The following is a 288,358-nucleotide window of genomic DNA, read 5'->3' as shown; positions in this document are numbered from 1 at the left end:
AAAGGAACAACTACAGGAGAGGATATCTATGAAAAGGTTTGCCAAACTATGAATGGTTTGGAGCTGGACTGGGCTAAACTAGCCAGCATGACAACTGATGGTGCTCCTAGCATGGTGGGGTCTAAGAAAGGAGTAATTGCTCACATTAACCAAAAGATGGACAAACATAACCATTCTCATCCAATAGTCATACACTGTCTCATCCACCAACAAGCACTGTGTAGTAAATCACTGAAGTGGGATTCTGTTATGAAAATTGTGGTATCTTGTGTTAACTTCATTAGAGCTAATGCACTAAATCACAGACAATTTCAGGAATTTCTGTCTGAGATAAATGTTGAATATGAAGATGTTCTATATCACACAGAAGTCCATTGGCTGAGTCGAGGAAGAGTTTTGAAACGTTTCTATGACTTACTTCCACAGATTACAACTTTTCTGCTTTCAAAAAACAAAGAAGTACCAGAGCTCAATGATGCAGAATGGAAATGGCATCTTGCCTTTCTGACAGATGTAACAAAGCTACTCAACAATTTCAATATGCAACTTCAAGGAAAGGGGAAGCTCATCTGTGATATGCAATCCCATATGCTTCAAAGCATTTGAAGTAAAATTAGGCCTCCTCATCAAACAAATGAAGGAGGAAAACTTCTGCCATCTCCCCATAACTCAAAATCTATTAGTAGAAAAACTGCTGATCGCATTCCCAAACAAAACATGTGTGGATTCACGGGAAAAATTGCAAAAGGAGTTCCAATTTAGATTTAAAGAGCTTCATCTCCATGAACAGGACATACAGATTTTCCGTAACCCATTTTCTATTGATATTGAAAATGTTTAATCAATTTACCAAATGTAACTGACTGAACTACAGAATTATGATACTCTGAAAGACACATTCAAGTCAAGCAGCCTTCAGAATTTCTATGCATCTCTCCTCTCTGAAACATATCCTCATCTCAGGAACCATGCACTCAAAATGGCAACCATCTTTGGCAGCACTTATGTCTTTGAACAGACTTTTTCTAGAATGAAACATTTGAAATCTCCAACCAGATCAAGACTAACAGATGCACACTTGCATCACTTGTTACAACTAGCAGGGACAAATATGGGATCAGACATTGACCATTTCATTAGCCAAAAGCAGGTCCATAGTTCCCATTGAAATATTGGTAAGTTTGTTGATTTAACTTTACTTCATTTTAAATATTGTATTTGTTCCTGTTTTGTTTCTTCACTTCAAAATAAGATATATGCAGCGTGCATAAAAATTTGTTCATAGTTTTTGTTTTTACTATAGTCCAGCCCTCCAACAGTCTGAGGGACAGTGAATTGGCCCCCTGTTTTAAAAGTTTGAAGACCCCTGGAATAGCAACTTAAAAAGAAGCATTATAAGCTCTTTCACTACTTCCAACAAGATTGCAGACTAGATATTTAAAATAACTGTCAAAATAAACTATACATCCTGTATAGATTAGCCCAGTGTGGAAGAATGATTGCTCACTGGCATTGTACATTAACTATTTGGTAAGTAACCATGTTTCTTTGTCATTCACAGGTCCTTACTTCAACATTTTAGTGAGGCCAACTATTTGGGAAACGAATGGTTAAGAATCCTTCTCCCACAAAAAAACAAAAAGAGTAAAAATGCCTACTTATAAATCCTTCCTATAGATAGCCCCCTAGACACCAAGCCCAAAGTAGGAAAAACTTAAGAGGATTGGACTGGGAGCCATCAAATAATCCCACTGCTCCCAGCCTTTACTCTTATATTCTTCTGACTATTTAATTGGGCTTAGTTAGGAGAAAAATCTTCAGCTGGCTGAGTGGCACAGATAGGAAAACAGGAATCCAGGATAGTCAACCTTTTCCCTCCCCTAGCTGTAGCAAAAAGACAATAATAATAGAGTAGAAAATGTATTCTTCCTCTATAGACTGGAGATTTAGTACAGAAATTCTTAATGTGGGGATGTGACAAACTTATAAAGGGAGTATAGGAATATTAGCTTAAAAGTTTACATTTTAAAAGGAGACCTACAATCACTAGTTCTTAAACTCCATAACCCTAGGTCTTTTTTTTCAAAGTGCAAAGCTGAGAAAACCAAGATCCAGTTGAAAAGATGTATTTTTGCCAAGATAAGTTTACAAAAGTTGCTATTAAAATAACAGTGTCTGTGAAAAATAGATTAGTTAAAGTAATAAGCATTTAATAACTATGATGTTGAACGTAACCCAAGCCTCAAAGGGCTAGTTGTGTATAACTCTTCCTTCATTGGCTAAGATCCCTATGCCTGTTTGCATGAGAAGTGAGATAGAATTGACAAAAGGAGAGAAAAGAGATCCACTCTGATCATTTCTTTGGGTCTCTTGGGTCTATTTGGGTCCTGTAGCCACTTGGGGCCTCTTGTGCTTTCCAGCATCAAGAAAGACAAGGAATGATGCCATTTCTATTTCAGGCTGTTGGATGGGAACCTTTGCTATTTGTTGTCTTGACCTATATCTTGACAATGGACTCCAGTGATTCTGAAGAAGAGAGATTGATTTCGTACAGCTCAGTCTCACGTAAATCCAACTTATTTCCAAGCCAAGACATCACCCTCCTGATATCATTGATCCTCTTCGAAAACAAAAGATGAACAACAAACAACCAGGTTGTTGAAGGGAGAATAAAACTGGGAAGATGCAGACAGGAAAAGAGCTGGCAGTCTCCATCACATCTCTATTCTCAGCTTTCACATTAGAGACTTCAAAGGACTTGAATGCGATTTGAGATTCTCTTTCCTGATTCATCTGAGTTACCTTATTTCCAATAGGAGAACTCCTTTACTCTGTTTTCAGATATATCTCCTATACATACTTTCTCTGATTTCTACTTTGCTATGAATTTGGGGAAATGAAGTCTTTTTGCTATCTACTATGTACATTAAGGTATTTAGTGGAAATGATATTAAGTTGTAGATATAAGGCTTGGATCCTCCTTTCTCCATCAATGAATATTAATGTTTGGCTTGAACTTCAAAATTATATCCCTAGACTACAATATTTAAGAGAACAGAGAGGTATATATTAGCCCAATTCCTTCTTCTTCTTGAGAAAACAGAGTGGCCAAGCTCCTGGCCCCAGTCTCCTGCTTCCTCTCCCTTGAAGAAAAGATACTAAAAAATAGAACCTGTTCTGGCCTTCCAATGAACCATACACAAACCTCCATGTTATGTGTGAGGGACAGCTTTCTCTATATAAAAATCTATATAAAAACTAATTTTCTTTATGAAAGGTTCTTATTAAAGGTTAATCTGTTTTGTTTTTGTCTCATCATGAATACATAATAAACTCTATAATTTATTTTCTTTTGTACTAAATGGAGATATGGGAAGGTTTTACTGAAAGCTAGAGGGTATTGGGAGCAAGTATATATAAATATATATGTAAGAAGCCTCTAATTTAGCACAAAGGAAAGAAATGAGTTTAGGATATGTTAAGAATTTTATTTTTACTTTTAAACAATCTCCCCTTCTATCTCTCAAAAAAAAAAAAAAACCCACCACCACCCTTAATTTCAAACTAGAATCATGTGATAGTAAAATATTAGAACTGAAATGAAAATATTAGATATCATTTTGCTCAAATCTCTCATTTTACAAGTCAGGGAATTAAGTTCAAAAGACTGGCCCAAAGTCAAATTAAATTAGAATTAGAATTATAAATCTTCTGATTGTCGAGCCAACATTCCTTCCATTACACTGCTTGATAGATCATCCATAAATGATGGGTTTATTACTATTTTCTTTTTTAAAAGGGCAAATTCATCAATATGTCCTTATTTTAAGGACCTGTGAATTTTGTCAGTGTGGGAATTCAACAATAGTATAAATTGTTGTCTTAAAGAGTTTCCTGGGTTTCAGAAGCATTGAATAACTTGTCCATGGTTATCCAAGTAGTAAATGACACTGGTAGATTTTGAAGTCAAATCTCTCTAACTACAGTGTCTAGCACTCTACCAACTATGTCCTAATTCTTCTCCACTAAAATCATCTTTTTTTTTAGTTCACAATCATTGAGGGATCTTTTTGAACAATTTATGGAACACATAATTGCCTCCTTATAAAGCTATCAGTGGCATTTAGAGTCTCACTCAACTGACACATTAGAAACTAATGAAAAACATATTCAGAATAATGCCTTTCTTTTTCTTCCTTCCTTTGCTTTTCTTTTTTTCTCTCCCTTCTTTTCTTAGTTCTTTTTGCATTCCTTTCTTCATTTCTCTTTCCCCTCTTCCTTTTTCCCTTTCTTCTTGCTTCCATTTTTTCTTCTTTCTCTGCTTTCTCTTTCTTCCTTTCTTCTTTCGCTCTCTTCTTTTCCTTCCTTCCTTTCTTTTTCTTTCTTCTTTTGAAGAAAAATGAAAAATTTTATGAAAATCTCCATATCCTGGCCAAATTATATATGGCAACAGTCACTTATGAACTTGATTCCCACTATTGATCAGCATAAAAGCTTTGACCTGTTCCTTTTCCAACATGGTCTGATTCTCCCTTCCTTAAGCAGACTGGTGGCCTAATACTTTTTGTATTTTGTATTTTGGCTTTTGTATTACTACATCTGAAAACTCAAAAGCTAAAGATATCCACACACTTTAGCCTCCCAATAGTAAAGTTTATAGATGTGTATCACCATGCCTGGTTCTAAAGAATTTCTCAACTATATTTTTATTTTGCTTGGACTATTTTGTATTTATTTGTTTTGGGGCAAAGTTGCCTTATAGCATTTTAAATTAGAAACCTAAAAAAGGAGGAAACATAGTTTCTAGGATAGAAGATTTAAGACAACTCTAAAAGGAAGATAGACTTCAGATGAATAAAAACTAATACACTTTCACAGAAACTATTTGTAGGTGTAAATTAAATTTCATATCAAAGTTTTCCTGATGCTTCATAAGTCACAGAAAGGCATCCCTATGGTTTGTATTATTACTCAGGTACTTCTTCTTTTACCTTATGTTAAGGGCCATATCAAAATTTCATATTTCATGCCATAGTAACAATTTCATAAAACTTGGGATAATGTATTGCGATTTGGATATAGAATAACAATATTATTCATTCAAGTTGCATATGAGAGTTTGCGTTTACAAATTAAAAAAAAGAAAACTTTCATGTTTGACTAGAATATTTCCAAGGTATTTGGATCAGTCAGTTTATGTCAGCAAGTAGGATCCAAAATAAAGGAAAATTCCTGTATTGACTGTAATGTTGTTTGTTACTTTATCAAATTTCTTGGAAATACTTTTCTACTATATTCAACTCTTCCTATAAGCCTAGGCTATGACCATCTGAGAGGTTACTATTCTTCACCATAGTTGAAAAGTAGTTTCCTGATATGTTGAGGAGAAGGGTGGTTCCTCACAATTCTCAGATGAGAGTGTATCCACTCACTTTTTGATCTGTCAAGGTAAATCTAACTTGACTGCATGTTGGCAAGTCTAGGTTCTCATATAGGTTCTCAGCATCTAAGGGATAACCTTAGCAAAGAAAATATTCTCTCTCTATTCACTACTCAAACTTGAGCCCCATCAATACATTGTTATTTATATAACTAATCACTCACAGTGACACTTCTAGACCTTAAACATAATCATTCACTTAATAAGGCAAAAGAAATATTTCAGATACTAATATATTAAATAAAATTCATTAATCTGTATACATATGTATATATATTTACATATTACATTTGTACATATATATATATATACATACACACATATGAGATAGATAGACAGATAAATATACCCCTAAATCACTCTCTCTCATCAATGCATTCAGTAACAATGATGAAGATTAGGTACGCCTTTACATAGTAAGGAAGTTTTTGAAAAAAGAAAACACATGTACTTAGGATAAATCAGAAATCTGGATGGTAAACTTTAAATTATTGGTCGTTTGAAAACATAAACACACATGACAAATTATCTCTCCAACATATTTAGTATCTGGGAAAGAGAATAGACATAAACTTACCTACCAAAAACATATCTGAGTGAGGAAAATGCATATGCTTATGGTAAGACAACTCTGAAACTGTAAATCTTGATGTTCTTTTTCAGTCTCAGAAACTGTTTATAAAAAGTTCCTCACTAAATATAGCTTCTCTGTTGAACAGATGCTAAATTGCTAAGCTGAATTGATCCATATCGTGCTTAACTAAAACCTACACTAGTCATGTTGCCTCAGGCAAACGAATTGATCTACTAAATTGCTTCTCTTATTCTGTGATTCCACTCTTTTCCTTTTAACAGTTATGTTCAATAGCAACTTTGTTTGTCCATCATTTTAAACATCAAATTTAGCTGATACATTTCTAAAATCTCTTCTCCTTTCTCTCCTCCTTGTACTTCTTCATCTTCTTCCTCTTTTTCTTTTCTCTCTTCCCCTCCCTTCCTTACTATCATTTGCTTTTCTGAGTTCAGATTCATATTTTCAAGAGGTCCCATCTTAACTTGTATTCATTTAGTCTAGAAGTCTAGGGGCCTATGATCTTTACATCATATAAAGATATATAGCATCATCCCCAGTCATCTCCCTAGCTCACTTCTCTGTGTCTGGTATCCTTTTATACAAATGAAAATAACTTAAAGGTGGGAACTATCTTAAATTTTGGTTTTCTTATCTCCAATATTTAATACATTATTTGTCACATAATAAGTACTTAATAATTTTTTTTCATTCATCTATTTGAAGTAATAGTAAGTCATTAAATTTGAATGAGAGAATATCTAAATAGCTTAAAATATATAAGCTTCTCAGGAGAATATAAAAATCTCCTCGAAGGTAGACAGTATTTTCATTTTTCTTTTTTGTACAGTGCCTGGTACACAGTGGGTCATAGTAAAGACTTAGATGATTGGTTGAGTGTATGGATAGATGAAACAATGACATAAAAATTAAGATTCATCTGAAACAATCTTCTGGGACAGAGGTGTCAAAACAGTGTGTGGGCTGTTTGAAGCCACAACACTATCAAGTGAGGCAGCGCCAAATTAAAGTAACAGTGAGAAATAGTTAACAAAATATGTAAAATTATAATGAAATATAGATAGCATTACATTTTTGAACTGTTGATATGCAGTTGGCAGAGATACACATATTAGAGGTCCTCAATTCTAATTGAGTTTGATCACCACTACTTTTTATGTCAAGTCTGAATTCCACAGAATTATAAGTGAAACCTCAAAATCCAAGCACATTTGACATTATGTTTCAAATAAATACATGAAGATATTGTAATAAGAAATAGATGTAGCAATAAATTGTTTATATATATAACATAATGCAGAAATGTTGAGCTCATTTGGTCAAGGAAAAAATGAAAAGGGGCAAAGTTGGTTTGTATGATTTATCCCAGGAGTAGTCAAAAAGCAGCAATGCAAATAGCAGACTCACAGGAGAGCATTTAAACTTGTTTACAAGTGCCTGATGAGAAACGCAAATTTGAAAGGCCCTTTGATGAAACTTGGCTTGGCATTCCATGAAGTCTAAGAAAGTGGCATCTGGGGCTTATTTAAGCAGATTGGGATAAGGAGCTGTTTAAATTGTAAACACATATTTCCTAGTGATGGGATCAACTTCAGATGATTTCTAAGTTTGCTTTGGAGAAACAACCAAAAATCTGGGGGCCCCTTTGAACCTCCTCTGTCACTAGCACTGCACACTTGGACTAGAGATGAAGTGACACTAAAGGCCACTGAAGAAGCCTTAATTACATAAGTTATAATTGGAATTATAGTTCATTATCACTCTAGGATCAACCTAAGCCAGAGTAGGGCCAGTATTGTGAAATGAATTGAGAGGCTTGATTCCGTTGGGACAAAAAGATTAGAGAGGACTTTGTTCTGTTCCATGTGTATGACCATCCTAAAACAATTTCTCTAAATAAAAATTATATATGAAGATTTCAGAGAGACTTGAGAAAACATGTGTGAACTGATTCCAAGAAAAGTAAAACTTATGCTAAATAAAGGGAAGGATATTATTTTTCAACTTTATATTCTCGGCCCTTATCCTGGGGCTTTTTATACAGTATTTAAGAAGTATTTTTTCAATGAATTGTGGTGAATAAAAACCCAGAGAGTTTCTGGATAATTAATAATCAATTTCTAAATTAGACACTTGGCAATCAATAAATTAATGGTCAGTGATTTCAATAACCAAAAACAAAAGATAAGAAAAGCCTAAAAACTAAATCATCCTTGAAAGGGAATTGTCTTGACAACTGAAAAATCAGCTTTGACTGATGGAAATTTAATGAGGGGATTCCATCTCCACCCAGACCACATTGGTTGTTTTTTTTTCCTTTATGAACGGGGTCACTCTAAACTCTAATGAAGAGAGTCCTTTCACCTAGATTGGTTTCTGTTTATCCTCTAAACAGAAGTTGGGTCTCTTAGTTGAGTAGAGTCCCACTGACGACTGAAGAGTATGTAATTCAAGAGCTATGACAATATTAACGATCATTCAGTGTCCTTCAAAAACTGACTTTTTTTTACAGGTGCTGGAACTTAAATGAGGAAATAAAGCAGAAAATCCTGGATCCCAAATTAATAATTTAGTATTAACATAATAACAAAATAATGATTTTTCTCAGAATGAACAAAGTAAACAGAGCCTCAGGGATAATCTAAATGATAATAACGATAACTAAAAAGAAACAGCATGGAAAGGCATCAGAATTTGTATTAGTTCATGAAGTTCAGGATATCTGAATTAAATCTACTATAAATACTTACTAGCTGAATGACTGAAGGCAAGTTATTTAACTTCTCTATGCCTCAGTTTCCTTATTGATTATTGTTGGTGGTGGTGGTGTTGTCACTTTTCCAGAGGCATCCAATTCTATATGACCCTATTTGGAGTTTTCTTGGTAATGATAAAGGAGTAATTTGCAATTTCCTTCTCTAGCTCATTTTATAGATGAAGAAACTGAAGCAAACAGATTTGTCCAGGGTCATACAGCTATTAAGTATCTGAAGCCCGATTTGAATTCAGTAGAATGAGGATATCCATTGTGCTACCTAAATGCCCATTTCATTATCTATAAAAAAAGAGAATTTTGCATCAGTCTGCCTTTATCTCTAAATATGATCAATCCAGTGACCAGTTTTAACTTTAAATTTACCTACATGTTTTATGGTTCTTGGTAGAGAGAGGCCACACCATAGTTACACATGACCAATGTAATCATTCATTTTGCCTAATTGTACGTTTTTTTTTAAATGTAACAATAAAATATCTATTTAAAATGAGAATAACATACTACCTCCACCTAAAAGTTAAGAGCATGTATTGACCTCAATTCACAAATATTCTAGTTATTATCTTCATGGCGTAATGCCTATCTATTACACAAAATACCTAATAGTGTTTGACATAAGTTTTATGACACTATGACTCTACCCTAACAGAAAAGGGGAGAGAGATATTTTGACATCAAATATTATATATGCCAGATTGTATTTTCATTGTAACTCCTGGAAACTTAGAAAGCATCATTACCATGGCCATTAGGAAGTAGCAGTATGATACATTGTTGGTGGAATTATGAACACATCCAGCCATTCTGGAGAGCAATTTGGAACTATGCTCAAAAAGTTATCAAAACTGTGCATACCCTTTGATCCAGCAGTGTTTCTACTGGGCTTATATCCCAAAGAGATACTAAAGAAGGGAAAGGGACTTGTATGTACCAAAATGTTTGTGGCAGCCCTGTTTGTAGTGGCTAGAAGCTGGAAAATGAATGGACGCCCATCAATTGGAGAATGGTTGAGTAAATTGTGGTATATGATCATTATGGAATATTATTGTTCTGTAAGAAATGACCAGCAGGATGAATACAGAAAGGACTGGTAAGACTTACATGAACTGATGTTAAGTGAAATGAGCAGAACCAGGAGATCATTATATACCTCAACAATGATACTGTTTGAGGATGTATTCTGATGGAAGTGGATCTCTTCGATAAAGAGAGCTAATTCAGTTTCAGTTGATCAAGGATGGACAGAAGCAGCTACACCCAAAGAAAGAACACTGGGAAATGAATATAAATTTCTTGCATTTTTGTTTTTCTTCCCAGGTTATTTATACCTTCTGAATCCAATTCTCCCTGTGCAACAAGAGAACTGTTTGGTTCTGCACACATATATTGTATCTAGGATATACTGTAACCTATTTAATATGTGAAGGACTGCTTGCCATCCGAGGGAGGGGGTAGAGGGAGGGAGGGGAAAAATCAGAACAGAAGCGAGTGCAAGGGATAATGCTGTAAAAAATTACCCTGCCATGGGTTCTGTCAATAAAAAGTTATTTAAAAAAAAATTAAAAATAAAGTGCATTCCAAAGCATACCCACTGTGTATAAATAAATGAAGGCAAGAGATGGGGGGGGGAGGAAATAACAGTATTTTTTAATAACATCAATAAAAAATTATTTGTATTAATATAAGTCAATGTGAATAACTTTTTTCAAATAAACAACTGAAGCTAGGCAAAAACTTAGCTTCCAAAAGAAGACAGCTTCCAAAACTAGAGATTCAATAGCTGCAAAAAGACATTAATGAAATGACATGGATCTTTATGACTTAAGGAATACATTATTCTTTCATGTGGTTACTAGCTATGTAGATGCTGTTGCTCCCCAGCCTTTCGTCTGTCATGGCCATCTGAGGTTTAGGAGTAATATGGAGGAAACCCAGACTTATCTCCATACTTCATTGAGCCATCAAAACCCCATTTTATTTTTTTTTATTTTAATAGCCTTTTATTTACAGATTATATGTATGGGTAACTTTACAGCATTGACAATTGCTGTAAACCTCTTGTTCCAATTTTTCTCTTCCTTCCCTCCATTGCCTCCCCCAGATGGCAGGATGACCAGTAGATGTTAAATATATTAAAGTATAAATTAGATACACAATAAGTATACATGATCAAACTGTAATTTTGCTGTACAAAAAGAATCAGACTCTGAAATATTGTACAATTAGCCTGTGAAGGAAATCCAAAGTGCAGGTGGGCAAAAATATAGGTGTTCCAGTTTTCCTACATCCCCTCCAACATTCAGCATTATTGAAAATTTGATTTTTAAATATAGGACTCAGGAGGAGCATAAAGAGATAATCAGAAAAGAGATATCATAAGGACTTAATGAGGTTTGTCTGTTTATATTCCTACATGAGAGAATCATACTTGTAACTCATTAGAACTCATTATTATAGCATTTAGAAGGAATATGTATATTTATGTATAGGTACAGATGTGAGATGAATATAAAGGGATAAAATATATAAAAGTAAAATTAAAGGGTGAGAAAGGAATGTACTAGAAGAATTGGAAAGAGAGTAATGGAATAACATAAATTATCTACCACAAAAAGATAAGAAAATCCTTTTACAGTGAAGGGAAAGAGGAGGAGAGGAGAGAAGTGAGAGAACCTTACTGTCAATAGCATTGACTCAAAGAGTTAAAGAGAAGGGAGAGAGGATAATAGAAAAGAGGGCATATTGGGAAAAAAGGTGTTAAGTGCAAAACTCTTTTAAAGAAAGTTAGGGTGAAAAGAGACAGAGAATAGAAGGGGGCAAATACAGTTAACAATAGTAATTGTGAAAAGAATTTTGAAGCAAGTTTCTCTGATGAGGGCCTCATTTCTCAAATGTATAAGGAGCTGAATCAAATTTATTAAAAAATATAAAAAAATTGCCCCTCCCCAAATGATTAATGATCAAAAGATGTGAACCATGACCTAAGGACTATAAAACCATGCACAGCCTTTGACCTAACAACAATCTTTTTTTAAAGGTAAAAGACATACTTGTACAAAATATTTTTAATAATTATCTTCTCAGAGTAAAGAGTTGGAAATTGAGGGGGATTCTGATCAATTGAGGAAAGACTGAATAAATTGTGGTATGTGATTATGATGGAATATTATTGTTCTATGGGAAATGATGAGCAGGATAGTTTCAGAAAAATCTGAAAAGTCCTCCATGAACTCAAGCAAAGTGAAATGTACTGTTTACAAACTAATAGCAATGTTGTGGCATGATCAGTTGTGAATGACTTTGCTATTCCCAGCAATACAATGATCCACAACTACTTTGAAGGACTTATGATAAAAAATGCTATCCATACCCAGAACAAGAATTGATTTTATCTGAATACAGATTGAAACATACTAATTTAAAAAAAAAAACTTTACTTTTCTTGAGTTTTTTTGGGGGAGGGGAATCTATGTTTTCTTTCCCAACATGATTTTTATGGAAATGTTTTGCATAACTTCACATGTGCCTTCTTAAAGGGGGCTGGGAGTGTAGATGAAGAGAGAGAGAATCTGGAGTTCAAAGTTTTAAAAACAAATCTGAAATTTGTTTTACGTGTAACTGGGGAAAATAAAAATATTAAATTAAAAAAAAGTTTCTCTGATGAAACCTTCATATTTCTAATGTTTAGGGAATTGAGTCAAATTTACACTAAAAATAGGAATATATGCCACAAAAAGAGAACATAGATGTGAGCATGGAAAAATATTTGATAATATTAAATACTATCTTTTTCTTGATCTCTTTTATTGTGTTTCTCTATGTGTCATTGTCTTTCTTGTTTTTTGTTTTTCTATCTCTCTTTATGCCTCTCCATCTCTCTGTTCCTCCACTATCTCTTTTGTTTCTATGTTTCTTTGCCTCTGGGTCCCTCTATCTTTTTTCTCTAAGTGTCTTTATCTCTGTCTCTGTGTCTCTTTCTTTGTTTTTGTGTTTCATATGGGCACAGTTGTAGGACAGATAGTAAGGTTCAGAATTCCTCCATTTTATTGGAAGGACTGAAGTTGGTGCCTATCACCAAGCCAGGTGGTAAGAAGAGTCTGATCTGGTTTGCCCTATGCACCATAGATTTTAGGCAGGATTAGACTGAAATAGGAGGAAGGATTTCCTGAAAGTTTGGGATACTTCAGTGGAATAAAAACAAGACAGCATGAAGCATTAAAATAGAACTGGGGACAGCAACAGTAGAGAGGACTATGGCATTGGCTAGAAGTAGTTAATCAGTCACTTAGGAATATTTTTAAAAATATGTTCTATATATCATGCCCTGTGCAGGGGCAACAATAGTGGCAAGATGAACAGATTGATGCCTGTTGTGCTCAATAGGGAGATTGGAACTGTCTCATTAAATGAAAGAAGGAATAACCCCCAACCAGATCCCCTATGAGAAGGATACTTTGAGTCAAAGGTACTGTAAAGGTCCCTGGATCAGGAGGATGGAATCACTTACTGTTTTCAAATTCCAATATATATTGATCTTTGGATTTCAGAAACAAGAAATAGGAATTTTTGAGTAACATGGATTACTCCACATTATATGGCTAATTTAAAAAATCATGTTCTGTATTTTTATAACATGTTTATAACTGTTTTAAAATAATACTGAGTGAGTAATAAATCTATAACTTTTTTTGATTCTCTATTTCAAGTTGGTTGTCTTTCTTTTCATAATTCTCTTGATTTGGGTTTTTTGCTCTTATTTTTTCTCCTATTTTTTCCTCATTCCTCTAATTTAAATTTTAAGGTCCTTTTTGAGTTCTTCCAAGAATTCTTTTTGTGCTGTGGACCATTTGATGATTCTCATTGAAACAAGAGTAGATTTTTTTTGTTCCTTTATCTTTCTCTGAATATGAACCCAAATCTTTATTCCCATAATTTTTATCTACATTTTTTCTTCTTTTCTTACTCATATTTATTTATTTTTGTATATTTTTTTTGTAGTGCTGAGATATGGGAAATGATGTCCCTACTCTCAGGTCCTTCTTTCCATAATTTTCTGATATCTCTCTTGGGGTCCCAAACTTGGGCTTTTCTCTTTACTCCTTAGCTCTGGATAGGGCCCCCACCCACACTGTCATGCAAATGATCTTGCTCCTTGTGGCCCTTTGAGTGCTGAACCCTGACATTGAAAAGCCTTCAGTTTTTTTTTCCAACTCAGCCATCAGACTTAAATACTGTCTTCAAAATGAAGGTTTCTAAAGCTGTCTAAAGCTTTTTTTTTTTTTTTTTTTTTTTTTTTTGGTTTCTTAGCCCATCTTACTCTAGGGTTTGTTAATTCTGCAGAGTTGCCATATGGGTTTTTGCAGTTCATTCAGGCTAAATCTCTGCTCCTGGAAGTTAGATCTTTTCTGGGGTCTTCTCAAATTGTTTTAGGAGAACAACTGCTTTGCCCTGTGTTTATTTTTTTTTTCTGCTCTGAGGTGATGTTCTATCTTATTTTTGTGAAGGAAATTTGGAGATCCTAATGTTTTTATACTCTGCTATTTTTCCAGAATCATCTCCCTTTATTTTTTAAAAATACTGTCAACATTCTTTATGTTCTTTACTCATTATTATAGATATTTAAAAATTTGTTCAACAAATAAGAAATATTAAATTTAGTATTATTTACAAAGAACTATAGCCTGTAATAAAAATTCAAATACTGGAAAATGTCAGCAAACATTATTGCATGTTTTTGAGTCATATAACATTCATATCTCCTTGCAAGATTAGCAACACTGTATGGAATCATGTATTGAAAGTATCAATTTAAGGACTTATTTTGCTTCCAAATCTTATTATGTCTTAGAGCACTATTCATGGGACTTGCATAAAGTAGACTATGCATATAAATTTTTAAATATTTATTTTGCTTATAAGAATTACTCACTGTTTGCAACAGACAGAATCATGAATATACACTTATATAACATGATAGCAGACCTGCTGATTAGATTGCAACGACATGTCTCCTTTTGTTCCTGTCCTGGTTTCTGGAAATGTCAATCTTAACCTCTGACTTTGCATTGAATTTCTTGATTTTGCTTTTGATTAAAAATTATTTAGTTAGTATTTCATACCCCCACACTTACATGTAAAATAATTTTAGCATTATTTAAAAAATTGAATTCCAAAGTCTCTTCTTTCTTTCTTACTCCATCATTGAAAAGGTAAGCAGTTTGTATATTACATATATGTAACCATTCTTGCTTTTGATTTAACCTTAGTGAATTCCTTTAAACCAGAACTGATGGTTAACCTTTAAGTTTCATAGGAGAATCCATCATACTCTTTCTCCATTTTCTGACGATTTTTTCCCATCAGGTCAAGAATTCTTGGATTCAGGATTCAGAAAAAAACAAACAAAAAAACCCAACATAAATTTCCTGAGAAATACCATAAAGGAATTCCCACACAGAAACACTAGGGGGCAGTCATTATTCTCTATGAACTTTGATGGAAGTCTCTCTCTCTCTCTCTCTCTCTCTCCTCTCTTTCTCTCTCTCTCTCTCTCTCTCTGCTCTCTCTCTCTCTCTCTCTCTCTCTTCTCTTCTCTTCTCTCTCTCTCCCTCTCTCCTCTCTCTCTCTCTCTTCTCTCTCTCTTCTATTCTCTCTCTCTCTCTCTCTCTCTCTCTTTCTCTTCTTTCTCTCTCTCTTTCTCTTCTTTCTCTCTCTCTCTTCTATTCTCTCTCTCTCTCTCTCTCTCTCTCTCTCTCTCTCTCTCTCTCCCCCCCCCTCTTCTTCCCTACCTTCCTTCCTCTTTTTTTCCTCCCTCCCTCCTTCCCCCTTCTCTTTTTCTGTATAAGTAGAACTTATTCTGTCTTTCATGTCTTATGAGTCTACTATTAATAAGAGTCTTTACAATCCCATATTTAACCTCAGTGAGAGACAAATAAAGCAGAGAAGGATAAAGATTCTTAAAGGATCATTAGGATCCTTGAGTCAGGGGAGAGGCTCTAACTCAAAAATTACATGCTGGCATTATTTTAGCACTATATCATTTTAGATAGCTCATGAAACAGTTAGTCTTAGAAACAGGAAGAATGTGCTAGAAGTCCTGCCTCTGACATCCTGGTTGTGTGTGTCACTGAACAAGTCACTTAATTGGTGTCTCAGGAAACTCTCTAATACTATAAGGTACAGGGAAGATTCTGAAGAAGGATTTCCTGCATTTATGCAATCCTAGGTTTAATTAAAAATGTAAAAAGTTATCTCAAATAAAGAAGACATACTTATACAATTTGAGGATGACGTGATGCTAGAGAAACTAAGGCAAGATAGAAGTTGGAGAGTTATAATAATTTAATTTATTGGAGAGCAAATCAATTGATTATATTGGACTCTCATCTCCAACTATCAAATGTGGGGTATAAAGATTCTTTATAGGGGGACAGAAACAATGACATGTTGGAGTGGATGGGGATGACATAATGGGGAGGCACTGGAGATGGGGAAATTATCTGATATTCTAATGGGGTAAAGTATCTGATATTCTAATAGATTGGGATGGGGAGTAGCATCTGATATTCTAAAATATAAGATCTTTTATCCTTATCAATTATTCTGATGATCAAGAGGGAAAGTGGTATGATAGCCTGAGGTTTGGGGCAGAATAACTGAGGTAGGGCAGTTCAAGGAGACTGTGACATTACAGCATAAAGTTGTGAGAAATAGTATAACAAGTGACAGAATCATGATTCTAAATAATATTGACAATATGGGCTGAAATCAACTTATTAAAATTGAAGAGGGATGAATATAAAGTTATGCATTTGGTTTCCCTTCCTCTTTTCTCCTCCCTTCCTCCTTTCCTTTCCTTCCTTGTTTTCTTCCTGTCTTCCTCTTCTTTCCCTCTTTTCCTCCCTTCTTTTGTTTCTCCCATCCTCTCCCTTTCAAAGTAATAGGACAGAAACTAAACAATAGGATTTACTAGATATCAACAGGCCTTGAGGAGAATGTGAAACAAGCCAAGAGAACCAAAAGATGAATTAAGTCTAATTTGCAACCTTAGTAAGACTATTACCTGGCAGCAAAGATTCTCCATTCCTGCTTTCCATTCCTATTGTCCACTTTCCTTTCTACTCCACACTGGAATTTGGACTAAGTATATTCAGGGCCATAATATATATATATATAGCTGCACTATACCAATCAGACTCCCAAAAAACTACTTTAATGACCTAGAAAAAATAACAACAAAATTCATATGGAAAAACAAAAGGTCAAGAATTTCAAGGGAATTAATGAAAAAAAAAAAATCAAATGAAGGTGGCTTAGCAAAACCATTTGGTATTGGCTAAGGAATAGATTAGTTGATCAGTGGAATAGGTTAGGTTCAAAGGACAAAACAGTCAATAACTATAGCAACCTAGTGTTTGACAAACCCAAAGACCCCAGCTTTTGGGATAAGAACTTACTGTTTGACAAAAATTGCTGGGAAAATTGGAAATTAGTATGGCAGAAACTAGGTATCGACCTGCACTTAATACCGTACACCAAGATAAGGTCAAAATGGATTCATGACCTAGGCATAAAGAATGAGATTATAAATAAATTAGAGGAACATAGGATAGTTTACCTCTCAGACCTGTGGAAGAGGAAGGAATTTATGACCAGAGAAGAACTAGAGATCATTACTGATCACAAAATAGAAAGTTTTGATTATACCAAACTGAAAAGTTTTTGTACAAACAAAACTAATGCAGACAAGATTAGAAGGGAAGCAATAAACTGGGAAAGTACTTTTACAGTCAAAGGTTCTGATATAGGACTCATTTACAAAATATATAGAGAACTGACTCTAATTTATAAGAAATCAAGCCAGTCTCCACTTGATAAATGGTCAAAGGATATGAACAGACAATGCTCAGACAAAGAAATTGAAACTACTTCTAGCCATATGAAAAGATGCTCCCAGTCATTATTAATCAGAGAAATGCAAATTAAGAGAACTCTGAGATACCTGTCAAACTGGCCAGAATGACGGGGAAAGATAATGTGGAATGTTGGAGGGAATGTGGGAAAACAGGGACACTAATACATTGTTGGTGGAATTGTGAATATATCCAACCATTCTGGAGGGCAATTTGGAACTATGCTCAAAAAGTTATCAAACTATACATACCCTTTTATCCAGCAGTGTTACTACTGGGCTTATATCCCAAAGAGATGCTAAAGAAGGGAAAGGGATCTATATGTGCCAAAATATTTGTGACAACCCTCTTTGTAGTGGCCAGAAACTGGAAACTGAGTGGATGCCCAACAACTGGAAAATGGCTGAATAAATTGTGGTGTATGAATGTTATGGAATATTATTGTTCTGTAAGAAATGACCACCAGGATGATTACAGAAAGGCCTGGAAAGACTTTACATGAACTGATGCTGAGTGAAATGAGCAGGATCAGGAGATCATTATATACTTCAACAACAATACTATATGATGATCAATTCTGATGGACGTGGCCCTCTTCAACAATGAGATGAACCAAATTAGTTCCATTTGTTCAATAATGAATAGAACCATCTACACCCAGAGAAAAAATTCTGAGAAGTAAGTGTGAACCACTACTTAGCATTTCCAATTCCTCTGTTTTTGTCCACTTGCATTTTTTATTTCCTTCACAGGCTAATTGTACATTATTTCAAAGTCATTCTTCTTGTGCAGCAAAATAATTGTTTGGATATGTATACATATATTGCATTTAACATATACTTTAATATATTTAACATGTATTGGTCTACCTGCCATCTGGGGGATGGGGTGGGGGGAAGGAGGGGAAAAATTGGAATAAAAGGTTTTGCAATTGTCAATGCTGAAAAATCACCCATGCATATATCTTGTAAATAAAAAGCTATAATAAAAAAAATCAAATTTTCTATTCAACTCTGGTCTTTTCATCATGAATGCTTGAAAGTCTTCTACTACACTGAATATTTACCATTTCCCCTGAAGGAATATACTCAGTTTTGCTAGGTAGGTGATTCTTGATTGTAATCCTAGTTCCATTATTCTCTGAAATTGCATATTCTAAGCCCTCCAATCCTTTAATGTAGAAGCTATTAAATCTTGTGTTATACTGACTGAGGCTTCATTATACTTGACTTGTTTCTTTCTGGATGTTTTATTTTCTCCTTGGCTTGAGAGTTCCAGAATTTGGCTGTAATATCTCTGTGAGTTTTCCTTTTTGGATCTCTTTCAGGAAGTTATCAATGAATTCTTTCCATTTCTATTTTACCTCTCTAGTTCTAGAATATCAAAACAGTTTTCCTTGATAGAAGATGATTCTGAGCTCTTTTATTGATCATACTTTTCAGGTAGACCAATAATTTTTAAATTATTTCCCCTAGATTTATTTTCCAGGTCAGTTGGGTTTCTTTTTCAATGAGATATTTCATTACTCTTTTCCATTTCTTTTCATTCTTTTTGTTTTGTTTTATTGTTTCTTGATTTCTCATAATCATCAGCTTCCATTTGCTCAATTCTAATTTTCAAGGAATTTTTTTCCTCAGTGAGCTTTTGTACCTCTTTTCCCATTTGGCCAATTTTGCTTTTTAAGGAAGTCTTCTCCTCATTAGCTTTCTGAATTTCCTTTTGACCACTCTCAATTCTCTTCCCAATTTTTCCTCTATTTCTATTATTTGATTTTCAAAGTGCCTTTTGAACTCTTCTATGGCCTAAGACCAATTTTTATTTTTCTTGGAATCTTTGGTTGTAGGAATTTTGACTGTTATCTTCTTCTGAGCATCTGTTTTGCTCTTTCTTGTCACCAGAGTAATTTTGTTTTTTAAAAAATTATTTTATTTGAAAAAACAGAGCAAGAAAAAAGAAAAACAGAAAAGGAATATAAAACAAAATAAAGCAAAACAAAAGAGAACATTGTGTCCAGCAGAACATCAGAAAGGATTCAAAATATGTAACAACAAATTACCACATCAAGAAAGTATATATTTTAGTAGAAGAAATTATATTCATGAATTTCCATTTTCTGTTTACTTCCTTGTAAATTGTTCTTTGGTTATCTGCTGTGCACCTTATTTACTTTGTTCTTTTTTCATCCTCACCACCCCCCCCAATCAGTTAAGAAAAAATATATTTATGTATACATATGCAGATATATACATACATATACCATTCACACCATCCACATACCCCATAAACATACACATCTTTTCTATCCATGCTGACTCTTTCATTAAATTCTGCTTCACAACTTGCCTTGTTATTATTTAACCTCTTCTCCACCCAAGGATTCCCTTGTCTTCTTCCCTCACCTTTTACTTCACTATCTGCCCATCCCTCCTTCCTAATTTTCTTATAGATTTTGGAGAATGCTATACTCTTTGTGGTGTACATGTAGTGTTGCCTATTAAACCTACTCCTGATGTGGGAAGGTTTTTCAGAATTAGGAGTCTCCTCCATTTACCAACCTATTCCACCATCTTCTCAGAATTCTCCCCAGCCCTCCACAATAACTTTCTTTGGTCAGAATCTTTTTCTGTTGTCTGCTCATTTTCCCAGCCTATTATTTGACTTTTTGTTAAAATAGGGTTCCTTTTCCAGGTGAAGGGTGCATTGTCTCAAGCTGTGTTCAGAGAGCCTTCTGGGTAATTAAACGCAAGTACTCTTTTCTGCACTGGAACTATGAGAAGTGTTTCCACTCCACTGTGACTGTAAGATCTAGTGTGTTAAAGCAATAGAGTCCTTCCTCAGTGCTAGTAAAGAGATTTCCTATGAGTTGAGGCCTCTAAAAGCTGTCGCTGTCCCTGATGCCCATACCTACTCCTGATTCATTGGTTTCGCAGTCTCTCTCATTCCACTGACAGACCTTTCCTACTGACCTTCCAAGTCAGTTTTGATGTCTCTGGATTGAGAGGTCTAGAAACCACCAGTATTGTTACTGATTCAGAAGCCCAAGACCTGTCCCTGCTTTCTTGGTGCTGGAGTTGGGGTTGGGATCAGGGCTGCCTTGGCACAGCCTATACTGCATTCCGGAATCCCACCCTGACTCCACAGACCTTACCTGCTGATCTTGTCTTGTCTTTGACTGGAAAATGTTCTGCTCTATCTTTTTTTGTGTCCTGACATAATAAAATTTGTTTAGAAACATTATTTAAAGGAATATGGAGTTATTTGGGGAAAGCACAGCAAGTTCCTGCCTTTATTGTGCCATCTTGACTCCACTTCCTACTGGAGGTATTTGGAGAAGTCTTGCACCCAGGGGAGTTTCTTAAAGTATTGAATACTAAAAGTATCAGAGGAGTTGACAATAAGGAATATGCTTCACAAAAATCAGAAACAACTATTTCTTTCTTCTGCTTTCTTCTGTTAGATCTGTTTTTCCAGGTTGCCTTTATTCTCATTTATGGCTGAGGAGGAAGAGAGTAGATGCATGTTATTATAACCATACACCCTCAAAATAGATCATTACTAGAGTGTGTATGCTATTAAAGTTAGACATATATATATTTTTTCTTTTTGAGCCATTCTTTTTTTTTAATGTAATAGCTTTTTATTTACAAATTATATGCATGGGTAATTTTACAGCATTGACAATTGCCAAGTCTTTTGTTCCAATTTTCCCCCTCCTTCCCTCTACCCCCTCCCCTAAATGGTAGGATGACCAATATATGTTAAATATATTAAAGTATAAATTAAATACAAAGTATATGTGACCAAACTGTTATTTTGCTGTACAAAAAGAATCGGACTCTGAAATATTGTACAATTAGCCTGTGAAGGAAATCAAAAATATACGGATTGGGAATTCTATGTAATGGTTCTTAGTCATCTCCCAGAGTTCTTTCGCTGAGTGTAGCTGGTTCAATTCATTACTGCTCCATTGGAACTGATTTGGTTTAACTCATTGCTGAAGATGGTCAGGTCCATCAGAATTGATCATCATATAGTATATTTTGTTGACATATATAGTGATCTCCTGGCCCTGCTCATTTCACTCAGCATCAGTTCATATAAGTCTCTCCAGGCCTTTCTGAAATCATCCTGGTGGTCATTTCTTATCGAACAATAATATTCCATAATATTACCACAGTTTATTCAGCCATTTTCCAACTGATGGGCATCTACTCAGTTTCCAGTTTCTGGCCACTACAAAGAGGGCTGCCACAAACATTCTTACACATACATGTCCCTTTCCCTTCTTTAAGATCTCTTTGGAATATAAGCCCAATAGTAACACTGCTGGATCAAAGGGTATGCACAATTTGATAACTTTTTGAGCATAGTTCCAAATTGCCCTCCAGAATGGTTGGATGTATTCACAATTCCACCAACAATGTATTAGTGTCCCTGTTTTCCCACATCCCCTCCAACATTCTGCATTATCTTTCCCTGTAGCCAGTCTGACAGGTGTGTAGTGGTATCTCAGAGTTGTCTTAATTTGCATTTCTCTGATTAATAATGACTTGGAGCATCTTTTCATATGGCTAGAAATAGTTTCAATTTCTTTGTCTGAGAATTGTCTGTTCATATCCTTTGACCATTTATCACTTGGAGAATGGCTTGATTTCTTATAAATTAAAGTCAAATTGTCTATATATTTTGGAAATGAGGCCTTTATCAGAACCTTTGACTGTAAAAATGTTTTCCCATTTTATTGCTTCTCTTCTAATCTTGTCTGCATTAGTTTTGTTTGTACAAAAACTTTTCAATTTAATATAAACAAAATTTTCTATTTTGTGATCAGTAATGATCTCTAGTTCTTCTTTGGTCATAAATTCCTTCCTCTTCCACAGGTCTGAGAGGTAAACTATCCTGTGTTCCTCTAATTTGTTTATAAGCTCATTCTTTATGCCTAGGTCATGAACGCATTTTGACATTATCTTGATGTACAGTGTTAAGTGTGGGTCAGTTAGGCATATATTTTTTTAATTTTTTTAAGAATATTTACTGATATGCTGTTTTTATAGCATCTTCATTTCCCAACACATTCCTTTTCTATCCTTCCTCCAAGATTTTTTTAAAGACAAGAAAGAAAAAAGTAATTTAGAAAAACTAACCAATACATCAATCAAATATGACAGTAAATGTTCCACATCCAAAATCTTCTCTATCTACAAACACAGAAAAGGTCACTTTCAAGACATGATATTTTTTTTTAATTAGCACTAAAGTTTTAACTGAAATCAACAGTGATTGTTCTTTGGTTATATAATCCACAACAATGCTTAGGATTTATATTTCAGGATCTCCCATGGCCAAAGAATTCATCACCTAGTGGCTAAATGTCTCCATATTTAGTCTGGTCCTTGGCAACAGACTTCAGCTGTAACTAGTACTACACTGGGAGACTTTCCAGAGTGATAGGAATTGTAAGAACTTTCCTTTCTCTATCATGACCTTCAAAAACCTGGTGTTATCTCAATATAATGGATCTGTTTCAGAGTAAAATTTTTGGAATTTATGTCATATTTTGAAATTACAAGTTAAATTCTGTGAGGAAAAATATTTGCCTCATTTTATACCTAAAAATAGTAAGATATTAAACATTCTAGGTCAATGGTTCTTGACAATTTTCATTTCATGGATGTCTTATGCAATCTGGCAAAGAGTATGAACCCCTTCTCAGAAAAATGTTTTTAAATGCATAAAATAATATGATGAAATTACAAAGGAAATCATAGGCTAATGAAAATAAAGGTGTGATTTTTTTTCTTATCCAAGTTCATGGACCTTCTCAAATCTATTCACAGACCTTGAGTCAACATCTCTATTTTAGAGGAAACTTGTGACCATTTCCAAATTTTCAACAAGGATGCCAGACCAGATCTCATCCAATTCACTAGGCTATACTGGTTTCAGAACTGAAGAACCACGTCCTATGTACATGAGTAACAAAAAAATAAAGCCAGGTCTTGGTGTCCTAAGATTTCATGTCTTTAAAATCAGTGTAACTAAAATTATAATAATTTAACCTAATATAAAAGTTGGTATTGTGAGATAGGACCAATAACAATCCTATAAACTAACTCTACCTATATACAACCCTATAAACTAACTATAACATTTGCTTTGTTCCAGAAATATCATCGTTCTGACCTCTGTTATAATAAACTATGGAACATTAAAAAAGGAGTTTTACAGTAATTGTTTCTCAAAGTTGACATCCATTCACACTGGAAATAAAAAGGCAGGAGAAAAATATTATTTTTGTTTGCTTGCTACATTCAAAGAAAAATATTTAAAAGATATCTTTTTATAATTTCATTGACATTCTAGTTCTCAAGGGACAATCTAGAATGGTTTGAGCCTTGGAGCCAAGAAGACCTGGATGTAAATTCCCCTTCTCATATGTATTGGCTATGTGATCCTGGGCATATGACTTTACCTTTAAGTAATTCTCTAAGACTATAAGTTGAAGAGAAGATTCTGACTAGCATTGTTGAAGGGAGTTTTCTCATCTAGAAACTTCCAGTACTAACATCAAAGATCTAGTCCCTAGTCCTATCCCTATTTCTATACACTCTTTGGTCCCCATTTGTAGTCAGTTAGAACAGTTCTATTTGTGGTATAATGGGGGGAGAAGCTAAATTAAATTAAACAAAACTTGGGACTTCAAATCAAAAGACCCAAACCCTAGTCCTCATCCTATTACTAACTGACTTTGAGCAAGAAATTGACTTCTCTATTTCTTAGTTTCCTTGTCTTCAATATGGGTGCCTTTCCTTCCTATCTAAGAATTTCTACAAAATTATTTTTATTCATGACTTACTATGTGTCCAGGTTTGTGCTAAGTACCAGAGAAGTATAGAGTATATAATATGATTCCTGTCTTAAAAGAGTGGACAATCCTTCTGAAGCCTTTTGGAATTAGCTCTAATGGCTATTTTCACACAACATCATCAAGCCAAGAAACCAGTGGATTACAAGTTGAATACACTTCGTGGATTCCCAATGTAGATATTTTGATTATTAACACTGAGAGTTTTTAGCTTTCTTACAAAAACTGAATTTCATGTTTTTCCCCAAACATCTAGCACTGTCTTTCTTATTCATAGATCCCTTTCCCATACATTCCATCCTATAAGGACCAATTTTTGTGCCACCTCAATGAGATTAGTGCCTAAGCACAGAAATTCTTCCTATAAACTAAAAGTAACTATTGTCTCTACTATTCCTTTGTGTTAAGAGTTCAAATGTTGGAGTTAGTTCTTCTCAAAGGCACAGCCGGTTTAGAGGCTTGGACCCCTTCGGATGTCTCCAAATCCAAAGGTTCTGTCCTTCAGCCTCTGCCTCTGCTTTCTTCTGCCTCCAACCAAGAAAGAGATGGAAGGTCTCTCTTATCTCCTTCTGGGGAGCCCAGCCACCAGCTTGCCGCGGAGAGAGGGCTTCTGGCATAGCTCCACTGAAATCCGTCAAAGTGTTTTCTGCAACAGAGTCGTTCCTTTCGAGTCCAGCGCGATCAGCCAGCCAAGAGGAAAAAATGTATTCTGGAATGGCTGTCTCGCCTTATATGTGAACCTTCTGAAAGAATGGGATTATGGGTTTTCTCCCATAGTGCTCTCTGGCCCAAAGAGCTTTAAGGTGTGGACTCTCTTGAAGTTAGAAAGTGTACTTTGTGAAGCTAGCATACTTGTGGACTCCAATGAGTAAAGGTGGGAACACAAGCCTTGTCTTGATTAGTTCTACTTAGTACCTTGTTTCAGGTTCTGGCCAAAACAACTTCTTGTAAGATTAGATCAACTCTAATTACTTAGCAGTTAGTAAGGATTCCAACATCTCCCCCTTTCTTTTGTTTTAAAACATAGGGGGTTTCTGAGGGGGTACACATAAATCCATCAATATGGGAGGCATTATACATAATTTACATGAGCACATAGCAATATAACACAGGCTAGTAGTAATGTAACAAATAACAAGAATCAATCTGAAAATTTACACATGTCCTTAAGTCCTAGAAACAGTCCAATAGGATTCCATTGTCCATTAGTTCATGTGCCAGGAATCTAATAATTCTTGTGAGCACAATCAGCAACAGAACCACCCGATATTTCTTGGGTCTTCTCCTTTGTTTTGTCCTTTGTTGGACAAGGTGAATGCGGCTCGTAGGCACCCATCTGATTCCTTCTCCACCTGTAGAGATGCAAGCAAATCCTCTCCCCCAAGCAGTTAGCCTATCTGGTCCCTTCCATTCACCACTTTCTGGGTCTCTCCACATCACCTGGCGATTATCTAAGGATAGTGGAGCTGCTCGCACTGGACACTGCTCTTCTGGTGGGTTATAAAACCTGTCTGGTGGAGCCAGTGCATCTTTATCAAAGATTAAAAAATTAATGGTATAGAGAACTAAATTTAGAAGTTCTCTAGGGTTACCCGTGGCTCCCCCTTTCTTTTGTTTTTGGAGGAGTGTCTTAATGTCTCTGTTTCTTCTTTCTACTATTGCTTGACCTTGAGGATTGAAGGGTATGCCAGTAATGTGTAAAATCTTATACTGTGCACAAAAGTGTTCAAAATGTTTGGAGGTATATGCCGGTCCATTATCTGTTTTTATTTCTTGTGGCACACCCATAATTGCGAATGCTTGAATGAGGAATTCAGTGACCACTCGGGCTGTCTCTTTTGCTGCTGGTATGGCAAAAGTGAATCCTGAAAAGGTGTCTACCACAACGTGGATAAAAGACAGATGACCAAAAGATTTATAATGAATCACATCCATTTGCCAGATTTCATTGGGTCTCAAACCACGAGGATTCTTCCCTGGAGGCAGTGTAGGAGCTTGGAAGGGCTGATCAAACAGAAAGTTAAAGATCAAAAGCAAATATATACAATATACATAATTATCACATTGTATTTTTCAAAACAAATGTCCAGCTTAAATTTAGTAGAAAATTCTTAAAACAACAGCTGATGCTAAAGCATCATATTATCATTTTAATAGCTAAAGTTTCCAGACCACTCATTTGACTATTTGAGAATTGATCTCTGCTTTAATTTTAATGTCCATTTTGCTTCCTGAGTATATTTCACAAAAAGTATAATTTCAAATAATCAAATAAGTAAGAACTAGAGTAAATTGGCAATATTAAGAAAATATTTTTTCTATTTAATGTTCTTTCTTATAATTTGTACCACCAGTTACAGGGGTTACAATTCAAAGAGCTAAGCAGAAATTGCTTATGTTACTGTCTCAAAACTTTTTTTAAAAAAGTAATAAAAATTAGTCTTATCTTTTAATCAAAATTAAATTTCCCTTGCAAGATGGATGTTATTTCAAAATAAGGTATTTTATGTAACAAATATTGTTAAGAGTTCAAATGTTGGAGTTAGTTCTTCTCAAAGGCACAGCTGGTTTAGAGGCTTGGACCCCTTCGGATGTCTCCAAATCCAAAGGTTCTGTCCTTCAGCCTCTGCCTCTGCTTTCTTCTGCCTCCAACCAAGACAGAGATGGAAGGTCTCTCTTATCTCCTTCTGGGGAGCCCAGCCACCAGCTTGCCGCGGAGAGAGGGCTTCTGGCATAGCTCCACTGAAATCCGTCAAAGTGTTCTCTGCAACAGTCGTTCCTTTCGAGTCCAGCGCGATCAGCCAGCCAAGAGGAAAAAATGTATTCTGGAATGGCTGTCTCGCCTTATATGTGAACCTTCTGAAAGAATGGGATTATGGGTTTTCTCCCATAGTGCTCTCTGGCCCAAAGAGCTTTAAGGTGTGGACTCTCTTGAAGTTAGAAAGTGTACTTTGTGAAGCTAGCATACTTGTGGACTCCAATAAGTAAAGGTGGGAACACAAGCCTTGTCTTGATTAGTTCTACTTAGTACCTTGTTTCAGGTTCTGGCCAAAACAACTTCTTGTAAGATTAGATCAACTCTAATTACTTAGCAGTTAGTAAGGATTCCAACACCTTTGGAAAGTTATCATGAACTGAGTATAGTATTATATTATATACTTAGCATTATCATTATAATAATATAATATAATTCATTGCCATATTAGTTAACTAGTTAATTATCTTGTGCATTATCTTTATATCACTTATTAATTTTCAAAGATTTTGACTTGCTTCCCTAGATTATAAAATCCTTAAGAAAAGCATTGATATTCCTTCTTCATATCCCCCATATGTTTTGCTATTTGTAGGTCCTTAAAAACTTCTAGCTGAACTGCAGTATCACTACAGCCACAAACTAATACTTCATCAAAGCCTAGTATGGTAGCAATCATCAAGTGAAATTTTCCTTTAAACAATAGAGTCCATTCATTCTTTCCCTCAGACATGCCTGACTTCTTGGGAGCTCAATAAACTATTTTATTGACTAAAACTCCTCTCTGATGTGCAAGGGACTTGTGGAAACATTCCTGAGACAAAAGCATCCGACCCTATTTTCTTCTGGGGTCAACTCAGAGGCCACAAATATGTTGCCAGGAGGCCTTATGTTACTGATGGGTAATGAAGCAACTAACTGTGTTTCATTAAAGAATCTTTGGGAATTAATGCCAATATGGGCTCTAGCTGAGTCTTAGAAGCCAAAATGCTAGTGGTGGGTGATAAATTTAATACCCAAAGTATTTAGATGTAAGAAAAACAGCTGTTTTTTAGACAGCAGGTGGGCATCATTAGCATCATGGTAAAACATTAGGCATGTAAAAACATCATGAGAGAAGTATCTCCCTGGGAGTCTCCCTAAATTAGTACTAGAGAGACTGGGGGAAATGAAAGATTTTCTTTCATGTCCATCTGCTCCCAAAACACTGACATTTTAAGAACAGTGACCTGCCCAGTGGTTTGGAGGCAATTTGCTCTTGAGAAATAAATCAAAACTCCCAATCAGCAAGCATTTATTAATTATCTATTATGTGCCAGACTAATAGTTGTGCATAAAAGACAAAAATGAAGCAGGTGCTGACCTCAAGAACCTTAAAGTTTTTAAACACATTTCTATTATGAGCCTTCCTCTATGTTTTGTTCTAGGATATGCAATGGGATGTTAGGGGAATCCTTGTGGTAAAATAAAAAGATTGCAGGATTTGAAGCCAGAAGTCCTGCATGTGAATCACAACTCTACTAATGTGACTTTGGGCAAGCCACTGAATGTCTTTTTTTTTATTGAAGCTTTTTATTTTCAAAACATATGCAAGAGTAATTTTTCACCATTGACCCTTGCAAAACCTTGTGTTCCAATCTCTTCCCACCACCCCCTTCCGAAATGGAAAGTAATGCAGTATATGTTAAACATGGTACATGTTAACCATTATATGTTAAACATGGTAAAAAAAAATATGTGTAAATCCAATATAGGCATACATGTTTATATAATTATCTTGCTGCACAAAAAAAATCAAATCAAAAAGGAAAAAATGAGAGAAAATAAAATTCAAGCAAAGAATAACAAAAGAAGAGAAAATGCTATGTTGTGATCCACACTCAGTTCCCATCAACCTTTCTCTGGTTGTAGATGGCTCTCATCATCATAATATTATTAGAACTGTCCTGAACCATCTCATTGTTGAAAGGAGCCATGTCCATCAGAATTGATCATCGTATAATCTTGCTGTTGCTGTGCACAATGATCTCCTGACTCTGCTCATTTCACTTAGTATCAGTTCATGTGAGTCTTTCTAGGCTTCTCTGAAATCATCCTGCGGATCATTTCTTATAGAATAATATTCCATAATATTTGTGTACCACAACTTATTCAACTATTCTTCAACTGATAGAGATCCACTCTGTTTCCAGTTTTTGCCACTACAAAAAGGGCTTCCACAATAATTTTTGCACATGTGGATCCCTTTCCCTCCTTTAAGATCTCTTTGGGATATAAGCTCAGTAGAAACACTGCTAGATCAAAGGGTATACACAATGTGATAACCTTTTGAACATAGCTCTCCAGAATGGCTGGATGTATTCACAATTCCACCAATAATATATTAGTGTCCCAGTTTTCCCACATCCTCTCCAACATTCATCATTATCTTTTCCTGTCATCTTAGCCAATCTGAGAGGAATGTAGTGGTACCCACTGAATGTCTTAAAATCTCAATTTCTTCTTTTGTAAAATTAATGTATTGTACTACATGGAATGTAAAAGCCCACCTTGCTCTGAATCTATGCAATCCTATAATCCAATGAATATATATTTTTCCTTCTTTAAAACCTCAGCCTTTGGTGAAGAGTACTACCCTAAGATCATCCTCCTTCATTCCCAATCAGGGTGTAAAGAGGATTGGATCCCATCTCAGGTTGGAGAGGAAGGCATCTTTGAATTTGTAGAAGAGATAAATAAGATTAAATGAAGAAATGATAATGAAGTATGCTGAAAATAAGCCCATGTTTAACATTAGGGAAAAATCAGCAATGCACAGAACTTTTGATAGCCAGTCATCAACAATCCATTGTCTCATAATGCGATGTTTACCTCATTGGATCCCTTCCTTAGGGTTACCCTCCCTCCGAACAACTTGGGAGCTACAGGGATGGAACAGGAAAATAGCAAAAAGTTTCTCTTACAGAAAGATCTTTCTAAAAATTAAAAGGTTGAGAAAGAAGGATGCATGAAAAGAAGGGGAAAGGAAAAAGTAGAATGGGAGGAATTTTCTCATACAAAACATAATCAATTCATACCTAAACCCTCTGTCTCTTTAAATGTCTTCTAATTGCCTACTAATGATAAAGATCTTAGGAGTTACATATATTATTATCCTATATAGCAACGTAAATAGTTTAACATTATTGATTTCTTTATAATTACTCTTTTAAGTTTACCTTTTTATGCTTCTCTTGAGTCTTGTGTTTGAATGACAAAATCTCTAATTAGCTCTGCACTTTTCATCAGAAATGCTTACGAGTTCTCTTAAGGAGAAATAACTGTTTTGTCTATCTAGAGGATCAAATGAGAAATATTTAAAAGCACTTTGTTACAGTGTACTATCATAAAGAAAAATTATAATTAATTTTAGATAAGTCCATTTTTAATGTATCATTACAATTAAAAACAACAACAAAACACTTCTGGGTGCATTTCCCTATATACTTTGATCAACTAACTCTGGTCATACTGCTAATAAGTAATTGAGACCAGATTTGAACTCAGCATATATATATATATATATATATATATATATATATATATATATATATATATATATATTTACAAATTATCATAGAACATCTTACATTTATCTCTTCTTTCATATGTCACCAAGCCAAAAGATCCACTTCCAGCAAAAAACAAAGCAAAACTTTTTTTTGTTTTGGACTTGCTTTGGACTCCTATGGACTGTATTCAGTTCTGGAAGAGTCTTATTCCAAGAAGAAGGAATTCAGGATTTTCTTCCACTCTCTGACTCATTACTTTCACCCCAAAGTTCTGGGGTAATTTTCTTTTTAAGATTTTTGTTTTTTTTAAATTGGCAAACATTTATTATTAATCTTCTTCCCATTCCTCATATCCCAATTGAAAACAAACCTTAAATCCTTGTAAAAATATGAATAGTCAAGCAAAGCAAATTCAGGCATTAACTATGTGTTTTATTCTGTATCTTGAGTTCATCATCAATTGATCAAAAAGTGGTTTATATGCTTCCTCATCAGTTCTTTGAAATATAGTAGTTGGTTATTGCATTGATACAAGTTTTTAAGTCTTTCAAACTTTGTAGATCTTTTCAATGATGCTATCATTGTATAATTTATACTTTTGGTTCTAGTTTTATTTCTCTCAGAGAGAGAGAGAAATATAGTCCTGAGGTAGAAGAAACTTTCTGCTTTTTTCCCTGAATATTTTTATTTTAAGAATGTTTTATCAATGATTATTTTAAGTAGATAATTCTTAAGAGAATAAAATACATCAGCCAGAATTCTATTTAATTTATTAAATAATATTTGGAATCAGATAATGACAGCTGTTTTAAAAAACTGGTGGCAGAAGGGAAGGAGAGGCGACTAAGGAAAAAAATTCATTCAAATAGCAAGATTAAAATGATTATACTGGTTGACATTGGTGTATTCCTATCTATCTTTGTGAATTACTCCTTAATCATGGCAATTTTTAGAAGAAAATTAGGAAGTAATAAAAATTTTGAAGAACAAATCAAAATTCTGAAATCTTTAGTTAAAAGAAAAAATCTGTCAAAAACACCTTTGACGTTCAAGTTTAATCTAATATCAACTAGTATTTTCAATCTAGCATAAAATGATTCATTCTGAATAATACCCTGTTTTTTAACTGAATAGAAAAAATGACTTTGACTCCATTTACTTTGTCATGTAAATATGTATATAACTGGAAAGCCATGGAAACAGTAGTGCCATGTGAATGTCAATTGGTGGAACTCCTATTTATTAAGCACATATTATGTACATGGAATCAAAAGTGCCTATGTACAAAGCACTTTTTGATTCCATGTCTTCCAAAACAATGATAGAAATACTATTTTCATTTTGCCTTTCCTCAGACCTCTAGGATATTATTTGTTAAGGCCAAAAATGTTAAAGAAAGGACGTTTGTTAAGACAACATTTTTGATATTCTGGCTTGGCAACACTTTAGTCACAGAAACACAAAGGCCATTTAGCCATACCCAAAGGAGTAAAAAGATCTAACAAGTAGTCATGCTGCCTTTCCTTAAAGAGTCATAGGAAGAGAAAGCCACTGCCTTCTAGAAGAGACCATTCTGTATTGGACAGTTCTAATTGTAAGATTTTGTTTTCTTTAAATCAAGTTTACTTCTGTCTTTTTGCAACTTCCCACCCATTTCTTCTAATTTCTATCCTCTGAAGCCAATTTCATCCTCTGACACAAGAATCATTTTTCTAACTCCCTTTACTAGTTTTCCTAATGAGAACACAACTTAATTGCCCCCAGCTTCCCTAAAACAACTTCCTAATCTAAGACACAAAAAATTCCAGCTACATTCTCAGCCTCTCACACCTGGTGGACTTCTGAGACTATAGAAGATATCATTCCTTGATGGCTTACTAACCTGATATGCAGCCAAGGGATCAAGGAATGGAGTGAAGAATGCATCTAGAGAGTTTAAGAGCCACTATATCCTTGTTATGTATTCTTGTGAGTTAAGGTAAAGTAAGCTATCTTTGTTAATGTTCAAAGATTTATAAGTGTCTCATTTCATTCCAACATCAAAGTTGAATCAAGTGTGCTGACATTGGAGCTATTCCTTCAACCTTGCAGGAAAGGGTATCAGTCATGCTAACATAATCCACATCTTCCCCATTGTGTTCATAAAGATAACATGAGACCCTGTCAAATGGTAAGACAAGAATAGTATAAGAGACATTATTGATCACATGGCAAGTAGAATTTGACCACAAAAAGGTATATATCTTCTAAGCCTGTAACTGAATTTTTTTTTAAGGATTAGTACATATATAATACTTATTATGTGCCAGGAGCTGTGTTGAGCACTTTTTTTAACAAATGGTATCTTATTTGCTCCTCACAGCAACACTATGAGTAGATGCTATTATTATTCCCAATTTACAGTTGAGAAAACTAAAGCAAATTTAAGTTAAGTGACTCGCTCAGTATCACATAGCTAGTAATATCTAAGTTCAGATTTGAACTTTATTCATTTATTTGTTTAGATTGATTCTATTTAAAGCATCTTTAAGTTAAGGAAGGTGAAACCAAGGATGTAAAAGAATATAGACCAATTAAAGCAGAAAGAAAAAGCAGGTCTCCCTGCTGAAAGGACATCCTCTCTCTGTGTGCGCTTTCATATACCAAATGACCAGAAAAGCAGTTTTTATCCTAAATGATCAGAAAAGCAGTTTTCATTTATTTTCAATAAAATTTACTCAATTTTATTGAAATTATGCAATTTCAATTCAATTCAATAAATATTTATTAAGCACCTCCTATGATCTACATACTGTGCTATGAGATGGAGATACAAAAAAAACAGTCTGTTCTCAAGGAATTTACAGTCTAATAAAGAAGACAGTTACTAGAGGAAGCTGAAAAAGTGGGGGATCATGGGATACTAGAGCCCCAGAATGATGCTTTTGAAATAGAAAACAAACAAAAACCATTTATGGAAAATGAAGAGTTACCTCGAATATTTTGAATCCTCTATAAAAGGAAAGTTTGGGGAAGAGTTTGTTATTCCATCTTTCAGTCCCTCAATTAGAGAGAAGAGTAACTGAGGGAGCTAAGATATTAAATATCAAAAGCTGAGTCAATGTACATCATGATCAAATTTCAGGTAATTAGCTTATTGTGAAGGGGAAGAGGTGATAAGGTCATGATGTTCTTGGAGTCAGAAGCTAAGCAAAACCACTAATTAAAAATGAAGAAAATGAAGCTATAATAATAATTTCTTCCATTTTGATACATGAAAGAAACTCAATGATTAAAAGAATGATACTGACCTTGACATCTTATTATGTAACCATTCATTGTTAATGTGGTATCTTTGATTGCTTTGATATCTTTCAAACATTCTTGGTTATTGGATCATAAGCACATTGATATATAGATATCTTAGAAACCCTTTAAGTCCAATCATTGGCTGTCACATAATAGCTTATTCATGAGTAAAAATTAAGGAGTTGGACCAAATGATTTTAACATGCTGTGATTCTTAGTTCAGCTGTTAAAATTACCATTCTTTGAATTCCATGCACATTGTCAAATGATAACAGAATCCAGTGATCAGGGAACTATAGAAAATTTCCCAGTTGGTATACTACCAAAAGCATTGTATTTGGAATCAGAGAACTGTTGCTTCAACCCAACTTCCACTACATCTTTAAACAAGTCACATTGTCAATCTATGCCTCAGATTCTGAAAAATGAGGACGTTGGGTTGATAACCTTTAAAATAGCAAGTGAAACAATCACCAATCAGTAAGACCAGAGTTCAAGTCCATCTTCAGAGATTAGTTATGTGACTTTGAACAAGTCATTTAAACACTGTTTACCTCAATTCCTTAGTGGTAAAATGGGTATTTAAAATAGCATCTAGATCCCAAAATTGTTGTTTAAATATCCCTGATTAAGGATCAAATGACATGTCATTTGTGAAGCATTAAGAACAGTGCCCGGCACATAGTAGGCATTGTAAAATGATATATATAGTTTCATCATTATTGTTGTTGTTAATCAAATGCTTATGAGTCTATGAGTCATCATAGCAGAAGATGTTTAGATACAATTACTAATGGACATTTTCATGATACTTTTAAGGTATTTAAAGCATTTCATATTCATTTTTTCACATAATGTTTACAACAGGTAACTGTTGCAGGTGCTTAACTCTAGCTCAAATCTCCTCCCTAAAAGAGGAGTTTTATATGTGTTGACTGACTATTGATATACTGAAAAACATTTGGCTTCTTTTCTCCTTTTTTATATACTTTCCTCTTCAGGTTGCACACTCTTCTCTATTAATGCCCAACTCCTCAAACTGAAGCTCACTCCAGCACTGAATTCAGACATTGGAAAGAAGTACTTTGTCTCTCCAGTCAATTGGATAGCTCTTCCAATAATGTCCTTTTAAGTAGGGCATCAGCCTACTCATATCTCATTTTTATTCAGGCTACAATCCAAACTTTCTCTAGCATGCCCCCACACACAGTACTTTTTTGCCTCTCTTCTCCCTTTTCAGCTTCTTTTTTGAGTTGTCTTCCAATATTTAAATGTAAGCTCCTAGAGAGCCAGAACAGTCTTTCTTTCTAATGGTATTTGTATTTTCAGTGCTTAACAGTGTCTAGTACTTAGAAAAAATGCTTTTTGCTAACTGAATGTCCTTGCATGCAGAAGATTTTTGAATTAAAAAACAAGATTTTAAATCCCTCAAAAGTTAGAGGTTTGGGAAAGGCTGAGAGTATACACTGTCAATGTAATGTATCTCATGAAATAAATTGAAATTATCTGATGTTTGAATTCAATGATACTAGATCATAAATAAACATTCATCTACTATATTTAAACAGCTGGAGATAGTACATAGAATGCTAAACTTAGAGTCACCAATCAATCATCAAGCTTTTATGTGTTAGTCTAGCAATTCTGAAACTTTTTGGTCTCAGTATCCCTTTAAAACCTTACAAATTATGAAGGCCCCCAAATGTTTTTTATGCTATATCTATCAATATTTATTGTATTTGACATTAAAATGGACACATCCTGAATGTTTATTCATTTAAAGAAACAATAATTTATTACATCTTAACAAAAAAAAACATGTTAACATAACATTAAATATTGAGAAAAATGCCATTGTTTTACATATTTTTGTAAATCTTTGGATTAATAAAAGATAGTTGGATTTTAATAGCTGCTTCAACTTCCAATCTCTTCAGATATATTGTTTTGGTTGAAGCATATGAAAAAAATGTAGTCTTACGCTAATATGAAATTGGAAACTGCTTGTGTATATAACTGCTTCTGGTTTATTGGAAAAGTTCGGAGGTGAATAATATAATAACATTTATATGTCTGTATTATTTAAATGTTATATAAAGGGGGAAGGAGGAGAATTTTAATAGGAAAACAACCTATAATGGGTCTTAGGAATCCCAGGGGGTCTGTGGACACATTTTGAGGATTGATATACTAGATAGTTATGAGCATGGGTAGGCCAGAACTCTTGAATTTGAACCTTATCTCTGACTATACTAACTATATGACCATGAACTAGACCCAGAACATGTCTAATCCTTATTTTCTTTATTTATAAAATGAAAATACCTCCAGTGTCTACCTCATAGAGTAGTTATAAAGATCAAATGAGAAAGTACATGTGAAATGTTAGTTAATATATCCAAACACATTTACATATAAAGCTATTTATTGATGGGTCTATCAGTAATGAAAATAATTGGGTCCAAACCTTAGAGCTATCTTTGGTTTTCCATCTCCCTTATGAATTAGATCTGATTAAGCATCAATCAAATATTACTTGACTTGAAGTATATAAAAATAGACTGCATTTATATAGCAGTTTAACTATCCTTCATGGTTAAGTGTTATTACTATCCTCATTTTACAAATGAGGAAATTGAAACAGATAGAAACTAAGTGACTTAGTCATGATCACAAAAAGAATAAGTGCCTGAGATAGGATTTGAACTCCAATCTATCCAATCTCTAAGTTTAGCACTCTAGTCAATGTGCCATCTCAATGTCTCTAGTCAATAACCTAGATCCAGATTCATGTTAAAAGGGGGCTGGATTATCTCAGGTTTGTATCTCAGGGAAATCATAAAGGAGGGAAAAGGGCCCACATGTACAAAATTATTTGTAGCAGCTTTTTTTGTGGTGCCAAAGAACTGGAAAATTAGTAGATGCCCATCAACTGGGGAATGGCTGAATAAGTAATGGTATATAAAAGTAATGGAATATTATTGTTCTATTAAAAATGATGACAAGCTGATTTTAGAAAGGCCTGGAGAGATTTATAAAAACTGATGCTGAGCAAAACAAGCAGAAGCAGGAATAAAACTCTGTATATAGTAACAGCAAGACTGTGCAATGATCAACTGACAGACTTGGTTCTCCTCAGTGGTTCAGTGATCCAAAGCAGTCCCAATAAACTGAATAGAAAATGGCATATGCATCCAGAGAGAGAACTATAGAAACTAAATATAAATCAATACATGCTATGTTTACTTTTTTCTTTTTCTTCTATTTTTTTCTTTCATGGTTTTCCCTTTTGTTTTGATTCTTCTCTCCTAATATGATTCATGAAGAAATGTGTATAAAAAATTGAAAGTATATGTATAACCAGAAAAAAAAAATAAAACAATAAAAAGAAAAGAAAAGAAAGGGCTGAGCTAAAAGGAACAATTGTACTGATTATATATCTACATGGCTCATACATGTCCCCTTTCTTTCCCTTCCTACTGCAAATACTAGAGCTCTGCTTAACATTAAGACTTTTAAAACTGAGTCCAATTGGGTGGCTAGATGGTTCAATGGATAGAGATCTGGGTGAGTTGAAATACATACTGAAACACTTAATAGTTATGTGACCCTAGACAAATAATTTAATCTTTGATTACATAGAAGGCAGCTAGGTGATTCAGCGAATAGAGGGATGGGCCTGGAGTCAGGAAGATTTGAGTTCAAATGCAGACTCTGAAACTTACTAGCTGTGTTACCCTGAGCAAGTCACTTAACCCTTAATTCACTTAACAAGAAAATGGCAAACCATTATAGTACCTTTACCAAGAAAACCCCAAAGATGGTATGCACCATAGGTCACAAAGATTTAGACACAGCTGAATGATTAAACAATATCTCTCCAATCTATTCTTAATCCTTCATAGTGCTGGTCAAGTAACCAGTCTAAGGTCACATCTCCCCTCAGAAACTTTCTGTGGTTTCCCACTGCCTGAAGAATAAATTATAAACTCCTTATCTGACATTGAAGGCCCTCTGAAATCTCAGTGACTTGTCCAGGTTTAACTGATACCATTCTCCTTCACATACAAACTGTTTCAGCCCAACTGGATTTGTATCTATGCTCTATTCTTGTCCCACTCACTTCTGTTTCCATTCTTTACCCACACTACTCACCAAGCATAAAATAGATTCTTCCACCCCATCACTGACCACTTGGGCAAAATTTCAATTCCTTCCTTTCTTAAAGGCCAGAATCAGGTGACGTTCCCTCTATAAGTTTTCTCTCACATGCCAGGTAAAGGAAATCTTTCCCTCCCCAAGTATCTTTTAATGATTTTCCTGAGCTTCTCCCTCAAATTTATTAAGCCATCTCCTGTATCGTGTTTTATGTATACATTTTTCACACCCCTACCTCAATAAAAGTGCCAGATCATTAAAAGCAGGGAGCAAAGATTTAGAGATGGAAAAGACTTTAGAAACCAATTAATCCAACTCTTTCATTTTACAAATGAGTAAACTGAAGTCCAGAGAGAACTTGTCCAAGATCACTCTGGTAGTAACAGATTTCAACTGTTTCTATTTCACTATTTCAACATAGCTAGTGTAGCTCCAAATCTATCTATCTTTCTTTTATTCCACTCATACTCCTCAGTACCTGGTACAGTGTCTGACACAATGCCTTGTACATAGTAATTTGTTGAATTGAAACAAATTACATGAAGAGCATTACAAATGCTTAATGACAAAACCAGCCTTTGAACTGGTCCTACATCTCATTAGTATAACCAAATAGTGAGTACCGTTTCATAATAATGGGAATAGCATCATAGTGGAAGACAGAGGCCTTGTACAAATCTGTTTGGCTAGGTTTATTACCCATTCAGAAGACTGTAGTTTGAATTTTGAAATGACTTTGATTCTTTAGTGTCAGCATTTGCATACCTTGGCAAAAATAGGACTTCCTGGTTTTAAAAACAAGCCAAATAAAGGTCCATTTAAAAGACTCTTCCGCTATTCTTGGACTTCAAATAGCTTGGAAGAGCAATATTTTAATGATTTAAGTGTAAATGACCTCTAAGATTCCTTCCAACTGTAGGATTTTATGATACCATAAATCAAAAACACCAGGATTCAATTTCCCCTTTGAGTGGGGGATGGAGGGTGGGGTAATAGGGAGAAGTACTTGGTTAAAGTCCTAAAGTAAGAGGATGTGCCCACTCCCTATACTATGTTTGTCCAGTACAAATGAGAGTGTGGTCTGCACTTTTTAGAGAGGCAAATCTAACTTTGGAAACAGAACAGTAAAAAGATTTGAGTCTGTGAAGCAGGCTTTGTCATTATTAAAGTTAAATTAGATTTGTTTAAAAACATAAACTATTTTTGTTGTGCTACTTCCTAGTTAAAACCAATGTTACCCCTCTATTCCTCACTTTTATCTAGAAAAGAGTTCTTTTCAAACTACCCAAGGGGGTAAAAAATTATGCTAGAATTCAGGTCTCCCAAACTCCTCCTCCTATGCCCTTGGAAACATTTAAAGTAGCTATTTCATTCTCCAAAGTTCAGACACTGTATCATTTCCAAATTCACAACCTTTCCCAGTCTTGATGCTATTCCCAAACTCTAAATGCTAAAAGAGCCAAGTACTTATTTCTTTGACAAAGGCCCTTTTCTGGAACTTCAGCTGAGTAATGTCAGTCAATTCAAAAAGAGACAGAAAGAAAGTAAGGTCAGTCCAGAAGATATAGCACACAGGAACTGATTTTTAAATAATATAACAACATATTATTTTCCTTAAGCAACTTTATATAATATCCATTCTAATTCTTTTGATTCTAACCAGTCTCTTCATTTGAAAAACACCCAATGGACACAACCTTAAGCTGAGAAGAAAGCAGACAACTAAGCCATTGAAGTACTTAATATTTAACTGAAATAAGGGAATGTTAAGTTTGAATTACATAAATTTAAGCCTGGTTGCTTTTTGCCTAATATATTGAATGAGAAAAACAGACAGATAGCCCTATATAGATTTATTTATGTATATAGAGTCCCAAAAGTCTTAATGCAGCTGATATGGGCGTACAAATTTGGCATATAAAATGTCAGTCAACCATTAAATATTTATTGAGTGCCTAAAAAATCTCAGGCACTGTGTCAAATACTGAAAATACTTTAAAAAGGCAAATAAAATGGTCCCTTCCTTCAAGCATCCAAAACTTGATGGAAGATACAACAAATATATTTAAATAAGCTATGTACTTGATAAATAGGAAATGATTTAGAGATGAATGATACTAAAATTAAAAGAGATTGGGGAAAACTTCTTGTATAGGGTTTTGATTGGTATTTAAAAGAAAACACAAGCCAGTAGATAGAGACAAGGAGAAAAAACAGTATGGGCTTAGGGGACAAGAGAAAATGCCCAGAGCCAGCGAGATGGAGTATTGTGTTCATGGATTAATTATTGATATTCCCCAATTAACAAATGGTCAAAAGATATGAACAAACAATTTTCAGATGACGAAATTAAAGTTATATATAGTTATGTGAAAAAATGCTCTTAATTACTATTGATTAGAGAAATGCAAATTAAAACAACTCTGAGGTATCACCTCATACTTCTCAGATTAGTTAAAATGATAGGAAAAGATAATGATAAATGTTGGAGGGGATATGGGAAAATGGGACACTAATGCTTTGTTGGTGAAGTTGTGAAATGATCCAACCATTCTGGAAAGTAATCTGGAACTATTCCCAAAGGGCTATCAAACTATGCATATCCTTTGACCCAGTAATGCCATTATTGGATCTGTAGCCCAAGGAAATCATAAAGGAGGAGAAAGAACCCACATGAGCAAAAATATTTGTGGCAACTTTTTTTGAAATAGCAATGAATTGGAAAATGAGTAGATGCCCATCAGTTGGAGAATGGTTGAATAAGTTGTAATATATGAAAGTAATGGAATATCATTATTCTATAAAAAATGATAAACAAGTTACTTCAAAAGTTCATGTGAACTATTTGTGTCCAGTCTGTGGCAGAGCATTCAGAGCTTATATTGGTTTGATCAGCCACAGTCAGACACACTGTAACTTAACTCTAACATAGTGATGTCATTTTAGTCCTCTTCAAGAACAAAAAATAACAACCAACTAAATGGAGGCACCTATTGTAGGCAGTCTTTTCAAGGAGTTCAACAACAAAGTTGTAATGGGCTGAGGCTTGAGTTGATGCACTGAGGTCCCAAACACGTGAGGCTAAATAGTAATTGGACCATACTCTATTAATATATAAGCTTGAAGAAAGAATGGCCCCTACCCATTCTTTGTGCAAGTCCTGATGTGTTGTATAGGAAATGACAATTTTGGTGGGTGGAGGCAGGGGAGTGGAAAAGGAAGGGGAAGGAGAGACTGCTGGCTGATGTCTTGACACAGCTGCTGGCATTGTTATCGCTGCTGCCCTTCATCTCCAATCCCCCTTTGCCAGCTGGCTTCCTGTCACAGCTGCCCATATTGCTATCGCAATCCTTCTTGCCCATATTGCTATCGCAATCCTTTTTTCACCTCTTTACTTCAATAAAGATTGAAGATTTTTCCCTTAACCTGAATTCCTGACTCCGGCTAATTTTAAATACGCAGTCATCACACAAAGTGACCCAATAGTAGAAATGGAAGGACAAGTAAGGATTTTTCAAGATGAGAAAGACAAAACATATTGCTAGATAGAAGGAACAGTTTGAAAATAAGTGATAGAGTGTAGATTTCAGAAAAGGAATTGTTGAAGTACACAAGATGGAATGAACTTGCTTGAGTAGGAAGAGAGTAGTCCTTGGGGAGGAGGAAGACAATTTCATCATATGAGACAGGGATGAAAAAAGAGATAGTGGAAGAACTGATGGTGTGAGTGATATAAGATGAGGAAATGGGGGAAAGAGTGAGTTCATGGTGAATACCCTCAATTTTTCTGTAAAATATGAGGCAAGGTTCTCAATTGTTTGTTGTTATTGTTGAATAAGTACAGGAAAATTAAAATGAATGCATAAAAATACACCTATCCTGGTATATTACTCATTGACTTCAACTCATAATTTACTTAGCACTGTTCAAATATATGGGGAATTAGTTAATTAATTAATGATTAAATGAATGAATGAATTGTTCAAAGTAAAGAATTCCCTCTCTCATTGAAGACCTGTACCTTGTCTGCAGCTTATATTCTTGAAAAATTGCAGTTTATTAAGTAAAATTTTAAAAATATGATTCACTCATTGTCACATATCCACAAGGTAATAGGAATAAGTTGCCTCTGTAACAAATGAATTTGACCAAATAGGAACCTAGAACTAAGGGAAAAGTATGTACCAATTTGTAAGAAAGATAATTGGAAAAAAAGAAAAGAAACAATTCCAACTTAGAAAAAGGAGGAAAACAACATCTGAGGAATAGAGTCAGCCTCATCTCCTGAGTGACTCAAGAGCATTCATGACAGCAACATCAGTTTCACATTCCCTTTTTGGTGATTCATTGTCATAAATTCTCACAATTATGCCAGTATCTTTACTTAACTAGAATTCATCATAAAGTAATTGGCTATTGTGTCCATTCTTCTCACATACCTTTCTCATTAATGATTTCCATTACTACAAAAGCTTGATTGCTTTCCAGAGTTGGTGGTTGGAAATTTTATCTGCATATTTGATGTTAATCATCATTCATAGAGGATTCGATTAAATTTCTTTTCTGATTCATTTAGTGAATACCATCAATTTCAAGTTTCCCTCTAAAATTAATACTGGTCTGCTTAATGATAACAACTGTCCACCATATAAGACATACATTTTAATTGGGGTTTTATTTTGTTTTGAGGTATTTTTTGTGGTAAATAGATGCACCCATAACTCTAAGCCTAGTAACTTTGCAACTAACATTTTCTCTCTTTGTTTACATTGTGAGTAGGAAACAATGCAACATGAAGAATAAATTACGAAGATTTACTTAGAATTACTATTGTAATTATTGTTCTGTAAGGAATGACCAGCGGGATGAATACAGAGAGGACTGGTGAGACTTACATGAACTGATGCTAACTGAAATGAGCAGAACCAGGAGATCATTATATACCTCAACAATGATACTGTTTGAGGATGTATTCTGATGGAAGTGGATCTCTTCGATAAAAAGAGCTAATTCAGTTTCAATTGATCAAAGATGGACAGAAGCAGCTACACCCAAGAAAAAACACTGGGAAATGAATATAAACTGCTTGCATTTTTGTTTTTCTTCCCAGGTTATTTATACCTTCTGAATTCAATTCTCCCTGTGCAACAAGAAAACTGTTCTATTCTGCACACATATATTGTATCTAGGATATACTGTAACCTATTCAACATGTAAAGGACTGCTTGCCATCTGGGAGAGGGGGTGGAGGGAGGGAGGAGAAAAATCAGAAAGAAGTGAATGCAAGGGATAATGCTGTAAAAAATTACCCTGGCATGGGTTCTATCAATAAAAAGTTATTTAAAAAAAAAAAAGAATTACTATTGTAACTAAGAAAAGGTTCCAAAAATTCAGTGACTTTTTAAAATATCTACAATTTCATCCTGTAGAGAGAGCCTGTGAGGAACTTTCTACCAATATAGATTTCCATCTGCTCTAAAAATAATTATTCCCTTATAGAGTTGTCTGAAGCACTAAGAGATTAAGTGATTTGTTCCCTTTTGAAGGGATCAGAGGAACAAATTGCCTATGGAGTCAAATATAAATTATACTGTTTTTTAAAGTAAATTGTATTTTTCCAGGGTTTGGTTTTGGGCTTTTTGGATTGTTTTTTTGGTTTTTTTGCTCTCTATCCCTCCATTCTCCCATGAAGGCAGGAAAAAAGATAGGAAGGCAGGAGGGAGGGAGGGATAAAATAAGGAAGGAAGGAAGGAAGGAAGGAAGGAAGGAAGGAAGGAAGGAAGGAAGGAAGGAAGGAAGGAAGGAAGGAAGGAAGGAAGGAAGGAAGGAAGGAAGGAAGGAAGGCTCCCTAAGATCAAAACCAGATCAAGCCTCTGAACTAGTTTTATTGTAACAGAACCCACAAATATTTGAAGTGTAAGTAATTTCCAGCAGAAGATATTTTGGAAGAATTTCAGAAAAGGCCTGTTTCAATCAGATAAGGGAATGGGGCGGGCAGCCAAATGCAGGCATAGCTCAGGGTCCCAGGGCAAAGAGGCCTCTGCTCACCGAGAAGGAATGTACCCTAAGGACACTAAAGGCAAAATATCTCCAGATGAAGCCCAAGATCTGTTAGATGGAGTGGTCTCCATCTCACAAGGCTCTCTTGGAAGAATTCAAAAAGTATCTTAAAAGAAAGTTAGAAGAAAAATGGGGAAAGGAAATAAGAACTTTTCAGGAGCGTTTGGAAAAGGAAACACTGAAATTATCTGAAAAAAATTCATTAAAATAGATTTAGCAAAACAATATAACTCCTTACAAAATCGATTTGAAAAAAAGGAAAAAGAAAACAACTCCTTGAAAAACAAAATTTGTGAAATGGAAAAAAAAAATCCAATGAACAAAACAACTCATTTAAAAGTTCAACTGGTCAAATGCAAAAGGAGATTTTTTTTAAAAAGCCTAGCTGAGGAAAATAATTCATTAAAAATTAATATTGAACAAATAAAATTGAATGACTAAATGAGATATCAAGGATCAACCAAAAAATTTAAAAAATGAAAAAATAGAAGAAAATGTAAAATACTTCATCAGAAAATCTAAAAATTATTGGACTGCCTGAAAACCATGATGAAACAAAAAAGCCTAGACAACATCTTTCAAGAAGCCTTAAAAGAAAACTTCTCAGATCTATTTGAGCTAGAGGGCGAAGAGGACATGGGAAGAATCAACAGTCACTTCCTGAAAAAAAAAATTCCAAAATGAAGACTCACAGGAACATATGAGCCAAAATTCAGAGTTTCCAATTCAAAGGAATAATCTATAAACTGCCAGAAAGATTTCAAGTACTATAGAGCCACAGTCAGGATTATTAAAAAAAAGAAAAAAGAAAAAGAAAAGAAAAGAAAGAAAGAAAGAAAAAGACAAGAACAACCCATTAGATCTGAGGTATGTCTCCTAACTTTCTGGACCTCAGTTTTCTCATCTGGCAAAGGGGGTTTGGAATCACCAAATAATCTCTAAGTAAGGTCTGTTCCGGCTCTTAATCAATGACCACACTGAGGAATATGAAGATAAGGAGAAGAGGGAAGAAAGAAAAAAGGGGAGGTGACTCTCAGAGGACATTAATAGTACTTTTAAGTAAAAATTTAAAATTCACATTTTTATAATACTTTAAGATTCCTAAAGCAAAATCACACTAAGAACCCTACTATAACTAATGCAGAATCAGCTTTAGGAATATTTCAAGGGTTAGCAAGACATCATTGTATACAGCAACAACAAGATTATGTGATGATATATTTAACATGTATAAGACTGCTTGCCATCTAGGGGAGGTGGTGGAGGGAGGGAAGGGAAAAGTTGGAACAGAAGTGAGTGCAAGGGATAATGTTATAAAAAATTATCCAGGCATATGTTCTGTCAATAAAAAGTTACAATTAAAATAAATTAAAATAAAAATTATATGATGATAAACTGTATGGATTTGGCTCTATTCAACAGTGCATTGATTCAAGGGAATTACAATAGATTTGTGATGGAAAGTGCCACATCCAGAAAGAGAACTATGTAGACTAAATATGTATCAAAGTATGTTATTTTCATCTTTTTGTTGTTGTTTGCTCATTTTTTCTTTCTCATGTTTTTCCCCTTTTAATCTAATTTTTCTTTAAAAGCATGACAAATATGGAAATATTTTTAGAAGAATTACATGCGTTTAACATCTATCAGATCGCTTCTTGTCTAGAGAAGGAGGAAGGGAGGAAGGGAGGGAGAAAAATTTGAAACATAAAATTTTGCAAAGGTGAATGTTGAAAACTATCTTTGTATATATTTGAAAAAATAAAAAGTTCATATATATATATATGTGTGTGTATATATATATATATATATATATATATATAGAGAGAGAGAGAGAGAGAGAGAGAGAGAGAGAGAGAGAGAGAGATGTATTTCAAGGGTTAGAAGGTAGACTCCAACTTCCCCCGAAAAAAAAAAATGTTTCTACACCTCATTATTTCCTGAAATTCCATTCAATCAATTAATAAAAATGATTAAGCACCTACTACATGCCCTCTATGCTTCTTTCAAGAAATTCAGTTCAATTTAACAGAAAATGCCTTCTTTGTGTAGGTATTTAGTGAATATTGATGCTTGTACATCGGAAGCCTTTCAGCACCTATCAAATCAAATGCCACTTGAGCACTTTATTGGAGACCCCACATTTTACAAGCATACATAAATTTAACTCTAACTCAAAGGAGTACTATTAGCAAATATTCTGAGGAGTTAAGGAGAGGCCAACCAGTTAATGCTTTTACAAAAATATTGACTAATAAAAATAATTTGCAATGTTAAGAGATAGAAAGTCAACAGAGAATTTTGAGATTTTGAGCTGAAAATGCTAATAATCACATTATAATAATTTTATTATTCTGAAGAAAAGTAGAAATAATTCCTCAAAGTGATAAAATATGAGATGAGAAAGAGAAAGAAAGAGAATGTTTTTTTAACAGTTGTTAACTTATGAATATAGAGACAAACAAAACAGTTCCTACCCCCAAGGAGCTTTTACAAATTATTAGAAGACAGCATAGAAAGATATGGTGAAAGGGAGGACAGGGAGAGCCCAATCTCATGTTGAGAGGAAGAGTCAGAGAATGACAAAGAAGCCCAGACCAAAAAGATTGAAAGCAAAAACTTAACCAATTAGAACCAGGAGACACAGTGGACAGAGTCCAGGAAGATGAGGACAATGACCAGAGGGGAAAAGGCATGGTGAAAATACAGAAAGGAAAAGATATAGACAGAAAGGGTGCAGATAATAGTTAATAATCCAAAAGAAAATCATTTTCATGGAAAATGAAACTAAAGCAGTACAAATTTCATAGGGGAAAGAGCTTAATCAAATCAATCCCAGATGATTAAAAAAAAGGATAACAAAGAGAAGGTAAGTGGTACACAGATGGCATCAGAGGAAAAATGAGAATAAGCAAGACAAGTTTAGGAACAACTGAGCTCTGTCTACACTGGACTTAATTTTCCCTAGGAGTTATTTATGTGAAACACTGATTCTCCAGCAGAAATGTAGCCAAAAATTAGTGAAATAATTATTCAGGGAACAGTTATAGGTATGTTGTCCAGGTTACACTCTTAGAGAATAAAGTTGAAAAGGACAGGCACCATATTGTACATCATAAGATCTTGGATTTAGAGCAGGTTATATAGACCAATGGTCTCATTTTACAGATGAGGAAAATAAGAGATTCAAATAAGTTAACTGATTTGTCCATAAAACTAATAAGAAACAGAGCCAGATTAGAATTCAGGTATTTGGACTCCCAATACTATGATTTTTCCTTATCCTACCTTCCTTATAAGTTACCTTATAGATAGATTGTATTTTCTCCATCACTTTGTTCTCTTTTCTGAATACAATAATAGATAATAAATGTTTTTCATATTAATAAGTATGAATTGAAATAATGTAAGAAAGATAGGACCTATATACAATTGCTATTTTAAAAAACACAGTCTTTACCCACATCATCATGAACCATGTCAGAATTTTCTTTTTGATTTAACAAATAGGTAAAGGTAGATAACATAATATTCTTAAAATACACACACACATATAATACAACATACAAGTATTTTTTTAAAAAAACAATATTTACAAAAAAACCTGAACATAATAGCTACTCACTTTTTAAAGGCCTTGCTAAAATAATGAGTAAACATTATTTACTTGTATTTGTTCTGTGCACTCTTATGTCAGTTCTGTGCTTAATGTGTGTGTGTGTGTGTGCGTGTGTGTGTGTGTATTCCACTTGACTTAATCCCCAAACATTAGTTTTCTTATGAGACTACATCTGGCCAGTTTTCATTTTTAATCAATATTAAGTCATTGGCCAGGTCCCAATCTCCCAGAGTCCCCATAATCACTATGTTGTTATGTACTCTAATTCTTCTTGGACCAGATGCTGGCATAATATTTGACATTTTGTAATTCTGACATCTGTTAATTTCAAAACCACTATCTGTTCTCAAAAAACATAGTAAAGTCAGTGATGGTATTAGTGAAGTTCTAATAACAATAACTTGTATTAAAATACTGTTTCAAGATTTGCAAAGTGCTTTACCAATATTATCTTCATTTTAAACTTCATAATAACTCTGGAAGGAAAATATTATTATTCCCATTTAAAAGATGAAGAAAATGAGGCAGATAGAGGGAGTCATACAGGATCTGGAATTGGATTTGAATTCAGGTTTTCCAGTGGTTCTTGAAATTCAGGGAGAGAAGTTACCTGAATGATCATGCTTTACAGTATCCTACTCTTCACGCATGTTAGGATGATGTCATTCAATAAATAGCCCTGCTCAAATGGTGATTGCACTGGCAGAAGACATAGCAGGACTTTTCATTCAGTGTTCTAGACCAATAGCTTTGCTGATCTTCAGAGCCAAATCTCCTGGTTCCATTCAAAAGAATACAGTCTAATCTTTCTTTTTAGATACAACAGCTAGTCTTCAAACCCTTATAAAAAAAAAAAAAAAAAGCTCAAGGCCAAGATTATAAAGAGAATGGAATATATCTTACCCTCATTCAATTTGTCAAATATTCATTGTTTATAAAATTGTCAAGCCTCTAGTTTAAAAAAAAAACCCTCTCAACTATCTCTATAGCCAAGGGGTTATCACGGCACTTTAAACATTTTATGTTCTCAAGTGCCTGCCCTCAACCAAATTTAAATCTTTATGGAAGTTCTATCAGCTACCCACAGTCAGAACCATATATTTGATGCTATTTTATTCTCTCTCTGTTCCAGCCCCAAATCTCAGAAGATCTTACATTTTGGAAGACACTAATCATCATAGGCATGCACAGAGAGAAAGAGAAAGACAGAGACAGAAAGAGAGAGAAAGACTGAGACAAAAAGTTCTATTACCCCGTATGGTCTAAACCATATCTGGTTTATCTGGTGTCTAATATCTGGTGACTGTTTTAAAGAGCAAAGGACAGATGGAGCAATTCACTCCTTAATAGTCAGTTCTTACACTTGCTACACAGAATTTTATCATTTATGATCAAGCAGGTAATTACTGTAACTCATGTATATTTGAGCACTTATCAGGAGTGTCTCTAGTATAGATTGATAAATGATTCAATGATTTTTGTTCAAAATAGATTTCCAGGAAAAGTACTATGCAGCTCTACAAATATTTATAATTAGAGCAATGGTATAAAGAAGTTTGGATTTTAGAGCTAATTGCCCCCACTGGTAAAAGGTTGACAGGTTTATGATATATTATGAAATCATCCCCTTTTTTAAGATTGTGCCCCATTGTGCTGAAAAAGTTTGTCTCAGGATATCCAATTGTTCTGTATGTTAAAGATGTGTGTGTTTAAGGCCCAAAAGAAAATAAAGATTTGTGCTCATATCAGAACAATGGGAAAAGAGACATGCTTTAAAAATGACCAAAAAGATTAGGATTATATTTATGTTCACTACTCTGTATAATATGACATTGGATCATTACTTAAAACATAGTTTTGTGTTTTGTGCCTCACTACCTCATGAAAGGATAGGTGGATGATACAGAGAATAGAGAAGAGGGTCTAGAATCAGAAAGACTCATCTTCATGATTTTAAATCTGGTCTTCAGATAATTACTAGCTATGTGACCCTGAACAAGTCACTCAACCCTATTTTCCTCAGTTCCTCACCCACAAAATGAACTCAAAAATGAAATGGCAAGCCAATTCAGGATATAGCCAAGAAAAACTCACATGGGGCTCATAGAGAGTTGGACATGACTGAAAAACGACTGAACACAACCATCTCAAGAGGAAGTCATATAAATATCATTGTTGACAAAACCTCAAACTCCAGAATTAAAAAAAAATTAAAAACAAAACACCACTTTGGATGATATCATTTTGTCAGAACTCCTATGGAAACTCTATCAAATATACTAGTCATCAGTTACAATGGAATGTAACCTAGATCTATAACTATTGAAGTGACATGAATTCTCTTGTTTGTACAATAGTAGACTATTCACTATTACACATTAATGAAGTGATAAAAGTATCAAATATTGATGCAAATACATATGAATATGCTTTATTCAGATGCAAGTTATGAAATAGAATGAATTTTCTTAATTCACTGTGATAATCAAAAGCATTGATATTAGCAAAACTTACATTTATACTCATCTTTAAAACTATCCTGTATCTCATTTAATGTCATTCAAAGATATAAAATTTTTTAAAATAAATTAAGATTTTATTTGTATTTCTTATATCTAATTCATATTACAGTGTAATGATAAAAATTAGTATATCTCACATAAGCTCATGAATTTTGTAACATATTTTAATCAAATTATTTATATGGTCAGTTCATATATTTTGGAATACCTAGTGACTAATGTTTTAAAGAGCCAAAAGGATAGATGGAGGAATTTACTCCTTAATAGTCAGGTCTTACACATGCTACACAAAATTCTATCATTTATGATCAAGCAGGCAATTACTGTAATCCATGTATATTTGAGCACTTTTCAGTACATTTTGTATAGACTGATAAATTGAATGCTGCTTTTTTGAGAGAGGTACAGCCATCTCTTGACATTAGTTTTCATTGTTCTAATCAAGAGGTGGAGGATTCTCTTGGAACATCTGAGATGCAAAATGAAGAGTGATATAGAATAAGATAAGAGTATTTGCTGCATCAATTTTTGCTAAGAAGCTAGACTGAATCTATCAGGTCCAAATCAGACAACATCTACTATAGTGCCCCAGATGAATTTGCAGTTTGAAATTCAATTAGGATACTAAAAGAGATCTATGTGTTCTCCCTGGAAAATATGGAAATCTCTTGTATATATTTTGGCACTATCCTGTTTCCCTTATGAATTGTCTTAATTGAACTTTGTATTTCCTCCTTTACCTAGTACTCTGCTCTCTAATAAACACATAATAAGTATTTGTTGTTCCTTTATTATAGCAACTATAAAGTGAAATTAAGAAAGACATAGATTGACTACATGCTAAAAGATACAGGTATATTCTTACTACAACTTTTTGTAGTATGAAAAAGATATTGTCTGGAAGGAAAGGGGACCCATATAGACTAGAAGATAGTGTACAAATTGCATAAACCTTTAAAACACTACATAAAAGCCTAGTATCCTGGTGCTGGAAAAGGTTGGAAAGGAAACCAGATTCTAAAAGGGGAAGAGACTGCTTAGAAATCCTAAAGAATGAAGAAAGAATTGAAGAGGAACATTCAAGTCACTGTAATAAGATATGAGAAGGCAGGGAGAAAGGAATAGGGAAAATGAAATAGGAAAATTTTAATGTGAAATGTTTATTTATATTTCATTCCTAAATTGAATTTAATGAATGAATTCTCTCCCAGAACTGCATTTAATTTTTGTTCCTTTAAACTAATGGTTTCCAAAGTGAGAGTGAGGGTAATGCCTTAAATAACTCCAAGAGAAGGACCCCCAAAATTATTAACTAATCAGAGTGGGAAAGTGGAAGTTGCTCAATCCCATGGAGTGAGGATTGTTCTATACTCTCTTCCCATTAGAGCCAATTATGGGGTTTATGTCCAACATAATCACATCTACCCTAGTCTCCCCCTTACTTTTCAATTTTACTCTCTCGTTTCATAGTGCAGGTTCTTGATCTCTTTTCTTTTGTAGCAGAAATTAACCTCTGAGGGCTGCTGTAAATTACCAGATATCTATAACAGTAGTTGTACAGCTACCATTTGGGAAAATTCTCCATTCACTCCACTGGACATCCTGTCCAGAATCCCCACACTGTTGCTGATATAGAACATTGTAATGTTCTCAGTTGGTTTTCTGGAGGTCTTGGAGCAACCTTCGTTTCAGTAGAATAATTATAATGAGAATAACCAGGTGTTAGAATTCTTTATTGTCTTCTTTCTTTTGTCTTTTGTTGTCTCCTTCAAAGTCTTGTTTCCTTGCCCAGGGACAGGCTGCCTTTATTAGAGGCCTTCCAGAGTCTTGGTTTCAGTGGAAAAGTGCAGGAGGCCAAATGAATCTGTTTCTCAGTCCCTCCCAGCTTATATGCTCTCTTATAGTTAAATCCATTCATCATACTGAGTATAAGCCAATCATTATATCACTAGAGAATCACTATTTATTGTAACATTAAATCAATCATGCTGAATTAGAGAACTATTAATCACCATGTTAAAGTAGACAACCATTGTCTTGTTAATTCCACTGACTTAGCACCTTGTAAGAATCTTTGTTTCAAGTTCAGAGTTCTGGGCCACAACAGAACACCCTTTATTATTTATGAGTAAGAGTACTAGATTCTCCTTTTTCATTTTGGGTGAGTCACAGTGAGTCACACAGGATGAGCAGATATGGATACTTGGAAATCTGTATTACATATCTAATTATATTATCTTTTCTCCAAAACCCATCCCGCTTCAAAACTTCCCTGTATCTAAAAACTACTATCTTTCTAATCACCTAGGTGCAAAACCCCAATGTCATCTTCAACTTCTCACTTGAACTCACAAATCAAAAAAATTAGCAAATCTTGTTTTTTTAACATCCACAACATCTCCTATATCTACACCCTTCTCTCCACTTCATGTCACCACCTCATCAGGATCCTATCATCCCTCAACTGGATCTTTCCAATAATCTCCTCAAATCTTCCCCCATTACAATGCAACCTCTTTGTATCAGCCAAAGTGATTTTCCTAAAGCATAGGTATTATGATTTAGAATCAATAATTATTGATTCTAAGATCACATAATACATTTGCATTATATCCTATTTAATTTCTATTTTGTACAAGTTTTATAATACTCACTAATATAAGTACATATAATTTACAAATAATTTTAAAAGCATATGCAGTTTTCAGGATATGTGCTTTAAAATTTTTTACTCCAAAATGTTTGGAGACCACTTGTTTTAATTCAATTAATTTTAATTTAGTTTCAGTTCTTTCATTTTAAATGTGACTGATTTCATATAGATCATAATCTGTATGTATAAGCCTTCCTTTTGAATAGAATTAGAGACAGATGTAGTATTAAATAGTATTAAGTAGAGAGCAAATTTTAAGTAGTCCAGAATAGATGTGACCAAATTTTAAGGGTCAGTGAAAGACACAAAAATACAAACACACACACACACTCACATTAAATTAATCAAGCAACGCTGGAATTGTTGTCATTCAAATTTTTTTATTCGTGCTGAATTTTTCTATGAATCTCCTGTTAAGAATAACCACAACAAAAAAGCCCTTTGAGTATGTAACACAATACTCTATTGTCCAATACCTTAGTTCTGACTGATTTGTTAAGAAACAGTGTAATCTTTGACCCTTAGGGAAGGGAACAAACATTGAACAGGATGAGAGTGAAGACTGAAGATTGAGATAGATACAAGGTCAAAGCCTGAGTAGTCTACACTAAGTACTTTCATTTCCTCTTCTCTCATTCTTCTCATTCTCTTCTTTGCAAATTGCTCTCTCAGAATTTATCAATAATCTCTTAATCACCAAATCTAATGAGTTTTTCTCAATCCTGATTCTTCCCATCCTTTGAAAGGATCTCTTATTTTTCTTCTCTAGGTTTTCATGACAAGGTCTCTTCTATTTGGCCACTCCTCCATTTCCTTTGCTGGTGGCTCATCCATGTCACATGCACTAATGTAGGTATCTCCCAATAGTCTATCTTGGACCCCTTCTCTTTAACTCATTTAGTCATCTCTTTAGCTTCCATGGTCTTAATTATCACATCTCTGCAAACTGCTCCAGATCTAGCCCTTGTCTTTCTCCTGAGCTATATCTTTGCATCACAAACTAAATTGCCTGTTAGATATTTTGTATTTGATGTCTCAAGAGCATGAAAAATATAACATGTTCAAAACAGAACTTTACCTCCAACACTAATCCCTCTTCTTAACTTCCCTAGGATTGTGAAGGGGCTACCATTTTCCCAGTCACTCAGATTCACAATTTCAGTGTCCTCTAATTCACTTTTCCACATCCCACAGATTCAACCTAATGGCTAATGTTTCTACTTTCACAATCTCTATTGTACACATCTTCATCTCTCTATTCACACAGTCACCACTTTCTTCTCTAATCTAGCTTTCTCACTGGTTTTCTTGCCTCAATTCTCTCTCCATTACAAAATATTCTCCACTCAGCTACCAAATTCATAAAGCATTAGGTCTGCCCATGTGGCCCTACTCAAAAACTTCTAGTGGATTTTATTATTTCTAGGATAAAACCTAAAGTTCTCTGTTTAGCACTTTTTTTGACAATGCAATTGGAGTTAAATCACATAACTGGTAAGTGTCAAATGTCTAAGGCTGATTTGAACCTCCCATGCTCTATCTATTGTGCTATCTAGCTACCCTCTCTTTTAAGTATTTGAAGTTCTTTACAACTTGTCCTCTTGTGGCTCTTTTCTTGTTGAAAATGAGATGATTCAGGCCAGTACTAATGATCTTGTGATGAAGAGAGCCATCTGCACCCAGAAAGAAGATTGTAGGAACTAAGTGTGGATCACAACATAGTATTTTCACTCTTCTTGTTGTTGTTTGCTTGAATTTTGTTTTCTTTCTCATTTTTCATTTTTGATCTAATTTTTCTTGTGCAGCATGGTATTTGTGGATATGTATAGAAGAATTTCCCATGTTTAACATATATTGGATTACTTTCTGTCTAGAGGAGGATGTGGGGGGAAGGGAGGGAAAAATTTGGAACATAAGGTTTTGCAAGGGTAAATGCTGAAAATTATTCATACATATATTTTGAAAATAAAAAGTTTTAACAAAAAATAATAATAATAACTTGTCCCCTTTCTACCTTTCCAATATTCTTACACTTTACTTTCCTTCATACAGTCTGATCCAGATATAGTGGCCTACTTTTTTTTTGTCTTTTTTTTGTTTTGGTTTTGGTTTTTGCATGCAGTAATACATCTCTCATCCAGTTTTTGAATTGGATATCCATGAAACCCATAATATTTGCGCACCTCATTTCCCTCTTAATTTCCCTGGTTTCAAAAAAAGATAACATGTTGAAAAAAAAATCTGTATATCTCAGTGTTCATAGGAACATAGATTTAAAGCTAGAAGAAACCTTAGAAGTCCAGTTTCCATTTTTTAGGTGAGAAAGCTGAGGCCCAGAGAGGTTAAGTACCTCCCTAGAATCATAACTATTAAATGTGAGAAATAGAATTTGGATCAAGTCTTCATGACTCCAAATCCAAGAGCTAAGCAATACAGCAGAGGTGTCAAACATAGAGTCTTTGAGCTCATTGCAACTAATACTCTCAAGTGAAGTCCTAATCAGATTAAAATGTAATTAGAAAATATTTAACAAAATAAATAAGAATACAATATATCATGGATAATGTTATTATGTTAATATGTGGCACATAGGAATCCTTATTGTTATTAATATTATTAGTAGTTATTAATACTTAGTATTTGTAGTTGAGTTGGACACTGCTTCAGTAAACTGGGTTATCTCTAAAAAAAAAATCACAGAATCTCAGAAATGCAAGAGACCTATGAAAACATAGAATACAATATATATCTGATGAAAAATTGTCTATCTAATATCCCTGACAAATGATTATCCACTATCCACTCTTCATTTGAAGACATAATAGAAGAGAAAACTTTTTATCACACGAAGATAGCACATTCTATTTTTGGTTAACCTTAAGACTCATCTTCCTGAGATCAAATACAACCTCATTAACTTACTAGCTGTGTAACCTTGGGCAAGTCACTTAATCACTCAGTTTCCTCTTCTATAAAATAAACTGAGAAAGGAAATGACAAACCACTCCAATTTTTTTGCCAAGAAACCCCAAAATGGAGTCATAGAGAGCAGGCACCATTGAAGTGATTGAACAACAAACGTTCAGAAAGTTTTTCTTAGATCAAACCTTGAATCTTCCTCTTTTTAATTTTCTCCTGTTGCTCCTCTTTCTGCCCTCCTAGACCAAATCAAAACTCATATCTTTTCCCTATGATAGATTTACAAATGCTTAGTTACAGCCATCATATTTTCCAGAGGCTTCTCTTTTTCCAAGTTAAACATCCCTTCCCTCCACTGGTTCTTGAATGACAGAAACAACACTTTTCACCATCCTGGCCTTTCTTTGAATGTTTTCTTGCATTCCTGATAGTCATTGTACTACTACAATCATTGTACTACTACAACCTCAAAAATATTTTTGCCCTGGGTTTGCGATTTTTTTTAATTATTTCCTCTTTAGACTTATCTCTCACCTCTGGCGCTTTCTATTCCAGGACTTGCTCTTGAACTGTCAGAGGACAAGAGCTCAACTTCTTCCTCCTTCAAGAGTTTTTACCTGTTTCTCCCACTACACTCTATCTCTCTACTTTTGTTTTGTATAAATATTGTATTATATTTATTAACTTATTATACTGCTTTCCTTCAACAGAGAATAAGCTTCCTAAGAACAGGGATTGTCACACTTTTGTATTTGTATCCCAAAAACCAAGTATGAGGCCTCATGCAAAAAAAAAAAGGTAATTATTAGATGCTTCCTCATTTTTTTAAATAACTTTTTATTGACAGAACGCATGCCAGGGTAATTTTTTCACAGCATTATCCCTTGCACTCACTTCTGTTCCGATTTTTCCCCTTCCTCCCTCCACCCCCTCCCTCAGATGACAAGCAGTCCTTTACATGTTAAATATTTCTTCATTTATTGATTGACTTGCCTATTATTCAGAATCTGAGCACATAGCCTTTTTTTTTAACTTCAACTCCACTGCTCCTTCAAAAAAACAAATAATTAGAGAAAGGCAAATTAAAGCAATTCTGAGGGTCTATCTCACATCCATCATAACGGGCAAACTTGACAAAAAAGGGAAGTGACAATATTAGAGAGGCTGGGGAGGAGGTATATTAATATATTTTTGATAATGAAAGGAATTGATCCAGCCATTCTAGAAAGCAATATGAAACCATGCCCCATAGTTAATATGCGTGCCCTTTGATATGAACAATATCACTATCGTGTTTATACCTCTAAAGAGATCCAAAAGAAAGAAAGAAAGAAAGAAAATTAACCCATATGTATAAAAATACTTAAAGCAGTTTTTTTTCTTGTAGCAAAATAGTCAAAACAAAGGCTGTATCCTTCAACTAAGGAATGCCTGAACAAATTATAGTTTATGAATTTAATGAAATACTTTTGAACTACAGAAAATAAAGGCAGAATTTCTAAGAAATCTGAGGCTTCTTTATGAACTGATGTTAAATAAAGTAAGTAGAATCAAAACAATAACTTGTACAACAACATTGTAAAGCAAATAACTTTGAAAAATGTAAGAAGTCTGATCAATGCAATGACCAACCATAATTACAAGAGAGCAGTAATGATAATGCTCCTTACCTCCTAACCTAGAGATAATAAGGATTCAAGATGCAAAATGAAACATTTGTGGACATAGTCAATAAGAGAATTTCTTTTCCCGACTTGCACATTTGTTACAAGGGTTTTTTTTTTTTTCCAGTTAGGGGAGAGGAGGAAGGGAAAGAAAATAAATGTTAATTAATTTGAAGGAAATAAATAAATAATGAATTAATAAATTAGTAGAGAGATATGATAGATATGATAGAGGCAGATAAGCAGAGAGAGAGAAACAGACAGACAGACAGAAATACAAAGAGAGAAAGAGAAGTTGGGGGATAAACTTTCTTCTTATTCCCCCTATCTCAAAATCAAGACTTACCTTTGTTGAAAAAAATAAATACTAGCTTGCACACAAAATAGTTTTAACTGAAAAAATAGCATATGAGGGCATAGGATGATCTAACATTGAAAAATACACTCTTCCATAAAATCATTTAGCAAACTCATTCTACTTTCTCAGTCACATTGATCCTCTTACCATCAGGGATGCAGGAATACAGCAAAAACAGAGGCTAAAACCCAAATATCAGAAACCAAAATAGAAAAAAAAGAAATTAAAAAGCATACTTTAAATGATAGACACCTGTTTTTATACTTCATTAAAAGATTTGCATTCCACCAACTCTAAATATGAATATATCTGCTATTTATATCTCTTTGAGTGAGAAAAGAGAGGCCAGAAGGATGACTTCTGAAATGAAAATCTGAATAAGTATACTTGTATTTCTTTTATTAAAAAAAAAAAAAAGAAAAGAAAAGAAAAGGAGGAGGAACTGTGAAAGCAAATGTTCTCTTGTATTTCAGAAAATAGAATTTATTTTTAGAAGGTCAAAAAACAACTCCCACTCTGGAACAGGCCTCTTTCTGTTATGAGGAAAAAATAATAATAAACATAAGTTATATATTAAGGATAAGAACTTAAAACTATAAACCATATGGTAATAGGAGTAAGCAGCAGAATATTTTAATTACTTTATTATCTCTTTTTTCATAGTCAGGAAAGAAACACTCAGAACTCACTTCATTTGCAAAATATAAATTGAATTTAAAAAAAAAAAAAAAAAAAACGCCAGGAAAGAGATGTGGGGGAGGAAGCGGTGGAATTTTCTCTTTCTATGATCACTCACTGCCATCTAGTGGCAAATAAAACTGAAACAATAAGGAGTAGCAATTGTATTCTGCAAATGACATTTCTGATAATACAGTACTTTTTATCTGGAAAAAAAATGAATTAACAAGATTATAGCTACTGTTTTACTTTGGGCATCTTGTTTGAAAAATTTTAATTTGCCTCATTTATTATCCATAATTTTTTTTGGCCTTTCTTTGTATCCCCAGCTTTTAGCATAGAATCTATCATTCAGTCAGTGCTTAAATGCTTGTCGATTGCCTGGACTGACAATGTAGGATATAATAGCATTCAAACTCTTTAGGACTGCTTATTTTTGGTTTTTTAGTTTGGGAATTTGGGATTTGGTTTTATTTTTTATCCTTAGTACCTACTAAAAGGCTTGGCACATGGCAGGAGCCTATTAAATTTGAATTGAATTGAATAGACATCTAGGGACAAAGATGTTATTCCTGACTCTTCCCTTTACCATTTTCTCCTCCAAATCACCCAATATTTCCGCCTCTCTGGTTTTTATGCCCAACTGGCTGTCTTCCATGATCACTGATTTTTTAGTTACAATCAGGCATTTTTCTCCCACTTAGTCCCCTTAAAATTTCAGTTTAAGGAAATTTTGATCAAATTGTCCAGCCAACATCTTTCTCCTTCTCTTTGTGAGATATACTCCATCCTTGGCCAGAAGCTGAACATTCTGATATTTCAAGCCATGATCCAGAAAAATAAACCATGTTCTTGGATACCATATGTATAGCCATCATTAACTTTCATATTTCTATTCAAAATAATTACAATTGACATTTGTATAAAGTTTTCAAATTTGCAAAGCATTTTGCAGACATTACTCTATTACCTTTAGAATCAAATATAAATGTTTCCTTTGACTTTTAAATCCCTTCACTATTGGTTCCCACCTACCTTCAAACTCATTATCCTTATGCTCTTTCCAACACTTTTGATAGACAGATTGGTCTTCTTGCTGTTCCTCAATCATAACAATCAATCTCCCCTCTAAATATTTTTTGCTCACTGTCCCCCATGCCTAAAATTTTTCTCTCCTTGCCAAATCTGCTTTTTTAGAATTCCTTGTTTCTTTCAAAGTTCAGCTGAAATGTCACTTTCAGCATGAAACCTTTCTTGATTGTCCAGCTTCTAGAGTCTTCCTCCCAAAATTATCCCATGTTTATTTTTTTCTCCCCAGACTGACCCAAATGCAAGATGTGTTTTCTTGTAAATTTTGTATCTCTCCAGCACTTAGCACAGTGCCAAGCACATGGTAGGTGTACATGCAGGTTAATTGATAATCTTCATCTGGAAGGAGGCAAGCAAAAAATGTATTAAGCACCTACTTTATACCATGTATTATTTACTGTTAAGATAGCATGGTACAGGTGATAAATTTTGTCAAGACTTAAGTTCAAATGCCTTTAGTACCTATGTGATCTTGGGGAAGCTACTTAATCTCTGGGGACTTCATTCTTCTCATCTGAAAAAATGAGAGGCGTTTGATGAAATAAATTCTAAGTTCTGATTCCATGGCATTTTCCAGTATTCCAAAGTCAACAGAGATACAATCAAGATTTCATTATTGATCAACTGATATCAAGTATAAAGAAATTTTTAAAAATTCTTAAGTTTTCTTTCAGGAGCAGCTAAATGATGTAGTAGATAGAATACTGGCCTTGGAGTCAGGAGGACCTGAGTTCAAATTTGATCTCAGACACTTAATACTTACTAGCTGTGTGACTGTGTGACTTAATCCCAATTTCTTCCCAAAAACAAACAAAAAATAATAAAGTTTAACTTCAGTTAGAAGAAATACTATGCATATGTGTGATTATATTTTAAATATATTTATTATAAATATCAGAAAATTTCTGAGGATAGGGAAAGGCACTAGAATCCGGGAGGATCCAACAGAGTCTCATGTAGGAGGTATCTCTTAAACCAAATTGTGAAAGAAGCTTGGAATTCTAAGAAGCAGAAGTGAGGAAGGTCATCCTAGACACAGGGCTAGTCAGTGTGCAGATAGGTAAATGGAATATGGAGCAAGATATGTGAGGAACATCAAGGTGTTTGGTCTGATAAAACCAACAGGTCTCTCAATTTTTTGTTTTATATATTTTTGCAAACCACTTTAATATATGACATTTAAAACTCCTGTTAAAAGCTAAGGAGCAGATGTGCAGACCACTTGAATTATTGAACTTCATCAATAGAGGTAGTTTCTAAAAGTCCCCCAACAGTACCGAAATCACTAATTTATAACATTTTTTTAATTGCAGTAGATTTGTTCATGTCCAACAAATAAACTAATCCTCTTTGTTTTGTTTTTATTTTTTTCCCAGTGTAATATGTCAAAAGAAAGTGTAAATGATGTATTTTTTTTAATTTAATTTAATTCTGTTGCCATTCAACAGTACAGGCTTTTGGAAAGTTGTGAAAAGAGTATGACATAAGCCTTCTTTCCAAACATCAATGAATGCCAATAGAATTTGAAGCATTGTAAAAACCAAAGCTTTAGACATGATTCCATACCCACTGGGTTGACAGTTTAAATCCTTTTGTATATTTCCAAATTTATCTAGTATGTTTGAATTTCTTAAGAATTAGAAAAGAGCCTAAAATAAAAGTATAACATCACCTTGAAACTATGAATTAATTCTTCTTGCTCTCTGTTGTGGTCAGATTTTCTCTAGTTCTTGTCCTTTACCATGGATAAAATAAGAGGACATAAGCTTGATTTATAGTGTGGGGTATAAAAAAACAGAAGTGAGGAGCAAATGTTAAGAATGGCACCACTCATTTCCTACCCATCTCACCCCAAGGAAGGTGAAAGCTCCTTTGAGGATAGGAACTAATTGATTTTTTGTATTTGTATACATGGGATTTAATGTGACATTTTGGAGATCATTAAGTAACCAATTCAATCAACAAACATTTATTGAAAGCTCTGGTGCAATGAGAAAATTAAAATAATTATTTTTAAATTGCATATTTTAATCTATATTTGATTACTTGCTGTCTAGGGGAACAGGAAAAGAGGGAGAAAAATGGAACACATGATTTTGATTGTTGAAGGCTATCTTTTCATGTATTTTTAAAATGAAAAGCTAGTATTGAAAAAAAATTTTAAGATTTCTTCCCTCTTTTGCTTGAGGAAGTAGAGGGAATAGGGAATTGAGATGAAAGATGCATTTATTTATTCAACATTCAACAAATAGTGTGTCATGCTAGATTCTAAAAAGATTAGATTTAAACCTGGTCTCTGCCTAATGTAATTTGAGATTAAGTAAAACATATATGAAAATATCTGATATAGGAAGCCTGGGATGAGCAAGTGTTCTGGCGTGAACCTAACTTACATCAGTGCCCTCATAATTTAGTACCATATTTGAACAACATAAGACACACCTAGGTCTTTATATAATTAACAAAAGAAGATTTATTAAATCATAGAAGGAAAAGGAGATTCAACAATGATTAGCATTGAGAAAACTTTTGAGTTAATTTGGCTGCATGGAAGCCTCTTTGACTGAATTGCTATAACCTTCTACAAGCCAAGCATCAACCCCTGAAGCTCCTTGAGGTTGTTTTATACTTAGGTGACAAATAAGTAATGATATAGCCTGAGCTTTTATCCTCTGGGCTAACCAAGTTTCAAGGATGGTTTCAACACCTTTTGAGGAAAACTAGCCTAATTTATATGGAGAAAGAGGAGATAGATTCTACTATATACCTCTACTATTGAACAGTACTGTAGTCATAAAAGCCCTGCTTTTAAAATCAGAATACTAGGGTTCAAGTTTTGCTTTTGGTGCTTGCTACCTTCATGACCTCAGCAAGTCTCTTAATCTCCCTAAGACTTCTCTAAAATACTAGAGTTGAACTACATGGCTTCTGAGATTCCTTCCAATTCCAGATCTATGGTTCTACAATCCTATGAAATGGTTTATAAGTGTATGAGGTTTTATCTTAATCTTGAAGATTGGATAGGATTTCCACAGAAGGAGGGAAGAGGACAGAACAGTCCAGATAAAAGAAAGGACATGTGTAAAGGTCAAGAAATAGAGAACGTGGGCATTATAGGATCAATGAGTTATCTGACTAGAAGAGTTTTTTTGCATAGGGGAGTGATATAAGATAAGTTTGGAAAGTGGGGTAGAGACCAAGGAATCTAGACTGTATCTTGAAGGTAAAGGAGAGTCACTATAATCTTTCACACTGAAGAAGAGAAAAGAGTTAGAAAAAGGCTAAGAAACATGGTGAAAACATTTCATATCAAACATCTGCAACCAATTCATTTTTCTCCAGAGATGAGCTAATTGTAATTCAGGAAAGAAGGGACTAAGGATAATGGAATTTTGATAACTAAAATCTATTGTTGTCTTCACAAGATATTCTTGAAAATAATTTGAGAACAGTGTTCAGGGTGAATTGAAGAGCAAGAGAAGAGGAAACATGGAAATTATGTGAAATTTATTGTAATATTCTAAAAATAGAGTTTTAAGAATGAGAATAGAAATAAGAGAATAGGTTTAAGGAATATTTTAGAGAGAGAATCCACAAAAGTTGGTAACTGATTTGAATACAAGGAATGGGAAGAATCATGAGATTTTGAACCTTTTAAGGGGAGAATTATTGTACTGACATTAATTGAAATAGGAAAGTAAGTAAGGATGTTGATATGAAAGAAAAATTACATATTGGGTACTGCTTCCTTTTTATTACCATAGCTATTAACCTGGTCTATAACTCATCACTTCACACTAAAATGATTGAAATTAGTTTCTTAACTCTTCTCTTCTTCCTCTAAGGCCTCTCTTCTTTTATGTACAAGGATATCTTCATGTCAACCACATCGAGTCTAGAACTTTTAGCTAATTTTAAAGTTTTCTCTCGTCTCTATTCCTTTGATGGTCTTATTCTCCTAAATTGGAATGCTTGGCCATTTTTTCTCCATCCAATCGTATGTTTGAAAACACATCTCACATTTGACTTTAGGTGGAGAGATGAGTAATCTCTCCTGTGAGTTTCCACCATTAATAGCAAATATTCTCTAAGTTGATAAGTCTGAAAAGATGATCTACATAGAAAACTTACCCTAATGAGATTTATTAATGGATATCGTTTACGGCTATTCAGATCTTGGATAAAGAAGCAAAATTCAAGACAAAGATATTATGGTTTTCTCCCAGGTGTTTCTAGAGAAGAGAATGCATTTTTTCAGGCCTATAACTAGAGTCTCATGCCATTCATGTGTGCCAAGCAAATGACTTTTACACTTCATTGAGGATAAGTGATTAGGTCTCAAGGATTATTGGTGAATTGATTGACTCAGGATATTCTGGACCTTCTCTTTGTGCTGGCCCTAATCCAAAAAAAAAAAAAAAAAAAGGTGGGAAGGAATCGATCAAACTATCATTTATTTTCAGAGGGAGAAATTTGAGCTCAGACAAGAGACTAGAGTACTAAATTTGATGGAGGAAATAAAGAATACTGGATTTTCACATTTCTTAGCTACTAAAGGAAACCTTGAAGCAAAAGCACATTAAAGTTGCATGTGCCCTAATCCACACAGCCTCAAAGTCAAGTAGACTCAAGTGGAGTCAAGCTATAGACCTATGTAAGAATCTCACACCCTAAGTTCCCAGTCCCCCAGTTCCTGGACCTAAGTCTGGAGAGGGAGTGATACAGGCTCTCATCTGAGAGATGACTGCAGTAAAGAAATCAACCCTCTAGTCACTCTTGTAAAGTACTTTAAAAGTCTTTAAAGGACTATATGAATAGGAGATATCATTTCGACGGTCACATTGATTATAATGATTATATCAACTTCCTCTCTACTGAAACTTTATTTCATATTTGTTGGGATGTTTTATACTGTGTTGGAAGCATTTAACTTTTGTACCATACTATGTCATTTGGAATTCTCTGCCCTTACTCCTGGCTTCCTTCAAAACTTAGCTCAAATCCTACTTTCTGCAGTTTGCCTTTCCCTTCAGACACTAGTTTTCTCTTCTAGTCTAGAATTTGCCTATCATATATGTATATGTGTGTGTGTATGTGTGTGTGTATGTGTGTGTGTGTGTGTGTGTGTGTGTGTGTGTGTGTGTACACAGAGAGAGAGAGAGAGAATAGAGGACAGAGAAAAACTTTAACATTAGCTAAAAGTTCTAGACTTGATGTGGTTGACAAGAGGATATCCTTGTATATAAATGAAGAGAGGCACTAGAGGAAGGAGAGAAGAGTTTATATATATATAATATATATATATACACAGAGAGAGAGAGAGAGAAAGAGAATATATATACAGAGAGAGAGAGAGAAAGAGAGAGAGAGAGAGAGATTATGTGCCAAATTATCTACATGTTGTCTCCCCCAACAGAATCTGAGTTCCTTGAGGGCACAGACTGTTTATTGCCATACTTTATATCCCTAACGCTTAGCATAGTACTTGGCAAGCCTCAAAACTTAATAAATACTTGCTGATTGATAACTATTGTTCTCCCTATAGAATTTTCTATCTACTATAGCTAAGTAGCTTTTTTCAAATACGCACATATATTTTATGCATCTGTTCACATATAGATATATGTGCATTCATTATATATAGGAATGGTAAGGTAAAGATTAGGAGTATGCATGTGTATGTGAATGTATATGCATTGCTGTCTCACCATTACTATTTCCTAAAACACAGATCTAATCTTCTAATTTGAAAATAAATCAATCCTGGTTCAAAGTTCAGAGACAATTTTAAAAGTATAAGCTAGATTCTACAGGTAACAACTTTTCAAGCCTGAAACAAGAGCAAATAAACCAAAATAGAGGAAACATCTCAGATGCTGAATTTCTTGAAGCTTGTGAATAAAACAGTAACATTTCATTGAGGACAGAGAATCATACAATGAGAAACTCTTTCTGGATGTGCCTTTCAAAAACTCATATTGGGGGGGAAGCACAATCTCAAGCAATCAATCCATAGGTATTTCTTAAACAGCTCTTATGTACCAGGCACTATTCTACACTCTGAAAATACAAATAATAAAGGATGAAACACTCTGTACTCACTGGGAGCTCACTTTCAAATGGGAGAGACAAGAACATCTATAAATAAACATTAAAATGATTAAACAAAAAGTGGTTAAATACAAAGCATAATAAACATAAAGTGATTAAATACAAATATATATGAGTTAATTAAAGAAGGATAGAAACAAGAGTAGATGGGTGGGTAGGATAAGATTTTGTGTCGTGAGTTGAGTATTATAGGAAGAAAGGGATTTAATGATTTTGGGATGGAAGGAACTGTTATAGTCATAGAGGGCTGACAGTACAAAAGCACAGAGATGGGAAATGGTGTAATGTAAAAGGATAAATAAGTATAAAGATTAATTCCAGGAAATTCAATTGATTGAAGTTTTAGAGAATGATAAGACAATGAAGTATTTGGAGCCTATGAAAGACATCTTACTTAATCAAAAAGGATATATATTTTTAATTGCATGGTTGACTACTTGGGTATTGCCTTTAAATGTACTTTGGGATAGAAGGCACGCTAAAGAAATTCAAATTTGATTGTTCACTTCATTAAGTGTCAACTTGAGCTTATTATAACATCTGCAAGATTGTGAAGTTCTTATATTGGGAGCCCAATAGAAGGAAAAAAAAACCCTGAATCACTGCTTGGCAGAAAGAAAAGCTCATTTGCAATTGACTTTAGCCCATGTGCTTTTGCTTCCTCAAAAACTACTTGCACATCATTAGGAAAATGGCCTTTGTTAACTAAGTTGAAAGACTGAAAGGTAACTGGAAAAGCATACACTTAGAGAACTCTAAAATCACTTCCTGACTTGGAGAATATTGACTTTTTTTATAATCCCCAGTGTTTGAGGAAAAAGCTTTCTCAATTCAGAATCCAAACATTAGTTTTCCTCAAGGTAAAATAGAACTAATTAAGCTTTTGCCCAGCCTAGTTATTCTACATTATCACATCCCACTGAGTTACCCTAACCTATTGTCTTACCCGCTTTCTCCACCAGATTTGTTACTTTAACAAATCACTACTGTAAGAAGAGATTTTGGCGAACAACACAGTGAGCTCCACCTTTTACCATCTATTCCAGCTAGCAATTTGGGATATTTTGGGCTATGGACAATAGGATGCTTGGCTGGCTGAACCTCTCTTGGATAAAACCACAATATTGCTTGAGGGAGATATTTAATGAGGACTAGCAAATGCATGAACTTTTGGCAAAGGTCTAACTTGGTATAAACATGGGAATCCATCAAAAGTTACTTCTATAAATGGAAAATATGTCTTAACAATAATCCTAAAGACACAGACACAGAAGAATGCCTGAAAACAGGATGGAATCATACTACATCTCCTGAGCCCAGTTGGCTAAGCATAAGACCATGCAGACTTTCTTTCCAATTCCAAATCAAGGGAAGGAAGAGAGAGAGACAGTGAGACAGAGACAGACTCTGTCTGGGGTCTCCTCTGCTCCTCAAAGCAGCTATGCTGATGGTTTACCTATGAGAATAGACCTGAAGTGAGAAAGGAAGAAAAAAATCTGTTGTCTTCTATTCTTCCCACAAAGAAGGCCTGAAAACAATGAGAGATGAATAGCTGTGTTCTCCAGTAAAGACAAGGGAAGAGAAATAAAGAAAAAGGAAACCTCAAAAAGCCTGTGCATGCTTTATTTCTGTTCTGATTAGGTAAGAGGAAAGAAGAAAATGAACATTTATAAAGCACCTACTATTGTGCCAGCACTGTACTACTAAGCACTTTTTACAAACATTGTTATTTAATAATCATAACAATTCTATGAGGTAGGTGCTATTATAGTTCCCACTTTACAGTTGAGGGAACCAAGACAAACAAAGGTTAAATGATTTTTTTCAATGTCACTCAGTAAGGAATTATCCGAGGATAATTTGAACTCAAGTCTTTTTCATTTTAGACCCAACACGATTTACTGTGGAAATATGGTACCAGCTGCCTCGGTACCAGCTGCTTGCCAAGGTCTGGGTTTCAATTGTGGAAGGAACAGGACAACTAGCATCACAATGTGCCATTAAAAAATTGCTATTAAAGGTAAAGAGGGAAATGGGAGTAGTGTACTATTTAACCTTTTTCCCCATCATTTTTAAGCCTCAGTCTTCCAGCAATAAGGGAATTTTTGCAAAGTGTCTATAGGATACATCTAGCCTGGCTGTCTTGATCTGGACAGATACTTCACTGAGCCAACCAAGACAGTCCCTTTCAACTAATTTGTCCTTGAGTATGCACCCTAGAGAGTAGGTCAAGTAATGTTATAAATGAGTTCCACAGGCCAGTTGGACTCCAGTTATGTTACTGGCTATTTGGATAAATGTTGGTATCTAAATCTAGTGTTGAGGAGGCGTCACTATTATTCTAAAAGGGCAGCTAAGAAGTACAATGGATATATCTTCCAGACCTGCAGTCAGGACATACTGAGTTTAAACCCAGCCTCCAACACTTACTAGCTCTATCACCCTGGACGAGTCACTTAACCCTGTTTACTTCAGTTTCCTTATCTGTAAAATGAGCTGGAGAAGGAAATGACAAACCACTCCAGTATCTTTGCCAAGAAAATACCAAATGGAGTCATAGAGTCACATAAGACTGATAGAACTGAACAACAATAAATTATCTGAAATCAAAAACTATTGTCCAATCTGTGTTTCTACAGAAATTCTTCCACAGATTCCATCTTCTATATGTGTTAAACTCTCTATAGCAAAGGTTCCAAGGTTTTGGTGGGGAGGGGAAAGAATCATCTGCTCCTCTGGCAGTCTAGCAAAACCTAAAGATCTCTTCTCAGAATGTTTTAAATGGATAAAATAAAATCCATAGGATTATAATGGAAATCAATTCTATCAGTTATTAAATATTTTTCTATTTTTTCATTTAAATACAAAATCAAAATATTGATTATCAAAATAATTTTTCTCATAGAAAAAGGAAAAACAGAAAAGGAAAACTTAAAAATATTTATCATGTGTCTAGTAGAACATCAGGTAGGAATCAAAATATAAAACAATAAATTTTCATTTCAAGAAAGCATATACAATAATAGAAGAAATTAATATTCAATTATGGAATATTATTGTTCTATAAGAAATGACCAGCAGGATAATTTCAGAAAGGCCTAGAGAGACTTACATGAACTGATGCTGAGTGAAATGAGCAGTACCAGGAGATCATTATATACCTCAACAATGATACTATATGATGATCAATTCTGATGGATGTGGCCCTCTTCAACAATGAGATGAACCAAATCAGTTCCAATAGAGCAGTAGTGAACCGAACCAGCTACACCCAGAGAAAGAACTCTGGGAGATGACTATGAACCACTACATAGAATTCCCAATTCTTCTATTTTTGTCTGCCTGCATTTTTTATTTCCTTCACAGGCTAATTGTACACTATTTCAAAGTCGGACTCTTTGTATACAGCAAAATAATTGTTTGGACATGTATACATATATTGTATTTAACTTATACTTTAACATATTTAACATATATTGGTCAACTGCCATCTGGGGGAAGGATGAGGGGAAGGAGAGAAAAAGTTGGAACAAAAGGATTAGCCACTGTCAATGCTGAAATTTTACCTATGCATATATCTTGTAAATAAAAAGCTATAATAAAAAAAAGAACAATTCAAAAAAAGAAATTAATATTCACAAATATCCATCTTTTCTTTGGTTCCTTATAGATAATTGTTATTCTTTTGTTCTCTTCTGAGAACTTTTTTATTCTTTTTTTCCCCTTTCATGTCCCCTCCTCCAAGCAGGCTACAATTAAACACAGATAAATTTATATAAACATACACACACACATAAATACACACATTCACATCCACCCATAGAGCCATACACACATATACATATATCTATATACATATATACATAGACCTTCATGCATGCATACCCACAAATACTCAGACACATATTTATGCACATGCATTTACCCATATGTAAACATGCATCTAAAACAATAAGGTTGATGTCGATTTCTTTGTTGATTAAATCTTTAACTTTGACTTTGGCTAAGATCAATGATTACTAGCCCTACTTTTTTTCTAGTAAATTCTACTTCTGATCCCTGTTGTAGTTTCTGTATAAACTTATTTTCCTATCCATGCCAACTCTTCTACTTTAATGCTGCTCCTCAAACATGCCTTGTTATTACTTTCCCTTCCCCGACCCAGGGATCCCTCCTTTATCTTCTTCTCCCATCCTCTCCTTATCTCTTTATCCCATTCCCATTAATCTATATACTTTGTCTCACTATTAAGAAAATTAAGAAAGTTCATGAACCCAAGAATCCCTATCCAAAGCCTGCTTTTTAGCAGTCCCATCAAAGGTTGAATACCTCATACTAGCTACATTCTAAATTCTGCACAAATTCTAATAGCCACTGGAATTGCCCCTCCTTGCAAGGGACAAAACGATTCTGATTAAGGAGTTCCCCATTAATAACAGAAAGATGCTTCCTCAATGCAATCACGTATTTCCACTGCTGCCCATTTTCTCAGTCTGAGCTGAGGGAGTAGTTATTATTTCTCCCCTTCTAAATAGATAAAAGTTGTCAGCTGATATGCAATTGTTTTTTGAGGATAAATATATACCTTCTTTTATTTTCCTTAGTGCTCCTAGAGTTGGTTAGGCAGCATAGTCAAATGAGTGCCAGAGTCTGGCATTTTTAAGTTGCGTAACACTGGGCAAGTCATTTCTCCTTTTTCCCCTCAGTTTCCCCATATGTATAATGGAAATAATACACCTACCTCCCAAGGTTTTTGTGGGAATAAAATAATTGTAAAATGTTTAGCACAGTGATTGACACAATAGCACAATAGTACTCTGTGATAAAAACCAGGCCCAACCTGATTTAGATTTTCCCCAATTCAGAAACAATTGTTGCCCATCTGAATTGTTTAAAAAAAAGAATATTATATTGATATTTTCATCATAAAAGATGTCCCAAAAATTTTAATGTAGTTTTAAACTATTAAAGTAGCAAAACAGTAGTTTTGACTTATAAGTAATTTAAGTTTTGACCATTGGTAATTTAAAAAACACCCACCATTAATTTCCATTAATTGATGATAATGGGAAACTTCATATAAAAATATCACCTGTTTGGTCTGCCAGGATAAAAAAAAATTACATAATTGGTAAAGGAAAAGAAAGAAGAAGAGACTGAAGAAGAAAGGGAGGAAAGGAAAGGAGGAGGAAGAGGAGAAGAAAGGGTTGAAGAAGGAGTAAGGGAAGGAAGGAGGAGGAAGGAGGGGAAGAGAGAAGGAAGATTCAAGAAGGTGGGGGGGGGGAGGAAAAGGAAAATAGAAATAATGCATAAAAATATCCAGAAGGAAAAATCACAAGATCAGGATCCAGAAGGATCCTGAAGAAAATCATCTGCTCCTACCTTCTTCAATATGTGTACTTCAGTGAATCTGTGATCTGACCCATGTTCACAACCAAAATTCATTCCTCAGTTCAAGATCTGGTCAACATGCTGGAGGTCTTCCTCCAAGTCCTTTTACATTTCCTGGGTATCAGTTCAGTCACTGGATTGTTATCCTCAGATTCTTGTTATGCACCCATCCTGGATCCCTTGACAAGAATACATTTTTTTTTTTGGCTGGGGCAATTGGGATTAAGTGACTTGCCCAGGGTCACATGGCTAGGAAGTATTGAGTGTTTGAGGCCAGATTTGAACTCAGGTCCTCCTGGCTTCAGAACTGGCACTTTATCTACTGCACCATCTAGCTGTCCCAAATAATACATTTTCTAGGGAAACATCCATGACACTACTTCTTTTGCACAAAGTTCTTTACTGAAAATACACAACAAACTACTTACATTCCCTATTCATGTCCCTATTGTATTTAGGGTCTAGAAAGATAGCAAAGAAATTTTTTTTGTTGAAGAAGGTTCTAGCAGGTATACTTGTTCATGTAGAAATAATAGGAATTTTCTTCTTAGTACTGCAGCTCCTTTTCTTTCTTTCCTTTTAAAATGTTCCTGAAAAAATATCTTCTTCAGTGATGTTATTTTACTATTCTCTGTCATACTCTGTAATATCTGAGGTGCAATGAAGCTTACTCTCTCTACCTTTTTACAGAGATGTGGACTCAGGATGCAAAAGGAGACACAAATTTTGGGGCATGGCCAATATGGAAATGAGCTTTGTCTGATGATGCATATTTGCTATGAATGGTTTTTTTTAAGTGGGAGGTGAAGAAAAGGTTATTGAAGCATGTTTTAAAAATTCAAGGAAAAGAATAGAATGCCAGATAGAATCACAGACAAGTCAAATAGCTTTGAAAATTGTAAGCTGAATTTATTACATATTTTTAAAAGCCAATTATGCATTATTAGAGATCCATAGTTTTCAACATATTTTCTTTTCTACTGTATGATATGGAAATGTCTTTTATTTTGTGTTTGTTAAATTCAGAATAAAAATTAACATTCTATCGATATGACATATGTACCAAATTTAGATATTTTCAATATTATTCAATTGTGCTCCATATCATATATTTAAGAACTGGGTGATTTTCCCTCCAACTACCACTGGCCTTCTAACTCTCTTATTTGTGTCCACATCTTTTCCTATTTCCTAACCTATAATCAAGCAAGGCCCTTCTTTCGCATATATGCCTTTGACCACTGTCTCAGAAAAGAACAAAAAATCTGGAACAGAGATATGACTAAAGATAAGGTCTTCCCTTTATCTGGAAGGTATTGTGTTCTTGGCTGAAAGTACACTACATAGAGAATTCGGAAGCTTAACTTATAGTGATTCGGTCGTTACAAATTGTGTAACTCTATTTAATAATCTTTTAACCTATGTCTATTTTGCAGTTTATATACTGACAAATTTATATAATATCCAACAGCAGCCAACAGGAAGCTTAGCCTACAAATCTTAAGTACATTTTGTTACCTCTTAAAGTAGTCATGAGGACAAAAACTTCAAAAATGTAAAATTCAATTATAATTTTTACATAAAAGAACTGTACTCAATGGAGTAAAATGCAGTCTCTGAGGTTCCCATTCGACAAAGTGTTTCCCAGGCATGTTTGTATCTTGCAAGATTCCTGGATAGATGTAACTAGACCAATTGTATTCAGTATCCTTTGTTTACCAGTATCAAATAAAGAGACCTATGCTTATTCATCAGTAATTAAGGTTGAGTTAAAACTCCAAGTCCAAATGGAAAAATAGTTCTTCCAAGGCCCCCCACATGCCCCAATTTTAAAATGACATTGTACTAATTATTATTATTCATTTCTTTTATTATGGGTACAAAGAATATAATAAACAAAGGGCTGGGCTTGGCATTAGGAATACTTGGGTTTAAAATCCATCTCTGAAGTCTGGTAAAAGTGACCTGGGGTAAATCATTAAGTTTTACATATCTCTGGGGCTAAAATTTGTGTTGCTGGACAGAATTTCCACATCAAGAGATCTTTATGCCAACTAAATCTTAGATCCACGTTAAATTAGGATATGTATTCTAAAGCTCATTAAAAGAACCCCATGGACAATGTTCACTGAAGCAGATAAACTGTTTTCTTTTAAAGGTTTCATCTCAACTTCTTCAATTTTATTGTCTTAAAATTTTATTCTTATTGCTACATTTTGTTTTACATCATTTTCATTTTGGAATATATCCCTTCCCCTGCAACATATCCCTCTTGTAACAAAGAGAGATAGAGAGAAAGAAAGGAGGGATGGGAGAGTCAGAGAGAGCCAGAAAGAGAGAAGAAGAGAAGAGAAGAGGAAGAGAAGAGGAAGAGAAGAGAAGAGAAGAAGAGAAGAGAAGAAGAGAAGAGAAGAGAAGAGAAGAGAAGAGAAGAGAAGAGAAGAGAAGAGAAGAGAAGAGAAGAGAAGAGAAGAGAAGAGAAGAGAAGAGAAAGAAGGCGAGGAGGAGAGGAAAGAGAGGGGGAGGAGAGGGGGAGAAGGGGAGGAGGGAAGGGGGGTGGATCTTTTATTTCTTGTGGTACATGCAACATTACATGTCCAGAATCTCCTACCACTTCTGAACAGGCAAATTCTTCATTTCTTTCTGCTCTTCCATATTTCCTTTCTTTCCATATGGAAGACATAAGTCATAGGTGGGTGGAGAGAGTAGAGGGCAGAGAGAAGAGAAGAAGGGGTGAAGAGGAAACCAACCACAATCCTTAATTTAAGGTGAAGAAGGCCAAGATTGCCACTTTTTTTCCCTCCCTATCACTTGGGGCTTTTCAAACTAAACAGTGCCTGTCTCCACAGGATTTAATATACCACTTCTAATGCATATGAAATGGCTGCTGGTGAGTGAGAAATATATATTGCAGGCCACTTTGAGTGGTTTATGAAACATACTATATAAATAATAAACAGAAACGATTTAAACTTTTTATTGATAAACCATGGTTTTCTATGAATAATACAGGAAAGTATTTTATTTTGGACATTAATAATGCATAGTTTGAAGAGGAGAAGAAATAGTATGAAATGCAAACATTTAAAATTAAAACAAATAGAATGACCTTACTAAATAAATCACAACTTTGTCCTTGGGGAAAAAAAAAAAAGGTCAGTCTTATTTTAAAAGTACTCTTTGCATAAGAAAAACAATTTTCCAAAGTAAAGTAGGGAGGAGTCATTAATGAAATCTTTGAAAGCTTCTAAAAGAAACTCAAGCAAGAGAGAGTTTTCATTTTCTTTCTTTGCCTCAAAGGCACACAGGACAAATACAAGAGACCTAAAATCTGAAAAGTCAGACAAGAGCTACAGCCTATGGAAATTACAAAAAATAATCTAAAGGAACAATAATATATGAAATTGCCCTCTTTGAATAATTACTCAGTATGCCTTACAGGACGATGGTAATTCTAACCCTCATGACAAACTCATTCACACAATCAAAATGATCATTTTTAAATAGAAAGTAACACATACCTCAATGTCATTCCTAAAAAGTATAAATTACACACTCATGCACACTTAATGCACCTTGTAACCTAACACAAAAATGCTCTTTTAAAATGGAAGTCAGAAATAGCCTAGGAAACATTCCTTTCCTTCATATTTAGATATTTTATGGCACAATATAACATCACAGAGGGTACACTAGAGTATCCATTTGATGTGACAAGTTACTGTAATACAGTTAGTAAGGAAATAGTAGTCAAAATCAAATTCACTAGCTAATGTTCTGGAGTGGTTGATAGAACATATATGTCTTTTTCCTCATTTCTAATAGCCTAAAGTGACCAATTCAGCTAGTTTATTTCCAGTACAAAACAAGTCACTCTATTCTCTTATACACATATGGTATTTTAATTTGCATTATAGTTATATTGATCATGTGTTGATATGGAATGGATGAGTGCTTTGGTAAGTTGCTAAAAGTATGTTATGCTTTCTTGTTATTTTAAAAATAAATCCAAAGAAAATACTTGACAAGCCCTGACCGTCTGCAAAGCAGAAGCCAAAATTGAAAGGAGAAAATACTTTGAAGTTCAACTGAAATATTAATTTATTATAAATGTTACATAAAGACACTATACAATGAAATTATATGTATTCAGTACTGGCATAGGCAGTATAGTATAATGGATTTCATTCTAGACTTAAGAGTCAGGAGATCTGGGTTCAAATCACGAGGTAAACACTTTTACTAGCTGTGTGTTCTTTAAAAAGCCATTTCTTCTAATTTCCCCTATTTCTCCATCTAGAAAATGAAGAGTCTAGACCATCTAAATTCATTTACAGCAGTACCAATATAGTATTAATTAGCTCCTTTATAACAGACAGGTTCTGGGTTTGGGAACCACAGTGGGTACTTAATTAATACTTGAGTTAAGTCTGAGCTTTAAATTTACAGTTCTATGATATTCTTACACTGCTCACCTTAAAGGGAGATTGTGAGATAAGGCATTTGTGAACCTTAAAGTATTTTAGAAATGTGAGCTCTAGATACAAATAGCAGCCATTAAGTATTTATTGCTAAGCTAAATTTGATATGGAAACAATTCATTTTTCAAAGTATCCCTGTTATGGATCAATAAAATAGGAAAGGAAAAAAGCTAATGTGTTTTCAAGAAATGTTCTGGTTTATAAGATAGTATCAGAACACCGGGTATATGAGCATTATGATTTTACATTATTAGCCTAGGATATTTTTTTAAAAGAACTGTGGTAGTAGTGCTGGTGGTTGGATATTGTTGAGTCACTTCAGGACCTCCATGACTCAATTTGGGGTTTTCTTAGCAAAGATTGGAATGGTTTGGCATTTCCTACTCCAGATCATTTTACAGATGAGGAACTGGAGCAGAGTTAAGTAACTTGATCAGCAACAGACAACTAATAAGCATCTGAGATAGAATTTAAACTCAGGAAGATGATTTCCTGATTCCAAGTCCAATGCTCTATCCACTATGCCACCTAGCTGCCCCTTAAAAGAAGTAGACCTTGATTTTTTTTTCAAAATCATATCAATATAGCAGGGATAGAATTAGTCATCTGGATTTAAGACAAACATAAAGAATTAACTTGATTTAGCTAAGAAAGCTGACATTATATTGTCATTGTTAGTAAAAGTACCTAATATGTTGTTATGTCCTACATTTGGACTCAGATTTTGTCTTTTGAAAGTATGGGTTTTTTTCCTTCTTAAAGAATAAGAGTTAAATATAGTTTGCAAGCTACCAAAAGGAATATTAATTCCAAAGCAGATGCATATCAAAATTCCATACAAGTGTGATATTTCTCAAGGTATCATTAGGAAGCAGCTTGATATTGTGAAAAGAGCTAGCTCCAGAGTCAAAGGACCACTACAGTTCAAAATTTGAATACTTTAACCAAGTCATTTTAGTTTTCTGAACTCAGATTCCTCCTCTATTATATGAGAAGATCAGACATCACAGTTTCTGAGGTCCTACACTTATTTGATAGTGCTTACCTTAAAAAGGTTTAAAATGAAATTTTTTAAATGATGCCTGATTGTACTTATGAAAAATGAACTGCTAAAATAAAGAAATCCAAAGGTAAAGGAACTTTTTATTTATTCCTAATTTATGCCAATTCGTGTTTCTCAAATTCCTTTGATGATCCATGCTAGCCCTCTGGTAGACCACTAATGGGTCCAAAATATAAGAATGGCCTTTATTGAAGTCTTAGGGACTTACCCAGTCCACAAAGGGAAGAATAAAAGAGAAGAAAAAGCAAGTTAAAATTAATTTAAAATACCTGAAACCTAATTGTTATAGTTTAAAAGAGTTGGGTGATTTACCCCTTACTATTCATTAATCGTGGTGTGCATATAACTTCTCCCCTTCCACCTCCAGAAATATCAATAGTTTCTACTATTAACTAATACCACTATTGTATCCCTATTATATGTGAGGTTTCATAATGGTCACTAATCTTAAAACAACCCCACATTTTAGGCAGGAAATCATCCTAAGAGAGGCATAATATGAAAAAATAAATGGTAGAACTCAAGTTCATTCATAAAGATGAGCTGTATCATCCTGCCTTAGTTGTTCAGACCTCACTTTCAGCAGCTGATGAAATTTAGGATTAATTAAAAGGGAGATACCACTCATATAGAATGGACTCTACTGAGAGTTATCATCAACTGACTTTTATAAATGAAAAAAGCAAAGTATAGGAAAGTTATCAGTATCTCACATGATAGCATGATAGGAAAGGCAAGAATATACTCATGCTTTTTCCAGTTCCAAGTTTCCATATATACTAAAAATGAGTAACTTTTGACAATGAAAACTCAAAATGTTTTTTCAAGAGAGTGGAATTAATTATAAGATCATTCTGGGATTGAATCTAAGGAGCTATTTGCCGAAGCAGCTTTATTCTAAGGTATTTTCATCTAAAAAGAAGAAAGCCTTGCTCAAAGGATCAATGGATGAAAAATCAGGAGACTGAATTAACCTCCTAGCTTTATCACTTACTAATGACCTTAGACAATTCTCTTATCTCTTCAGGATCAATAAAGTCACTTAACTGCTTTTATACACTTATATCATTCTTGTGTAGAATTCCAAGTGACTATAAAATGAGCTTACTGCTACTTGCTCTCACTTCCTCCACAGGGTTCTTGTGAGAAAAGTACTTTGTAAACTATAAAAGTGCTAAATAAATGTGTATTGTTGTTATTATAACTTGCTATGTTACAGAATGTCAAGTGCCTTTCCATTGTTGACAAGAGTTGTTCTAGGTGAGTACCAGTTCATTAGTAGATATCAGCCCTTCCTTGTAAAAAAAGTACTAGAATAACTAATTCAATGGTTACCTTCTTCTCTCTTCTGTATAAAAATGGCACTATATAAGAAACTATTCTCTACACATATTCTGTATGTATTCAAACATTAATAATAACTGCACTTAGACAATTTCCAGATTCCTAAGATACAATATTTAATTTCTTTTCAATCAAAACTTCCATAATCAATATAAGAACTAACCTAAAGGACTTTAGCTTTATACATAGTTTTTCTTACAGACTTGTTATATTAATAGGCATGGGGAACTCCCTGCAATGATTCAGGTCAGCAACTTGTCTACAGTTTAATGAATGACATAGGGCACTGGGAAAGTGTGTGTTTTTTGCCCATGGTCACAGCTGGTATATGTCAGAAGCAGGATTTAAACTTCAAGTCTTCCTGATCTATCTATATTGCCAGGCTGCTCCATATGATCTAATATTTTAGTAGCAGGTATATCCTTACTTTGTTATGTGTTATGTGTTTTTTTTAGTTGTAGACCAAACCCCAAATTTCTGGCCAGAAGCACACATAGATCAAGGTAGTGCTAAAATTATTCCCATAATTTTTATATAAAACTTAGAACAACACACTCTTGGTCTGTTTTATCTCCCAAGCACTGCCAAAAAATCTTAAAAATTAAATTATGATTTTCAGGTCTAGTTCCTTATAGTGTACACTAAACCTGGTTTCCACTGGAACAGCCTCAAATCCTCATACCTGAGTTATTCTGGAATCTGAGAGAACAAGTGAGAAAGAAGCAAATTATTAGAATGAGAGAAATTAGGAGGAAGAGAACAAATTTTTTTTTTACAACCTAAGGTTCTGGAAAGAACCAAATTCATGAAAGATGGAAAGGGTATGTTAAGGCCATGAGAATAAGTATGGGCCCAAACAAGTTCTTTCTTGCATTTTTCTTCATTCTCAGTTTTCAAAGGAACTCCACTCATAAAAGCAGTTTTCTTCTTGGAGAAAAGGCAGCACCTTTCATAACAGTCCTAAACACTAACATTCAGCTGTTTTCAGCAAGAACCTGTTTCATTAATCAAATATGATGAATAAATGAAGCCCTCATAACAAAATATTCTTAACATTGAAGAAAGTTTTACCTTTGATATAGCCCATTTTGGGTGGGAAAAGAAGGACAGGTGCAGGGAAGTAAGGCACAATAAGATTATTTTCCAAATCAATTAGCTTCTAAGTTCCTCTTAAAAACTGATGGGGGAGAGGAGAAAAATATCAATGAAACTAACATTGATATTTGTTCATTTTAACCCATGGAAATAACTATTTAAACAGAATCAGAAGATGAATCAAACAATGAGTACAAACCATCCATGGAAATTTCAATGTACCCCTCACAAAATAAAAGATCACAGCCAAATCTGCAAAGAGGAGAGAAACAAGAAGCACCAAAAAGAAACTATTAAAGAGTTTTGAAATAATCTTGGGGAGCTGTCTTTGCAAAATTCCCAATTTTGTTCTCCATCACTCAGGTCACAAGAAGACACATCCAGCATCACTTTGGAATTGTAACTTCTGACTGCCTGTCTCCCTGTTCAAAGAGAAAAATATTTATTTAAACATTTGACTTATTTTGAAAGAAATAAGTACTTTGCCAGGATGCAATAGCATTTCCTACAATTTTCTGAATTTTCAGGTGTTCATATTTTAAAATACATACATACAATCTCTCTCAATTTAATTCTTTAATTATTTACTTTGACAAGAAGTCATTAAAACATTATATTGCTCAGAGAGGGACAAATCCAAACTCTTACCCAAAATAAAAAGATACTTTCAATCAAATACCCTACCAGAAATTGGCTATCACTTAAAAGTAAATTGGTGTAGATTGCAATTGTAATGTAATTACATCACTGGAAGAACTCAAACTATAATTTGTTTTCAAAAAATACCTTGGAAGGGGACCTGTATGTGCCAAAATGTTTGTAGCAGCCCTGTTTGTAGTGGCTAGAAACTGGAAAATGAATGGATGCCCATCAATTGGAGAATGGCTGGGTAAATTGTGGTATATGAATGTTATGGAATATTATTGCTCTGTAAGGAATGACCAGCAGGATGAATACAGAGAGGCTTGGAGAGACCTACATGGACTGATGCTAAGTGAGATGAGCAGAACCAGGAGATCATTATACACTTCGACAACGATATTGTATGAGGATGTATTCTGATGGAAGTGGATTTCTCTGACAAAGAGACTTAACTGAGTTTCATTGGAGAAATGATGGACAGAAACAGCTACACCCAAAGAAGGAATACTGGGAAATGAATGTGAACTATTTGCATTTTGATTTTCTTCCCGAGTTATTTTTACCTTCTGAATCCAATTCTCCCTGTGCAACAAGAGAACTGTTCGGTTCTGCAAATATGTATTGTATCTAGGATATACTGCAACATATTTAACATATATAGGACTGCTTGCCATCCTGGGGGGGGGGGGGAGGAGGGAGGGAGGGGAAAAAACGAAACATAAGTGATTGCAAGGGATAATGTCGTGTAAAAATTATCCTGGCATGGATTCTGTCAATACAAAGTTATTATTAAATAAAATAAAATTAAAAAAAAAAAAAAGAAGTCTATATATTTGAAAAATAAAATAAAAGAAAGAAAAAAAATACCTTGGAGAGTGGTTAATTTAAATTAATATTACTTATGCATATAGCACACAGAGGCATATATTCACATATATGTGTATAATCACATATTTATTTATTTGTTAACGTCACAATATAAATGGTCTTTAAAAAAAAAAAAAAAGGAGGAAAAAGTATTATTTTTAAAAGAGAGGCTTGTCTCCTATCCAAGGGGACTATCTGAAAACTTTAAATACCATGAATCTTTAAATTTAATTAATTCAAGTATATGACTCTTCTCTGAATACATTAAATCTTTTTTTTAATCTCAAGATAAAATTGCAACAATATCAAATCAGAATGTAGAAAACCAGCAAGATGTAATTGACTACCATATTTCTTAATTTTTTTTTCAAAGCATATTCAACTTGCACTTCTTTGACTTTTTAGTGGAGGTTTTCGATATGGGATATTTCCATATATATTATATTATATAGTTTTATAAAGTAAATTGTGATACTTTAAAACTGTTCTATCATATTTCACTTTAATGGTTAACACCAGTAATATGTTTTTTCTTTCATTACCCATTGCTTTCCTGATAAATTTAGAAAGACACACCACTTTTGCTTTTGCTTTAAAATTGTCAAATGTTCTCCTTTCACTTTGAGAAAAAGTAATTCATTAGTGTATTTGGATGAATCTTCCACCAAAGTCCTTATTTATTTATTTTGTAGATAATTTCACATGTATATGTTATCTCTTCTCTCCATACTTCCACTCCCTAGAACATATGTTCCTTGACAGGGACTTTTTCATTTTTGTCTTTGTCTCCCCCAGTGATTAGCATATATTAGGTGCTTAATAAATGCTTATTTAAGATTGATTAACCTCCATAAACCTGGATTTCTTCATTTGTAAAATAAGTACATTGGACAAGGGGGTGACTAAGATCTCTTCTGCTAAATATATGATCCTATGATCCTGGGTTCTCAAAATTTGTGTCAACAAATTTGTTTGTCCCTGTCCCAGAGCAGAAGACTGAGAGTTTGGACCTTATAACATACTTTGTATATGCCATCCCAGAATCAATCCATGTTTGTGGGGGTTCATTACCAGAAGTTTTAAGGAAATGTTTTGGTACATAGAAGCTCATTTTATACCCTGCCACACAAACTTACATATATATATTATATTTGTACATATAATATATATTTATGTAAAAGTTTTATAAATAATTATATATATTTAATTAAATATGGAGGAGTTGTAAACTCTATCTGAAGAATAAATACCCTTTGGATGAATGTGCATTATTATTAGGTCTTGCCAGGCCATCCTCCCCTATCTCCCAGAGTCTTACTCCCCAACTCTTAAATATATATATATATATATATATACATACATATACATATACACACACATACATACATATACACACACACACATATATATACACATTATATATATACATATATATGTCTGTATATATTATATATATATGTGTGTGTGTGTATGTGTGTATATATATATATATATTATATATATATATATATATATATATATATATATATATATTCAATTGTGGGATAAAGAAGACCAAATATTTCCCAAATCTGGAAAACTTAGAAAAAGCAAAAGAAACTCTCCTACTTTTATATCAGGGATAACCAGTGACATGACTTTCTTAGTTTCATGCTAATGTTATCAAGTTCTACAAATGAATTAAATTTATATTGAAATATAATTCTTTGCAAATACAAGGTATTCCAAAGGTCTTAGTGCATAGCTTACTAAAGCTTCAAGCTTTAAGTGCTCTAACAGTTAAAAACTACATTAAGTCTTTTGGGATAGCCTATAAATGGGAATTTGCAGCAGAATGTGATGTCCGAGCCATTAAGAACTTAGTCACAATAAGAAAAGATTTCAGGATAAACTTTTTACTCTGTAACTAAAGTTCAAATCAGATACAGATGCTATTATTGACTAATATCATGTAAAATTCAGGCAATAAGAAATTTAATTGATAGAATTGACAAAAGCACAATGGGCTTGAGTTACTTCCAATATGAAACCTGTTTTGTTTTTTTTTTTTCCAGCACATTATTCCCACCTAAACATGTACCTACCGGCACTAAACCGAGAAGATTTGTTATTTTAAACAACAACAACAACAAGAATTACAATTGTTGGGATCTTGTTAAGCAAGACAACTTTTTGTCCTCTAAATTTTCTAACTGCCCAAGTTGTGAAACTAAAACCATTTTTTACATGCACAAGTGTTCAATGGGATGGCAAATGAATCTATCTATAAGATGGAGAATACTTTTTTTTTATAAAAGGAACCCCATTGTAAAACAAAAAAAAAAAAAAAAGATGAAATAGCTAAACTTGAAATATGGGCAATAAATGTGGAAAATGAATTTTAACTAGGCTATTATTTTTATCAACATGATTTGGGGCATTTAAGTTCAAAGTTTAAAACAATGCTTAAGCAAAAATAACATTTTCAAACTTGATATTATTATTCATACACAAAATAGTATGTATGTTCTGTTGTTTATAAAGTCTCTTCCCTTAAGTGGGTGCTTTTACCACCCATCAATTGAACAAATTATGCAATCACTTTCAAAAAAATGTAATTACCTATTTTAATTTCTGTATAACTATATTCTTCACAGAAAGATCGACACTTACTTGGTTCATAATAATCCACTATAGATACAGAGGCATCTTGGGTATTTGATACTTTGAAGTTTCTCACAGCAGGAATATCTACACAAAACTGTGTTTCATTTACCTTGAAAAAATAAAAGCAAAATTTAGAAGGCAGTGTGTATATATTTGTATAATGAACAACCTTAGAGTCCCTAGTCTGGGGAAAATTATGAATCTCCTATGCTCTCTATAATCAATGAGGATCCTATTAAGCATGCAAGGTCAATGGCCTCATCAATTTAAAATTAAGAGCAAGTTTAAAGATCATATTGCATTTGAGGAAATCCTGAAAAAGTAAGTGACTTATGCACTAATTATTAGCAGGGTAGAAATAGAACCCAAGTTTTTTAGGTCACACTTTGATGGCTCCATTGATTAAAGCATTCTGGCTCCCAATTGTTTCCATAACTGAGTGAGCCCCTCCCTGCTTCCAAAGACTTATGAGAGTACAAATAAGTTAATCACTTCTCTCCTTCAAGAGTTCTACAATGCTCCATCAAAACTCCTCCAAAATACCAATATATTGTATCTTTACTTCAAGTAATGTAATTACAGAAAACCTAGACATCCTCAACTAAATTAATCCATCAATATAAATTATAAACTAAAAATTTTCCTATAATCTCACACCCCAAGATATAATTAAGTTACAAACCAATTTGAGGATAATGTTTTAGCAACTGGATAAAGACAGATGAAAACATTGGAAACAATTTAGAATTGGCTGAAAGAATAATATATAAAAATAGCAAACAGTTAAGCAATGCACAAATTTGGGAGTTGAGAACTGAAGTTCCAATCTTAAGAGAAATGAAAAGGGTTTCTTTTTCTTAATCATCCCACACTTCTGTCACTGATGATGTAACTGGGAAAGACCGTATCCAAATGGAAGTCAGAGAGATTAAACTAAGAGATAAATACATCATTAGGAAACAGAATGAAACATCAAAGATAAAGGGTTCAGAAAGACGGTAACCTGAGAAGGGAGGCAGTTCTAAGGAACATAATAACCCTTTTGCACCACAGAAGAATATTATGGATTCAAGAAAGGATTTTTAGGTCAAAAAGGGCTGAGAGCTGTGTTACTCTTTTAATAGATGTGTATTTTACATGTATGTCTCACTAAAACTGTTTAAATCATTTTTCCTATGGATCTGCATGAATCTGTGGCAAAGTCTGCCTGAATTTTTTGAGAGGCAGTTATTTTGTACCAACTATTCTTGTTATGACACACTACAAAAAGCCTTTTCCAAGAGCTAATTAATCTACTGGCTGATTGTTAATAGGGAACACATTGTGGGGGCTCATGAGTAATAATTATAAAAACAAAGCTTCTCAGAGTTATCCCTAGAAATCATAGAGGATAGTCAGACAACCTTTTGGGAACTTCAAGAAAATTAATGCAAATTGGAGGAGTAACTTCAGAGGGTGCTACACAAGTTAACTCTGCAACACCCAAGAACAGCTCTAAATCACTAGCTCTGTAATGTTCCCAACAACTTTCAGACAGTTATAGGTCCAAGAAGAATCATCCCCTTACAGCTTGCAGCTCTCAAATCATCCCTGATTTTTTAAAAAAAATGTGCATATTAATATATCTAGCAGCATAAAAATTAGTTGTTGGGTAGACAAATTCCATCTTAATTAGGTTTTGGATAATCCTAAGTAGTGGAAAGTTTTTGACTACAACTAAAAGGTAATCTGCAGGAACAGATCCGTCCTAAGTACTGCATCTGGAATAATTCTCTTTTGTGATGGGTCAATCCAAATGATCATAAAAAATGAGAAGTCAGGGAAATGAGGCAGAGATCAGGGAGTGTCCTAGTCCATTCAACAAATGCAACATTTTTGTTTATAGGCACAGTGTCTCCGAGTATTACAACTGCTATAAGAGCCAGGAAGCTGTGAATAGGTTCAGTAAAAGTTTGAGAAACTATGGGCAAAATGGCAACTCCCATATTAGTAATAACTAAAACAGCTATTGCCTACTATCAGTGTCTGAAAATTCCAATTTACCTGGAAAAGTTTGAGGTCAATTTAACAACAAACTGATTTTTTTTTTATTTCAAATACTACATTATTATATTTGCCACAAAAAACATAAACCATATTTGACAGAACAGCATAAAATAGCCCTGGATTTGAATTCACACAAACATTAAAAATTTTATAATTGATTAGACAAGTAAACAGAACTAAGAGAATAATTTATACAAATGAAATTGCCAACCACAAAAAACTGACAAGTGAAGAAAAAAATCATACCTACCTCCTGACATCAATTCAATACAGAATGAGACATGTTTTTTGGTCATGGATAATGTGGGAATTGTGGCTTTCACAATTTATGTTATGTATATATGTATGTATATGCATATGTACATATATAGATATATAGTTTATAAGTGTTGTGTATACATATATAGTCATATAGTTTTTATGTCACATGTGTTTTATGGAGCTTTTGTTTTTGTCTGTTTTCCCCCAGGGGAAGGGAGATAAAATAAAAGGTTGTTAATTTTTTTAATTATAGCTGAATTTTTCATTTTAGCATTATACTATTAAAAACTTTTAACTCGTCTATATATAAGGCATTTTCAAATATGGACTGGGGACCACTGATGATCACTGAACATCATCCTATAATCAGCCCACTACCCAGTCTCTTGAAATTCATATTATTACAACTTCCATAATTTTGTTTCTTGGGTATATGTTAATTACTTTGCATAGCCTATATTGTTACAGTCTCATTAAAGGCATGGATATTCTTTGCCTTAATTCTAGTCAAGTTTTTGTTTGGCTGATTTGGGTCTTTCCAATGGATACAGAAAGTCAAGTGGTTCTTATTATCTTTTGGCAGTGTGGTACTATGGAAAGTACGTTGGAACAGGAATCAGATGACTTACAATCAAATCCCAGGACTATTGCTTACTATCTGTGTGACAATGGGAAGTCATTTAACCTGCATTTCTAGTTATTCATCTTTATGATGAAAAGGTTAGATCAGATCATCTCTAAGATGGCTACCAACTCCAAATCTACAATCCTATGAACCATGGATCAAAAACCAATAATCTAAATGTATATATCTATATCTATATATGTATATGTATATGTGTATATAGTAAATTTTTTTCTACTTACAGAATCTAAATATAGATTGACTTGGCCATGATCATTCTCTACTTTCTTAATTGTGTCACTCAGTAGAATTGCATCTGGAGGCATTGCAAAGCCACTCAGTAAGTTAACTTCCATCAGAGCCATGCCACTCTTGGATGGTCCCCGAAACCTAAAATTAAGAATGAGAAAAAGGAAGGAAGGAAGGGAGGAAGGGAGAGAGGGAGGAAAGAAGAAAGGAAAAGAGGGAGAAAAGAAGGAAAGGAGGGAGGGAAGAAGAGAACAAAACTTCATGAAAAACCAAATGTGCTAATAGCAATATACTAAATATGTGTGTGAGTGATTATATATATGTGGGGGGGGGAGGGGAGTGTATCTACACACACATATATATAATGATGCAATATTTGCTTAGAAATTAGAAGTCTCATTACACTATTTTATTCAAAATTCAAATAAGAATTTGTATGGAGAAATATTTATACACTAGTTTCTCCAAATGTTTCTTCTTAACACCCAGATTTTATGACAAAAGATTAAATAACTTCTCTTTTATGAATCTTTTAAAATTAAAAAAATGATTATATAAAAACCCCCAGTGTACAGCAAAGTAAGCTTTATGGGACTCTATTTAGGGAAGGATGTAATCCACTTTATTTCAAAAAGGAGTCTTTTTTTAGTTGCCATGATTTTAAAGCAAGTTACATTTTTTTTTTGTTTGTTTTCTCAGGAGAAAATGGCATGACTTTTCAGCTAAAAGCCAAGACTCAAAGTGGAAGCAGCTCTTTCTTGATCTTTTAAGGCAGCCACAATGCCAAACCCTTAGTACTCTTTTAACCATCTAGATTTGGAAAAAGAAGGCTTAACAGTGAGAGATTTCTTTTTGTTCCCCTGAATATTTTGGAGTTCATTTTTGTGCTTTCTTTGGCCAATTTGGTAGGATTACATACCTTGGAAAGATTTTTTTGCCCTACATTAATTCTTTGAGCTATTGTACACAATGCCCTTACTTACCCTTTCTCCTCCAGCCCCACAAAATCTAACCCCAAAACTTCTGGCTCCTAGAGAATTTTTTCCCCTAAAACAGGTGGCAGGAGCTACTTGTTTGAAATATAGAAGTAACCAAAATAGTAATCAGAATGATCATGGAAAAGAGTTTCCAATATGCATAGTATGACAATTATTCAGTTAGTTTCAATTATTATTTATTTATAGTTACTGATGGCCAAAAAGAAGAAGAAAAAAAAAAAAACAGAAAAAGAAGACTGGGCTTTTCAAAGCAGTGATATTAAACCTGGCAGCCTGACTGATTGAAAAGCAATACAGCACAACTGCTGACTTCAGCTGGCTCAGAAATCAGAAGCAACTGAAACCATCTGTTGGGTCCTCCACATAGCCAAAATAGATGCAGTTGAAAATAAATCATTGAAATGGATCTTGGGACAATTACATTTGAGTAATTATCATAAATGAGGAAAATGGCCAAACTGTTTAAATCATATTAAATACTACATCTAAAGGTAACCTGATGATCTCATCTTTCTGCTACCTAAGAAGTAAGAGCCAATCTATCTCTAAAGCAGAAACATAAATCAAAGTAAGGTAATGTTCCTTATCCTGGGATTCATGAGGATCATGGATAAATTTCAGGAGGATTGGGAATTTGAATGAGAAACACACACACAATATATTTTTAGATATGTACATATATTTTCACTAACCTTTGTTTGATTCCTTTTATAATTCTACTATGTATTTGATTTTATGTATTTATAAACATTCTGATAAAGGGATCCATAGGCTTCACCAGATTGCCAAAGGAATCCATGATACAAAAAAAATATTATGAATTCCTAGAAAAAGGTGAAGTTGCTCTGGACCTTTATTCATGAAGACTCAGTAACTGAAAGATGAAATAATATTGTTATAAAATGCATCAACCACCCCCATCCTCCCACCTATCCTAGTATGCTTGAGATTTTCCATGGGAATTTAATTGCATATATTATGGTTAAAGGGAAAGAATACTTGTTTTAGAGAAAGAAGAGATGGTATAAATCCCAAGCTTTTATACTTATTACCTCATGAAAGCAGGCAAGCCATTCCCTTATAAAGGTATAATCTAGATCAAGTTTCCAGGTCCAATGCTGAATAGCTTTGGATTCTAAGTCATTTTTCAAACACTACTGAATATACTCTAATAAAATTTCATTTCTAAATTTCCCCATCACTTCTTAAATATTTCCACCTGATTTTTAAAAGATGATTCCTGGTTATAAAGTCCATGGAATAGAAAAAAGTGTTCTCCCATGGTGAGATTCCATTATGACGGGACAGAGAATCCCACATTCAGAAGGGGATACTGAGCTTCAATTTTTTGTCAGCATATTAGGGAATCACTAAATAAGATTCTCATATTTCCCTGTTTCTTCCAACTTTCCTGTCAGATCTAAGGTGGGATAGATTTAAGATTCTCCCTGAATTATATCCCTTTACTTGAGGGTAAATGATTACTGGACTTTGAAATCAGCATCTTCCCATCCTCTGGGTCAATCCAAATTGTACTTCATTTTAATTTAACAATAACAAATATTTATTAAGCACTACTATATATACAGGACAGTGTTAGATGCTGTATGTGTGTGCAAAGCCCTTAGATCTATCTTTTTTTAATTTTGCACATAAAACTAAAATTTATCATGTACAATTTGTTTTTCTTTTTAAATATATAATTATGTAACTTTTTTTTCCCCTTCTTCCCTCCTGAAGATGGCTTCCATTAGAAACAAATAGATGGATAAATAGACATGTATGTCTATGTATGTATTTGTGTGTGTGTGTGTGTGTGCGTGTAAGTGTGTGTGTGTGTGTGTGTGTGTGTGTAAAACCGTACTACATATATTTCTATTTATCAGTTCTTTCTCTGGATACAGATCACATCTTCCTTCATAAATCCTTTGAAGTTAATTTATGTATTTATAATAGTCAAAATGACTTGGTCACTGAAAGTTGTTTTAAAAATAGTATTTCTGAAATCTATCCTTTTTAGATTAAGAATTACACATGGTGGGAATATCCAAAAGTTGATATTAAAGGTATTTTTTAAAATTTAATTTCCAGATAGCTATTGAGATTTTTACAATTATTCAAATAAGAGTTAGGAGATTCATAATATTATAAAATGTGTTCAACTACCATATATTTGTTAAATAGAAAAGTAACTGGTTTTCATATATTTACAGGTGAAAGGAAAAAGAAATATTTTATTCACAGGAAAACACACACATGCATACATACTGAAATAACCAAACTACATGAAAGTCCATTGCATACCTTTATGCACACACACCCCTGAAATACCTTCATTTCTTCCCATTTCTTTTCCACAGCCCTTTCAAATTCCAACTCCCTCCATGAAATTCTTTAGTCCTCAATGATATCTTCTCATCTTTAAATCATTATAGTACTTAGCTACCATTTAGTTTAATACTTCATTGTTCTCTAATTGTTGTCTTTGTCTTACTTTTATTTCCCCACCAAATTATAAATGCCTTTCTTCAGAAATACATATAATTAAATACTTCTTAAATACTTCAAACATCGTTCTACTACAGAAGGCTCTATTCTGTATTTGGAATAATGAACATATCCTGAAATTTTTTCATTTGTTCTTCTTATGTCCAAAACTATTTAATAACTAGAGAAAGAAACAATTGGCTAGTACTCTAACTTTTGTCCAGGAATATAATGATTTACATCTTCAGTAAAATCATAAAATATGAAGTGAATAGCTAAATAAAGACCTACCTGGTGCAAACATTCACAGTTAAATGATTGATATCCTCTTTATTATCTTTAACAGCAACATCTAAGTCAAAGGCTTCTTGGCTTTCAATGGATCTGCGCTTTCTGGAAGATTCTGAATTTTTCACATTGTATACAACATTGAGCTGCAACAATTAAAAGGAAAGGAAAGAATGTTATAACCAGCTATCAATGTTATAACAAGCTATTAGCATGCTTGCTAAGATTCCTTTAAACACTCAGGTAAGATTTTGAAATAATTTGCTAAATGGAAAAAATTACTTTTATTATCTAATAAAGAAAAGCAGCATGGAATAATTGATAAAGTATTGGATTTAGAGTATGGAAAACAAGTTCAAATCCTATCTTTGTAGTTATGTGATGACAGGTAATGACAATCTCTTTGATGAAGTTGATCTTAGACAACTATTTTCTAAGACTTATCTCCTAACTAATTAGAGATGGATTATGATCTTCCTAAACAGTTTTCACCCTTACAAAATTAAATAATCTCTGTATATTACCTTAAAATGCTATTATGAAAATAATTATGTATGTCAAGCCAAGCAATGAGCATTCATTAAATACTTTTATGTGTCAGGTAGAGCAGTTAGGTAATACAGTTCCAGGCCTGGAGTCAATATAATCTGAGTTCAAGTCTAGCTTCAAACACTTATTAGTTTAACTTTGTGACCATGAACAAGTCTCTCATTTTTGCCTCATTTGCCTCCATTTGCCTCCATGAACTGGAGAACGAAATGGCATTCCAATATCTTTGCCAAGAAAAACCAAAATGGGATCACAGAGAGTCAGATACAAGTTAAACAATTGAACAATAATATGTTGCCTTAGTTTCTCAATCATCCACCTAGTCACAAAGGCTTATGAGATGATCTTCAGTTTATTCCTCACAGTTGGGGGTTTTACTCAACTCAGTGTTAACTCCAAGTCTGAAAGCTTTCATAATGCTTTTCTTGATAAATGTTAAATAAAACAAATCCTTGACTGACATCATATTTACTCTCCTCTGTCATGACGAGTTCTCATCTATTCTTATTTTTTTTATTTCCAATCTCAAAATCAATTATTTTTTTGTGACAGGGGAATGCTTACTGCCCCATCTTCCCATCCAATTATGATTCCATTTTATTGTATGTGTTTATGTGTAGGAGGGAGACTGCAGAGAGTGAAATTAAAATAACCTTCAGCACAGAACTATGTGCAAGATTTAAGTCTAAATAAATTATATTCATTGGTTTTTCCTGATCTATCTACTTAGTGACCCCCATCAAATAAAACTGGGAAATTAATAAATGTGATTTCTAATCACAAAAACCAAGCTGACCCCTTTAAATGTTCAATGACCCCTAACTCTTTTTAAATATATATATGTATGTATGTATGTATGTATGTGTATATATATATATATATATTTTTTTTTTTTCACCATTTTGGTGGGAATAGAAATAGCATTTTTTTGGTTTGGGAGATTTTGCAATTTTCTTTATCCTCTATCGGCCCCTCTGGGGCCGAGAACAAGTTTAGTTCTTTAGTCTCAAAAAGAACATGAGAAAGGTCTCCATGCAGGAGCAAAAAGCAGAAGTCAAAAAAAAAAAAAAATGTAAGTCTGATGGCAGGAAAACCTTCCAAATAATTAAATCTGTCTCTGCAAGAGGAAGGGGACTGTACCTCAAGAGGCAATGAGGAAATCTTCAAGAAGAGAATAAAGGACCACTTGTCAGGGATGCTGTAATGGTCTTCTTTGTCAAATATGGATATATTTCATGACACCTAAGGACCATTACATCTAAAATTCAATTAATTCTTCTAGCCCATCCCTTCTTATAAGAATTTTGCTAATATTTATTCAGTTCCTACCAACATGTCTTACACTGTTACTTACCAAAGTGTTTGTTTCTAGTTATGTTAATTAAAGCATTAATAGATTAATAAATCCCATAAATAATAACAGACAATAAGGATAATAAATACTGCAAATGATAGTAAATTTACATTTAAACAAATAAGTAATAAACTCAATATAAGTAATCAAAGTAATAAATTTAAATATAGTAATAATGCATATCTATAACTAATAGGCTATAAACATTAATATGTTAATAAATATTAATTAAGGTATAAATAACACTCATAGAAAGTTTTACAATTTTGCTCTCAAAATCTTTCAAAATCTGAATAAATGATATTAGGATTCAATGCTTTTCATATGCTTCTGCTTTACTGATTAGATTTGGGGTATTCTCTATTTACTGCTATAGAATCTAATACCCTTGATTTGTGCATCCAAATAAAACAAAAATGAGAAAGTTCCCAATGTCAGTCTCAGTCAAGGTCTCTTTTAGATAGCCTCTTAACTATTTCTTTTTTTGTCCTCTGAATGTTTTAGACTGTATTTATTAAGGTATCACATTAATTCTCCAATTCACTTCCTTCCTTTGATAGATTTAAAAGGTAAACAATTTTGCAAGTTTTTTTTTTGCAACATTTTTTTCAATCTCATATTTAAATGAGATATTTCTCTATTAAAATGTAAATTCCATGAGGATGTGTATAGTCTTACATATCTTTGTCTCTTTTCCAATAACTGGAATAGTACTGTTTATTGTGTGTTAAATATATTAAATACATGCTTTTTGAATTCCCTTTGATTGCCACTTTGAATTCCTTTTGATTTTGTCAGTGGGGCATATAGGGTGTTTTATGAAGTTATTCATGGATTTTTATTTTCAACCGTCTTATCTTTTTTATATTTAGAACATGTTTTCTTGAGCTTCATATAAGATGCTTGTATGTTTCGGTTTTGAGACTCCAGTTTTCTTATGCCATTTATGTTAATAACTATTAAATTCAGATATTATTAACATCTATTTTATTATGTTTCTTAATTTTAAAAAAATTGATAACCTATTAATAAATTCCTTCAGTTTTATTTTATTTCAAATTTTATGTAAAATGTTGAAATTAGTCATGTGGTAGTTTACTGATGGATATTTGCTTTTTGTTTCCAATTTGTACTTTAATAAACAGGTTAACCTTACAATAGGCAGTAGAGGAATTTCTTCAATATACATAAAATGAACCTTTGGCAACATTTTCCCATTGATTCCCCATTATAATTTCAGAGACATTTCCACAGAAAATAAAACTGACCTCTAGATAGATAGATAGATAGATATACACTGAATATGACATAATTATATATGTACTGAATATATACTGAAATTACATATAAAAATATTATTAAAATTACATGTAAAAATCTATCTCTCACAGAAATTATGCTATATAATTTTAGACAAGTCATTTAATTGTTTTAATGGTCCAGACAAATTAAATTATAAATGTAAATTATAAAACATTTGCACCAACAAAATAACTTCTATTACTAGAGTTCCACACATGATTTAATCACAGGTCCAATATCTCTCATCTCCCAACTCCACCAAAAAAAAAAAAAAAAAACTAACTAAAATATTACTACATATTATAGAACATATAATTAAGATAAAAAAGTTAAAATGAACAGTATATAACTAAGATAAGTTATTCAAATGGATAAAGACTCTATAAAAGGTTAATATATTCCAAAAACACTCATTTTTCCATACCAAACAGGAAATGGGAATTAACCATGTATTTAACATTTAATACCATCAAAAACTACACTGGACTTTAATAATAAAGTACTCATTGATAACTCTTTCTCCAAGCAAAAAAGCAAAACTCTAAATAGAAAGATTTACAAATTGCCTACGAATGTGTATATTTATATATAAATTAGTATGTACATTTATGAATGTATACTCACCTAGCTGATAGGAATGTGTAATACAAAGATTTACAAATTTTTAAAATTAAAAGCCATTTATAATTTTAATCATGTTAAAAAATGAATCAAGAGTTTAAGAGAGATTATCTATGCTATTTTTATAAGACCTTCCAAAGAATCATTTTAAAACAGTGATATTTAACTAAACTTCTAATCAAATAGTTCTATGAGCATGTAAAGTTCACTCTAGGTTCAAAAATACTACATCAGTAGAATGCCAGTACTGGCAGGTCCTACAGAAAGCTGTAAAACCATTAAGTGTTTTAGGGCTGATGACAAATCCCAAGCCTGTCATCCAAATTCTCATCCCACTAAATTAAAGAAACATCACCAAAAAGGCCAACCAACAGTGGAAGAATTTTTTTCAACTCTTATCAATTAACAATCTACTCAGGCAGAGAGGAATAGATTCTGTTAAAGGACATGTGCTCATCAATTAAGAAGTGACAAAATTAAACAAGTAAAAACACGACTACATACCTGACAAAAAGCAAATCCAAAACCACTTGCTGAAACAGTAACTGAAGTTGGCTGTTGGACTGCAAGCTGAATGGAGCGAGAAAAAATAATGAATATATGACTATGCTCATATCATTTATTATATAGGAAAGCCCTAAAAAGTTAACGATTAGTACTACCAGTAAGAGTATAATCATTTCAGTATCAGCCCTCTTTGTCAGTTTTTAAAATATGCATATGATAATGTTATATTGTATACATTTGTATATATGTACATATATGTCATATACATATGTGAATATGTATTTATTAATGTTGAGTTATTTCAGCTGTGTCCAACTCTTCATCACCCCATTTGGGATTTTCTTGGCAAAGATACTGCAGTCATTTGTCATTTCCTGCTTCAGTTCATTTTACAGATGAGAAAAACGAGGCAAACAGGAATAAGTGACTTGTCCAGGGTCACATAACCTGTAAGTGTCTGAGATCAGATCTAAACTCAGGAAGAATAATCTTCCTCACTCCAGAACCAGCAATCAAGCCATTGTAGCACCTAGCTGCCCATGAATGTGTATATCTATCTATAAATTTATATGTATAAATTTTATGAATGTATACTCATCTAGCTGCTTGGAATGTATATACCTATATATAAATTTACATGTATATATGTGAATGTATACTCATATATTAACAGATACATATTTGGAAAGGGCTAAACAATAATCCTCATCAAATATGCTTAACCCTTTTTGAGTCACAGACTTTTTTGTCAGATGAATTCATAATTAAAGAAAATGCTAAGATCAGATCAATGAAACTGAATCATGCTAAATTAGATAATTATTCTATCAACTCTAATGACTTTACACTTTGTAAAGATTCCAACAGATAATCATCCTCTCCACCAACTTTTTTTTAAAAACTTTTTTTTTAATCTTTGCTCTTCTTAAAGAACAAAGGATGAACAATAAGAAGTTCTTACCTAACTGTGACTTCTAGCTCCTATTTCCTTATTTCTTTAAGTGTAAGTAGAGGTAGAAAGGTAAATCAAGCTCTCTAGTGATTGAAAGTTGTTCATTTGAAGTGCCTACTCACTCTGCCTTAAAAAAAAAGTTCAGTAGGAATTTTATCTTTCTGTCCTAAATGGTGAGATATCCCTGAAGCATGATGATATAATTCATCTCATATTGGACTTCACTTCATCCCTCGTTTTCCTTTTCCTACTTTAATTTTCCAAGATCCTGAGACTGTTATCCTTACTCCCAGGCTAGAGTACAAGACCATGTTAAAGTGGACAGAAAAGGGGAAAGTGAAGCATAAAATATGCTTCTTGAAGGCAGAGCTTTGTTGTTGATTTATAATATCCCCACTGTCTTGCATGATACTTCATACACCATGCCTAAAAGTTAGAGCATCAGTCTAAGAGATCCTTTTTTAACCAAGTGGTTTCACTGCTGTTTTCTTCCTCTCCTGGCTCATCTGCTTTCTTCTCCAGCCAAGAACATATTCTCCCTTATCCTACTTCTTTTTCCTAATTTGAGTTCCCAAACATTCACCCAATGGTGGGCATTCTGCTGCTTTTTTTTTTAAATCCAGGGTTCTGAGTATAATATTTCATAGATTCAACACCTATATTTACTTATCTAAAATCAGCTCATCTATTTTATGATTAAAACAAATGATAAATGATCAAAAGAGAATTTCTCCAGCTTAATGCATTCTCTATACAATTTTAAATAATTTTCCAGTGGGCATATATTCTTCATTACTTACCTCTGCTGTCTGGAGAAGAAAACGGTTTTTAGTGTTAATTGGAAACTCTGTTGGTGTTGTCACACTAGGGCCAGTAACAGTTACTCTCATGTCTGTCTCTCCAGTGGTAGTGAGAGCTGCAAATGTAGATAAAGCATGCAAGGCCACAATAGTATCCTGGTGGAGGAAAGGAAGAAATAATTTATAGAGTAAAAACACAGCAGTTAAAGGATTCTGATTTTTTCCCAATAACTAAAGGAAATTTTTACTATTGCATTGTAAATTACTTTTTTTTTCCTGTAAAAAATAACAATTACTAGGATAATAAGACAATTCCTTGTAAATGTATATTAGATGAGAAAAAAGCTCCCTAGATGACTAGCTAATTATCTCCTGTAACATCAGAGGTAAGGAACCAATCAGATACACCTAAGTCAGCTTCTCCACCTTTCTTATTAAAGTGATCCAGCTGTGTTTAAATAGCATTGAAGAACTAAGGAGGTGATAGAGTACCAGAAACAACTAGGGGCTTTTGGTTGACTTGTTTGTGCTGAAAAATCCTATGTCCTTAACAAAAAGCAGCTGTAAAGGATAAAGGACTTTAAGAATGTTTATTGTAAAATAACCTCTATAGTCTCTTATCACAAAGCCTTAAATTGTTTATTTTAAAGCCATCAATCAACCAGTCAACCAGTTAATACATATTCTATAAGAAACCAGATGTTAAATTTACCATATTGAATAGGGGGAAATGTGAAAGTGGAAAAGAAACACAAACCCAATAGATACTTCCACTCATAAAGATTAAAACCCTAATTTTACCAAAGAAAATCTTAAGATGGAATCTCAAAGCATGGAAGCTTTATATCCCACTCAATAGAGACATCATGTAACTATAAAATGATAATTATAAAATGTCTTCATATATGGCTTGGTGAAAATAACTTCCATTTCTTTATAGGCACAGAATTCCATAAAGCCCAAAATCCTATTTTTTTTAAGAACAGCATGTAACACCTTTACACACACACACACAAACATGAACACACAAACACACGCAAAGTATATTTTCAGAAAATATTTTATCAGCTCTAACCTGAGTAGAGGAATAACCTCCCAGACTATTTCTCTGCTTGCTTAACCACTTCATAATGGGCATTCCTTCTGCCATCCGATTTTGCAGGAAGTGTGACAATAATGCATAGGCTGCAACCTCAATGTCCAAGGAACTCGGCTGCCAAGATTCAGAAAGTTTGGATACTGAGGACTCCCAGAATTGCATACCTCCTGCAAGAGAACAAAGCATCAAGATATACAGCGGTAGGAGAAGGCTGGATATTAAGCCCATCTTCAATCTGTATTTGTTAAGAAGAGTTTTAATCATACTAATTACCTCCAAATAGGGAGGTGATGAACTCAGAATGCAAAATAAGGCATTTTTTCAAAAATATGGCTGATGCAGAATTTGTTTTGCATGATTATAAATATCTGTAATGGCCTTTGTTTTTCTTGCTTTCTCAATAAGTAGAACATAGGGAAGTGAAAGAAAGAGGATTCAAAACTGAAAATTAAATTGAATTTTTTTAAAGAAATTATATATCAGACATGGTCAGTACATCTGGTTAGTTTTGGTGAACTGGTTCCTCCCACCCCCAATTTTTTGCTTAATCTTTGTTACAAGGGTAGGATCACAAAGGAAAGGATGAGGAAGGTTATATTCAGAAATTAAGGTGATTTTAAAACAAAAGACATTGATAGAAGAAAAAGAAGAAGGAGGAGGAAGAAGAAGAAATAAGAGGGAAAAGAAAGAGGAGAAGAAGAAAGAAGGAAGAGGAGGAGGAGGAGAAAGAAGAGGAGGAAGAGAAAAAGAAGAATGTATACCTTATGCAGAAAGTAAAGCACACAACTCATTTGGATATGCCTTTCTAAAAGTACTTTAGGAGTCAGTGTGAAGTAATGGAAAGAAGCCTAAACGAAGTGTTTTGAAATCTGAACTGTCCCAGTTGTATCATTAATTAGCTGTATGAAGTCAGACCAGTCATTTACCCTCCCTAAGCCTAAGTTTCTCCAAATAAAGAGAGATCTAGATAACAGCTACGAACTTTATTAGTTTTAAAATTCTTTTTTTTTTTAATTTTTTTATTTAATAATTACATTATATTTACACTCATTTCTGTTCCGATTTTTTTCCCCTCCCTCCCTCCACCCCCTCCCCTAGATGGCAAGCAGTCCTTTATATGTTGGATATGTTGCAGTATATCCTAGATACAATATATGTTTGCAGAACCGAACAGTTCTCTTGTTGCGTAGGGAGAATTGGATTCAGAAGGTATAAATAATCCGGGAAGAGAAACAAAAATGCAGATAGTTCACATTCGTTTCCCAGTGTTCTTTCTTTGGGTGTAGCTGCTTTTGTCCGTCATTTATCAATTGAAACTCAGGTCTCTTTGTCAAAGAAATCCACTTCCATCAAAATATGACCTCATACAATATCGTTGTCGAAGTGTATAATGATCTCCTGGTTCTGCTCATTTCACTTAGCATCAGTTCATGTAGGTCTCTCCAAGCCTCTCTGTATTCATCCTGCTGGTCATTTCTTACAGAACAATAATATTCCATAACATTCATATACCACAATTTACCCAGCCATTCTCCAATTGATGGGCATCCATTCATTTTCCAGTTTCTAGCCACTACAAACAGGGCTGCTACAAACATTTTGGCACATACAGGTCCCTTTCCCTTCTTTAGTATTTCTTTGGGATATAAGCCCAATAGAAACACTGCTGGATCAAAGGATATGCACATTTTGATAATTTTTTGGGCATAATTCCAGATTGCTCTCCAGAATGGTTGGATTCGTTCACAACTCCACCAACAATGCATTAGTGTCCCAGTTTTCCCGCATCCCCTCCAACATTCATCATTATTTTTTCCTGTCATCTTAGCCAATCTGACAGGTGTGTAGTGGTATCTCAGAGTTGTCTTAATTTGCATTTCTCTGATCAATAATGATTTGGAACACTCTTTCATATGAGTGGTAATAGTTTCAATCTCATCCTCTGAAAATTGTCTGTTCATATCCTTTGACCATTTATCAATTGGAGAATGGCTTGATTTCTTATAAATTTGAGTCAGTTCTCTATATATTTTGGAAACGAGGCCTTTATCAGAACCTTTAACTGTGAGAATGTTTTCCCAGTTTGTTGCTTCCCTTCTAATCTTGTTTGCATTAGTTTTATTTGTACAAAGGCTTTTTAATTTGATGTAATCGAAATTTTCTATTCTGTGATCAGTAATGGTCTCTAGTTCATCTTTGGTCACAAATTTCTTTCTCCTCCACAAGTCTGAGAGATAAACTATTCTATGTTCCTCTAATTTATTTATAGTCTCGTTCTTTATGCCTAGGTCATAGACCCATTTTGATCTTATCTTGGTATATGGTGTTAAGTGTGGGTCCATGCCTAATTTCTGCCATACTAATTTCCAATTATCCCAGCAGTTTTTATCAAATAATGAATTCTTTTCCCAGAAGTTAGGGGCTTTGGGTTTGTCAAACACTAGATTGCTATAGTTGACTATTCTGTCTTGTGAGCCTAGCCTTTTCCACTGATCCACTAATCTATTTCTTAGCCAATACCAAATGGTTTTGGTGACTGCTGCTTTATAATATAATTTTAGATCAGGTACAGCTAGGCCACCTTCATTTGATTTTTTTTTCATTAATTCCCTTGAGATTCTCGACTTTTTATTGTTCCATATGAATTTTGTTGTTATTTTTTCTAGATCAATAAAATATTTTCTTGGAAGTCTGATTGGTATAGCACTAAATAAATAGATTAGTTTAGGGAGTATTGTCATCTTTATTATGTTCGCTCGGCCGATCCAAGAGCACTTAATATTTTTCCAATTATTTAAGTCTGACTTTATTTGTGTGGAGACTTTTTTATAATTTTGCTCATATAATTCCTGACTTTCCTTTGGTAGATAGATTCCCAAATATTTTATGGTATCAACAGTTATTCTGAATGGAATTTCTCTTTGTATCTCTTGCTGTTGGGTTTTGTTGGTGATGTATAAAAATGCTGAGGATTTATGGGGATTTATTTTGTAGCCAGCTACTTTGCTAAAATTATGAATTATTTCCAATAGCTTTTTGGTAGAATCTCTGGGGTTCTCTAGGTATACCATCATATCATCTGCAAAGAGTGATAGTTTGGTTTCCTCATTGCCTACTCTAATTCCTTTTATATCTTTCTCGACTCTTATTGCCGAGGCTAGTGTTTCTAATACGATATTAAATAATAATGGTGATAGTGGGCAACCTTGCTTCACTCCAGATCTTACTGGGAAAGATTCCAGTTTTTCCCCATTGCATATGATGCTTACTGATGGTTTTAAATATATGCTCCTGACTATTTTAAGGAAAAGTCCATTTATTCCTATGCTCTCAAGTGTTTTTATTAGGAATGGATGTTGGATTTTATCAAATGCTTTTTCTGCATCTATTGAGATGATCATGTGGTTTTTGTTTGTTTGGTTATTGATATAGTCAATTATGTTAATAGTTTTCCTAATATTGAACCAGCCCTGCATTCCTGGTATAAATCCTACTTGGTCATAGTGTATTATCCTGGTGACAATTTTCTGTAATCTTTTTGCTAATATTTTATTTAAGATTTTAGCATCAATATTCATTAGGGAGATTGGTCTATAATTTTCTTTCTCTGTTTTCAGCCTACCTGGTTTAGGTATCAGTACCATATCTGTGTCATAAAAGGAGTTTGGTAGGACTCCTTCAATCCCTATTTTTTCAAATAGTTTATATAACATTGGAGTTAATTGTTCTTTAAATGTTTGGTAGAATTCACATGTAAATCCATCTGGTCCTGGGGATTTTTTCTTAGGGAGTTGATTGATAGTTTGTTCTATTTCTTTTTCTGAGATGGGACTGTTTAGGATATTTACTTCTTCCTCTGTTAGTTTGGGCAAGCTGTATTTTTGGAGGTATTTTTCTATTTCATTTAAGTTGTCGAATTTATTGGCATAAAGTTGGGCAAAGTAACTCCTAATTATTGCTCTAATTTCCTCTTCGTTAGTGGTGAGTTCTCCCTTTTCATTTTTAAGACTAACAATTTGATTTTCCTCTTTCCTTTTTTTAATCAGATTTACTAAGGGTTTGTCTATTTTGTTGGTTTTTTCATAGAACCAACTCTTAGTTTTATTAATCAATTCAATAGTTTTTTTACTTTCAATTTTATTGATCTCACCTTTTACTTTTAGAATTTCAAGTTTAGTGTTTGACTGGGGGTTTTTAATTTGTTCCTTTTCTAGCATTTTTAATTGCAAACCCAATTCATTGACCTTCTCTTTCTCTATTTTATACAAATAGGCCTCTAGAGATATGAAATTTCCCCTTATTACCGCTTTGGCTGCATCCCATACATTTTGGTATGATGTCTCATTATTATCGTTTTCTTGGGTGAAGTTATTAATTATGTCTATGATTTGCTGTTTTACCCAATCATTCTTTAGTATGAGATTATTTAGTTTCCAATTATTTTTTGGTCTACTTCCCCCTGCTTTTTTGTTGAATGTAATTTTCATTGCATCGTGGTCTGAAAAGGATGCATTTACTATTTCTGCCTTACTACATTTGAGTTTGAGGTTTTTATGTCCTAATATATGGTCAATTTTTGTATAGGTTCCATGAACTGCTGAAAAGAAAGTGTATTCCTTTCTGTCTCCATTACATTTTCTCCAGAGATCTATCATATCTAGCTTTTCTAGTATTCTGTTTACCTCTTTGACTTCTTTCTTATATATTTTCTGGTTTGATTTATCTAATTCTGAGAGTGCAAGGTTAAGATCTCCCACTATTATAGTTTTACTGTCTATTTCTTCTTGCAGCTCTCTTAGTTTCTCTTTTAAGAATTTAGATGCTACCCCACTTGGTGCATATATGTTTAATATAGATAGTGCTTCATTATCCATGCTACCCTTTAGCAAGATATAGTGTCCTTCCTTATCTCTTTTAATTAGGTCAATTTTTGCTTTAGCTTGATCTGAGATCAGGATGGCTACCCCTGCTTTTTTGACTTCACCTGAAGCATAGTAGATTTTGCTCCAACCTTTTACCTTTAACCTGCATGTATCTCCCCGCTTCAGGTGTGTTTCCTGTAAACAACATATTGTAGGATTCTGGCTTTTAATCCATTCTGCTAACCGCTTCCTCTTTATGGGGGAGTTTACCCCGTTCACGTTTATGGTTAGAATGACCAATTCTGTATTACTTGCCATCTTGTTAACCCCGGTTTATGCTTTCCTCCCTTCTTTCCCCTTTCCCCCCCTTCCAAGTATTAAGCTTGTGAGCACCCCTTGCTTCTCACAGCCCTCCCTTTTTAGTGTCCCTCCCCCTGCCTTAGAGTTCCTCCCCCTATCTTACCCCTTTCCCTCCCAGTTCCTGTATTCCCTTCCGCTTAGCTTATTCCTTCCCTTTCCACTTTTCCCTTCTCACTTTTCAATGAGATGGGAGAAGTTTCACCATAGATTGAATATGTCTTAAGATTTTTCACTTAAAGCCAATTCTGAAGGCAGTAAGATACCCACTATATTCATCCCCCTCCATTCTTTCTCTCAGATATAATAGGTTTCCTATGCCTCTTCATGAGATGTACTACCCCCACTTTACCCTTTTTCTGGTACAATGTCCTTTCCACATCAATTTCTAGAACAAGGTATACATGTATTCTTTATACATCTATATAGTCAAAATATAGTTCCCAAGATTAATCTTTACCTTTTTAGATTTCTCTTGAGTTCTATATTTGTAGATCAAACTTTTTGTTAAGTTCTGGTTTTTTCATCAGAAATAGATGAAATTCGCTTACTTCGTTGAATGTCCATCTTCTTCCCTGGAAAAAGATGCTCATTCTCGCTGGGTAAGTTATTTTTGGTTGCATACCAAGTTCCTTAGCCTTTCGGAATATCATATTCCAGGCCCTTCGATCTTTTAATGTGGATGCTGCCAGATCCTGGGTGATCCTTATTGTGGCTCCTTGATACTTGAATTGGGTTTTTCTAGCCGCTTGCAATATTTTTTCTTTCACCTGAGGGTTCTGGCATTTGGCCACTATATTCCTTGGTGTTTTGATTTTAGGATCCCTTTCAGTGGGTGATCGATGAATCCTTTCAATGTTTATTTTTTCCTCTGTTCCTATGACTTCTGGGCAGTTCTCTTTGATAATTTCCTGGAAGACAGTGTCCAGGCTCTTTTTTTCATCATGTTTTTCTGGGAGTCCAATGATTCTCAGATTGTCTCTCCTGGATCTGTTTTCCAGGTCTGTTGTCTTCCCCAGAAGGTATTTCACATTTTTCTCCATTGTTTGATTTTTTTGGATTTGCTTGACTGATTCTTCTTGTCTCCTCGAGTCATTCAATTCCACTTGTTCAATTCTGATTTTCAGTGAAGTATTCTCTTCACTCACTTTTTTAAAATCTTTCTCTAATTGTCCAATTGAGTTCTTTTGTTCTGTGGAATTTTTTTCCATTTCGCCCATTTTGTTTTTTAGAGAGCTGTTTTCTGTTTCCAGTTCACTAATCCTATTTTTCAAGGATTTTACTTCTTTATCCACTCTCTCTTTAACTTTCTCCAGGCTCTTTTGCCAAGCCTCCCTCTCCTTTTCCCAAGCCTCCCTCTCCTTTTGCCAAGCCTCACTCTGCTTTCCCCATTTTTCTTCTAGCTCCCTTGTGAGAGCCTTTTTAATCACTTCTATGAGGTTCATCTGTGCTGAGGAACAGATGATTTCCTCCTTTGGGGAATCACCTGGGGACTGCCTGTTTTTAGTCTCCTCAGGATTTAGAGTCTGCTCTCTATCTGTATAGAAGCTGTCAAGGGTTAAAGTCCTCTTCAGCTTCTTGCTCATTCTGTCTATTAATCAGAGATAAACTACCAAAGAAAAACAGAAAAAACTGGAGTCTTTCTTTGGGGGGGGGGGCTGGGTGTGTTATCGAGCTTCCTCTACAGACTGCAGGTGGCAGCAGTGAGGCACTAGCAGGACTGTGCTGCGCCTGCGCTCTGAGATCCCAAAGCGTGCTGAGTCACTGAGGGGGGGGAAGGGGGGGGGCGGCCAGGTCCTGAGAGACTCCAGCTGTTTGCGGTTGTATTCTTCAGCCCCGGTGTTTTTAGCTTCTCTGCTGGGCTGTTGACTTGCTGCAGATTCCAAACCTGTAGCGAAGCTCTCCCCACAGAGACGGCTACGATCACTCCCCACCCCCTCTCAGCTCTGCTCCCGTGCTCTCACTGCCGCTGCCCTCAGCCTGCGCCCGATCTAAAACCGCCCCAGCCCTCCAGTAAAGACAGACCTTTCTTGGCGGATCTCAAGGATGGCTTCTCTTGGTAACTTTTTGTGGGTTTTTTTCAGTCAAGCATTGATTCAGAGGCTTGTAATGAAGTGGATAGTGAGAGAAAGCGCGGAGCTTATGCAACTGTGAGCCTCCTCTCCGCCATCTTAACCGGAAGTCCCCAGTTTTAAAATTCTATATGACTTATCTATCATATTTCATTCTTAAAAAGTCATGGTAATAGAATTATAAACTATTGCCCCACACCTTCAGTAAAATTCATCAATGTGCCCCTAATCTTGTAAAATTCTCCTAAAAATTCTTATGCCACAGGGGCAGATAAATGGCATACAATGTTTAGAACACTGGCCTTGGAGTCAGAAGGATCTGAATTCAAATATTGCCTCAGTCACTTAACACTTCCTCACTGTGTGACCCTGGGCAAGTCACTTAATCCCAATTGTCACTACACACAAAAAATTCTTATGCCACATATCCATGAGAGGATAAGGTTCTCCCTATGGAGTTCTTCCTATCCATCTTCCAAACAATGAAGGAACTATTTGAATTAGTAGCTATATCAATCAATCAATCTAGAGCTACATCTAAGCCAAAGAGTAGGTCTTTCAGCTCTACTGAAAGAAATAACAAGGATTCTTTCTGCTTCAGCAGAAACATTTGGAAGTCAGCCTGCTATATCAGAAAGTCTACTGGATTTGGAGTAACTGAGGTTCAAAACTCCCTCAGATATTTACTAGCTGAGTGCCTGTCAAAAAGTCACTTAATCACTCTAGATCTGTTTCCTCACCTATATAATAGAGAATGGGGAGAAGGTTTAAACTTTATGACCTTCAAATTTCTTTCTGCTTCTCATTCTAGGATAGACTGGGGTAGCCTCTCCTTTTTAGCTTCCTTTGTATATTGTCTTCCCTCTTAGACTGAGAGCTCCTTGAGAGTAGGGACTCTGGTTTTGACTTTCTTTCAATACAAAGTGGCTGGTATATACAGGTGTTTAATTAATGTTTACCACTTGACTATTGTTATAGTTGATGGTGATGATGATGATACAATGTTCTGTGAAATCTTACAAGTGTCTACCGACTTTATGAGATTATCCTTTATTTAAATTGGCAAAATTTAGAATTAGTACGTATGATGTTTCCACAATACTCCTTTGGATATTAGATTGCTTATAGACTGACATTAAAATATATGTTTAGATTTGATGGTATTCTGGTTGAAAGAGGTTTACAGAAGACAGAGGAGAGAGGAGCTTAATGGATGCATAACATCTGGGTCACCTTGTAGGAGACATCAAATAGTCAAAATGGTAAAAACTCACTTCAATAATCTCAGCATCTATCATCTTTAAAATAATGTAAGTATTATTGTTATTTAATCAGTCAGTCACATCTTATTCTTCATGACCCTATTCAGGGTTTTCTTAGCAAAGATATTGGAATAGTTTGCCTTTTCTTTCTCCAACTCATTTTACAAATGAGGAAACTGAGGCAAACAGGGTTAATTAACTTGCCCAGGGTCACATAGCTAGAAAGTGTGTGAAGCCAGATCTGAATTCAGAAAGGTGAATCTTCCTGATCTGTTATGATAACTACTGTCCCACCCAACTGCCCCAAAGGGACTTTGGAAACCATCAAACTCAAACCTCTCCATTTTCTAATAATAATAAGAGTTAATAATTATATAACACCTTAAGGTTTAAAAAACTCTTAATTTCATTCGATCCTCACAATCCTAGCAGGTAGGGCTATTATGATTCCATTTTATAGTTGCAGAAATTAAGGGTTTTTACAGTTTGTAAATAGCTGATGAAAGATTTGAATCCAGATCATTATGACACCAAATCCACCTATTCACTATGCTATGCATTCTTCAAATCAGAAAATCTTAGGCAAGCAAGTCCATTAATTTTCAGTTCACTGAACACAGACAGAGCTAAACCCAGTGTTCCCTGCAACAAAGAAATCACAATCTATAAATAATAAAAGAATACACTTACCTTTATGTTCTGCTCTCTGATTCAACATATCCAGAGCTGCTTTCCCTTCAGAACTGTCCACAGATGATAATGCATAACTTATGAGAGCTAGAGTATAGTTATCTGAAACACCTTCCCTGAAGTGGGACTCCAAAAAGTTAACAGAGGCTCTCATATCCATAGAAGCCTAGACAAACACGGAGATATTAGGATATTGTCTTATTTAAATAACAAACCCTGATGATACTTAGGAACCTGACACATTGTCATTTTTAAAATGTGTAATTAACTTTCACAATAACAGGTAATTAGGCTTTGTCCTCCAAAGAAAGAAGGATTACTGAAAAAATAAACAATTGTTTATTTTTAACAGAATGTTAGTGAATTTCCAGAAAACTGCTGACCTGAAGTAAAAGTTGGGTTTGTACTTGGGTAGAATAGCACATGATTCAATTTCAGGAATGAACATTATAAATTCAGGAGACAAAATTGATCTATCACACTTAGTGCAGTGATGGGAACCTAAAAGGTGATCAATGATTCAGGCTCAGCACTGTATCTTCTGTACCAACTATTTGTCCACACACATATATAAATAAGAAAATCATTAGCCAAATAATTAGGAAAATGTTTTTACCAAAGTAGATAACGTTCATTTAAAAAAAAAAAAACCTATTCCTGTTAAATGATAAAATATTTGTTAACATATTAATGGTACATGTAAGTTTTGTTTTTTTTTAAAGAATATAATTAACAGAACTTCTTTGGCTACTCCCGACACTGACCTATCTAGTGGATTGTTGGAACATGGAAGCAAAGTAGTATAGGTCCAAACTGGGTTCCTTAGATATAGATATAGGAAGCAAAATAACTGAATCTCTGGAGCCTGAAATATCCCTTCCTTGTTATTTCACTTATTCAAATACAACAAAAAGTTAAATACCTGGTATTTCTGATAGCCTAAGAGGGATGTCAGAATATAGGCTGTAAGAGTAATTGGACTATTATTGCCACCTTGAAGGTCACTATGGATCACTCTTCCTGGTTCCCAGAATTCACCATTAGGTTTCCTATGTTTCTTAAGCCAGGAATATGTTCTGTGTATCACATCCTGATCAATATCTATGTAAGGAGAAGCTTGAAGAAAACATCTTAGGACAAAAGCTGATAACCTAGATGTGGAAGAAAACAGAACTCTTAAAATAAAATATATGTTATGAATGATTTTTTTCTCATACAGAATACAAATCAAAGAAGAAAATAACAAAGTATTGATGCTTTGGGAACCTATGTCCTATGAATTCTATACACCCATATCCAATGAATAAAATGTCCTATAAGTAGAAATATATTTACTATTTTTATTACCAAAAAATACATACATTTGAATGAAATTCATATTTTATTTGTGAAATACTGTAGCAATTTATTCAGGAAGAATAAAAATGTTGTATTCTATCTTATATCTGCAGAAATCAACTAAGGTTTTCATTATTTATAGCCCAGAATCAAATTACATTACTTTTTTATTACTGTTATCTGAATGTATTACTTTTGAGGAAAAACAACAATGATAATATCCTCTTCTTCAGGTCATCAAGTTTAGTAGAAGTAGGATGTCAAGTGAAATAATAATGAAGAAGTGACCAGTTATGCTCTACAAATTTCAAAAGAAAAAGGGAAATGGGATACTGAAAAAGAAGAGGCAATAAAGGACAGTGTTTAGGGACTGGACTTAGAGTTAGGAAAACCTGGATTAAAAGGCCACCTCATCTGGACAAGTTTTGTCTCTCCATTAGATTATAATGCTCTTGAGTTAAGGGACTATTTTTTTACCTCTTTTTATATTTCCTGCATTTAAAGCACTTAATAATGTTTATTGAATGGATGAACTTTATATCTTTGAGTTTTGATTTCATGATCTGTAAAATGAGAGAGCTGGATGCCACTTCCCAGCTATAGATGTATAAAGCTACAATAAGAATCAGTTAAGTCATCCAGAGATAACATCATCTAAAACTGGATCTGTTATCATTGGTTATAGCAAGAAAATGGAGAAGGCATCATAATCAACATTTTAATTCCATCTCCCAGTGACAAACTCAGGAGCTCAATCTATTACTATGGCAAATTTAATCAGATAACTTTATGCTGAATTTTATTTCATAATATGAAACTTTAAAGAATTAAGACAGACCATCCTGTCCTTTTATTACATTCTCACAAATTGTTCCTATCAGATGTACAATCACCTCAAAGCATTCCATGTAACTTCATCCACAGTGACAAAATTATTACTCATCTTCCAAAAAGATGAAAGTGGCTTTCTTCAGAATTGCCTAGGCTACTGCCTACAGGAGAATTACTTCAAAATTGGGCAATGGTTCTGATGAAAATTAAGCTGGAAGACATCCCATTGAGAAATGTCTGCCAATTTCTTGAACATTTTCATCTCATTGAACTATCTGAGTTATGTGTTCCTGATCTAAGATATAGATTAATTTTGCTGGTAAACATACATACCATGTGCTCCCAAAAGGATCATTATTTCCAAAAGCACTAAAAGAACCATCATCCCTTTGGTATAGAAGTTCTCTTTGGTAGCCTGAAGACATGAAAAGAGACAAGGATGTTCAGTATTATTAACTTCATAGTCAGTATTTTCTCATAAAGAAAATAAGAGCAGAAGAAAGAAAAGGAAAAGGCATGAAGTATTTATGTAGCAAATACAGGAAATCAAAATGTAGTAGAATAGGGGAAGTGAGTCATGAAAATACTAAAGATCTCAAGTTTTTAAATAACTTTCTTAATATCACAAATGTGATTGACAATGGAACTCTGAATAAGAACAGACCTTTGATTTACAAACCAGTATTTCAACCATTATACAGGCTCTCCTCAATGCTTCATTATATGAATGGCCACAACTGAACTGTAACTTTTTAATCTTGAAAAACATGGAAATATTTTGGGACTCATGTAAACTATGGAAAACATTCCTGTAATTAGAATGACCTATCCAGAATAAAAAAGGACAGTATGCCCTCTAACGGCACAAATCCTATCAACAACTATTGTTCCAAGTATGAGATATTGTAAAAATTGGTCATGGGGATGAGATCATGGAGATGAGATCAGTTCTCATGAAAATTACCTCTCAGGTGGCTGACCTCCAGGACTCTACACCAACAACTACCACCAATCCTCTGCCAGAGAAAGGCAGCACAAAGAAAATAAAATAATGAATTCTCCAGTTCTGAAGTAAACTTCCTTTGCTTATTTAGCTGGAATAGGGAATGTAAATGTTGAGCTATGATCATGGGTGACAGCAACCAGAAAAACATAACCTGGAGGGAAAATATTCCCTATTGACATCTGAATGTGGGAGAATTCTATATTAAGCAATATAAGTAGAATTATTTTATTTCCTCTCTAAATCAGTTTTGGTCTATTGGTATTTATGGTGGTCAATTAATTCTTTGGAAAATGTTCATGCAAAAAGACACAGCTAATGTTTCTCTGTGGTGATGCCATAGGATTATGGCTCTGAACAGAGAAGGAAAAAAGATTCAAGCTAAGTTAGAAAAGAGAAAAAATAATTTTCTACCAAAAAAAACTTTGAAGTTATTCAAATATATCATAATAATACATAACATTTGTATAAATCTTAAGATTTACACAGTGTTTCACACATCCCTAGCAGGTAAACATTGTTATTATCCCCATTTTACAAATGAGGAGATTAAGGTAAGCAAAGGTTAAGTGACTTGCTCAGGATCACATAGTTAGAGAGTATCTTAGGCAGGATCTAAACTCATCCTCTTTTGGAATTCAGATCTGGCACTCTATCCACTGTGCTACCTATCAGTGTAGAAATAAGAGACAAAGGGGAAAAAAGGAGAAAAGTAGTAAATGGGATCTTTATAGGTTTTAATAAAGAACTTGTATTTTTTTCCTTTTGTCTCAGGATCATACTTTGAAAACTGACTACAAAACCAGAATCTTCTCCTTTTCTGCTTTTATTTAGAAGATAATACACATTAACTAAACACTTTTTCTGATTACTCACAAAATTAAGTTTTAAGTAACGTAACCCTAAATTAAATATCTGAGAGAAATCTCCAATTAACAGATTAACTATGTGCAATACAAATCTAAGACACTTTGTTGTAAAGTCCTTGTGGACTTTTTTTTTTCTTTCTTTTTCAGCAATGAAAGAGGCAGCTAGGTGGTCCAGTAGATAGACATTGGATCTAGTGTAAGAAAGACCTGAGATCAAATCCAGCCTCAGATTAACCCTATGACCCTGGGCAAACATTTAATCTCTAGCTACCTCAGTTTTCTCAACTGTAAAATGTTAATAATAATAGCATCTCTCTACCAAAGAGATAATATTTATAAAGTATTTAGTATAGTGCTTAGCAAAAAACTAAGTGCTTAATAAATGCTTATTTTCAATTCCTTCCTACTTCATTCATTGATGCAGTAAGTATTTTTAGCCAAAATATATTATGTTAAGAGTATTGATCTCCTATGCCAAAGAATTAAATGGGGGAAAAAATACAGTCTGAATATAAGATTTAATAACATAATAATGACTCAACAAAGCCACTTAGTTTTTTTAAATGAAAACCAACCATATAAGAGATTTTATAAAGTTTGACCAAAAATAAGTAATTCAGTCTTTAAAAGAAGGCAAATTGTTTCTGGGACACATATCACTTTACTTAATACCATTAATTTGTATTTCACTTTGACAAAATAGTTTAGTTCAATGGTGGCCAAAGAATTGTTTAAAGTTAGGTACAACTCAGAGTGTTATGGCATTGTTTTTCAACACCTCCTCACCACTTCAAAGTGTGGCCCACAGAAAACACATAGCTTCCTAAAAAGAGTTTGGAATATTATTTAATGTTTTCATTTCGGTGGAAAAATCAATAAATTTCTTTCACCTCCATTCTTAATTTTACAAGATCAATGAATTACAAAAGATTCTTGTTCTGAAATGCCCCTAAATTTTTTAAAAGTTATCTCAGAGTATCTCAGCTTAAACAAATACTCTTACAAATATGTCATTTTTAGAAGAAAAAAAAAGAGATTTAGATCTTTGACCTTTCATATATAAGAAAATCTCTTTTAAAACAAAATGAAGTCTCATTCTGCATAGTCAGAAGGAGAAATTCATTTATCAGTCCTCCAGAATATTAACTGATCACTGTTCATGGCTGATATTCTGTTCTGTTCTGTTTGACTATTCAAATTTATTACAAGGATTTTGTTTGCCTTTTTTTCCCAGAGAGGGGAGAAGAAGAAAAAATATTTTTAACTGAAAAAAATTAATTTAAAAAACAAAACACTAAAAGAAAAGGACATCATATATATGTAACTACAAGAATGGCTTATTTTTAAATTACAAATATTGAATAGTCATAGTTCCAGTTTATAAAATATATGTAAAATGTAGAGTTTATTTATATTATTCCAAGAGATCTAATTCAGTTTTATTTTTAGAAAAAAATATGTAATTATAAATAATAGTTTCTTTCCTATTTCCTTTAAAACAACTCACCTAAATTCCTTATGCTTGTTAGTAAAAAGTATTTTAGAGATAGACTATGAGATAGTCCCAAATATTCATGATTAAACCCTTAGCAGAAATGGTCATGATTACTTCTGGAGCTAATCAAGAGTTTATGCATCAACAATATAGAATAGTTTAAAGCTGTTAAGACTTAAAACTGCATAGAGTTTAGGCACAACCTAATTGTGTCTTGATCCATATTTAAAAGATTCCACTTCATGGACTGATAAATGAAAAAAACAAAGTGCAAACAAAAGGCAAATAGTGAGAACTTTTCCCTAGGGACCACAACCATATACCTGTATTGCAATTAGCAGCCACTAGGACCTCCTGAGTCCTAGGTCACTCTAGGAAATCTCCTAGCCCACATTGTTCCACACAAAATAAAACAAAGAGCTCTGTCTTAGGATCAACAGTTACCTTCTGGCTGTACTATTGTGGAACCAAATGTTGCTGATTTCCTTGTTTAGGATCTATTCTCCACCTGCTCCCTTATGCTTCATTTAATCTTTGGTTCCCAATCACTATTTAAATACTCACATTCTGCTTCCAATTCTACCATTTTACACAGCCTAGATCCATGGATGTCAAACTTAGCAATTAAAACCAGTTATTCATTATGATTTAAGGAACTGTATTCATGGTACTCACTTGCTCACTTACTCTTTCTATAGTATACTATTCCATTTCCCTAGCTCAAATTATGATCATACACATCTACCTCATTTGACCAATTGCTACTCACAGCTCAGAGTGAACACAAACTTAAGACTTGATCCCACAATTCCTCTATGTATAGGATTCTGTTTAGGATAAATGAAAACATGAAACACATAGGAAAAAAAATACAAAAAGGAAAATTTAGGAAGACCTCCTATCCAAAGGACATTTGCCCTGGACTTTATTTATACAAATTCATGAGCAAAGTAGTGAAATTAATACTAAATATTTTTGCTTCTTCACTCCATTTCTTTTTCATCCATCCATTCATCTTTGTCTGCTAAGTACCAGAAGGTCATCCATGGCATTCTGTGCTATCACCAGTATTCTTAATTTTGGTCTTACCACTGGACTTTGATGATTAAGGAAGCAATAATGAGACTGATGACTATAAAAATCACATAAATTCAATTTATATGTCAGTTAAGACATTTCCCATGATGTCATTAGTCTTCTTCATAAATGAAGAATGAACAACAACAAAAACTAAGTGCAAATATAGAATTTATGCTCCAAAGTACTTTATAATATATATATATGATACTGCTAGATAGTAGTAGTGATACATTTGATGTGTAATGAGTAAGATAATCAAAACAATTTAATTCAACAAGAATTTACTCTAGAGTAGCCCTCCTATATGGTAAGCAATGTGCTTAGAAGAGAAGCAAAGTGCTAGAGATAGAAAGAACAAAAAGTCACTTCCTAGGACCATATAACATAGTAGTTAGATAACATATGTTCACAAATAACTATAAGAATGTGATAAGTGAATTGGAAAGATCAAAGAGAAACAAGTAAGACTTGGAGAGCCAGAAGAAAGGTTCCTTAAACCTTCAAGGTAGCTATACATTGAAGAAGGAAATTAAGTACTTAGAAAGCCAAATAGAAGAGTTGAGAGGAGAGTTTGAAAAGTTGTCCTGACTGTGTAGTAAAAGGACTAGATTCAGGTTTCATATATATGTGACCTACCTGTTTGATCCTATCCAGGATCCTGGATCCTGGATAGTAGATAGATTCATTTTACCCATATATCTTGGCTGATTGCCATCAGATTTTGAACTTATAAACATAGAACTGGTAGCTCTGAGGCCACCAATTTAACTCCCTTATTTAACAGATAAGGAAACTGAGATTCAGGAAAGTTGTGTTATTTAATCAATGTCAGAGAATTAATGTGGGAGTAAGACAGAATCTGAACCCAGATCCTCTGACTCCTAAAGAAGGGTATTATACCAAATTGACCTCTAAACAATTCTCATTTGGCCATTAAAGCCCTTCACAATTTGGCTCCAGCCTACATTCCCAAGTTTATTACACATTACTTCCCTATATACATTCTAAAATCCAGGTGAACAGATCTACTTGCATTCCTCACACATGACATTTGATTTCTAACTCCATTGAAAAAGGATATTTCTATGCCTAGATGTATTCTCTCCTAGAATCTCATACTTAGTTTAAGCCTTATCTCAATATCTGTCTATAACATAAGGTCTTTCTTAATCTTCACAGCTATTAGTACTTCCTTCCAACATAAATAATCTTATATTTATTTTCTTTATATTTTATATCTATTCTAATATATTTTCCCTTGATTATAAGCTCCTTGAAGACACAGACTGCTTCCTTTATTATGTCTTTATATCCCTAGCAAACAGTAGGTGTTTAACAATTGCTTGCATTTTCTTTTTGTGGTGTCAAAAGAATTGGAAATTGAGAGGATGCCCATCAACTGGGGAATGACTGAACAAGTTGTAGTATATGATTCTGATGGAATACTACTGTGCTATAAGCAGTAAGCTAGAGGTTCTCAGAAAAATTTGGAGAGAACTGTATGATACAAAGTGAAATGAATAACACCAGAAGAACATTATACATAGTAACATCAATAGTGTATGATTATCAATTGTCAATGACTTAACTCTACTGATCAGTACAATGATTTAAGACAAGTTTAAAGGACTTATGATGAAAAATGCTATCTACCTCCAGAGAAAGAATTGATGGAGCCTGAATGAAGATCTAAGTAAACTTTTTTAATTTTATTTTTCTTGGGTTCTTTTTTGTTTGTGTTTTCTTTTGCAACATGGTTAATATGGATATATGTTACATGACTGAATCTGTATAATCTATACAATATTGCTTGCCTGCGCAAGGAGGGGAAGAAGGAAAGAAAGTAGAGAAAGAATTTAGAACTCAAAAAATTTTTAAATGTTAAAATGTCTTTCACTTGAAATTCAAAAAAAAAGATACAAAAATTTTCCCAAAAGAATTGCTTGCTAATTGTTTGGTTAAATTAATCAAGAGTCGGATCAGACTCCTTCATCCCTTTCAGCACTGGCTTCTCTCATCTACAGCCACGTGGTATCCTTTAATCCATCCTACTATCTTACTACTATCCTACTACTATCCATAAGAAATGTAAGACAAAATTCATCTCTTTGAAAGATCTATACAGGTTTAACTATTTCTAGAAGATGCAAAAAAATGTTATTTGTTTGCTAAAATACTGACCTTGTCTCATAAACCGGATAGCTTTGTCTTTCACATTATTTGTCAGTTGTCTTGTGTTAGTCAGGTAATTCAAAACATAGATATTTGGAGCAAAGTTGATCATATTCTGTTCACCACAGCCATAAGGCATCCGAATCAAGGACTCTAAACCATTGATAGAAGGCCCAAGAATATCTCCTGTAAACAAAAGATTAATGTTATATACAGAATTATGACAAACACTCTATTAGTTTTTGATAGTAGATTTCATTCATATAACCAAAAAATAAAATTAATTTTAAATTAAATTAAAACCTGAAAATTATAGTACATAGTAAAACTATATCAGTTGCTCCTATATAGACCCTTTTATAGGAAAAGTTAATGAGAATGAATGAACAAAGAATCATGATGGAGATTTAAGGGGAGAGGGGAAAGGCTTGATGGAGACACAGCATTTCAGGACTGAATTTATTTTATGTTAAAATGTAAATAAATAGTTGCCAAACTAGTTTAATTGATTATATTGCTCTCCTGTTTAGTTTGCTCATATTAATGATGATTCAAATCACAAATAAGAGAAATGAAAATCAAAACAATTATGAGATTTTACCTCACACCAAGCAAAGTGGCAAAAATTGACAAAGACTGGTATGGTACTCAGTGTTGGAGAGACTAAGGAAAGCCAGGTTCACTAATGCACTGTTACCAAAATGATTGATTGTAGATTTCATTCATATAACCAAAAAATAAAACTAATTTTAAATTAAATTAAAACCTGAAAATTATAGTACATAGTAAAACTATATTAGAATGAAAGAATTCATTCTAATAAACAGTAGTGTTAGTTAATAAATTGGACCTCCAAATAATGATATTGGTAGGTGTGATCCTTTATCTGGAGGTCCAAAATCTTCTAGAATTATACTCATTTGTTATTTTTTGACAGCCAAACCTGGAGCAGAGCATTGAGACATACCTCGGTTTTGCCCTTCTCAATACTGCTTCAGCACATTTTCCCTTAAATAAGAGCTTGAACAAACATTTTTTATTTCCAACTTCCCCACTGCCTGGCATTCCAACAGTATGGAAGATAATTGGACAAATAGGTCCATTGAATGGAAAACTGAAGTTTCTGTACTTATTCTTTCTGAGAATTTCAACTTAATTTCAACTTAAATTGGATGTTTTTGCTTTAGCTTTTGTTTTCAGAGGACAAGTGGGGAACATATGGAATAGAAAAACAGAAAGGATTGTTACCCTGGCAGATGTGAATTAGCAGAGTCTCTGAAAGGTTAAAGCAAAGATGCTTGTCCCAGATCCTAAAATCCTGGTGGCCTGGTACTGTTATTAAATTCAGATGTCATTAATTAAGATTTTTCCTCTAGCTATATACTATTTGTAAAACACAGCTGTATAATCACACTATTTGGAGAGAGGTTATGCTTTCATAGTGACCTAAATCTTATTTTGATGCTAGTAAAAGCTGAATTAAAAGGTTATAATTCTGCGTTGCCTGAAGCCTATGAGTGGACTCCTGTGGTCTTGGCTACTTGTGTTTTGGAGAAGACCACAATGAGCATTTAAGATCTGGATTTCTCATGACTATAGAAAATAAAAATATCTTACATAGCTTAGAGTTTTGGTATCATTTCCTTCGATCCCATCTATTTTAGGTCTCATAAAAATAAGAAATTTGCCAAACATAGAATAAATTAAAAATTATTTCTAAATAAAAAACTCCCAAGTTTAGATATAATCATAATCTGAGTTGACTGTAGTATTTTTGATCTGCTTAGAGCCTAAAAGTATTGTGAGAATATAGTAAAATGTTCCATTATATATTAACAAAATGGATTTTGCTTTCACGTAGGAACTTTAAAAAATTGTATCAATGTTACCAAAATTATCTTCCTGATTTTCCCAGAAAGACCTATGTCATCCAGATTCTAAAACAAGTCAGAATCTAGGTTTGATCAGAGTTGTCTTCTACGTACTAAAGATATTACTTCTCTGTACCAATCCCTCCCTCCAATTTACTGAGTCAGGGATACATACTGTCTATAAGTCTATGTAAGATGCCTTTTTGCTCTATGATCAGAGCTCAGTAGGGGTGGATATCATTTTCCCCCAGTCTTCTATTAGGAGAGTAACAGAAAGGAAAAAATCTACAGAGTTACAAACATAAAAAACAATAAATCCATACAATGTATTCTTACCAACAGCAGTGATATGAATTTTTTCACTACCAATCACCCTATCAGGAGGGAAGTTGAAGTTCAAAGTATGGTTTGTAGTTGATAATTTGTTGCCAGTCAGATCCAAAAGGAGAGACTGTGAATATGATGTCTCTATTCCCTCAGCCTAATAAAACAAATAAATATAATTAAGTCAATATTTATTAAATCACTCAGAATTGAACTACTTATAAATTAGAATACCTTACCAGTTACACAACACTTTAAATTATATTTTAAAATAATATGGTGGCAATTCGTATTAACAAATAATTTACAAAACTCTTTCTTCACAGCATCACTATGAGGTACCACAACTAATCCTATTTTACAAAAAGATAAACTAAGGCCAAAAGATCCAGAGCCTTGCCCAAGTTAATACAACTAGTAACTGAAAAATCGAAACTCAAATCCACATCATTAGAATGTGAATTCTTTGAAAGCAAGGCCCATATTTTGTTTCTTTTTGTATCCATAATGCTTAGTGTCTGTCACATAGTAAGAACTTAATAAATGCTTATTGACTAACTTCCTAGTGGATCAGGTCATTGGACTCCAAATCTAGAGCTCTATCCATCCATTGTATCACATGTTCCATCAACTTTCTTTCAATCAATTAAATATTTGTTCAGTACCTATAAGTAGTAAGTACTGGATTTAGAAGCTGAGAATAAAAATACCAAAAAAAAAAAAAAAAATCCTTTCAAAAAGAGCTTTTCTCTTCTAATTAAATAAGGCATAGGTAGTTATATAATTGGAATTCTTTCAAAATCCTTTTCCTATTGTGTCTAATGGTAGTCATCTCTAGAATGGGGGTAAGGAGAAGGGGGGGGGAAAGAAATTTATATGATATTTTTGTTGTATATATGAAAGGAATAGCAAGTTGTTCATAGTAGATTTGCAGTTTCATGTGCAATCATCTTTTTTAATGTTATAAAAATGCCTGTTTTATTCCATAAATTTAAAATATTTTTAAATGAAAAAGACAATCCCTTTCCAAAAGAATAATTGGAGTTTTCCATAGAGAGTCACCAAGTCTAAAAACTACAAAATCAAGTAGGAATTTAGCTCCAGCAACAAGCATTTTATTCTACTTTTATTTATTCATACAATAAACACTTACAAAGTATCCATTATGTATATGGGATTGTGCTAAACACTGGTGATATGAAAACAAAGCCAGACCTGCCCCAAAGACACATGGACACAGGTAAAAGCAAAACAACTAGAAGACAGAGCACATTTGTACTCTCTAAGGTTGATTCTTAAATGATCAGGGAATGCTTTCACAAAAGAGATCACATTTGAGTTTCTGTTTAAAGTTTGTTAAAGATGAAAAAAAGAAATGTATTTCAGGCATGAAAGATAACTTGTACAAATGCTCAGAGGTGAAAGAAAGATATTTAGTTGGGGAGATAATTAATAGATCAGGCTGAATGGCACATAGTGCACAAAGGGAGAAAATGCAAAAAATACTGGGAATGTGGGTTGGAGTCAAACATAGAGGATATGAAATGGACAATAGAGAGCCATCAACACTTTTTTGAATAAGAGAGGGACACAGTCATATCTATGCTGTAGGAAGGTTGTTTGGGCAATTGTGTGAAGGATAGAATGGAGGAAGAAAAAAGCTCTAAAGAAGAATATCTATCAGGAAATTATTGAAATAGCCTGAATTAGAGGTAAAAAGAATGTGAACTAGAATGATGGCTAGGTAAAGGGAAAGGAGATAGTTTTAAGAGATGTAAAAATAAAATCAACAACACTTGGCAAATGATTAAATATGGGGAGCAAGGGAAGTAAAGAATCTAGCATGATTCTGAGGCTATGAAGCTAGATTACAAGAATGATCAATCAATAAATATTGTGTTTATGATGTGACAGATGCTGTTTTAACTTCTGGAGCTATAAGGATAGTGATATACACACAAAGAAAAAAATGTAGGGAAGGATGGCAAGAGGAATATTTTTTGTGAACGAAAAATAAAGGGTTCAATTTTAGACAGACTCTTTGATGCCAAAGGGACATTCCACATGGAAGGTCAGGTAATGATATAAAACTTTGATTCTTTACAAAGACTGAGAAAAAAAATGTAGATTTGAGTTGTCTACATAGAGATGATTATTGAACCTAAATTTGCAGATATGATCAGCAAGCAAAAGACTGAGGAAGGAAAACAAAAGAGGATTTGAGAGGTAGGAAGGCAAGTGTTTAGAAGTATTCGTAGTATAGCATGTTCTCAATGTAAAGATTTACTTCAAATAAGCTTTTGACATTTCTTCTTCCCACATTGTCTAATTTGAGATTAAATAATCAAATTAATTCTTCATACTTTAATAGAAACCATTTTAATAATCTCAAATGTAATTGACTATAACAGACAATTAGTCAAGGTCTTATTCCCCAGCTAACTTTAAATGGGAAAAGTAACAAATATTCAAAAAAATTTATATTCCTAAAAAGCAGTAAGTCATTGACTATAAGATGCACTAAAAGGAAATCATTTATTTTAATTCTCTCCTAAGAATTTAATAAATATAAAAATACTCTACTTACCCCATTTCCTTTATAATAAAATATAATTTGTCACTGAATTAATCCTTCAAGTACTTACTTTTACTAAAATGTTCTGAGTGATGGCGTCAGAGGCACTGGGTGAAACTGCTGTCACAGTGATTGGAATCTCTCCTAAATGCTTTGGTTTAATTGGGAAAAGCACAGTTCTCCCATCCTCACTTGGCACTAGTAAAGACTGCTGATGTCCTGTGGCATTTACTTCATTTGAAATCATAAGAATATCAAACTTGTCACTTGTCTCAATAGTTACTATAACCTGCAAGATAAAATAACACAAATTTGTTTTTATATTGAACCTCTGAAGTTGCTCCTTACCTATATTCATGAATTTTGAATCAATTCTAACTATAGCTTTATAGCATAGAGCTATAATACAATCCTCAACTGCATGAAATAAAAATTTGATTTCACTCCTCTTCCTCTGAAAAAAAAAAAAGATTACTAATAATTAATGATTTGAAGATTCAGAGTTTCTCATTTTTCTATTTTCAAAACTTCATTCTTTGATGATTGAGCTTTCTCCTCTATCTAACCCCACCCAACCATACAAGGAATCTCTAGTCTAAAGTGGATTCTATTCAATCTAGCTTGGGAAGAAACAGCACCTTTTACCTAAATTGCCCAAGGCTGGATAGTCTGGGTATGGAGACACTCTCTGTCTAAAGGTGACATTATGTCACTTTCAGTCCCTCACTATAATATTCACTCAGTCATAATTGTTAACTGATCATAGATGATTCCCACTCTGGGAAGCACCTACTTTTCAAGGGTATATATAAACTGTGAGCCTGCCGCCATGATTATCTTTTGGATGGTCAGATTAACATCCTTTTATTCATAAATATGATTCTCAAAGAACACTGTACACTTGTTAACACTATAACACTTGTTACTGTACATAGTAACAAGATTATATGATGATCAACTGTGATGGACTTGACTCTTTTCAACAATGTGGTGATTCACTTCGACAACAATATTGTATGAGGACATATTTTGATGGAAGTGGATTTCTTTGACAAAGAGACCTAACTGAGTTTCAATTGATAAATGACGGACAAAAGCAGCTACACCCAAAGAAAGAACACTGGGAAACGAATGTGAACTATCTGCATTTTTGTTTTTCTTCCCGGGTTATTTATACCTTCTGAATCCAATTCTCCCTATGCAACAAGAGAACTGTTCGGTTCTGCAAACATATATTGTATCTAGGATATACTGCAACATATCCAACATATAAAGGACTGCTTGCCATCGAGGGGAGGGGGTGGAGGGAGGGAGGGAAAAAAAATTGGAACAGAAACGAGTGCAAAGGATAATGTTGTAAAAAAAAAAAAAAAAAAATTACCCTGGCATGGATTCTGTCAATATAAAGTAATTATTAAATAAAAATTAAAAAAAAAAAAAAAACAATGTGGTGATTCAAAGCAATTCCAATAGATTTGGAATGGAAATGTAATCTTCATCCAGAAAGAGAATTATGGAGACTGAATATAGACTGAAGCATAGTGTTTTCACATTTGTTTGTTTTTTTCTTTTTCTTGGTTTTTTTCCCTTTTGGTCTAATTTTTCTTGTACAATATGATAATTATGGAAATATGTTTAAAGGAATTATATATATTTAATCTATATCAGATAATTTGCTTCTTAGGGAAAAGGAGGTAAGAAGAGAAGGGGGGGAAATTTTGGGATACAAAGTCTTACCAAAATTAATATTGAAAATTATTTTTACATATATTTGGAAAAATAAAATACTATTGAAATTTTTTTCCAAAAAAAATTTTAATTAAAAAGTAAACATGCTACTGTTAATAATAAAATGATTAAATTATCAAGAAATTATGTCTCTTGAGTCTTTTTAATCATCACACCTCAATTAACTTTAATGAGCCAATGTGCTTGCTCCCCTTCCACCTATGAAGCAATACTCTACCCTTGATTAAAGTGTTCCTAAATCTGAATTTTCCATAAACTTTCATTCTTTTTCATACAAGTGATACCAAAGATGATTAGAATGATAAGCCAATGAAGTGATGAACAAACAAATTCTTGGAACATATAATAAAGCTAGGATAGAAGTAAAACAACATATTATTTATCTACTCTCTCTCTTTTATGAGATTTCTATCACGCTATTTTCCATTTAGCTTGATTTCTACTTCCAAAGCAATATAACATTTTCCTTCTCCTATATCATTAGATGGCTAGATTTTTTTTTTTAAAGTCCTACTTTCAGATATGAACAATAGCATCCATCTAATTTAAGCATATCCTCATAAAAGAAAAAAAAAGAAGAAACTTGTTTTCATACTCAATATCTTTCTGGAATGTAACTATCCATTTTCATTCATTAAAATCTGGACATCATGTTCCTTTCAACATTATCCAAGACTAGTAATTCCTTTTCTTAATCCCCCTGAATCACAAGGACAGGAAACTAGATGACGTTCTTCTTGCTCCCACTGCCACTTCCACTGATTTTTGTATCGTGAAAAGGTGAAAATTTAACATCAAAGAGTTTAGGAGTTTACAATCTAATAGGGAAAGATGTGACACATACAAATAAAAGTGACAAAAGACATAAGATGATGAAGGCAAAGAAGAGATTTAGACAAAGAACTTTAAGAAAATCTAAGGAAAAATAATATTTTGAACTGAGGAGAATAATTGAAGAGGCCACACCCTCATCTGAGCCATCAAAAAACAGGTATAGATTAAGAAGAAATATGTTCTGAATATAAATTATGAACTAAATCTTGGGCTGGTCCAGAAAGAAGCCTCAGGGCAGATTCCAGGTACTCATACTGTGAGTTAATGAGAAACAAAATTCTATTAAACTTGTAAAAATGTGGCCTCCATATGACTCCTTTCTCATTACACCAGCCTGCAGAAAGAACTTCCCAATCAAGAAGAGAAGGAATGGCATTCAAGCCCAATATTTTGTTTGATATGTTCATAGAAAATAAACTTTCTCTTGCAGAAAAAGAAAGAAAGAAAAGAAAAGAAAAAGTCTTAGAAATAGACTATCAAAAACTAGGTGGCAATTTACTCCACACAGGAGGAACAATTTAAGAAAAAAGAGGGGCAACTAGATAGCATAATGGAAGGAAGGAAGGAAGGAAGGAAGGAAGAAAAAAGTCATGTCTCAGAGAAAGTGCTATAAGTAAATTTTAACAAAAGGGTAAACTGATCTATAAGCAAAATAAGATTTATTGGCAGAGGTATGCTATCTGTCAATAAATGGATCAATGGCTTGACTCCATTAATGTCAAAGACCCTGAGCAAAAGAACAATTCTCCTTAAATAGGTTTTGGGAAGAACAAAACAAAAATATAAAGCAGAGTAGATGACATCATAGAACTAAGTGTAACATGATCAGTAACAGAGCTGAGTGTAAGGAATAACCTGATTGGTTGGAAGTTTAGTGATAGGGATTAACAATGATACCTCCTCATTCTACCTCCCTTCTCTCATAAGAACAAGAAGTGCTCACTGTTTGAGTCCAGGTACAATATAGCAGCTCAGACTTCTGGACAGCAAACCAGACATCCTTGAAGGATAGCTTGGCGAAATAAAGATATCAGGGCTAAATTCCCTTGCTCCATCACACATTCTCCAAGGTCAGTTAAAATCCTTGAGACAAGAGCTACATTTAAAAAAAAAAATCTATTACAGGCCAGCTAAACGCTGAAGCAAATTCAGAGATAAAGAAAATAATATCTTAACCAGTTAGAAGACAAAAGCAATTTTAGGACAAAATCAATTAAGTGTAAAAATGATCAATAAGAAAATAATATAGGATCACTCTGAATCTTCTCAATAGTAAGGAGATTGATCAAGCTAAAATGAAGAAATCATGCTGGGAAGGAATTTTTAAAAGGCTTCATGTATGTTATTAGAATTCTTAAATAGTATAAAACAAAAGCAAATAACTCAAACATTCAATTCAGCAATCACCCAAAAGCTTTTTTAAGGTAGACCCACCTAAATCACTGGATACTAAGAACTTTATCATTATTATTAATTTATTATTATAGCTAACATTTCTATATATGCTACGTGCTTTACAATTATTACCTCATTTGTTCCTCATGACAATCCTACAAGATAGGTATTATTATTATCCCCATTTTACAGATGAGACAAGCAAAGATTAAATATCTTGCCCAAGGGAACACAGCTAGGACATGCCTGAGGACTAATATAAACTCTGATTTCCTGACTTCAGGCCAAGTGCTCTATCCACTATGTTACTTAGCTGCCTAAAACAGATTGGCACACACATAAACATAGACAGATGCATAGACACATGCAAGCATACATATATTGTCTCATGAAATATAAATGCTTAGGCGCCTAAAAAAACCTGAATACATTACCTCACTGGCGTCTTTCAAGTAATTGAATATGGTTACTTCCAAAACAAATTGTTCTCCTCTAATAACTGAGTATGGAAGATTCAAAAAAATGAAAAATGGTTGAAAAGCTTGTAGCTGTAAAGGAAAAAAAATGACTATTTTTAATGTAATAAAAAGCAATTATCCCAATGACTCTACTTCTACTTATATGCCTTCAGGCAAACCATTTCATCCCTTCAAACTACAGTTTATTAATCTATAAAAATAAGGGAGTTGAATGATATAACCTCTCTAAGGTCCTTTTTCATTACTAAAGTCCAAAACTTTTTAATGTTGAGAGTCCTGGTTGAACCATTAAATAGACAACCTAGTTGGTTACTGCCAATAAATTGTTTTCCTAATGAAAGTTTACAAAGCTTTATACAAGCCTTCTCCATGCACGGGAATTCTATATGTAAATACTCTATTTTAAGGATGTCTTGGGTTGATAATCAACATTTATTACTAAGCCCTAAATATCTTCCAGACACTATGCTAGACATTGAAGATAAAAGAGATTTCCAAGGATTCTCTAGAAGCTCACATTTGACTACAAAGCACAAGATCTTCTTCTGTTTATTCCAATACCCTCATGTCCAAGTTGTTTTATTAACTTAAATTGATAGAGGTTATAGGGCCAGAGACTGAGAGATGATGTTAATTCTATTCTATTTCTTGCAGGACTTGTTTGAACAGTAACTACACTATGCAGAGGGGCTCTAAAAGCAATGAATTTAAATACAATATTCACTGAGATTCAAAATTGCAAAGATCAAGCAGCTTATCTTAGCATCCTAAAAAACACACGTCAAGAAGATGTAGGAGGTATGAGTTATAGTTTTATTAACTCAATAAAAGATAAAGTCACCAGAAGTTATTTAAAACATCTTTAAACACAATTCATTTGAGCTAAAAACCCTGACATTTTAACATGGCTATAAGTGTGAAATGAACATTCCAAAAATGGTTCTTCTAAGACTCTTTATAAAATGGACCCAGTAAGAAGCTCAAATTATCACTCTTCCCTTAATAATTTTGATTTCAAAACCCAAATACATCAATACACTTCCTGAGCTCTGGTGTACAGAAATCACCACTTGTCACTTAAAGGGTTAGCTTTCTATGTTGCTATGCAATACAATTCAAGATTCTTAATAGGAACGTTTTCATGTGACCTTTATATACAAAAAGCAATTCAAAAATCTCATTGCTACTTTAAGGTATTTATACATAATAAGTTATTAAAGCTAAAAACTGAACTAAGACTTTTGGGACATTCTGTAAAAACAACACACTTATATGTAAACAGCATGAAATACAAAAGGGAAAAGAGAATCTTTTCTCAGGGCACAGAAATAGAAATTGAAGAGATGCCCATCAATTGGAGAATGGCTGAATAAACTGTGGTACATGATTATGAAAGAATATTATTGTTCAATAAAAAATGATGAGCAGGGTACTATCAAAAAAACCTGGAAAGTCCTCCAAAAGCTCAAGCAAAGTAAAATGTATGGTGTGGATGCACAGTAATAGAAAAAAAAAAAGTTGTGAAATGATCAGCTAGGAATGATTTTATTTTTAGCTATACAATGATCCAAGACTACTTTGAAGAATTTATGATAAAAAATAATATCCATACCCAGAGAAAGAACTAATTGTGTCTGAATATAAACTGAAGCATACTTTTTTTTAGCTCTATTTTTTTCCTTGAGTTTTTTTTTTTTTTTTTGGAAGGAGTGGGAGGAAGATCTATATTTTCTTTTGCAACATGACTTTTATGGAAATGTTTTGCACAATTTCATGTGGACCTTCTCAATGAAAGGATGTAGGGAGTAATGGGGAGAATCTGAAACTCAAAATTTTAAAAACAAATGTAAAAATTGTTTTATATATAACCAGAGAAAATAACCCATAAAAAATGAGGGACAGAGCATGGAATGTAAGTAAGCAAATTATTGTCAGAAAGTCTAAGCATCTGTGAGGATCATAAATAAAGCTAGAAATCCAGAAGCCTATTTTTTTTAGCTTCAAATTCTCATGACGTAAACCAAAATGCCCTTTAATATGCTACCTCCACTGGAACAGTTGTCATTCCAAGTCCTAAGTCTTCAGAGATCACAAAGGCAGTAGCCACCCAGGAAGTGATGGAATCCGGCACAATAACTTCAAATTCTCTGTCAGTCTGAGAACTAAAGTTAAGAAAAACATAATGACATTTTAAAGTTAATTATATAAAATTTCAAAACCAAGAATTGGCTCTGTCATCTTACAATGTTCAAAAAAAGTCAAGAGCAGTTAATTAAATTGAATAGGCATTTAGTAGATTCACGCTATGCAATAGTGTGCATTGTGCTGAAATGGAGACTACAAAGATGAAAAACTAGACAGTCACTTTTCCTCAAGTGCTTAAATTATTTTGCCTGAATATTCTTTTCTACAACCTTCTTGGTTTTCAAATTTAACTTCAAAATGATCTTAAAAGAAAAAAAAACTACTATTTAGTAATTGCAAATCTTTATTATTTTAATAGCAATGTGATAAATGAACAAACATTAACTAGTCAATAAATAAATCTAAATACTGTATTTTTTTTCATAATATAATAAAAATATGCCTTTAGATTACTTCTAGATGGATACATAGATAGAAATTTTGCTTCCATGCCTCTGATTCCAGTTTTCTATACCTACAATGCCTTCCCTATTTATTAATACCCATGTGGTTCAGCTGTTTTTAGTTGTATCCGACTATTTGTGACCTCATTTGAGGGTTTTCTTGGCAAAGATGATCAAGTAGTTTGCAATTTTCTTTTCCAAATCATTTTACAGATGAAGAAACTGAGGCAAACAGGGGTAAAGGACTTGCCCAGGGTCATACTAGTATAAGGACAGATTTGAACACAGGAAGGTGAGTCTTCCTGACCCAAGGTTTGTCACTATCCACTTTGCTGTCATCTACCCTTAATGAAATTATATTTCTCAAGCTGCAACTCCAATGCTACCTAGTTTATAAAGGCAGTCTCTCTCCTGTCTACATAATCAATTTCCTAGGACATTTTTAAATGTCCTGGAGTCATCTCAAATTCAATATGTTCAAAACAGACTTCCAAACCTACTTCTCTTCTGAACTTCCATCTGTTAAAGGCATTATCCACTTTCCAGTCATGGAAATTCACAAAATCAAGATGTACCCCACCTAAATTAGTTGCTAAGTTTTACACCTGGTCCCCTTCACTTTGTGTATACAGAAACTGTCCTAATTCACTTGATCTTCCATCCTCAAGTTTCTCCACTCTCCAATGCATTCTCCACATAACTCCAAAAATGTTTTTCTTCAAGGTCAGATCTGATCATATGCTATACTCCAGCCATTGCTCTAGTAGCAAAAACATACTCTTCTCCAGTGTGGTATTTAAATACCTTCAAAATTTAGGTTAAGTCTACCTTTCTAGCCTCTTACATTATTCCTCTATGTTCTAGCCAAACTAGACTTGTTATCATCATACATAACATTTCATTTCCCATCTCTACACCTTGACACTGGCTGACTGTCTCCAATTCCTAGAAATCACTTTGACCTCATTTCCACATCTTTCTTCAGAGTTTAGATCAAACATTACTTTGTACATGAAACCTTCCCTGCTTCCCCCAGTTGCTATTGCTTTCCTCCCTCACAGTATCTTAGGAAGCTAGGTGGTATAGTGGATAATGTGCTGGATTTCAGACATTCATTATCTCTGTGGTCTTAGACAAGTTACCTAACTTTGTTCAGATTCTATTTTTTAATCTGTAAATTGGAAATCATAATAGCATTTACCAACATTATTATGAGAATAAAATCAGATAATATGAAATGTTTAATAAACTTTAAAGCATTATGTATTATTATTGTTTTTATTTTCTGTCAGATATATATGTATGTACATATACCCCCACACACATATATCTCCTAGATAGAATGTAAGATCATTGTAGGAACTATTTCATTTTGTCTTTGTATGCCCACTTAGCACACTATCTCAAACTAGTGCATGCTTATTGATCATTTGAGTAACTGAAAGCAGAGACTGTGTCATTTATTTTTTTCATTTAACACTTAACACCTAGCACAATATCTTATATAAAATAATACATAATACATGTTAACTGTTGTTTAATTAAATATATTCAAAATAAACAATAGTCTTATGCATCTTATCCTAGAAATAAATATTTAAATGCCTCTTTCTCCCTGTACAATAGTTTTCACTTTGTCTATATGGACTTCTATTAATTCTGTCAATATTGATATAATTCAGGGTTTAGCAAATTGGCCTTAGGGTCAGCTTGCCTGTTTTTATGTTGCCTATGAACTAAGAATAATTTTTACATTTTAATATTTTAAAATGCAAAAATCATCTTAGCTTGCCCAGTACAAAAGCAATGTTCATTAACTACTGATAAAGACTATTTTGTTGAATAACATATGTCTTTCTTCAAGTCCCTCCCTTCTTTTCCCCCAGGAGGTCAGGGGCTGCTCACTATTCCAAGTTAGGGATGCTGAAAGGTCCCCTTTCTGTCCCTTAGAATACATACCACCTTTTCCTTTCTCTTTTACCCCTCCCAACTGGGCAATATTCTGTCTTCTCCTCAATATCCCCTTTGGCCTAACTTGCCCTCTCCTCTTCCTGCCACCCCCAACCTCCCTGCCAACTAGTTGAACATGAGCTATGGATAATCTCTAAGCCAGACAGATCAAGGGCTGTCAGAGTTGAATGTTTTCAATATATATAATAGTTTCTATAATCCCCCCACCTTCCCACCCTCCCGCCCCACAGCTCCTCCCTTAAGGAAAGTCATAGTGGAGAAAGTTTTTTGTTTTGTTTTTTGTTTGTTTGTTTGTTTTTTTCCTGAGGCAATCAGGATTTTGACTTGCCCACATAGCTGTTGTCAAATTTCTAAAATTAAATTTGAACTCAGTCCTCTTGATTCCAGGACCAGTGCTCTATTCACTGCACCACCTAGCTGCTCTTTTTTTTTTAAGTTTAAAGTTACACAAATTTATTAGAATATGAATTTATTCTAGAATAGAATAGAATATGAAAATGTGAAAAAAGATGTGTTTCATTCAGGGAGGTGGGGGAGAAAGGAAGTATGCCCAGTCAGCCTCCTCACTCCTTAAATATTTCTGCCAGGAACAACATGCTCACCTAGGCAAGAGATGGTGATGATGAGGGGTAGCCAGGCCAAAGGGAATATACAAGGGAAAACAAAATATTGCACAATTGGGAGGAGGAAAAGAGAAAGGGAGGAGGTGGTGTGTATTCTGAGGGACAGAAGGAGGACCTCATAATATCCTTACCCTGGGATTAGTAAGCAGCCTCTGAACTTCTGATCACCTCCAGGATCACAGACACTAAGATGGGTGATAACTAATAGTTGTGTGTGTGAGGAAGGTGGCAGGATCTTTGGGCAGCTATTTCTATGGACCCTGGTGAGAGAAGGTTGTCTTGAAGCTATATACTCCCAAACCACCCTTGTTGAGGTAACAGGAAACCCTAGGGATACTCTGCCACATACTCCCCAAGAAAAACATTAAAAACAGGGGGAATCAGGAACTGATTGACAAAGGAGGCATAGATCAGAAAGATTTGTGGGAAAGAGGTTCCCTAGGAAAAGTGTTTAGATGCCACTGGCATAGTCCCAGAGATCCCAAGGCAAAGAAGCACTTATAGTATCCTATTAAATAGCTAATATATTCCCCCTTTAATCAGTATATAGAACTCATAGGAATGACGCATCAGCAATTTTATAACCTGAGGTAAAATAGCTCTATGCCATTTCCTTCTCCACTTCATTTTACAGATGAGGAATCTGAGGCAAACGAGATTAAATGACTTGCTTGCTTAAATTAATTATTAATTTAATTTATTAATTGTCATACTTGCTTAGTGTCTGAGCCCATACTTGAACCCAGAAAGATGAGTCTTCCTAAGTCCAGGTCCAGAACTCTTATCTACTGTGCCACCTAGTTGCTCAAATCAAAACTAGTTCTTCAGAAAAATTTTAGCCTCATTTTCTGACTTTATTACACTCCCACATGCACTGACTTTTAGCAAGTATTATTTTATATTGATGACAATGATATACCATCAAAAATAATACATCAATCTAATTTTATTATGATTAACACTTTCACATTAAAATAAGCACAAAAATAAGCTCAATCTGAATAAAATTCAAAAAAGAAAATAATAATGAAGTCAGAACACTGTGAGTTTTTACCCCATATTGATGTCCATCCAAAGCCAGGTCTCTGGAAAATGTTTTCTGATAGATGGACTAGCACTCCCTGCAAATGCACCTTCAAGAGCTGAATCCATGTCAATTGTTCCACTTGTTAACATAACTTGATCCTCTGCATTATCCATCTCAAAAAGCTCTCCATTAACTAAAAATAAATATTTGCTATCATTAACCAAAAAAACACTAAATAAAATATATAGTTATTGTTTTATTAGTATCAGAATAACAAAATCCTGGAGCTATAATGGATCTTAGAAATTATCCATTCCAATGTCATCACTCCAGACAGAAGAAAACAGAAGCTCAGAGAAGTTAGTCATAGTAGCAAGATCAGCAATAACTAGAAAACAGATTCTTAGGTTTCCAGTCCAGTGTTTTTCCCCATTATATTGTTCTAACAGGCCCTCATAAATAAGACTTTTAAAACAAACATACAAGAAAAATGCATACATAAAATTTTAAAATCTGACTATAATTCAGAAAAATTATAGTAGTATGTATTACATAGGTAATAAGTTTACTTTTATTTTTACATAGGAACCAGATATATAGAGCTTCAGAATAAACAAATTAAGAAAAGAAATGGAAAAAATTAAAAATGGCCAACTTGGAAAAATGAAACTGTTTTTTATCAGTTTTACTATGTGAAACTAGCATAATTTAATTTTCCAGTCCTATCTCCATGGAATGATGTCTCGATATAAGGATTTTTAACCTTTTTTGTGTCATGAGCCCCTCTGGCAGTCTGACAAAGCCTATGAACTTTTCTCAAAATGTTTTTTAAACATAAAATGCAAAGGAAACCAATTATAATGAAATATAGCTTTCAAAAAAAAATTTTAAACATGTTCACAAATTCCAGATTAGGAACTACTATCCTAACATAATACATGGAACTGCATGTTCCTAGTTATCAGAGATAACTTATGAACTTTAAAATATACTTATAAACAAAGAACAGAAGTACAAAACAATTTTATTCAGTAAAAGCTTTTATATTGTCTATATTAAGAACCACAAAAATTTTGGTAGGAAAAATATTTAAATTCTTGATTGGATTGATTATGAAGCACAAGACCCAATAGCAAGTTCAGACCCTCCTTCCCTGTAGTTCTTAAGTTTGAAAAAAAAAGTACTTCAAAGACTACCTCTTTTCACACATTGGGTAGCAGCAGGTCAGAGTGCCAAGACGAAGAGCCAGGACCAATGAAGCAGTTAAGGATCAGGCACGAACTGGGAAGTCAAAGCAAGCAAGAGGTTAGAATCAAGTGGCCCAGCAGAAATCAGGGTATCTATCAATAGTGAATGTCAGAGCCAACAGCAGGTTAAAGATCAGGCAGACAGATGGACAAAAGGGATGCCAAAAACATTTAAGACAGAACAAAGCTGATGGGCAAAATTCCCAGGCAAATTTGGGAACCAAGAGATTTGCTGAATCTGAAAAAGCAAGGCAGGTAACCAAAACAGGTTCAAAGTAACAAAAAGGACCTGGGAATTTAGGCAATCTTTTTTTCCTTAACCCCAAGACTTAGGTCAGCTTTGTGTGAAATAAATTATTAGTAGAGTTATCCAAGGTCCAGCCAAGATGAAGTCTAGAACCACAGTAAAACCAATGCGTCTAAGTGAGAAGGAGAAGCACACTGCTGTCACTTAAAATGCTCTCAGAGCCTTTGTTCTTTTATTGAGGTGCTTTTCATAATTTCTTCCCTGACCTACTTTATAGTTATGGCTCCTTCTCGAGTTGGACAGCTGATAAACCTTCATGACACATACTTGCCCACTGGGTTTATTTGCTCCTTCTACTATGGTGCCCTTCATAATTTTTTCCATCCTACTACATGCTGATGGTCTGAGATTGGACAATTGATAAACCTAACATCAACCTTGCTCACTGGGCTTACTTGCTCCATGGTTTAACTTGATAGAATAGTCAGCTTCCCCTTTCGTATCATAACTTGAGTTCTACTTAAGTATCTCTCCCTATTAACTGTCCCTAATCAGCATAGAAAGTAGAGTCCAGACACTTCATTATGATGACTGGTATCATGTTTCCTTACATCAAGAACAACTTTTGGAATTACCTTTTTGAAGCTTACAATTTTGTACATTTTTCAGTTTTAATCAACACAATTTGTAACCTCTGTTAAAAAAAAGATGCAACTTGTTTTGTATTAACCTAAATAAATTCCATTAGATTCAGTTTGCTCATTCAAATCAAGAAATATAAAACCCATAGCTACACTTGGCTCTTCTGGTATTATAAATAATACTATAAGCAAAATGTGAACTTTATAATGATTAATTTATTGCATGGGGGCAAATGAACTTCAAAATATTAATATTTGTTATTATATAGTAATAACTCATTATAGAGAGAACTTTGTTGTCTTTTCTGACAATAATTCCAGGAAAAAAGTAGTTTAGCTATTATCTTCATTTTTTAGAGAAGAAAACTGAAAGATTAAGAGATTTGGCCTACACTCATTCTATCTTAGTTCAGATACAAATACAGACCAGGATGTCTTATTTCAAATCTAATACTATCTATTGTAAGCTCAGATATGATGCCTCTTAGGCACATACCTAAATCTGGGATTTGTCTGCTTTTTATCTCTATCTCTGTGGCTGCAGAGGTTCTGAAAAACTTAAGAGACCATCTGATACAATCCTCCTCATTTTACAAATGAGGAAACTCAGACAAAGATAGGTTAAGTGGCTTGCCCATACAACCAGTAAGTATCTAAGAGGGAACTTGAACCCAGATTTTCTGAACTCCAAGCCCAGCTCTCCATCCACTCCTTTTACCATGCTGCCTCATATAATATTTAAGAAAGCTGAAACGTTTTAGAGGGTTTGTTTTATACAACTTACAACTTTCGTACACGTAATCATGCACAAGATTTGCATCCGTTGATACCCACAGACCACATTCCTAGAAAGAAAGAACAATAAAATATGATTTTCCTTTCATATACAAGTTATTTTTCTTTTAACTTATTTTTCTTACAGAGAGAAACATAAGTACACAAACCATTTCATTACTCTACCCAAAAAGCAAAAGCTTAACTCAATATAGGGAAAAGTAATGTTAAGTGATGCTTAAAGATTTTATTTTATTTTTCATGAAAACTTATGTATTTTTTAAATTTGTGATTAAAATCCCAAGGAAGTTTCTTTTCATTTTGTACTATTTTAGCAATGTTCTGTATTTTGCAGTGACAACAGAATTTATTGAAAGATCTGGACTTCATAATGACTGGAGTTTTTGTTCCAAAAATATTAAAATGGTAAGAAATGTTAATTAATATATATATATATATGTATTGTGTATAAATTCAAACATACCTGAAAAACTGCATGGGAATTTGTGAACATGCCTAAATAATAACCACTGTTGTATAATTCCAGTTCATGGATCACCTGAAGAAAACAAATCAGTGGATTAATGTATTTATATCAACCTAGAGGGATGCAACATGTATGAAAGTCCCATGGCTGGACCCAGCTTATTAAGTACTTTCAGCAATAATGTCTGCAGAAGTGTAACCCCATGTTAGTAAATCTGTAAGAGACAGAAAAAAAATCTGGATGATAGAATCAAGTCTAAAAGGCCTCAAAAAGCTTGTAAAACTAAGAAAGTTAAATTTAAAAGAGGATAATATGAAGTTTCATATTAAGGTTTTCACATTAAGGTTCCTAAAAAGGATAATCTAAAGTTTTACAACAAGGCTTTTAAAAAAAAATTACATGTAGAAAATGGGAGGAAAATTGGGCTAACAGAAATTTAAGTTTAAAACGGAGAAGGGGGGAAGAAGCTGGGTTTTAGATAACCATAAACTGCAGCTGAGCTAAAAATGTGACATGAACTACCAAAAAAAAAAAATCCAATTTATTCTTGGACCATATTAAAAGAATTAAAATATCCAGATCAAGGGAAGAAATTTTCCACTTGTGTTCTACCCTGGTTCAGCCACATCTAGATGCCACATTTCAAAAGAAACACCAACAAACAGTAAGAAGATAAGTAGAATGATAAAATGTCTGGGAACTGTGATGTATGAGGAATAATTGGAGAAAATACAAATGCTTAGCCTGGAAAAAAATGCAAGGAGGATATGACAGCTGCTATGTGAAAAAGATATTAGGTTTATTCTGGGTAAAGGGGAAAAAAGAATTAGGTTTATTCTGTGTAGAGGGAAAAACCAACAAAAGTAGGTGGATGTTACAGGAAAATATTAAAAGGAACTTCCTAATAAGTAGAGCATTCCATAAAAGGAATGACTACTTTAAAAAACAATTTAAAAAAACAAATTCCCATTCCTAGAAATGTTCAAAGAAAAGCTGAATGAGCCTTTTTCTGATTTGTCCATATTCTTTATGATGCTTTACATCAAATATGTGAATGCTTTAGACCAAATATATGAACACACATATATATTGTTTTGAATATTGAAATAAGGCTTGTTTTGATTATTCAAAAATAGTTGCCATTCTGTTTTTTGAATGTATTTTCTTCCTTAATTTCATCTAAATCCTGAAATAATGGACAGTTCTGGAATGTAAATAATCCTATTTTATCAGTCTTGAATTGAGCCTATCCAAGGAGCAAGGTATAGGACCTATATCTAGATGTAGGTCCAAAATCACAGATCTTGACTTAAAATTCTCATCACCAACTCTGTGCAAAATTTCTAACAGATACCAAATACTTATGCTTCAGAGACATAAACAATGCAATGCTGTTTTTTGGAGTTTTTTTAGGAAAGAAATCATTCACTGAGCAAGTATTTTAGAAGATCTTGTATTTATAAGGCATTGTGCTTCACATCATATAATAACAGAGAGGAAGCACATTGTCTATCAGATATTAGGGCAGACATAGACACACAAAACTATAAATATGATAGAGGCTGAAGATCCTGAATGGAGTAAGAGAGACTTAGACCTAGTTTCAAATCCCACTACTAGAAGGGTGATTAACCCCTCAATTTCTCAATGCCTTTAGACAGTTTTCGAAAACTATAAAGAACTGTTGTTAAACTACATTGATAGAGGGCATTTCTTGCAAATTAAGACAACTCTGAGATACCACTACACACCTGTCAGATAGGCTAGAATGACAGGGAAAGACAATGCGGAATGTTGGAGGGGATGTGGGAAAACAGGGACACTGATACATTGTTGGTGGAATTGTGAACACATCCAGTCATTCTGGAGAGCAATTTGGAACTATGCTCAAAAAGTTATCAAATTGTGCATACCCTTTGATCCAGCAGTGTTTCTACTGGGGTTATACCCCAAAGAGATATTAAAGAAGGGAAAGGGACCTGTATGTGCAAGAATGTTTGTGGCAGCCCTGTTTGTAGTGGCTAGAAACTGGAAAATGAATGGATGCCCATCAATTGGAGAATGGTTGAGTAAATTGTGGTATATGAATGTTATGGAATATTATTGTTCTGTAAGGAATGACCAGCAGGATGAATACAGAGAGGCTTGGAGAGACTTATATGAACTGATGCTAAGTGAAATGAGCAGAACCAGAAGATCATTATATACCTCAACAACGATACTGTTTGAGGATGTATTCTGATGGAAGTGGATCTTTTCGATAAAGAGATCTAACTCAGTTTCAATTGATCAAAGATGGACAGAAGCAGCTACACCCAAAGAAAGAACACTGGGAAATGAATGTAAACTATTTGTATTTTTGTTTTTCTTCCCAGGTTATTTATACCTTCTGAATCCAATTCTCCCTGTGCAACAAGAGAACTCTTTGGTTCTGCACACATCTATCTAGGATATACTGTAACCTATTTAACATGTAAAGGACTGCTTGCCATCTGGGGGAGGGGGTGGAGGAAGGGAGGGGAAAAATCGGAACAGAAGTGAGTACAAGGGATAATGTTGTAAAAAATTACCCTGGCATGGGTTCTGTCAATAAAAAGTTAAAAAAAAAAAAAAAGATAGAGGGCATTTCTTTACAGTAATGAAATCACAGATCTGAACCGAAAAAAAACAAAAGGAAGAAGAAAAGTAGTATGATAGCATCTATGTTACACGTATGGTATAACCATACATATCTGTCAGATTTTCATAATCCTCACATTCAAGAAAATAATAACATTCCTGATGATCATTAGCCTATGAGGAGAAAAGGGAGGAAAAAATAAGCAAAAGTAGAAGTGGAGGAGGAAAGATGAAAAAGGAAAAAAAGGAGGGAGAATGAAAAAAAAAGAAAGAAGAGAAGGGAGAATAAAAAGAACAGACATTTTCCCATATCTATTGATGGTGATTATGTTCATAATTTTTAAGGATGTGATGCCCAAAAGAGGCAGTATGACATAATGGATAGATGATTTAACTAGACTAAGGATAGAATGATCCAGATTCAAATCCTTCCTCTGATACTTTTTAACTATGTGAATATGGGTAAAATACTTAACTTCCTCTGATACTTTTTAATTATGTGAATATGGGAAAGACACTTAATTTCCCAACCAGCTCTCTATTACTATAAATTATAGGCAAATTACTAGTCAGCATCTGAAAATGTTCCACCCTAAAAGTTCCCTCCACAATGGTTGACAAATCATCATAAACATCCAGGAAATACATGTTGTTTTACAGCACGATGCTATGCACTATTTATACTGAACAAATTAAATATAATCCTTGGCATTTAGATTATAACCTAAACTATGAACAGTAGTAGGCTGTTCAGTCATTTCAGTCATGTCCAACTTTCCGTAACCCCTAACAATAATATACAGAGATATATTAAGGATGTACAGACACTTAATAATGAAAATTAACTTCTGAAACAGTAAAGTTGTATTTGATGATTTTTTTATTGCTAGTTAAGTCTTTTCATGTTTGTGAGTTCATTCTACATAACCAGATTAAAACTCCACAAAGGTGGCCATTTATTTTAATATCTATTTTTCAGTCAACCCAACAACAGACACTTTTGATAACTCTACAATCTAACTGAGAAAACCAAACACAGATGCACACACAAGCAATAGGTTTCCCTATTCCAGGAACACTGTCATCTAATTTATAATAGCTGCAGGCTCAGCCAATGAAAATCCTACTGACCAAAAAAAAAAGGGTGTGGCCTTATTAATTTTACAAAACTTGTTAACATGGTTACATAAAATGATTAAGAAGCTTTTCTAGAGTATCATAATTTAACCATTTTTAGAGGCTCATTATTTGTAAACAGAATGAAATGTATAGCAAATGTGTCCAAATCTATTCTCTCTCTCATCTAAAACTGTGTGGGATTGAAATTCTTAGTTAACATGCTTAGCTATTTGTCTACCAGGATCTTTTAAGTAATTAAGTCATGTATTCTTTCTGAGATTCTCTTTTTTCATTTGCAAAATGAAGGAGATTGAACTAGACAATAACCTCTAATGTTTTTTCATAGGCTGGAGAAGCCAAGACAATTTCAAGTGAACATAGATATAGAAAATTGGTAGATTAAATCTTTACTTTGAAGAAAAGAGAAAGATATTTTCCTAAAAATAGAATTATAACACAATTTGTCTCTCTATTTAATATCATTAAACATAATGTCAATCTTTCCATAAATGTGTTCCAACTTACACTTTCTTCTGAAAAATCATTTGAACCGTTCATCAGTTTTACACTTTTATCAACAGCTACAAGTCCTATTAAGGATCTAGGTTGAGTTGCAGAAACTTTAAGAGCAACACTCTCAGATGGTTCGGCACTAACTTTATTCCAAGATAATGTAATCTGCAAAAGAAAGAAAATGTAATTAATTTAGTACATGATTATTCCCTAGGAAGTCACAGGATTACAGATTTAAAACTGAAAAGGACTGTGGAAGACATTAGTTCAACCCTACTCATTTGCAGATGAGAAAACTGAGACTCAAAGAGATTAAGTTCAATTGAAGCAACAAAGTACCCTGAAGGAGAAACAGGAGATAGAATGTGCCAGAAAAGTCAAATCACCACCATCACCTTGACCACCATTTCCCCTCAGACCATACTGATGACAGCCCAGACCTTAAACCTATAGACCTTGGAAACATTAAACCTGCTTCCATCTATTTCTTCATAGTCATCACTGAGGAGAGAAGTCATTGTGATCAGGGGGTTCATATTTCTCATCACCACCAACTGTTGACCCACTGCCATCAAGAGGCAATGGACACAGAAGTCCTGGGAGTGGCGTGATACCCCCACCTTAGATCACCTGTTTTAGTGCTAACTCATCTCTCACAATCATTTAGGGAGACTATTCTTATGGAGAAATCATCAGCCATCCTCATCAACTGTCAACCAGCTACCATTCACGGGCAAACAAGGCTAGTTGACAGAGTGAAGCATCCTGAGGCTAAGCAAGTCAGTCACCATCCTCCTCACTACTTTCAGCCCCTGGAGAAAACATCCAAGCACTCTAAACCTAAGAGCCTGGGAACAGCACTGCTTCCAGTCCAGTGTCTGCAGCCATCATCCTAGAAAGCAAATCCTGTGGAAATGCAGCCTGGAAACTGTTCCTGCAAGTGCTACAGTCACAACTATTGAAGACATAGAAAGTTCTTGATAACAAAGTCCTTGGCACTATCTAACAATTCAACATTAGAAACTCATGCATCCAGAGAAAAAACTATGGAGACTGAAAGTAAATCAATACATGATATGTTCACTTTTTTTCTTTTTCTTCTGTTTTTTTTTCCCCCCTCTCATGGTTTTTCCTTTTTGTTCGGATTTTTCTCTCCTAATGCAATTCATAAAGAAATGCATATTTTTAAAAATAAAATTTAAAAATTTTAATTTAAAAAAATTTTAATTGTTTTAAAAATAAAAAAGTGTTTAATAAAACATTAGAATCTCATATGATTTTATCAGTAGAAATGATAATATAGAAGAAAGGCTTAATACCCACTTTGCTGCTGCATCCTAAGGACCACGAGATCTTTCTATCTGACTTGCAGCCAAAACTTTCCATATATGTTGTCTCTCATCAGAATATAAGCACTTTGAGATCAGGGGCTATCTTATACTTTTCTATTTATATCCCCAGCACTTACTACAGTGACTGGCATTCAGAAAGTGCTTAGTAAATGCTTTTTGACTTACTGATAAGAAAAGACAAATAAGAAATTTAGAGAAATTTATAAAAACAAATCCAGAGCAAAGAAAGTGAAACTAAGAGGACATTATACACAATAACTACAATAAAATAAACTTAAATTGTTCTAAAAGGCAGCTGAACTTGAATTATAAAGGCAATGACCAACATTGGATCTGGAAGACAAATGATAAAATATACTTTCCCTTCTCTCAAAAACAGTGCCAAATGTTGTATAAGTGCCAGACATAATCAGTTTTATTTTTTCCTTCTACAAATCTACGTATATATACATATATTTGCAGAGGGGCAGCATATTGAAAAATAACCATAGTACCAAAAAAAAAGAATTGATTAACCTTTTTTAATTTCCTAATCCAGCAACTTCTCACCAGCAGCAGATCAATAAAACTGATTCAAACTGGTCATAGATTCAAACTGGATGAGACTCCAGAGCAAAAAAGTACATAAGGATTCTATATTTTCCTTGGCATGAGGCAACCAGATGCTTTAGAATAGTAAACAAAATAAGCAAATAAATACGTGTGTGTGTGTATGTATATATATACACACATTACATATATATACACACATACAAATACATATATATACACATATATATGTCAAGAGAGAAGTAGAAAAGCAAAGTATGACAAAATGCTGAATAAAGGCACTAAATTAGGCAGGAGTTAAGAGGACAAGTGATCATCACAGCAGACCATAATAATAACAACCAGTAATAATAATAGCTAAAATTTATGTGGCACTTCAACATTTGCAAAGAACTTTGCATATATTATCTAATTTGATTTTCATGACAACTTTGAGAGATTTATGCTTCATTTTACAGAGGAATTTGAAACTAAAATTAAATTATTTGCCTAGGGTCACAAAGTTAGTAAATGTCTGAGGTAGGATTTGAACTTGAATATTTCTAACTCCAAGTCCAGTACTCCATTCATCTAGATATTAGAAAGAACTTCATAGAGGAGACAGAACTTAAAAGCTGGACCTGGAAAAAAGAACAGAACTTAAGTAAGAGGAGGAATAGTTTGTGAGAAAAGATGTGAATAAAGAAACAGAATAAGAAAGTATATATGTGGGGAAAATTAAGTGCATCAATTCAACTGAAGCAAAATTCTTACATAAGAGAATTCTGACAGAAAAGATTGAAAAGGTAACAGAGGGCCCTGAATGTCAGGTTAAAAGATGCTTTATATGAGAGGACTGATACGTAAAACATAGTTGGGGTTTTTTTAGAAAAATTAATTTGACATATAGCAGAGGTATCAAACATGCAGCCCATGTTGAGTAAGGTCCAAAACTGATTAAAATGTAATTGAAAAATACTTAATATAATTTAAATTAAATTAAATTAAAATAGAACAAAACATAGATAATGTTAACAGGTGATTTTATAATTGGGCCTTAGTGCCCCATCTTTTTAATTTCAGTTTGACACCACATATAGAGATGATCAGAGCTCTCTGATGAGTGTTTACAGCTTCAGCAACTATCAGGGAGTTATTTGGAGAAGTGTACAATATTGTAGCATCCTGTGCAAGACAGCTGACATATTACATGCTAGTGAGTCAAGGAAGGGAAATACAAGCCAAAGGAGAAAGTGTAGAGGACAGGGAGGAGGGTCCGCAGTTCCCACAAGGGACCCAAGTTGGGAGAAAAACAAAATACAAGATAGAAAGTTTATGGTTCATATGAACGTCTCTGCAGAATGGCAAGATTCCAAAGCTGAATCATGCAGAAAGCATAGTTGCAATGCCAGAGAATAAACTGTTGTATGAGTCAACCCCATTCTGATTCCCCAAAGTTCTGATTTTCCAGAACCTGACCTTACAGCTTAGTCAGAGACTGAGTTTGCCACATCTTTTTGTGATTCAGTGTCCCTTAGGGGATCATGGAAATGAAAACCTCAGCCTTTGGTGATCACTCTCTCTCCTGATACCCTATGGAACTTCTTGCCTATACCAAGCATTGCATCATTTTGCCTATTTTACCTTTTATTGTGATGTATGTCCCAACTCCCTGAATAGACTAACCCATAACTTCAGTGGCAGCATGAAACTTTCACAAAATGTTCATAAAACCAGAATAATAATGTTAATGTTCAGTAACTAAATTCTCAGAATCTCTGCTATGAGAAAGAACCTCAACAACTAATTAGTCTCACCCAACTACAAAAGTAATCTCAATTGTAACATATCCTAACAAAAATCACCCTTCTTCTGCTTGAAGACCCTGGGGGAGAAGATTAGGAAGGAGAGGAAAAAGGGGGAATCTAGCATCTCTTAAAATAGTTCAACCCACTTTTGGACAGCTCTAATTCTTAGGAAAATTTTGCCTACATTGAGCCTTTGAAATTTCTAATCATTATTCCTAGTTCTGTAATGTGATGGGGCCAAAAAAACCAAATCTCACCTCATCCCCACTCCACAAAAGAACATTTCAAATATTCTAAAATAATTGTCATTTTCTCTTTGCACCTCTTATTCTCCAGGCTAAGTATTCCTTCCAACTGAGGATCAAATTTCATGGACTTAATTAAGGCCCTTCATTATTCTTGCTGTTTATCCACATTCTTCATAAAGTATAGTGAACTAAAGTCAATACTCAAGAGGAGATCTAACAGGGTAGAGTTCAGAGAGAGTACAATCTCCCTAAATCCCAGGAGCTAGGCCTCTTTTATGGTTTTGTTCTGTTTTTCTTTCTTGGCCTCTACATCATACAACTGACCTATATGGAGCTTGCAGTACACTAAGATCCCCAGATCTATTTCAAATCATCTTATATACAATAAGAGTAAATAAATGTCTATTATTGAAAATGTGAGACCTTTGAATTTGTCCACAGTTTGAGACTGCATAAAGATGGCAGTAATGAAAATGAAAAAAAAAGGAAAAGAAAAAGAGGGGTGGAAATGAAAGATAATATGTCATATATTTACTAGAGAAATGATAGTCAAATACAATATCTCTTTAGCTTTAATTTATTTTAACTATTTACTAAAGTATTTCTTCATTCTTTCAAGATCACAAAAAGTCTGTATCTATGAAATCACCACAAAGCCATTAGTTACTAATCTTTAGCAAAAAATCATGAATCCCAAGCAGGTAAACAATGCATGGACACAAAGGACAGTCAGGAACTATCCACCATGTTCCAAGGTCTCCAATCAATAACAACGAATTTATGATTTTCTGTACTCAATTCCCATACCTGCTAAATGTTACATTCATTGGCAGAAACAATCATCACTGGCAGAAGGTCAGTCAGCTCAATAGTTTCTATCTCCAATAGCCATGACTTTATGAGATTATTAAAAACAGAATATCAGGTACAAAGGTTAAATATGGAATCATGGAATGATGAAAGAAATGCTGGATGTATAGTCAGGAGTTCTTGTAACTTTGATACTTATAATTTGTAGAACCATACACAAATCATTTACTTTCCAAGAGACTCAGTTACTTCATCTGTAATATAAGATTAATGTTAAACTACCTGCCTCAAAGGATTCTTCTGAATCCTCAAAGGAATTCTCTAAAAACTTCAAACCCTATATATAAATATGAATTGTTAATGTCATTAACTACTGTAGTGCATAATGCATTATATAATCATATTATATAGAGATTAATGGATTTAGATATTAATGGATTAAAACATGGATACAAATTAATTTATTTATTTTAGCCAGAAAAATTTCAAATATATAATTAAAAAACTCCAAATTGTTCCTGGACCACTTACTGCTAATCCCTGACTAAATTCTACCAAACTCTGGCTGACTGCTTCCTCACTTTCCTTACCTGCTCTATCCACTCAGATCTCTACACTAATCCCTTATTCATTTTATTCCAAATTACTACCAAACAATTTCTACAATCCAAATGCTATTTTCACCTCTCTCAGTCTGTACAAAAAGAACATATGATTTTTGTAGTATTGTGTATTATTTCAATATACATTTGTTAAGCACTTCTTATATGAAAAGTACCTACTGTATAAAAAGCAGCACCTATTAAGTACTGAAAAAAATAAAGCATTTATATAGAGGATTCTAAAAATCTTAGGGAAGCTGGAAACTTTTGGACTTTCAAAACATACCATATAGGACATGGGGCCAATCCTCTTTCCTTATAAACTATAAGCAACATTAAACCCACAGTCACACAAATGTGTATGGATATACATAGAGATAAATGCACACTCAACAATACAAGATAAGTGAAAATGTTGCTGCACTTATTCATCTCTGAAATCATGAGCTTTGATCATTGCAGAAATACATGTAAACAATAAGAGGAGTGTCAAGTAAACTGATAATAGTTAATCAAATAATAAATGAAATCTTTATCTCTTGAAATCTTTTATCTATTTTACCAAAATTCTAGCCTTGAACTTTAAGCAATTCACATTAACCTTTCTTTTCTAAACAACTATTTAGGAACATACCTTTTTTTCATTTGTAATTACAACCTTGATTCTGATTTCTTACCTTATTCTTAAAGACAAGTTGGACAGGAACTTTCAGGACATCATTTATAATTTCCCCATCATCTCCAACATAGTACACAATTATACAAGCTTTTGGAGCCCAGGAATTTTCTGGTGTTAAAAAAAAACTTGAGGAGTTCTTTTTGCCTACTGCAACTACCTGGCTTTGGGATATCACCTGAAAAAGAAAATTTAAATTTACTTTCTGATAAAGCCAATACTATGATCTGTAATAGCTATTTTTCTACATTTATCATCATTTCAAGTTCAGAAATATATGTTTGATTTCAGTCTCAAAATTCTTCAAGAATCAAATATACATTGGTAAGTATCCTGTGCTAATATACTCATCTGAGTTAGAATTTATTTGTATTTATCATTAGAAAAATTTAAGATACCTCTAATTAAATGGTTTACTATAAACATAAACATATATAAGAACTTACAAAATTGGGGGGGAGGGATTAGTTTAGTGAAGCAGAAGAGGCAAATTTTCCCATTTGTGTGGATCAGTTTTTTACAAGTGAAATGTTGGAAAACAAAAAAGAAAAAAAACAAAAAACATCTGAATATGATAATGCAAACTTAACAGGAATGAAGAGTAAGAGAAACAAGGAAGAGAAACATTAAAATTTTGAAATGAGACTGACTGACTTTCTAGAGTTTCATCTCCACAACTGGAGACATGTAGTTTTCTCTAAGTCAATTTGGTGCTATGGAAGGAGCTATCTCTTGAAAGGTCTTGGGTCTGAATTCCATTCTGCTATCACAGATACCTATATGGTAAATTGGGGCAAATTATTTTTTAACAAATCTGGCCCTCAGATTCTTCAACTATCAAACTAACATAAAGATCTTTGCAAATCTTAAAGAACTATATAAATGCTAGTTTATTATAACATTATGACTCATAAATTTACTGAGTGATGGAGCCAGTCCCTGGAGACCACAGAGCAACAGTATAAAAGAATATTTTGAGGGTAATATATGAAACAGTCTGGATAAGAATGATGTGGAAAGAAACACAGAAAGACTGCTACACACATACAGTAATATGGCAAATAATGCATAATATATTTTAAATTGCTACATTACCATATAACTTAGTTCCTTCATTGGCTTGTTGCTAGTGACAATCACTTCAAAAGGTGAGCCAGCCTAGAAAAACAACATTCTCGTTAGCAAAAAAGAATCATATGGCTAATTATAATTATTGATAATCACATGAATATACTTACCTTTACATTTTCACTTCCTGCTTTTAATTGGATATATGTCATACTAGGAGACTTAAACATGCCATAAATTGATAAGCTATTCACACCATCAAGAAAAGAAGCCTGTTAAAAAAAAAAAAAGTTTAATTTCAATTGTTTTAATATCTTTCCACTAATTCTTGGCAATCAATAGAAATGAAACATATATAAAATATGGAATAATCCATCCTTTTCAAAATAAAATAGACTATATTTTTTAAAGCAGGTAAAATGTACACCATTAATACTAGATATTCACAAACATAAACAATTGTAAACTAAAAGAATATTATGCTTCAATACTTCAAAAAGTAAGTTTTCAATGATGTAGGTATTCCTCTCCACCAATACTAGTTTAAACCACTTCAAACCTTATAAGATCATAATCATGTTTTGTTGTGGACAAAAATGATTTATCATGGTGGCCAGCCTTCTAATAACAGAGCTCTATGCACTAAATCAGGCTGGTCCCTGGAGAAGAAATATTATTAATAGCTAAGAGTCCATCACTAGGCTCATAACCAAACTTCCTCCAATTCAGTAGGACCTGCCACAGCCTATGCTATTCCAGCAGATCCTTTGATAAATGAGGATCATTTCCACAACACAAGACTTTAAAATCTGTCTGTATTAGTGTCAATAAAATAGTAACTGTTGAAACACATTTTCATAATGTCTAAATTGTATAACTCTGTCCATAATGTATATAAGGATATGTTTGCTATTTAGGATTTTTATAACTGAAAATATTATCAACTATCCTTCCCTTTATAAAAGAGAGCATATCACTTACCAGATAATGGCTACAGCAAACAGAGGTATTTGTACATAAATGAATAAATAAATCATTTTCTCCCCAATATTAAAACCCCAAAATTTATATTCATAATCAACAAGCATTTATTAAATTCTTACTATAGGTCAAGCACTATGTACTATGCAACACTTACTCTGAGAATACAAAAAGGCAAAAGCAAGGGGCTCACTTTCTAGGGGAAAGATGAGAGACAACTACATATCTACAAGATATATTCAGGATAAATAAAAAGCAGTCTCAGAAGAAAGGCACTACTAACATTGAAGAGGACCAGAAAAGGAGCACAGAGTTCAGAGATGTGGTGTTATGGGTTAGGAAGAGCAAGAAGGCAAATATAACTTAATCAGTGCTTGGAGGGGAATAAAGCATAAGGTCACAAAGGTAAAAAGGATTCTACCCCCTCCAACTAGGTCAGCATTGATATGCAGGATCTCAAGGGAAAGATGTAAAGTCTCTACCTGGCTGACTTTCCTATCATGGACATACCAGTCCATCCTCCACTCAGACCTCAAAGAGATCTTCCTAAAATACAAGTCTGACCATGTTAAAGCTCCTGCCCCACCCAATAAATTCCAGCAATTCCCTATCCACCTTTAGGATCAAATATAAAATTCTCTGGCTTTTAAAGCCCTTCACAACTTTCAGCCTTAAAACACTGCTGATCCCTCAGTGAAACAGATTTCTAAAATATAAGTTCTCCAGAAGGTGGGGCTGTTTTTTCCTTTTCTTTGTATGCAAAATATTTGCCCACTAACATAATAAACACTTAACAAATGCTTATTCATTAATTAATTTAATATTTCTTTCATACAGCCTATATTGGAAACAAAATGTCTGATTTGTTGTCCCTATAAATAACATTTCATCTCTCTCCTCCCTATCTATGCACATGTACCCAAGACCTGGAATGCTATTTCTCAACTTCACATTTTGGAACTCCTCGATCCCTTTAAGGTTCAAGTCAAATACCACCTCCTATCTGAGGCTTTCCTGATTTTACCTCCAATTATTTCAGCCCTTCAAAATTATCTTATGTTTACTTTAAATATTCTATGATCACTTTTGCTATGTGAAACATATTGCTTCCCCATTCCTACACCACTATAGAATGCAAACTCCTTGACAAGAACTGTTTTGTTTTTGTCTTTGTATCTTCAACATCTAACATAACATCTACCATACAGTAGATGCTTAATAAATGCTGGGTGAAGTGAAACAGTATTTTAAGGGGAGGAAGGAAATTAATGGCCCTAAGAAATTGGAATAGTAGAGGAAACCATTGTAGAGAAGACAGACTCAAAAAAAAAAAAAAAAAAAAAAAAGGAAGGAGTTATCACACATACTTCCAAAAAGATACCCTTCTCTTCCCAGTCTACAAATGGATAAGAAAAGAATGGATAATTGTCTATTTCTATGTGCTCATCACTCAATCTACCATGAAAAAAGTACAAGGAAAGGAGTCAGATGTTCATCACTGAAAGCCATTTTCCACAATTCAATCCCATCTTTGTGATACAAAGGAGATACCAGTCTGAGTCAGAAAAAATGGCAAAGAGACACCAAACAAAACCATTAAAGATTTTTCAATTGGAGAGGTTAACAAGTGTCTGGGAGAACAGACAACCACCCCTATTTTCCTTTTTTCTCTTATATAAGCAATTCACTAGTATAACCTAAACCCATATTCAGTTTCTACAAAACTCGAATTACAAAAGACTAGGTATCTGTTTAAAATGTCTTTGGGGGGGGGGGGTTATATATTCTCGTCTATTGTAGCTTCTTAGATTACTTTATTTTAAAATGTTCTTCTAAAAACTGAGTTCTCAGAACTGCTGCTATCTAATCAATCTAAATTCTAACAAAGAATTTTTCCCACATTTATTTATGGTCAAATATCTTATTCTCTAAGCATTCTAAGCTGTGATTGGTTGTTGCCTTCTTCACCAGTATTTATACAGGGTAATGGAAATCCAGTCACCAAGTTACAGTCATAATAGCATTTTATTAAGAGAATATCGGACCCAAACAGCACCTTCACTTGCAGTTGACTGGTATTAACTAGGATTGGAAATTCAAGACGAAAGGTCCCATCTTCTGGAACTGTGTAATTTAGGACCTGGACAGTGTCTCTTTCCTGATCTTCGTTGTTCCATCTGTCCCAAAAATTGGTGTAATTTGTCTGTGTTATGGTGAGCATTACATTATTTCTCATTTCTTCAGGAGTCAGCCGAACACCATCAGAACGGGTTATTTTCACCTAATTGATAGAAAGGAATATAAAGAGAAAGACATTACAGAAGAAGAAAAGGAATTATTTCATTTGAATCTGATTTCCACCCTCCATCCCCATCATTATCCTGAAACAAAGCTATTGAATATCTTCACTGGTTTAATTGCCAAACACAATTGTCTGAGAAAAAGACACTTTGCTTGACCTCTGAACCTCCATTAAACTCTTAAAATTCTTCTTTTGATGTCTGTTATATTCCACCTACTTCTCCTCTGTCTCTCTTATTAGGTTCCCTTCCTTCTCCTAAAATTCTCCTAAAATTGGAAAGTTCCCTTCCTTCTCCTTCGAAATTGCCTAAAACTTTGTATTCAGTCTTTTTTGCTCTTTCTCTCTCTCCTCTCTGTGCCTCTCTCTTTCTCTGTCTCTCTGTCTCTGTCTCTCCCTCTCTGTTTCTCTCTCTCTTTCTCTCTCTCCCTTCTCTGTCTCTCTCTCTATCTTTCCTCTGTCTCTCTCTCTCTCTCTTTCTCTCTCTCTGTCTTTCTGTCTCTCTCTCCCTTCTCGTCTCTCTCTTTTTCTGTCTCTTCCTCTGTCTCTCTCTGTCTCTCCCTCTGTCTCTCTCCCCTCTCTGTGTCTCTCTCTCTTTCTCTGTCTCTTCCTCTGTCCCTCTGTCTCTCTCTCTTTGTGTGTGTGTGTGTGTGTGTGTGTGTGTGTGTGTGTCTCTTTCTCTGTCTCTCTCTCTCTCTCTCCACTCTCTCTGTCTCTTTCTCTCTCTCCCTCTTTCTCTTTCTCTCTCTCCCTTCTCTGTCCCTCTCTCTCTGTCTCTCTCTCTCTTTCTCTCTCTCTCTTTTTTTCTCTCTCTCTCTTCCTTCTTTGTCTCTCTCTTTCTCTCTCTCTCCATTCTCTGTCTTTCTCCCTTCTCGTTCTCTCTCTTCCTTCTCTGTCTCTCTCTTTCTCTGTCTCTCTTTCTCTCTCCCTTCTGTCTTTCTCTCTCTTTCTCTCTCTCTCTTTCTCTCTTCTTTCTCTCTCTTTCTCTCTCTCTTTCTCTCTCTCTCTCTCTCTCTCTCTCTCTCTCTCTCTCTCTTCTTTCTCTCTCTCTTTCTCTCTATCTCTCTCTCTCTCTCTCTCTCTCTCTCTCTCTCTCTCTCTGTCTCTCTCTCTCTTTCTCCCTTCTCTGTGTCTCTCTCTTTCTCTGTCTCTCTCTGTGTGTCTCTCTCTCAGATTTTTATCTTGTGTCACCACTTCAAATGTTACTTTTTGTAAAATGATTCTGCCAATTTTGTTCTCTAGTCCTCACAACTTTCTCAAATTCCTTCCCTGAAGAAAAAGAATTTCCATCTAGAGGCTCCAAAATGTCTAAAATTTATTTCCTTCTCCAAATCTGCTTCTCCCCCCCAAACTGTCCTGTTAGGGGAATTCTCCTGTTCATTTGGTTTCAAAACTACATCATAAACTGTTCCTCCTCTCTTACCCTCCCCTTCTTCAACATCTAAAAGTGTTACATGTTCTGTTTATTTTTTCTTCAAAATGCCTCTTCTTACTATCCCCTCCCACTGCCTCTTCTATCACTCAGCTCATGCCTGAGTAAATTACCACATTCCTGAATTCCTAACTGGTATTCCTGCTTCTAGACTATGTGTGTGAGGAAATTGTGGAAATTAGGAAAATCAAACTGACCCCATCATGTAAAACTGACTCCATTTTGAGAGCTAAGTTTGCTTATTCATTCCATCTGCTTGTTAATCCTGGGAATTAAGGTCTGTTTTATATCTAGAACAATCCACGTATTTACTCTCTCTACTTCCGACTCTCAAAACTCACTCATCATCCTCTCAATTCAGCAAGGCCCTAATCTTTCTTCCGATTAGAAAACAGGTTACATAATCTTGTATTTGGTTTATATTTAGGTAATCCTTTATATTTAATGCACAAAAGTCTGTCTCCCACTATATTTAGGGTCCAAGACCAAGGCTCAGGAAGCTTGATCCCAATTTGTTATGCAAGTGGCATGCATAGCTTAATAACTGATATGCTCAGAAGTTAGAACCATTGTTTCCTTGGTTATCTCAGATTTCACCCATTACAGTGATCCTGCACAAGTCCCTTAATCTCTCTCAGCCTCAGTTTCTTCAATTGTAAAATGGAGGAAATAACAGAATCTACTTTACAGGATTGCTGTGAGGATCAAATGAGATAATATTTGTAAAACACTTTGCACAGTGCCTTGCTTATAGTAGGTTCTATATAAATGTTTATCTTTTCTCTTTGCAGATTCTCTGTCTTCACTGTTTCCTGAACTTTGCCAGCCAATTAATATTTCTAAAGAATATTTCTTTCATTTTTGTAACCATAATGTTCATAAACTTCTGATGTCTCTCTACTGCCTACTAATCTGAACATCTGAACTTCTGAACATAAAATTCTGAGTCTTGTTGTGAACAATGTGTTCCCAGCTTTTCCAACCATGTCTCTTCCACTAATATCTTAACTTTTTTTTGTATCCTGGACACCTCTGTTAGTCTAGAGAAATCTAAAGACACCTTCTTTGAATAATGTTTTTAAACAATTATAGGAAGTGCTAAATTTCAGTTAGCGAAAATAAAGATGCGATTTTTTTCCTGTCCAAGTTCACAAATCCTCTGAAATCTGCACATGGACTCAGAGTTCTATATACCACAGTTTAAGAATTCCTACTTCAGATGTGCCTAATGAAATCCTACTAATCCTTCAAGATAAATTTCAAATCTGACTTCCATGAACCTTCCTGATCATCCCACCTTATTCATATAATTTATTTGATACCATTGTTGGCCTTATAACTTTTATTACTTATTATTTGTTAATCTTTTCAATTATGCAAAATTATCTCCTCAACCAAACTTTAAGGATAAGATCAGTGAGAGATATATCTATGTATCTATATATCTATGGTACCAAATACAAATAGGTGTTAAATAGAAGGTGCTATAAAAGCTATATGCAAGTATTATGTTCTTTCAAAGATCAACATAGTTTACTTATATTTGGATGTCAAATCCTAAAAAAATAGCACAAACTTCATGTCACAAGTGATAGACCTATTCAGAGGCACCAGAATTAATCCTTTATATCACTATATCTATAAAATTCCTGATCCCCATAAAAATAAGGGTTCAATTTGATAATTTGCTGATGTAATTTGCTAAATGGTATTGTTTTTCAGTTGTTTTAATCATGTATGATTCTTTGCAACCCGATTTGGAATTTTCTTGGCAAAGATACTAAAATGGTTTGCTCTTTCCTTCTTTAACTCATTTTACAGATGGGGAAACTAAGGCAAGCAGGGTTAAGTGACTTGCCCCAGGTCACCCAATATCTAAGACTAGATGTATGCTCAGGAAGATGAGTCTTCCTGAATCCTGGCATGGCATTCCACCTATTGTGTTACCTAGCTGCCCCCAGTTTGCTAATAGAACTGTATAAACTGTTCCCTCTCTCTGAAGACTATCCCCATGCTTCATAAAAGCTAGTGCAAACATATATTGTATTTAAGATATACTTTAACATGTTTAACATGCATTGATCTACCTGCCATCTAGGTGAGAGAGTGGAGGGAAGGAAAGGAAAAGTTGGAACAAAAGTGAGTGCAAGGGTCAATGTTGAGAAATTACCCATTCCTAAGTTCTGTCAATAAAAAGCTATAATTTTTTTTAAGCTAGTGTACAGACTTTGGGGGGAAAAGCCCACATTTCTCTTTCTGACTAACCCTAAATATTAGGACATCGGTAAATATGATACATCTAATTCTAATTCTATTATATTTCATTTGAAGAGTTCTAGACTTAGATTCAAAAGGTATGGGTTAAAAGTCTCAGTTTCACTACATATTCTGCATCTTTGGTAAAGTCTTAACTTTTTTCATCACCAGTGTTTTTGTTTGTTTGTTTGTTTTTTGCTGAGGAAATTGGGGTTAAGTGATTTTCCCAGGATCACACAGCCAGAAAGTGTTAAGTGTCTGAGACTAGATTTGAACTCAGAGCTGGTGCTCAGTTTTCTTAAATGGTACCTAATACTTGAACTCCCTATCTTTGAGGGTGGCCTTGTGAACCAAGTGAGATAATGTAATTATAATATTTTAACAATAACATAATACATATGAAATCATTATTTTAACTACTGATTTTCACATATAATTAAATATACCAACTTACAGTAACCGTGAAGTTGAGAGAAGGCTTCAAGACATTAACATAATCAAAAAATTCAATTGTGTAGTCATTTGCCTTGAAAAATACATTTGAACTTGCATTTCGGGAAATTCCTGTTTCAGAAATAATACCATTTAGATAAAAAGAAATTAGCTTTTACCAACAGATATTTTCTAATAATTTCCCCAGGGCTCAGTATCAATAAGTTAATCAGTAGTTATTTCAGAAGCTCATTTTCCTTAAGTCCTTTGGCTCTTGAGCAGAAGGGTTCTCTCTTTCTCTCCTTCTCTTTCTCCTCCTTCCCTCCTCCCCTTTGCCCCATTATTAAAGTTATGTGTAATGTGAAAATAAAGCAACTCTATTGTCACAAAGAGAAGGGACTTTGGAAATGTGAGATTCCTTACAATTCTAGATCTATGATCCAATATAACATCAGAAAATGACAAAAAGGAAAGACATCATGAGTGAAGTGAGATTTCAGGAGATATTTGAATGAAAACAAAGACTATGTTTAGCCTGAAGAAAGACCACATGTTCCAGCCACAGACTAAAACCTGAGAGAATACCCAAAGTTTTCAGTGGTGAATATAAGAAAAATCATACTAGCTACTAATCTCATATAATTGATTTATAGGTTATAGAGATAATAAAAAATATATCAAGAATATTTTATATTATTCAATGTTTATATCTATTTAATATATTAAAATATAAGTTCTATAAGTGCAAGATGATATATCATTTAATTTTTGTACCTTCCCAGTAACTACTACAATATTTTAAACTGGGGGCTTAATAAATATTAAATGAATGAAACAAATTTAAAAGGTGGGTTTTTTTTTTTAATTCTATGGAAACTAGTAAAATATTCAATATCACTGAACAGTAACTTCTACCTAGTGGATTAGAAGAGACAATAAAATTTACAAATGTATTTGTACAAAGAAAATCTTATATAAGAAGCATCAAACTATGGGTCAGTGATTTTTTTAAAAGTTCTTTAGAAGATACCATAATACTATAATAAAAAATCGTTACCTTTAGAATAAATGTGCTATATACCTGTAAGTGATTCTGTCACCACAGCGACAATTTCCACTGGTCCTGGAGAAGATTTATCATTGGGGTAAGGTAGTTCCTCTGCATGATTCATGACACTTTTCATCTCTAGATCACTAAAAGTGAAGTTTGCAGATCCATTTATCTGTTTTAAAAAAAGGAATGCATTATTTTTTCAATTGAGTTATTCAAATTCTAAAAATATTTAAATTAAATTCTAACCACAACAAAATCAAAACTGCTTCATTCTCATTCCCTTTCTCTTCATAAAAATATAAAATTCTGCTATATTTAAAGAGTAACTATGTAAATGAGGCAATTAGTTGGTATAGTGCATAGAATGTTGGTCTTGAAGTTAGGAAGACTTGAGTTCAAGAACTATGTGAGACATAATCCTAGCTGTGTAACCCTAGGCAAGTCACTGAAGCATCCTCAGCCTCAGTTTCCTCATAAAGTGAGGAGAATAATAGCACCTAACCAACAGAATGCGGCAAAGACTAAATGAGATAATGTATACAAAATGCTAATGCAAACCTTCCTATTAATATCGTAATAAAGGTTGAGTGAACAGGAATCAGCAATTTTGCTAATGTAGTCCATTATATGGAAGAGGCTGGGGAGTCTGGATCTAGAGACTTAAGCTGTACAATAAAAGTACCTTAAGAAAATAAAGAACTGATAGGAGAGAATTATGTCCCCAAGGTATTTAAGGGAAACATTAGATTTCTATATGCTATATTTTCAAAGTAAATGTCTATTTTTAAAAAGCTAATTGAAATTAATTGGTTAAATAGCACTAGAGAGTTACCCACTGTCAGTAAATAATAAAGTAATGCACTGGAATGGAGCTTGGAGCTGTTAACATTAGGAAAAAAAGATTTCTGACTCCTCAGAGGTACTCCTACAACCTTGAGAAGACACCAAAAATTGCCCCAATTTTTCTAACATGAAGTAAGAGTCACTCAAAGTAAAGCCTTTTATGTGATAAAGAATTATTAGTTTTTTAATGTTTCCTTTGCTAACTTAGTGAGACACCTCTACTTTTGGACTATCTACATTTAAAGTTTACAACATTTTACAGCAAGTTTATTACTCAAGATTTATCATAGTTTATTATTTTGTTGTTGTTCATCATTTCAGTTGTGTTAAACTCTTTGTGACTCCATTTAAGGTTTTCTTGGCAAAGATCCTAGACTGGCTTGCCATTTTCTTCTCTAACTCATATTACTGATGAGCAAACTGAGGCAGACAGGGATAAAGGCCTTGCCCAGAGCCACAGAGCTAGCAAAATTTTTGAGGTAAAATTTGAACTTAGATTTTCCTGATTTCAGGCCAGAAGTTATCAAGTCACTCATCACCTTGTAAGAGATAGTGAAGACTAGTAGATTTGGAGTCAGAAAACCTAAAGTTCAACTCCTACTTCTGATATTTACTATTTAAGTTATTTGAATTTATTATTTGAGACTCTGATTCTCAAACTCCATGTATAGAAATACCTACAAAAACCTAGCTCAAAGATTGTTTGTGATGCTGAAATGAGATATTGTATGTAAAGTGCTTTATTTTAAAATCATATATAATCATAATTATCATTATTATTAAATTTGGATTGGCCTACTAATTTGTCTATTTCTTAATATATTTTTGTAATTTATGTAAATTTATATAAAGGCAAAATCTTAATTTAAACACTCAGTTTTCATGATCTTCCGAAGGTATACGTCTGACTATGCCATTCCCCCTACTCAACAAACTCCACTGATTCCATATCACCTCAATAATCAAATATCAAATTCCATTTGGCGTTCAAAATCCTTCTTAACCTACCTACCTCCCCAATACACACATTTCCAGTCTTCTTACTCCTTTACATTGCTTCTCGCATACTCTTTTGATTGAGTGACGTTGGCTTCCTTGCTATTCCTTGAACAGCATCCCCAGATTCCAAGCATTTTCAAAGGCTGTCCCCCATACCTAGAATACCTTCTCACTTCATTTCTGTCTCCTGCTTTTCCTAGCTTCCATCAAGAACCAGCTAAAATCCCATCACCCACTAGTGCCTTCTATCTGTTGATTATTTCCAATGTCTCTTCTTTACAGCTTTTTGTACATAGTTGTCACATGTCATCTCCTCCATTAGGCTGTTAGCTCCTTGGGAACAGGAATTGTCTTTTGCCTTTCTTTGCATCCCCTATGCTTATTAGCACAATACCTGGCATAATAGATGCTTAATAAATATTTACTAATTGATTGTGTTTTCTATATTAGAAAAATCTCATGACTTCTTTATAAAAAATTCTTACCTCAAAATGTTTAGTTATAGTTTTCTTTATTCCCCAGATTGACAGAGGTATAAATATGAGTGTTACATCTCCTTTAACTGGTTTTCCATATGTGTACCTGAAAAAAAAATAACCATCTTTTTCTATTTCAAATTGGATCATGTCAAAATAATAGTCAAAAATGCCAATTATGAACAGTAATCCTTGATCTTTTTTTTTCACACTATCACCTAAAAATATCACAATTATTCCAATAATGAGCAATAGTTTATCCTTAAGACATTCAAGTAGAAATTGTAATAAAAGTTAATATCATTATTAATAAGCTTTCCAAAGAAACCTTGAGCCAATCAATTGCAAATGTGTCTATCACTATCAAAGGTATCCACTGAACTTTCAGCAATTAATGAGATAGAATAAGAAATTGATATAGTGAGAGAAAAAAAAAGTTGATGCTTTATCCCAGAAAAGGGTTTATATGTCACAATTCTCTAGTTTCACTTTCCCAGAGATCAAAAATCCTCATACTGCTACCAGAAACAGGCCAGAAACAAATAAGGCTGCAAGACTCTGTATCCAGAGATATTGAGGAGCGAGTCCCCTGAGAAATCCACAGGGTATGACTTTCAGAAGACATAGAAAATGATAGTATCCACAACGGCACACTAATGCTCAGATTAGGACATCGTAGGTCTGGGGACTCTGAGGTTCCCAGCACTCTGTCTCAAGATGTCCTAGAGTACCTGAGGATCCAGCACTCTTGAAACTCAAAGATCCAAGAGAATCTAAACCCAGGAGATGGAAAATCAACAAAGAAACCCAGGTGCAGACAAAAATCAAGCAGAGAAGGAAAGGAAATAAATGAGCATTTATTAAGCTAAACACCAACTAGCACAAAAGTACTTTACAAATATTATCTCATTTAATCCTCACAACAACCCTAGGACATAGTTGCTACTATTATTCCCATTGGACAACAGAGGAAACTGAGGTAAATGGTGGTTAAGTAATTTGCCCAGTATCCAAGGCCAAATTTGAACTCAAATCTTTCTGACTCTAGGCATAGAACTTCATCCAACTCTCTGGCAAGAAGCCCACCCAACAGTACATTAGAGGTAGAGCTTGAGTCTGCCACAATTCCACAACTCTATAGCTAAACTTGGAAAAATGAGTGAGTCAAAAAAAAAAAAGTAGATATAGAGAATCCTCAAAAGGAGAGAACAATTATATAACAACTCTAAACAAAGACTCAAAGTTTTTTAAAAAATAGATTTCTCATACATATAACATGAATACCTAGAAGAAACAAAGAGGGAGAAAGTGTTAAAAAATGAAATAAACACTCTTGAGGAAAGAATCAAAAGAAGAATAAATAGCTTAGAAGAAAAGTGGTAAACCTTGCCCAAGAAGTGTAATCCCCAAGAACTAAAACAGACCAGAGACATGAATGACTCTATCAGACAGCAAGAAATATTAAAACCAAAGGTTGAAAAAAAATAGAAAATACAATCAATGCTCAACTTTTACAGGGTTAGCATGTCTAGAAAACAATAAGAAAGTAAAAAACACAGATGTTGACACACTGAATCTATGGGAAATAAGGGGTTAGGTTTTCACAATAAAAATTGTTATCTTTTGCTAGAGATTGCTGAAAATAATTTTTTCTGCTACAATTCTTCATAACAGAACATTAATTTTGATAATATGTACTTTTTCTAATATAGTGATCGTGACATAATCCACAACAATGCAGTATATAAAATTGGTAACAGGCAAAACATTTTTTCTTGCTAGTAACTCCTTGGAATTCTGTGGGGTTTTTTTGTGCTAACATCTCAGTAAAAAAAAAAAAATTATCTCATAATTTTCCACTTTTCACAACACTATAAAATCTGCAATATCATGAATAATGTGCAGTAAATGAAATTCTTAAAACTAAAATATTTTTAACCTGAATCTTACCTTCCACTCTGTATTATTTTTAAGTGAGTGTGAGAGTATCGTACTCTATACCATACTGCTGTAAACCTCTCTACCATGGTCTTCCTCTCAAAACTAAGTTAGAAGTTGCTGGGACATTAGTTGGTACTATCAGAAGATGGAGAGACTGGTGAGACCCCAACATCACCTTTGTGCTTTCACTAGCTTAAAATAATCAATCAATGGCATCTGCTTTTTGTACCATTTGGATTCCTTAAGGATCTTCTGGCTGATGGCTGTTACAGACATTCCACCAAAAAGTTTTATAAAATATCTTTATTTTCTCACCAAGTTACATTAATGACTTTGAAATCTTGGGTTTAGAGGCAAAAGGACTTTTACTATACTTTGGGGATGTAATTGCAACAACAACAACAAAAAAAAAACTTGAAATTTAAAGGAAAACAAAAATATGTTATGAATACACAGGAAGATTTTTTTAATGCTCAGGTCAATAAGACCAGTGAAGCCCCTATTAGAACACCAGCTATTCCATTAATTCATCTTTATCACACCTCCCATGTTTTTCTCTACTGTGCATAGCTCGGAATATGCCAAATGCAAAGAGAAAAGTAAAAATTACTCAAGAAATCATTCAAGTGCTTGGAGTCACAAAAGGAAAATGTACAACTATTGATAATTAACTGTTTAGGCCATTTACTATCAAAAACAATTATTATCTGGGAAAATGGTCAAGAAGAAACAAATGGAGAATCATTAGACTCCTTGAAAACCAGGATTTGAAAGGGAGGGGGGAAAGCCTGGACAATATAGTTTAAAAAATCATAAATGAAAACTTCCCATATCTATTAGAACTAGAGAACAAAGCAATGCTAGCAAGAATCCATCAATCATTTCCTTCCAAAGGAAGTTGGAAAAAAATCCCAGGTATGTCATTTCCAAAATTCAGAGTTTCCACAACAAAATAAAAATATTGTAAGCAACTATACTAAAGAAATTCAAAAAAACAAACAAAAAAAAAATACAGTCTAGTCCATAAAAAAACCTGGAAACTCCTACTGAAAATGAGAAGAGCTCTTAAAACACAATATTCCAAATCGAAAAGATAAAGGATTATAACCAAGAATAGCATCCTATAAAACTGAGTACAATACTATACAGGTAAAAAAAATCATCTTTAGTAGAGGACTTTCAAGTATTTCTGATGAAAAGTCACAAACTAGGTGGGAATTCTGAAAGAAAAATCCAAGTATTTAGAGAAATTGAGAAAGGCAAATTAATTTAAATAACTGAAGAGTTCTAATAGTCAAGTACTCTAATACTCTAGTAGTTGGTTTCCAAGATAATGAAATATTTAACTAATTTATATAAGACCAAAAGCCATTCCTCAATAGATAAGTGGGCTAGGGATAAAAACAAACAGTTCTCAAAAGAAAAATAGCACTATTTAACAACTATATGAAATAATGTTCCAAATTTTAATAACAGAAGTGCATATCAAAATAGCCTTGAAGTTTTATCTTATATCCTGAAAATTTGCAAAAATTACAAAAGAAGGGAAAAGTAGATGTTAAAGAGCTAGTTGTAGGAAGATACACAAACTACTGCAATGTTAGTGGAACAGAGAATCAATACAACAATTTTGAAAAGCAATTTGGAACTATGCAAATAGAAAAACTAAAATGACCATTCCTTTTGAACCTGAGATTCCATATTAGATATGCCATCCTAAAGAAGTTTTTGATAAGAAAAAGTCTCCATAAATACCAAAATATTGATGGCAGCATTTTTTGTGATAGCAAAAAATTGCAAACAAAATAGATGCCTATGATAAATGTGGAAATAAGTTTAGAAGAATTGCACATACTTAACCAATTTTGGATTACTAGCTACCTAAGAGAGTAGGGACGTGGGTAGGGAAGAAGAAAAATTTGGAACACACGGTTTTACAAGGCTGACTATTGAAAACTATTTTTGCATGTAAAATAGCTATTAAAAAAACAAAATAGCTGCCTATTAATTGAAGAATGGCTAAATGAATTATAGTATATAAATATAATAAAATGTTGCTATGCTAGAAGAAATGATGAATATGAGAGTATAGAACTGAATATGTATTAGGCACTATGCTGGGTGTTAGGTTACGAAACTAAAATGAAACAATTTTTCCTCTTAGAGAACTTACTTTTGTATCTGGAAGAAGATTCATACATAAATAAGCATATTTAATACAGAAAGAGAGAAAAGATAGCAAATTTTTTAAAAAGAAGGTATTAACAAGGGGGAGTGATAATCACTTGGGCCCATCTGCTTCTGTATTTAAGGAGATTTCCTATCTTGCTCATTTGTCAGACATCCCCTCCTTTCTTTTCATCCTGCCTCAATCACCCATTTTTGAATGTTAAGGCAACATCTCTAAAAATTCTGTAGGCTCAGTTTCTCACAGCTTCAATCAGCAGAAAAAAAAACGGAAGAGACTTGAGGACAGAATAATAAGCTAATCAGAGGAATCCTTCAATCCAGGCACAGTCATCTCCAGCAAGGAATCCTTTCCTGCCGCCAATCTTCTCTGGAATGCAGAAAACCAAGGTAGAAATCAAATTTCCAGGTTGGTGCTACTATTGCTGCACCTTTTCCAAGGGATAAGGCCAGACAAAATGGAGAGATCCAGGAAGCCCAAGAGGGGCCCAGATGCCAAATTGTCACTCTCTTAGACAAGTCCAAAGAGACAGTAAATCCTTGGAGCATTAAAGTGTTCCAAAAAGTCTCAAACTTTAGCAAAATGCAAGGATTTAATTTTAAATTCTAAAACACAACAATATGAAAATTAAGAACAAAATCCAAGATGAAGTACAGCCTCAATTAAGTCCATATGCATGTCAATGATAGGCTTGTTTTTATATGTTCCAAGATTCAAAGGCAAAGAATTCAAAAGGAAATTTGTACAAAGATTTTTTTGACATTTTGAATAATATAAAGTGTGTAGAGTAGCAATTATGAAAATACAGAATTTACATATTTTCTGATTCATAAATTTCTCCATGGTACCCAAATTCAAAAAATACTCAAAAAGAAAAGTTGTCAACTTTGTTGAACCTGGACAGAAGACTGAGTTGGTAAGAAAATCCTAAACAAAATTTTTGCCTATTTTCTTATGTTGTTACAAAGGTTTCACATAACTTTATGATAAACATATGTCTAGGGTAGAAATTTGGCAACTTTTTGATCTGTGAAAAACTTAAGCTGGGAAATCACCACCACCCAGCACTTGCCACACTGCCTAAAAATCCCATCAGAACTAGACAGATGGCATTGTTTTTGCTGAGTCTGCTTTTGCTGAAATCTGGCATTTATTAAGTGTTAAAAACAGCATTATTAAATTATGCCAAATACCAAAGCAGATATTGTCATGTCAACCATCAAGTACTATCAGAAGCTAGCCATCGTCACTGCTAAACCCCAGAATTACTTAATGGTCTGAAAAGATGTTTTATTTTTATTTTGTTAAAATTAATAATAATATTAAACACTGTTAAGTTTTAAGATCATTCAAAAAACTTCTAAGTCATTAGGATATGCTATTCTGTTATGCCAGAAGTCACTCTGAATCTGTGTTGAAGTGACTTGACTGTATGCAGAGGATTTACAAACATCCTCTTTATTGTTTTTTGAGCTAATCAAAAACAACTGAACCCTTACCCTACTTAGACATAGCAATCTTAACAAAAGTTTTAGATGTTGAAAAGCCAGATTTTAAGAGAAATTAGGTATAGAGGTGATCACAAAAGATAAAAATTGAAAATTTTGATTATATGAGATTGAAAAGCTTTTGCTGGAACAGAGTTAACATAATTAAGATGAGAAAGAAAGATGTCAACAAGTATCATGTCAAAGATATTTAGTGCAAATATATTTACATAAGGAATTAGCAAAAAATTTTAAGTCCAAGAGCCATTATTTTAGTAGATAAGCAATTTAAAAATATAAGTAACTAGAGAACTGCAAACTATTAACAAGCATATGAAAGACTGCTCCAAATAATTAGTAACAAGAAATGCAGTTCAGAACAACTCTAAGGTTTCACCTCACACTCACAAAATGGGCAAAGATGACCAAAAAGTTCACCAGAAGAGTTGTAGGAAAACAGCAATAAAAACAGGCTATTCATGGAGCTATGAACTTATCCAACCATTGTAGAAAATAACTTGGAATAATGTTAAAACAGAGACTAAAATATCTATATTTTTTACTTCAAAGAGTTCACTGTTAATCATATACAATGAGAATAAATATAAAAAGAAAGATACAATTTGCATCAAAATATTTATAGCAGCAATTTCTGTAGTTATTAAGAACTGAAAAATCAATCAATAAAAATTTATTAAACATTTTGTGCCAGGAACTGTGCAAAGAGTTGAGCATACAAAACAAGGCAAAAAAGAATCCCTGCTTTCAAGGAACTTATGGTTTAATGCAGGGGTCCTCAAACTTTTTAAAAAGGGGGCCAGTTCACTATCCTCAGACTGTTGGAGGGCCGGACTATAGTAAAAACAAAAACTTTGTTTTGTGGGTCTTTAAATAAAGAAACTTCATAGCCTTGGGTGAGGGGGATAAACATCCTCAGCTGCCGCTTCTGACCCGCGGCCATAGTTTGAGGAAACCCTGGATGGGAGATAATACTAAAATAAATGTCTGGTGGACGGGAATTTTTAAAAAATATATGGTATCTGGACATAATAGAATATTATGTTGCCACAAGAAACAATATTCAGAATTAAGAAATGAAAGATGACAACATGAATGGTCTTAAAGGAGGCCAGCTCTCTTATAAACACCCCAGAAAAAAAATCTAAAAGGGCTCCATATGGAACAGCATTTAAGAACAAAGAGAAATATCAATTAAATTCCTATTCCAATAATGCAAAAAAAAGATAACCACAATCTTATGGACACTCAGAGACATATCACAGAGAATAATAATCATAAGTTCCTGTGAATGACAATTAAAACCAGTAGGATCTCAGTCACAGCATGTCAGAGGAATAGACAAAGACAATCATCCTCAAAAGGTCACCACACCAACAGACAATACAGCATTCATAGCCATACATACATTCATAGCAGCAACACTATCAAAACAGGAATGAGTTCTGAAAGTCCTTCAAGGGTCCTAAAGTCAATACTCTTCTTAGAACCAAAGCAGGACACAAGGCCAATTCATAACCTATGCACCCATACAAGATTATTTGCAGAAAGCCTAATAATAGCACAATCTTCTGTAATCCAGTTTGGACCTGTGAGAGCTAAATCAAGGAACAAATACAGTTTTCAGTTGGAGAATGCAGAAAGAAAAGGAACCAAAATAAAGATCAAGATCAACACCTGAATTGAGCCATCAGACAATGGAAGCAGTAGTCAAGGATTGTAGCAAAGGAATAGGCAGAGAATCAGCCTTTCATCTATCACTGAAGCAGCAACCACGTACACAAAACACATAAATAAAACCTATCTCCCTACCTGAGAATACAGAAAAGGCCAGAATGTGACTCTGGCACAATGTTCTAGAATGGGAACTGGTAGCTAAAAATATAAGTAAAGAGAAGGAAATTCTGAACAAATACAATGAAGGGATACTATTGATTTTAAAAGGCCTAAGAATAAAATTAGAAAAGACTAACTAATTCCAAAACAATTAAAGTAGAATCTAAAGAAAATGACAATACAGGACTCCAAGAGAAGATAGAAGAAATGAAGCAAAAGATAAAAAATGACACTAGAGCTTTTGAGGGAAAAAATTTTTTTAAATAATCATAGAACAAAAGGCAAAAAAACCTTACCCATGCAGACACCTTCAAAAATAGAATGAAATTAATTGATTCTAGGTGAGATGACTAGAACCAAGAGAACATTATACACAGCAACAATAAGATTAGCTCATGATCAACTGTGATGGACTTGGTTCTTTTCAACAATGAGGGGATAAAAAAATAAAAAAAAATAAAAAAAAATAAAAAAAAACAATGAGGGGATTTTTCAACAATGAGATGATAGCCATTTCTAATAAACATGTAAAGAAGAGAGCCATTTGCATCCAGAGAGAGAATTACAGGGATCGAATGAAGATCAAACATTATATCTTCATCTTTTTGTTATTGATGATGTTTGCTAGCTTAAGTTTATTTTGTTTGTTTCTCATTTTTCCCCTTTTGATCTGATTTTTCTTATGCAGCATGATAACATGTATATATTAGATTACTTGCTACCTAGGAGAGGAGGAAAGGAGGAGGAAGAAAAATTTGGAAAACAAGTTTTTGAAAAGATGAATGTTGAAAACTATCTTTGCATGCATTTTGAAAAATATAAAAGCTATTATAAAATAAACAAAAAAAATAAATGTTCTTTTAAAAAATAAAATGAAGAAAACAAAACAAGAAATACTAGAACAAAGGTAATAGACTAAACATTTAAAAAACTGTGCAAAGTATCTACTATCAAAAACAAATGAAAAACAAAAAATCGGATGCCAAATTTCAAAAATATTACAAAATGAAACTAGCCAGATTCTATTAAAATTATTTTAAAATCATAAAGAATTAAAAACATAAAAATATCATAGCTAAAATACAGAATTTAAGGGGGAGGGAGGAGAGAAAAAGAGAGAGAGAGAGAGAGAGAGAAAGTAATAATACTTACTTTGCAGTAACAGTGCCATTCAAGCTTTTATAATTCAAAGAATGATATAAAGGTGTCTGGAGAGTAACTTCAAATTTGGGTAATACTGAAAAACAAATATAAGCTTAAAATTATTTAAAATTCCATTGATTTCATTATAAATAATGGCTTTGAAATTTGTTTGATCAATGCAATGGTTAATCATGAGTCTAAAGGACTGATAATGAAGTGTTGGAATCGTTACAAACTGTTAAGTCATTAGAGTTGATAGAGACAATAATTATCTAATTTAGCAAGGTTCAGTATCACTGATCTGATCTTACAAGGAGAAGTTTTGGGCCAGAACCTAAAACAAGGTACTAAGTAGAACTACTTGATACAATGCTTGTGTTCACACCTTTACTCATTGGAGTTCACACATTCGGGAGATTTCAGGGTTTAATATGAGATATCCGAATTCACACCTCCCTTGAAGCTCTTAGGGCCAGAGAGCACTATGGGAGAAAACCCATAATCCCACTCTCTGATACATAAGAAGAAAGCAGAGGCCCAGTTGAGAGAGTTCAGCTGAATTAGATAGGAGAGGAGCATACTGGGACAGACATAGCGCACTCTGGGAGATTGAGAGCCACAAGCCCTCACTCAGAGGCAAGACAGATTCACCTTTGTGCTGGCTGGAGGCTGAAGGACAAACCTTTGGATTTGGAGACATTCGGAGAGAGCTCTTGGAACTAAGCAGAGAGATAGGCCTCTAAGCTAACCGGCTATATTGGAGGCAATAAAAGATCTGAACTTTTATCCCCTGGCTGCATTTGGGGTAATTATTAATCTGAACTGATACTAAGGTTGCCTCCAGAAAACTTCCCTGAGAAACTGCTCTCCCCCAGAGAGAACTATCATATTTTCAAGAAGAACAAGAACAATACCACCAACAGATGAATCATCAGATAGAAAAATGATGAATAAAGACTAAAGAATAAGACATTTTTAGACATAGCTGATGATTTTTTTTGCTTGGTTTTACATAATTTTTACAAGACTGTTTTTGTTTTTGTTTTTTAATGGGGAGAGGGAAATCAGAGAGAAAGTAGGTTTTTGCTATTCAGAAAGTAAGTCTATTTTAGTTCAAAAAGATAGAATTATTAATATTTTAACACTGGTAATAATAATGTATATCTTTCAAAGAATTCCCAAAATAAGAGAACCAATAAGCACTAGTTAGAAATCACTTAAATACTACTGTCCAGTGAAGGACAGCCCACAACTTCCAAAGCAGCCCAGTTCACTTTGAGGTTCTAATTATTCTAAACTCTTTCCTTACATCAAACCTATTTTAACTCTTTGCAACTGACACTTACTATTTCTAGTTCTGACCTATGGGGACCAAATGGAACAAATACCCTATTTGCACTGTCTCTATATAAAAATACAATCCCTTGGGGGTGGGCGAGGGAGGGAACAATTGTCTCTTTTTAGTACTCTGGTAAACTAAATGCTTAATAAATACATTCTCACTCATTCATTCAAATGAATTCACATTTGAATCACAAATGAATAGCTTCACAAATGGCCAATCACATGTCAAAGCATTTACAAAGTATTTTCTTTTCTCTCCAATAATAAAATTCTTTAATCAATTTAAAATCATAAACTCCATGACTTTTTAAATGTCACCTGTTTTAAAGGTCAGTTGTGTGTTAAGAATTGCACCATATATTTTTACCAAATTTCCTTGCAGAAATAAATCATTTTCTCTCTGATTTGAATTCTTAGAAAATCAAGGAAGCATTGGGATCTATCAGAAATCCTGGGACTAAAATAGAATGCTCCTGATAAGGAAAAAGAAAAATGAAGAACTGTTATGCCTCTTATGAGGTACAGTGTCTCACAGGAAGTTCCTAATATTCAATCAACAAGAATTTATTAATCATCTACTATATGCCAAGCACGGTACTAAATAGTGGAAATATTAAAAAAAAAAAAAATGAAGCAGACCCTGAAGAAGTGCCAGATTATCATATGTGTTAATGTTATATATGCAAGGGATCAGGAACACCTGGCATTCCAAATATGGGGGTCATATGTCATTGTCATGCCCTATTCCTCATCACCATCAAGATTCTCTGAATTCTCAAGAGTTAGAACATTTAGCACACTCTTGAATTACAAACCAATAAAGAGAACTTGACTTCTTTGACCTTATCTTGGCTCACATCAGTATCCCAGTCCTGTCCACTACTCCCTAATCTCACCTATTAGCAACTATCACCCTCCAATAACAGACACTTCAAATAGGAAAGAGGAGGCATTTTGGACTTGCAATATTTGTCTATTTGGTCATGAGACTATAGAGTGCTCAAGTCCCCAAATAATAATAAAAATAGATTTCTTTCCATCCCTAATTTTTATTGTTTGAATAAGAAATAATCACAAAAGATACAGACCAAAAATTTGTAATTAATGGTTCTCTCCATCCCACCTCTATCCCATTTCTGACCCCTTCTAACATCAATATAACAATTAATTCATTTTTTCCCTGCTCCTTGCATCACTGTCATTGAAATAAGTTGTCTGCCTGATGCAATATTAAATCACCTGATATTTATACCTTGATAGCCTCTTTCTTTTAAAGAAAATTCTAGCCAATCAATCAACAAACATTTAAGATACATTTGCTAGGTTGTTGGCACTGTGTTAGGTACGAGGCATACAAATGTAAAGAATTAAATAATCCTTGCTTTCAAAGGTAAATAAAAGGTACTTGTGAGGGGATTACACTAGCAATTTGGGAGATCAATAAAGATAGAAAGTGGTGCTTGAATAGAATCTGACAGATTGAACAGAATGATGACATTCTCTGAGACAGAGATAAGGAAGGAATTCAGTCCAGTAAGGAATAACTTGTGCAAAGGCACTGAGGTGGTAATAGGAATAGCATATATAAAGAACTCATAGAAGGTAGGTTTTTCTAAATCTAGGAGAACAAGACAGAGAAAGCAATGTACACAACAAAATTGGAAAGATAGATTTCAGCTGGGTTATAAAAAAAATTTTTAAGAACAAAAAAAAAAAAAAAAAAGATTACATTTTATTCTGAAGGGAAATAGGGAACCACTAGAGAATTTGCTGAGTCAGATAGTGACATGGTCAGATCTTCACTTAAAATAAATCACCCTGGCAACAGTGTAAAGGATAGAAAAACTTTAGTGAAGAAGAGACTTAAAGAAAGACAATCAATAATTTTGGGGCTCAATGGCTCCTGAGAAAGAAAACAAGTCAAATGAGAAATACTCGTGGGAGCATGTGATGCAAATGAGAGTAGAGATAAAATTGGCAAAATAAGCATCACACTAGATAGATAAAATGAGGGAAATTGAGTAATCACATCAAAGTTAAGAAACAGGACTTGAAGAATTCTTGGTGCTTTCCACAGAAATAGCTAAGTTTGCAAAAGAGATGATTTTGACAGGAAAGATAATGAGTACATTTAAACATTATAAGTTTGAGATGTCTCTGGATCACCTAAAATACTAAACATTGTTTCCCCTAAACTTTACTTCCTCTACTTTATTATATTTCATTCTCAGAAAGGCAAGAAAAGAAAGATGAAATGTTCCTTTAAAAAATTATTTTTTTACTTCGTCATAAATTTTATATTTACTTGTGTGTTTTTGGTGTTTTCTCCAATTAAAGTAAGATCCTTTAGGCCAAGGCTTAAGAAATAATTATTGAATAAATAAACACTACTATATTGTTTACTTATTTGAGTGAACATTCTTAAGATAATATTATTAAAGGAGATATATAAATATATTTAAGTTTCAGAATAAGGCATTTGACCTAAATCTGAAGTCTTCGGATTTTTATGTGAAACACAGAAGAAAATAATACACATCATTTATGTAAACTATACACAATTATAGTGCACAATATAACATGATTACTTATATTTTTCTTTATTTCTGAAGAAATTAACATTTTTCCTTTTAAAGTGAAATTGTTCAACACTTACCATATTCTAAAACTTGGAATGACTGGTAATAGGTCTGACCCTATTTTTAAAAAAAACACAAAAGAAATGTAATAAGTTCGGTTACTTGTCTATAAGATGACATCCTGAAAACTGCAAAGAAATAACCATTTATCAGTGGATAAATTATTTTATTTTTTTTAATTTTTATGTTTCTTTAATCAAACAAAAAAATTGTAAATAGGATATTTAGTAATATGACTCCTGAGTCCTAAGAAATCCAATATTCCTGCATTTTAAAAAATCTTATGTGAGTAATTAGCTATTTGACTTTTAAGCAAGTTACTTAAAGTCTCTGAGACTCAATTACCTCATTTGCAAAATTAGCCAAGATTTTCAGTATCTTTTTTACTTCTAAGATTCTAGATTCAGAAATATCATTTATTAAATTCCATGCTATATCTGTTTTATTCACTGGCTACTGAAAATAACAAACTAAGGACATAAATTTATCTTAAATTCAAGTACTCATAATTATGTAATATTCTCATTGTCCTAATTCCTTGAATTACTTTCCAGAATTACTAATAAGAAAAATTATACTAATCCTTATACCTGACAGTCATGCTAAACTGTCACTTAAGTTCATGGAATCATATATCTAATACTTGAAGTAGTTCCTCATTGTAAGGTCAAGAAACTTTGCTGTCACACAGGAAATAAGTGACAGAATTAGGAATCAAACTCAGATTCTCTGTGATTCTCAACATCCATAAGACAATGTAGATTTTAATAACAGTAAACATCTTCCAAAGTGTATTTATTGATCCTTCACATAACTTTATGCAGAGTTGGAATTTGAACCCAGTCCTAGTGGCACAGTGTAACTAGTAGCACAGTGGATAGAGTATTGTACTTCAAATCATTAAGATTCATTTTCCTAAATTCAAATCCAGCCTCAATTATTTTCTACTTGTGAGACCTGAACAAGCCATTTAATCCTGTTTATCTCAGATCTTCATCTGTAAAATGAAATGGAAAAGGAAAAGGAAAATCATTTTATCTTTGCTAAGAAAACGCCAAAGAGATCACTGAAAATAAGACATAACTAAACAACAACAGATGATTCAGTATTCCTTTCCCTGTACCTCTCTATTTTCCCATTTGATTAATAAATAATCACAGAATTAAAGGGAAACACAATTGGCCATTTAATTCATTCTTTGGCCTGCCTCAGCCTATCCAATTACAGCAATTACAGAAAATTCATATATTAGAAAGGGGGATTGGATGACTTTGTTTTTCTGTGCGAAGATCAGATCAAAAGGCACTTTATAGTACATCTTTTCATTTAATACAGCAAATCCTTCTACAGTACCTTTGACAAATTAAAATATTTGTGAAATATGTATTCCACACAAATCACTGCTATATTCCAAGACCTATGGGGTATACAAGGATGAAATAAAGCATGGTATTGATGATAAGAAAAAGAAGGACTTCTGCTCATATCCTTCAAACACAGCAATTCATTACTAGTATGAAATGACTGGGAATCAAAGTCTAAAACAATCAGACTATCAAAAAGAAATTATTCTAAATTATGGACAGGTGAGTTATTCTCCAGGTTTGCATGTCGACTAGCAAATACTTGGATGGGAAGGAGGACAGTATTGAGTAGACAAGAGTATTTGTGTGTATAATTACATGTGAAACATTTTGAGAAAGAGAAAAACAAGAATCAGTCCTCGACACTAAGCAATCAATAATCCTTTTTTGTTCTAGGAGAGAACATTGGGAATGTCATACTCTTAACTTATTCAAAACCAATACTATTCAAGGTATTCACGTGGTCAACAATCAATTTATCCTTTTTAACCCATGAAAATTACAAGAAAGGAAAATAATCACATTTTATTCTTAAGCAAAGGAATAGTCCTAAGTACCAAAAACAAAAGACAAACAAACAAAAAAATAAAAAACCTGAAATTAGTAATAACTTTTCATTTCTAAGTGTAAATGCTCTAGCTAATGGACCCAAAAATGTTAATATCTAGTCATTAGTATTTTTGAAAAAGGTAAGGATTGTGTTTTATTAAACAATGTTTCCAGACAAATTTAAATTGTTTTAAAATATGTTTTGTGTTATTGTATAATCAAGCTGCCAGCTATTAGAGAAAGAAAGAAACTAAACTGAAGGTTTAAAACTTTTGGACAGCTTATTTTCAAAGCAAACACATTTTATTTCAGGTTCACCTCCTCTACTAGGCTGTAATACATAGAAATCAGCAGTGTTGGGCCTCTGTCCCTACCCAATATGGTCACTATTCTGGGGAGGGAAGTACATTCTTGGGAAAACTTTCCTACAGCAGACTCACTCCAGGTTTTTACTCCCATCTCACCAAAGTTTTCCCAGCAGCTCCACAAATGGAAACATAAAAGTCATGCCAATCTATATTAACCAGTAAATGATTTCTTCATAAAAAATTACTTATGCTTTTGTCTCTGGTGCAATTTGAGAATCTATAAAAGTAGCAGGTCCAGTGAAGAAGCAAAAAACATGTTATTTAAAACGTACTCTTCCTCTAACAAGGATGCTACAACTAAAGCACAAAAATGTGAATTATTAAAACTTGATTTATGTATTCCTGAAAAAAAAAAAACTCCATTATGAAACTACCCAACTAGAACGAATGTCTAATTTTAATGAATTCTTCAGGAACATGATATACTACCTAGCCATTAAAAGGGGGTGAGGAATTAAGAGGAGGATTATATAAATAAAGTAAAACCCCTTTCAACTCTTGAAGAAGGCTGAAATATTGTCTCTACAGTTTTTTTTTAAATGAAAAAAATGGAACTAAACAGTTATATAAGTGGGGCTATTTATTTAACCAATGTGAATTCCATTGACCGGAAATTAGTTAATACCAGTCAGTTATAAGTGGAAAGCAGTGTGATACAATAGGGGGAAAAATCACTTAGTTTGAAATCAAAAAAACTTGGATTCTAATCCTACCTCTGCCATTTATGACTTGTGTGACTCTAGATAAACCCATCACCTCTCTGACCCTCTATTCCACCATTTCTAAAATGAAGTGGTTGGACTTCCAACTCTGATGGGTGAAATAGAGAAACCTGGGAACCCTACCATTGTCTGTTGCTTCAGACGGGACCATATGTTCATAGTTCCAAACAACTTACAAACTTCTGGAAGACAATCTGCTTGGTAATATACACAGTCTTTGGCTTTGAAGGCTTTGTGGCCTTGTTTAAACAACCAAAACCTTTTCTAAAGAAAGAAAAACATGTCTTGGGACACTCTGAAGATAAAAAAAAATTCTAATGAATCAAGTTACTAAAGTCTTTGGTACCAACAACTTACATAGTTTTTTTTTTCAAGAAAATTGCGTGTATTTGTATGTGCACCCTTACTTGTTGTTGTTGTTGTTGCTTTTTGTCCTTTTTTTTTGAGGTAATTAGGGAAAATGTCTTGCCTAGAATCACATAGCTAGTAAGTGTCAAGGGTCTAAAGCCAAATTTGAATTTGCCATCTTGTCCTTCATTTTTGAAGAGGATCAGTGAAATCTTAGTGTGATATGATGATATGCTTATAAATTGGATTTTAGTAAGGCAAAGTTACACAGTCTTCAGCCTCACTCTCTCTTCCTGAGTCATTAAAGTCCAGTGGAAAAACAAAAGTCAAGATGATTGGCAACAGCCTGAGATGCAGTAAATATCTTTGACGTCTCTGATGTCTGACCAAGCTCTAAGCACTCCACAGAGGATGCTTTTGCCACCTTCAAGGTCACTGGAACAAATGGTTCTCATCTGTTCATTCTGCTGGAGGAAGTCTTCACATGCTAAAGGAAGACACTCCCCTAACTTACCCATAGATTTGAGCCTGTTGGTTACCTAATCTGATTTAGCCCAATGAGGAGATGATTTTATCATCACGTAGTCACTGTGCATGCTGCAGGTTCTTGGAGCCCCATATAAAAGGATAGGGAAGTAAAAGAGATATTCTTCCCTTTCAGAACAACCCCTCACACATCCTTTGATCTAGCAATGCTACTGCTAAGCCCATATCTCAAAGATATATTTTTTTAAAAGTAAAGGGACCTATTTATGCAAAAATCAATGCTCAACAATATTACCCAAGTTGTACTCTTTCTCTTCTTTTTACTATCTCTTTTACTCAGGACCTTTTAAGACAGAGACAGAGAGAGAGAGAGAGAGAGAGAGAGAGAGAGAGAGAGAGAGAGAGAGAGAGAAAGAGAGAGAGAGAGAGTCTATCATCACAGTCTATTGCTTGAATCTGAAAGGTTTTCCAGTATGGCAGAATGAGCCAAAGCTTATTCTTCACTGATACAGTCTTCAGACATTCAATGTCTAAATACCATCCTCTGAGGTTTTTAGAAATATCTATTATGAATGTTGTTATGTTGACTTCCATCTCTCCCTACTTGTCACAAAGAATGTCCTATACATGGCTGAATGAACAAGACAGGTAGCACGGTATAACTAAAAAAGCCTCTCAGATTAGTCAGGGGAGAGATCTGGGTTTGAACCCCACCTCAATAGAAACAACAAGGAGACAAAGGATTTGAGATAGAATTCTGGCTCTACTCCTTAATAACTGAATGATCTTGCCAGCCTCTATGGATCTCAATTTCTTCCTCTGTAAAATGAGAGGGTTTGGACCAGATGACTTCTATGGTCCCTTATGAGTCTAAATCTAAAAGCCTACAAATCTCTCAGAATTTCTAAAAGGAATTTCATCAATTTCTGTGATATCCTTACCTAGTTTACTCATGATTATTGTATGTAAAGGTTCCTTCCCTAGACGGGAACATCTGGAAAGAACACTACCTGTATTTTCCTGAATATGAAAACCAACCAGCCATTTCTCATTCTCTATATTTTATCATCAAAGACTAAACTATCTCTACCCTCCATCTCATAAACCTCTTCTCTTGTTGAGGAATTATTCATTTTCGACCTTCCAGTTCATTGAACCCTCATTTTGGACATTCCAGTCCTATCCCTCCTCATTTTCTAGACTTTATTACTATGCCTCTGCCTCTATAGATCCCTTCCCCCATTGGTGAATTTTTCCCAGGACATCCATTTTGGAGAGAACCTAAACCAGTCTTATACCTCATTTTCTGGACTTTACCACCATGCACCTAAGCAAGTACCTCTTCTCTTTCCCAGTTTCCCTCACATTCCCCTTCCTTTCCAGCTTCTCTTTTATGCACTGTCTTCCCTTATTAAAATATAGTTTGCCTCAGAGGAGAGACTACCTTTATTTTTTAATTTGTATTAACATCTGCAACACTCAGCACAATGCTTGGCACATGATGGATGCTTAATAAATAGCTACTGATGGACTATTGTCTTAACAAAGTGCTCAGGAGTCACTAAGGTCATTCTGACAGAACTAGCCACTTATATGTGCTGTATCATGTTTTGGTTAAAAGAGAAAACAGGCATCACAGGCTGCCACACTTCCTTCCAACTTCCTTTACTTTACTATTAATAAATTTTATCTAGGAAAGCTCCCTGTCAGCATGAATTTCCTCTCTTTATCTCTACTCCAAACAAGATCCTGTTGTGTGAAGATTTTCTCTTGAGAGTTCTCTTCCTATATATGAAAGGCCCTCTCTTCTCTTGCTAACCAGTCTCTCTCAATTATATCATTCAAACAGAACGACATTCAGGAAGCTTTCCTTGACAAATGAGAATAATAAAGCTTCCCTAAACCAAACAAACCATCATGATATCTCCCTCCTCCAAACTTCTATATCTGTCTGTACCATTCAGTAGACTTTTTTCTCTTGTCTACCTTTTTTTGTGTGGATACATTACCTCCTAAACTAAGGTCCCTGAAGTCAGGCAACTTATTTTATAGTCAGTCAATTAATAAGTATTTATTAAGAACCTACTATTTTATGACTCTAAGGAACTTCCTCTCCCAGATTGGTAGCTTTGTGATGGTAAATTGGCTAATCTTTTGTCTCAATTCTTACCTAGCCCTTAGTCATTGAATAGACAATGCCTTAGACAAACTAAGACCTGGGAAAGACTTTAATTTAGAAAGAACAAGATGACTAACTGCATCCTGGGTCATTATCAGTCATTCTGACTTTCACCTTGCCACTGAATTTCAATGACTCAGGAGGACAGACTGACTTTGTGTAGCTCTGCTTCACTTAAATTCAATTCATTCACAAGTCAAGACATCAATCTCATGATATCATTGGGACTCTTCAAGAATGAAACATACAAGAATTGTGCATAGCCTTTAATCCAGCAATGCTACTGAGAAGTCCATATCTCAAAGATATATATATATATATATATATTTTTTTTTTTTTAAGTAAAGGACTTACTTATGCAAAAACACTTATAGGAGCTCTTTTTGTGGTGGTTAAGGATGATCATCAATTGGGAAATGGCTGAGCAAGTTATGGTATAAGATTGTGATGGAATATTATTGTGCTATTAAAAAATGGCAAGTAGGATGATTTCAGAAAAACCTGTAAAGGTTTACATGAACTAATGCAAAGTGAAATGAGCAGACCTAGGAACCACTGTACACTTTTTTACAATGATTAATTGTGAATGACAATTATTCTCAGCAATACAATGATCCAAGATAATCCCAAAGGACTTGTGATGAAAAATGTTATCTACATTCAGAGAAAGAACTGATGTTGTCTGAATACAGACTGAAAAATACTATTTTTTGCTTTTTTTATATGAATCTTCTTGTGCAAAATGACTAATATGAAAATGTTTTACATGACTGAACATGTATAATCTATATCATATTGAGAGAAGAGGCAGAGAAAGATAGAATATAAAACTCAAAACTTTTTTAATGTTTAAAATTATTTTAAGATGTAATTGAGGAAAAAAATATTATTTAAAATAATGAAGGAACAATAACAATAACAACAACAATAATAATTATTTGATAAAAACGGTGCTAAGAGTCAGGAAGCCAAAGAAAGTTTGTAAAAGACAGATCTTGCTCTCAAGGAACTCACTGTCAGAGGCAGCTAGGTGGTGCAGTAACTAGAGCACCTGCCCTGAAGTCAGGATGACCCGAGTTCAAATTTGACTTCAGACACTTAACACTTCCTAGCTGTGTGACCCTGGGCAAGTCACTTAACACCAATTGTCTCAGGGGGAAAAAAAAAACTCATTGTCAAAAGGGGAAGACAACATGCAAATGACCAAATACAAATAAGCTTTTTAAGGAAAAGCTGGAAATATCACTAATGGATAGGGAAGCTCAAGAATCCTAAGAATCCTAAGAATAGCAGTGCTACATTCCATGAGCCCAACCTGCATCCCAGCCTCCATAACTATCATCTAGTGGAGCAATTCCTGAAATGTGATCTGGCAAAAGGTCCCACAGACATTACATGATCCCTGCAATCCTTGCTTCCTTTGTAGCCACAGGATCTGGTGACCTAAAAAAAAAAATCACATGAACATCATCCAGCCCTTTCTCTCATAGAACACAAAAATGAGACCCTAAGACCTTTCTCAGAGCAGCAACCTCCTTTTAAGCAGAATCCTGACCAAAGTATTTTGGAAACTAGAACTGTATGCTACAGAGAATGCCACTGTTTTCTGACTTGTTATAAGTGGAACTGTGTTTTATGTTAATTCTATCATCACATTTCACAATTTTCACCATATGCTCCTTATAGGATTTGGAATTTGCCAAGAATCACCTCAACAAAACATTTGTTCATTCAAAAATAAACACTCTGACCAAACAAACCTAATAACAATTTTGTTTAGGTAAGGTAACATAAAAAACAGATGTGAAGGAAAAGAGCCTGGAACAACCTATCTCCCAGAGGAAAAAAAAAAAAATATATATATATATATATATATATGTATATATATATATATATAGAGAGAGAGAGAGAGAGAGAGAGAGAGAGAGAGAGAGAGAGAGAGAGAGAGAGAGAGAGAGTGTGTGTCTGCATAATTTCAGTTAAATAACTGGTTTCATTTCAAGCACTACAGAGTCTGTTATTTCTTTGATTACACTGACCCCTAGAGGGCCATTGAAACACATACACAAAAATGTTCTCTTTCAAATAGGGTTTATTTTTATGTATTTTCTTCAGATAAACTTTACATTCTCTATAACAATAATAATATCAAAAGGATTGTGTTAGAAAATATAAAAGAGCTTCATAAAAAAAGAAGAGGCAGAAGAAGTGCCCCAAACATGTATTTTATAGTATGATTAAATAAATATATGTATGTGTGGAAGAGTGTATGTGTCTGTATGTGTATACATATATAGAAATATATTTTATATTTATATATGCATATTTTAATAGTAAATACCATCAAAATATCATATTATTTTTCTTCTGCCAAACAATCAAGTCACACTTAGCAGATCAAATGCATGCAAGGAACAGGAGTGTGACATAGATGACAGGCACTCTGAAGTCAGGAAAACCTGGGTTGAAATCCTGTCTCTGATACATACTATGTGACAATGAAAAATTTATTTAACTCTTCATTGCTCTAGGAGACTCTCTAACACTATAAATTCCAGGAGTATTATCAAATCTTAATGAATGGAAAGGTTTTGATTTCTTTTTTATAGAAAGAGTTCTCTACAATAAATTAAAATCCTGGTTCCAGACTTTTTTTAAAGTCACAGTAGTAAATGGACAATCTAATCCATTCTTCAGGTCCTACCTTTTCTATGAATATATTCATTTTCTCTGTCTCTGTGCATGTGTGTGTATGTGTGTGTGTACACCTGTCTGTCTGTCTCTCTCTCTCTCTCTGTGTGTGTTGCTCTCTTTCCAATTTTCTTCCTTTCTTTGTGTCTCTCTCACCTTTTCCCCTTCTTTCCCTTCCCTTTCTTTCTCTTGCTCCCCATCCCCATGGGAATGGAGAAAAGATAATGGAATAAGAAATTTAAAATAAAATTATGAGAACTGTGGAAAGGCCACTAAGCCACACTAACCATTACTCATAAATCTACTGAAATTTTCATAAGAAGGAAATATCCCTTAATTTAAAAAAAAAAAAAAAAACTTCCTGGCATTTGCTTTTTCATTTGTTCATTCTCTAAATGCACATATCTGGTCCTAGACAATACATACAGGACAGAATCAGGGAGACTAAGAGGAATGAACCAGCCTAAAGAGAGCAAATAAAATATTCCAGGACCATCAGCAATGGGATGGACTCTATAAGCAGCTGCTACATTTTTAGCGAGGGAGGATAAAGAGGTAGTCTTAAAATACACAGAGACATATATAGACACACATACACACTTTTGAAAAGTATCTATTCTGATCTTCTGCTATTTAATAGCAAAAAAAGACAAAAAAATTACCAAGAATATGAGGGAAGGAATTTACCAAAAGCTAAGTTTTTATCTTATTCTCTTGAGAATTTCACCAAAGAAATAATAAGATTGAAAACTCCTGAACAAAGGACACTTCTTATACATCTTTTAACTCCCTCATAATGCCTAAAGTGATAAAGTACAAAATTCAAAGTCATAGGTCTTTATCCTGAATTCAAATCTAATTCTGCCACTTTTTGTCATGTAATTCTGAGTTACTTGTTTTACTTTTCTGGGTCAAAAACTTTCTCATTTATAAAATGAAATGACCTCTAAGGTCTCTTCCAACCCTAAGTTTATGATCCTACTGGGCAGATATTATTCAACAAATTAATGTATTTACATAGATGGATGGGTTTTTTCTTAGAATATCAAAGCAATGACACTAAAGGAAGACTGAAACTTATGTCATACCCGCACTACTAAATTTTGGTAAAATACAATTTTAAAATCATGATAAAGATGAATTTTTTACAACTAAACATTAAACAATCTTGGCCAGTCTTGACTGAATATAACCTCAGCCTATTCTCTGGAGGAAAGAGTTTGTATTTTCCTTTTCAGTCTGCTATTAATGAATCATTATTATTATTGTTATTATTCAGTCTTGTTTTAGTCAATTTTCTTGTTAAAGATACTAAAGTGGTTTGCTATTTCCTTTTTCCTTTTACAGATGAGGAAACTGAGATAAATAATGTTAAGTGATTTACCCAGAGTCACACAACTAGCAAGCATCTGAGATGATATTAGAATTTGCATTTACAAAAAATGTTTAACCCCATGTTAACACTAATAATGTTTAAAGGGGACACAGCTAATTATTTGACCAATACCACTCTATTATACTGTACGTAGTATTACTGACTCCAGACTTGGCACTCTACCCTTCACTTCCCCCCTCCAAACAATCTAATCACATGGGCTAAATTCACACTAACTCTCAAGCTATCCATCCATGAAAAAGAGAAAGGTAAAAGAAACAGAAAGAAAAATGATGGTGTGTGCATAAGACTTTTCCCTCCTCCCTTGTTTTTCTCTTGAATAGATCCTTTTCAAAGAACTTTCCAAGCCGAAATACTCTTTTCTGGCTACCACTCAACTATATTTGCTTTTTTCTACTATTAGAATGTAAGCTCCACCGATAGGCAACAATACATATATACCATGAAAGATATAGCACCCTCCAAAATCTATAAAGAAATAAATGGGGAGAGATGAGCAGATGGGAAAGTAAAGAGTAAGGGAATGAGACAAGGGAGGGATCCTTGGGTGGGGAGAGGTTAAGTAATAAAAGGCAAAATAGGGAACAAAATTTTATTAAAGAGGCAGCAGGTATAGGAAAGATATGTGTGTATATATATATATATGTAGAGTTTGTGGGGGTCTGTGGGAGTGTATGTATGTATATATCTACACATGTATACATAAATGTATCTTTTCTTAACTGTGGCTTGCTTCAGCATGGGCGGAGATGAAAAGGGGGGAAAAGGAATAAAGTTACTAAGGTGCACAGCAGAGAACCAAAAAACAATTTACAAGGAAGAAAAGAAAAATGGACATTCATGAATATAATTTCTTCTACTGATATATATACCTTCTTGATCTGATAATTTGTTGTTATGTATTTGGGGGAAAAAATTTAAATATGAGCTCCATTAGGAAAGGAACTCTTTAATTTTGTATTAACATTTTGCATTTTTATTGAATTTGATGCATAGAAAATACTAAACACTTTTTTATTCATTCTTCAATCTAGCTCCTGAAATATCAGCAACAGTCAAGGCAAACACTAACTATTATGATAGTTAGAATCATGACCACTATTTTAAAATTTAAGGCCAGACCAGCTGACAAAAATTATCATACACTTACAAAGAATGTTTAACCCTATGCTAACACTAGTTAGTGCTTAAAGGGGACATAGCTAATTATTAAACCAACATCATTCTATTATATAGTGGATATTATTATTATTCTGGCTCAATTCACTCTATGGTGTTCTCACATATTTCTTAATGATTTGTCACAAATCCTGCCAGGTTACAAGTACTTTCCCAATAACTGGCTTTAAATTCTAAGTTATAATGTTAGGTTGTGGTCTTTTTTTTTTTTAATGCACAGTCTCCATAACATGTTGACTCGTGAATTGAATTGAAGTAGTACTTTATGACACCAAGAAAGATAAAAAATTGATAGTGTCTGAATACAGAAGCATATTTTTTCACTTTTTTTGAGGGTTTTTTGGGGGGTGGGGTCTATTTTTTTTCTACAGTATTACTTTTGGAAGTATTTTGCATGACTGCACAGATATAACCTATATCAAATTACTTGTCTTCTCAATGCGGGCAGGGAGAGAGGGAGGAAGGAAGAAAAGCTGGAACTCAAAGTTTTTTAAATAATACTAAAAATTGTTTTTACATGTCACTATGGAAAAACAAAATATTAAATAAATAATTGATTGGGTGTTGCCTTAGTCAAACTGAGACCTGTTAAAGATGTTAGCTTAAAAGACTTTTTTTAAAAAGAAAGGGCACGTTTAGGAAGGGTTCTGAATATCAAACTGAGTATTTTATTTTTAATCCTGTAGGTAATATGATGTCATTGGAATTAACTGAATCAGGGGAGAGATTAAGTCTACACATTTAGGAGAATCATTTTGGAAGTTGAATAGAAGAGAATTCGGGTGGGGAGAAACTTGTTGCAGAGAGACCAAGGATAAGGGAATAAGCTAAGAGGAAATAAGCTATACAGGTTTTATTTTATCTCTCTTTTCCCTAACAAGGAAAATGATCTTTTGCCAAGAAAGGCTTAAATAAAATGATTAACAGATTGAAACCTAAAAAAAAAAAAAAAAAAAGTATTCAATTGACTCGAAAAAATTTAAGTCACAAAAACCAGATAACCTATCTCCCAGAGAAATGAAAGAACTATCAGATATAATTAGTGAGCACTGTCAATAATGATCTTTGAAAAACTGTGGAGAATAAAAGTAGGACTAAAGGACTGAATAGACAAATGTTATTTTTTTCTAATTTTTTCTAAAAGGAACAGAATAGTCTCAGAAAGATTCAGAAGGAATATTTAAATTGCAAGCCATTTAGCTTAAGTGGTGAAATTCTAGAAAATATTTCTAAAGGAACAAAACTAATGCAGACAAGATTAGAAGGGAAGTAATAAACTGGGAAAACATTTTTACATTCAAAGGTTCTGATAAAGGCCTCATTTCTAAAATATATAGAGAATTGACTCAAATTTATAAGAATTCAAGCCATACTCCAATTGATAAATGGTCAAAGAATATGAAGAGACAATTTTCTTTTTTTTTTTTTTTGAAAACTTTGATAAACTCCAGTTACTCTTTTTTTTTTTTTAATTTTTATTTAATAATTACTTTATATTGACAGAATCCATGCCAGGGTAATTTTTTTTTTTTACAACATTATCCTTTGCACTCGTTTCTGTTCCAATTTTTTTCCCCTCCCTCCCTCCACCCCCTTCCCTAGATGGCAAGCAGTCCTTTATATGTTGGATATGTTGCAGTATATCCTAGATACAATATATGTTTGCAGAACCGAACAGTTCTCTTGTTGCACAGGGAGAATTGGATTCAGAAGGTATAAATAACCCGGGAAGAAAAACAAAAATGCAGATAGTTCACATTCGTTTCCCAGTGTTCTTTCTTTGGGTGTAGCTGCTTTTGTCTGTCATTTATCAATTGAAACTCAGTTAGGTCTCTTTGTCAAAGAAATCCACTTCCATCAAAATATGTCCTCATACAATATCGTTGTCGAAGTGTATAATGATCTCCTGGTTCTGCTCATTTCACTTAGCATCAGTTCATGTAAGTCTCGCCAGTCCTCTCTGTATTCATCCTGCTGGTCATTTCTTACAGAACAATAATATTCCATAACATTCATATACCACAATTTACCCAGCCATTCTCCAATTGATGGGCATCCATTCATTTTCCAGTTTCTAGCCACTACAAATAGGGCTGCTACAAACATTTTGGCACATACAGGTCCCTTTCCCTTCTTTAGTATTTCTTTGGGATATAAGCCCAGTAGAAACACTGCTGGATCAAAGGGTATGCACAATTTGATAATTTTTTGGGCATAATTCCAGATTGCTCTCCAGAATGGTTAGATTCGTTCACAACTCCACCAACAATGCATTAGTGTCCCAGTTTTCCCGCATCCCCTCCAATATTCATCATTATTTTTTCCTGTCATCTTAGCCAATCTGACAGGTGTGTAGTGGTATCTCAGAGTAAGAGACAATTTTCAGATGAAGAAATTGAAACTATTTCTAGTCATATGAAAAGGTATTCCAAATCACTATTGATCAAAGAAATGCAAATTAAGACACCTCTGAGATACCACTACACACTTGTCAGATTGGCTAAGATGACAGGAAAAGATAATTAATGATGAATGTTGGAGGGGGTGTGGGAAAACTGGGACACTGATGCAATGTTGGTGGAGTTGTGAACAAATCCAACCATTCTAGAGAGCAATTTGGAACTATGCTCAAAAAGTTGTCAAAATGTGCATACCCTTTGATCCAGCAGTGTTACTAATGGGCTTATATCCCAGAGAGATCTTAAAGGAGGAAAAGGGACCCACATGTGCAAAAATGTTTGTGGCAGCCCTTTTTGCAATAACTAGAAACTGGAAACTGAATGGATGCCCATCAATTGGAGAATGGCTGAATAAATTGTGGTATATGAACGTTATGGAATATTATTGTTCTGTAAGAAACGATCAGCAGAATGATTTCACAGAGGTCTGGAGAGACTTACATGAACTGATACTAAGTGAAATGAGCAGAATCAGGTGATCATCATACACGGCAACAAGACTATATACAATGATCAATTCTGATGGACGTGGCTCTCTTCAACAATGAGATGGTTCAAACCAGTTCCAATTGTTCAATGATGAAGAGAGCCACCTACACCCAAAGAAAAGACTGTGGGAACTGAGTATTGATCGATCACAATAAAGCATTTTCACTCTTTCTGTTGATGTTTGTTTGCATTTTCTTTTCTTCCTCGGGTTTTTTTTTTTCCTTCTTGACCCAATTTTTCTTCTGCAGCAAGATAACTGTATAAATATGTATACATATATTGGATTTAACATATATGTTAACATATTTAACATGTATTAGACTACCTGCCATCTAGGGGAGGGGCTTGAGAGAAGGAAGGGAAAATTTGGAAGGGAAATTTTGTAAGGGTCAATGTTGAAAAATTATCTATCCATATGTTTTGTAAATAAAAAGCTTTAATAAAATTAATATATATGTGTGTGTATATATATATGTTACTAAAGGGAAAGTTTGGGAAAGAGAAGTAACTGTCACTAAGGGGACAGTTTGGTGATGCATTGGATAGTGTGCCTGGAGTCAGGAGGATTCCTCGAGTTAAAAATCTGGCTTCAGACACATATTAATTGTGTTTCTCTAGGCAAATCACTTAACACTATTTGCCTCAGTTTCTTCATCTTTAAAATGAGTTGCAAAGGAAAATGACAAGCAGCTTCAATGTCTTTGCCAAGAAAACTCCAAATTGAATTATGAAGAGAATTGGACAAACTATGATGAAACTACATCAACAGGTCACAAAGAGCAATAAGCATACCTTCATCAAGAACAAGTCACATCAAATAATTTAACATTCTTTGTTCACAGGACAACTAGACTGGTAGATGAAATAAATGTCATAAGTAGAATATATCTAAATTTCAGCAAATATATAACAAGTCTTTCATGTTATCTTTGTAAAAATAAAATATAGAAAATAATAATTAGGTAGCTTCAGAACTTATTGAATGAACAAACTCCAAAAATGTTCATTAATGAATCTGTGCCAATATAAAGGAAGTCTTCATTTATTTGAGTGCCCTAGTATCTGTTCATGGTGCTGTGCTACTCAATATTTTTAATAAAGATTCTGATGTAAGTATTGATGGAATACTTGTCAAATTTGCAAATAACACAAAACTGGAAGGAATAACTAATACAATAGAAAACAGAATTGAGATCAATAAGCTAGAATTCAACAATATGACAAAATAGTCAAGAAAGTGAATGTAACCTAAATTACATGGAAAAAGAGAGGCACAGTGTTCAGAAGGAAGAGGATAATAATTCCATGCTATTCTGTTCTGTCCATATCCCAACCAAAATACTGAGTTCAGTTCTAAATCCTGCATTTTTGAAAGGCCATTAGCAAGGAGAAGCAAGCTCAGAAAGGAGCAGCCAGTATGCTGAGAGGTCTACAGACTATGCCATATAAAGATGATAGAAGGAATTAGGGACTTTTAGTGTGTGGAAAAGAATACAAAAAGAGGACATGTTTATCTTCAAATATCTTAAAGATTTGAATATGAAAAAAGGAACTGAACTTGTTCTGATCATATCCAAGAAGAACGAGGCAAGAGCAATGTGCAGAAGCTAAATAGATGAATATTTAGTTCAATATGAGGAAAAACTTCCTAACAGTTAGATCTATCCAAAGTAATATGGACTGTTTCAGGAAGTAATGGCTTCCCTCTTACAAGTAGTATTCAGGGTAAAACTAAATGATCACTTCCCAAGGGCAGTATAGAAGAGATTTCTGCCCAGATTACAATTGGACTAAATCACCTCTGAAATTAAGAAGGCAAGAATGAAATGGGACAGTGTGGGAAAGAAATAAGCATGAATTAAGCACCTACTAAATCCCAAGCACTGTGCTCAGAAATATACAAATATTATCTCGTTTGTTTCTCACAACAACCCTGAAGCTGCTATTATTTTCCCCATTTTAAAAATTAGGAAACTAAAGAAAGCAGAAGTGAAGTGAATTGGCCATAGTCATTAGAAAGGTTCAGCAAATAAGTGGGGCCAGAATGAAACTTAGGTATTCCTCAGTCTATGCCCACATTCTATCCACTGTGCCATCCAGCTAGCTGCCTGAAGGCACAAAAGTCACAGATTTTAACTGGAAGAGATCTCAGAGGTCATATGGCCCAACTCTCTCTTTTACACATGAGGAAAGTGAGACCTAAGTAAGCAAAGTGACTTGTCCAGAATTACATAGGTAGTAAGCAGAAGAACAAGATTTGAACCAAGATTCTCTAATTCCAAATTAAGTGCTCTTTCCTTTATACCAAGGTTCAGGATTTGAATCTATGTCACTCATTACTTACATATATAACCTCTGTGGGCCTCAGTTTCCTCATCTAAAAAAATTAGAAAGTTGGAATATATGATTCTAAAGATGCCTTCCAGATCTAAATTCAATGATTCTATTATACCTTCTAAAACTTTGAGTTTGGGAGTAGTTATAGTTTGGGTAAGTATGGTAAATAGTTTTATCTTATCCAGTGCCCAACATACTACAACACAGCTCTCAGTAGATAGTTAATGTTAGTAGAATTGAATTATGAATATTGCTTTACAGATAATTGATTTTTTAAGATAGCAAAACTATAATAACAAGATTATAATAGCACAATAAATAAATATATAAATGTACAATAAATAAAAGCCATAATAAAATCCAAAACTTCTCAAATTATAGCCATATATTCTCAGTTCCTCAACTGTTGTATGTTATCATATAAGTAGAAATCATATAAGTAGAGATTGCTCAGTCCTCACTTTACTGGTCTCCAGAATTATTGTAAAACAATATATAAATAGAAGATATAATGATGATTTGACCAGATTTATTAATTAATAAGTGAAACATCTCAAATTTTCTAGCTGTTTTTATACCTTATTTTCTTTGTTTCTGTTCCTTCTTATAAATGAAAAGCTTGGCATCACAGATAATGGTTTGGGACATTTTTCCCTTCCAAATACATTTAAATCCTTAGATATGTTTCTTCAAAAAGGTTAAAATTGTACTTACATTCACTCGTGCTTGAATAGACCAATAGCCAAGTATTGGATTTGAAGTTAATTGAAATGTTTTAGAAATAACTCCAAGGTTACCTTCTTCATCTGACCACTGTTGGATTAAATTTAACTTGGGGTCCTATAATTTAAAAAAAAATTTGACATATCACTTATTTTAAAGATGACAAAAACCACTTTTGGGAAGAGAGAAGAGAACAATAATTTGCATCTTCTGTTGTAAAGGGGGAAGAAACCAGCATATAACAAATTCCTACTACTGCCAAGCACTAGACTGAGTGCTTTACAAATATTATTTCATTTGGTTCTCATGATAACTCTGGGAGAGCAAGTCCTATTATTTACTTATTTTACAGTTGATGAAACTGAGGCAGAGAAAGGTTAAATGATGTTCCAAAGGTCATACAGCTAATAAGTGACTGGCTAAATTTGAATTTATAGGTTTCTAAGTTCATGCCTAGTACTCTATCTGCTGGACTACCTCGTTATTTATTTGATGGCTATAGACATTGCAAAGCAGTTAAGTAATGCATAGATAGAGCACTGAATTTGGAATCAGGAAGATTCATCTTCACAAATTCAAATCCAGCCTTAAACTACGTGACCTTCAGCAAATAATTTAACCTTCTTTGCCTAAGATTCCTTATCTGTAAAATCAGCTGGAATAAAAAGTTGAAAAACACTCCAGTATCTTGATCAACAAAACTCCAAAATGAGATCACAAAAAAACATATAAAACTGAAATGATTGAACAAGTGACATTCTCCAACACTCTCAGAACTTTCCTTTACACCAGACTATTATCTACATAGAATATCAGTCACCTGTCATGTTTTGAAAGAAAATCTCACTTTTTCCTCTTTGTTGTCTCACCTCCAGCTATGTCTAGACAACCACATTTCATTTTTCCCATTACCTCTTGATTCATAGCTTTCTCCTACCTCCTTGTTCAATCTTTCCTTTAATATTCTTAAGATATGTACTACAGAATCATCTACCAAAATGGACACAAAAGAAATACTTCTAATTGAAATGGATGCTCATCAATTGGAAAATGATTGAATACGTTATTGCATATGAATGTAATGGAATATTATTGTTCTTTAAGAAACCATGAGCACCCCTACACTGCTTGATTTCAGAAAAGCTTAGAAAGACTTATGTGAACTGATGCTAAGTGAAGTGAGCAACCAAGGAACACTGTACACAATAAAAACAAGATTATGTGATGATCAACTTGGCTCTTTTCAACAGTGAGATAATTCAGTTCCAATAGGCTTGTGATGAAAAATACCATCTGCATCCAGAGAGAGAACTATGGAGACCGAATAGGGATCAAAGCATAGTATTTTCACCTTTTTATGTTATTTGTTTGCTTGGTATTTTTCTTTCTTGTCTTTTTTTCCCTTTTGATCTGATTTTTCTTGTACATTATGATGAATACAGAAATATACTTAGAAGAACTACATATTTAATTTATATTGGATTGCTTGCTTGCTTGTTCTCTTAGTGGGGGGGAGAGAAAAATGTGGAATACAAGGCTTTGCAAAGGTAAATGTTAAAAACCATCTTTGCATATATTCAGGAATATAAAATACTATTAAAAACCTTTTCTAATTTAAAATTTTTTTAGTACTTTTATCATTCCTAAACTGTTTGGACTGCAAAACTCAATATGGAAATACTGATGGTGGTATTAAACCTCCATTACAAACAATGTGTTATGAAACATTACCATAAATTCAGAGAACTATTAACTGAAACAATAACAGAAACAACAACAGTGAATGTCTGAAAGAGATACATTTGCCTTCCATGTAGTATTAGTCATAAGAAGTATTCTACAAGGTCAGCAGATGTCTCTTTATCTTATAAAGGGAAAACAAAGATGTCAAAGGAAATTGCAGTGAAAGCTAGGCTAGACTCCAGCTGTATAATCAAGACCCCTACAGATAATGAAAATGCCTCTCTAATGCTGATCTTTCTATGACAAGCAAAGCTTGCACTGAGGGAACTTGGATTAGACAACTTTTAAGACCCCTTCCAACTATAAGATTCTGAGTCTCATCTTCAACAAGAAGCCCTTCCTGACCCTTTATTATTCTAGGGCTTTACCCTAAGATAATCCCACCAACTTTCAAGGATACTTTCAAGGTCTCATGCTTACATCAAATAAGGCACTGTGCTCTATGAGCAAAGGAGAATTGAAATAGCTCAAAGAAATCATAAAATGAGCACATTTAGGGATATCTTTACTCCAAATGATCATGTGGACTATTTGTGCCAATTTGTGACACAGCCTTTTGAGCTCATATTGGTCTGATCATCCACAATCAAATACACTAATGTACCTTTACCCCAACACAGTGATGTGATTTTGGTCCTCTTCAGGAACAAAGGACAACCATCCTCTCTATATTTTGTTTGTATACAGTTGTATTCCCCATTAGACTCTGAAGTTGTTTGAGGGTAAAGACTGATTTTTGCTTTTCTTTATATTTCTAGTGATTAGCCCAGGGCCTATCACATAGTGGGTAATTCATAAACACTTGACAATGACAAGTTGACTTTACTTGGTTCTCAGAAAGTTGAACAAAAAGGAAACAAAACTAAACATCCCACTGTTAAAAATAATAAGCTCCATTTCTACATGCTTTAAGGCTTACAAAGACTTTTCTTCTTAAGAACTTAGGAGATAGAGATGAGTCAAATGAGATTTAGAAAATATGTGACTTTCAAAATCAAGCATTAAGAACTGAGATTTGACCTCAGTACTCCTGAGTCTAAGTCCAATACTCCTCCCACTTTTCTCATTTTATTAATAGTTTCCCTTCAAATACAAAGCCAAGGGCTGGAGCTTATGGCTATGTTTCTAACTGGTGCTTACCTTAATTAGAATGTCTGCAGAAGATTTATATGGCTTGAGGTCAGAGTAGAGAGTGACAACACGGAATTTCACCTCTTGATTTGGTTTGTAAAGGAACTTGTCTGTTTGAATGAAGACAGATAATCTCTTGGTCTCAAAGATCAAGTGGGTTTTATCAGAAAACAAAGTCTGACCCTGCGCATGTCCAGTGATATATAATTCATACAATTCATTCACGCTATTCAAGGGTAGCTAGAAGGAAAAAAAAAAAGCAGATCAGTGTTATAAGATCAGACCAAGTTAAGTATTCTTTTTTAATTCAGAAGTTGTTTAATCATAAAAAAGAACAGAACATTAGCTACATATTTTAGTCTAATTATGAGACATACCTCTAAGTTGTATATGATAGATAAATAATTTCCTATGCAACCTATTTTGTATCCTTTGTGTATGAAAATATTCATGTTTGTGAAGATTTTCTCAAATCAAAATTAAAAATTGTAATTTTTTTTTTAAATAAAGGAAAAACACATACATGTGTATGCTAAAAAATAACACCAAGTATAATGTATACTAATTTTACATATACCAGATTTGGGGAAGAAATTCAATTAATGTTTAGAAATATATTGTAAATGTTAACAGAAATAATTTCAAGCTTTAAAAACCTCCTTCACCTGAGACAACTCTAAATTCCTAATTGCAATTGTTCGTTTGCTCTTTTACTTATTCTCTTATTTCTTCTTTTGTACTCATCCCATTAGAACTCCTAGACAAATGCATGCAAATGCTCTCTAGCTTAAAGCAGCTGTTACTTTGTCATTTTCAATTCCAAGAATTTATTAATCCTTAACAAAAACTGCATCAATTGGAAAATGGCTGAATAAATTATGATATATGAATGCTATTGAATATTATTGTTCTGTAAGAAACGATCAGCAGGACAATTTCAAACATCATACATGAAGTGATGCTAAGTAAAATAAGTAGAACCAGGAGATCATTATACATGGTAACAACAAAACTATACAATGATCAATTCTGATGAACATCTCTCTCTTCAATAAGGAGATGATTCAAACCAGTGTCACTTGTTCAGTGATGAAAAGAGCTATCTACATTCAGAGAGAGGAGAGAGTGGACCATGAGAACTGAGTGTGGACCACAACATAGAATTCTCACTCTCTCTGTTGTTGTTTGCTTGCATTTTGTTTTTTTTCTCAAGTTTTTTTTTTCCCTAGATCCAATTTTTCTTGTGCAGCAAGATAACTGTATAAATATGTATACATATATTGGATTTAGCAAATAGTTTAACATATCTAATATGTATTGGACTACCTGCCAGTTAGGGAAGGGGATGAGGAGGAGGGAAAAATTTGGGACAAAAAGTTTTCCTAGGGTCAGTGTTGAAAAATTACCCATGCATATGTTTTGTAAATAAAAAGCTTTAATTAAAAAAAAACCCTCATATATGGTTTTTTCATCAATTCCCCTTATCATATCTTTTTTGGTTTGAAAAATTCAATTATTCAGTGTCAGGCAGTTTTGCAGAGCATTTGATCGTATGCTTATAAGAAGAACCTATCTTTCACCTTTTCTTTTTCTCCTCTGAAATACACAATATTTTCCTTATTAAAAGATAAGCTCTGTTTAAATTCCATGACTCCAGAACTGCATAAACTGTTTAGTCATTTGTTAATGAACTAACAAAATAATTAAGTTCTACAGCACTGACTCTGAATTTCTATGGATTCCATCCCATTTCTGCTAGCTATCAACCTAATCCTTTCATGGCAGTCTCAAAATGAGTCTGATTGTAATGAAACATGAAAATACAGAATAATGCCAGAAACCATCATTATTAAGGAGCAAATATCTCATACTTTCATCTTCTCAATTAATATTTCAGCCCTCAGATACCTTTAATTAAATTCATTTAAATTACGGCTACTTGTTTTATTTTCCCCAAAGGAAAAAAAAGAGAAAGATAAATTACAAACAATTGGTATAAAATAGCACTAAGCTTTCAATTTTTGTGTTCCTTCAAACAAAATAGTACAAGCAAAGAGAACTCTAGCATATCAAAAGTAGAAATAAAGATCAGAGATAGTTTTCTATAGTTCTATTCAATAGTATGCTTTCATCAATTCCATTTAATGTAAAATTATCATAATTGCCTACATCAGAGAAAACATTATCAAAATGCAAAAATACCTTTAAAATCCAATGCAATGTTTTAAAAAATAAAGGGATAAAGATTGGAACTGTGATTTTATTAGTATATGGAATTCTTCAGTGAAGAAGTCCTACCAAAATAGGACAACGACTTCTCCATAAATTAGAGACTTAAACAAGAGAAATTAAATGGTACTTCTTCCCACTTGATGTTTCTGCAGAACTAGCTTGGAGGTTATTTGTTAGTAGAAAGTTCAGATGACTGGAGAAGAAAATTACAAACTACTCCAATATCTTTGCCAAGAAAACATATGGGCAGTATTAAAATAATAAAGAATATGACACTGAAGATGAACCTCTCAGCTCAGAAGGTGCCTGACACACGAACAGGGAAAAGCAGAGGACAAATACAAATAGTTTCAGAAAGAATAATACGGCTAGGCCAAAGCTGAAAGAATGCTCCATTGTGGGTATGTCTGGTAACAAAGAAAAGTCTGATCCTGAAAATTCAATCTTATATGGAAACCTTTAAACTCAAGAATGACAGAATGGTATCTGTTCAAATCTAAGGAAAACCATTAAACAACATATTCATACAACTCTCTACTCTAACCACTGATGCTGAAGAGGCCAAAAATGCTCAACTCTATGAAGACCTACAACATCTTCTAAAAATGACACCCCAAAAAAAAAAAAAAAAAAAAAAAAAAAAAGATGCTTCTTTCATCACAGAGGATTGGAATACTAAAGGAGGAAATCAAATGATAATTAAAATAACAAGCAAGCTTGACCTTGGAATATAAAATGAAAAAAGGCAGAGACAAATAAGAATTTTATCAAGGCAATTCATTGGTCATAGAAAATACTTTTTCCTCAATACAAAAGTGACTGGCTCTACACATGGACATCACTAAATGGTCAATATGAAAACATGCTACCCATTTCCTAATCGAAAAATTAAAGTCTCAAAGTGTAGAATGCAACATACATATATCCATTCTCTTTCTTTCTCTCTCTCTCTCACACACACACGCACGCATGCACACACACATACACACACACACACACACACACACACACACAAATATATATATATAAAAGACAACCAATGTAGAAATGTATTCTATTTAAATAAAAATGTTTACAACTTTTTTTTGTTTTTCTTTTGAACTCAATGCGGGGGTTGGGGGGGGGGAGAAATAGTAGATTTTTGCCAGTTGAAGAAACAATTTCATTTGAAAAAAAGGATTATTCTATTTTTAAAAGATCTCTCATCATCTTAGAGATTTCCTTATGAAACAATATCATCTAATGAAGATTTTTCATTTTAGAAATGTCCCAGTGACATCAAGGGTGATAGCATGACTTGTGCATGAACTGCATTTTAGTGAGACAGAGTTGCAAAAAGTCATCAATCTAACAATGTCATACAGAGTCATCGAAGTCCACTGACAGGACAAAAGTCAAGATGACTGGCAATGACCTGGGACACAGTGGATAATGTTGGTATCTTCAATGCCTGACCAAGCTTTAAGCATTCCACAGAGCTTGCTTCAATTGCCTCCGTGGTCATTGAAATAACTGTCATCTGTCCATTATTTCAGGAGAAGATTTTATCACAGTATGACCACTGATTATAACGCTGGTCACAAAGAAAATACATTAACCAATAGGAATACATTTGACCTTTAGCAACTCCTATGACCATCAAGATTTACACATTTTCCCTCCTTTTTACTGTCACTGAATGTCACAATTACTATACATCTAGCTCATGGAAGGAACCCTAAGTTCCTAAAACCTGGTGGAAATCTTATTGGAGATTTCCCTAGAGTTAATAAAATCTTTTCTCCCTAGTTGGTTCTTTATTTACATGATTGCACTCAATCTGACCCACAGTCTTGCTCTCTACTTGAGACTCTTCTCAGACCTATTGAAGCTTGAGGTTGGAGGCTGGAACTCTCACAACAAGATCAAAAAATAATGTATTAATACATTTTGGTAATCTTAAGCAAATTTCAGGTATGATTGTAGCCCTTCATTTTATAACAATCAAATGCAATTGTACAATATTCTCTGCCTGTTGGTATCTTAGCCCCTTCTAGATTTTAAAATTCAGGAGGTCAGAGACTAAGGCTTAACTAATCTTCATGTCTCCCTCAAGTTTCTAGCTCAAGACTCTGCATACAGTAGATTTTATTTTAAGTATATTGCTGTTATACTACTCTAATATTTGCAAATCACTTTCCCCACACAACTTAGGAAGTATCATCATCATCATCATCATCATTATTATTATTATTCCACAAATTTGAGGGGAGGAAACTAAAGAAGATTAAAGAAGGTAAATAAATTGCTAACTAGCAGAAAATAGCATGGATTTTAGCGGTAGGGAGATATCATTATCCTCACTTAACAGCTGAAGAATATTGAGATGCATTGGTACAACTCACTCAAAGTCATTAGCTAACTAACAAAAGAGCTAGGACTGAAGCGCATAGATATAGATATAAATACACACTCTAAACTTAGTGTTCTTTCTACTAGACCAATCTGACTGGTAAGTAAATTTTCTATTTATAAATATGTCACAAAATACAAATCAAGTAGGAGACTGAATGACACAATTATTTTCTGGAACACTATAATTCCCTCAGGCTAAGGGATGGAAATCTCTGTTATGACAATAGAAATTTAATCCAATGTCCCCAGGGAAATGTAATTTATAAGTTATCTGAATTCTGGGCAGCATAAAAACAAATGCTGAAGATAAGTTAATTTAGTGAAAAAGACAAAAAAACACATTTCCAAATTATAACCATTTGGAATACAACAGAGAACATATACTTACTGCTGGAAGAACAAGAGTCTCAAATGAACCTAAGTAGGAAACAAAAAGAAAAAAAAAATCAATCTGAATAACATGTTAAATAAACATTTATTTTTCTCAATAGCGCTCTCTTATTTTTGGTTTTAGTTACAAACTTTTTAAACATGGCTTACAAACAAAGCTAAATCATTTGGTTAATCAAAACCAAATAAAACCAAATTCATTTGGTTAAGTCCCAGATTACCTATAAAAATAAACACAAGCCAAAATCCCAAAATATGCCAGTCTCAAATAAATAAAAACTGCTCTGCTTTTAAGAATAAGAACTAATATATACATATTTAAAGTAGCTCTGTTTGTGATAGCAAAAAAAAAAAAAAAATGGAAACTGGGGGGGGGGGGGGGTACTCATCAATCAAAGAATGGCTAAACAAATTATAGTATATGAATGTAACCAAAACGTTATAGTGCCATTAGAAATGAGGAATAAGGTAGTTTCAGAGAAATCTAGGAAGACTATATGAACTGATGTTAAGTAAAGTGAGAAAAAGTAGGAGAAAAGGTATACAAAAACAATAATATTATAAAGACAAAAAATTCTGAAAGACTTTGGAACCCTGTTTGATACAAACTGTTTTTACTGTGATTACAGTAATCTGTAAACCATGATTACAGAGTGCTTGTGATTAAAGATGCTGCCCATCTACTGAGAAAAAGGAGATAAATCCAGAGTCCATGTTGAGACTATTTTTTTTGACAGGTTCAGTATGAGACTCTGTTTTGCTTTAATATGCTTTACATATTTGTAAAAGAAGATTTGTTTTTTCTTTCTTTCTCAATGGGGAGAAGGGAAAAGTGTGAATTAGAGAAAGAAAAGATAGATTTTCATTAATTAAAAAAATTAATTTTTTTAACTTTGGCTCTCTCTTTTCTATTTCCTTTTTGTTGATTTTCCATGGCAATGTATTTTTTAAAAGAGAAATTTCAGAATATCTGCTAGTTTTTTTCATCTTATTTATTAGAAATGGAAAACAGTAGTCTTGACAGACTGAAATCCTAGATCCAAAAGAAGATCCCTCAAACTGTTCCACTAACAAACTTCTACCCATTATCTTCCTCCTTTCCCATTCATTTATATATTCCACAAGCTACATCCCAATCTCCAATTTTACTTCATCCCTATCATCCCTATAACCTTCATCAAAATTCCATCTTTACTTCTAACCTTCTGTATACCCATTCTGATACATTTCAATACAACTTACTCCTGTTTAGTGCACTATGTCTGTGAAAACTCTGCTGGTTTATAAGCAAACTCTTCTACATTTCCAATCACCCTCTTTTTAGTATAGGAAACTTTAGATGAGGAACAACTTCTACCAAAGCACATCAACAATTGCTTCACAACTTACAGGCATACCTCATTTTATTGCACTTCATTTATTATGTTTTGCAGATACTGCATTTTTTACAAATTGAAGGTGCAATTTTCCCAAAAACATATGATTATATCATATGTCTCTGTTACATTTTGGCAATTCTCACAATATTTCAAACATTTTCATTAACATTATATCTGTTATGATGATCTTTGACATTACTATTATAATTGTTCTAATAATACCACAAACTTCCATATGACTGTGAACTAAATTGAAAAATGATGTGTGTGTTCTGACTACTTGAACAACCAGCCTTTCCCTATCTCTCTTCTTCTCTTTGGGTCTTTCTATACCTGAGGCACAACAATACTTAAATTAGGCTAATTAATAGCCCCAAAACAGATTTTATGCATTCAAGTGGAGTCAATTAATTTCATTTTTGTCTTATTTTAAGAAATTGCCACTCCAACCTTCAGCAACTATCACTCTGATCAGTCAGCAGTCATTGACATAAAGACCAGAACCTCTACCAGCAAAAAAAATTACCATTTGCTAAAGACTCAGAAAATGGTTAGCATTTTTTAACTAAGTATTTTTAATTAAAGTATGTACATTTTTAGGCATAATAATACTATTACAGAGATTATTGCTTTTCCTTCATTCTCAAAGAAGAACATGACATCCCTCCAAGGAGGGAACATGGCCCATTTCAGATATGATGCAAGAAGACTTGACATGGGGAAGCACAGGGAATCTAGGGGATGATAGTAGTCAAAATACAGCAGTATTGGCTACTCTGTCCTTGTTCAGAAGGCCAGTGGATCAACAGACTAGCTGTGAGACCTTCCACACAACTATGGAAGGCAAACTATGAGATCCTAAACCCAAGCATAACAGGTGGGACTTGGCCAGTGGGAAAGCCTGCAGCATCACTGGGCCCAGAACAGTTAGTAAGAAGCCCCTGTTGCCCTGCTGAGGAAGATTAGGACAATCTTCCCTGTGTTCCAGGAGCAGACCTTTAAAAGGTCTTTAAAAATAAAGAAAAAAAGCAAAAAGAGTTCTGATCATAGAGAGCTATTATGGGAACAGGGAAGATCAGAACACAAACTATAAGAGGACAAATGCTTGCAGGTGAAGTCTCACACGAGGATATGAACTGGTCTCTTGACTCAAAAAGTTCTCTTGGAAGAGTTAAAAAAGGATCTAAAAAGAGAGAGATAGAAGAAAAATTGGGTAAAGAAGTTAGAGTTATGTTGGAGAGTTATGAGAGTTTTGGGAGGAAAGCCAATAGCTTGGAAAGGAAAGCACAGAAATTGACCAAAGAAAACAACTCTTTAAAAAATAAATTTGGTGATATGAGAGGAAAGAGATATTGAGGAAAATGACTCCTTAAAAAATAAATTTGGCTAAATGGAAAAAATATATACTGAAGAAAACAACTTCTTAAAAAACAGAATTGGCAAAATGGGGGGAAAATCCACTGAACAAAACAACCACTTTAAAAATACAATTGGCCAAATGCAAAAGAAGGTTAAAAAAAAAATTAACTGAAGAAAATAATTCATAAAAAATGAGAACTGGACAAATGGAAGTAAATGACTCAATGAGACATCAAGAATCAGTCAAACAAAATTTTAAAAATGAAAAAATAGAAGAAATGTAAAACACTTCATTGGAAAAACAAATGACATGGAAAATTGATCCAGGAAAGACAATCTAAAAATTATTGGACTACTTGAAAGCCATAATGAAAAAAAGAGCCTGAATATCTTTCAAGAAATTATTGAGAAAAACTGCCCTAATATCTTAGAAACAGAAGGTAAATTAGTCATTGTTCTCTACTTTTCTTTTTTATTATTTTTTTGGAAGAGGCAACTGAGATTAACTGACTTGCCCAAAGTTACACATAAGTTAGTAGTAAGTGTTAAGTGTCTGAGGCCAGATTTGAACTCAGGTCCTCCTGACTCCAGAACTGGTGCTCTATCCCTTGCACCATCTAGCTGCTCGATAAAATAGATTGAAAGAACCCACCAATCACGTTCTGAAAGAGACTCCAAAATGAAAATTCCAAAGAATATTGTAGCTAAGTTCCAGAATTATCAGGTCAAGCAAAGAGAAAGAAATAATTCAAATATAATTGACCATATCAATAACCAAACTAACAAATCACATGATTATAGATGTACAGGCAATACATTCAATCATCAGCATCTTGCTCTCCAAAGTCTATGCTTGCTATAAAGTGATTTATAATTTAAAAATAAAGCAAACTTGACATCCCTCTCTTATTCATCATTTTTTCCTTAAAACTTGTTCTTCCCGGGCCAGCTAGGTGGTACAGTGGATAGAGCTCCAGCCCTGAAGTCAGGAGGATCTGAGTTCAAATCTGGTCTCAGACACTTAACACTTCCTAGTTGTGTAACCCTGGGCAAATCACTTAACCCCAACTGCCTCAGCAAAAAAGAAAAAAAAAAAAAAAAAAAAAAACTTGTTCTTCCTTCTGATTTCACTAGTTTCCCACAAATTCAAGTAGTTGCCATCTTTGAAACCTAATGCTCTCCTTGTTCCTTCTTCATAGTTCAGTTGCCAAAAATCTGTCAGATCTAGTTCTCCTATATCTCTCAGAGCCCATCCCTCTTCTCTGTTTCCATTAATACCACACTAAGGCAAGCCCCTTATTACCAGACACTTGTACAATCCACTTTACTATCTCTGGTCTGTGCCTTCCTTCAATCCACACTCCAAACCAATATCATTCAATTTTCCTCTTGCATAGATGTAATTGGTCACTTTTCTGCTCAAAGCATTTCAAATGTTTCTTGTTGTTGAATGACTAAATTTCAAATTTCTCAGCCTACCACTTAAGACCCTTCACAAACAGGAGCAACCCTACCTTGTCTTACTCTTTTATACACTCAACATTACAGCTAAATTGGATTTCTCACTGTCTTCTGTACATATCCACCCATTCACACTTTTCAGTCCTTGCTTATGTCATTCTTAATACCTTATGATTACCTTCCCTCTACATCTATTGAAACCTTTTCCATTCTTCAAGAATCAGCTCAAATGCTACTTCCTTCATAAAGCTGTCCTTGATTCTACCCCCCCATTAAAATTATCCTTCCTTAATCACATTTTGTACTTTTCTATTGCACTTATCATATTCCTGTTGATAAAAAATAATTACCCCCCCAACAGAACCTAACACTTTGCACATAATAAACACTCAATTAAGCAAATAAATATTAAGCATTTACAATGCAGAAGGGAATTAATGAATCAATGAATAACAATTTCCTGCTTTACTTTAAATAGCAATAGACCATAATCTGCATGATTAACTATTTTTATACTTTTCCCAGTGTCCAGAAATATACCATCTTGCACAGAGTATATACTCAATAAAGATTTGTAGAAATAAAAGCATCAAGCAACTCCCTCCAAAAAATTTCCTTGAAAATGTCCCATGAACTAATTCATAATGAAAGACATTACCACATCTAGAGAAAGAAATGAAGGAATCTGAATATGAATAAAAGTATATTATTTTTCACTTTATTCTTTTCATATTTTTTTTCTTTTTTGATCTTTTTTTACAATCTAACAAGGCAATATACTTTGCATGATCACATATGTTTAACCTATATCAAATTGCTTACCATCTCAGGAAGTAAGGCAGAAATAGAGAAAAAAAAATTGAAACTCAAAATTTTGTAAAAATGAATGTTAAAAAGTATCTTCACATGTAATTGGGGAAAAAAAAAAATGTCCTATGGAAGCAGAAAGCTGGAAAACATTTTTTATAGCTAGTGTTTCTGAAAAAGGCCTCATTTCCAAAACACAGAGAACTGAGTCAAATTTATAAGAATACAAGCCATTCCCCAATTGATAAATGATCAAAGGATACTCAAAGAATATGAACAAACAATTTAAAGATGAATACATTAAAGCCATGTATAGATATATGAAAAAATGCTCTAAATCACTACTGATTAGAGAAATGCAAATGAAAACAACTCTGAGGTTCTACCTCACACCTAGCAGATTGGCTAAGACGACAGAAAAAGATGATGATAAATATTGGAAAGAATGTGGGAAAATTAGACATTAAAGAATTGTTGGTGGAGTTGTGAACTTATCCAGCCATTCTGGAGAGCAATTTGGAACTATGCATCTCTTTGATGCCGGAATGCCTCTACTGAGTCTATATCATAGAGACATAAAAAAAGAAATAAAAGAACCCATGCACAAAAATTTCTGTAACAGTTCTTTTTGAGGTAGCAAATTGAGTGAATGTCCGTTAATTAGAGAACAGCTGGAAAAGTTGTGGTATTTGCATGTAATTTAATACTTTTATTCTATAAGAAATGGTGAGCAAGCTGATTTCAGAAAACCTCAAAAGACTTACATGAATTGATGCTGAATGAAGTAAGCAGAACCAGGAAAACATTGTATATAGTAATAATAAAATTGTGTGATGATCGACAATGACAAACTTAGCTCTTCTTGATAATATACTGATTTAAGACAATTCCGATAGACTTGGAATGGAAAATGCCACCTACATCCAGAGAAAGAACTATGGATTTTGTAGAACGAAGCATAATATTTTCACTTTTTTTTCTTTCTTATGATTTTTCCCTTTTGTTTTGCTCTTTCTTTCACAAGATGACTAATATGGAAATAAGTGTAAAATTATTGTATATGTATAATCTATATCAGATTGCTTACTGTCTTGGGGAGGGGGAAAGGAAGAAAGGAAGGAGGAAAAAATTAGAATTCAAAATCTTACAAAAATGAATACTAAAACTATCTTTACATGTAATTGAAAACATACTATTAATTAAAAAAAAAAAGAAACAATAAAAATGTCCCATGAAAATGTCCTCTCAAAAAACCTTTCTACTTTAAAATCTCACAGTCCTAAGAAAGTCCTTCACCTTTTCATTTGTACCATATAAGGCAAATGGTAGTTTTAACATAATCTTTGAACAGCTTTGTACAATATTATACAATGCTATATCATAGCAAATAAAATTTGATGTGATTATTTACTATTTTGCTCTGCTAAGTATGTATATATATATATATATTATATATATATATACACTGATAACAGAGTTAACTCTGTTTTTTTTCATTGGCATAATGGGACAAGTTATCCTTTTTTATGTTTCTAGAGTTTAGCATTGTGCTTAGTACACAGGGAACTTAATACATACTTGTTGGTTGATTTGTAGTCATTTCTGTAAATAAAAAAATAAACATGCCCACCCTATCATGCCAATGAGAAAAACAGGGTTAACTCTGTTATCAGACTTCAACTTATAGGAATGTAAGCTATTATACTACAATTAACTGTGTACATACTTTATTATAAGTTCCCTGAGATTACTAATCTGATTATCCTCCACATTATCTACCATAATGCCTTGTACATAATAGGTAGTCAGTTCAGTTCCACAAACATTTATCAAGCATCTACAGGATACAAAGCAATCAATGAACAAATGAATAAATAACAAGTGTAAATCTTATTGCAGTAGCCCTGAATGGAAGACATAGATATATATCTAAAAAGACTTGAATTCTATTCCTGTTCAGTAATGGAAGCTCATAAGCTTATTGGCTTTGTTATATAGTTATCTAGTATATGTGTGATCTGTCAATAACCAACAAATTAGATGATCATACTTCTGATAACCATTATGTTCTCAATCCAAGAACCTAGTCAGTAGCTGTAATTCTCATTAGAGACTAGGAGAGCATCAAAATGGTGTCTGTTTAGTCAGATCATTTTCAAACATCAACCAGTTGTCAAAGAGTGAGCCAAGTACTCCAGCTGGCAAGAAAAACAGGGATAAATTGGCAGGATCAAGATGACCACAAGATCCAAAGATTCTGTAACTAAGAGAAGCTGCTTGTGAATAAATTCATGAATTTCTTAAGTTCAGAATTCTGTTTATCTGAATTTCTCTTGAAAAGTACATTTGTATTACTTAAGAAACAAAACAAAGTGCTTTATGTAGGGTCAATACCAATTGACTGTCTGATGATGAAATGAAGCTAATTGGAAATTTGAGGCCAAATAAAAATTGTCATTTCCTTCCCTTTGGCAACTGGATGCACAGTTTCTTTCAGAAAAAATATTGGTAAAGAAATTCCCTTAAATCATTCACTAAATACTTTTTTTTTCTCAAAGAGTACCTTTTAAAATAGTTAAAAGTTTAAGGAACTGAGACTAATTGTTCAGGGAAATCCTCTTGGTCTCTAAATTACACAAAAACTGTATTATGTAGTCCAGAAGCAGCTCATTAATTGCTCAAACCACAGTACAGATTCATTCAAGAAACTTAGTTTAAAGGAATGAAAGGCATTCATTAGTACTTCATTACTTCAATACTCTAAGGATCCCTGTGTTCATCCATATGAGTACTTGCTGCCACTGGACAGAAAGCAATCCTTCCATACCTTATTGATGGTTTTTATAAGTTATCATGTATAGAAAAGTTCTTTATCTAGTGGCCAGCTCTCTTGCTATAAGTTTCTCTGCACTTAGGCTTCTTAGACAACAGACATCCAATCCATCACTGACTCATTCTCAAAAATCTATCATTATAGTAAAATATGCTAGAACTTACCTTATAAATCCAAGTTCACATCTGAACTACATTGAGCATGACTTCAGTGAAGTAATTTAGTAATTTATTTACCAAAATATTTCTTGACTACCTACTATATATAATGCATAGTGCTAAACATTATAAGAAATAAATATTCATTAATTGAATAAAAACACATAGATGGATCTATAAGATAAACTTAACATAACTATCAGGTATAGGAGTAGGATTAGGGTAGAAGAATTAGATAAATAGAAAAGGTCGGGGGTTGAGATTTCAGGACACTAAACAAGAACTGAAAGATAAGGCATATTAAGGAAGAGTTAGATCAGAGATATAGATTACAACAAGGTAGAAAAACCAAAGTTATGACACATATATACTTCCTCATCTCTGCCTCCTCTCCCCTACTTCCTCCACATTCAACTGAAAATCTAGCACCCACAGAAAGCATTTCTTGATTTCTCTTGATTTCTTCCCCTCCTGCCTCCTTCAGTTATTAAAGTTTTCATCCTCCTGAAATTACTTTGTATTTACTTATTTTGTACATGTATTACACACACACACATATCCCAACACCAACACACTCATTAGATCAGCAATCAGACAGGTATCTGGATAAAGCACAGAAGCATAAAGCAAAGTATTTAGGTCAAAAACCACAACAAACACGAATCACAAAGTGAGCAGGACCATCAGAAAGAAGACCTTGATAACTAAAAGTATCTTTTGCCTCAGCCCTGGGATTTTTAAGTATTTTCTTCAGAAGATGAAACTGGTCCTCAAATCTGGATAGACTGAGGTTAGAGAAAGGCAAAATAGAGGAAGAAAAGAAAGAATTAATGAATCATAGATTTAAAGTCAAAAGAGACCTTGGAATTCATCAAGTGCAACTTTCTCTTGTATGGATGAAGCAAGTAATGCCCAGGAAGATTAACTGACTTGCTAAAATCACAAAGCAAATAAAGTGACAGAGCAAGGATTTTTTGTTCCACACAGTACCATGCCAAAAAAGAAAAGAACAGTTCCTAACATTACAAAATTGAAAAGAGGAAGAATATTTCCCCATTCCAAAGGAAAGAAACTGACTTTTTTAAAATGGAAATGTCACTGTCATGGATGCAGAGTTCATCACCACTGTGATGAGGGGAAGCTGTAGAATTCTGCATGGATTCTGGGGTGTTTTAAGAGATGGAAGGGAAAATGAAAGGGAAAGATTTTGTCATCACAACTTTTGTGGGTATTTGGGTTGAATTAGGTTGTTTATAATCTCCACAAATGGTCGATTCCAAGGGCAGTCACATATATAGCCACTTGTGGAAGGGAAGAGAGTGAGGTAGTTGTATTGTTGACTATTCCAATAATTGGTTAAACAGGCTGGAAAGACTGAATGAAACCCATCTACCAGTCTTCCAGCTGAATAATCATACATTCTTTAGGGTAAAGGTATGACCCCTGGCCATTGCACAGCCCTACTTTAGAAACTATTGGACTAGGCCTTCAATTACTACTCTTAAACTCTCCAAAAAACTCACCCACTCCTACTGCTTCAACATTCACACAAATGAATCCCATATAATTATCATTAATCTTGGCCATTCTCCCATGTTCTGTTCTCACATTTATAACAGCCTGCTAGACACTTCTACAAAGCTATCACTTCAAGTTCAACATTTCTCACACCAAACTCATCATTTCCTCCCTAAAACTAGTTCCCATACCTGATTTAATAATTTCTGTTAATGAGACCAGTCTTTTAGTCACCTAGGTTCAAGAAATTACCCTTAGGCCCCCTTCCTTCTCTTGATTTTTATATTCAATAAATCAGTAAATTAAGTTTATTTCATCATAATCTGTCTTCCATTTGCCTTTTCTTTTCTCCCTCCCCCCAAAAAAGCTTTATTGAAAATTTAAGAAAAACAAAGATATCTCTTTCCAATAATTTGGACACCTAAGTTTCTTTTCTATTCCCACTGCTATATTCCTAATTAGAGTTCCTATATTTTTTAGACCCTTAGACACATAAATTTAGATATAGAAGGAACCTCAGCAATCATCTAATCCAAACCTTTCTTTTTTTATAAGCCAAAATAAGACGTAAAGAGCTGGAGTGGTTTGTCCAAGTTCACATATGTAGGAAATAAAAGATTCTAATCCAAATTCTCTGACTATAATTCTAAAACTCTTTCTACTGTTATTTCTTTTTATTAAACCTTGGTATTCTGAAACATCACAACCCTCACCTCTCTATTTTATAAAAGTAGCATCTATCATGATCCTATCTAAATATTTATCATGAATTTACAAAGTAAATCCATCTATAACTTCATATTTCATACTGTACTTCCAAAATGTCATTTTAGCCATAACTTTTCCTCTTCTATCTGAAGGGAGAAAAGTTATTTTGTTAATGTCAGAACTTGGAATTATAGTAAAGAAATGACTAAAATATCTATACTCTTTGACTCAGAGATCCGACTGCTAAATATATGTATGTGTGTGTGTGTGTGTGTGTGTGTGTGTGTCAAAAAAAGTCTAAGTCAGAAAGTTCCTATCATATACATAAAAATATAGTAGCATTTTGTTATTGTTGTAACAAATTAGAAACAAAGTAGATGCCCATGAATTGTCAATAATTAATCAACATTTATCAAACATCTATGTGCCAGACACTTTGCTAAGAGCAAATTGTATTCAAATACAAATAAAAAAGGCGGTCCTTAACCTCAAGGAACTTACAATCTAGTGAGGGAAGTTAATATAATTTTTTTTAACTTAATACAGTGAGGAATATGGGAAGAAAATATCCACTGTGGGGACATGATGGAGCAGTTCAAAAATGTCCAAAATTAGTGCAACTGGTGGGAAATAGGAAAAAAGAATGTGCTGAGTCCCTTAAATGGAAGTTTTGAAGTTCATGGATATGGTCTTTAGGCAGGTAGAGGGTCCAATCAGAAGGGCAGAGAGTACTTATGAGTACCAAATACTAAGCACCAAGGCTCATTTAGAAAATGCTTCAATTTCCCAATGATTAGTTTCCTGGGCATGAAGATATAATAGAGAAATCCAAAAAAGTCCAAAAGCCATGCCATTAGTAGGAAATGAAAATCAAGTTGTGATCTATGAATATAACTAAATATGAATTTACCATAAGAAATGAAGAAAATAAAGAACTATATATATTATTTTCTTATTTATCTCTGCATCAGCTCATATTTATAATCACAACATAAATTACTTTTTAGAAAAACAAAATATAGTATTACGATAAGAATCAAAATTATCCCTGAAAAAGAGAATAATATGAACTTCACTTCTTTCACTGGTGAGACAGAAATTATATGTGTATGATATTAAATATACTATCAATTCAATTAATATATTGCCTAGTTTTGAAGGACTCTACTTTTCTTTTTTTCCTCTTTATTTATTGTTACCAGAAAGTCTGGACTTTCTGGATCAGGATTTCCCTGAATCAAGGAAAGAGGAAGACTATATTCTGGAAGGAAATGTAAAAATAAAAGCTATATAAAAATAAATTAGAATTAAAAGAGCTCAAGAGGAAAATGTTAGGTCTTTTTCTCTGTAATTTAAACATACTTATTTCAAACCCTATGATCACTGCTTCCATATAAGATAGGTCACATGTATCACCAAGTTATCAGACATCATCTTTCTCTGAATCTTAGTATTTATTTTAAAGCTGTTTTGTACTCAATACTAAATTAATCCATGAAGATACATTTAAGAGGTACTTGTTAGAGTAACAGCCATTTTGCTAGGTTCTGGGGATACAAAGAAAACATGAAATAGTCTCTGCCTTCAAGAAGCTTAGATTTTTGCATATACTTAAAAGTATATTCATAGTAAAGGCATATCTTTAAAAATCAAATACCAACAAAAAAAACCTCCATATTTTATTAAATATTTTCCAAAAAAAAATTTAACTTCTTAAACTTAAAATTTTTTTCCTGTTCTATATCCTTTAAAGCACAGTTACTCATGCATAATAAATTGACTTGATTTTATTTCTTCAAATAACCCTTTCCAAGCAAAAGTACATTTTATATTTTAATAGGGACTCTCTGAAATTGTAATCTTTTAACCTAAAAGATAACTAAAATTACAGACATTTCAGTCATAATATTGGGTTGCTAAGTGAAATATTTTCGAATAAGTCAAACATTTTGTCCCTACTTTTTAGATACAGGAACTTGGGCACAAGACTTTGGACATTTTTTTTAACTTGTACTCTGAAGTATAAGAATATTTTCCTAATACAAACTGGACAGTTTCCCAGCTCAAGTCACATCTTTGTAGCATGGAGTCTTACTTTTGATGTTAATTTCCAGAATCTTTAGACACATACATCTTCAAATATAAATTACATAAAAACCATACTCCAAAGTATATTTAGCAACACATCAATTAAGCAAAAATCTATTTAAAACTCTAGCACCCAAAAATCTTCAGTCACTCCCTATGTAAGATCTCTAACATTTTTAATAAGCTCTTCAGGTACCAACCTGTCAATCAACTCATATTGGTTTTTTTGAGGGGAATCAATACCATCCCCATCCCAAGGTCTTTATTTCCAACCTAATTTAATTACTAAATGTTCCCTGATATCTGCCTGTCTTCTCCCACTAGTGATTCCACATTCCTAAAACATATTAGCTCTATATCTCTATTGAAATCTTCTTCAAACTCATTTTAAGTACTACCTCCAGGGATGGGAGGGTAGGAGACTGGTAGATAGAGCCAAGATGAAGAAAGAAAGGCAGAGAATTGCCTGAGCAAACTCCCTTTTAAACAACTTCAATATCTCAAAACAAATTCTGGAGCAGCAGAATCCACAGAAGGATGGTGTGAAACAATTTCTAACCTAAGACAACTCAGAAGGTCATCAAGAAAAGTCTGTCATGGTAGGGTGAGAGTGAAGCATAGAATGGACCCCAGTAAACCATCAACAGACTTTGGAGGTGACTGAATCAGCACAACTTCCAGAGCTCTTAGTCCACAAATGTTAAGGGACTAGAACAATTAGTCAGAAAGAGATTTTTTCTAAAGGGTCCCTCTGCTAGCACTTGGGTTCAGGACCATACTTAGATTTGGGTCAATGTCCTGGATCACAGCCACAGGACAAAGAGGAACACTAGCACAAGAGTTTGTGGCTGCAGGAGAGTATAGATGCTGGTCAGAGTTCCAGAGTGAAAAAAGAGTTCTTGTCATATACTAAAGTAAAAGCCAGAACAGTAAATACACATCTCTTTAGATCATATCACATTGGAAGAAGTGAAAATTTACAGACCACCAGAAGTGGCTCTGAAAACAGTTACATAAAAAAACTTGAAGCTTGGAATAGTGAGTGCTCCTCCATCCTAAATGCATAGTCCAACTTCAACATAAAGTTAGAAATCAAGAAATAGGCTGGAAAAATGAGCAAAAGAAGAAAAAAGGAATCTTACCATAGAAAGTTACTATATGACAGAGAAGTTCAAAACAACTCAGAAGAAAACAACAAAATAAAAACCGCTATACCCAAGAAAAATGTGGATTGGTCCCAAGCCCCAAACAAATTCCTGGGAAAGCTCAAAAAAGATTTTTTTTAAATCAACATGAAGGAAAAATTGAAAAAAGAAATGAGAGTGATGCAAGAAAATTATTTTAAAAAGACTTATGTACTGCATCCTCCATGAATCCTTCCCTGATCCCTCTAGTTAAAACTGGTCTTTCCTCAAGTTTTCCTACAGGACTTTGTATGAATCTCTTCTTTTTCTTATATGTTTTTTTAATGTGTCTTAACACCTCATTCAAATGTAAGTTCCTTGAGGACAGGTACTATGTAATTTTTCATCTTTGAATTTCACTGTGTCTAGCACAAATTCTTACATATCACTATGGTAGACCCTCAACCAATTTTTTTCTTTTAAAATGACATGCATACTTAAATGTTTGCTGTATTTCATAATTTCACTAAATACAGAAAATATGATTCAGGAATGGAAATCTTTTTTAAAAACAATTTAACTACTACTACCATTAAAGACAAAAATAAAGGCCTAATGAGGAGCTTTATTTTCATCTTGGGCCACTAACACAGGGACAAAAATCAGATTACATAAATAAAAAGCAACTGTGTTTGTTTTAAGAGAGAAAGATAAAACGTCTCATGCATCACATCTTAAGAACAGGAAATACGAAACTTAAATAAAACAAATAATAAAAACAAATCTCTGTTCTACATTAAGACAGCCTGACCAGCAGAGAGATTCCTACACAACATGATTTTAGAGTTTCTTGTCCAAAGAAGTTCCTCCCCCAACCAAAGGGTTAAGGTCTGTAATTGTATAACTTGTGATTAGTTTTTTGGTTTATTCCAAACAGAGACTTTGTTCCCTATTAAAGTTTGAAATAGCTCATTGTTAATGCATTTATTAAATCCTGTCTTGAAAATCTGGATTTCATGTAAGAAGGATGAAAAGAATATTAGCATACTTATTATCTGAAGGTGGCAAGAATGGTCTAAAAGAGGACAGGCACTACTGAAAGGGGAAAGGGAGTTCTAAGTGTTGCTTTTGCATTAGAACTCTTCAGCTTATAAAATACAGTCCAATGGGGAGCCTTTCTGTAGTTACATGCATACAAATATAGGAAAAGCCATACAAGTAACTATGTTCTTCAGATTCATACCCCTGACCTTCCATAATAAGATATTGCCTCTCCTCGTGTCCAAAAAACCCAGACCTATGGTCACATTATGAGGATCAATATTACAAATACCAATTCAGAAATATGGAATTTCTATACATTTATAAGCTACATACAGACAAGTTTCAGAGTGAGTAAGCCACCAATGATCTGGTTAGGAATATTGGTAGAAGTTGTGGGGTTTGTCTTTTGCTTTTGATTGTATCCCCACTGCTTAGCATAGTCTCTGATATACAATAAGTGCTTAATTGATTCATGTTAACTGATTGTAAGACTGACTTCCTCCTCTCAAGGCTCATCAGCCCTCATCAGTTCATGTTTAATTTTTGCCGCCACAATAATGTACTAAATTACTGAGCATCTGCTAAGAGGCCATGCTAGGTACTGTGGAAGCTATAATGATCTTGCCCTTCCTTCTTTTCAGGAAGGGGAGGAAGAAGATATTGTTTCTTGCTATAGGAACCAAGGAAATAAGTAATGATATTTAGTTGAACCTTAAAGAATAACCAAGAATTAGGTAAATAGACATGAAGAGGGACAAGAATTTCTAGAAAAGTCACAGAGTTAAGGAAGGTCAAGGCTCATTTGGGAAACAATGAGTAGCCTAGATCTGCTCATCCCTAAATTACTACCCCAGCCATACATCACTGTCAAATGAACATTCCTTAACATTCTCCTAATTAAAGGGATTAGCCTCTGGAAAGGATCTTAGAATCATCTAAGAAAACCCTTCATTTTACAACACTTTCTCCTTCCTTACTTCTCATATCCAGTCAGTTGCCAAGTCTTAGCATTTCTACTTTAGAAATATAGCTTCCATCCACTCTTTTGTCTATATTCACCAAGCCATTTCCCCTCCCCTGGGATTTAGATTTTCATTTTTTCTCTCCCAAGCAATGGCTTGCAATGAGTTCCTAACCAATCTCCCTACCCAATCTATCATTCACACAACTGTTTAACTGATATTCCTAAAATACAGGTCTGACAATAATAGATAATATTTACATAATAATTGCTACATGCTCTCATAACAACCCTGGAATATAGGTGCTATACCTACATTGTCCCCATTTTACAGATGAAGAAACTGAGGCAAACAGAAGTTAAGGGACTTGACCAGGATCATAGAGGTAGTAAAGATTTGAGGCTAGATTTGAACTTGGGTCTTCCTGGCTACAGATCCTATGCTCTATCTGCTGTACTACCTAGCTAGGGCAAATAAACATCCACTCTCCTCAATAAACTTTGGCTTCCTCTTGCCCCTAGGAAGAATAAAATGTAAAAACTCTTCTCTTTGATTTTTAAAGTCTTTCACCATTTGGCTCCACATCTAACTTTTAAGGCTTATTGAGCATTATCCCCATGGATGAGATATATATATATATATATACACATACATGTATGTATATATATATATGAGAATAAGGAAATTAAGGTCAAGAGGGAGGCAAAAAGACTTTTCAAAAGTCACAGCATATATATATATATATATATATGAATAAGGAAATTAAGGTCAAGAGGGAGGCAAAAAGACTTTTCAAAAGTCACAGCAGAACCCGTAATAGAAGCCAGAATTCCTGAATTCAATTCACTAAATGTCATTTTTTTCTTATAGGGACTCCTATTCTCCTAATCTGAACAAATCTATTTGAAATCCCTTACTATTTTCCAACAGGCAGGCACATCATCAGAACTTAATCATTGTAGCTGGCTAACAGAAAAGTCTAATTCACATGGCATTTTTGAAACCTCAATATGTCGAGACTTCAGAACAATATTAATTTTGCTGTTAGTAGTAGTTTGGTCTTTAAAAGGTTTCCCTCTCTAGGGATCAGAGTACTGGAAAAATAACAGGAATCCTGGATTCCTCAGCCTCACTGCTACAGCCTTCTGCAATCATCAAAATGAAGCCCTCACACCTGCTCCTCCTTAAAAAAAAAAAAAAAGTTGATTATGTTACTCATCATCTATTTCTGATTCTATGAGCTCACAAAAGAAAAACCCTTCCTGGGAAGCAATAAATTGGGAAGACATTTTTACATTCAAAGGATCTGATAAAGGCCTCATTTCTAAAATAGAGAAATGACTCAAATTTATAACAGTTCAAGCCATTCTCCAATTGATAAATGTCAAAGAATATGAACAGAAAATTTTCAGATGAAGAAATTGAAACTATTTGTAGCCACATGAAAAGATGCTCCAAATCACTATTGATCAAAGAAATGCAAATTAAGACAACTCTGAGATACCACTACACACCTGTCAGATTGGCTAGAATGATAGGGAAAGATATTGGACAAATGTTGGAGGGGATGTGGGAAAACTGAGACACTTGATACATTGTTGGTGGAAGTGTGAATGGATCCAGCCATTCTGAAGAGCAATTTGGAACTATGCTCAGGAATTTATGAAACTATGCCACCATTTGATCCAGCAGTGTTACTATTGGGCTTGTATCCCAAAGAGATCTTAAAGGAGGAAAAGGAACTTGTATGTGCAAGAATGTTTGAGATAGCCTTTTTTGTAGTGGCCAGAAACTGGAAACTGAGTGGATGCCCATAAATTGGAAAATGGCTGAATAAATTGTGGTATATGAATATTATGGAATATTATTGTTCTGTAAGAACTAGCAGGACGAATACAGAGAGGCCTGGAGAGACTTACAGAAATTGATGCTAAGTGAAATGAGCAGAACTAGGACATCATTATACATGGCAATAACAAGACTATACAATGATCAATTCTGATGGATGTGGCTCTCTTCAACACTGGGATGATTCAAACCAGTTCCACTTGCTCAGTGATAAGAGAGCCATCTACACCCAGAGAGAGGCCTGTGGGAACTGAGTGTGGACCACAACATAACATTTTCACTCTTTCTGTTGATGTTTGCTTGCACTTTGTTTTCCTTCTCAGGTTTTTTCCCCCTAGATCCAATTTTTCTTGTGCAGCAAGATAACTGTTTAAATATGTGTGTGTGTGTGTATATATATATATATTGTATTTAACATATATTTTAACATATTTAACATGTATTGGACTATCTACCATCTAAGAGAGGAGGTGGGGAGAGGGGGAAGGAGGGAAAAATTTGGAACAGAAAGTTTTACAAGGGTCAATGTTGAAAAATTACCCATGCAAGTGTTTTGTAAATAAAAAGCTTTAATAAAAATTTTTAATTGTTCTTTTTTATTTTTCCAGGGGATAGAAGTGTAAGGGAGAAAAAAATAGATCGCTATTCATTTGGCTTGAGTTTTTGTTTTAATATAGAACTTAGAAGGGAAGAGGCTGCAGAGATAAAACATTTTATGCAGTTTCAGATGAGATCATTGCATTATTAGTTTTATTTAACTGTTTTACTTTTATTATAAAGTGGGAATAATCTATAAATGTTATATAAAACAAAACACATCAATGAAATCTTTTTTAAAAAAAATAACAAACAATGGGGAGGAGGGAGGTAAGAGGTATGTGGGATGAAAAGGACTCAATTTGATTGCTCAAAGGTGTCTCTAGGTACAAACAAAGTTTCTTTATTTCCATTCTTTTGAAGTTGGGCAGTCCCTCCACCAGCAAGTCTAGAGCAGGAAAAGCCAAGTTTTACAGAAGTAAAGAACATGGTTATACAGTCAAGGTTTACAGAAACCCTTTCACGCACCTACCTCCTGTTAATCTTTTCAAAATCATTGGTCCATGTATGTGCCAAAATGTTTGTGGCAGCCCTGTTTGTAGTGGCTAGAAGCTGGAAAATGAATGGATGCCCATCAATTGGAGAATGGTTGAGTAAATTGTGGTATATGAACATTATGGAATATTATTGTTCTATAAGAAATGACCAGCAGGATGAATACAGAGAGAACTGGTGAGACTTACATGAAATGATGCTAAGTGAAATGAGCAGAACCAGGAGATCATTATATACCTCAACAACGATACTGTTTGAGGATGTATTCTGATGGAAGTGGATCTCTTCGATAAAGAGAGCTAATTCAGTTTCAACTGATCAAGGATGGACAGAAGCAGCTACACCCAAAGAAAGAACACTGGGAAATGAATGTAAATTGCTTGCATTTTTGTTTTTCTTCCCAGGTTATTTTTACCTTCTGAATCCAATTCTCCCTGTGCAACAAGTGAACTGTTCAGTTCTGCACACATATATTGTATCTAGGATATACTGTAATCTATTTAACATGTAAAGGACTGCTTGCCATCTGGGGGAGGGGGTGGAGGGAGGGAGGGGAAAAATCGGAACAGAAGTGAGTACAAGGGATAATGTTGTAAAAAATTACCCTGGCATGGGTTCTGTCAATAAAAAGTTATTTAAAAAATAAAATAAAATAAAATAAAATCATTGGTTCACTCAATCCTGATTTCTTGTCTTTGAAATATAGGTAGGCTTTTGTGGTACCAAGATCTTGGTTAAGCAATAAATGTTTCAAAATAAAGAAAAGAGATCTGTTTTGCATCAAGGATCAGTAATCAATTAAGCAAGAGGGGTTAAAAGTTTCTAAATTACTAAGCTAATAACCAAGGGTATTTGGTCTGTTTCAGATTTTCCTCGATCAATCAGATAAGGATGGCTAGGTTAGAGACTTCTGGAATATCTCAAGGCCATTAAACAATTGGTCAGGTTTTTCTCTAAGCAGTTGAGCAAGGGTCAAGGGGGTTATCTCAAATATTTTCTGTTGAAAGAGCAAGTCTTTGCTCTTCTCCCACAGCCTTAATAATTAAATGAAGCCTTAGTGCTGAGTCTAAACTACTGAAGGTTATTATTCTGAGAAGTCCTCAGTTTCCCATTTCACTCAGGGGGAAGGGAGAAAAACTTAAAACAAAAAGTATTACAAAAAGAATGTTGAAAATTATCTTTACACATATTTGGGAAAATAAAGTACTATTGAGCAGGGAAAAAAATAGATGAGCAAAAAACCCAAGAATTTTTCATCTTTTCAGATTCAAATATCATTCCTGCATAAGAGAAAAAGAAAATCTTTCTTTTTTTTCTGTGATATTCTCAAAATCAGGATCAATTAGCTCCTGTTTATAGATTGTTGTTGCTAATCCTATATAAATAATTCGGGAATTTTACCAAGAAAAACACTTTTCACCAAAAATGCAAAATTTACATTTTTCCCAACAAGATCAAATGCTAGTGAATGTTGCATTATATTTTTTCTACAAGTCGCAAATTCCAGGATTTTTCTATACCACCCAGAGTATTTTAAGTTGGTTTTTTTTCTTTTGTTACCAAAAGCTTCAAAAAAAAAAATCTTTTTTTGTTGCTTAACCAAGGAGAGTTAAGATTAGAAATGTGTTTGCTCTAATCCATGCCTCCTATACAAATCAAAAGAAATGTTGTTTTTGTGCTCCACATTTGGCATAGGTCTAAGAACCAACAGTTTGATTTACAAATAGAGGCTGTCTATTTTAAAATCATATAATGAGCATACACAGAAAGTAACCTTTCCTTAACTTTTTAAACATATACTGGAATTCAGTGTGCTACACCTTCCCACATCGGGTGTGTGCCAAATACCAGAGTGGAGACTAGATGAAGGAAAGTAATACATTGGATGTGGAAATCTGAACAGATCTAGAAGGGATTCTAACTAGCTTCAGCCAGTTTAGAGACAGAGTAGAAAGAACAAATTTTCTACTCTGTATGAATACTATTTAATTAATCAGCCAATAAGTATTTATTAAATACCTCCCATGTGCCAGAGATCACATTAGATTTGGAGAAAACTGAGTCAAAAATGAAACAATCCTTGCTCTTATATGTCTAATACTACCACTTCCCTAATTTAGAATTATCTCTAATGTCCATTGATTGGTAGTCATAAGACTGAACTCTCATGAGAATTTTAAATCCTTTGTTAAATTATTGAATGTCCACATGTATAATGGTAAGCATACTTCTAGCTTTCCCAGTGGATCAAGGAAGGGCTGGAAGAAGGGAGAGAATTCAAAACTAATTTTTTTATTTAATTTAATTTTTAAAAATTATTGAATGTCACTAGGTAACCAAGGGCTCGGGGATTGAATCCTAGAGATAAGACTTAAGTTCAAATTCAATTGTAGACACTTATTTTGTGATGCTAGGCAAGTTACAACTTGTTTGCCTCAGTTCCCTGAACTATAAACTGAGGATAAGAACACCACCTACGTCAACAAATATGTTGGGAAGTTCAAATGAGATAACATTCATAAAAGTGCTTAGCACAGTGCCTGGCACATAGTAGATTCTATATAAGTGACAATGATCAAAATAAAGAAAGAAAGAAAGAAAGAAGCTAATGTGATCTTGGGCTTCACTAAAAGGGCCATAATGGCTAGGACTAGAAAGAAACATTATAGTCCTACTGTACTCTGGTCAGAAAATATCTAAAATATTATGCTACACAGGTTTCTAATACCTAATTTTATTCATTATGTAATCATTATTTCCAATTTCATCCAAGCCAGCATTATTTCTGAACTCTACTTCAATGTTGCCTTTCAGTAACCATTAAACTCTCTCTCTTTGCATCCTAACACTCTTTCCAGATCTCCTTTGATGATACAAGTAGCAAAGTAATACAAAATTGCCTTTGTTTTCTCACTTTAAAGCTATTTTTTTAAATATTTGAATTGAGAATTGTTATATGAATTCTTATACTGAAGGGAACTAAAAATCTCTCATTTTCAAACCCTTCATCAAAATACTATCCTATAACCTCATCTTTCTCTTATACCAGTCAGTCACCCCAGAGTATCTCAGTCTCTTCCTTTTTTTAGGCCTGCTACTGGCTCCTCCAACTTTAATAGAAAATGCATTTTCTCTGCCTCAATATGCCTAACCTTCTCTCAATCATTATTCAAATTGTTCTTTACAATCTCCTGCCTTCCAAGTATACTACTGGCCTGAATAGGCGATAATTAGCAAGATTCCATCATCCCATTGTAACTATACATGGAATTCCTTCAGTCACCCTCTATCAAAACAATATACTACCATCATATTCCACCCAAAAGTCAAACTTACCTTTTATCTTTATGATATAACAGCTTTATTGCCACACAAACTTTGATTTGCTATTTTTTATTCTGATGTTTATATGCCCCCTTGTAATTACCTGTAGCTAACTGTAAGCATCAAAAAGAACCTTGTTTTATAAATACCTCTTTTCTTGCCTTTCCCTCATTGCCTCCTTCCCCTTGATTTATAAACAAGCTCATGTTTTTCCTAGCTTTTAAAAAGACTAATTCTATTATATATTTATTATATGTTATTATTCTATACTTATATATAATATAGAAATATCATGATATTTCTATATTAATTCTATATAACATATATTTATTTATAACTAATTGCTTTAAGTTGCCATTCTCCTTCTTTTATTCTATTGACAAATTTCTAGGGAAAAGAAATTTTAACCAAGAGCTTTTAACCTTTTGGTTTTTCTATCATAAACTGAACTGGAAACATAATAAAACCAGAATAATGCTTTTAAATGTATAAAATAAATTACATCCAAAAAAATTTTAAGTTAACAGACCTCTGAATGAGAGCTCCTGTTTAAAATTCCAACTAATATAATATCCCTAGCCTCCAAAGAACTATAGCTCTTATAACTTTTTTAAACTTATTACATGCTGCTTTATGTTATTCTTATTTATATATATGTATTTATATAAGCATATACAGCATCTATCTCCCAGGGTTGTTGTGAAGATCAATTGAGATAAAATTTGTAAATTGCTTAACACAGTGCTTGGCACATGGCAAGTTCTATACAAATGCTAGGTAGTATTATTATTGTAATAAATGTTAGTAACATATAGATAACAAATTAGTAATAATAATAATGAGCATTCCTACAGTGCTTTAAAGTTTGCAAAGCACTTTATATATATCATCTCATTCTTGTCCTTACAGGATTCTTGGGAATTAAATCCTATTATTATTCCCATTCTACAGATGAGGAAACAGAGGCTGGAACAAAATCACACAGTTTGTAAGCATATGAAGCTTGATTTGAACTCAAGTCTTCCTGCCTTGAGATCCATTCTTCTATGAACTGCACCACCTACCTGCTTCTAGTTCCTTCACAATAGTATCCCTTACATACTTTCCATTCAAGTCCAAGGAGCTTACTTGCTGGTTCTTAGACATCATATTCCCTCTCCATGACTCACTCTGTGATTGAATGTGCTTATTCTTCTTCACATCTTAGAAGAATCCTTAAACCCCTTCAAATCTAAGACCAAGTACCACCTCCTAGGTGAAATTTTCCTGATATTTTTATATTCTGTTGTTACTATATTCTATATTACATTCTAATGATAAACAATTTGCAAAGACTTTGGTGGTATTAAATGGTTCATGAATATGGGTTCATGCATAGAAACACTAAAGAAAATGTCTTACCATTTATTTTGCCACAGTACCCTTAGGACTCTGGATCTTTCAATCTGATTTACAGCTGAAATCTCCTATATTTGTTATCTCCCCCAAATAAAATGTGAATTACTAGAAAATAGGGATTATCCCACTTTTCTGTTTGTATTCCCAACACTTAGCACAGTATTTTGCACATAGTAAGCACTTAAATTCATTTTCATTCTTTCTTAAGTCAGAGGAAAATAAATTTTTTCCTTGCCTTCAATAAAAGAGGTAAAGGAATTTGGAGCTGTGCTGCACATTTAATAGGAGTATAAATTCCCCTACCTGAAAAGGACAGTTCATTTACTTCCAGCCCTTACTAATGCATGAATTCCCTCTACAATCAAATAAATAGTCATCTGTTTGAAAACTTCCACTTCCAGTAACTCACTGCCTACTATGATAGCCCTTTCCACTTATGGATGGTTCTATCTATGAGGAAGGTCTTTCTTATGTGGATCTTTCTTATGGAGTCTGCCTCTGTAAAACTTGCACATTTCTTTCTGAAATCATTTACAATACATCTAATCATGATCACAATTCTATGAAACAGCCTGTCAAATGCTGGAGGTGGGAGGGTGGGAGGGTGCACCTAAGCCAAGCAGTGAACAAACATTTATTAATGGCCTACTATGCATTAGGTATTGTATTTCATGGAAAAGCAAAAAACAGTCCCTACTCTCAAGGAGTTCATATTCCAATGGGAAGCGTAATATACAAATAACTACGTATGTACAAGATATATACAATAGGAGCAGCTAATTGGTGTAGTGGATAGAGCACCAGCCTTGAAGTCAGTAGGACCTAAGTTCAAATCTGGCCTCAGACACATAATACTGCCTAGATGTGTGACCCTGGGCAAGTCACTTAACTCCGATTTAGAAGGAAGGAAGGGAGGAAGGGAGAAAGGAAGGGAGGGAGGAAGGAAATCTTAAAGGAAGCCAAAAAAAGCTAGAAAGTGGAAATGAAGAGGGAGAACATTCTGGGTATACTAAGGCAATCAATATGAAGGTATGCAGACAAGAAACAATGTCATGTGTAAGGAACAGCAAAGAGACCAGCATAAATTAGATCACAGAGTTTGTGGAAGGGAATATACATAAGAAAGAGAGGAATAGTCAATGTTAGACTAGTTGCAGAAAGATGAGTATGTACATTTGGTTGTTGGAAAAGTGAATTGGTCTAATTATTCTGAAAAGCGATTTGGAATTATGAGAAGAAAGTAACTAAAAGATCCATACTTTTTGACCCAGAGATTCCACTGCAATACATGTACTCCAAGAATGTGAATGATTAAAAAAAAAAAAAAAGGTCCTATATGCACAGAAATATTTAAAACAGAACTTTTTTTATAATACCAAAGGATGAAATAGTAAATTCTTAAGTGAAAAATGGCAGAAGAAGTTAAGATCAATGGATATAATGAAATATTACTGTGCTATAAAGAAGTGATGAAATGATAACTACAAAAAAACATACAAACTTACATGAACTGGTGTAAAGTGAAGTAAACAGAACCAGGAAAACAACATACACAAAGACTACAATAAAGTAGAAAGTACAAAAACAATAAAACAATTAAAATTGAATGCTATGAAATGACAAGTCTAAGCTTAGTCCCAAAGAGTAAATATGAGAAATTGTCCCCCTGTCTTTTTTGCAGAGGTGGAGAATTGTACAACTTGGAACACTATGGATGTCAGACTTTTTCAATGTATTTATTAGTTTTGCTGAATGAGGGCTTTTTTTTTTTTTTTGGTAATAAATGATGGCTTTCTTGGAGGAGTAGAAGGGATATACTGGGAAATGTGGGTGATAATGGAAGCAGAAAATAACAATAAAAAAATTTCTTGAACCGATAGCCGCATGGACATAGTGGATAAAGATCAGGCTTCAGAGTCAGAAAGCTCTGCCCATGACATCTGACTCTATGCAAGTCACTTAATTCTCCCAGTGACTTCGACAACTCTTTAAGAGTATAAACTGTATCTATATTAATGGAGAAACTTTCCTCATTCAGAGTTTGCCATATCAATGAAAACAGTAATTTTAGAAACAAGCATTCTACTTCCATCTCTCGGTTTTTAACAAAACTTCTTAAGTAAAATTAAAATAAAACATTCTCTGACCTCATGAGGTTTATATTTCACACAAGATACTCATTTTTCTTCCATCCTTTCTTCAAGATTCTCCCAAAATTTCACATACAACTTATTAAATATACAAAAGTTTCACAAGCCATCAATTCCATATGCAGAAGTTTCATATACAACCAGCTGTTTCACATACAAGAAATGGGATGGGCACATGGAAATAAAGTCTCAGGAATTCTTAGTTTCACCAGTATAAAAAAAAAAAAAAAAAGGTCATGCATCAAAATATAAATGACCTCACAGCAATGCAGTCCAAGTTCTTAAGAGTATATAATTTCTATTCCCACAGATGGGCCTGTCAGTGAATCACTTGAAAGACCCAAGACATGGTCCCTTTCAATGCCATTGGAATCTAGTTTCATAATTAAACATTCAGACATATTTTCCCACTGTTTATAAGGTTACACCATTGCTTAGAATTGTGAATTGTACTCAATGCAAGATTGCCAGATTCCAGTGAGTTTCCTCCCCTTCACTGACATGAATCATCAGTCTTGTATAGGCATGTGATTCTCAGAGTAAAGTTTGATTAGGAGACAGCTAAATAAAAATCCTCCCTTGCACATAAGGAAAAAAAAAAAAAAAAGAATTGGCTCTAGTATACAAGAAACAAGCTCACCTACTACTGTAGCATAAACTTCTATATACAGGGTCCACATTTCCATTTCTTATTCACATTTATATTACACCACTACCAACAATACCATCACAGTATATACTACAAGGCGTTGGAACATAGAAAGTTCTCAAGAAATTTCTGCTGAAATGAATCATTTAGACTAAAATAGGAAAACTAAACTTAAGAAAATAAGAATCAAGTAAGTCAACATTTAAAAATATTTTGGAGGCTTCTCACATGGCTCTGTTTAAAGAAAAAAATTTACTATGGTATAGTGAGAATCACTGAACTAAAAATTGTACTCATTTGGCTTTTATCTATGCTGTATGGCCTTGAACAAATAACTTTATCTTCTGGGACTATTTCTTCCATCTATTTAAAAAAAAGAAAGAAAGAAAGAAAGACTGGAGTAGATGATGGTAGGGTTCTAAACTTCTAAGATTCCAAAAGATTAACTAGAGTTTCCTCTTGGCTTCAATTGTATCCCATTAAAAATAAATATAAAAATTGCTTTATAAAATAGAATTTAGGTTTTCTATTGACACTCATATTAAATCTCTCAATGTGCTATACATACTATTGAATTCTCCCACACTATTGTAAAAATCCTTAAAGGCATGTTCCCTTTAAAAAGTGCCTAACCCAGAACCACCCTAGATAGGTGTTTAATAATTGTCTTTGACATGAATAGTCATTGTTATGTGATTTTAATGTCCTTGTCCAAATTCCTAAAATACCTTTTTTTGCATCACACAGGAAAAATTAAATAAGACTGAATTAAACAAATCTGAAGCCCCACCTCTCTACCTTCCCTCTTCTTTCCCCATCACCACCACAATCTCAAAAAAATAAAAATTATCCTGTAAGTACAAGTACAGACTGAGTTCTACTGACAAAGCTGCCTGTGAGAACTTGCACTGGTACATTTGCCTACACCATAGTCTAATTAATACACTTTCATAAGCACCATGGAACTGATTCTGATTTAGACAGAACTCACAAAGCTGATTTGTAAATTCAGAAAAAAAAACTATGGGAGGAAAACCATAAGAACTAAAAGATATGGTCGAAATTGGGTCGTTCTCAGCTAGTATTGAAAATTCCAGAAAGTATTTCTTTCTTAAATGTAAATAGTAAAATGAATGACAGAGAGTTACAGGAACAATTATTAGGCAAGGACAGGTTTAAAGTTACTTTTCATAAGATTAGATAAACCTGAATTAACTTTCCCTAAGCATTAAGCACAACAGCTAGAGTGGGAGGTAAAAGACCGTTCAAAACAACTTACATATTTATAAGATGCCTCATACCCAAATAATCCAACAGGCCAGTGGGAAATGGGAGGGGCACCGGGGCAGGGCTCTGCACTCAGCAGGCTCTCAATAAATGATTGTTAATGATGAGTAACAGAATTTGTTTTACTCTGTAGCTTTTTGTTTATTTGGCTAAGATCTTAAAACAAATTATGAGTGAGGCCAGTTTTCCCATGATTATATGATGGAAGGAAGTATGTCTACAGGGTACCACCCCTAAAAAATTTGGAACAAACTGGTAAGAGGTAACAGAAAAAATTCACAAGTTAAATTTCAAATCATGGAAGGAGAAAAGGATTAGGTATATGAGTTTGCAGAACATCAAAAATATTTCAATTATTTCACATGCCTGCACAAATGATAACCACGTCTCCATAAATTCTTTTTGTTCTTATTTATTTCCTTTCATTCTGATGTAGTCATAATTGAAAACTAGTTTAGGAAGGTATGAATAGTAAAAATACTAAATCATTTTATATTCACTTTTATAATTTTTACAGCACTCTTATGTACATTATCTCATTCAATTCTTAAACAATCTCAGAGAAGTAGGAAAAGTAGGTATTATCTCAACTTTCCAGATTAAGAAACTGAGACTCCTAAGAAGTAAGTGTCCTACCCAAGCTCATAGGAACATCAGATCAAAGATCTAGAGCAAGAATTCTTAAACTATTTGTAGGACATGGCCCACTTTGGAATTGGGTGAAACATACAGTACCCTTCTCAAAATCATAATTTTTAAATAATTGAAGAAAATGCTATATTTCAGTTTGAAATTTATATAAATAAATAAATATTCCACTTCTTCCTAGTCAAAGTCACAGACTCCCTTGAAATCTATTTTACCCCAGGTTAAGAACCTTTAGCTCTAGAAGGGCCCTCCAATGTCATCTAAGTCCAATCCACTCATTTAATAGAAGAAGAAACTTGAGTTGGAAAATGTTAAATGATTTGCTAGGGTAACATGAGCAGGAACTGAAAGAGCCAGTATTGGAACTGGAATTCTGTGACTTCTAAATCCTAGTCTCATGTATTTTCTACTGTACTACATTACAAATTCATTTGTTAAACAATATGGCAGCAAGGGACACACAACCTATCTGGAGGGGAAAAGTTTGAGGAAATTTAGCAGAATAGGGTGTTTTTTTCTTCTGTTATATTTCTGTAGAAAACCTCAGACTCTAGTTCTTCAAACTCAATTACACTGTTTTTTATTATTTGTTTAGTCCAGTTTGGAAATTTAGTGTTTTTTTATAATCACAACACTTATCTCCAAATATTTAAGACTTTTAGCATCATAATATATTTTTTTCCTCCTTCACATCAACCTTCACAATCAAGAAAAACTAGCTCGACTCTTCATAAAGGCTTAATTCTTCTGCCTTTGCCCTTAAATCCGTTGCCTTCCAATTCCTCTAGTACCTTACTCGAGCAGTCTCTCTCAAACTTTGCTCTCGTGAATATTTAATTTCACTCTTTACAAACTTCTCCCAATGTCCCTACAAACTGTTCATCTCTCCGATACTTAAAAAGAAGAAGAAGGAAAAAAACCACTTTTCCTTAAACCTATTAACATCCCATCTCATCTTCACTGAAAAACTCAGCAGGTCAGTACTTTTTCCATTAATGATATCATATTCCCTTTGGCATGCAAATGTCATTTCTAGGCAATTTTAAGGAATTTCAAGGCAAAATTACTATAAGGTAAAAGATAGAACAAAATAATGTAAAGAAATAAAATCTACACTCCTCCAGAAGGATTATCCACAAAGCAAAAATCAATTGACACAGTGGTGATGTTTAGTTGACAAAATAAGTTTATATAGCAGGCTTTATGCCGATAGTTACAGTATTTTTCTCCATCCCCACCTCTGACCTATGACTAGTACATTGTGTCTTTATTGTCTTCTTTCATTCACTGTCATTTTTATTCAAATCTGTCACTATTCATCACAATGCTAGTTCTAACCCACTGACCAAAAGAATTCACTATCTTATACTGTCCAAATAATTAGAACAGCTGATACACTCCACTGAGTGAAGCCATTTGTGTTCCCTGTAAGTTTCAATCTGTCATCCAGACAAACCAACTATTATCAATCATCCTTGCTCCATAATTCAACCAGCATTTTTTCTCATAAAAGGCAGTTTCTTAATACTTATAATTCCCAATGTTTTGCCATGTGATCCAAATGAGGTGTTTTGTCCTTCATCTTTTCCATTATACCCTGGGATGACAATAAGCTTTTCAACTATATTTGCTAGATCTGATATTTTATTTAAAGCTAGATAATACTATGAAACTGGTTGAGTTTCCTGCCAGGATGAATATTATCAAATAATATAAAAAAACCTTAAATAGGTTTCCCAAAGAGTCAACTGAGCAACCACTAAACATTTATATAGTATTTATTATGTGTTAGGCACTGCCCTTAATATTTTACAATTATTAATTCTTTTGATCCTCAAAACAACTATAAGAGGCAGGTACTATTATTATCCCTATTCTGTGGGTGAAAAAAAAACTAAGGGGAATGGAAAGGGGAAGATTAAACAACTAGCCCAATATTATACAAGAAATATGTTTCAGAGTTAGGATTTGTCCTCAGGTCTTTCAAACCCCAAGATCATTCCTTTAACTGTTACACAAAACATCTCTGTATCTCTGTTTTATTCATTCAACTTTCCTTTCTTTTTCAATAGTATGAAGAAACTCATGATTATATCTCTAATAGCAATATATGTATACATATTATATCTGTGTAATACATGTGTGTATGTGTACACATGTATACAAACTAGCTATTAAATAGCCATAAGTAAATTTTTTTAATAGGCTATTTAATTATATTTCTATTGGGATTCAAATTCCAATGGACTAAAAATCCTCTAAGTCTGACCATTAATATGAGATTAATGTTGAAGAAAAAAAATTCTGGTAATTTTCATTCTAAAACTGGAAAAAAAAAAATTTTTTCTGGAAATGATACAATCCGCAGCTACCATCAATTTAATTCCATTCTCCTTCAGAAGGACATCATCTAGGTAGGATGAGATGAGACTCTTTGCAACTTAACAACTCAGAGGTCTGATTTATATTAACCAACTAATAAAATTTGTATATGATTCCTTAAATAAAATTAAGTGAAGGGGAAACAGAAGGAGAGAAAAGAAAAAGACAAAACTGCAAAGAGGAAGAAATGAGATCATGACAGCAGAGATGACAGAATAAAAATTAGCAGGAGAGGGTGTGAAAATAAAGATAAGCTCCAAATGTCAAACAAAATATAGTCATTAAAATGTTCATTCAGGAAATCTGAGCTACAGGAAGCATAGCTCTGAATTAATGGAGCTAGAACTATAAACTCCTCCTAATAAGTGAATGCTGAAAGCCTCTGGCACTTTACAGTCAGCACTGGTCATTCTTACTGTTTCCCCAAGCTATTATTAAATGAGCATAATCCATTCATGTTCAGCAATGGTGTTTCAGTTATAAAAATAAAGAAGTGCTCAAGAGTTGAAAGGAAATAGTACCCCTTAATGTTTGGTACTTTCCCTTTTACCATTACTATATGTTACCTTCTTTGCTACTGAGGGGAAGAAGAGGGGCACCCGCACTTGAATCTGACACCTACCTACCCAGTCCACTTTTGGCAGGATGAGAAATGAGGGGACTCTTTTTTTAATCTTATTTTCATGACAGTGCAAAATTTCTCTATGTTAGCATTGGACAAATATTTAGACCATAAACTAATCAGTAATTCGACCCACTCACCTCCTTACTGTTCACCCTCATGTGATTCATTTTTTAGATAAATTTTAAGATAAATATCAACCAATCATTTAGTTTCTGACCTCAAATAAAATTCAACAGTACTGTGCTATTTAAAAATAGTCACTCTATTTCATCATTCTTGGGACAAAAATTTCTCATTCTCTTAATTTCAATTTGCCATATTTCTTAGTTCTTAATTCTTGTTTCTATATTTTCAATGTTAAAAAAAAAAAAGGCCTAGATGTCAGATACAATGTCTGAATCGAATTAGTAATAGTAGTAATCGTAGGGGAAGGTGTGAGGGTAGTGATGGCAGTGGTGTTAAGAGGAGTGGGGGTGGGGTGGTACGGTAGGGTGGGGATAATAATAGTAGTGGTGGTGATGGTGGTAGTGATGGTAGTAGTAGTAGTACTAAAACTAGCAGTAGTACTAGTAGTATAAGTAGGTGGCAAAGTGAATAGTGTCAGGCCTGGAGTCAGGAAGACTTATCTTCCTCAGTTTATAACTACCCCCAGACATTTATTAACTATGTGACTATGTAAGTCACTTAACCTAGTTTGCCTCAATTTCCTCATCTGTAAAATGAACTAGAGAAGAAATTGGCAGTAATTTTGCCAAGAAAATTCCAAATGGGATCATGAAGAGTTGGACAGAGTTTAACAACAAAACAGAAGAAGCAGAAGTATAGTGGTCATGATAATAGGAGTTAGCTTTTATATGATTCTTTAAGATTTGCAAAACAGTATAAATATTATCTCATTCGATCCTCACAACAACTCTATGAGTTAGATATCTTTACAAATAGACAGATTTGTTTATTATACTTTGTCACAAGGGAAAATTGGGAAATGACTGTAATAAAAGACAATATAATTTTTTTTAATGGTGATGAAAAGGTTTTTTAAAGTATAGACTATAGAAAGAGAACCCAACAAAATTTTCAATTGATTTTCAATTAATCCCACTTTCAGATTATTTTCATTTTTCTCCAATTACTTTTCAGATAAAAAGGAGTCCACAAAATTAATTTCTAACTTCTTTTCTTCCTCCTAAAACTGGATACAAAACTTTGTTTTCATTATATAAGGTTAGAATGAATACATTGCTCTGATAATCTTACTGTCAGGAAAGAGCCCAATGAGAGCATTTAGCTCACCTTTTTGAAAGATTCCTTCTGCTTCCAGGACAGTGATATTTGGCTGGCTCCGACGCACTTCAGCCTTTACCAAAACTTGTAAGGGGCTATTCTCCAGCAGTTCCACCCCAACCGTCATGTTGACTCCTGGCCTGATGACACTAGGAGCAGTTACCAAAAAACTGGGCCTTGAGAAGGGGGAAAAATAATAAAATATCATTCTCCCATCTCCTCACTTTAAAGCACTTTCACAAATTTTACTGGTAAAGGATAATAACATTTATGCAAGACTTTGAAATTTGCAAAGCACTTTATGTATACATAGTGTCCCAAAAATCTTGACACAGTTTTATGCTATTAAAAAGTCTAAAATTTCTCCAAAACTTTTGGGATGGCTGCATTATTTTATTTGAGCCTGACAATAATCTAGTGATATACTTATTCCATATATTGTTATTCCCATATTTTGAGTGAGGAAACTCTTGTGTCTGACAGTTAACTTGTTCAAGGTTACTCAGCTATTTAGATTCAGAAATAAGGATTTAAACCCGTCTTCTTGATTTCAAGTCCAGCATTAATTCACTATAGCAAGCAGAGAGTGAAATAATTTTTTTCATTTTAATGCCAATGTACTGCTACTGAAACAAAAATAACATAAAGGATTAAGAATAGTTGGATGTTAAGGGTTTTTTGTTTGTTTGTTTAGACAATTGGGTTAAGTGACTTGCACAAGATCACACAGGTAGTAAATATTAAATTCTGGGCCAAATTTGAACTCAGGTTCTCCTGAACTCTGGGTTTGTATTCTAGTTACTGCACCAACTAGCTGTCCCATGGTTAGATATTAAGTCATACATCTCTACTCTAAGGAAACAAGATAATATTATTTACATTTTACAACTACCAAACAGCACCGAGAAGATGGACAGTTAGTGGCATGATGGGAGATTTGACTCGTGTTTGCAGACCATCTCATTTTATAAGATTTTTCTTGATTAAAAAAAAAGAAACCACACTTTCTGGCTGTGTGACCCTGGGCAAATCACTTAACCCCAACTTCCTTGCCAAAAAAAAGTAAAAAATAAAAAAATCTCAAGAATTTTGCCTACTGCTTCTTCCCATTCTAAGACATCTATTCCATGTTCAAGGAAGAAAGGGTAAAACCCTTAAGTATTTTTTTAAATCAAACTATAAACTCCACAAAAACAAAGATCCAATTTTATCTAAACTTTGGATCTCTCCCAGGAAGGAACATGCTCTGAAAAAATAAACAACAAAAAATACAAGAAAATTTTCACTCACCATTTAAAAAAAAAAAATCAAAACCTGTAATTTCTCCTAATATGAAGAAGTCCCAGTATGGATACCATCCATCAATGCAAACCAGAAATTCATACATCTTAGAGTTTTGAAGAGTTGAGTTTAGAAAGCACAGAGAAGTCAAAAAACTTGCCCAGACTCACACAGCTAGTATATGTTAGAAGTGAAACTTTAACCCAGTAAACCCCAGGTAGCCAAATGGTAAAGTGGAGAGGGAGCTAGGTTTAGAGTCAGGAAGAAATGTGGTCAAATCTGAGCTAGAGTACTTAGTAGCTGTGTGACCAGGCTCTCACCAAATCAGTTAACCTCAGCACAATGTCTGGCATTCACTCCTGTAGATTAAACACTCTTTTCATCAGAGGGGATTGCCTGTCACAGTCAATGTCCCGGAACTGACAAAACTTGTGTGGTTCTGGCATAGCTAAGAATCCAGGGTCACTTTCATGCAACAATGAAGCATGAGAGGAGAGATGAATCTAATATTGGTTTGATTAGACCCCTAGTTCAGAGAGATGGGGATATAGATTCCTAATTTCAAATAACGTAAGTTTAATTACTGGGAGTTTTGTCTTTGGGTATTTGGTTTTTAACAGGCCCTACTAAAATGGCAGTGACTAAAGCATGGGACTTGGAATCAGAAAGATTCATCTTCATGTGTTAAAATTGGGTCTTGGACATTTGCTATCTGTGTAACCCTGAGCAAGTCACTTAACCCTGTTTGCCACAGTTACATCTGTAAAACGAGCTGAAGATGGAAATGACAAACCATTTTGGTATCTTTACCAAGAAAACCCCCTCACAAAAAAGGGATCAAGAAGACAAAAAAAGTTTAAATAACTTTGCTCCAAGTCAAGCACTCTATCTACAAGGCAGCAAACTTCTATTTTTTTATATTTCTATTTCTATTATTTCTGTCACTAGGAGACAACTCAATGAACAGTGTCAAACATGAAGTAAAGAAGACCTGAATTGAAATATGATCTCACATGCATATTAACTGTGTAACTGGGCAAGTCACTTAATCCCGTTTGCCTCAGTTTCCTCATCTATAAAATGAACTGGAGATGGAAATGGCAAACTACTCCAGAATCTTCCAAGAAGGGCCTCATGGCCAGTATTTGGCTGATATGGTCCATGGGTTAAGGAAGAGCAAGACATGATTGAACAATATTAGCCAAGCACTGTACTAAGTGCTGAGAGAGAGAGAAAAGAGGGAGATATAGACAAAGAAAAAAGACAGACAGGAGAGAGACAGACAGACAGACAGAGAGATTTCAAAAAGCTTGCATTCTAATGGAGGAAGACAACATACAAAAGGGAGTTGAAAATCCCAAGTTGGGGGGGGTACCCCCTCGAGGACAGAGTGGGGCATAGTTCCCACAACACGTGGGGTAAAGTCAGTCCATACTTAGGGAAATCGATTCATAATTTTCAACACTGGTTAACTATAGTGGAATATCTATTTTACTTCAGAATATGCAGATCCCTAAAGTAAAGCTGAGTATATATCACAAAACCTCCACAGAAAGATATCCTCTAAGATCACAAGTTTAGAATCAGGCAATAAATAATAAGTTAACTTATTAAATTAAATATATAAATATTTATATATAAAAATATATATTATATATTGTATAATTGTAAATATAAAAAACATATAAATTAAATAATAAGTGCTTGGACCAAAAAAAAAAAAAAAAAAAAAAAACAATGGTACAATGTGGGGGAAACTGGATTCCAAGCCAGAGGGACTGAACTCAGATCCCAACTCTGTGTGACCTTGAGAAAGTCACCTAAACCCTCTGACCCTCAGTTTCTTCATCTGTACTTGAGCGAGCTGGACATGACGACGCTATGTATGGTCTCTTTCAGACTTAAATCTATGAACTTATGATTGAATGAAGAAGGAACGGACTTTTGATCCTAAATGAATGCCTCGAGAAAAGCTCAGGCTTCCAGTATGTGAAATGCCTGGAGGAGTCGGGAAGAGGGAGGCAGGGAAAGAGGCAGTTGAGGAGTGATTCAAAATGAAGTAAATAGGGAACCACAATTCGAGCCAATTTCAGGGGATACAAGTTTTCCCAGTCGGTCCTTCTAAACTCCTAGATTCTGCCTCTGTTTTCCCCACCGAGAAGAGGGCCCCATCTCGAAGTTCATCTCGAAAGCATGTCCGCCCAAATTTAAATTACTACTTGCAGCCCACCTCTCTTCTCCTCACCTCCCCCACCCACTCATCCTTGATAAGCAACTCCCCTTTTCCCATTCCCCCTCCCTTTCATTCATCCTGTCTCTTCTCCTCTTCTCCTCTCCCCACCCCGGCTTCCACCCATCCCCTTCATACCCGGCCGCTGCAGAAGCAGCCCAAGACGCAGTCAGAAGGCACAGAAAGTGGGGAGCAAGGAGCAGGGAGCCCCTCATTTTCGCAGCAGCGTCTGGCAGCAGCAGCAGCATCCTGCTTCGGAAGAACCTCGCAGATTCCGCAGAGGGGTTGCAGTTTTCCAACTCCCTCCACCAGCAGCAGTTTATGGACTCTTGCTCCGCTGGGTTTGGCCGTGCGAAAGGACGCGTAGGATTGGGGCAGTGGAAGATCTAAATTGAGCCTCTAGATCGTGGCTCCGCCCCGCTTCTTCGCTCCCGGTCGCCCTCTGGCTGGAGATGCTTTCGTTCTACTGCCCTGGCTGCTCCCGCAGATAGCACAAATCTGGAGGCGACTTCCCCGGGCCTAGAACTCCGGGCTCGTGATCCTAAAGTGGACCAGCACCGCCCCTCAGACCTTCCCGAGGCGAAGGGAAGGGGCTCCACTTGCTCAAGCTAACAGAGACTCTTAGTTTAGACACCGCCGTTTTCAGAAACACTATTTTACCAACTGTCTGGAGTGAATAAACAGGCGTACCCCTTGTAAAAGAAATGAAGTTTTGAGGAACTTTGTGAAGTGGGAAAAAATCGATCATTGGCCTCCTCGATTATGAGTCAGGATCTCAGAGAAATGGCAAACCGCATACACACACACACACACACACACACACACACACACACACACCCCACACCACACACACACCCCACTACACCAACTGATATCTTTTCTGGATTGTTTAAATGTGTATGAAAAACAGGATGCTTCATTTCATTTTTTTTTAATTTCCTCCTTTTGAATTTTGGAGTATGTTTTTGGTGTTTTCTCAGGCAGGGAACAAATACTCTTCAGTAGGCTATCAAATTAATCGAATTATTTCTAATAATTTTTTATTGTAAGTACAAAGAAGTGTGATGCAATGGGAAGAGGGCTGAATTTGGGCTCTACTACTTGCTACCTTTTTGATAGCCCTCAGTTTTCTCATCTTTTAAATGAGGGAGTTAAACTACATGATATCTAACCACCCTCCCAGCTCCAGATCTATGATCCAAATGTAAGTACTCTGAAAAAAATCTTAGAAAAATATAATCAATTATATCTTTACATAGCCATCCTCATTTGCTGCAAGATGATCATTAGAATTGTAAAACTTGAATATTTTACATATGTCCAGTGTGCTTTTAATATCTATTTAAATATGAAATGCTTTTACAATGGCAGAATAGTTAAGATCTGATGAGCACACTACCTATAGAAGCATCCCCCTTTTTTTTCCTCCTCATGTTAAATATCCCTCTGCTCCTTTCTCTGCCTTTCTGGCACTCTTCAGATGACTCAAGTTTCACCATGACAACACCATAAAAGCAGTGGACCTGCCGGGAACTGTAGAAAAGCAGGCACACTTAGTTCTAACAACTTAAAATGTTTTAATTGATACAGGGAGAGAGATTGTAATGAGTAATATTTTAGGGGGGGTACTGTGAATAAAGGGAAAGAGATCATCAAATGAGCACTTCTTGACAAAACTGGGAGCCTTCCAAAGGAAAAAAAAAAAATAGCACCTTGAAAACCTGTGGTTTACCCCAGTGCAAAAACTTCCTCCCTTTCCTGTCCCACCCTTTTTCAGCCTGCTAAATGGCCTGCAGATGGCCACTTGTGTCTTTCCTAAGTTTAAGCAACAGCTACCCTCCTGGCAAGATTGACTTTTTGGGAAAGGTGATTAAATGACTACTCCATTTCAGTTTCTGGGAAAACCCTAACATGCCCATGCTCTTGCCACAGCTATTACTGTTACTCCAGCTGTGCAATTCCTTGTTTCTTTGGGATGGGCTAAATATGAGAATCAGGGAGTGGGCTGAATTAGTACTGAGGGATGATAGGAAATGAGTCTAAAGGCAGTTGAATGGAACAGATTTAAGTTTATTTCCCAGAAAGAGACAAGCAGTTCTATCTTTCCATATAGGAATAAGAATAAGGAAGCTAGAACTAGGGGAAGATGAATCTATCATAGTCTACAATTCAGCAGTGTCAAATAAGAAACTATGCCCAAGCCCTGTTTGTAGTGGCTAGAAGCTGGAAAATGAAAGGATGTCCATCAATTGGAGAATGGTTGAGTAAATTGTGGTATATGAATGTTATGGAATATTATTGTTCTGTAAGGAATGACCAGCAGGATGAATACAGAGAGGACTGGCGAGACTTACATGAACTGATGCTGAGTGAAATGAGCAGAACCAGGATATCATTATATACCTCAACAACGATACTGTTTGAGGATATATTCTGATGGAAGTGGATCTCTTTGATAAAGAGAGCCTTAATTGATCAAAGATGGACAGAAGCAGCTACACCCAGAGAAGGAACACTGGGAAATGAATATAAACTGCTTGCATTTTTGTTTTTCTTCCCGGGTTATTTCTACCTTCTGAATTCAATTCTCCCTGTGCAACAAGAAAACTGTTCGGTTCTGCACACATATATTGTATCTAGGATATACTGCAACCCATTCAACATGTAAAGGACTCTTGCCATCTGGGGAAGGGGTGGAGGGAGGGAGGGGAAAAATCGGAACAGAAGTGAATGCAAGGGATAATGCTGTAAAAAATTACCCTGGCATGCGTTCTATCAATAAAAAGTTATTAAAAAATTTTAAAAAAAGAAACTATGCCAAGACATAGGTTCAAAACCTGCCTCAGTCACTAGCTATGTGGACACAACTTCTCCATACTTCAGTTTCTTCATCCATAACATAAAAAGGTTTGGACTTAATGAGCCTATTACTCTACTACTGCAGCATGGAACTTGGAAATCACAAGGATTAAATTCTAATTCTGCACATTCCATTCATTTCCTGTCTGACCTTGCCCAAGTGACTATCCTATTCTGGGTCTCAATTTGTTCATTTGAAAAATGAGAGCCTTGAATTAAATGACATCTCAGGGTCCTTCTCGCTGCTTTAAAAAAAAAAAAAAAAGCAAATTATTTTAAAATTTTTTCTGCCATCGCCCTCTTTGTAGTGGCCAGAAACTGGAAACTGAGTGGATGCCCATCAATTGGAGAATAGCTGAATAAAATGTGATATATGAATATTATGGAATATTATTATTCTGTAAGGAATGACCAGCAGGATGAATACAGAGAGGCTTGGAGAGACCTACATGAACTGATGCTGAGTGAAATGAGCAGAACCAGGAGATCATTATATATCTCAACAACGATACTGTTTGAAGATGTATTCTGCGAATCCAACCATTCTGGAGAGCAATCTGGAATTATGCCCAAAAAATTATCAAATTGTGCATACCCTTTGATCCAGCAGTGTTTCTATTGGGCTTATATCCCAAAGAAATACTAAAGAAGGGAAAGGGACCTGTATGTGCCAAAATGTTTGTAGCAGCCCTGTTTGTAGTGGCTAGAAACTGGAAAATGAATGGATGCCCATCAATTGGAGAATGCCTGGGTAAATTGTGGTATATGAATGTTATGGAATATTATTGTTCTGTAAGAAATGACCAGCAGGATGAATACAGAGAGGACTGGCGAGACTTACATGAACTGATGCTAAGTGAAATGAGCAGAACCCGGAGATCATTATACACTTCGACAACGATGTTGTATGAGGACATATTTTGATGGAAGTGGATTTCTTTGACAAAGAGACCTGAGTTTCAATTGATAAATGACGGACAAAAGCAGCTACACCCAAAGAAAGAACACTGGGAAACGAATGTAAACTATCTGCATTTTTGTTTTTCTTCCGGGTTATTTATACCTTCTGAATCCAATTCTCCCTAAGCAACAAGAGAACTGTTCGGTTCTGCAAACATATATTGTATCTAGGATATACTGCAACATATCCAACATATAAAGGACTGCTTGCCATCTAGGGGAGGGGGTGGAGGGAGGGAGGGGAAAAAAAAATCGGAACAGAAACGAGTGTCAATATAAAGTAATTATTAAATAAAAATTTTTTTTAAAAAATACAAAAAAAAAAAAAAAAAGAAGATGTATTCTGATGGAAGTGGACCTCTTCGATAAAGAGAGCCTTAATTGATCAAAGATGGACAGAAGCAGCTACACCCAGAGAAGGAACACTGGGAAATGAATATAAACTGCTTGCATTTTTGTTTTTCTTCCCGGGTTATTTCTACCTTCTGAATTCAATTCTCCCTGTGCAACAAGAAAACTGTTCAGTTCTGCACACATATATTGTATCTAGGATATACTGCAACCCATTCAACATGTAAAGGACTCTTGCCATCTGGGGGAAGGGGTGGAGGGAGGGAGGGGAAAAATCGGAACAGAAGTGAATGCAAGGGATAATGCTGTAAAAAATTACCCTGGCATGCGTTCTATCAATAAAAAGTTATTTAAAAATTTAAAAAAAAGAAAGAAAAGAAACTATGCCAAGACATAGGTTCAAAACCTGCCTCAGTCACTAGCTATGTGGACACAACTTCTCTATACTTCAGTTTCTTCATCCATAACATAAAAAGGTTTGGACTTAATGAGCCTATTACTCTACTACTGCAGCATGGAACTTGGAAATCACAAGGATTAAATTCTAATTCTGCACATTCCATTCATTTCCTCTCTGACCTTGCCCAAGTGACTATCCTATTCTGGGTCTCAATTTGTTCATTTGAAAAATGAGAGCCTTGAATTAAATGACATCTCAGGGTCCTTCTCGCTGCTTTAAAAAAAAAAAAAAAAGCAAATTATTTTAAAATTTTTTCTGCCATCGCCCTCTTTGTAGTGGCCAGAAACTGGAAACTGAGTGGATGCCCATCAATTGGAGAATAGCTGAATAAAATGTGATATATGAATATTATGGAATATTATTATTCTGTAAGAAATGACCAAGCAGGATGATTTCAGATAGGCCTGGAGAGACTTACATGAACTGATGCTAAGTGGAATGAGCAGGACCAGGAGATCATTATACACTTCAACAACAATACTATATGAAGATCAATTCTGATGGACCTAGCCATCTTCAGCAATGAGATGAACTAAATCAGTTCCAATGGAGCAGGAATGAATTGAACCAGCTACACCCAGCAACTCTGGGAGATGACTATGAACCACTATATAGAATTCCCAATCCCTCTATTTTTGTCCGCCTGCATTTTTGATTTCCTTCACAGGCTAATTGTACACTATTTCAAGATCCGATTCTTTTTGTACAGCAAAATAATTGTATGGACATGTATACATATATTGTATTTCACTTATACTTTAAGATATTTAACATGTATTGGTCAACCTGCCATCTGGGGGAAAGGGTGGGGGGAAGGAGGGGAAAAGTTGGAACAAAAGGCTTTGCAATTGTCAGTGCTGAAAAATTGCCCAGGCACATATCTTGTAAATAAAAAGCTATACTTAAAAAAAAGTTTCTGCCATATATCTCTATAATTTAGCATTTTGCTCCCTAGGAGAATTTTGTGATACCTACAAACTTGCTTCAGAGCACCCAATTAAAATAATTTTGGTAACTGGATCACATTCTTCCTTTCCACCCTATACCCAGTTGTTATTCATGTTAACAAACTACAACCCCTCTTAATAGCTTTACCACATAATTTCTCAACCAGGTCAATTTTAGTGATTGGCTACTCTACTTAATTTTGATGATTGGTACTCTATTTCAGCCACATATTAGTATGGTCATATTTTCAACCTCAGAATTATATCACCTCCAGGAACTAGAACTTTTGAGATTGTAGTCTTTAATTACAAACTTCGGTCTTCATTCTTACAGTTAATTCCTAATCTGTTCTTTGTACAAAGACTTCCTGTCTCTTGGCTCATGCCCATTCTCTCAGTCCTTCTTCATTCTGGCCTCCCTTGTTTCCATACTTATAGATAGAATTTTAAGGGAATCTTAGAGATTACTAATCCAATCTCCTTATTTTACATGAGGAAACTGAAGCCCAGAAAGGTGAAATGACGTCCAAATTAGCCATTTTAACGTTCCACTGGCTAAAATTGTTTGTGGCAGCCTGTTTGTAGTGGCTAGAAACTGGAAATTGAATGGATGCCCATCAATTGGAGAATGGCTGGGTAGATTGTGGTATATGAATGTTATGGAATATTATTGTTCTGTAAGAAATGACCAGCAGGATGAATACAGAGAGGCTTGGAGAGATTTACATACACTGATGCTAAGTGAAATGAGCAGAACCAGGAGATCACTTTACACTTCGACAACGATATTGTATGAGGATGTATTCTGATGGAAGTGGATTTCTTTGACAAAGACTCAGTTTCAATTGATAAATGATGGACAGAAGCAGCTACATCCAAAGAAAGAACACTAGGAAACGAATGTGAACTATTTGCATTTTTGTTTTTCTTTCTGAGTTGTTTTTACCTTCTGAATCCAATTCTCCCTGTGCAACAAGAGAACTGCTTGGTTCTGCAAACATATATTGTATCTAGGATATACTGCAACATATCTAACATATATAGGACTGCTTGCCATCTAGGAGAGGGGGTGGAGGGAGGGAGGGGAAAAATCGGAACAGAAGGGAGTGCAAGGGATAATGTTGTAAAAAAAAATTACCCTGGCATGGATTCTGTCAATATAAAGTTATTATAAAATAAAATAAAATATTTACATTAAAAAAAACAAACAAACAAAAAAAAAAGTTCCACTGGCTATCACCTGTACCTCAATGACCTTCCTTTATTCCAGATCTGTACATCTTCATCCCTAGGGAAGACATTCCTTCCCATTCTTCCATTCTGTTCTGATAGCTAAGTCACCAGAGCTCAGCTATTATTTATTGCCTCAGAGTTCTAAGGGTAGCCCGAAGAAATTGGAGGATGGTTTGTCTAATGCTGTTGCTCATTTCCCACCTCCAGTGAATTTGTCTTTATCATTATCAATTATATCAAATTAGTCAGTCACAATTAAATTGTATAAAGAAGCATTTACTAAGGTAGTATGGTAGGAATAATTGATAGAAACGTCTCCCTTTTCTCAAAGTCTGTGGCATACTTTCCCACTAATATATTCAAGTCCAAAGAAAAATAAGGCTCAAGCTTAGAGAACATATAGTAAATAGTTAACAAAACTTCAGGTTGCTAGAAATCTTTTCCTCTTTATTGAGAAATACTAATGAAGTTTTTCTTAAGTCTGGCATAATTTTTCTGCTTTATAGATAGTCTTTAACTGCTAATGCAGATGTGATCACCAGATATTCCACAGATGCTGCCAGGATGTTCATGAAAAATCCAAATTCTCTGATCTTCCAAAGTACATATTCAATTAAGGGAAAAGAGTTGGATTCTGGGATTTAGCTGATGGATTCTACTACTACGCTTCCAAACACTCTAATGCCTCAATTCTGAACTGGCTATCTAATTTTATAGCCATAACCACAAAGCATACCCAAGATTTCTCAATTATTTGAACACATTTCCTGTATGATATTTCAAAGATAACTAAATTGATTAAGGGTTTTTTCACACTATCAAAAACCTATGCCTGATTGAGTAGAGATGTTTACTTCAAGTGAAGTGGGATGATACCACCAATTGATTTAACAATGCCCTCTCCCACACACATACATCCTTATATATACATATCATTATCTAGACCTTTGCTGCCACTGGATAATTTTTCTCTGCCCTCATTGGATGATTCCCGATCATATTCTCCAAAGTAACTACTCCAAATGTTTTCTTTTCTCTCTTCCTGAACCTCTACCACTTACATTTATGGCAATAACAATATCTCCCTCACTATTTCTTTTCCAGTCTTCCTTGAAGGCATTCTGGCCTTATTTTCCTCTTCTGAGTTTGTGTTTGGGGCATCTCTGGCCTCAGACAAAAAGAGGAAAGGGGAAGGGAGCATTGGCAGAAAGATTTATGGAAATGGATAGAAAGGGCTTCCCACCCTTATTCTTGCTAAGCCTTTACAATAGAATCTGACCAAGCAGAACAGCTAGCTGGATTGGATGAGGAAAAAAAGACTATTATAGGAATTTCATGAGACCATTTCTAATTTTTTTCTTTTTCTTTCCTTTTTTTTTTTTTTTAGTGTCTATGCAATTTTGTTTCCTTCAATATTTTCTGGGCAATCTGGTTTAATTGAATTTTTCACCAAACTTTCAGTAAACTTGTTAATTTCTACCACTTCTCCCTATTTATAAGAGTGATTATAATCTTCTACCATTCTCCATAAGATTTTGTAAAAGAGTTTATATTTTTAAAACTGGTTTTGCTCTTGACTGAATTGTTTTTAATTTAGGCCTTTTGTGTTTACATCAAGTCATTTCCTGACATACTCCATAACCCAGTCACCACCCAGGGTGTCTCTCTTTAGAAGAAAGAAAAGCAACTCTGACTGAATCTAATAATAAAACTGATATTTATACAGCACCCTAGGGTTTGTGAGATTCATGCATTGTTGCATTTGGTCATGTAAGGTTGATATTACACCTATTGTTATCCTATTTTACAAATTAAGAAATCGAGGTTAAGAAGGTTCAGTCCAGGGGCAGCTAGGTGGTGCAGTTAATAGAGCACCAGTCCTGAAAGTCAGGAGGGCCTGAGTTCAATTCTGGTTTCAGACACTTAACACTTCCTAACTGTGTGACCCTGGACAAGCCACTTAACTCCAATTGCCTCAGCAAAAAAAAAAAAAAAAAAAAAAAAAAAGTAGGTCTGAACAGGGTAACTTACTATTAACTGTTGGAGGGAGAATTCAAACCTAGATTACTCCTTACTCCAGGGCTCTTTCAATTAGACCACAGAAAATGAAGCCCAAAGAAGTTGATTTGTCACCAAAGTCACATAGCTAATTAATAGTAGAGCAAGGTCTTGATTTTAAGTCCAGTTCAGGTTCTCCTATTACATATAGAGTACTGAAAATTAATTATGGTTCAAGTTAATGTGAATTATAATTAGACATTTACTGTTTTCAGGATAGTCAGAAACTAGAATGACCTGCTAAGGAACTGGAAACTGAGCGGATGCCTATCAGTTGGGGAATGACTGGATAAGTTATGGTATATGAATGTTATGAAATATTGCTGTTCTATAAGAAACAATTAGGAGGATGATTTCAGAAAGAATCAAGAGAACATTATACAGAGCAATAAGATTATGTGATAATCAATTCTGATGCATCTTTTTGACTCTTTTTAACAATGAAGTAATTCAGGCTAATTTCAAAAGACTTGTGATGGAGAGAGCCATCTACATACAGAGAACAATGGGAACTGAAGTGAATCACAACTTAATGTTTTCATCATTTTTGTTGTTTCTTGCTTTTTGCTTTTTCTCATTTTTTCCTTTTTGATCTGATTTTTTTTTGTGCAGCATGATAAATGTGGAACTATGTATAGAAGAATTGCACATGTGTAATATATATTGGATTACTTGCTGGGATTGAAAGAGAAGGGAGGAAGAAAAATTTGAAATACAAAGTTTTGCAAGGATGAATGTGGAAAATTATCTGCATATATTTTGAAAATAAAGTTATTATTTTCAAAAAATGACCTAATAAATTTTTTTTCCAAATAGTCGTCTCAAGCCCTGTTTTAGTGTCTAAATACAATTCTTGCAATTAGTATCCCAAATTACATATATTTTTTAAATGCACTAAAATCCTTGAAAGTATTATGTTCCCTTACACTGGTTATATCAGTCACCTGAAATCTTGTTTACAGTAGTCATTGGTTAAGGGTTTAGAAAGCCAATCAGAAGATTCAGAATCAAAATGCTGAAAAAAAATTTAAAAAAACAATCTGTCATACAATATAGAATGTTAAAAATGGAAGAAAGGGGACCACTCCCTCCTTCCCAGGACAAACTTCTCTCCTCCCCCAGTACAAAAATTTTTCAGTGATATAATTGATTTTTGTTCATTGGCCCTCACTATAAATCTAATAACAGAGAGATCACTGCTTTCTGAGGTAACACTATTCCATTGTTTCAGAGTTCTAGTTATTAAGTTTTTCTTTATTTTAAATTGAACTCTGCCTCCCTATAACTTGCACAGATTTGTCCTACTCTACTCTCTGGCATTACATGGAAAAAGGAAAAGCATCCTTGGTACAATTCCAGCTGCAAATAGAACAAGGATGATATTTTCCTTATCTTATTCCTACATAATTTTGGCTTCCTTATCCAGGTCTCTATACGTTGTAAGTCTTTTGTTCTAAATGACTTAGAATAAATGAATAGTTGGTATGATGATATGTAATGAAAATTTCATTGAATTTTTATGAATCAATGTTATATGTAGGTATATCTGGGCAATAATTTAGTCTGTGATGGTGCCCTGGTTCCAGTAATTTGTTGTTGGTTTGAGTTCTCCAAGATATTTTGAGATCTATATTTGTAACTGTAAGATTTGCCATATGTCAACCCATGAGAGATACTAAACTTCTGATGGATTATTCTAATCACTAAGTCATGTCTCCTAGACAATCAGTAGGTACCAAATCTTTACCAATTTCATTAAACTGTTGCATAATCATCATTTTTTTACATAATATAAATTGATTGTCAAGTGGAATGGGCTGAGGCTTGAGTTGATGCACTGAGGTCCCAAGCATATGAGGCTAAATAGTAATTGGACCATACTCTATTAATATATATGTTTGGAGAAAGAATGCTCCCCCTCCCCCCACTCTTTGTGCAAGTCCTGATGTGTTGTATAAGAAATTACGTTTGGTGAGTGGAGGCAGGAGAATGGAAAAGGAAGTGGAAAGAGAGACTTCTGGCTGGTGTCTTGTCACAGCTGCTCACATTGCTTTCGGGACTGCCCCTGACCTCCAATCCCCCTCTGCTAGCTGGCTTCCTGTCGCAGCTGCCCATATTGCTACCACAATCCTTCTTCATCTCTTCTGAGAATTCACTCTACTGAAAATAAAGACTGAAGATTTTTCCCTTAACCTGAATTCCTGACTCCAGCTGATTTTAAATATGCGGTCATCACAATAAAGTCCAGGGGTCCTTAAGAATAACACTTCTGTGGTTTCATATAACAGTGACCTGGTCTTGATTGGCTTTATAACCTATCTCCCCCTCTCCTATTTCCTCAAACAGTATGTTGTTATCTTTTAAGTATTTATGGATTTTCCCCCAATATAAATTATGAATGATTTATATAAAAACAAGTAATTTACCTATGTTTGGTTCTCATCCTTTAATAATAAATATTAACATCTTCTGATAAGAAAGGCAGGATCAAGCTTGCATCTGGTAGGATTCCAATAAAGTATATTTCTGGTAATCAATACAATATTTTTAAGCACTGGTGTAATGGACTGAAGCTTGAGTTGATGCACTGAGATCTCAAGCACGTGAGGCTAAATAGTAATTGGACCATATTTATTAATATATATGCTTGGAGAAAGAATGGCTCCCGCCCACTCTTTGTGCAAGTCCCAATGTGTTGTATAGGAAATGATGATTTTGGTGGATGGAGGCATAGGGGAGGAAGAGAGGCGTCTGCTCACATTGTGAATCCCCCTTCCCCTCCACAGAGAATAAAGATTGAAGATGTTCCCTTAACCTGAATTCCTGACTCAGGCTGATTTTAAAATACGTGGTCATCACACACTGAAGTTAATCATTATGAATAGTATTTTTCCATACTATTTTCCAGGTTTGCAGAGAGAGTTTCAGTTTACTTCTCTTACTGTAACTGTTCTCATGTTCATTATGTTAATGATCCACCTTATATTTTGGTTAAGTTGAACTTCTTATAACCATGTAGAAAACTAGAACTCTTCTACATCCTTCTTTTTTTCATGAGTTCTCTCTTACTTCGGAATTCTTTAATTCTCAAGAATATATAGTAAAATTTTGAATTGATGCTGAATTGTTCACTTTTTTATTACTTTTTTTACTCCTTGTATCACTTAATGTTTGACTTTTACTTTCAGTACTGACCAAGGTAACATCAAAAAGCTGGAAACAAAATAGATGCCATCAATTGAGGAATGACCAAAAAAAATCATAGCATGTGAATTAATGGAATTTTGCTATACTTTAAGAAATAACTAATGTAAAGATATGTGGAAGGCATACTAATTGATGCAAAGTAAAGTAAACCAAGAACCAAGAAATACATGATTATTATGACAATATAAATAGAAAAAAAATTGAAGAAATGTTTATTAAAATTCCTGAAGAGACTAGAAAATATATGTCCCTCCCTGTAAAAATGAGAGATAATGTTTGTGCACCGTTGCATACATTTTTATAGTTTACTGATGTGTTAGTTGTTTTTCCTAAACTGTTTTTTTCCCATCTTTTCTTCTTTTTTATAATGGATATTCATTATAAAGAATAGATCATTGGGTAGAAAAGGGGAGAGAATACTCATAAAAGTTAAAGGGAACTTTCTAACCCTGAATCAGAGGGTTGGGACAGAAACAATGATCCTGGTAGCAAGAGGAAATTAATTCAAAGTTCATGTTCTAAGAGCTTAGTCTTAGAAAGACCAAGAAAAAGCAAATAATGTTTCCTTTCTCAAGCCAATGTCCAGATATTTGAGAGCTTGCCTTCCTAAGATCTAAACCATGCAAGGGTCCTCAAACTTTTTAAATAGGGGGCCAGTTCACTGTCCCTCAGACTGCTGGAGGGCCGGACTATAGTAAAAACAAAAACTTTGAACTAATTATGCCATTTAGTTAACTAGAAAATGGAAAAACAGTTCATGAACTATGGTTTTCAATGGATTTAAACTAACAGAATATTTATACCTAGGGTAACCTCATAAAACATTCCATAGTCATGATTCTCCCATATTAAACAGAGAAGAAAAATAAGTTTCATCTATTCTCCAGAACCAAGCTTATTCATTGTAATTAATCATTTCCTCATTGTAATTATTGCTAATGTGGTTCTCCTGATTCTACCTTCTTCTCACTGCATCAGTTTATAAGACTTTGTTCCCAAATGTCTCTGAGTTTCTTATAATCAACTATGCTAACATCACAGTTAACATTTCCTTCCTTTCATACATAACAATTCATCCAGCCACTCCTTACTTTGCTGCTCTCTAGTGAATCTGTGTAATGACTAATCCAAGTTAGGAATTACTCCTGCTTCCTCTTATAAGTTCCCATTTCTTCAGAGAACATCCTCTGACTCCAAATCCAGTGCTCAGGTTCCTACTAGACATATTGTTTCTGGACCATTAATGGAAATACCTAACAGTAAAGTGCTTTATCATCTTCTAAATATACACATCTTAAATCTCATTACCCACTCCACTCTCATGACTACTAATTTTATGCACTAAATCCTTGGGTTAGGTATAAACTTCCTTTTATAATTTGATTTGGTAGCAAACCAGGGATATCTTGTATAAATTTAACTAGTCATGGGAGTGAATCATTGTCTTAAGATAGGAGCTAAAATGAGATTTCACTTGAGATTCAATCCTTATTCTCATTCTTCCTCTTATAATATTATTTCCTCCTTGCTTACAAATTCTACTTTTATTTGCAAATTTAATGATTAAAATATTTAGTTTTGAATAACATAATTGAACTATGTTTTTTTGCTTGGTAATAAAACCAATGAAGAATGTGGTATTAATTAACTTCAGCTGACCATATAGATAAAAAATCTATGAAAATATGTTTTGTTTTGTTCTTTTGGTAAGATGACAATGGAAGTTTCTATCATATCTTCAGAAGAATCCAGGATATTGCCATTCCTAGAGTGTAATGCCTTCATTTTGCATACAACCAATGAATGCCATTAATCTAGGACTTCAAAACTTTATTTCTCTCACAGTCTATTTTAGACTCAGTTCATTTTCATGAAATGAATTAGATACCAACTTTTTTAAAGTATTTTTGTATTTTCTATATGCATATATGTTGCATATATATGTGGATAGACTTACAGTCAATGGAGCAGCTTTGTGTAGGGGTTACTTTTGGGTGGTTGTTGAGGTTGAGTTTTTTCTTTTTTTTTTTTTCCAAGTCCTATGAAAATAGAACTCATGTATTTATAAATCCATATTCAGTGTGAGTCACTGAATAGTCTGCTGGACTTAAGAGTCAAAAAGACCTGAATTCAGCCCCTCTGTGACTTAGTTATGTAATGATAAAACTTATCTATTAAGTTGTAGACAGATTACAATCTCATAATGGTGAAAAAAAAATCACAAATCTTTTCTATTATTATTATTATTGTGAAGACAGACTTTCTGTAAATATTTCTGTAAATACATATGGAAAATAATAGATTACATATTTCTTCAGTGACAAACTGATGTTTTTATGTTTTAAAAAATCATTTAAGGGAAGGAAGAGATAAGATGTATATGTCACTTAACCTCCTGTAGGGTTTTATTCTAGGTTCAGAATTTTCATTCAATAGGCACAGACTTAGAAAAGGTGAAATACAAAAGTTTATTACTGCTCAGAACCTTGATTTAACCAAGATATAAGAAAGAGGAAACTTATAGCATAATAATAGTATGCAATCAACAAATAAAGTGATCACCAAGACACTCTAAGAAACAAACAATAGACAACCTACAATATACAACCTCATTTTAAGGAAGCACCAACATCTGTTTTCCAATAGCTGGGAGAACCCGAGTCACAGCTATCCAGAGTCTCGAATGGGAAATGGTCTTAAGCAAATGGTACCAATCTTCCTAATTGAGTTTTCAAAGTCCCTTTCCACTAAGAGATTTTTATAGGCTGAAAATAAAGAAAGCTCTGCACCAAATATTCCCATTTGACACATGACCCTTGAGATAGAACAGCCTCTCCCCCCACCTTCCCCAGGCACAGAGATGTGCCATTCTAAAGGGGTCCATTAAGAGAATATTTGTTAATTTCTTTAGGAGGACTGCCTTTACTCCAGGAACTGGCCAGGTTTCCCCGGCAAACACAGGCCTACTATTAAGGATGTTCATTAATCAAGACATTAGGAAGATGGCTACTCCCTTCAATGCCTCCTAAGATTTATTAGATAGCTAAGAGTACATTTCAAAGTTCTCAGCAAATAAATTTACACAAAGGCATGCCTGAGACTCACTGGGATTCTTCACTAGGATTCTCTATACCAACTTGGACCTGTTTCCCTTATCTGAAAAAAAATTAGAGTTTGCATTAAATGGTCTCTGAATTCCCTTTTAGCTCCAGATCTATGAACCTATGTTAAGTGCCTTGTAACTCTAAATCTGTGATCCTGAATATGTCCTCTTCACAAGCATACTAATTGTTTGTTCTCTGGACCTAAATGGAAAATAAGAATAAAATGGAATTACATTGATACAAATAAAATTCTAGGCAGACAAAAAAAAAAAAAAAAAAAAAACTAAGCACTGTTGTTCTATCAACCAAATTGCTATTTTTGGATACCAAGTAAACGTAAAAGATCTTGAACACCATGGCAACAATCTAATTTTAATTTCTCATAGTCTCAGTTTCAAAACAACTACTCAAAACATAGGAAATAATACTCAAGTTAAATGGATTTATACATGATAAAAATATTTCTCTATCCTCTCTAAGGAAAATTGTTTTAAAAGCTATAACTGGAAAAAATGAGAACTTATTAGCACCATCTTGTGGGCAAAATTCAGAATTGTCGATGGTTTCTAGCAGCTTCATTTCCAAATAAAGACCTACTTAGAGAATCATGACTAACTTCCGACCAATTTTTAAAACACTTAAGTGAAACAGCCCTGTAACCACAGGTAAATTAAGTGTTGCTCCTTTAAAAAGTCATTTATTGAAGACAGACTCTAAGCAATTGAAAAACCACTAAGAATCCAGGAAAAGAGATAATGAAATAAATCTTCCCAAAGATAGGAAATGATAAAAACAAAAGATGGTATGACACTCAAATGTGGTTACTAAATCAGCTGTTTTTGCTTAACTATTTTTCTTTGCTACAAGAGATAATTCATTTGAGAGTAAATGGTATATTTGTGAGGGACAATGAGGTAAATTGTCCAGAAAGGACAATATGGTAAAAATGAAGAGTGACAATAAAACATTTTTATAATTATGTTAATTATAACAAATCTTAAATATTTTGTCATTAACCAATTTAAAACCAAGGAGGAAATATGTATTGATTAATGACAATTTTTTCCTTTTGCTAAAGAAATGGACTATACAATGATAGAATATAGGCCAAGACCCAGCTGAAATCTCCCACTTAACCCCAATTGCTTCCCAAAAAACCCAAGCAAGCAATGATACTTCAAGTCAAATTTTGGAGTGGCAGAACCAACAAAAGGTCAAAGAGAGACATTTTTCCAGTTTAAGACAATTTAGTAAGTCCACAGGAGAGGTCTGTAATACTACAGAAGATGAAGGCTCAGAACATAGCAAGAACATTAGTGATGAGTATTGGAGGCAGTCTTGACAGCAGTAGCTACAGGTTTAGGAGGTCTCAGCCCAGAGAAGGTGGGAGAGTGGCACAGTTGGTCAGAAAGAGATAACAGGGGACCCTTGGTTGGTTCCTGGCATTGCTGATGCTGAATTGCAACTTTATTGCCCAAGGGCAGTACAGGATACCAGTTCCAGGAAAAAAAAAAAAAAAAAGGACTGCTAGCACTTGCAGCTGCCGGTCACAGTTCCAGAGCCAAGAGGAGCATCAGTACTTAGAACTGCAGAAGAACAAGGACCCTTCCTCAATAAAAAAAACAGAGTACAGAGTAAGACAGTAGTAACCACATCTCTCCCAAAAAATATTACGCTGGAAGTTCCAGAAACCTGTAGAACCCCAGTATTAGCTCTGAAAACAGCAGCACACACAAAAAAACCATGAAGCTTGGAATGATGCCTCCCTACTCCTAAATGAGATGAGCTCAATCTTTAACATAAAGTTCAAGGTGAATAATAGTCTAGGAAAATGAGCAAATAACAACAGCAAAAAAGAAAACAAAAGAACTTGATCATAAAATATTACTTTGGTGGTAGAGAAGACCAACACAAACTCAGAAGACAACAATGTGAAAATCTCTGTAAGTAAAATATCAAAGAAATGCCAATTGGACCCAAAGTCAGCAAGAATTTTTAGAAGAGTAAATAAAAGAGATAAAAGTAATAGAGGAAAAATTGGAGAAAGAAATGAGAATGATAAATAAAATTATAAAAAGAAAATGTAAAATTAAATTTAAAGTTCTTTTAACAGTCTCATTGTCAGCCATGCTCTTTCGGTGTCAGATGTTTCTTAAATCTTCTCCTTTGTTTTGAGGTTTTTCTCTTTTTCTGTTTCTCTCTGATGGACAAGGCGAATATGGCTCATTGGCACCCATCTGATTCCTTCTCCTCTTGTAGAGATACAAGCAAACCCTCTTCCTCAAACAATTAACCTATCTAACTCCCTTCTATTTACCACTTTGGGATTTCTCCTCATCAGTTGGCCATTACATTGGAGCTATTTGCACTGGACATTGCCCTGTGGGTTAAAAGGCCTGTATTCTCCCTAACTGTAATTCCCCTGACCTTCTAAAGACTCTCTGGGTGTAACCTCAACTGCTATCATGCCCCATCTATCTTTTGTATATCTTGGAGCTGGGCCCTGGCTCTGATTTCTCTGGGTCAGTCTACATTCAGAGGCCCAGGCTTATTAAATGAATCACATATGTGCATGCACACACACATACACATACACACACACACACACACACATAAAATACTGAAGAAAATAATACCTTAAAAAACAGAATTGACATAATGATTAAAAAAAAAAAAAGGCACAAAAATACACTGAAGAAAATAACTTCTTTAAAAGTAAAATAGACCAAATGGAAATGCCTTAAACCAAAACCACTCTAATTCTCATTGATTAACCACCAATAGCTCCCAGTTCAAGCCTCATTTGATCATTGTTTGAGTCCTGATTGAATCAGATTGAATGTAAACAGCAATCATTTCTGCTTTGGCCAGAAACCCTGAGGTTCTTCCCTTTATAGATTTATTACTATATTTATTTAGATTTTTTTTTTTTTGATTAGGAGAAAGAGCAGATTCTTTGCCTTAATTTTTACCTAACTTTAATCACCAAATAAGTGCAGCCTCAGGCACACTGAGACCAGTTAAAGACCTTAGCTTGAAAAGACCAAGCTATCCCATTGTTTCTAGAGTCATCTCCATGTATATCTGGCCACTGGATCTTGATGGTTCTGGAGGGGAAATTGAGGCAATTGACCTTTCACAATCTTCCCTCATTTAAATCCAACTCACCTGCATATCATGGCTTAATCTCCTGATGTCATAGTCCTTTCAAGAAAGAAAGACAAACAACAACAACTGATTAAATGGAAAAACAGATATAAAAGAAAATAATTTCTTAAAAATTAGCACTGGGCAATTGGAAACTTACAACTCTGAGGCTTCAAGAAGCAATAAAACAAATTCAAAAGAATGGGAAAGAAAAGAAAATGTGAAACACTGTACAGGAAAAACAATTAATTTGGATAGTTGTATTGAGGAAAGATAATTTAAGAATTATTCAAATACCTAAAGGCCATGATCAGAAGGAGGAAAAAAAAGAGCTTTAGACATCATATTTTGAGATATTATCAAGGAAAAGTGACCCAATATTTTAGATCCAGAGTCTAAAATAGAATTTAAGAGGGCAGCTAGATGGTACAGTGGATAGAGCACCAGCTCTGAGGTCATGAGTTCAAATTTGGCCTCAGACACTTAATATTTACCAACTTTGTGACCTTGGACAAGCCACTCAATCCCAATTGCCTCACCAAATAATAATAATAATAAATAATAAAATTTGGAAGAATACAACAATAATCTCCTAAAAGAGAACCCAAAACAAAAACTCTGAGGAATATTAAAGAAAAGTCCAGATCTCATAGATCAAGGAGAAAATAATTACAAGTATCCAGAAACAATTCCAGCATCATGGACATACAAGATTTAGCATTTTCTATAATAAAGGAGTGGAGGGCTTGGAATATGATATTCCAGATGGCAAAAAAACTAGGATCACAACCAAGAATAATCTACACAGAAAAAATGAGTATAATCCTTCAGGGGAAAAAATAGATTTTTTCAAGCATTCCTGATGAAAAGACCAGAGCTGATTAGAAAATCTGACATTCAAACAAAAGACTCCAGAAAAACACAAAAAGATAAACATGAAAGAATAATCATAAGGGACACCATGAAAGAGATAAGGTGAGATCTTTCAAGACAGTTGTGAAAATCGAGTAAGGCTTCATCTATTTCAAAGTTTGAGTAGGCCTGAAGGACTTTAAGCATTAAGTCAAGGACATACTTAGAGTGTCTCCTCCCTGCTATTCTTCTAAGCCATACTTAAAGTCTCCTCCCTGCCATCCTCCTAAGGACATACTTAAAGTCTCCTCCCTGTTATCCTCCTAAGGGCATACTTAAGCCCCCTTCTTGTTATCCTCCCTATTTCGACCAAATATAGGCAACTGTGTACTTATTGGTCAAGTTCAATTTCTTGGGTAGTTCCCGCATTTAGAATGTAAGATCCTCAGCCAATAAGGATGAGGGTCAGTGGTGGGAGGAGAATTTGCATTAGGGATTATAAAAGCGTAGACCCTGCCCCCTACAGTGCCTCCTCCCTTCCATTGTCTGCTTGATGAGTGGGATGCCCGATTCTCGAGAGAGAACGTATAATAAACTTTGCTTTGCTTCTAGAGATCTATCCAGTCTTTTTTTTTATTAATGGTTTCTGACCCACACAGTCTTGGGGGCTCATCCGGGATTACACTACTTGTGGTGAGTAGGTGAACCCTTGGGGTGCTGGTGGGGTGGCGCCCTACCCTGATTTAGGCAGCCCACCAGCATCCAGGGCTTCTCCTTACTCCCTAAGATAAAGTGAGCCCAAAGTGAGAAACTCAGAGCAAAGCAAAGGGAGAAACTTCGCGGTAAAAGGTAGAAATCCCCACCGGTTGGTGGAAGACAGGTATCAGTCAAGTAATTTGTTGCGCAACAACCCAGAGGTAAACCCCCTGTGAGACCCTTGAGTCTTAAACTCTGGAGGAGTCTTTGGACAGGAGCCTGTGAGGCCTGGAGTCTTAAACTCTGGGTTTCTGGATAGGATCAGATAAGCCCCCTGTGTGGTCCTTGAGTCATAAACTCTGGAGGGGGTCTCTGGACAGGAGCCTGTGAGGCCTGGAGTCTTAAACTCTGCGTCTCTGGACAGGATAGGCTTGGCTAGGCCTTCTAGGGTGACTGGAGTCAATTGGCGACAATTGGCATGTTTGGGTGTTTTGGAATTTAGATTCCATCCAAATTCAATGGGTGTGGCCCAGTCCCAGCCAGCCCTCGCGGAGAGAAATGAGAAAAAGATCAGAAAATACCGGTAAATAGTCCCTTGGGAGATAAATTAAGTAATTGGAACAAATTGCCAAAAAATGAAGGAAAAAGCAAGGAAAAAGAGAAAGATGATAAGGTATTGTTTTTCTGGGATGACAGCATCCCACCATACTTAATGGGGAAGGGGGATTAGATCACCTGACAAGGCACTTGTGAAGGCACTATTGAAGACTGGGGTGCCAAAGCCTGAATTTGTACCTGAAAGAGAAGGAAAGGATTTAATTCCTTTAGCCCCTCCACGGTCCATTGGGGCTGGGAGGAGAACTTAATGAATTCTCTCCTCTTACTAGAGGAGAGGGGACTAATTAGAGTTGCAGCTATGAAGGAGTGGGACAGGAGAAACCCTCCAGCTGCAGGAGTAGTTTTAGCTGACCAGAAATACCGTTAGCAGACCCCAATTGTGATCACAATCACCCTATACATCGGGAAGTATGTGGGATCGAGAGAGTAAAGAGGTGGCTTCTTTCCTTTCCCTCCCACATGTCCTGACCTGCAGTAGGGCCACGTGGGACCAAGGGAAAGAAACTGCTATTTGGTGAAATTCATTATTTTAAATATGACGGTGAAAGTGGTTTTATATTATTGGGAATTTAAAGCTGTGTTTGGGATTTTAAGTTAAAATATAGGTTATTAAAACAAAATGCTGGTAGTTTACCTTAGGGGAGGTTGAGGTTGTATCTTCCTACTTAGATGGTGTGTGTTTTCTAGAGGTATTGAATAATTTGTAACTGAGTTATGCCTTAAAATTTGTCATCTCTGTTGGGCAATTATAAGTTTTATGAAATTTGGTTCAGTTATCTGAGAATCTTGAAGTTTTAAAAAAAATTTTTTTTTCTTTGATTTAAAGACAAGGGACAAGAAAGATTGATTTGCAAAAGCAATCAATAATTTAAATGGAGCATCTAGTATTGGTTTGGGAGTGTTTAACATATGTTGGAGAAGATTTAAGCAAATAATCTTTGGAAGGAGAGAGATGGGACAGGAAGAGATGGTGGGAGAGAAAAAGAGAGGAAAATAGCTCTCCAGAAATGGGGAAGAAAAAGGCAAATTCCCTAGTGAATCTGCCATTTGTCATAGGAAAAAGAGATATATCCCATGAGGTTGGGGCCTGTCTTGAGCTGGCAGATTGGATTCTGAGGAAATGGCACCCTAAAAAAGTTAACTGTGATAAGTTAGGTTTGGGAAGCATGGTGGAGTGGGGGAAGGGTGGCCACATGGAGAGGGACCTTGTTAGGTGATCTAATCCCCCTTCCCCATTAAGTATGGTGGCTGGAACACCTTGCTGGTTCGGATATCAATTGCTTCTACTGTTTAAAGGAACAGCCTACATTTATATAGTGTTAATAACTGAATGTTTTATTTTTATTTTTCAAGTCTGCTCTAAGACGTTTGTTGGAACTGTTAAGTTATCTGAAAGTGATTTATTTCTACTAAGATTCTGTCTAAAGCAAATTATTTAATGCTTATTTACGTGCATGGTAATCTCCTTGTTTAAGGAAGATGATAAAAAATCTAGAGCAGGATTTTAATTTGATCTGATAATTTGATAGGGTTATTTCCAAAAATTCTTTTTTTTAGAATGAAGAGAGTATTAATGTTAAATTTGAAAGATTTAAAAGTTTCTTTTATGTGGAAACAGGATGCACAACATGCGATTTAGAATTTTTTTTCTTTGTATTTGAGTATTTTAAAGGCAAATGACCTGTGTAATGTTAAATTTAGAACTGTCTACTTAGATAAGAAAGATAGCTGTATAAACTGTAAACCCTTTACTGGGATTCTTGAGAACTAGATTCACCTGAAGCCCTTGATTAATGATAATTGCTGTAGAAGATAAAATCCTTTGGGACTGCAGCTAATATTTGCTGGGAGTTTTGAATTCAGGTGTGACTGCATAGGTCATAAGCTGGAATGGTTAAAACTTAAGGACAGTTACCTGAAGTAAAACTGCCTTAAATAGATATTTTAATTTGCGGCCAGAGTTTGATTGCTGCTATTAATCTTTTAACCTTTTTACTTCCTGGGGCTAGAGTTTCTTATCTAAAGATTTACTTTGCCCAAGTACTTGGGGCCATTCCCACCTTGCCTTTTGAGAAAGCTGGGAATCTCATGGCTCTAATTAGGCTAAAGTTTAGGCCTAGAGCCTTTTACACTGTGTGTTATGGAAGTCAGGGCTATCTCTGGAACCCCAATCCTAGGCCCCTGACTTACTTATCAAAGATCTATAAGGAAGATGTGTTTTTCATGTTTTGCATGATCATGGGGGGGGGGGGGGGGAGAGGGGAGGGCTATATGGGAAGAGAACATTTGACACCCACACAATATACGCAGAGAAAATGAAATGAAGGAGAATTCATTCTAGGTGAAGGGAAGGAGGCTTAGAAGATCAGCTGCCCATGTTGCATTGCTGGAGCAAAGGCTCCTAACTAGTGGCTTTCCTTTCTAAAGTATTAGATCCCGTAGCCAAAGGATGGCTGACCTATGTACAAGCAGTAACTGCTACCACTCTCTTGGTAGAAGAGAGTAGGAAGCTCACCTTTGGAGGCAGTATTATAGTAAGTGTCCCACACCAAATAAGAACTATATTAAATCAGAGGGCTGGGAAATAGCTCACAGATTTCAGAATGTTGATAATCTTAATTCTGCCTCTGTCCCCTGGAACAGAACCACTCCTGCCGAGGAATATTGTTGTTTAGAGTTAAATCGATTTTCAAATGAAAGTAAGAGGATTCACAACACTTCCCAATGCCTGGGGAAGTAAATTGGTTTATAGATGGATCCTCTAGAGGGATAGATGGGAAAAGGAAAAATGAGTTTGCTATTGTGGATGGAGATAGGACTTCCACTGTTACCAAAGGCAGTCTACCTGCCCATTGGTTAGCTCAAACTTGTGAATTGTATGCCTTAACTCAAACCTTGAAGTTACTGAGGGACATCAGATGGGAAGCTCTTTTGAGGCAAGGGGAAATAGATTAGCAGATGAGGAGGCCAAGGGAGCTGGAGACCAGGAGATTTCTCATATGATGGCCTTGATACCTGTACTTCCCCCTAGTCTACCCTCTCCCAGCTTTACCCCGAAGGAAAAAGAGAAGGCCTCAACTCTCGGAGCAGTTGGGAACTCAGAAGGACGATGGCTCTTACCTGATGGCAGAGAGGTACTGACCAAAGCAAGTAAAAGGCAGGTCCTTCAGCAGCTGCACCAGGGTAGTCTCTGGGATGTCCAAAACCTGTGTGATGCTGTGCTGACAAGGTATGTTACCCCTGGCCTATATACAATGGCCCAACAACTGGTGGACGGCTTGTCGAAGGACTAATAAGGCTGCTCAATGCCAGATACCAAAATGGGGATGACCTCCGGGAATCAGACCATTCCAAAGCATCCAGGTGGACTTCACTGAGCTGCCACCAGTGGGTCACCTCAAATACTTGCTGGTCATAGTGGACCATCTGACCTCATGGGTGGAAGCATTCCCCTCAGTCCGAGCAACTGCCTCGACAGTAAGGTCTTATTAGAACAAATTATTCCTAGATATGGAATAGTGGAGAGTATAGACTCAGATCAGGGATCACATTTTTCTGCCCAGGTGTTGCAGAATATGATTGGGGCTTTAGAAATCACTTGGGATCTCCACACCCCTTGGCATCCTTCCTCTTCTGGGAAAGTAGAAAGGATGAATCAGGAAATAAAATGGCAACTGACTAAATTATGTTTAGAGACCCAACTACCTTGGACTAAATGTTTTGCTCTTGCTCTGGTCAGAATCAGAACCAAGCCATGTAGAGAAATTGGACTTTCACCTTAGGAATTATTGTATGGTCATCCTCTCTAGGCTTGTCCTATGGGAAACTGGGACCCTATCTTTGAGACAAAGGATTTATTTCTTAAATCATTGCTAAGACATTTACAAGGACTTCAACAAAAGACTCCTCTAGGTTTCCCTGTTCATAGAATTCAGGTGGAGATTGGGTGTTGATCCGTTTCTGGAAGGATGAGAAGCTGACTCTGTGCTGGGACGGACCCTGATGGACCCTACCAGATAATACTGACCTCTGGGACACTGCAATTCACACCCAGGAATGAGGCTGGACACACCACACCAGAACAAAAAGACCTGTGGCACCACCTTTATCCGAGTGGACAGTTGAAGATGGGGAGACCTCAAATTACATTTGAGGAGGGGACCTCCACTGAATGGTACACAATTCTGAATCCAGTGCATTGTAACTGTATGACTTTTCTTAGATTAATTACTTTGGGAAACTCTCATGGGGCTTTCCCTGAGCTTTGGGTCTGCCTATTTCCTCATGATAGCCATAGAAACCAGACCTTTATCTTCCAGCTCTTCCTGCTCATGCAGAATATAGGAAGAACTTTTAACTTATCAAATTGTTGGATTGTGGTGGATCCCAATGACTGAGCTAATTAAGGACTTAAGTCCAGCCTGGATCCTTAATAACTGATCCCAAATTCATAATGGGACTGATTTCTGGAACTTAGAAGAGAAATATCAGTGGCCATTGACAGAAGATAGGATTTGTTAAACAGGGCAAAGTTTGAAGCTGGGAAATAGTGTATGTGAGTGGACTTAACTCTGGACAAAAGACTTTTTCTTTCCTTATCTTGTAGTGGACACTGCAGTTGTCAAGTGGATATAGCAGTCATTTGGAGCTCTTGGGAGCTCTGGCACAATTCTTGAGGAATTGCTGCGGATTGACAAAGGACTTTCTTTGTCTGCTCTGTCTCTAGGAGACATGAGGGAGGCTGCAAAGATTTGGAAAACTTAAATTTTAACCTGTGTAGACATCAATGGGGTTGGTACCATGTCACCCCAGGGACACCTGGGAAATATGGGACTCTGTTTCCCACATTTTGGAATACCTTTAACCTAAGAGGTCAATGGCCAGTTGCCAATTGTAGGAGGAAAGATCAGGGTTTATGGAAATGTCAGTATGTCACCTTTGTAGGGGAAGGTCCCCTAGGGAAGAGAGACCAGCAACATTGCCCTTTTACAAAGATAGTTCAGACATATTTTTGAGGGAACAACCTATTCTAATGGGTCATTATTGGATCTGTGGTTTAACTGCTTATACTCACCTACTACTTAATTGGACAGGGATTTGCTATATTGGACTAATAAGGCCAAAATTTTTCTTTCTTCCTGAATAGGCAAACCAATATTTAGGGATTCAGTCGTATGATGATTTGGGAAGAGAGAAATGGAGTTTAGATACCTCCATTACTCAGACTGGAGATGCAAATGGTAGGGGTGATGCCTGGCCTCCAGAAAGAATAGAGTATGAGCCAGCCACTTGGGCTCAAGATGGAAGTTGGGGATATAGAACCCCAAAATATATGTTGAACAGGATAATTAAGCTTCAAGCAGTTGTAGAGATTATCACCAATCAGACGGCTGAGGCACTAGATCTTTTGGCTGACCAAGCTACTCAAACACGAGAGGCTGTTTTACAACAGCCTTGTGCTGGATTATTTGTTAGCTGAGGAAAGGAGAGTTTGTGTGAAACTAAATTTGTATATTTTGTTGTATAAAGATGTTGAAGAGATGTCAGTGTATAAATAAGAGGGGGGACTGAATGAGATAAGGTGAGATCTTTCAAGACAGTTGTGAAAATCGAGTAAGGCTTCATCTATTTCAAAGTTTGAGTAGACCTGAAGGACTTTAAGTATTAAGTCAAGGGCATACTTAAAGTCTCCTTCCTGCTATTCTCCTAAGGACATACTTAAAGTCTCCTCCCTGTTATCCCCTAAGGGCATACTTAAGCCCCCTTCTTGTTATCCTCCCTATTTCGACCAAATATAGGCAACTATGTACTTATTGGTCAAGTTCAATTTCTTGGGTAGTTCCCTCGTTTAGAATGTAAGATCCTCAGCCAATAAGGATGAGGGTCAGTGGTGGGAGGGGAATCTGCGTTAGGGATTAAAAGCGTAGACCCTTCCTCCCTTCGATTGTCTGCTTGATGAATAAGGCGTTTGATTCTCTAGAGAAGGTATAATAAACTTTGCTTTGCTTCTAAAGATCTATCCAGTCTTTTTTTTATTAATGGTTTCTGACCCACACACTCCACAAGCTTAAACTACTTATATTCCTATGTAAAAAAAATGATACATATTAACTCCTAAGGACTTTTGTCATTATTTAGGTCAATTAGAAGTAGTCTATCTAGACAAAGAGTATGAATGTGAGTTGATTGTGTTAGGATAACCTCATAAAAATAATGTAGTGGTGAGAGAGAGGAATACACAGAGAAGAAAGGAAGAGAGTATAGAATAGGGAAATTTTTTTCACAACAAAGAGGTCTGTAAAGAAGAACTTTTATAGTGGAAGGAAAATGGAGGAGGGGCTAACCTTGAACCTAACTTTCATTAGAATTGTTCAAAGGGAAAAGAACACACACACACACACACACACACACACAAAATGGGGTATAGAAATCTATTTTACTCAATAAGGAAGTAGGAGGGGAAGAAAATAAAAGATATGGGAGAGGGAAAGAATGATAAAAGAACACAGATTAAGGTAGGCAGTGATCAGAAACTTAACAGACTTTTGAGAAGAGACAAGATAAAAAGAGAAAGAGAAGAATAAATAGAAGAAAATAGGATAAAGGGAAATACAAAGTTAGTATAATCATAACTGTGAATGTGAATGGGATGATCTAACCAATAAAATGGAAGAAGATAGAATAGATTAGCAACCAAAATTTAACAATATACAAGAGACACACTTGAAACAGAAAGACACAGAGTTAAAATAAAAGGTTGGAGAAGAACTTATTATGCTTTAGCTGAAGTTAAAAAAAAAAAAAAAAAAAAGCAGGGATAGTAATCATAATTGAAGAAGAAGTAAAAGTAGAACTAATTTTAAAAGATAATCAGAGCATCAGCCCTGAAGTCAGGAGGACCTGAATTCAAATCTGGCCTCTGACATTTAATACTTCCTGGCTGTGTGACCTTGGGCAAGTCATTTAACTTCAATTGACTCAGCAAAAACATAAATAAATAAAAAGATAATCACGCAAATCACATTTTGTTAAAAGATACCACAGACAAAAAGTAATAGCAAAAAAAAAAAAATTGCAGCAAGTTTTTCTGATAAAGATTTCATTTCTCAAATATATAGATAGGGAACTGAGTTAAATTTATAAAGGTGATCAAAGGATATAAACAGGCAGTTTTCAGAAGAAGAAATTAAAACAATCTATACTCAAATTAGAGAAAAGAAAATTAAAACAACTTTGAGGTTTTAACCTCTCAGAAATGACATTCTGGAGGGAATGAAGGAAAGCAAGTACACTAAGCAGTTCTTTTTGTGGTAGCAAAGAACTGGAAATTTAAGGGATGTTCAAGAATTGAGAAATAACTGAACAAATTTTGACATATGAGTGTAATGTAATAATATTATGGTATAAAAAATAAGGAAGGAAGTTTTCAGAAACACCTAGCAAGACCCATATGAACTAATGCAAAGTGAAGAGAAAAGAACTGGAAAATCATTGTACACAGGAACAATAATGTTGTTAACAATGATCAACTGTGAAAGACTTGGCTACTCTGATCAATACAATGATCAAAGACAGTTCCAAAGGTCTTAGTGAAAAAATGTTATCACTTACAGAAAGAGAAAAAACTGACATACTCTAAGTGCAAAATGAAGTATAATCTTCTTGACTCCTTAATTTTTTGCTTTTTTTTTGCATTATTGCTAATATAGAAATATTTTTGCATGATTTCACACGTATAATTGATATATTGTTTGACTTTTCAGTAGGGTAGAGAGGAAGGAGTGAGTGCAAGGGAAGGAGAGAACCCAGAGCCCAAAATTTTAAAAGGACTCTGAAAAAAATGCTATGTACCTCCAGAGAAAAAAAGAACTAACGTACTCTAGGTGCAAAATGAAGTGTAATTTTGTTGCTTTCTTAATTTTTTTGTATTATTGACAATATGGAATATTTTTACATGATTTCACATGTATAATCGATATGTTGTTTGTCTTGGGGGAGAGGAAGTGTAAGTGAAGAAGAGAACCTGGAGCTCAAATTTTTAAAAAGAAAAGAATGTTTAAAAGTAAATAATAAATTTTTAAATAATTCACAAATTGGGGTAATAGGTATAGTGTGTTTCATACACTATTAGAAAGTGATTGTTCACTGATTGACTTAATTGTTTTTCATTGTTAAAAGGGAGGACTAGAAAGGGGCTAGAAGAAGTATCAGAAAATCATAGTGATATAAAAGCATTAATAAACTTTTTTAATGGGCCATTTATAACCTTTAAGTAAGCCTCTGCCTGCCGTTGTTAGACACAACTAGTAGCTCAATGGATAGGACACTGGGTCTGGAGTCAGAAAGTCCTGAGTGCAAATTTAGCCTCAGATACTTTGTGTCCCTGGGCAAGTAATTGCCTCCATTTCCTCAACATGTAAAATGGAGATGATAATAAAAGGGTCTACCTCCCAAGGTTGTTGTAAGGATCAAATGGGATATTTGCAAAGTGTTTGTGCCTGGCACATCGTAGGTGCTATTTAAATGCCTATTCTGTTCCTTTTGTTAAAGGGCCTCCCCACTTACATAATATAATTTTTAAAATATATTATCAAATTTTATAATATGTCACCTGTAAAATCAGAACTTTTTACTAAAAATAATGGACTTTATCCAACCCTGCTTTTTCTTATATGAGGTGCTTGTTTTTGTTGTTGTTTGTCCTTTGTTCTCAAAGAGGATCATGATTTCAGAGAGATGATACGATGATAGGCAAGTGAGTTGGTTTAAGTGGGAGTGGGCTTTGCAGTCACCAGCTTCACCTTCTCCTTCAGAGCCATCGGGGTCCAGTGGCTAGATATAGATTAGGATGTTTAAAAATGGTCCCTGACCATTGACCTTTTTTAGCTAAGATCTTTAACTGGTCTCAGTTTGACTGAGGTATGGCTATATAATATGTGTAGTATCTTTATATGTAGTGACAGAGCCTTTATAAAGTGTGATATTTCAAAATAGTTACTTGGAAGACTGAACATACTTCCACAATGCTCCCATTACTTAAAGCATTTTTTGGAACTCTTTGGGAATTGCTTTTCATTCATTAGTGACAGAATGAAATCAGTATCATTATTTTAGTCACATTTTATGTTAAATTTGAATTATTAGTAATGTGGTTTTTAAGTAATTTCTTAATAAAGCAATGCAATTCTCTATTCCTGGGAAATCGATTTTTTTTTTTTTGTATTGAAAATCAAGCTAGAACTAACTATCCTGTGGTTAGTACCATGTTTTCATTATGCAAGTGTAACACACTGACCAACCTCATCCCCATTGCTAGTTTGTTACCTTTCACTTACTCTCCAGAGTTCTTCAGGACCCTTCAGGAGATTGGGGAAGGGAGGTAATGTCTAGTTTCTCTGCCAAGTATTCAAGTCTGATAGAGGGAGGGAGAAGTTACTACTTCATCTCACCCTAGGACATTGTAGGACATTTTGCTTTCACAGAAAGCAAGCAGTCTAGATCAGTTTAAATGTAAAAGAACAAAGGAACATTTCTATTGAGTCGTAAGCTAGTGAATATAGATTTCTCATATTTAAAACTTAATATCAATTGATTAATATTAATACTAAGTAATATAAAATTGCCTATCAATACTAAACATTATTCAGTAATGCAAAAAGAATTAGTTGTGAAGGAGGTAGACTTTGAATTTGGGGAAAACATCTCCCCAGAAAAAAGTAACCTTAGAGGTCAAAGAAACAGAATGACTTAGTTGTATAAATAGAGACTCAGGCTAGCAAAGACAAAATGTTCTTTACTGATTTATATCTTGAAAGAAGCTTCTTTTTTTTTCTTTTTTTTAAGATTTCTGCCAAGATATTTGATAAGATTAACTACAGAGAAAACACCTTCTTGGAACAAACCTGATATTTGACAACTCCTGAGACCCCAAGGTAAACAAGTTCCAAGTTCAAGGTTAACACATTTTCCACTTGAAATTCTGTTTCTATTACTCAACCTCCCAATTAAGGAAAGTAACTAAGCAGATCTCTATAATTTCACTCTTCAACTGTGTAAATACTGTGCATATATATTTTTCTCCCTTCATTCATGTGTTGCTATCTTACTGGAAACTTTCTATTAGGTGATACTAATTAAAACTTTTTTTTTTTTAATCTTCCAGCCTTGCCTCTTGATTTATTGACTTCTAATCAAAAGGACTCCTTGTCTGAGAAATTCCCCACAGTATTTAATCAGTCAAGTGATAAACAAATGAAAAATGTTTATAACCAAAGGGCTATAAAACTGTGCATACCCTTTGACCTAACAATATCACTCTTAGGTTTACATACCAAAAAGAGCAGAGGGAAAAGAGCCTATTTGTGCAAAAATATTCATAGCAGCTTTTCTTTTGATGGAAAAGAACTGGAAATTGAAGGGATATCATCATTCAGTCATTTCAGTCATGACTTACTGTTCATGACCTCATTTGGGGAGTAAAATTGTAGAGCCAGTAAATATCTGAGGCCAGTTTTGAACTCAGAAGGATGAGTTTTCATGACTTTAGGAAAATAAGGTACACAGTAACAAGAATATTGAAAAATGAGCAACTACTAAAATAGAAACTTTTTGATCATGACTATGATTCAAGATAATTCCAAAGAACCCAGGATGAAAAATGTTATCCACCTATAGAGGAGAAAGTATGGAAAGAAGAGGTATTAGTAGACTACCAAACTGAAGATCTAAAGAACCATTATGCTGACCTCATTGTTGTATGCCTGTGAAATGTGCACAATTTACCAAAGCCTTGCCAAGGAAATAAATCACTCCCATTTGAATTTTTTAGAAAGATTGTGAAGATCACGTGACAGGATAAGATACCAATCACTGAGGTCCTACCAACCATTCAAACACTACTGCTTCAAACTTTACTGCAGAGAGCACAATTTTGATAGGTTGGCCATGTGGTTTAAATGCCAAACCTACATAAAAAACTATGTTAAAAAGAACTCACACAGAGCAAGCAAGTACATGTGGTCAAAAGAAGTGATACAAAGACACTCTCAAGGTTTCTCTGAAGAACTTTGAAGTTGATGATGAGATATAGGAGACACTGGCACAGGATCACCCAGCATGGTATGCCTCATCAAAGAAGGTACTGTGCTATAAGCAAAACAGAATTGAAGTAGCTCAAAGGAATGCATGATGTGCAGATATAGAGAATTCATCACAAAAGTTCACATGGACTATTTGTACCCAACCTGTGGTAGTCTTCTGAGCTCAAGCTGGTTTGAGCAACCAGTTGGATACTATTGCATATAATATATTACACATTATATAATCATATTGCTTGCCTTCTCAAGGAATAGAGGTGGGACATCAAAGAGAGAGAATTTGGAACTCAAAAATGTTTTTATGAATATTTAAAATGTTAAGTACAATTGGGAAATATTTAGTGAAATAAGCTAAAGATACATTAAAATATGAAAATTTTTTAAATTAAACAAATGGAACTGACCTATGAGAGTACACACTACAAAAAAAATTGACTCTATTCACAGCCTAAAAACATTGCTAAGCTTTTTGAGGATATCATAGTCTAGAATACCTAAAAACTGAAAACCCAAGCAGACAATCTTTCCATTGTTTCCTGCAAAAACAAAGAGGCCAATTTTATCCCAACAAGGCCCCACATTAACAGTGATCATCCGAGTATCTACTTCCTAAAGGCCACCTCTCTCCCAGGGTTCTCCAGTACTTTTAAGAGGAATTTAAGGAAGAAGTCTTGTCTAAGTTCTGTCATTGGCTCTAAATCTCACTTACTGTGTTCCTCAAATGTGTGATGGGATCCTTTGTACCCCAGTTCCATTTAAGCACAAACAGTCCAAATAGCTTTTTTTTAATTAAGCTTTTTATTCATAAAACATATGTTTGGATACTTTTTCAACATTGACCCTTGCAAAACTTTATGTGCCAAATTTTTCCCTCCTTCCCCCCACCCCTCTCCGAGATGGCAGGTAGTCAAATACATGTTAAATATATTAAAATATATGGTAAATCCAATATATGTATACATATTTATACAGTTATCTTGCTGCACAAGAAAAATCAGGTCTAGAAAGGAAAAAAACCTGAGAAGGAAAACAAAATGCAAGCAAACATCAACAGAAAGTGTAAAAATGCTGTTGTGGTCCATACTCAGTTCCCATAGGTCACGTTCTGGGTATATATAGCTGTCTTCATCACTGAACAATTGGAACTGGTCTGAATCATCTTATGGTTGAAGAGAGCCATGTGCATCAGAATTGATTATCACATAATCTTGATGTTGCTGTGTATAATGATCTCCTGGTTCTGCTCATTTCACTCAGCATCAGTTCATGTAAGTCTCTTCGGGCCTCTCTGAAATCATCCTATTGGTTGTTTCTTACAGAAAAATAATATTCCATAACATTTGTAAACCATAATTTACTCAGCCATTCTTCAATCGATGGGCATCCATTCAGTTTCCAGTTTCTTATCACTACAAAAAGGGCTGCCACAAACATTTTTGCACATGTGGATCCCTTTCCCTCTTTAAGACATGTTTGGCATATAAGCCCAATAGAAATATTGCTGGGTCAAAGGATATGCAAAGTTTGATAACTTTTTGAGCATAGCCAAATAATTTTTATGAATATTTTATATATTTAATATAATTTATATTAATATTTAATATAAATATCAAAAGATTATATTTATAGCAACATGATATTTGGAATTCTGGCTCCGGAGTCACCTTGACCCAAAATTCCAATTCAGAAGAACACCTGGAAGAGAAAAGCACAAACAAAAACAAAACAATACAAAGACCCATTACCAAAGATTAAAGAGAGGGAGAGAGAAAAAGTAGACTTCCTCTCTGATTCATTTCAAAATACATGCCCTATGTATATAGGCACAGCAGGAAAGAGACTCTTCTTGACAATTTTAAAGATACAGACTATTCTGGCTAACCTACCACTCAGAGGAGGTTTTACCCACTTTTATAATAAAAAATTCAGGATTCAAAGTATCTCCATCCTGGTAGATCTAGGCATGGCCAAGGTAGGTACATTAAAACAAACATTTAAAGTAAGAGAATTGATTTTATATAATGAAAATAAAAAGTGTCTGGCTTTGACATTCTGATCATAAATTGCAACCTATGATAATGTTTATTACTAATAAAATTGATAATTTGTTAAAAAAAAAAAAAGTTTAAATAGAACTGTATTTATCTTCTGCAATGACATTCTTTGAAAGAAAAAAATCCAAGGGAAAAAATTTTTTAATGAACATCCCTTCCATTGTGTAGGACAGTAGTGAACACAAAAACAATTAGAGACTCTCAGAGTAAGGAAAAGCAAAGAAGGTTTATTACTATGTCAAAAGAAAGGGCATCTCCCATATGACAAGATGTTTGTCAGCAAAGGGGTTCAAAGCATAAACTGCAAAATTCAAAATTAAATAGAATAGATGCCCCTCCTCCCCTTTGATCTTTTCTCTCTTGTTTGAGGGAGTCCAGGTTTTAACCACAGAAATCTATCCCAGAAACAAAAGAACAGATTGCCTTTAAAAGAAGTGCTTAAATGCTAATTAGGAGTTGATGGGAAACAGAAGAAGGATGTTCATTTGAGAGGAACACCTGCAGTTTTTTAGCTATAGCTAAACATGTTATTGCAAAATTCTCAAATCATAACTAGGGAATAGTTTAAAGCCATATCTGATTCACTGAACCACTAAGAACTAAGTCTTTAATAGATGATCATCACACATTCTTTTTTTTTTTTTTTAATAACTTTTTATTGACAGAACCCATGCCAGGGTAATTTTTTACAACATTATCCCTTGCACTCACTTCTGTTCCGATTTTTCCCTTTCCTCCCTCCACCTCTCCCCCAGATGGCAAGCAGTCCTATACATGGTAATAGGTTACAGTATATCCTAAATACAATATATGTGTGCAGAACCGAACAGTTCTCTTGTTGCACAGGGAGAATTGGATTCAGAAGGTATAAATAACCCGGGAAGAAAAACAAAAATGCAAGCAGTTTATATTCATTTCCCAGTGTTCTTTCTTTGGGTGTAGCTGCTTCTGTCCATTCTTGATCAATTGAAACTGAATTAGATCTCTTTATCAAAGAGATCCACATCCATCAGAATACATCCTCATACAGTATCATTGTTGAGGTATATAATGATCTCCTGGTTCTGCTCATTTCACTTAGCATCAGTTCATGTAAGTCTTGCCAGTCCTCTCTGTATTCATCCTGCTGGTCATTTCTTACAGAACAATAATATTCCATAACGTTCATATACCACAATTTACCCAACCATTCTCCAATTGATGGGCATCCATTCATTTTCCAGCTTTTAGCCACTACAAACAGGGCTGCCACAAACATTTTGGCATATACAGGTCCCTTTCCTTTCTTTAGTATCTCTTTGGGGTATAATCCCAGTAGAAACACTGCTGGATCAAAGAGTATGCACAGTTTGATAACTTTTTGAGCATAGTTCCAAATGATCATCACACATTCTTGCTGTTATTGTGTACAGTTTATTCCTGATTCTGCTTGTTTCACTCAGCATCAGTTCATGTAAACATTTCCAGGCCTTTCTAAAATCAGCCTATTCATCATTTTTTATAGAATAATAATATTCCATTTCCTTCATATACCACAACTTGTTTGGCTATTCCCCAATTGATGGGCATCTATTCATTTTCTAATTCTTTGCTGCCACAAAAAGAACTGCTACAAACCTCTCACAACTTTCTTGGTATATTTCCTCAACCATCTTATCCTCACTCTCCAAACCCTCTGGACCTGGTTTGTCCTTTTTCTCTACTGGAGTCCATCTGATGAGGAATGACAGTATTAATGGAGAGGTTGGGCAGGAATGGGGGGATTCTGTTCTCTAAGGCCAGAGTTCGGGAGGGAATGAATTCACTAAACCCAAAGGCTATGTAAAAAGCTTTATTGTTAAAGAAACACCAAAAGGGATCCTCTTGGTGGGCATAGCATTCTCAAGAAAGAAGTGATCTGCAAAAAATCATTTTCTGAGTCTTAAGGGAAGTCTCAGGTGAATGTGAAATCTTTCCTGGAGTTGTGACTTCCCCCAAGAAAGTTTATCTTGCTCCCAGAGGATGCAAGACCATTTTGGTTTGTAGATCAAAGGAGACATTTTTTGGTTATTTTACATAATTTTATAGGGCTCATTCAGGTCATAGTTTACTCTTATCACATCCTTGTTTAACTGGAATTGCCTCTACAGGTTACTCAATCTTTCTTCAGTGGAAATCCCAGTCATGTCCCTAAGGTTAAATTTTCCCTCTGGAACTTATTTGTGGGTCATTTCATTGTTATGGACCAGAACGCTGAAACAAGGATTCTTACAAGGTGTTAAGTCAGTGGAATTGAGGAGACAATAGTTATCTCGTTTAGCATGGTGATTAATAGTTCTCTAAATTCAATATGATTGATTTAATCTTACCTTTCCTAGTGATATAATGATTGCTTTATCCTCAGTGTAAAGCATATAAGCTGGGACTCAGAGCCAGAGAAGACAAACAGACTGGAGGCGGGAGCTCATACTCTTGGAGCCAAGGAGAGATAGATTCATTCCATTGTCCACTTTTGTGGTGGCTAGAGGCTGAAGCACAAGCCCTCAGACTCAGAGAGATTAATCTCCATCTTCACCAGCCTTGTAGTGGCTTGTCTGTCCTCCTGTTCCCCACACTGAAACCAAGACCAGTCTGAAAGGCTGGCCCAGGCCCCAGGCAAGGAAACTAGATTGTGAAGGAGATAATAAAGAATTTGAACTTTAACATGTGGCTATTCTTGTGGCGATTATTCTGCTGAAAGGAAAGCTGCTCCAAGACCTCCAGAAAACTAAACAAGAACACTACATTTCATGGCTGCTACCTTCCTTTGGATCAACAGCATTCTGCTCATACCCACTTCTCCTCCCTAAAGCTAACTCTTCCAGGGTATCAAGTCCCTTTCAAGATTTAGCCTGCCACCATAGAGAATCAACTAACTAAAAAACTATTAGAAGTAATCCACAATTTTAACAAAGTTACAGGATACAAAATAAACTCCCATAAATCATCAGCATTTTTATACATCACTAACAAAATCCAACAGCAAGAGATACAAAGGGAAATTCCATTTAAAATAATTGTTGATAGGATAAAAAATTTGGGAATCTATCTGCCAAGAGAAAGTTAGGAACTATATGAGCAAAACTATAAAACACTTTGGAAAAATATCAAGTGCTCTTGGATAGGTCAAGTGAATATAATACAGATGACAATACTACCTAAACTACTCTATTTATTTAGTGCTATTCCAATCAAACTCCCAAGAAACTATTTTACTGATCTAGAAAAAAAAAACAAATTCATCTGGAAGAACAAAAGGAAAAGAATTTCAAGAGAATTAATGAAAAGAAAAGCAAATGAAAGTAGCCTAGTCTTACCAAATCTAAAACAATATCATAAATCTAAAACTATATTATATTATAAAGCAGTTATATTTGCTTTATATATAACTGTATATAAATGAAAAAACATGTGGTAATGGCTAAGAAATAGAACAGTTGATCAGTGGAATAGGTTAGATTCACAGAACAAAATAGTCAATGACTATAGTAATCAAGTTCCTGCTCCTGTTCTTAGCCTCACCTTGCAGTGGATTTGAGGTGGGGAATTCTGGACCCAAAGCCTTAAGAGCCAGCCAGCCAGGTATTAAAGGCTCCTTTGAATTTACATTCAATCCCTGAGAGAATAGACAGTTTCTCCTAGTGAGCAGGGTACCTACTCAAACAAAACAAGACTATTTCCCTATACCTTTTGGTATTTCAATCCAATTCTTCCTAAAAAGCTATTTTTTCTGAGACACTAGCTAGGTTTAAAACTTGGTATTTTCCTTTGCCAACGTTCACAATGTCTTATTCTCTTTGAATGGAGGATTCATCTGATCTTACCAAAGGAAAATAGGAGCATCTCTATGGACCCAAACCATCTGGGATTCTCCCAATATCAAAGGGAAATAGGAACTTTCTATGGACTTTGCCTAAATTCTCTTAATCCCAGCACCCAAGTGGCTCACCAGTGACTTGGCAGAGAAAAGTCCTCTTATGAATAGAGTTGTTATGCCTCCATTTTCTCTGCTCAGTTTCCCTGAATTGTTCTGCCTTGATTTCCCTGGTGGCAACCCTGCCTTCCTGGACATTAGAACTGAGATAATTAGGGCTGGGAGCTCTGGTCACTTTGGCATTCCAAAGAGTCATAAAACTCCAGATGGCTTATCACAAATATTTGGTTATCTTTTGCCTCAGACTTACTTTCTTCTGCTTTCAACTCCCAACCTGTCAGAATTTAAAAGTTATGGTCCTTTCCGGGAACTTCCATCCACCCAGTGCTTTATCTGCCTTGCCTTTGTATCTCTGATCAATGGAGCCCTATAAGAGTCTCTGGAATTTCTTTTTTTTTTATTATTATTATTATAGCTTTTTATTTACAAGATACATACATGGGTAATTTTACAGCATTGACAATTGCCAAACCTTTTGTTCCAATTTTTCCCCTCCTTCCCCCCGTAACTTTCTCTAAATGGCAGGTTGATCAAATATGTTAAATATGTTAAAGTATAAGTTAAATACAATATATGTATACACGTCCATGCAGTTATTTTGCTGTACAAAAAGAATCGGACTTTGAAATAGTGTACAATTAGTCTGTGAAGGAAATCAAAAATGCAGGTGGACAAAAATAGAGGGATTGGGAATTCTATGTAGTGGTTCATAGTCATCTCCCAGAGTTCTTTCGCTGGATGTAGCTGGTTCAATTCATTACTGCTCGAAATTAGGCATGGACCCACACTTAACACCATATACCAAGATAAGATCAAAATGGGTCCATGACCTAGGCATAAAGAACGAGATTATAAATAAATTAGAGGAACATAGAATAGTTTATCTCTCAGACTTGTGGAGGAGAAAGAAATTTGTGACCAAAGATGAACTAGAGACCATTACTGATCACAAAATAGAAAATTTCGATTACATCAAATTAAAAAGCCTTTGTACAAATAAAACTAATGCAAACAAGATTAGAAGGGAAGCAACAAACTGGGAAAACATTTTCACAGTTAAAGGTTCTGATAAAGGCCTCATTTCCAAAATATATAGAGAACTGACTCAAATTTATAAGAAATCAAGCCATTCTCCAATTGATAAATGGTCAAAGGATATGAACAGACAATTTTCAGAGGATGAAATTGAAACTATTACCACTCATATGAAAGAGTGTTCCAAATCATTATTGATCAGAGAAATGCAAATTAAGACAACTCTGAGATACCACTACACACCTGTCAGATTGGCTAAGATGACAGGAAAAAATAATGATGAATGTTGGAGGGGATGCGGGAAAACTGGGACACTAATGCATTGTTGGTGGAGTTGTGAACGAATCCAACCATTCTGGAGAGCAATCTGGAACTATGCCCAAAAAATTATCAAACTGTGCATACCCTTTGATCCAGCAGTGTTTCTATTGGGCTTATATCCCAAAGAAATACTAAAGAAGGGAAAGGGGCCTGTATGTGCCAAAATGTTTGTAGCAGCCCTGTTTGTAGTGGCCAGAAACTGGAAAATGAATGGATGCCCATCAATTGGAGAATGGCTGGGTAAATTGTGGTATATGAATGTTATGGAATATTATTGTTCTGTAAGAAATGACCAGCAGGATGAATACAGAGAGGACTGGCGAGACTTACATGAACTGATGCTAAGTGAAATGAGCAGAACCAGGAGATCATTATACACTTGGACAACGATATTGTATGAGGACATATTTTGATGGAAGTGGATTTCTTTGACGAGTTTCAATTGATAAATGACGGACAAAAGCAGCTACACCCAAAGAAAGAACACTGGGAAGCATTTTTGTTTTTCTTCCAGGGTTATTTATACCTTCTGAATCCAATTCTCCCTATGCAACAAGAGAACTGTTCGGTTTTGCAAACATATATTGTATCTAGGATATACTGCAACATATCCAACATATAAAGGACTGCTTGCCATCTAGGGGAGGGGGTGGAGGGAGAGAGGGGAAAAAAAATCGGAACAGAAATGAGTGTCAATATAAAGTAATTATTAAATAAAAAATTAAAAAATTAAATTAAATTAAATTTAAAAAAATCAAAGGAAAAAAAATTCATTACTGCTCTATTGGAACTGATTTGGTTCATCTCATTGTTGAAGATGGCCACGTCCACCAGAATTGATCATCATATAGTGTTGTTGTTGAAGTATATAATGATCTCCTGGTCCTGCTCATTTCACTCAGAATCAGTTCAGAATCAGAATAAGTCTCTCCAGGCCATTCTGAAATCATCTTGTTGGTCATTTCTTACAGAACAATAATATTCCATAACATTCATATACCATAATTTATTCAGCCATTCTCCAATTGATGGGCATCCACTCAGTTTCCAGTTTCTGGCCACTACAAACAGGGCTGCCACAAACATTCTTGCACATACAGGTCCCTTTCCCTTCTTTAAGATTTCTTTGGCCCAGTAGAAGCACTGCTGGATCAAAGGGTATGCACAGTTTGATAACTTTTTGAGCATAGTTCCAAATTGCTCTCCAGAATGGCTGGATGTATTCACAATTCCACCAACAATGTATCAGTGTCCCAGTGTTCCCACATCCCCTCCAACATTCCGCATTATCTTTCCCTGTCATTCTAGCCAATCTGATAGTGTGTAGTGGTATCTCAGAGTTGTCTTAATATGCATTTCTCTGATTAATAATGACTTGGATCATCTTTTCATATGGCTAGAAATAGTTTCAATTTCTTCATCTGAGAATTGTCTGTTCATATCCTTTGACCATTTATCAATTGGAGAATGGCTTGATTTCTTATAAATTAGATTCAATTCTCTATATATTTTGGAATCTCTGGAATTTCTTGATCATCATTGGATGCTTTGAGATGATCCCATCCAACTGGGTGCTAATAGGGCTGCCAGGCCAAACGCTCCACTATTAAAATATTAAAAAGTCTCTAATCTCTGTCTTGCCTCAGTTTCCAGGTACTACAGAGTTTCTTTTCCCTTCACCAGTTCTTGCTCATCTAGGTTGTGCTGCATAACTTACTTAACTGATTTCAAATTTTTCTCAGCTGGTTTATCTCCTGAACCAAATTAAGTCTCTATCTTTGCTAGCCTATTTCTGTTTTTGTTTTTTCCAAGTGTCTTTCTTCAGGGGTTTATCTTGTTGGAACTGGAGTTCTTGAGTCAAGTCCAAGGACCATTGGAGAAGAACAAATATCCAAGGATTTGGCACAGAAGAAGCTCCTCACAAACAGGAAATAACCCGGACCAATGCTAAACTGTGTGGGACAGTAGCAACCACAAAAACAGAGACTCTCAGAATAAGAAAAAGACAAAAGGAGTTTAGAGCAATCTCTTAAAAAAGGACATTTCCCATTTGACAGATGTTTGTCAGTAGAAGGCGTGAAAAACATAAACTGTAAAATACAAGATTAAATAGAACAATAGGGGGAGGACCCACCCCTTTGATCCCCCCCCCAAATTGTTTGGGGGAATCCAGGTTTATACTTTAAAAAGGAAATCTATCCTTTAAAAGGATACAAAAAGGAAACAAAAGAATAAATTTCCTTTAAAAGAAGTGCTTAAATGCTAATTAAGAATTAGTGGGAAACTGGAGGGAAATATTCATTCAGTACAAGAACACCTGTTACTTTTTAGCTATAGCTCAACTTGTTATTGCAAAGTCTCAAGTCATAATTAGGGAAGAGTTTAAAGCCATATTCCCAGGAGAGGGTCTTTACTCAGTTCATCCTAAATACCAGTTAGTGAGAATAAGCTTTATTACTTTAACAAGATAATAGGAGTAAATTTGTTAACTTAACTAACTTCATTTTGTTTTAAACTTCCACTTTGTTATTGAGTTGTTTTGATTAAGTTATTTTATAAAAATTGTTTTTTGGTAATAAGATAAGCACTTGTGTGATATAGTTGTGTTCGGGTTTTTTTGTTTTTGTTTTTGTTTTTTTGGTTTTTTTTTTAAGTATGTGCGTTATTTGTAAGGAACCGAAAAGCATATGTGGACCCTTTATCAGAACAGGCTACCATTAGAAAAATATTAACAACTTAATTAGTTCCTTATTAATTAACTACCAATCAAAGTATGTGGTAAATAAATTAGGAACACCTATACTGGAAACTGTAAGAAACGTATTGGATTTTCTAACATTTACCAGGTCCTAAATGGAGATTAGAAAAAGTTGCTGAATTCCCCATCCCATTTAAGACTGGAGACTATTTTTTCATGAGTATAGTGATGATTGATGGAGATTTGTCAGATGACTACCTTTGAGAGAGACATACATAATTCCGGTTATAAATGGGCAGAAAGAGCCTCATAGTGAGCTCTAGGAAAAAAAATTAACAAGATTCCTAAGATTCAAAATGGCGTCTTTTTCTTAGAGTGGGGATGATGTTTGTATTGTTTGCACATCTTAATTAGCAAGTTTTTATTGCATGCATTGAAAAATATTAAATGTAACTAGTGTTTTGTACCAGGCATCAACTTCATGTCTAAATTATATGTCCATTTTGATTTTATGTTGGGATATAGTGTGATATATTGGTCTATATCTAGTTTCTACCCAACTGCTTTATAGTTTTCCCAGCAGGTTTTGTCAAATACTTAGTTCTTGTCCCTAAAGCTTTGATCTTTGCATTTCTCAAACACTAGATTACATGGTCATTTGCTACTATTGTGTATTTAATCTATGCTTCACCAGTCTTTTCCTTAACCAATATCAGATTGTTTTGAGGATTACTACTATGTAATATAGTTTGAGATTGGTTTGATTAAGCCACCTTCCTTAGAATTTCTTTTAATAGATTCCCTTGTTGTTTTTTCAATTGATCTTATTGATTTAAAAAAAAAATTTTAAACAAAAATGTAAAACAAAACAAGACAAGACAAATCAGAATATTGTCATATATCCAGCAGAACATCAGGGAAGAGTCAAAATATATAACAATAAATTACTGGTTCAAAAAAGGATATATAATAGAAGAAATTATAAATCATGACTGTCCATCTTTACTTCCTTATAAATTGTTCTTTTGTTCTCTACTGTGCATTTTTTTTTACTTTATTCTTTTTTTTCCCTTTCTTCCCCTACCTCCCTCAAGCAGGTTATATTTATGGATAGATTGATAGATAGATAGATAGATAGATAGATAGATAGATAGATGCACACACATCCCCATGTGCCCCTCACACACACACATACATACATTTTTCTTATCCTTGCTTACTCTTTACTTTAATGCTGCTCCTTAACTTGCCTTGCTATTTATTACTTAACTTTCCCCCATCCAAGAATCTTTCCCTTGTCTTCTTCCCATACTTTTTGCTTCTCCCTCAGTCCATTTGTCCTCCCTTATTTCTTTATAGATTTTGAAGGGTACTATACCCTTCATAGTATATCATATAGTTTTTGACTAATTAACCTATTCTTGATGTCAATAGATTTTCAGAACTACGAGCCCCCCCCTTCTCTAATGTCTGTCTATTCTTTCTCTGCACCTCATTTATATAACATAATTGCTATTTTTACCTTAACTCTGCCCCTATATTTCTTTTGAGCTACCCAATTACTGATGTTAACCTTAAACATATAGTATACATTTTCACATTAAAAACATAAACAATTTGATCATGTTAAGTTCCTTGAAATTCATCTTTAATATTGGCTCATATATGTTAAATTTTATATTGCATTTGGGTTTGATTAAAAGAAAGTCCTGAAAATCTGCAAATTCATTGAATTTCCTTTTTTTTTTTTTTCATTCAACATTATAATTATGCTGGATATATTTTTGACCACAGACTTAGTTCTTTTGATTGTCAATATATATATATATATATATAATTTCAGGACTGCAGTCTTTTTGTAGTTGCTGCTAAGTCCTACACAATTCTAATTGTAACTCCAGAATTTTTGAAATGTTTTTTTCTCGTTTCTTGCAAGATTTTCTCTTTAACCTGGGGGGTTTCAAAATTTGGCAATAATATCCCTATGTGTTTTCCATAAAGGATCTCCTTGAGATGGTGATCATGGATTTTTTTATATTTCTTCTTCTACCCACATGTTCTGCCACTCCAGGACAATTTTCTTGCATTACTGTATCAAGGTTCTTTTTGGAGGTTACACTTTTAGGTAATCTAATTATTCTTGTATTTTCTCTTCTTGATCTATTTTTAATATCTGTTATTTTTCTTATGTTTCACATTCTATTCTATTTTTTATATTCTATTCTGTCATGTCTTGATCTCTGATAGTTTTACTAGCTTCCCTTTGCTCAATTCTAATTTTCAAAGAATTCTTTTCTTCTTTTTTTTTAATAGCTTTTTATTTTATTTATTTATTTTCTGAGGCAATGAGGGTTAAGTGACTTGCTCAGGGTCACACAGCCAGGAAGTGTTAAGTGTCTGAGACTAGATTTGAATTTGGGTCCTCCTGACTTCAGGGACGGTGCTCTATCCATTGCACCACCTAGCTGCCCTCTAGTTCTTTTCTTCTTTAAGACTGTATCTCCTTTCCTAGTTGGTTAACTTTTTTTATAATCTTGTTTTTCTTACATGAGGTTTTTTTTTTTAATTTTATGTTTTTTCACAATATCTCTTCTTTGATTTTTAAATTCTCTTTTTAAGTTCTTCTATAAATTCTCTTGGGGAAGGGAGCCATTTAACATTACTCTTTGGCATAGAAGAAGCTTATTTTTACTTCAGTATTTTACTTCAGTAAAATACAAGCATATTTTACTTATTTTTACTTACATTTTACTTCAGTGTCCTCTGAAGATGAACTTGGGTCTTCCCTGTTTCCATAAATTTTTATGGTTGTGTTCATTCTTCATTTTTTTTTTTAATGAGAAGTACTAATTGACATAAGTACCTCTAAATGTGGTGGTGGGAGGGTGGTGCTTCTAGCTTCACTTCCCTCTAACCTGAGATGGAAAACCAAGAGCTCCACCCTCCTGCAAGTACCAGCCAGCAATATCCCTGCCCCATGCTACTATACTCCTTGGTGGGGGACAGTGAGAGGGGAGGGGTGCTGTTTCCTTCTTGCCAGTTTGTATAGCACAAGTAGGCAACCACTCCTAATCAGCAAAGGTTCCCTCAGACTTCCCAGATTCAGACTCCCAACTTGTCAGGCTGTCTGGGGAGGTGAAAGTTTCTGTAGTTGGGTTGAAGCTCCCAAAAAAACCCAGCTCTCCCCAGAGGTTCTCATTAATCTGGAGATGTTTGCACTTTAAGCTAGTTAATCCCTGGGCTAGGATCGTTAGAGCTTGGGTTGTTCTGCCTCAAGTCTTCTTGATTTTTCACCAGTCTATCTATGTTTGCTTTGAGGCGCAAATTTGTTCTTTTGGTGGGGGAAATCTAGAGAGTTAGAAATTTACTTTCTTACCCTATCATCTTCCCAGAATCTTCCTCCCATTTCCTTGTTATTCTTGACCTTTTTTTTTTTTAAAGATGAATTTTATTATATTTTCTAGCTCTATAAAGTAATTTTTTGGTAATTTAATTGTTATGGCACTGAATAAGTAAACTTAGGCAGAATTGTCGTTTTTATTAAATTGACTCAGTCTACCCATGAGCAATTAATATTTTCCTAAATCTGACTTTGTTTGAAAAGTATTTTGTAATAGTATTTATATAGTTCCTGGGTTTGTCTTGGCAGGTAGATTCCCAAATATTTTATATAATCTACAATTATTATATTCTTTATTTTTTATTATTATAGCTTTTTATTTACAAAACATATGCATGGGTAATTTTTCAACATTAATCCTTACAGAACCTTCTGTTCCAAATATTCCCCTCCTTCCCCCCACCCCCTCCCCTAGATGGCAGGTAGTCCAATTAAAAATGTTAAAATATATATTAAATCTGACATATGTATACATATTTGTATAGTTTCTCTTGTTGCACAAGAGAAATCAGATCAAGAAGGAAGAAAAAAAAAACTGGAAAAGAAAACAAAATGTAAGCAAACAACAAAGAGAGAGTGAGAATGCTATGTTGTAGTCTACACCCGGTTCCCACTGTCCTCTCTCTGGGTGTAGATGGCTTTCTTCATCACTGAGCAAGTGGAAATCGTTTGAATTATCTCATTGTTGAAGAGAGCCACATCCATCAGAATTAATCATGGTATAATCTTGTTGTTGCTTTGCATAATGATCTCTGGGTTCTGCTCATTTCACTTAGCATTAATTCATGTAAATCTCTCCAGGCCTCTCTGAAATCATCTTGTTAGTCATTTCTTATAGAACAATAATATACAATTATATTAAATGGAATTTCTCTATCTCTTGCTCCTGTATCTTATTGTTAACATATAGAAATGCTGATGATTGTGTGGATTTTACATTCTGCAACTTTGCTAAAGTTGGTAATTATTTTTAATTGATTCTCAAAACTTTTCCAAGTATACTATCATATTATCTGCAAAGAATGATAGTTTTGCTTCCCTTCCTGTGTTTTTTCTACTGTATCATATTATATATTGTCAGATACAGTTGATGTTTTGGTTGTTACTTAATTTGAATTAGTTTTTCCCTCCCCTATACATTTTTATTATGAAGAAAGCTTCACTGGGTAGAGAGAGTTAGAAAGTTATATTGAGATATATATTCAGAAAGATATATTCAGAAATGAATGTGATGAACAAACACTAATTTTTAAAAAAGATATATGATACATTAAAATTAGAAGAAAAAGGAGAAAAAGGAGGAAGAGGAGAAGAAGAAAAAAACAAGAAAGAGAAGAAACTGAAATACATACATAGAAGTTGGAATCCACTGTCACAAGTTTTCTTCAAATCATAAAATATTTTTAGACTTTTTTTATTAAGTAGTTAATTATCATTTAATTATAGTAAAGTAGCTAACTACTGGAATCTTTTAAGTATTATTCAACTTATATATAACAGGAAGTTAAACTGGACAATTTTCAGAGCTATCTTCAGTTCTAACAATCTATGACTATGAATAGAACTATTGCCAAAGAGGTATAATTTTTAATGAAAATATGAACTTTCAAGTCGCTTGACCCCTTAAAATGTAATGATATCAGGGTTCTAATAATCCTTATTTCTTACCTTGCTATAATAATTTTTTTTTAAATTTGAATCTAATGTATTTTACCAAAACTTGAAAAGATTAATAATTCCAGAAGTATAAAAAGAATTTACCAATAGGACCTGATTCAGTATCATCACATCTTTACAAATTACTCAGAAAAACAGATATAGAACTTAATCTTGTAATCTGCCTGAGTCATCATTTTTAATTGCAATGCATGTGCTTTTCTTCATTTCTGAAGGTCAGGATGTTTTTTGCTTCCTAGGTGATTCATCCCTACTGAAATTTCACAATACTTGCAAAATATCATTTGCTTGAAATCATCAATAAATACAAAGATAAAGCTGAGAGATCACTAAAAGTTTTCTCAAGGTGATATTTATTTTTGCTGTTGCATATAGTTTATATAATATGTAGCAAAAAACTATTTTAGTCAATGCAAAGGAATAAAACAGAAAGTAGAAAGAGAAATGTCTTATCTACCTAAAATTATAGTGCAAATAGGGCTAATTACATGTTTGAAAAAATTGAACTCATAGAGAAGAGGGATATGTCCTTTTATAATTGGCTTTTAGTTCAACACTTTAAATTATTAAAAGTTAATAATTTAACTTTTTTTAAATTATTTATTTTTTTATTATACCTTTTAATTTACAAGATATATGCATGGGTAATTTTTCAGCATTGACCCTTGCAAAACCTTCTGTTCCAACTTTTCCTCTCCTTCCCCACACCTCCTCCCCTAGATGGCAGGTAGACCAATACATGTTAAATATGTTAAAGGAAATACCATAAACTCTTGGTAATGTTACAAGAATTATCATCTTTTTAGATTATAAAGCTCTTGGGAAAATGCAAAGTGCTGTCTATAAAGGAAATGCTAAAATTATTCTCAAATGTTTGAAATAAAATATTAATATTCAACTGAGTTTTGCTTATTACTTGATTAAGTTAATTTTATTTAACTCTTGACAAATGTTCTGGAATATTTGAAAGAGTGCTGAGTTGTGAAAGACAGGACATGAAAAAATATAGTCAGATCATCAGTTCTAAGGGTGTTTGACAGAAACAATACCAATTATCGTCTTGGATACTCTGAGTAATAAATATCTTAATGACAAAAAAAAATATGACAAATATCTCCTAACTTACATTAATATTAAGAACAGCTTTTACATATTTCTTTCAGGCTAAACTTAGAAAATATTTCTTTCAAGGTTCAAGGTTTGTAAATTAGGGTAATTGACTGAAGAAGCAGCTTCTTTTGAATGCAGTCCTTCCTAAAGGATTATGTAGTAACTTAGAATCAACACTAGTCAAGAGGGAAAAGAAAAAGTCCATACATAAACTTAAAGGCTCAAAATAGATTAAAGGAAATTTTTGTTAAGTCAGCAAGAGCTGGGAATCTCATGCTGTGGGCTTCCAAGTCTTTCTCCAAATTGGAGTGTGGTGTAGTAACTCCAAAGTTGGCATCTCAGCTATCCCTTTTTGTATAGGCAAAATTTCAACAGGGATATTCCTTCTTTTGGGGGGAATTGCAGAGTGACTAGAATGTAGCAAGATATCTGTTACTTTTGCCTTTAAATCTATGCTTTGGGGTATGTTGAGTTCAATAATTATGTGAAAAGGATAAGAATATAGAATTGCAATGTCTTCAAATTTATTGAAAATTGGCTAACAAGGAGAATGGAATCTATGATTCCAAGTGTTCAGACCTAGGTGGAAACTTAGCCTCCTTGAAATAAAAATTGGAGAAAAAGAGAGAGTCCTTTTTTTTTTTTAAATTAAAGATTTTTATTTTCAAAGCATATGCATAGATAATTTTCAACATTCACCCTTGCAAAACCTTGTGTTCCAAATTTTTTCCCTCCCCTAAATGGCAAGAAATCTAATATATGTTAAACATGTGTAATTCTTCTATACATATTTCCACAATTATCATGCTGCACAAGAAAAATCAAATCAAAATGGGGAGGTGGGGGTGGGGAGGGGAAGGAAGGGAGATGAGAAAAAACAAAATATAAGCAAACAATTAAAAAAAAAAGGTGAAAATACTATGTTGTGATCCACACTCAGTCCCCACAGTCATCGTTCTGAGTGCAGATGGCTCTCTTCAACAAAAAAATATTGGAACTGGTCTGAATCACCTCGCAGTTAAAAAAAGCCACGTTCACAAAAATTGATCATTATATAATCTTGCTGTTACTGTGAACAATGTTCTCTTGGTTCTACTCACTTTGCTTAACATCGATTCATGTAAGTTTTTTCAGCCTCTCTGAAATCAATTTGCTGATGGTTTCTAACTGAAAAATAATATTTCATAACATTCATATATCATAATTATTCAGGCATTCTCCAACTGATGGGCATTTACTTAAGTTTCAATTTCTTGCCCCTACAAAAAAGGCTGCTACAAACATTTTTGGCACACTAAAGCCTTTTTTCCCTTTTTTTATAATCTCTTTGGGATATAGGCCCAGTAGAGACATTGCTGGATCAAAGGATAAACACAGTTTGATAGCCCTTTGGGCATAATTCCAAATTGCTTTCTAGAATGATTGGATCAGTTCACAACTCTACCAATAATATATTAGTGCCCTATTTTTCCCACATTCCCTCCAACATTCATCATTATTTTTTCCTGTCACCTTAGCCAATCTGAGAGGTATATAGAGGTACCTCAGAGTTGTCTTAATTTGCATTTCTAAATAATGATTTAGAGCATTTTTTCACCTGATTATAAATGATTTCTATTTCTTCATCTGAAAATTGTCTGTTCATATCCTTTGACCCTTTATCAGTTGGAGAATGGCTTGAACTTATAAATTTGAGTCAATTCTCTATATATTTTAGAAATGAGGCCTTTATCAGAATCCTTGGATATAAAAAAATTTCCCCCAGTTTATTGCTTCCCTTCTAATATTGTCTGCATTAGTTTTGTTTGTTTAAAAACTTTTTAACTTAATATAATCAAAACGATCCATAATGCATTCTAGTTCTTCTTTGGCCACAAAATGTAGACTTCTCCACAAATATGAGAGTTAGACTATCCTTTGTTCTTCTAACTTGCTTATAGTATCAGTCTTTATGTTTAATCCCATTTTGATTTCATGCTGTTATAGGGTGTTAGGTGTGGATCAATGCCTATTTTCTACCATACTAATTTCCAATGTTAAGATATAAGATAACTTCATAACAAAAGGAAGAGGATTATTAAAATCTGGTTAGTAGAATATATTGTAAGCCAACCAGTCAAGAATAGAGAAACTAGACTGAGTTAAGACTGATAACTTCCAGAGGGTAGAACATGGAATTCTGTAGTGGACAGATGGTTGGCTCTTCAAGCTAGAAAGCCAAAGGAAAGATAATACTTCCTCTTTTCTGGTCTCTGGGGAACTGAGACATCTAAAGAAGGTTGTGGTGGTTCTTTGGGAGCAAAGTTCCAAATTTCTTAGGGTCTCCAGTGGGAGCTGTCATCAATTGTGCTGATAATATTTAAAATACAGATGCATCATCTCTATGAAGAGACTTATGAGGAGATTGAGCAGACTTCCCGGAGCTGGTGTGAGTGACATAATAGCCACAGTCAAAAAAAGAAAACCAGAGTTCCAGAAGATGGTTCATCTAGCAGTAATAATATACCAACAGAAGTCATATTGGAGAAAAGATGGTGTGTTCCTGTATTTTGAGGACAATACAGGGGTCATATTAAACAACAAAGATGAGATGAGGGACCTGTGGTCAAGGAGTGTGCTGCCTTGTGACCCAAGATTACATCTTGTAGAGGGTTGAAACTCTGTATGATTGATTCTTACAAGGTGTTAATTAAGTGGAATTAATAAGACGATGGTTATCTAGTTTAGCATGGTGATTAATAGTTCTCTAGTTCAGTACGTGTACTTAGTACTTAATATAGTTCTACAAGATTGACATCTATTCTACAAGATTCACACCTACAATGATGTAATTATAATAGAGTATATAATAGCCAAGAAGGACTGGAGAGACATTCCATCTTTGGTCAGGCTCCTGGTGGCTCTCCTGAGAGACTGGCTCAGACGGGACTTGGTCTCAGTGGAGAAATGAAGGAGGACAGGCCTGCCACCACGGTGATATGAGATGGAACGAATGAATCTGGTTGAGTTTGTCCCATCCTATATACTCTATTATAATTACATTATCATAGATGTGAATCTTGTAGAACTATATTAAACTAAATATATGTATTGAACTAGAGAGTTATTCATCACCATGCTAAACTAGAAAACCATTGTATTATCAATTCCACTGAATTAATACCTTGTAAGAATCCTTGTTTCAAGTAGAGTTTTGGCCCATAACATCATCTAAAGCCCACTTAGAAAAAATACTTCCTTAAAGTGTCTGCCTATCAATAAAAAAGAAAGAGAGTACAGGAAGCTAGTTATAGAAGAATTTTTCTTGCCTGGGAATATTGTGGGAAGTAGGGAAATGTGAACTGGAAATTTTTTTTTTTATAATAACTTTTTATTGACAGATCCCATGCCAGGGTAATTTTTTACAACATTATCCCTTGCACTCATTTCTGTTCCAATTTTTCCCCTCCCTCCCTCCACCCCCTCCCCCAGATGGCAAGCAGTCCTATATATGTTAAATATGTCACAGCAAATCCTAGATACAATATATATGTGCAGAACTGAACAGTTCTCTTGTGCACGGGGAGAATTGGATTCAGAAGGTAAAAATAACCCAGGAAGAAAAACCAAAATGCAAACAATTTACATTCATTTCCCAGTGTTCTTTCTTTGGGTGTAGCTGCTTCTGTCCATCATTGATCAATTGAAACTGAGTTAGATCTCTTTGTCAAAGAGATCCACTTCCATCAGAATATATTTTCATACAGTATCGTTGTTGAAGTATATAATGATCTCCTGGTTCTGCTCATTCCACTTAGCATCAGTTCATGTAAGTCTCTCCAAGCCTCTCTATATTCATCCTGTTGGTCATTTCTTACAGAACAATAATATTCCATAACATTCATATACCACAATTTATCCAACTATTCTCCAATTGATCCAATATATCTCCACTCAGTTTCCAGTTTCTAGCCACTACAAACAGGGCTGCCACAAACATTTTGGCACATACAGGTCCCTTTCCCTTCTTTAGTATCTCTTTGGGGTATAAGCCCAGAAGTAACATTGCTGGATCAAAGAGTATGCACAGTTTGATAACTTTTTGGGCATAATTCCTGATTGCTCTCCAGAATGTTTGGATTCGTTCACAACTCCACCAACAATGCATCAATGTGAACTGGAAATATTGTTGGGGAAGGACTGAGGTAGATTGGAGTAGAAGTGATGGACAGAATCAATTGCCCAGGTTTGGTTTAGAGTGGTTTAGAGTGAGAAATCTAATGTAAATGACCAAACAGGAAATAACAATTAATACCAGGCCATAGATCCCAACAGCCATACCTGAGTTGAGGCAATAGATGCCAGAAGACTAAAACACCAAACAATTTTGCCAATCAAAGCCACATAAAAGATTCAGATTTGAACTCTCAAATATAGGCCTGGCAGAAGAAAGTCATCCAAGAGTCAAGAGTATAGTTTAGTCTCTAGAAAGCCTCCTTTGACGCATCTTCCTGGTCATCTAAAGACATAAAAAGTCTGACCCATGAGAAGTCAAGGTCCGCCCAATTTGGTAGTTTTCTGAAAACTATATGAGTTATCATATTTTACTCTGATGACCAGATCAGTTTCTATGTGGAAACCAGGGAAGCCATTTCCAGAGAAGTTAGGTGCTGCTGAATCCTTGTGTCATATCCTTACTTTGTTAGAGAAATGTAAATGTTAAATATTAATGTTAAATGTTCAATGACACACAAGTGCCTCATTTTGTTGTGTTAGGCTTGAAAGTTCAAGGGTTTGGGGGTGGGAGGGAGCGTTTATATGAGATAGTCCAGAACCATAACATTAAATTAAAATGTAACATTTGTAATCCAGAGCTGGAATGACATTTGTATAAAACTTTTCTCATTGGTAAAAAGAATAATTATTCCTCCATTCTCTGTGCCTAAATGAACAACAGAGTTGATGAAAACTTAGTCTTTTGGCTTCTAGCTTCAAGAGAGGATATGTAGGATTCCTGGCTGTTTTCAAGGAGAGGTCAATGAAGAGAAAGAAAAACTCCAGTAAGAAGTTGATATGAGGAACTGGTATCTTGATTATATTCCCATTTTGCAACACTAGAGGCTGTGGAAGATTTCCCTTGGGTTGAAATCAAGGCCTCTTCTCTTGGTTGAGTAAAGATATCTCAGTGGGATAGTTGATTCACTCTTTATATTGTCTGATATATTCTAATCTTTAGAACTCATTTCTGTTTGCTATTGGCTTGGATTTATTTACTATTCACTATGTGTAATGATCTATGTATTGTTGGCATTTGGTAGTGTGTGGGACAGTGAACCAAATTAAGATTATTCACTCTCAGAGTAAGAAAAGCAAAAAGGGGGTTTATTATGCAAGAAAGGACAACTACCAAGAGACAAGATATCAGTAGAGGAGTGGGAAGTGCAAACTGCAAACACAGGGTTATATAGACCCTAACCAGAAGCGCCACCCTGCCCTTTGACCTTTTCTCCCATTGGCTGGAGAATTGTAATTTACCCAGAGACTAAACATGGACCCCAGAACACACTTTTCCATATCAGGTACTTAAATGCTAATGAAAAGGGGGAGGAGGGGAGAGAGACAGGAGGGAAATGTTGGTTTATCTAAGAAAATCAAACACCTGTAGATTTTAGCTGTAATTCAACTTATTGCAAAGTCTCAAGTCACAATTAGGGCATAGATTAAAACCACATCCTTATGAGAAGTCTTCACTCAATTTATCCCATACAGTAGAAAAGGAGTCAAGCATTCCAAAGGAGCATGAAGTATTCTCTCCTCAAAAGGCTAATTTGCTAGATTTCCACTATATTTTGAACCTAAAAATTACTTATCCTAAACTCACATTCTTGAGACTAGATAGATATCATTCTAGCCCAGTATACCCCCTCTCTGATGACAGCAGAGAAATCTGCCTCAAAGACTCAATCTCCTGCTTTCAGCCTGGCAGGAATCAAAGTCTCCTTTGAAGAAAGGTAGGTAAAACAGACCCCAGAAACTATTTACTCCTCCCTGAAAATCACATATAGAAAAACACATGTGGATAATACATTCAACCTACAAAATTAACCATTAAAAGTACATAATCCAAGAATTAAAAGGATATGAAATATAACTCCTAAAATCACCAGATGAGAAACTTTAGAAAACATTCTGAAGCCAGCGAGAACTCAGGAAAATAGCTTTGACAACTTCCTTTCACTCCACGTACACAAATCTTTTTGTATCTCCAAGCACCAAGTATTTAAAACAATAAGTGGGACAGAGCTGAATAGAAGGAAAAAAGAACTACCTGGAATATCTTCACAATCCAAACTCCTATTAAACTGGTTTTCAGTATCTGGTTCAGTACTTATTAAACTGAAGGTAGTTAGAATAGATTGTGTAACTCTAAATTTCCTCAGAGCTTTAAATTGATGACTATGATACTGTTTGCTGACAAAAAAAAAAAAAAAAAAAAGAACAAAATAAAAAACAAGGGTCAGATAAGTTAAAGAACTTGTCCATAAATATTATTGCTCTGTAAGGAATGACCAGCAGGATGAATACAGAGAGGCTTGGAGAGACCTACATGGACTGATGCTAAGTGAGATGAGCAGAACCAGGAGATCATTATACACTTCGACAACGATATGGTATGAGGATGTATTCTGATGGAAGTGGATTTCTATGACAAAGAGACTTAACTGAGTTTCAATGGATAAATGATGGACAGAAACAGCTACACCCAAAGAAGGAACACTGGGAAACGAATGTGAACTATTTGCATTTTTGATTTTCTTCCCGAGTTATTTTTACCTTCTGAATGCAATTCTCCCTGTGCAACAGGAGAACTGTTCAGTTCTGCAAATATGTATTGTATCTAGGATATACTGCAACATATTTAACATATATAGGACTGCTTGCCATCTTGGGGAAGGGGGGTGGAGGGAGGAAGGGGAAAAAAAACGAAACATAAGCGAGTGCAAGGGATAATGTTGTAAAAAATTACCCTGGCATGGATTCTGTCAATACAAAGTTATTATTAACTAAAATAAAATTTAAATAAAAAAAAAAAAAAGAACTTGTCCATAGTATTTCTTCAGCAGAAGTTACAAGCAAGAGATTGATTGTAAAAGTGTTAAAAGATATGTTTAAAGAACATCCTCTTCTAAAAGCTGCTGGCACCAGCTATTATTTCATACAAGAAGAAAGTCAACAACTCCCAGGGCACATGACATGCATGTTGCAGGAAATCAAAGTCTTTAGTAATGCTTAAAAAAAATAAAGATAAACTCTTCTCTTCTACAATTCTTTGTTGCCTTAACAGGAATATAATAACCCTTTCCAAAATTTCTTAGAAGTTTAGGATAATAAGCTCAAAATGAATAGGGAACCTGAACCATAAATAGAGCGAGAGGGAGAGAGACAGTGACAAAGGCAAACAAAGAGACAAAGAGAAACCCAGAAAGAAGCAGAGACAGAAAGAAACAACCAGAGACAGAGAGAGACAGAGGCAAAGAGAGAATCAAAAAGAGACACAGAGATGGACAGAGACAGATAGAAAGACAGAGACAAGACATGTAGAAAGAGACAGAGTCACAGAGAGACTGAGAGAGACAGCCAGTGAGATTTAGCCAGAGAAAGACAGAGAGAGACAGAAACAAAAAGAGAAACAGAAAAACAGAGAGAGAGATAGAGAAGAGACAGAAAGAGGAAAAAAGAGAGAGACAGAAAAAGAGAAAGAATGATTAGATATTTTTCACCATCATTACTGGATTAGAAAGAGGGAAATTGAATGTATTTTAGCCAAGCAAGGGATAAAAATAAACACAAAAAGATAAAATAAAGAATTTTGATCACATGGAATTCAAAACTTTCCCCTTATCACAGTCAATGCAACTAGAATGAGAGAGGAAGCTCTCAACTGAGGAAAAAAATATTTACATCAAATATCTGATATAGATCCAATATTTAAAATATAGAGAGAAGAAACACAAATATATAAGAACAACACCCTAATAGATAAGTGGTAAAAATATTAAAACAAATAGTTTTCAAAAGAATTGTAAATGATTAATAACCATATGAAAATGTGTTCCAAGTTGCTAATGATGAGAAATACAAATCAAAAAGATCCTATGGTTTCTTTTCATACCTAGAAAACTACCAGAGATAGTGAAAAGTAGAAATAATTTACTTTGAAGGGGCTTGAAGAAAATAAACCTATATATATATCATTTGTGAAGGTGGGATTGGTTTAACAGTTTGGTCCAAACAATGTAAAATTAAATTTATATACATATATACATATACATATTTATACATAGCTATATATATACAAATGTATAAATATATGTACATTTTAAGTCACCATATTCTTGATCCAGACATTCCATGGTAAGGTGTGTGTGTGTGTGTGTGTGTGTGTGTGTGTGTGTGTGTCCCAAAGAAGGTTAAGTCTGAAGGAAAGATCACATATATATCTAAATATTCATTGTATCACTATTTTTTTCTGTATCAAAGATTTTTACATAAAGTAAATGCCCAGCAATTGGACAGTGGCTAAAGTGTGGTACATGAATGTAATCCAATATTTTTGAGCACTAAGAATTAATAAATGTGAAAATTTTAGAGGATGGGAAGAAATATATGAATTTCATTTCTAAATCTATGATCCTATGATGAAAAGTGAAAAAAGCAGGACCAGCATGAAAACAGATAAAATAACTACAATGATGTGAATAGAAAGGACTCCCCCCAAAAAAGAAATTAAATACTCTAATTATAATGATAAAGCATGATTCCAAAGAGGTGAAAAAAAAAATGCACTTTCCTCTTTCATTGTAAAGATAGGGGATTACAGTAGAACAATTGGTTAAAGTTGGTGGATTGCTTTTTTTTTTCTTTCATTTTTATTCTCTTTTACAACAGATGACTCTCTGTGTAAAGAAGGAAGAAAATATTAGAAAATGAATATGATATAAAAAACAAAATATATCAATATAAATTTAAAAGAAGATGGTATAGATACCTTTCTTCCCCAAAAGACTGGAACCTAGATGTCCTAGAGTGACCAACCATTCGCATCAATTCACTCTCAGATACTGGGCATAATATAGAAACTTAGCTAAGTAATATCACATCCTCTATACCAATCAAAATAATTACAATTTATATAGTGTTTACTATGTACTGAGTACTGTGCTAAGTTCTTTACAATTAGTATCATATTTGATGCTCACTACAACCCTGTAAGTGCTATTACCTTCATTTTACAGAAGAGGAAACTGAGACAAACAGAAATTTTATTATTTTTTTGGACTTGCCCTGGGTTGAGGCCAAACTTGAACTTTGAGCTTCCTGACTTCAGACCTAATACTATATCCAATGTACTACCTAGCTGCAAAAATAATGATAACAGTAATCGTTTATATTTCATTTTACATTTGCCCTACTGGCAAAGTGGTAGAAAACACTTGAAGTTCAACAGTTTAAAAGAGGAAGAAGGAAGAAAGCCAGACTGAACTGAACTGAGCATGAAACAAGAATATTGGGGAAATGGTACTTGGAAATGGGGGGTAGAGGAGTGATCATTTATTCTTTCCCTACATGTGTATAAAACTAAAATTTTAGCCATCTGTGTCTTATAAAAAGCAATCCTTTTTTCTCACCCTGTCCATTCCTAAAGGAAAAAGGATTGAAAATTGGTTTCCTTGACAAAGAATGAACTCCCATCCATTCTACCTGTTGTTGCCTTGATTGCTGAAGCCATATTATTCTGGTGAAAGAAAAGTGAAGGAAAAAGGAGAAGCCATTGAGGGAGGAAACGAAGAAAGGAAAGAAAAGAGACAAGTAGAAACAGACCAGCTGGAACACTTGAGTCCTTCCATCAACTTAACTGATCAAATATTGACCCCCCTAAGAAATTTTTGTTATAAGTGGAGCTACCTTGGGATAAACACCTGTTAGATCCCCATGGGAGTGACTGGAAGAACTAAAAAAGATCTTGGGAGGTTTGAGTTGCTGCCTGGTGTGTGGAAGATTCTACCTGTACCAGATATATAGATGTATTTGTTTTTATTCTTCTCTAATATTATATTTAAAGAATGGTATAAGTTTTCAGCTTTGTAAATAACCTCAGTTGAAATGCAACAGAAACAAGGTGATGGGGAAGAACAAAGATAGAAGAGGGAACAGAAAGGCATCTATTCCCCTATTAGCTTCCTTAACTCCATTACTCTGTATATATTTTGTAATTATGTAGTTATTTACATATTGTTTCCCCCACTACTGTGAAAACTCTTTGAGGCCAGGACAACTTTTTTATTTTCTTTTGTATTCTCAGGGCTTAACATGGGTACCTGACACATTAATAGATACTTATTAAATGGATGGGAGCAGCTTAGTCGGTGAATTGACTCAATAAATGCATACCAGACTCTTAGATTAACAAGAA

At 34.2% G+C, this 288,358-nt stretch overlaps 1 protein-coding gene across 1 annotated transcript; it reads right to left on the bottom strand.

The window, feature by feature from the left end:
- Nucleotides 1-74,362: 74,362 nt before the first annotated feature.
- On the bottom strand, nt 74,363-230,829 carry CD109 (CD109 molecule). Its single transcript, XM_051997274.1, has 33 exons — nt 230,209-230,829; nt 226,569-226,735; nt 194,430-194,458; nt 189,425-189,655; nt 186,533-186,658; nt 169,269-169,308; nt 165,278-165,362; nt 156,665-156,761; nt 154,365-154,506; nt 153,306-153,415; nt 148,921-149,145; nt 146,054-146,155; nt 145,911-145,973; nt 144,817-144,993; nt 138,804-138,956; nt 134,538-134,612; nt 134,064-134,124; nt 131,172-131,337; nt 126,980-127,097; nt 124,891-125,004; nt 120,549-120,767; nt 117,916-118,060; nt 115,718-115,894; nt 109,423-109,504; nt 107,843-108,071; nt 106,921-107,086; nt 97,654-97,844; nt 96,579-96,734; nt 94,824-94,889; nt 90,497-90,639; nt 86,714-86,861; nt 83,546-83,648; nt 74,363-79,806 (listed from the first exon to the last, which is right to left on the bottom strand). The coding sequence occupies exons 1-33, from the start codon at nt 230,316-230,318 to the stop codon at nt 79,625-79,627; spliced, it is 4,398 nt and encodes a 1,465-aa protein (XP_051853234.1). The 5' UTR covers nt 230,319-230,829; the 3' UTR covers nt 74,363-79,624.
- Nucleotides 230,830-288,358: the final 57,529 nt, after the last annotated feature.

This window comes from Antechinus flavipes, chromosome 4 (assembly GCF_016432865.1).
Source record: "Antechinus flavipes isolate AdamAnt ecotype Samford, QLD, Australia chromosome 4, AdamAnt_v2, whole genome shotgun sequence".
Taxonomy (NCBI): Eukaryota; Metazoa; Chordata; class Mammalia; order Dasyuromorphia; family Dasyuridae; genus Antechinus; species Antechinus flavipes.
This window is presented reverse-complemented; position numbering and strand designations above follow the sequence as displayed.

Coding starts and splice junctions, on each gene's coding strand:
- CD109 (XM_051997274.1), bottom strand. CDS start 230,318: ATGCTGCTGCTGCTGCCAGACGCTGCTGCGAAAATGAGGGGCTCCCTG. Junction 153,416..154,364: donor GGTGACAGAATCACTTACAG/GTATATAGCACA, acceptor TTTCTGAAACAG/GAATTTCCCGAAATGCAAGT. Junction 107,087..107,842: donor TAGGCTATCAGAAATACCAG/GTATTTAACTTT, acceptor GTGTTTGTCTAG/GCTTCTATGGATATGAGAGC.